Consider the following 212,733-nt stretch of genomic DNA (forward strand, 5'->3'; position numbering starts at 1 on the left):
AAAGAAGAGTTAGAGGAGATCTGGTCGTGGTGTCTAAGGCTGTAAAGGGAATTGATAATAATGATTCATTCATACGTAACAGCAATAATTACAGAACACAAATATAGATTTTATATTTCAAAGAGTGTGGTTGGTCTATGGAATGTGTTGTCTTCGGATATTGTGGAGGAAGTAGACCTGAGTGAGTTTGAAACAAAGCTTGGTAGATATATGTATGATAAGGCTGGTATTAAGTTTCTTAAATTTATTTATCAAATGGCTTTAGTTTGGCTCAGAGGATGGGGCAGCCCAAGCGGACCAATAGGTTCCTTGTTGTCCCTAAAGATTATGCTATGAGAAATTGTTATCCTTGTTATCTGGTAACGGTTTTCGTCAGTGTTAAAGGATTATATTAACAACTTTCTTGCAAGAGTTTTATTTATTAAAGATACGTTTCCGGTCTGTAAAGGTATAATAAAGAACAAAATGTAGCGTAATCTGAGACGCTCGTGTCATGGCTTGTGTTTTTATCCATATAGGTCTTCTGTTACACGTACTGAAAAAATGCGTCAAGTGACTAACGTAATAAAATATTTTTAAAATGTGGAAGAGTCATTGTACTTATAAGTTAGATAGGAATGTGATTTGTTTTGTTTTTGCATCAAGAATAATTTCATATATACAGAAATACATTTACAACAAACTTATATAAAGCAGGATTTCTTATCTAAATATATTATTTTCATTTTCTTAACAATGTTTTCTTTGGTTTGTTTTTTTTATTTCGAGGAAAGTTACACGAAGGTTATCTTCGCTAGTTCTCCCTAATTTAGCACTGTAAGACTAGAGAGTCATCACCACCCATCGCTCACTCTTGGGCTACTTTTTTTAGTGACGAACAGTGGGATTGACCGATAGTTATAACGCCCCCATTACGGAAAGGACGAGCATGTTTATTGTGGCGGGGATTCGGACTCGCCACCCTCAGATTACGAGTCGAGCATCATGACCACCTAGTAATGCTGGTTTTTTCACCCAAGAAATCGGATATCGAACAGGGGCTCTAACTGCAGGAAATTTATTTTTCGTTAAGAATGGGCGTATATAAGTCAGACAACGAAACTTCACCATTTCTTGTTGGCCCTGCTTGACCAAGTGGTTAGGGCACTCGACTTGCTGTCTGAGGGTCCGGGTTCGAATTTCCGTCACCCCAAACATTCTCGCCCTTTTAGTCGTTGGGGCGTCATAATGTTACGGTCAATTCCACAATCAGTAGTAAAAGTGTAGCCCAAGAGCTGGTGGTAGGCGGTGATGACTAGCTACCTTCCCTCTAGTCTTACACTGCTAAATTAGGGACGGCTAGCGCAAACCAAACCGTCATTTCTGGAGTCATTCCTGCTCTTTGTTAAAAGTTTCCTGTATAATAAGTTATTAAACGTCAATAATACACATTATCCACTGTCGTCATGAGCCTCTCCATCATTCTTAACGTTCTATTATAGTGATTTAAATAAACTTTGATCACGTTAAAGCCACGCGACGTAGAATTGAATGTTGAAATTTAATATGTAAAAAGATACACTATGACTGTAGTTAACCGAACTGTAAAGTTTTCACAGACATTCAGTGACTTAATAAGTTTTAATATTATTACTGGCGTAAATTGTTGATGTGCCTAATATTCTGAAAAGTTTTAGTAAATCGATAAGATATTCATAAGGCTTAGTTTTTTTGTAATTGGTATCCGACTTGATGCAAATTCAAAACGATTTGACCAAAACCTACAGACTAAAGCCTTTTTTTTTTTCCCGTTAAACCATTAACAAACTTTAAAATTGCTTTTAGCGCAAACCCACACGTAGGTTTACTTCCGCTCTGTTCACCGTGGTTTTAAAACCCTAGGTTTTAGCATTCTACGTCCGTATACTTACTGCTGAACCACAATCAAGCGAAGGATAGAATGCAATTTTTTCATGTCAACGTTTTTTTTAATTATGTAAGTTAAAGGAATTTCCACTCTTTAGTACAATCCACACATAGCCTAATATTCCATCCTCGATGTGCGGCGCCACTTTATTCACCAGAAATTGTTTGTAGACTTCAATAGTAAAGATATTTCGACTGTATTATAGCCGTTTGAGTTCACACACATTAACCGTGGCCTTCTTAGTTAATGTGTTTCTAAAGTCGATGTCATTTCGTCAGATTTAGTAACACTTGTGAACATGTGGTAATCGAAGAATACAAAAATAGTTTTATTGTCATTATTATTGTTATTTTAATTAAAAAAGATTCGTTTATCGAGCTACCGAGTTTAGTGACTGACACACCACAAAAGAAGTGTGGTAGTACCAACAGTGTGACAGAAACTTTAAAAGTGTTTTACAAAGTTATCTAGATTTAATAATTAACGTTTAACTGAATGTTCAGTTGAAACTTAAGACATGACGGTACATTGTGGAACTTTATCACAATAGTTTTATGTACTTATGAGAATATTACATGTAGGATGTGTATTATTTACAACTTTCTTTCCGTCCATGTATTCGGATTTGTTCAGCATGCTTAGGAAGTAGACGAAAGAGGTGCATTTTAAAATTTAGAATTTAAAGAGCAAAATAATGTTGATAAACAACAGTGGGTTGGACAACTATTGAATTAATAACCATTAAGCAGTTTACACCAAGCCTAGAAATTAGTTATTAATGTTTAGGCAGCCTATATCACGTATACAATTTTATTAATAACCGTTAAGCAGTTTACACCAAGTTTAGAGATTCGTTATTAATGTTTAGGCAGCCTATATCACGTATACAATTTTATTAATAACCGTTAAGCAGTTTACACCAAGTTTAGAGATTCGTTATTAATGTTTAGACAAACTATGTCCGTGTAAATTTTTATTAATAAATATGAGGTAGTTTACACCAAGTTTAGAAATTACTTATTAATGTTTAGGCAGCCTATATCACGTGTACACTTTTATTAATAACCGTTAAGCAGTTTACACCAAGTTTAGAGATTCGTTATTAATGTTTAGGCAGCCTATATCACGTCAATTTTATTAATAACCGTTAAGCAGTTTACACCAAGTTTAGAGATTCGTTATTAATGTTTAGACAAACTATGTCCGTGTAAATTTTTATTAATAAATATGAGGTAGTTTACACCAAGTTTAGAAATTACTTATTAATGTTTAGGCAGCCTATATCACGTGTACACTTTTATTAATAAACGTTATGCAGTTTACATCAAGTTTAGAGATTAGTTATTAATGTTTAAGTAGCCTATATCACGTGTACAATTTTATTAATAAACATGAGGTGGTTTGTAGGTAGTTTTGCACCAAGTTTAGTTTGTATACGTTTAAAGTTTAAGAGTTCTTGTGTAGTTTTGCGTGAATATCCAAAACGAAAAAGTAACAGATTGTACGTGAAATAAGCCTTATCTGACCAAACTTTCAAGTGATGACGTAAATAAGAAGTGTGGTTTGTAAACGAAATGTTAAGAAAAGGTTTCGGAAAATAGCCTGACACCCGTTCCGGAACGGAAACACATCTTCATATTGCTTATCATACTAGCTCTGTATGTGTTACCAAAACTTACCACACTAGCTCTGTATATGTTACCATATCTTATCACATTAGCTCTGTACATGTTACCATATTTTACCACTACTAGCTGTGTATACGTTACCATATCTTATCAAACTAGCTGTGTATACGTTATCATATCTTACCACACTAGCTCTGAATGTGCTACCGTATTTTACCATTACTAGCTCTGTATACATTAATATATATTACCACACTATCTCAGTACGTGTTACCATTTTCATAGTTTCAGCCATAATTTGTTTTACCAAACTTTCAGAGGTGAGTTTCACGGTTTAATTTATTTTGTGCTTGTCATGTAAGGTCTCAATATTACACATAACCTCGGCTATCTATAGCTTCACAATAGACCCGAGGCGTTCAGTTGATCAAATTGTAAACAGTGACTCAAAATAGTTGTGTTTTACGTATTTTTGTTTGTGTAGATGCAGGTGTACTCTGTGGATTTACGTCATGAATTCAGAGCTTTATACGTATATATATATGTGTGTGTGTGTGTGAGTGTGATCCAAGCAGCAATCTCTGTCTGATTCGACCATTATCTTGTCCAACCATGGGAATCATACTAGTCGTTGTAAGCGCTGTGCTTCTTTGTTGTGGTCAACTTGTCATGTCCAATCCTGAGTTCATCGTTGAAGTTCTCGCCGAAACGGGGCTTTGTGGTAAGATTTTAAGTGTAGGAGCATATAAGATTTAGAGCTTTTTCTAAAAAATAACGACTTGAATTTTGTATGCATTATTTTCAAAAGAAACTAGACTCAATCACTTACTCTATCTACAGACCTTCAGGAGAATAAAAAATACTTCATTATTAAAATTAAAACTTTTTTAAATGTTTGTTGTGTCTCTTGATTTTTCTTAAAATATCGGTTCATAATGGCAAGAAGCGCGCCCTAGTGTTAAGTGTGATGGACTGTTGATATTAAGCCTCACGTTTCGCGTAAAAAATATTGAGCGCTCCACTTTATGACCAAGAGCAACAGTTATAAGAGCAACAGCCGAAACTCTATCCAGTCATACAAAGTTAGGGACGTTCATGATGACGAGAACCCACTTGAAGCAAAAACGTTAACCTGTAGATTACCTATGAAGGTCAAAACGTTATTCTGTACTTTATTTGAATTAAAGTTTTAATACCCACACCAGCCATCTTGGCCCGGCGTGGTCAGGTGATTAAGGCATTCGGCTTGTAATCCAAGGGTCGCGGGCTCGAATCCCCATCGCATCAAACATGCTCGCCCCTTCAGCCGTGGGAGCGTTATAATGTGACTATCAATCCCACTATTCGTTGGTAAAAGAGTAGCCCAAGAATTGGCGGTAGGTAGTGATGACTAGCTGCCTTCCCTCTCATCTTACACTGCTAAATTAGGGACGGCTAGCACAGATAGCCCTCGTGTAGCTTTGCGCGAAATTCAAAAAATACAAACAAACCAAACCAGCCGTCTTGAGAATACATAATTACGGACGGCTAGAGCGGATTGCCTTTACGTATTTTCGCGTCGGACAAGTTCATCGGACAAACAAACAAATGTTTTGTAATAGCTGGCTTACTTCAACAATTTTTCTGCTGTACACATTTACTGTTGTTTTTATTCTTTGCGTTATGTGATTATGGTATATATAATGACGATCTAAAATAAGCCAAATATCTGCTTAACCAAAAGTAATACTACTACTAGCACGTAAAGTGAGTGGTTTTTAAAACACTTGTGGAAAGCATGCAGGGAGCAGTAGTGTGCTTTTGACATAGAATCTCACAGTGGAACCTGTTGGATTAGATGCTACACTGGAGAGCTTTTGTCAAGATACTTGGCTATTAAAAGCTTCATAATTGCTTATCAGACCAATCAGAAGTGGTTCTGTGTCGTATAGTATATTCTTATATTAGACCACACTGGATGAACAGCAGCAGAGTTTCAGTGACAGACAGACTTACAGTTTAGTTTTGAAGCTCTTGTTTAAGTGTAGGTTTTGAAATACCAACTTTAACTTAAAACAAGTAATGTAAGTACTTTCTTAGCCCTGATTTAGCAGACAGGCAAGAGTTTAATAATGAACTCTCAGTTTGTTGGATTTTAAGTGCTTGACCATGTAGACAGTAAAGGTTTTTTTTTCATCTTCTCAACTGAATAATGTTCGTTTTTTTCTTTCCACTAGCGTCTGGAATAAAAGACAGCGTAAAAGCGGCCAGATATCAGTGTTTAACGGACAGCTGCCCACCAGAGGTAGATTGGAATCATGTTTCTTTTCAATTTAATCGATTTTTTAAATAAAGCATATTATATAATTGATTTAAAGAAAATGTGGCAATAAAACCAAAATATTGACTTCTGATGCTATTTAACAGTAGTAGTGTCGTGGAATTATAGCACGTCTAAGCGCCAAAGACCTTGGGAATTCATTCGTGATTTCATGGGGTAAAGGTAGTCGTTCCGGGATCGTAATAATGAATGTAAATATCAATACTCATAAATGTTTAAAAAAATGTCAGTCTTGGAAGCTAACCACGTTATTGAGATACGTAAATTCCACCGTACATTCAGGATTCGATCTATTACCTATGGTATTCATACACGATGTATAAAACTCATCTATACTTTACGTCAGTTTTGCTTTTGTGTCTCTATGTAAGTTTTTTTCGTGTGCTAGGCGAAAGCTGTGGAAGAAAACTGTACTCAGAAGATATTTCCTGGTCTAGAGGGCGCTGCTCTTGTAAATAAGAGATGTCAGGACTACGCAAACGAGCGAGAAGTAGGTCTACCATTATCTGATGGTCTCTGTTAATCTTTCTGTCAAATGATTTTAACAAACGTTGATTTTTAAATAGAAATTTTCCATATATTTGTTACTCAAATATATACTGTTTACTATAAGAAAACGTAATAGATAGTTTAAACTGCTAACACTAATTGTTAAATTGGTAAAATAAATGTTACGTAGTTCATCTGGTAGTTACGAGATGAATTTAGAAACTGAAATGATTAGGAATCAAGATTTTTACTCGTGTACTTACGAAACATAATTGTTAACGATAAATGTGTCGAATTATATCTTTCATTCACTGTATCTGTTAAACTAGATAATCGTGGACGTTTGAAGAAGTTTATTTCATCCAGTAATATGTTTCATTTTTCAGTTCAAGTTATGCATCATGATGTACATGGTGAGTATGGATATTTTAAATTTAGCCCTAAATGTGTAAAATAAGAACGATTAAAGCAGTGTTAGGCACGTGTTGTGTATAGATATATATGTAGAGAGAGAGCCCAAGAATCGTAAGTAGGGGTTTGTAAATGTTCTCTTCTCCCAGGGGAAATGTTTTAATGACTGGAATTTTTTTTTAATAATCTTATAACATCGTTGTTTTCTTTTTAATAACTCTTTATGTTACAGACACTTCAAACTATTGACCAGAGAAAGGTAACTATTCAGCAGGCTGACACAATTACTGCTAACGAAGTAATAAGAGTAATTGTCACAATTATAAAAACTCTACAGCTGTAAATCCGGAGCATGTTCAGAGATATATTGCACCTCGAACATTCTAGTGCGTAGTCTGGCACTCTTAAGATATGAAACTTCGATTTTAAGACCTTTCTGTTTGAATATCTTGATATATTTTTATGCTATGAAAATACATTGTTTTATTTAATACTGAGTTTCTTTTGGCGCTCATTTTAATGTACACGATCATTTCTCTCTATATTTTTATACACGGGAGCTCTCTATCGAATAAACTGACTAGGAATTGTACAGAAATTGTAGTTTGCACACTCCGTTGTTTGACTTAAACAATAGGTACTTTATAAGGTTCATTCAATACAGTCAGCGAAACTTTATCCAGAATGGCGCAATACAACAAGACGTTCATAGCTTCCTTAACTTGTATAAATGGACTACTTCCAAACAGCCAATACCCGTCCATACTATGATGTCACCCCATCCCAATAATTGAGTAAAGAGGAACCACCTGACACGGATAAAAACAAGAAAGAGGTAAAAGTGATGTATTTTTTTATATTTTCGTCCTCATTCATGTTTGAAGATCCAAGGACAACATACTCTTGACTGGGGAGCAAATATTATATACTGAAAGCCTTTTGAACGCGATTACATGTTAGATATACATCCAGTTAACCATAAAAAACACTACATACCATGACTTTTCTTTCGGAAACTGTTTATTATAACCTGTAAAGTTTTTATAATTTCACAGAGTGTAATATGTTTTATCCCAATTTTGTCCAACTTAGTAGGGATCTTTGTGTAAGACGTCATTGTTATATATGAAAGGTTAGTATCATTGTTATATATAAAAGGTTAGTATCATTGTTGTATGTAGAAAGTTTCATTGTTGTATATAGAAAGTTCCATTGTTGTATATAGAAAGTTTCACTGTTATATATGAAAATATCATTGTTATATATGAAAGTTAGTATCATTGTTACACCTGACATGTTAATAGTTGATATCATTGTTACGTGAGGAAAGTCAGTATTATTGATATAAGTAGAAAGATAGCATCATTGTTGCGTGCGAAAATTTAACATTGCTATTGCATAAAATGTGTTTTAGCCGATGCCCGATAAGGACGATTTTCCAGGCCCCGAACAAGGAACAATGAAACGAAAGAAGCCACTTCATGAATATATAATAGGAAGTATGGCAGTAAGTAGTGGTTTTATAGTGTTTACTACCGATAGACATTTCATATGTATATATAGAGATAAAGGAACATGTTATTTATGTGTCACGTGGAAATTACGGCATTCTCCATGTTTTCTCTTTAAAATTATTTCCATGTGGTCTGGAAATTGAAGCATTAAGTCAAAAATCAAGTGAGCCTTGTTTTAGTATGATATATTTAACCAGGGTCTGAAAATCATAGCTAACTGATGTTTCACTTTCGTTCTTAACAAGTTAGATTCGTTTATGAAGTCTTGACCCGCTGGTTCTTAGGAAAGTAAGAAACTTTCTGTAGAATAGATTTGTTACTTACGGATTATCTGGTTACGAGGATAGTCTGCTAAGTTTTTAACAACACAGCACGTGCATGGCTTCACCACAACGTTTAATAACATTGGTATTCTTTCACGTTGAAATGTAGTGACGTCATAGGAACTAATGGCTAAGTTACGCACAATATTGATGAATAGTGTTGGATTAATTAATATGTTGACTTTTCACTTATAACACCAGATTAAACGCGCACGCGCCTACATTGCGCATTTCGTTGCTTGGACCACATTTCTGATAAACGTGTTTATCGACATCACGTCGATAATCGTTGTGAACATTCGTTCTTTTGACAATGTTTCGCGTCTGAATTATGGTCGTACGAGAACGATGGTTTCGTGTTACAACATAAATATGGGAATAATGCTATGAAAGAAATTAACATATTCCATGCCACACGTTTTTTGATAACCTATTGTTATACATGATATATTGCGAGTAAATTCGGGCAAATAATTAAAAATACATTGAGAAATGGCTTCTCAGAATTAACTCGAGCATGTATTTTGGAAACATGGATAGTGCCCTGTATAAAATCATGGAAGGGAACATAATTGCGTATAAATAGCTATTTAAATGTACTCAATATGTTTTGGTGTTATAAAAGTAACAGTGTGTAGTTTTTAGATGGACGTGCATTATGTTTAGGCTTACCGTAATTTCCAAACCTCAGACCGGGATAGTTTTCAATTTTTATTATAGGTACCGGCACTGGTATAATAAAGAAGTACTTTCATAACCTAACTCCCCTTAAGCTTTTATGCTGCCACAAAAAAAAAAAAAATGAATACTGATAGTTTATATCTCTAACATTTATTTAAATTCAGCAAGGCAAGGAACATCAAAACTTCATTAATTTTTCACTGAACACTGTTTTTCGTGCCCATTCATATTTTTCACTTGAATGAACTTTCTACAAAAAATCTTTATTGATTTTTATTTTTACAAATAACTCACAGCAATTCAAGTCAGTACTGAGTTTACAATGTAACAGTCTTTTTACTGTTAATTAATTCATTAGACCTCTTTCTTGAGACCAGATGCTATTCATCACTGAAAATACTCTTTCAACAGGGGCAGAAGTGCCTGGTAAACAAAGAATGTACTCCATAACTAGCCTGGGATTTGGTACAGAAATACTTTGATCTTCGAAGTGGTTGAAAAGTTCTACCCGTTTTTATTCACAACCTATATCTTTTGCTTTCCACTGGTCACATTTTGATGACCAGAAGGGTTTACCAAGAACAACTTTATCAAACATATCATCAACATTGATTGCAGCATTTCCAAGTGTTTCATTAGTTTTTTTAGCAGGTGCTTCTATGTCAAGCCACACGAAAACACTGTTTTTATTAAAACAAAGTATTCCCCACCACCAAAAGTGTTTTCCCACAGCTCAATATAAGACAATCATACAAACTGGTAAATTCCTACATATCAAGTCTACCTGATATTCTACCTTTTCCTCTAGTACACTAAGTATTTTTTTGCACCAAGGGGAATAAGGTTATTACCTTGTCTTTCTTTCAGGTTGGTTTTCAACATATTATCTTCTACAACAATATCACTTGCAGTTGCTTTTGTTTTCTCCATGGCTAAAATCACTTTGTTGAACAAGCCTAGTTGTCCATGAACAAACCAAAGATACATTTCTCCACATTTGCTCTCAAAAAATCGTTTTATCAACAATGGGAACTGTTCTTGTGAACAAAATGTGACTTTAGTCCTTCGTAGGTCTGGAAAATTCTCTCAACAGTTGGTAACAAAGAAACTGCGTATTCACAGAATTCTTTTAGATGAGTAAATATGCACGGTGTAACTATAGAAATACTTGTAAATTTTGACCATATTGGAGAATCTTCTTGTACTCAATTTCCACAAACTCACAGAATTCTTTTAGATGAGTAACATGCACGGTGTAACTATAGAAATACTTGTAAATTTTGACAACCAAGCTTTTCACTTCAACAGGAAGAATATCAACTGCAGTTTGGAGACAATAATGTACAATATGAGCACTACAACCAACATCCACAATATTTCTACGAAGTTCTTTCTTCAATCGACTATATACATTGTTTTTCATGCCACTTGAAACATGCCGTACGATTCATAGCAACATCACCGTAAGCCGTGTTAAGCCAAAAGTTTCAGTCGCAGATTTATCTTTCGCACACTTTCAAAATTTATATTGCAGTTGTCACCACAATAAGCAAGAATTTTGTTTTGATAAATCGTGTTGTTGTTTTTTTTAAGTGGACACCAAACAATTTTTGATGTCACTCCAGGAACCGACTGAAAGTCTAAAAGTTTTACTTTCATTCCCTCCTCTGGCAAAAAGTATCGCACCATGACAGGTATAATTTTGGCATCTTTTCTGTTTGAAGCATCTGCTTAAGTGAAACGAATTGGACCTCCATTAAGTCTCTCTTCAATTCCTCTGCTGCTAAAGAAACAGTTGCATTCAAAATAATAGCCTCATTCTTCGTTCTGACAGAACTGAATTTTGCTTCAAATTATTTTGCTATTAGTTTGGAAGAGCAATTAGCTGTTTTAAAGCTCTACGGCGAGAAATTTCGCTAATGTGTGTGTTCTAACATCATTTTGTCTTCGCAGAAATCTTGCGCAATTGGAAAGTGTAGCGACTGGTGCTAGGGCGTAATTAGCCTCACTTCTCTGTCCTAATCCTAATCTCTCTCTCTCTCATTGTTTGGGTATGTATGTTTGTATATCCAGGAGGGTCAGGTGCACTTGACCTCTTCTTCCTTGTTGGTGTGAACTGCTTAGTACATTAATAGTTGTTACAAAATGGCTTGAGTAACCCACATTTACACGGGCCCCTTTCAGGGCAATAATTCTAATCACCTTGACGGTAATTTTGTTTTTAAATTTCGCGGGCTCCAGAGGGGCCGGTGACACAAACTGGGGTGCAGAAACTTTTTTTTCTCTTCAGCCACACACATGTTTAGTGGTTGGGCGTTGCGAAAGTAATAATGATAATGATTTAGCTTCAGGTCCTCTTCTCTATACGGTCAACGATTAAAGAAACAGTTGTAAAAAATAATGCACTAATCTCGCAACAAGGATCCGCAAGATGTTCGTCACTAATATCTTAGTTGTTAACACCACGGTCTTCTGTTTAATTACCACGGTAACGATTTATGTAACCAAAGAACGCTGAATCTACCATAAAAATGACTTATTATGTCTGTATGTTTTAACATTCATAACCCACAGTTGGCTTGCTCGATTTTTTGTAATTTTTGATGTGATTACTGGAAGCTGTCCAACTGTATATATTGGCTACTTTATTATAGAAATTTTGACTGTGAAGGGGTTTAAAAAGAACCCTGATGTCGGGCGAATTTCCATCTTTAATTTTGGAAATAGGTTTGTCGCCTTGAAATTCAACAAATTAAAATGTCAGTTATTAGCTTTCACAAAGCAGAGCTGCGATTAGCATCTAATAACATCGTTAGGGATTTAATAGCATAAGAAAAGAAAGAATATTAATTAACACTGTTCTATACACAGATTTTACTTCGTTAACTTTGGTTAATAAATACATCATAAAATGTTATAAAAAGAAGTCTGGCATCTGAAGAAAATCATTTATTTTTATTAATATTTTTGTTATAGAAATGCTTCCTTGAAAATCCGATTTAACTGAGAGAGAGGGAAGAAGAAAGGTTGGTATGTTTTTTTAAATTTATATATTATTTTCTTAAGCCTAATTGTAACATTAGCACTTCCTATACTAAGATATATAAATATTGTTTTGAAACATTCTCAAAAAAATGATGATTAAATATTTATATAATATATATTTAAAAGAATAAATATTTCAGGTGGCGTTTTGACAGACTATTCTGTGCAAGTGTATTATCTTTTAAAACATATTTATTTAAACATTTTTCGTTTGTTTATTTTAGAACAAAACCATACTTATCTATCTGCTATGTTCATTGCGGAGCATTGAATCCCAAATTTTAATGCTGTAAGTTAGTCAAGTCGACCCCGTCCTCTACCACGAGAGTATTATAAAATTAAGCATTTCGTTGGATGGCTACATAGATTTGTTCAAATACTAATTATTTCTTTTTTTCTAATTGCTTACATGCTCCTCTATACCCGTGGTGGGCAGAACACTGATAATGTACTGTGTACCTTTGTGCTTAGTAGTAACAAACAATTCCTTGGACTTCAGTGCAAATTTCACGTGACATATACAAATACAAGTTATTTATTTGAATATGAACTAATTTATTTAATTCAACATACCGAGCATGAGTTTTAAAAATTAGTGTTTTTTTTTTTTTTATATTTCTACCGAAATAGAAACATTTGAAGTTTTACACGAGTTCCTGGAGATCTCTTGCCGGTTTTTTTTTTGTTGTTTTTTTTTCCAATTACCAATTCCTTGGGCCCGACATGGCCTGGTGGTTAAGGCAATCGTGCGTAATCCGAGGGTCGGGGATTCGACTCTCCGTCACACCAAACATGCTCACCCTTTAAACTGTTGTGGCGTTATAATGTGACGATCAATTCCACTATTCGTTGATAAAATAATAGCCCAAGAGTTGGCGGTGGTGGTGATGACTAGCCGTCCCTAGTTTAGCAGTGTAAGACTAGAGGGACAGCGTCAAAAGTATAGATCAGTGTTCGAGTCGTAAAGTAAGACTGCTTCCTCCCCTGAAAGTCTAGTAACAGTCACGAGGTTGTGAAACAAACTGAGATAGTATTTGTTTTAATGTTAGATACTGAATTATATATATATACACCTAATCCTTGAGTGACTAATCTTAGAAAAAATAACAGAATGACAGTCTGTCGGTTAGTTTCGTGGCTTATAATTCAGGAGTCGATCCTCGCAGCGACTGAGCACATTGTGTGTATTTGCGCTCCCGAGTGACTTTGCGATAAGTCTAGACTTACGATGCTAAAAGTCGGACTTGATACTTATAAATAATATAAAGTTATTCATTGAACAGCTGTTAACTACTTAATTAAAACTAAAAATCAACTCAAAAATGTGTGTGGTTCATTAAATGTACTGTGCTTACTTATAAAGGTTATAATGCTTTATTTGATCAACTGTGTACCCTCACTGTTAGCGAGATTTTCGGTCGTAAATCCAATAACATCTCATGAGGATCAGCCAGCTTAGAAGAGTTAGGTTGGTCCCAAATCTGTGTAATGAGTTACTAATTCAAAACCCCAAATAAGAATATTAAGGATACTAATTTTCTGTGTCTTTTGATATGGGACTTTAAACATTTCTAATGTCAGAATGACACGGTAATTATTCCTGAAAAATGGACTGCTTTTCTGTTCTCGTCTACAGCTGTCACAGATTTATTGGTTGGTTTGAATTTCGCGCAAAGCTACATGAGGTAAAGCTTCGCCAGCGATCCTTAATCTTAATGTAGTAGACTAGCTAGTCAGTACCACTTACCATCACCTATTAGACTACTTACTCTTATACTAACGAAGAGTAAAATTAACTGTAATATTATAACGTCCCCACGGCTGAAAGGATGAGCGTGTTCGGTGACGGTGATTCGAACCTGTGACTCATAGCTTTTGGACTTATTGATAACAATCAGTTTCAGTCTCCACTGGACTCATTCGAACCAGAAGGGATAAATTAAATTTTAGTTTATAACGTTTTTATTATATCTTGCAATAACAATAATACAGTATATTGTACAATTTTATCATTGCGACCTCCAACTAGAGGGCGCTACTTTCACCAACTAATCGTATATTTTAATTTACTTAACTTTATCATGAAGGACACAATGTTAAAACACGTTTAATTATATACATATTAGCCATCAAGTGCTGTGATTCTTTATCCCACATTCATGTTTCTGTTGTCCCGATCTTCCAGGCTAATCTCGAACCCAGGGTTTGCGGGATTACAACATGTAGAAGACCTCCTGAAAACAACCAACTGCAACCAGGACTGAAACCATTGTGTTTTTCCTTTCTTTACACTCTAAACTCACTTATATTTGTTTTTGTTTGAAATTTAAATTAGAGTTTCATATTATGTTGTTAAATTTGATTGTGAAGAACCTTTTATGTCGGTTGCTATAGAAACAGAAATTATCTGAAATTTTTACAGTTTCCTTATTTTCAACTTTTCAAAAGATGAAATCAATTACTCAGAATTTTACCGAGAACTTTATTTTGGGTCTGATGTGAAATAAAACTATTTTTGAAATAGTTGGTTATTTACTACCACAAACTTTGACATAACACTGATGTTTGACGTAAATAAAAAAACTTTCGAAATAGTAGTTTAATTTTTGTTCCTTGGTAAAATGTTGAAACATACATTATATACAACATATATAATATATATATATATACATACATACACAGATCGTGATTTTTTAAATAATTCAAGTCGACACAATATTATTTAAACACATTATTAGTTAGTGTTTGTATGTACTGATTCACTAAAAATAATGTACGTAATCACAGCTTCAAGTTTTTTTTTAAATATGATAATTTTACCCACAGTAGGCTTGATTTTCACTGGATAAAACATTTCTCCAGCTGGAATTCTACTTTTATAATTGAACTCTTCATAATATTTTCTATTTGAATCTCCAAATATTTCGAGAATCCATAATGAAAGAAACTAAGTCTAGTAATGAAGGTGGTTGATAAAAAACATTCTAGTTACAATGTTTATTTGTTTTTTTTATATTTTGCGCAAAACTACACGAGGGCTATCTGTCCCTAATTTAGCAGTGTAAGACTAGAGGGAAGGCAGCTTGTCATCACCATCTAGCGGCAACTCTTGGGCTACTCTTTTATCAACGAAAATTGGGATTGACCGTCACATTATAACGCCCTCACAGCTGATAGGGCGAACACATTTGTTAAGACAGAGATTCGAACCCGCGACCCTCGGATTACGAATCGAGTGCCTTAACCACCTGGCCATGCCGGGCCTACAAGGTCTGAACGTTTCTAACAGGACCAATCATCTGCTACTTAAACCCAGCCATTCATTTATTGGTTCACATTCTAAAACCACAGGTCACAATATTTCATATAATTATTTCTCTTTCATCACCACAGAATCATCGAACATTGACCTCTACATTAAAGAAAGTTCACTCATGGCTAAAGACCGACCGACTCGCAGAACCCTTTGGATCTAAATTTGTTCAAAGTTTTCACACTTAAACTTAACTGTTTTCCAATATTTCCCTAATACTTTGTTTTTAGTTTTATCCTTCCATTTTCGACTTTTATTACAAAATAAACCAGTCATTAGTGATACTATAGTTATTGTTAATAATAATCTTTTAAACACTATTTTTAAATTTCACTGAAGATAGAATGTGTGTATTTTGAAACGTTCGAACCTTGTAAATAAAATGTTTTATGAACTGTCCTCATCTACTCGATTAGACTTTTGAGGATCCTATCTGAATACTAATAAGGAAGTAATCATAGCACCTGTAATACTCCAATATATTATTTTATGTACTTCTTATTATACAAATTACAGATTGCTTTGTGACTTCAGCTGTGTAGCTTCAATGTGGAAAGCAGCTCTTCTGTTTTTACTCAGTAAATTAGCAAGACATAATTAACACTTTTAACTTTTATGCCACGAATGTTATAATTTAATTCTCTTGATATTTATTGAGTTTGGTAAAGAAAAAGAGTGAAAAACAGAATATAATAATCTTTATATGAAAAAAAATACACATTAAATGATTATTGGAATACAAAAACAACATATTTTACTGGACCTTTCAGACTAAGAAAACTGTTGGTGGTTCTGACCATTTTTGTTGTTGTTTTCTCCAGTTATTACCACTGAAAGACAAATTGCGCTGTGTACTTTTACGTAACATACTCTACAGCAATTTTTATCTGAAAGAGTGTAGTTGATACCCTCGGGTGATCACCCAGAACAATAAGTAACTAGAGCAAGAGGAACACTGTCACTTTCTAGACGAAAGTTTTTCGTTAAAGTTATATGTACTCATATGCATGAAAATCTTGAAAAGTTTTAGGTGAACTTCACTTTATTAGATAAATGAAGTTAGAGAAAACTTAGCTTGCCTGCAGAATAAATATCTCTGCCCCCTTTGATTTCAGGCCATCCTCAAACAATTCTAATTTTAAAATCTCATTAAATTTGTGCGCTGGTCAAGAAAGCAGTATAACCTGTTCTCGCCACTTACAGTATACTCTTATCCAATAAAACTTCATATGAAACAAAGAATCGAAACTATATTTCCCAACCTTTAATAACTCGAAATGCCTCCAGTGGCACAGAGGTATGTCTGCAGCCTTACAATGCCGGAAACCGTGTGTCAATACTTGTGGTGGACAGAGTCCAGATAGCCAATTGTGTAGCTTTATGCTCAATTACAGGTCCGGCATGGCCATATGGTTAAGGCACTTGATTCGTAATCCAAGGGTCGCGGTTTCGAATTCCCGTCACACCAAACCTGCTCGCCCTTTCAGCCGTGGGGCCTTTATAATGTTACAGTCAATCCGTCTATTTGTAAGTAAAAGAGTAGCCCAAGAGTTAGCGGTAGATGGTGATGACAAGCTGTCTTCCCATTACAGCCCTTTTGTAGCTTTGCGCGAAATTCAGACCAAGCTTAATTACAAACAAACAAGTCGAAATAACGTAACCCTTAAACATCTTCAAGAATCAGTGAAACACGTGAGGATCAAAGAATGAAACATATAAAACAGAACGAATTCCTTAATATCACATAAAAAATATGACAATAAAATTAATACCACGGTGACATAAAACAATAAAGATAAACAAGTGCTTCATTATTGAATACAGAAAAGGCTTAAATCAAAGGAACGTAAAATGCATCATTGATAAAGTAAAAAAAAAAAGCTCTTTCATTAATATTGCTTGTTAAGTATGAAAAAAATACCTCTTCATTGAAGGAAAAGTAATACACATCAAGAATAAAACTAAACCTCTTGCTAAAGTAAATCACATGAGAAACAATATAAATTTGGGGTGGAACAGAATGTATGAGAAGTACATTTCGGCATCACTTGGTTTTGTGTAAAATAAGCATACATTTAAATCATAAAGATGTAATCAAATCAGGGATTTAGAATTTTCTAGATAAGGATATCCACTATACTTAGTGGTACTGGAAAATAAACGAACATGGAGCAGCTTGGGGTACCAAGATAATAAGGAAAGAGACATACAACAAATTTGATCACACTTTGGTAAGCAAAGTGTGGTGTGTAGTAACAGGTGAAAACCTATACAAAGGTCAGTTGAAGAGGCCATCTATGTTCCTCAGACAACAATACGCAACACAATCAAGAAGAGTGTCTGTCTGGAAGAAAGTCACATGTAAAAAGTTATTACGCGACATATCTGTTCAACCATCACAGATCTCAATATATTATATATACAAATTTCCGAATTTGCATTTTATGGGTGTTTATACGTTTTTTACCCTCATTTCACAAAATTTGGAATGAAGGTTTGTTGAGTCCATACAAAGATAACTCCAAATTTGCTGTTTCACATTTTGTTATATTAAGTTTTTATGTGCATTTTTACAACTTCATATAAGGGAAGCAACTTTTCATGTCTTAAAATAACCGACTCAGCATTATCAGGCAGTTAAGGTACTCGACTCGTAATCTGTATTGTTACCAAAACGAAATGGCTTTTCTGTTTATCAGAAGTTTTTTTCTGAGGAACTATTTCTTTTTACGAGATTTTTCAAAAGATTGTTTCATTAAAAAGATGCGCATGAGCACACGCACGTTGGTAACTAATAAAACTCAGACCCTCAGAGTCCATTTAGTATGGAGGAAAATTTCTAGGTTATTTTCTCTTGAAGATACGGGTCACGTCTCCTTTCTGTGTATTTTTTAGTAAAAAAAGATGCACATGAGTGCAGGAAAGCATCCAGGTGCAAACCCTCACGATGCACTTAGTAAAGGTGCAAAATTTCAGGTTTCAACATTCTACATTATTGGTGCTATGGCAGTCACGTATTCTTTCGTACGTAGTTTTTTGTTAGCTTGCCTCACAAAAATGATATGTACGCGTACGTGGGTAAGTAATAAGACTCGGACAGGCACCTCCGACCATACCTTGTATGAATGCAACATTTCAGGTTTCTAGGTTCATTCCTCTACACATGCGCCGCTATGTAAAACTTGCTGTAGCGATAACGATAGCAGCGATCCATTAAAGTAGCGAAATTCTTTTGTGAAGAACAATACTGAATTCCCCATAATAACTGGTTCAGTACCGTAACAACATCCATAACACTACAGGTAAATAACTGGTTCAGTACCGTAACAACATCCATAACACTACAGGTAAATAACTGGTTCAGTACCGTAACAACATCCATAACACTACAGGTAAATAACTGGTTCAGTACCGTAACAACATCCATAACACCACAGGTAAATAACTAGTTCAGTACCGTAACAACATCCATAACACTACAGGTAAATAACTGATGCAGTACCGTTATAACATCCACAACACTACAGGTAAATAACTGGTTCAGTACTGTTACAACATCCATAACACTACAGGTAAATAACTGGTTCAGTACTGTTACAACATCCATAACACTACAGGTAAATAACTGGTTCAGTACCGTAACAACATCCATAACACTACAGGTAAATAACTGGTTCAGTACCGTTACAACATCCACAACACTACAGGTAAATAACTGTTTCAGTACCGTTACAACATCCACAACACTACAGGTGAATAACTGTTTCAGGACTGTTACAACATCCATAACACTGTATGTAGCTGTTTCAGTTGTTAAATCTCCTAACGTGATGTGCTACCCCACGTATATGTTATATACAGAAGTCCCCCAGCACCGTCCTATGTAATGTTGTGAAAACTCACAGAGATATTAGTTTTGAATTTTCGCAGGAAACAATACAAGGGATATCTCCGCTAGCCGTACTATAAGACTGAAGGGAAGGCAGCTCGTCTTCACCACCTGCCGTCAACACTTGGGTTAATCTTTCACCGTCACATTACAACGCCCCACGGCTGAAAGGGTAAGCGTGTTTGGCGTAACGGGGAATTAAAACTCGCGTCCCTCAGATTATAGGTGAAGCGCCCTAACCATCCAGCCATGCCGGAGCCCACCGTCAAAGCTCTTATTGCTTCCATCAAAAAATCATAATCACCATAGGATACCGTTACGTTTTGGAAACACTGGTTGTGTTGGCCCACACTTTTTGTAGCTCGTGTCCATAAAAAACAACAACCGAGTCCCTTTTACTTCAGTTGCCATTTCATTTTTTACCTTTTTAAAGACAATTCCCCTACTTTGTTTTGTAGTCGTGGTGTCTTTGTCGATTGATTTGGTTTGTTTTGAATTTCACGCAAAGCTACACGAGGGCTATCTGCGCTAACCGTCCCTACTTTAGTAGTGTAAGGCTAGAGGGAAGGCAGCTAGTCATTACCACCCACCGCCAACTCTTGGACTACTCTTTTACCACCAAATAGTGGTATTGAATGTAACATTATAACGTCCCCACGGCTGAAAGGGCAGGTATGTTTGGTGTGACGGGGATTCGAACCCGAGACCCTCGGATTACGAGTCGAGTGCCTTAACCACGTCTTCTTCGAGTAACCGTTTTAAAACTGCACCATATTTACTTTAAGAGATCCAGGACTTACGAAAAGCTTTCATTATTTATCTCTCCTACTTTTCCCAGTGTCTTCAGGAACCAAGGTAGAACTACCTTATATAAATGGTTCTCAATCAAGCTATTTGAATCAACGGAACTATTTAAGTATCAAATACATGTTTCGAAGCCATTCACAGTATTCATCACAAAAATTATTACTTCGACAGTATAACAATAATTCCAGATAGACTATCTATGTTTTATATAGATATACCCACGCACACATACTCGAAAAGCATGGGAAATTTCTCGAGCACAAACGTGCACACTACAATAAACATACTCTCTCAAAAAATAAATGTTTATCTGACTCGAGCACCTGTTTGTACGAAATCTCAGTCAGTAACTTATGTTGTGTCATTACGAAACTCGTTACAGCAATAAAGTATTGTTATATAGTCAGACTGCAGTTATGAGAAGAGTATTTATCTACACACAAGTATATGCAGAACCCCTGGTTGTTTGTCGAGAAATCCTGGTTGAGAAGATTGGTTGGTTGGTTGATTTGGTGTTTTATGACACAAAGCAGCTAGGCTATCTGTGCCAAACATCTGGTAAAAAGTTAAAATTAAAGTAAATTTAGTAAAATTTATAAAAGGAAATTAAGGTAAAACAAAAAGTTAAGAAAATCAAATAACATAAAACCAATGTTTACATCTAGTCTACAACGTTAAGAAAAAAACTAGAGTAAAACAAGTTGTAAAGGACTTTCTGTAGCATAATTGTAATTATCATAAGTCGCCAGGAAGACTAACAGGTAAGTACAAAAACTACTGTCGGTCACCTGAAGTTGGCCTTTTAAGTCCTGGTTGTGAGTTATATGATATTACGGCCATTTTCTAATTTCAAATCGAACTAGATGGACTGTGATTCTTAAAATGGAATCTCATTAAAAAAGGTGTAATGTATAAATTAAAAAACTTAAATGGCATTAAAAAGATTAATGTTCTTTAAAAACTAAAATTATATCCAAGATGGACAGTGTCACCATCGTCAATAACACTGTCTGACGTTATGGACAAACTTTGGGACAGAACATGTTTAAAATGGTGCCGTCGTTGAGATTTGTAGCTTATTGTGATCTGAGTGTTACACATACTACACATTGGTGCATCAGTTCCAGATAAAATAAAACGATGAACTAAAAAACTGTGACCAATGCATAGTCTAGTTAGAACAACTTCCTCTTTCCGATTCTTACGAAAGCAAGACGGCCAAAGTCAAATATAGGGTTTCATTTGGAAAAGCTTGTTGTGACGTTACTCATTCCAAGTCGACTGCCAACTGGTACGGAGCCGAGCCTTGAATACAGGACCATAGTCCATGTCTGGAACAGGCACAGCGGTAATAGTGCCAGAGCAGATAGATTTAGCTGCGGTGTCAGCGAGCTTGTTCCCGCGAATACCAACATGGCCCGGTATCCAGAAAACCTAAATAGAAATAGATGTTAAAGATAACTGTACCAGTCGGTTTTGAATATTGGCGAGAACAGGGTGAGAACTAACATGAAGCGGTTCCAAGGCCAGTAGAGAACTAAGTGAGTCAATATAAATAGTGCTGTTTCAGTACTGCTCAGCTTCTATGTGATCCAGGGCAAGAAAAATGGCGTACAGTTCAGCAATGAACACAGAAGTTGTAGAGGGAATAGGAATTTCTGCATGCAACCACTGAACCACAACAAACTACAGCAGAGCCAACATATTCGCCTGATTTTGAACCATCTTTATAAATAGGAGTGGAAGAATGGTTTGAAAGATGTTCAGCAAATAACAGACAGTATTTCCAATCAGGAGTGTCTGCTTTTCTCAGATGACTTAAAGATAGGTCACATTTGGGGACCGTAAGTAGCCATGGTGGAATGTGCTGACCAGTGGATACAGCAATGTTATCCAAGGACAGACCCAATTCATCCCAACTGTGCCTGGATATATAGGCCAAAAGGAGCAATGGCAGAATGTCTCTTATGAAAAAGTATGGCCCACCGAGGAAGTAAAACGCAATCCCAAGTGAGATGCTTTGGTAAGGAAACGAAGTTTCAAAGCATACAGTGAAGGCAGTTGCAAACGGCGGAGGTGCAAAGAAAGTTCATGAGACTGTACATATAAGCTCTGAATTGAGGAAGTGCAGAAAGCATGTTCAGTGCTCTTGTATATTTTACCTGTAGCTGCTTGATGTGTGATATAACAGTCAGCTTATGGTCAAAGATAAACCCAAGAACTTTATCTCAGGGACCACAGGCAGCACAAATTTGCTGATAGAGAGATCAGGAAGAGAGTGAATACCCCGTCGGCGGCAAAAGTGTATGCAAACAGTTTGGAGAAAAGTTAAAGCCATTTGCCGTGGTCCACTTCAGTAAACGAATGAGGGCAATCTGTAGCTGCTGCTAAATATACCTCATGAGTGTGAAAGTCGTCGACACAGAGCCCGTTTGCAACAGTGAGAGGGAAATGTTCAGTGATGGCATTAATTTTTATACTGAAATGGGTGACACTCAGAAAACAGCCCTGAGGGACTCCAAGTTCCTGTAGAAAAGAACGGGAAAGTGTTGAGCCCACACGAACTTGGAATCTCCTGTCTATTAAATTTTTTAAATAAAAATGGGCAAATGGCCACATAACCCATATATATGGAGGTCTCGCAAAATGCCATACCTCCAAGTTGTATCATAAGCCTTCTCAATATCAGATACTGATACAAGATGTTGTCGTTTTAGAAAGGCTTCTCTGATGGATGTTTCAAGTCAAACCATGTGGTCCATGGTGGAGTGCTGTCGTCGGAATTCACACTGGGTGAGCGAGAGGAAGTTGTTTCATTCAAGGAACCAAATGAGACGAGCATTAACCATCCTCTCTAAGGTCTTACAGAGACAGCTCGTCAAAACAGTAGGATGGTAGTTTGAAGAAATCTTGGGATCATTCCCAGGCTTAGAAAAAGGTAGGATAATAGCCTGGTGCCAGGCACCAGGAAAAGCATTCTTCTGCCAGATTTGGTTAAAAATAAGCAGAATAGTAAGAGAATCAGGAGATAGATGGCAAAACATTTCATAGTGTACATCATCAGGTCCAACTGATGTACTGCCAGATCGATGATGGGCCAGTTTGAGTTCCACCAGTGTAAAGGGACGATTATAGTCACGGAGACAATTAGCTCGAAAGGACAGAGGTGTTTGCTCTGCCTGAGTCTTGATGGCTAAGAAGTTGAAGGAAGAAACAGAAATGCTAGATACCTGGCAAAAGCTTTCACCTAGAGTATCAGCCACTTTCTGGCCATCAGAGAGCAAGATTGAGAGAGGGACAGAATTATACTGCCCACTGATCCTTCAAATCTTGTCCCATATGACTTTGGAACTGATGGTAGAAGATATGCTGGTTGTGAACTTAATCCAAGATTCCTTCTGGCTTTGACGTCTTACCCACCGAGCATGTACACGGGCCTGCTGGAAAGCAATGCAGTGCAATAGTGTGGGATACCTAAGAAAAGTATCCCAGGCTTATTTTTAAGCCTTCTGTGCCATATGGTGGAATCCTGCCTCGTCGAAAACGTCTCGAGGTTTTATACAAGCAGCTGCTTGTATAATACAGTCAGTTACCGCTGCCATACAGTCGTCTATTGATGGCTTACAGACAATGGCAGGATGAAGTTCTGTGAAAGCAGTGAAAAAGGGCCAGTTTGATTGATCCAGCTTCCACCTGTGCAGGCGGGTCGGATGGCATCGATCATGGCCAATCTCCCTCAAAATTAAAGGAAAATGATTACCGCCTCGTGGATTATTGTCAACCCTTCAAGAAAAATGGGAGAATAGTGAAGGGGAGCCAGTTGAAAGGTCAATAGCAGGAAAGGACTGACTAGGCGCATGAAAATAAGTACAAGAACCAGTACTGAGAAGAGAAAGGTTGTGATCAGAGAATATGATGTCCATTAAAGTCCCCAAGATTAAAAAGGGAGATGGCAGCTGTTCAATGAGAGCATTAAGATCATATGTCTCTCCAGGCGACAGGTAGAGAGAACAGATAATAAAGGTATGACCCAAGGAAATACGGATGTCTACTGCCTCCAAGGGTGTATTGAGTGGCAAAGACAGCGTGGGCACATGCTGATCAACCAACAGTGCCACCCCTCCATCACACAGCCTGTTATTTCTGTACGAAGAAACTGCCGAAAAATGTATTGGCAGGTTTCAAAAATGTTTTCTGTAAGTAGAGACATACAGGATGGAAGGAAGCAATCAGTGTCTTGATGTCATCCAGATTAGAACATAAACCTCGACAGTTCCATTGTATCAAGGTGGCCATTTTTATTTACGTGTAGAAGAATTGGGTGGAGAACCCTTCTGTTTACGACCACGTCTTTCTTTCTTTACTGTCTTTATTCCAGGAAGGTCTATCGACCTCCATGGATCCTACCCTTGGTAGATTGGGCAGGTCTTTGCTGTTGGAAGAAGATTCCAGCGATTGAGGACGTGAACGAATGATCGTTTTGCATCGTGGAGTGGGAGAAGATGTATCCAAGGAAATGCCTGTACTCAAAACCAAAGGAAGGGGATCTAGGGATTTGTTGGAATGTATGGAAGGGACAGAGATGGGTGTTGAAATTGATTCACCAACCTTTTTAGCCATGGAGATCAAAATACTTTTCATTTGTTTTGAGAACGATTCGTTTGGAGGCACAGAGAGAACCGTCTGGACTCCCACTGTAGTAGTGGAATGTCTGAGAAGAAGTGGTGGACAACAACTTGCGAGCCTCAGGATAAGTAATGTTATGAATCATTTCCAAATGCTGCACCTATATTTCTTTCAACCATTTAGGCAAGAACGAAAGTAGGATGGGTGAAAGCCATTGCAATTGATGCAATGAGGGTCCATTTCACACTCGTAGACATCACGATCCTTGCCACCACAACGAGCACACATCAAGGAACCACGACATAACGTCTTTGAGTAACCAAACTGTTGACACTGGAAACATTGGAGAGGGTTTGGAATGTATAGTCGTACTCTGCAATTAAGATAACCTGCCTTGATGGTGTCAGGCAGACGTGGTGACGTAAATGCGATAATGAAGACATTGGTCGGAATCATAATTCCATCTTTGTGAGAGGATATATGCTTCACCACAGAAACTCTTTGGGTGAAGATACCAGGGAGAATCTCTGACTCTGCGATGTTCTTCAAATCCTTCTCAACAATAATTCCTCAAATGTGGATGTTTTCACCAATATGCCACCAGATCAAAGCTTCTTTACTAATTTTGGAGAGCCAACAAGTCTGTCTAATCCCTTCTGAATGAAAAAGGGAGACATTTGCCCTAAAGTTTTGTCTGCAAGTGAATGCAATATAAGAAAATAAGGTACAACAGATGGTACAGCTGGTGAGGATTGCTGCTCAGAATCAAGACGTGGTCGTTTACCTATAGACTGTTTTTTCACTATTTTATTAAGATTATTAATTGGAGTATCCATAATGATAAAAGTAAAATTTCCCACTGACCCTACCCACCATGGATCACTACCAGTAGATGCACTACAATGTCAAACAAGGACACTGCAGCAACGCCAAGGTTTCGTGAGCACTAAACCCAAATACCAGCATCAGATAGAATTGTCCACAACACCTGCTGAGAATATCCAACACTGGTACTTGATTGACCCTAGTCCAAGTAAAACAGCCAATTGACCCAAAAGGGCTACCTCAAGGCTGCCCGTCTACAGGAATTCAAGGCCAAAATGGTGTGTTAGGGTTTGATCCCTCATCCACCAGGATCCTCTCCTCCCCTTCACAGGTTGCCACACACTGCAAACATGTGGGCCGATGTTTAGATCCCAGAGGAGGTAAACTGAAAAAACAGAACCTTCTCTGGAAGGTCCCCTAAACACGTACAGGAATCCACACCGAGTGGGGTTGAGAAAAACTGACAAACAATTCTTGTTAAACTGTGTCCAACAGATTACCTGATCTCGGTATTAAGTCCCCAATCTCTGATCGATAGCCTCAATTCTTCACGTGTCATATCACAAGCTGTTAAACCTGAGTGTCATTTTATGTTCTTTAAGTTTTTATGAAATGTTAACCTTTTATTTCCAACTGCCAAACCTACAGCACTTGTCCGTCGGTAGATAAGCAATATGTTTAAGAACTTATAACGGGGTTTAATTCCGCATGGTATTGAAAGGTAGCTTTGCTTTAAAAAACAAATGTGGTTCACAATACATATTATCCATTTTTTATAGGATAACACAACCTAATTCCTTGGAAATTAATCTTCAATAAGCTTATAACCGAAGTAAATAAACGGTGAAGAGGAGGCAATACACTGAAGTACAGTTTGTTAACATCATTAGAAGGAAAAGCGTTCACTTAAACCATGTGACTGATGAACACCTAATTTATGTTTATTGGATGAGCTCGTGCATCTTGGAGGTCATCTGAACTAGATTAGAGGGAAGGTAGCTAGCTAACGTCTGTCAACTCGTGGGCTGCTCATTTACATACTTTAAATAGGATTGATCACTCATTATAACGCTTCTGAGGTTGAAAGAGTGTGAATGTTCGATGATAGGTTTTACTCCTATGATGTGAAAAATTACGAATCAATCATCTCAACTTCTAAGTCCTCCCATGTCTCAATTTATGAATTTGTTGGATTTTCAAGATGATCTCTAGAGAGATTAATCTTTGACAACTGAAACAGAGCTAAAAGGGCAGTGTTCATCTTGTCTTATTTGGATCTTAAAATGTTAAGAGTCTGTCCCATGATGGTTTGTTTGAATCACATTCAGATGTCCACAGGTTAGAGTAAATTAGACAAGACGTAAAATAGTTTATGAGGAAGATGACTAATTCCTTGAAATGTGGTAGTACTCTAGTCACAAGAGACATCAGGTTCTTTTACAATACAGGCACCATGTGGGTTCTGAATATACTTAAGTGTTACTACATTATGTACCATAAAGATGGCAACATCAGTATCATGTCTGTTAGATATTAAGGGACAATCACTAAATATTGTGTTGATGGAAGGACAATCTGTGAGACAATCACTAAATATGTTGTTGGTAGGACTGTCTGGGAGAATCATGTAATTCCCATTAAGTTCTTGATTTTTATTTATTTCAGAACTAGAGGAATGTCATATCTGTTTTCTCGAGTGTGGTTGAAAGTTTTATTCCCAAGGTTTATTAGATATAGCATTCAATGTTATCTAAAACTTTGAATTTACCTATATACAGTTTTCTCCACTTCTGATACAATTTTAAAACTAAAGCTTAATTGGAATTAACATTTATCCACCTGTTGATTCCAGACAACCTTAAAGTAATGCAGTATTGTTAGAATGTACTCAATGTTGTTTGTAATATGTATCATGCTGCCCAGTTCTCTTCCATCAGTGAGAAGTACTGAACTCATATTGTCCAGTTCCATTTCCATCAGTGAAAAGTACTGACATCAGACTGTCCAGTTCTCTTGTTGCAGTGCTTCTCAATCTATAAATTTATGGGGTTTTTGAGACTTTAAATTCATCATACAATGTTATAAATTAACTCTTTCTTTATTCTGATGAGTCTTCAATAGATGAAACTACAGTCCATAACAGAGAATGCAATAGGCCACAAATTCTTTTTAAGTTTACTTTTGATGAGAAAGAAATAATCAAAATTATCAATTTTTTTAATACACTATTTCCCCTCTTCCCTATTGGAATATAACTACAAAAGTGTTAAGGACCTTTGAAAATTCTACCAGTTGTTCAGTAGCAAGTGTAAAAGCTTATGATGTTGCAAACCAGGTTTCAATACTTGTGTTGGGCACATCATTGTGCAGCTTTCTGCTTAATATAAAAATAAATGATTACTTAAAAAAACAGCTGCAAATTAAGACACTACAGGTTTCAGTAATTTATATAGAAAAGTCAACACATTTGAAGAACATTATTAAACACTGAAAGTCTTAAAATATGAAAAAATAACAATACTGTTGTGGATTATAGTTTCAAAGTTTTAATTTGGATGTTAGCTGAAGGATGAATGGCATTAAGATCAAGCAAGTTTGTAGGCCTAGAACTGTCTAGATGACATCAGGAAAACATAGCAAGTTTGCAAAATATCTAGAAATAACACTATATAACAGATGCAAGAATTGTCGTTTTACTTTCAACAAGTATAGAATAGTGAATGGGTCTTGAGCAATCAGTTATTTTTAAGCATGAAAAATCAGTAAAATATTTGGATCAATGTTAGTTATTGCATATGCTAAGTTACTAATTGATTAGGTAAAAAATCATACAAGCTTATCTTTACATTAGTGTAGTAACATTAGTGAGGTATTTTTTGTTTGAATGTTGTTAGTAAACTTGGCCTACAAGTTATAACAGGTACATGTGAAGGCAGCTAGTAGAAACAAAGAAATAAACTAATTTGTTATCAGAAGCTAATGTTGTTAAAATATTCAAACGTATAGCATGACCATAATACAATAAAAAGAGAACTAGAACACAAGTTAATAGCCATCACTCTAAGCTGCCTAAGAAAAAACAACTTATGCTCATAGAAAACTAGTCATGGATAAATCCAATGAAGCAATTTTATTACCCAGCAACGTCAGTTAATACATGACCATAGATTGAAAGTTCTCCAAATATTTCAGTAACTATAAAACATACAACCAATGTTATGTTTATTAACAAGTCATCAACTCCAACTGTAGATCTAAATACATTGAAATACCTTTCAATGGAAAGGTTGAAATTTACTATAATAGACGTCTCTTCATTATGATGAGACATTTAAGCACTTATCTAAGCTGCTGTATTTAATGCATTTAAAACAAATTACAAAATGCAACACTGAATAAGATATATTTTTACTTCATATTTCAACTTTATAAAAACCATTAATATTTTCATTAAACTGCAAGAATTACAATGACTTGATAGTTAATATTATTAATAAAGCACACCAGTCAATGCTTACATTCACAATTTTTTTTTTTTTCATTCCACATCTCCTGAGGACTTCTGTTAATCAGATTCATTTGTTTATAAAACGAGAAATCTAGTAGTCAAAGCATTCCTGGAAAGTTAACCATGCTCGTTTACAATAAACAAAGGACCAATCCAACCGTTACAAAGAAAGGTCTACCATTTAAAAGTTCTCACATCATTTTCTTTTGTTCTTTCTCTAGCTTTTACCCTCAATGGTTTCTTAATGTTATGAACCTGTTCTCTTTATATTAAACTACACTTTATTAAGGAATTGGTATCATTTTAAAAATATTAGAATTAAAAAGCTAGTAGTCGAAAAGCAAACAGGATGTTTTCACAAACTGATAGTTAATAAAAACAACAAAAATAAAATCAAACTCATTAGCATACTTTATATATTGATCACCAACATTCTACTGTTCATTTTAGTTCTCTTTCTTATCACCTGACTGGCTTGTTTCATTCTCCTTGTCAGCCTATAAGAATAAAGCACACAATGTACCCTCCAATTCTAATTACCAAAGTGAACTACATTCTAGCTAGTTATTAAAATATCTTTTCTTATATTTTTCTTTTTATATCTGACAACAGTTTCTTGACATGCTTGAAACAATTATACTTGCCTACTGTCTACACTAATACAACCTTGACCCATTAGGGAAGTATTTGAAGTATGTACTGGTCTAATGTTTAGCTCAGACATCTTACTTTAACCAGAAACTAATGATGATAAAAGTTTAAAACTACCATTCAAGACTATCTATTTGACTTAACTATCTAGTAAAGTGAGAAGTATGTAGATTGGTAGGTTATTTAGTGTTTATTGGTGCAAAGCAGCTAGGCTATCTGCACCAAACAACCAGTACAAAAGTAAAAATTTAAATTATTGAAACACATAAAAAGGATTTATGCTAAAACCAAACAAAGTCCAATTATTGAATTAAAACTTAGAGTTAAAAAGGCCAATGGCCCTTAAAAAAACCCAAAAAAAAACAACTGAGGTGGAAATTGTCACCATGCTAAAAATGTCTAAAATGGTGCTGTCGCTTACAGTCGTATTGACGGCACAACAGTAAAGTGTGAGCTATTGTGGCTTGAGTGTCACACAGATGACACATTGATGCATTAGTCCCAGATAAAAGAAAGCAATGAATTAAAAAACTGACCAATGCGTAATATAGCCAGGACAACGTCCTCCTTCCAATCCTTACTGAAGCAAGACAGCCAAAGAGCTATAGAAGGTTTGATCTGGAAAAGCTTGATATCACATTACTCACTCCAAGTCAACTGCCAACTGACAGGAAGCAGAGCCTTGAATACAAGATCATGGGAGACAAGCATGGGTGTGACAGCACCAGAGAAAACAGACTTAGCTGTGGTGTCAGCAAGCTTGTTCCCATGAATACTTACATGGCCTAGTATTTAGTTAAACCCGATAGAAGTAGATATTAAAGAGAAATGGGCCAGTCAGTTTTGAATAATGATGAGAACAGGATGAGAACTAATGTGAAGAGATCCCAGATCCAGCAGAGAGTTAAACAAGTCAGTATAAATAGTACAGTTCATGTACTGCATAGCTTCCATGTGACCCAAGACAAGAGAAATGGCATACAGTTCAGCAGTGAACACAGAAACTAGAGTGGATTGTGTGTACAACCACTAAACCACAATAAACCATGGCAGAGCCCACACAGTCACTTGATTTCAAACCATCCATATAAATGGGAATAGAACGATGGTTTGAAAGATGTTTGGCAAATAAAAGATGGTACTTCCAATCGGGAGTATCAGCCTTTCTCATACAGTTCAAAAAAAGGTCACACTTAGAGATGTTAATAAATCATGGTGGAATGGACTGACCAGTGGATACAGCAATTTCATCCAAGGGCAGACCCAATTCATCCAACTGCATCTTGATAAGAAGGCCAAAAGGAACAATAGCACACCATCTATTCTGAAAAAGGTTGGCCCACTCAGAAAGGAAAACTTCAGGTGGTATGCTGTGATAAGGATTGGAGTTTTGAAGCATACAGTAAAGACAACTGCAAAGAGCAGAGGTGAAGGGGAAGTCCATGTAATTCAGTGTATAAAGTTTGGACTGGAGAAGAGAAAAATGTCCCTGTGGAGAGCAGAAGCCTCTGATGGTGAACAGAATCCAACATCTTCAAAGCCAAGGTCCTGGCAGAGTCACAGACCAGGGACCCATAGTCCAGTTTTGATCAAATGAGGGCACAATAGATTTTTAGCATAGAAAATCACTATGCTCCCCAAGAGGTAGAAGAGAGGACACATAGAGGATGTTCAGTGCCCTTATACACTTGACACTTAGCTGCTTGATGTGTGGGATAAAGGTCAGCTTAAGGTCAAAGATAAGCTCCAAAAACTTTGCCTCAGGGACCACAGGAGGCACAATTTCTCTGAGACAGAGCTTATTATCTGGGTGAATACCCTATTGGTCACAGAAATGCATGTAAATTGTTTTAGAGACAGAAAAGGTAAAACCATTTGCTGTAGTTCATTTCAGTATGCAATTGAGGGCAGTCTGTAGCTGCTGTTCAATAAATTTCATGCTCAACAACTGACAAGAGATATGGAAGTCATCGACATAGAGACAGTTTGCAACTGTAGTAGGGAGTTGTCTACTGATAGCATTAATCTTTATAATAAAAAGTGTGACACTCAAGAAATAGCCCTGAGGGACTCCAAGTTCCTGTGAGAAAGAACAGGAAAGTGTCAAAACCACAATGACTTGGAATCACTGGTCAATTAAAAAATATTTAATAAAAATGGGTAAATGGCCATGCAACTTTTATGAGTAAAGGTCTCACTAGATGCTATAGATCCACATTGTATCAAACTTTGTCAAGGTACAAAATACAGAAAAAAGATGTTGCTTGACAAAGACTTCCCTGATTTGATGTTTCAAGTTGAATCATGTGGTCCATGATGGAGTGCTGTCATCAGAACCCACACTGGGTGAGGTAGAGGTTGTTTTGATTTGAGGAACCAAACAAGATGAGCATTAACCATTCTCTCTAAAATTTTAGAGACAACTCATTCAAGCAATTGGATGGTAGTTTGAAGAAATCTTGGAATTCTTCAGACTTAGGAAAAGGAAGGACAATAGAATGGCAGCAATCATCAGCAAAAAACATTCTATATTTGGTTAAAAACAACTAGAGGAAGGGCAAGAGAAGCAGAAGAGAGATGGAGCAGCATCTTGTAGTGAGTTTCATCAAATCCAACTGATGTACTCTCAGACTGATGAAGACCAAGCTTGAGTTCCATCAGCATTATTGGGTGATTACAGTCATAGAGATGATTAGCCCTAAAGGAAAGAGGCAATTGCTCTGCCCATGTCTTGATGACTAAGGCAGTGGGGGATGAAGCAAAAGTGCTAGATGCACGAGAAAAGCTTTAACCGAGAATATCGGTGATGCTCTGGGAATCGCAATTTCTGGCCATCAGAAAGAAAGATTAAAGTAAGGCAAAAGTACACTGTCCACTGACCTTTTGAATCTTGTCCCATATGACTTTGAAATTGGTGGTAGAAGAGATGCTAGAGGTGTATTTAATCCAAGATTCCTTCTGGCTTTGATGTTTCACCTGCTGAGCATGTGCATGGGCCTGCTGGAAAGCAGTGGTTTAAAAGTGTGGGATACTTGCAAAAGTTAACTGAAACCCATTTTTGAGCCTTTTGTGCCATGTGGCAGGTAGGATTCCACCACGGATGTGAATATTGTGGAAAACATGTTGAGGTTTCAGGAATATACTAAGCAGCTGCCTGGATAATATAGTCATCCACTGCTACCACACAGTCATTTATCCAATGGCAGGATCAAGTTCTGAGAGAGCAGTGAAAGGCCAGTTGGCCTGGTCTAACTTCCATCGAGGCATGTTGGTAGGGTGGCATTGACCATGGACAGTCTCTTTCAAAATGATAGGAAAATGATCATTGCCCCATGGGTTACTGACAACACACCAAGAAATGCAGAAGAAAAGCGAAAGGTCACAAACAGAGATCAATAGCAGTAACAGATTTACTAGATGCATGAAAATAAGTATAAAAACCAGTATTGAAGAAAGGTTGTGATCAAAGAGCATATGCTCACTGGAATGACCCCTCAACATCAATATCAGCATCACCCCAGAGGGATTATGAGATTATCTCCATTTCTGGGGGGATTTTAAGAGGGATGCAGTAACAGCTCAATGAGTACATCAAGGCCTGAGTGATCATAGATCTCTTCATGAGCCAAGTACTGAGAACAAATAATGATAGTACACCCAAGGAAACATGGATGGCTAGCCTCCAAGGGTGTATTGAGTCGCAAAAACAGGGTGGACATATGGTGATCGACCATCAGTGCCAATCCTCTATGTACTAATCCATCATTCAACCTGTCATTTCTGTACAAAGAAAACTGCTGAAGGGTGACTGTATCGGCAGGTTTCAGAAATGTTTCATGTAAAGAGAGAGACACACGTGATGGTAAGAATCAGTCAAATCCTTAATGTCATCTATATTCGAACAAAAACCCTGACAGTTCTATTGTATCAAAGTGGACAATTTTATTTATGTTGAGGAAAATGGGGTAAGGAGTCCTTATGTTTCTGACCACTTTTTTTTCTTTATTGGACAAAGGTCTATCAACCTCCGTGGATCCTGCCCTGGGTTGAGTAAGCAGGTCTCTGCCTGTTGACAATGATTCCAGTAAATGACAGTGTGAAAGAATAATTGTTTTGCATTTCAGGGCTGCCAAAGAGGATGGACCTAAGGAAACACCCCAACCCAAAGTCACAGGAAGTAGAACTGGGGACAGAGATTGAAGTAGATGTAGATTCATCAACTTTTTCAATTATGGAGGACAAAAGCCTCTTCAGATGTTTGGCAAACGACTCTGCTAGAGGCATGGAGAGATCTGTCTACACTCCCACTGTGGCAGTGAAACAGAATGCAGCTGCATATGTCTGAGATGGTGTGGGTAACAATAATTTCTGAGCCTTTGGGTAGGAGATATTTATAGTCTTCAAGCATTGCACCTCTTTCTTGTTCACCCACTTAGGACAAGAAATAGGCGTAAGAGGGGTATGAACCACTGAAGGTAACACAGTGTGGTTCCAGTTTGCACTTGTAAGTGTTGTGATCTTTGCCACCACAATGAGCACATGTTGAAGAACTACAACATGTTTTGGATGACTGAACTTGCTCACACAGGAAACATCTGAGAGGGATGGGAATGTATGGCTGTACCTTACAGTTTAGATAGCCTATTTTGACTGTGGCAGGAATACATGGTAATGTAAACATAAATATTAGAACATTAGTAGGCATCATAATTCTGTCTTTATAAACAGATTTGGTGCAATGCAGAAACTCCTTTGCTGGAAAAACCAGCAAGGATCTCTGACTCGAAAATGTTCTATAAATCCCTCTCAACTATAACTCCTCTTGAAGAACTCAAAGTTGTATGGGAAATAACTTCAAGAGTGTGGTATGTTGTGGTGAAGATGTTTCCACCAAAACGTCTCCAGAGCACAACTTCTTTACTGACTTTACTGAGCCAGCAAGCCCCTCTAATTCCATTTGAATAAAAAATGGACACATCTGCCCTAAGAATTTCTTGGATAAGGAATGCATAATTAGAAATTGAGGTACAGATACTGACAGTGACAGTTACTGCACAACAGTCATCCATGTGTGGTTGTTTTTGCAATACTTTTTTTTTCAATTTCTTCATTTTTATTTATTTTTTCATAAATGGGGATATCCATAATTAAGACAATACATTTCAGTCCCCACTGACCCTATCTACCACTGAGCCCTACGAGGAGACACTACAGTGCAGCAACGGGAGGTTTCATGACTACAACACCCAAACTCCAGCACCAGACAATGTTCACAGCACCTATGAGAATGTGCAACACTTGTACTTGGTTGAACCTAGCCCAAATGGACAAGCCAATTGACCCTGGGAAGGTCACCCATCTACAGGAATTCAAGGCAAAAGTAGTGTGGTGGGGTTGGATCCCTCACTACCAGGATTCTTTCCTCGTCTTCATGGATCATCACACATGGCAAACATGGGTGGATTTTAGATTCCAGAGGAGGTAAAGTGAAAGTACAAAACCTTCTCTGGGAGGTCCCCTCACCACATACAGGAACAAGTATGTGAAAAGGTTACACTAATATAACCATGACCAATGAGAAAAGCATAGTGAGAAGTACGTGAAACAGTTACATTAATAAAACCATGACCAACGAGAGAAGTATAGTTCTCTAAACTTTCCATTTCACTATTAGTAATTCCCCACCTTTTACAAACTAATTAACCCACTGAAGCTACTGTTTAATTATTCTAACTTCTCATGCTCCCAATAAATTACCAATTAAAAAATTCCACTAATTGTTACCATTAATGAATTAAAAGGAATGAAAACAGTTCTGCTCTGCAATAAATGAGGAATTCTTAATTAATTCTGTACATGATCTATATCATCATAACAAACACCAATAACAGAAAACAAAAAACAGTCCCTACCCTTTAAAAAATGTAATGTAAAGTATAATTTGCATACAATAAATGCTAATTATTAATGACTTGTTTTGAAAACTATTGACTTTTCATATACATACCTTCAGTTCAGAATACTGGTCTATTAGCTTCATGTACTCTTTGTTCACCGATTCCATTTGACTCTTTAACTGATTCAAGTCATTTTTGGTATGTTCTAGTTCTATAAAATTTAATTAACTTTCACTTCACCACATGTAAACATCACTGACAGATTTTCAAAATGTCTCAGAAAATTAAATTAACTAGAAAAAGTACAATAATAATAAAGAAAGGTATAACACATGACATAATACATTAAAATTATATTGTAAACAAAACAGTAACAATTAAAAAAACTTTTAACAAAGTTTCAGATATGTGGTAGTGTCTATGAAAATGCTTGATGACATTTTCTTCCCTGTATTAAAACATCGTACTTAAATACATGATCATTTAACAAGGCCATTTTAAGAATAAACAATTCAACTAGTTTACTAGTTTCAAGATGAAACATTGTTGATGAAGAAAGAGGAAAAGTTTACTAACCAATTAAACTTATAATCCTATAAACATGGAGGAGACCACCAACCAGCATCTGGTCACAGAGTAGACTTGTCATTACTGTACAGTGTTACTTCACGCTTGGTCAGAATAACTTTATTTTCCACAGAATATACTCTCCACTAACTTATGACAAGTCTAAATCCAACTTGTTTCCATCTCTAACCGAAACATTTAATCAGTTGGCAATGCACATAGACGAATGTATTCCAACTACTTTAATTAATCTTTACAAATTAGCCTAAAGATATTTCATAGTGTTAATAACAGGAGACTAATATTTTTCAACAAGACATGGAAAAGATGCACTTTTTGTTGCTGACATAAATGAAACTTCCATGGGTACACAGGTCACATCACACAATCCACATTTTCATTCTTCATTGCTGGCACAACATTAGCATGGTAAAATGATTGATTGATTTAGTGTTTTATGACACAAAGCAGCGAGGCTATCTGAGCCAGACATTCGGTAAAAATGTAAAAAAAAAAAATAAATAAATGTAGTAATAGACATAAATGGAAATGAAGGTAAAACAAAAAAGTATAAAACCAATGTTGACACCTAGTCTACAATGTTAAGATAGAAGGCAGAGTATAAGAAGTTGTAAAATATTTACTCTAGCAAAAGGTAATGATCATAACCCACCAGGAAGACTAACAGGTAAGTTCAAGAACCACCGTCAATCACCTGAAGTTGGCCTTTCCAGTCCTGGTTCTGGGTTATGTGTCATAGCAACCAGTATCAAAATGTAAAAGAATACAAGTTTTAAAAGATACATAGCAAAATTGTAACAATGAGTAGCCAAATGTCCAGTAAAAAGGTAAAGTCAAGTAAATGGAGTAGAATTTGTAAAAGTAAATGAAGGTAAAAACAAAACAGCAATTAAAACAGAAAATGGTGTAAAAACCAATGGTGACATCCAGTCTTCAAAGTTGTAAAGGACTACCTGTAGCAGAATGGTAATGATCTTAACCCGCCAGGAAGACTAACAGGTAAGTATAAAAACCACCGTCAGTCACCTGAAGTTGGTCTTTCCAGTCCTGGTTCCAGGTTATGAGTCAATATGGCCAGTACTAAAAAGTAAAGTAGGAAAAGTGTGAAATGATATGCAGCAAAAGTATAATAATAACTCGCCAGGACGACTAACGAGTAGTTCAGACGGATAGTTCAAACAGTAGCGTCAGTCACCTGAAGTTGGCCTTTCCAGTCCTGGTGTTGAGTTGTTTAATGTTCTGGCCATTGTCCAATGTCAAATTGAATGAGAGAGATTAAAACTGTAAAAAAGGAACCACAATTAAAAAGGTGTAATGAATAAATATGCAACACTTAAATGAGATTAAAAAGATTAATGGCCATTAAAAATTAAAAACATTATCAAGGTGGACAGAGTCACCATCACCAATAACTCTGTCCAATGTTACAGACTGACCCTGGGAAAAAATATGTTTAAAATATTGCCGTCGTTGAGAATTGTAACGATGGCAAGAAAGTAAAACGTGGCTGATAGTGATTTGAGTGTTACACAAACTACACATTGGTGCATCAGTTCCAGATAAAAGAAAATGATGAGTTAAAAACTGTGACCAATGCGTAGCCTAGTGAGAACAACTTCCTCCTTCGAACTTTACAGAAGCTAGATGGCCAAAGTCCAATTTTGGGTTTGATTTGAAAAAATTTGTTGTCACGTTGCTCACTCCAAGTGGACTGCCAGCTGGCATGGAGCCGAGCCTTGAAGACAACACCATAGTCCATGTACGGAATAGGCATAGGAGTGATGGTGCTGAAGCAGACATATTTAGCTGCCATGTCTGCAAGCTCGTTCCCCGCCAATACCAACATCGCCTGGTATCCAGAAAACTGGATTAAAGTAGCTGCTAATGAGAAATGGGCCAGTCAATTTCGAATATCAGCGAGAATAGGATGTGAGCTAACGTGTAGCGATTTCAAGGCAAGTATAGAACTAAGCAAATCAATATAAATAGTGCAGTTGGAGTACTGCTCAGCTGCAATATGATCCAGGGCAAGAGATATGGCATACAGTTCAGCAGTGAACACAGAAGCTGTAGAAGGGATTCTGCGTGCAACTACTGACCCATAGCAAACCGTAGCAGAGCCCACTGAATTACCTGATTTGGAACCATCTGTATAAATGGGAACTGAATGATTGTTTGAAAGATATTCATTGAATAAAAGATGGTACTTCCAATCTGGAGTATCTGCCTTTTTTAGGTGACTGAAAGAAAGGTCACATTTGGGGGCTGTAATAAGCCATGGTGGGATGGGCTGACCTGTGGAATCTGCAATGTTATCCAAGGACAGACCCAATTCATCCAATTGAGCCTGGATGCGAAGGCCAAACGGAGCAATGACAGATCGTCTGTTCTGAAAAAGTACTGCCCACCGAGGAAGGAAAACACATTTCCAGGTGGGATGCTTTGGTAAGGAATGAAGTTTTGAAGTATATTGTAAAGATAGTTGCAAACGGCATAGGTGTAGAGAAGGTTCATGAGATTCAATGTATATACTTTGAACTGGAGAGGTACGGAAAGTCCCAGTGCAGAGTCGAAGTCCTTGGTGATGAATGGGGTCCAGCATCTTTAAGGCCGAGGTCTGGCAGAGCCATAGACCATTGATCCATAATCGAGTTTCGATCTAATAAGAGCACGATATACCTTTAACATTGAACAGCGATCTGCCCCCAACTGGTAGAAGAGAGAACACGGAGGATGTTCAGTGCTTTCGTGCATTTGACCTGAAGCTGCTTTAAGTGTGGTATAAAGGTCAGTTTACAATCAAAGATAAGCCCCAAGAACTTGGTCTCCAGGACCACTGGCAGCAAAACTTCACCGATATGAAGTTCAGGATCAGGGTGAATATCCCGTCGACGGCAAAAGTGCATGCATAAAGTTTTGGAGAGAGAGAAATTAAAGCCGTTCGCCAGTGTCCACTTCTGTACACAATTGAGGGCAGTTTGTAGTTGCCGCTCAATATATCTCGTGTTTGACGACTGACATGAGATGTGAAAGTCGTCGACATACAGCCCATTCGCAACAGTGAGAGGGAGTTGTTCAGTGATGGCATTTATCTTTATACTGAAGAGTGTAACACTCAATACACAGCCTTGAGGGACTCCAAGTTCCTGTACAAAAGAACGGGAAAGTGTCAAACCCACACGAACTTGGAATCTCCTGTCCATTAAAAATTTTTTAATAAACATGGCCACGCAACCCATATGTATGGAGGTCTCGCAAAACGCCACAGCTCCATGTTGGGTCGTAAGCCTTCTCTATGTCAAAGAATATTGATACAAGATGTTGGCTGTTGAGAAAGGCTTCTCTGATAGATGTTTCAAGACGAATTGGGTGGTCTGTGGTGGAGTGCTGTCGACGGAACCCACACTGGGTGGGCGAGAGGAGGTTGTTTGATTCGAGGAACCAAACAAGACAAGCATTAACCATCCTTTCTAATGTCTTACAGAGACAGCTCGTCAAAGCAATTGGACGGTAGTTTGAAGGAATCTTGGGATCTTTCCCTGGCTTAGAGAAAGGTACAATAATAGCCTGGCGCCAGGCATCAGGAAAAACATTATCCTGCCAGATCCGGTTGAAAACAATCAGAAGGACATCAAGAGAAGCAGGAGATAGATGGTGCAGCATGTCATAATGAATATCATCAGGTCCAACAGACGTACTGGCAGACTGATGAAGGGCCATTTTTAGTTCCACCAGGGTAAAGGGACAATTATAGTCAAAGAAACAGTCAGTTCGAAAGGAAAGAGGTGATCGCTCTGCCCGAGTCTCGATGTCCAGGAAGGTGGAGGAACAAGCAGAAGTGCTAGATACCTGACAAAAGCTTTCACCTAGAGTGTCAGTGATGTTCCGAACATCAGTCACCTCCTGACCATCAGAGAGTAAGATCGAGAGGGGGACAGAATTGTAGTGCCCATTAACCTTTCGAATCCTGTCCCATATGATCTTGGAACTGGTGGTAGAAGATATGCTGGTTGTGAACTTAATCCAAGATTCCTTCTGGCTTTGACGTCTTACCCACCTAGCATGTGCACGGGCCCGTTGGAAAGCAACCCCGTTTGAAAGTGTGGGATATCTACAAAAAGTATCCCAGGCCCGCTTTTGAGCCTTCCGTGCTAAGTGGCAAGCAGGATTCCACCACAGATGAGGATATCGTGGAAAACGTGTCGAGGTTTTAGGAATACACTGAGTAGCTGCATGTGTAATACAGTCAGTTACCACTGCTACACAGTCATCTATTGATGGCTGATTTACGATGGCAGGATCAAGTTCTGCGAGAGCAGTGAAAGTGGACCAGTCTGCCTGATCCAGCTTCCACCAGGGCACGCGGGTAGGGTGGCATCGACCACGGCCAGTCTCTCTCAAAAGTATAGGAATATGATCACTGCCAAGTGGATTACTGTCAACCCTCCATGAAAAATGGAAGAATAATGAAGGGGAGCAAACAGAGACATCAATAGTGGTAAAGGACTGACTAGGTGCATGAAAAGAAGTGGAAGAACCAGTATTGAAAAGTAAAAGATTGTGATCAGAGAGCATCTGCTCTACAGATCGGCCCCTCCCATTAATAATAGCACTTCCCCAGAGGGGACGATGTCCATTAAAATCCCCTAGGATTAGAAATGGAGATGGCAAATGTTCAACGAGAGCATCAAGATCTGATTGATCATGTCTCTCCAGGGGACAGGTACAGAGAACAAACAGTGATGGTATGACCCAAGGAAACACGGATGGCTGCAGCCTCCAAGGGTGTGTTGAGTGACAAAGACAGGGTGGAGCGCGTGTTGATCAACTAACAGTGCCACCCCTCCATGTACTCGACTGTCACACAACCTGTCATTTCTGTACAGAGAAAACTGCCGAATGGAGACAGTATCAGCAGTTTTGAGAAATGTTTCTTGTAAAGAAAGACAAAAGGATGGTAGGAAGCAATCAGCATTTTGATATCATCCAGATTAGAACGTAAACCTGGACAGTTCCATTGTATCAAGGTGGCCATTTTTAAGAATGGGTAGGTGAAGTGGCTGGAGAACCCTTCGTTTACGACCACGTCTTTTTCTTTACTGTCTTTAGTTGGAGGAGGTCTATCAACCTCCATGGATCCTGCTCTGGGTCGGGTGGGCAGGTTTTGTTGTGGAAGGGGAATCCAGTGACTGAGGGCCGAAACGAATAATTGTTTTGTCTCTTGTGGTGGGAGAAAAAGATGTATCAGAAGAAATGCCTGTATTCGAAACTGAAGGACGTGGATCTTGAGGTTTGTTGGAAGGTATGGGAGGAACAGAGGTGGGTGTGGAAGTCGATTCATCAACCTTTTTAACCACGGAGGTCAAAAGGCTTTTCATTTGTTTTGAAAACGATTCTCTTGGAGGCACAGAGAGATCTGTCTGCACTCCCACTGTAGTTGTGGAATGAAGTGCAGCAGCATATGTCCGAGATGGAGTTGTGGACAGCAATTTCCGAGCCTCAGGATAACTAATGTTATGTGTCGCTTTCAAGCGCTGCACCTCTTTTCCTCCAACCATTTTGGACAAGAATGAAAGTAAGAGGGTGAGAACCATTGCAGTTTACGCAATGTGGGTTCATGTCACAGTCATAGGCATCGTGGTCCTTGCCTCCACAATAAGCACATGTCAGGGAACCACGACAAGATGTCTTTGAGTGGCTGAATCTCTGACATTGGAAACATCGAAGAGGGTTTGGTATGTATGGCCGAACCCTGCAAATGGGATAACCTGCCTTGATGGTGGCAGGTGCACGTGGTGAAGTAAATGTTAAAACGAGGGTATTTGTTGGCAGTGTAACTCCATCTTTGCAGTGGAGATGCTCTCACTGCAGAAACTCCTTGAGTGGAGAGACCAGCGAGAATCTCTAACTTCGAGAACGTTCTTCAAATCCCTTTCAACAATAACTCCTCGTGAAGAATTCAAGGTAGCATGGGGTGTAACCTCAATAGGTATATCCCCAATTGCCTTTGAATTCAAGAGGAGTTCACTGTGTTGGAATGTGGATGTTTCAACCAATATGTCACCAGTCGAAGTTTCTTTACTGACTTTGGAGAGCCAGCAAGTCCCTCTAGTCCCTTTTGAATAAAAAAAAGGGGACATTTGCCCTAAAGGTTTTCAGAAAGAGAATGTAATATAAGAAAATGAGGAATGCGTGTGTTACTGATGTTGAAGATTGCTGTTCTGTGTATTCAAGGCGTGGTCGCCACTCATTGACTGTTTTTTACAATTTTATTTAAATTTTTTGGAGGATCCATAGGAAAAGGAAAAAATTTCGGTACCCACTGACCCCACCCACCATGGAGCCCTACAAGGGGACGCACTACAAAGTCATGCAAGGACAATGCAGCAATGCCAGGGTTTTGTGAGCTCTATACCCAAACACCAGCATCAGGCACAATGTCCACAACACCCCGTTGAGAACTTCCAACACTGGTACTTGGTTGACTCTAGCCCAAGTGGACCAGCCGATTGACCCAAGGGGGGCCACCCATCTACAGGAATTCGAGGCCAAAGTGGTGTGTTAGGGTTGGACCCCTCAACCACCAGGATCTTCTCCTCCCCTTCACGGGTCGCCACGCACGGCAAACACGTGGGTGGATGTTTAGATCCCAGAGAAGGTAACCAGATAGAACAGAACCTTCCCTGAGAGGTCCCCTCACCACGTACAGGAATCCACACCGAGGGGTGGTAAAATGATGTACATACTTATATTCAACTGTTCACATTGAGTGAAGTAGTTCTCATTACTTTATAGACAATATTAAATGTTGTGAGTGATGTGGTTTGAAGATTATTGCCCTTCAACAATACAGTTCTCATAGTGCTAATGATTTCTCTTCACCCATGTCAATACTGAAGTCATGCAGTATGATTCTTTGAGAGATGTTTAATACAAAATTTTCATGATGAAACTAAATGAAAGGTAACTGCCTGTCATAGAAGCACGTGTAGAGGATCAAGTTTCTCAGGTTTTCCACCTTTTGTCTTCAGGAGGAAGACTTCATAATGTCATCCTCTACACGTGTTTCAATGTCAAGCATTTGTTGTCCCCTAGACTTTGTTTTATCGCACACGTGATTTATTTTAGACGTTAATTCCTTTTTTATGAGGCATCCTTTTCTGCAGACGTGATGAGATTTTACTTCATTACGTTCAAAATTTAATTAATCTCGTTTAAGTTCAATGTTTGGCACTGAAATCAGTATTTCAATTTTCATTATACTTCAAACTTGTACATTATCTAAGTTTAGCTCCTTTATTTCAAAAGAAACTTTACAGAAAAATTACTAAAGTTCAGTTTTATTCTCTCATGATCTGAAAGTTCATGAAATGCTAAATGTGTCTTTGTAGCTGGAAAATGTATTGACTCATACTAATCTTTCACATATAAACAGAAATTAGGTTTAATGCTCTGTTTACACATTTTGTTTTCAAGCTCCTTGAGACACATTCGGAGAAATAAGAGAAATTTGTCGAGACTCTTGAGAGGTGCCACTTCTACTTTCTATACACATAATTGATTTCTCAACCAATTAGAATGAGTTGAGCTAGATTTTTTATAACCCTTGGAAAGAGCAATTATTTCAAAATTAGCAAGAAAAATTCCACAGAGAATTAGTCAAACCACTCTCAGCATTGTGACTGATTTTCTTCTCACCACTTTACTAATGTTTCCCACCTAGAAATACATCAGTTAGATCGACAGATGCACTGAATTTAGGTTTTAGTTTATATTTTCCTTTATTATATATCATTTGCATTTTATGTTTCAAAGTGTGTTTTTTCCTATGTAAGCCAATGCCTCCTCAGTTCACAAGGGTCAGTGTAATGTGCAAATGCCACCACATTCTGCAGAGGGCAAGAGCATCTTTGCTCACTATAAAGCAATATTTCTCATGGATCCTCACTGGCATGTGTTGCAAAAAATAGCTACTAAGAGAGAGGAAATGATAATAAAACATTAAATTATATATGAAGATGTAAAGAGATTCAATTAAGATTATAACCAAAGGGAAGTATTTTAAGATTATTTGATGAAATACTAAAAGGTATATACATTATGTTTTAATACTGTATGGTCTACAGTATAGCACAAGTTGATGATAACAGCTACAGTTAGTAATACTGTAGAGAAAGTGAATGAATAGATGAATAAATCTTTAGATTAAATTAATCAAACGTTTGATACTCACTTAGGAGATTATAGGAGGGTTATGCAAATGATATTTGAAAGCTATAAATGCAGGTTGTTCTGTTGGTTATACAAGACACTACTTAGGTAAACATAGAGCTCATTTTCCACTTTTCAAAAAGCCAATATAATCTCTCTTGTCTCACATTCACATATTACTTGGTATTAACATATCTTACACACACACACACACACACTTCAACTTTATAGTTGTACCACAATATTGGACCTGAAGTTAAGATAAAGTAGAATATGAAATAATTACCTTAATTTCAGCAATGACTATGAGTCAGGTCACTCTCATGTATCATTTGTTAACTAAACAAACATACCTTCTGTAGCATGCTGTAACTCTTGTTTCAATCCTTCGACTTCTTCCTCTTCAACTTCCTGTTTTTCTTTATCATCCCTGTAATTTTCCTCCTTGTTTTTCTACATGTAACAAAAATAAAACAGTCTTAATTTGAAATATTAAAGGTACAATATTTTCATATCTTTTGTTTCATTCTAATAAACAATTCTGTTTTTCCAAAATGCACTTACATCATACATAACTGTCGTTCATTCTCAGATATGTAACCATTATTTACAGCCAACTTCCATTTGCAAGGTTTTCAACTTAAAACCAGTCATAAAATACAATGTTAATTTTAGGACTCACTTAAACAAGAAACCTGATGGTCCAGTGCATATATGTGCTGATTCTACACAAAATTAAAGATCAGGCATAGCAACAGCAAAATATTTTTAGAGGCATACCTTTAGCAATTTTTCTTATCAACTGATAATTTGTTTTAATTTTGCTTCTGGAAATTAATTAATTTAACATGTTGTAATAAAGTTACCAAATTTCCCAGCATCAAAGATGCTACTTTTTCCCCAAAATAAATCTTAATAATTTACCCTGCGTCTTCCAGGCTGAAGGTTATGTTGTTCATAGGCCTAAACCTACGCCAAGAGGAAGTGTTTTGATACTATACAGTAATCCAAGCCCCTCTGAGTTACTGAGAATGAAATGTACAAGATACTTAGCATTAAATAATAAATAAATAAACAAGAACATATGGTGCTGTAATACTGGCATTCTTTTTAACTCCTGAGGTTTAGCATTATTATTATGTCCTGTAAGTCACTAAACAATTCACAAAACATCTTGGTAAGATTGGTGGAAGTGCTGCAACCTTATTCTTATGTTCATCTTTTTTTTCAAAATTTATCTAATCAAATTGGAGGTGCATCTTCGACACTGGTTCATCTTCTACACCAGTAATTATAGTAACTGTAGAAATATGTATAAATCTCATCAGATCCTTCAAATACACACGATTTCTCTCTACAATGTATAATAATATTGTGAACACAAGTTAAATGAAATGCCAATAATATTTGTTATTCCCAAATCACTTCAATTCTGCAAGCAGATTACTGAATGTACAAAACCACAATAAATTAATCATTTATTTGATGGTTCATAATATGTCTGGTATCCATGCATGTGATAAAACAATATTAATTGATCCTAAAAGCTGATTAGCAACAGTTAGTAGTAAATATAAATGAAGTGTAATTGACATTTTTCAATCTGTTTCAAAGGCTGGAAAAGACATGCCTTGACATTTTTCAATCTGTTTCAAGGGCTGGAAAAGACATGCCTTTTTACATCTTTCTCACATCTGTAATCAGGATCGAAATGATGCATGATATACTTCAGTTTTCTGAAGTTAACGCAGCTGGAGTCCACAGCAATCCAGCTACAGACCAAGCCAATAAATGATTATTTCTAAGCTAATATAACAATATGAATACCAATTAAGTGTAACCATAGTAACTTTTAATTTTCATGCACTGGTTTTTCCAGATGCTCTAACAATGCAACTACATTATAGATTTAAGATAACACTGCTTATGACACCAGCATTTCCTGTAACACACTTGTTACATAGTCAATATTTCAGTATTTGGAAGGTATAACTGTTGCAGAATAAACGTTTTCACATTGGTAATGTTTACAAACAGCAAATAACTGAATTTGTTAGTCTAAATATCATAGTAAAAAATTCACTTGTTATAACATTTGAAATATTTGTAACTTTTAATTTAACATCAATCACATTACTAGATATAAAGATAAAAGCTTTGAAACTGCTGGTTTACAATCCTACTGAGCTACTCATAAGGACAGTTGTAGGCTCTTTAGTTAACTTTATTACTAAAGTTACAAACAGTGTATAGTTATAAATAAACAATAAACATATAGATTTACAACATTGTGGATCTGCCTGGTAATAGATTAACAATACAAAAAACAGCAAAAAGTCCCCCTTGTTTTAAAGTAGTATAATAAAACAAGTCATATATACATACAAATGTTTGTTAAATTATTGGTTATCACAACTGTATTCAGATTTTTCATCAAATCAACATAGACTAGTTCAATTACTTCAGAACTGACAAGATTATTTCTTCTCTACTTTGTTATCACAATATAATCTGTGATAATTTCACTTCAGTAAATTGTTACAATATGTTCTAAGGATAAATTCACATTCACAATTTAGATCTATCTACATCAAACTGATTTTAGTTATGTATTTATAGGTGACAGTCCTAAAATGTTCCATACATGGAGATATCATGATGCAATAATACTCAGTTAACACAATGAGAAAATATTAGAAGGTTCTAGTAGCATGAAGGAACAATCACCAATTCATAGAGAGAGAACTATACAAAGTATGAATCATAAACAGTTATGCATACAAACTTACAAGAAACTACTGTTTCTAAAAATAACTAAATTTAACACTCACACTACATAAACTATCTAAATCTTAACACTAATATTAAACTTAAGTTGAAAGTTGTGCAAATCCAACATGTGTATTTTCACCTACACCACAACTGCACATTTAAATCACTTTTCTCATACAACCATTACAAAATAACTAGTATGAATTTATTAAACTTTGATCATTTATTTGATCTTTAAAACTACAACTAAATAAGAATGAATTAGAACATGTAAGTTGTAAGTGATACCACAGCTGATAAATCCAAATGAATTTTCACGTTAAAATCATTGGCAGACTTTTTGAACTTTGCTTTTTATATATATATATATATAACAAATAACATTCTAATAAGAACAAATTTTTTACTAATAGATGTCACATATAAAAACAATCCTACTGTTTCCAGTTCCTTCATAAAGTTTTCAGCCTGCTGCGATGCACTAGCAGCCTGTTTCATGAAGGCCTCATTCTGAGCTAACATGAGAGCCTGACTAGAAATGAGGATAAGCAAACGCCGGATAATCCTAGAGAATGATACAAACATACAGTTAAAACTTGTTAAATGAAACAATACTTTGAATTAAGTAAATAAAATGGAACAAGTATTGTTAAATATATGTAGTTATTGCTTCTCTAAACTCCTGTATACCTGAACAAGACTTGGACCACTGATTGCAACAACAAATGTATCTTAAGACAGCTGGTATAGGTATTAAAAACTTTTATTAAAATAAAGAACAATGTTTTGACCTTCTTAAGTCATTTTCAAGTTATTTTCTACTTTAATTTAATAAAAGTTTTAATATTCATACCAACCATCTTGAGATACATTTTTACTTCAATTGAATCAGTACTGACATGCACATTTTTCAAGGCCTACCACATGGACCTTCAGAGTCCATTGAATCCACCAAGGCAGAGAAAGTAACTGTATTTTGTACAGGTTACTGTTGCTACCACTAAAACCAGTTAGAAAGTTCTTTAATTCATTCTTCTACCAGATAGCAGATGCTGTCTCTACTTTTCAGATAATTTTAAATGAAACAGAAAAGCACTGGAATTAAAAATAAATATATAATGGTAGGAACTCTTTAAGAACCTGATATAGTTCAAGTTAACAGCAGGTTTGGTTTGTCTCGTTAGAAGCACTAGTGATTGAGAAAGACTTGAATACATCAACCAAGATTAAATCACAACATATGCTAGTTGTTTAAGCTTCCTGTTAAATATTTTACCTATCAAAACTCGTGAACAACATATATAGCAGTTTTATGTAAATTATCTCAGTTAACAAAATATACTCAGAATTATGTATTTCTGTCTTTCCTTCCATAACTAAATCTAAATGTAGTAAGAACACATCTACACAAGTCTGAACCAATTTTAAAAGTATTAACACAGATGATTTACCTAATATCAACTGTCCTTTCATATAGGAAGATTATTACAATCTAATGTGTTATTTAGATGCAGTTTACAAAACAGAATGATCAACCACTTGTTCAGAATTACAAGGACTGGACATAGTTATGTTTATCTCTTCATACACATTAAAAATGTCTTCAATGACAAATACCTAGTACAGGCTACACACTTTTCTTACAAAAATTTTAAGACAAGAAATAAAGCTTTATCATTAGATACTCACAGATTTAAAATAATTGTAAGTTCAGCTCCTGTTTCCATACATCTGGTTAATAAATTATTTTAAAGTTTGTATGTTTTGGTTTAGTTTATTTTACAAACTGATATTAGAAAAATTTATAGAATTAAAATACAAAATAATGATTAATATTTTTTGTCCTACAATTATTTAATAAGATTTTATGATAAAGCCATAATTATCTATCTCAACAAGTAAAAAAAAAGGAAAGCCCAAAAACTGAAAAAAAATCTCACAAAAACAACAAAAGTGTTAAAACTGACAAAAGTTTTGTATCCTTACCACTGGAGTTCATCCATTTAAAAAAAGCAGATTCAACAGATAAAACCACTTATTAAATAAACAAGACATTCATTTCCTCAAAAACTGATTCATTAATTTAAGTATTAAGAGTAGGGCATTAAGAACTATACTGGGCCTAAACTCTTAAATATTAAACCAAGTTCATTATACTTACATTTTATTAATAACTTTCACAAACTTTATTGTTAATTTCATTTTATTATGATTTACTTCATTAATTAGTATATTTAGAGTGGTTTAATTAATACAACTGAATATATGTATTATCTAATTTGCATAGCTTGTTCTTGTGTAAATACACAATATCTGACAAAAAAGTAAAAATAACAATCCAGAAGACTTGCACAATGTTCACTCTTCATGTTATAGACACAATCCTCATTTAAACAATGAGAGTTGGTAATTCAGTCCATAATCCTGGATGAGAACTGCAAGCATTTTACATGAAAAACAAATATTAAAAACACACCTTTGCTTGAAAGTATTACAACAAATAGTCTTAACTCAGGATGATACACACTAATCTAGTAGATCTTTCCAATGTCACAGCTACATTACATTAGCACAAAGTAACATCAATGGGTGTGCATCTACTCTAAATCCAACATTTAGGAGAGATTACCAAACCAAAATTCTAAAATGAGTACCTAACTTCATACAGTGAGATAAGCAAAACTAGAATAGAACAAATTTGTATTAATACATAGCAACCAAACCATTTTATTACAATACATTAGTTTGTTTGATGACAGATTAGAACTTTAACATGCTCAACATTCATTATTTACAAGGAAGCATGCTGGAAGACAAATACAAGCAAGGGTTGCATCTCAGCAAAGTGTTGAATACTATACAAAACTGATGGCACCTTAACTGTTGACAAGCACAAGCACATTTTTATCCATCATGTTATTATTTCATGAATAATACCTTATGGGCATTAATTAATCTTCCAACAAACATGTAGCAACTGTGGTAAAAGAGTACAGACAGAAAAAAAAAAGAAAAAAAAAAGAGGCCAATGGAAAACTTGCAACCATGGTTTAGCTTGCCCAAAGCACTGATAAATATCAGGAGAGCTGCAGGGTCATATGAAAATTGGTAACATCAAATACAACCAAATCATTTCATTAAATTGTGGGGAGTAAATTTAAAAAAGTAAACTGGTCAGGTTTAAAAACATGCTAAATACAATTACATGGTACAGTTTATTTGTTACACAAAACGTGAATGAAATGTAAATTATTGTATTAATGATAAATTGGTAATATAATTGCAAACACTCATTTGTGACTTGTCTACATGTATCATCCTGTGTATTTCCTGTGTATTCATCACATAAAATAATTGGTTTTATATATCAGAAAAAGTTGTAATGAATACACAGTAAACAGAAAATAAAGTTATAGAAAACAAGTTGTATATATCAAGTGATACAGAACAGTTATTACTGGGTCCAAACATAACATATTTGTTTATACTTACAGCCACAAGAATAGAGCAAACCCAGAGATGTAAAAGTTCCTCTCAGCCCGAAACATTCGAACACTGTGTTGTAATTCTGCATCCAAGTGCCCATGTTCCATTTCCAGCTTTTTGCCTTCAGCATGTTTCCTCATCTCACGAATAGAACCTGCAAATGAAACCAACATATGAATGGCAAAGCATCTTTTATTGTAAAACTACAGCTCAAAATCACATTTCATTAATATAAGCAGAATACACCAACAACTTAACCAAATAAACTATTAACGTGTAGTTAAAAAAAAAAGTCGCAATGCATTTCATAGTGGCTTTAAATCATCATTAAACTGGTATTGTTCTAATGGTTTGACAACAAATAAGGTAGCTATTGATTTCCCTATAATAAATTTTATCATTAATAGTTAAGACTAAAATAGATTTTAAAAATAGATGTATTTTGTTATAATAAAATATGCAAAACTACATCTTGAGTGACAATGTTATTAATGACCTTCACATATCACTCTCACCTTACATCTACATTCTTTCCGATCTACAACCCCAAGGGACTTAGTCAAGTATGAAGGTTTCTCATGCTAATTGTGGGGTTTAGATAGCTGTGGTGGGCACAGCATAGATTGCCTATTCTCTTGCTTTTAATTTAACAATAAACAAATTCTGAGCACTATTACTGCAGAAGTTAACATCATATTTCTACATAAATCTTATTACAATCAAATTGTTTAAATCACCATTTCTCACCCTTTATAGTAAATACCTGCACAATACAATTTTGTCTTGAAGCTCTAGATATTTCTAGCACAACTATACCAAAATCTTACACAAATAAAACATGATGTAACCATACAATCTAGGAATAATTGGGTGAAATGCAACACAATTACTTCTGTTCTACACCACTGTTAGTTACTTAATAAGAAGAACATATGTTGTTCATATTTTCACTGAATTTCATTATAGGAACACCTTATGTTTTGATAAATTTCTATAAAGCTAAATTGTTGGTTGGTTGGTTGTTTTATAGCACAAAGTAGCTAGGCTATCTGCACCAAACATCTGGTAAAAAGTTAAAAGTAAATTTAGTAAAATTCACAAAAGGAAATTAAGGTAAAACAAAACAAAGTTTAAAAATAATACAAATACCATAAAACCAATGTTTACATCTAGTCTACAATGTTAAGGGAAAAACTACAGTAATAGAAGTCATAAAGGACTTTCTGCAGCATAACTGTAATTATAACTCGCCAGTAAGACTAACAGGTCAGTACAAAAACCACCGTCAGTCACTTGAAGTTGGCCTTCCCAGTCCTGGTTCTGAGTTATATGATGTTACGGCTAATTTCAAAAAGTAAAAAAAGTTTTGAAAGACCTGTAACAAAGTTTTATAATAACTCGCCAGGATGACTAACGGGTAGTTCAAACAGCAGTGTTAGTCACCTGAAGTTGGTCTTTCCAGTCATGGTTTTGAGTAACTTGCTGTTACGGCCATTTTCTAATTTCAAATCCAACTAGATGGACTGTGATTCTTAAAAGGAAGTCACATTAAAAAAGGTCTAATGTATAAATTAAAAAAATTAAATAGCATTAATAAGATTAATGGCCTTTAAAAAACTAAAAACATTTCCAAGATGGACAGTGTCACCATCACCAATAACACTGTCTAACGTTATGGACAAACCTAAGGATAGAACATGTTTAAAACGGTGTCATCATTGAGTCGTAACAATGGCAAGAAAGTAAAATGTGGCTTATTGTGATTTGAGTGTCACACAGACTACACATTGGTGCATCAGTTCCAGATAAAAGAAAACGAGTTAAAAAACTGTGACCAATGCGTACTATAGTTAGAACAACTTCCTCTTTCCGATCTTTACGGAAGCAAAACGGCCAAAGTCCAATGTAGAATTATATTTGGAAAAGCTTGTTTTTGCATTGCTCACTCCAAGTTTACTGTTAGCTGACATGAAGCCGAGCCTTGAATATACAACCGTGGTCCATGTATGGAACAGGCACAGTAGTGATAGTGCCAGAGCATATAGATTTTGCTGTGATGTCAGTGAGCTCGTTCCTGTAAATACCAACATTGCCCAGTATCCAGAAAGACTGGATAGAAATAGATGTTAGAGAGAAATGGGCCAGGGGATAATACATGCAACCACTGAGCCACAATAACCATGGCAGAGTCCACACAGTCACCTGATTTCGAACCATCTGTATAAATAGAAATGGAAGGATGGTTCGAAAGATGTTCAGCAAATAACAGACAGTATTTCCAATCGGGAGTATGATTTTCTGGGATGACTTAAAGATGGGTCACATTTGAGGATCAAGGGACCACTCTGAGGGATAAATTCTGTCGGTCTGGCAAAACAATATACCATAAGATTGAAATTACTGAGAACAAAATACCAGAAAACGTATCCCAAATATATGGGTTCAAGGAAAGATGCAAAATTTGGCCACAAAGGAAATGAAAAGGGGGTTACCTCAGTGGTTGATACAAGTTACCACTGTAGAATTGTCAGAATGGATCACAACAAGCAATTCATGATTGCAAGACGTAAGTGATTCAAAGCTCATCATACAACCAAAAGCTCCAAGTTGTTGATGTGGTAAGATTACTTGGTTGTAGAACATTGTCCAGAAGCCTCCTGCTGATCAACCTCCATCCACCCACCCAAAAAAAACAACATATGTAAGTATTAATGAATGATGATGAGGAAGCAGTAAATCCAACAATGCAGATGGTCAGTGAAGAAAGGAGGGAGGGTCATGGAAGAATTCAAGGGATCCTGAGGAAGAGTCCATTGGTTCTGCAGAGTTTACTGAAGTGATCACTATGTGCCTGATCCAAAAAAACAATTGCTTCCAGAGAAGCCCCTTATCCCCAGAAAGTGATAATACCTCGTAAGCAAGAGAGGGAGCAGCAAAGGTGTGGAAAACTGAAAGTTCCATTTATGGAGTTGAAGGGGAAACAGTTGGGCACAACTGAGGTGGGAGTTGAAAAAACCCACAAATGGACAAGATATTGAACAAGGAAATATAAAACACTCCTCCAACTTGATAATCTACCCAACCTGTGCAACTTACGACAGGAGACAAATGTAATGTGAAGACTATTTCTGAATGAACTAACATAAGCCAGTTGTCCATGTTGTGGTGTAAATGGATACACCTGAGCATGTGTAGGTTGGGCAAAAGCTCTGATCACTCAACAAAAGATATACAGAGCAAAAAGCAAGCAAAAGAGCAAGATGCAAAACTGGTATACAAACCCATGGGGACAAACTGAAACTACTGTTTGCACCAAGGAGAAACAAGAATGTACAGATTGGCATTCTAGAAATATTACTGGCTATGGAAGTATAGTATTTCATAATAGGATCACTGGCATACAGTGAAGTCACCCAATGTTGGTGGTCATTTACAATCCCAGAAAGGCAGCACACCTGATAGTGAGAATGAACTAACAGGTTTGATAGATCTGTGATAGAAAAGTACATTTCCTCTAACAGATATAGAATGGTAGTAAAATCCCACAGTAATAAAAAGGATACACATACAGGAGACAATATGAACATGGAAATGAATTGTCCTTCTGACAATATCTAAAGAACCCAATGATCAGTTACAAATTCTCACTAGAGAACAGAATTGGTCACACAAGCCACACTGGACCTGAACCCACAGGACAGTCACCAGTATTGCTAGTGACAATAAGACTTGCATCAATAAACACGATGGAATATGGAACCCATAGTGGAAGGAACAGGTAAAGAACAGGAAGATGTCAGGTGTGAAACAGGAACATGGGATTTCAAGGGCCCAAGATGAGACATTAGAGACACCAAGAATGAAAAGATCAAATGTTGCCTCACAAATCACAAAGTTTCAGGAATATTTTTAGAAATTGATTGTTGGAGAAAAGGTAGTCATCCATAGATCCAGAAGGTAAGTGAATGGTAAACAACAAACTTGAGAAAAGGCAGTATGCCTCTTCAGAAGATCACAACAGAAAAAAAAGTGTGTAAAGAGATAGAGCTGACGAGAATAATTATGCCAGTATATAAGTAATAAGGGGCAAGGTATCAACCTAAAATGTCTCAGGAGATCAGTGAAGTGCCTCAGATAAAAGGTGTGTGGTGGACAAGTACTGAAGAATAGTTATAAAGTTAAGACAAAATAATGAAAAAAAATGGACCTAGAATAAGTGGACAACATTATCATGCTAAGCCCCCCTATTGGTAGTAGTGATTCTAACTACTGAGAATGAAGAAATGTTTTATTTGCTTGATAACAAGCCAAGACAACTTGAGACACAGCTTGTAGAGGGCAAGGTGTGCTAGCAACAGCTTACAACTGATAAACTAAATGCTCAGTGTGAACCTCAACATCAAAAAGAAAGGAGAACAAAATACTGAGATGAAGGAATGTAATAAAGAAATAGAACTGTAAAAAATTGGGGAAATAGATAAAATGAACATCTGAAAAATCGTGGCTAAAAAAGAACTGAATTAGGCCCAGTAGATTCTGTACGAGAGGTGTGGGAAAGCACAGCATTATCAGAAAGAGACTTAAAACCCCTGTAGTTACAAACAGGTTCAGCAGGCTCAGGAGGAGTGCAGTACTGTCAGGAGAAAGTTCACTCAAATAATGTTCAATCTCCTAACAAATTGGGGTAAAAAAAATTCCTCAGTCAAGTCCCCCTCCCACCCCTTAAGCCTCTGCAATTGTGCCAATAGCAGGTGGTAGAACCTCCAATGTGGAAACACAACTTCAGTATTCATGATAAAATGATGAAAATTTGAAAATAATTTATATAAAAATAAAATCTCATTGCTGAAAAATTTTAAAATTAATAAAGTAGTGAAAGATACAAATGATCACGAACAATATTAACACATATGATGAGGGCACATTCACAACACCTATGAGACGTGATAGTTCAGTAGAATCAGTCGTGCACCAGGAGGTGCATCACATTCCTACTGTATGAAGAGTCCTCTTATGATTTGCTTGAGATGCAATTAAACCATGATAATTATGGTATGCATGGAAGTGCAAGGCTTATGATACGTGAAAAAAATGTTTGCATATAGAGAGTAGCACTAAACAAAAATATATATACACACGTGAGAAAAGGTGACGTACCATATTAAAAGACAATCAATGCATTAAACAAGAGTGACAAACAATAGAGATGTAAGATTCATCTATAACATGTACTGGGAACAAAAAAGTGTTTGAAGGAAAGTCATAAAAATATTCAACGTTTACACAGAAGGGATAAATAGATGAGCTTCCAACAATAATATGCTAACAATACAGTGCTAAGACTAACTTAGTGAGTAGGAAAAGTTTAGAGAATGGATTGAACATTAATATACTCTTCAAAAAAAAAAAAACGCAAAAGGCAAAATATGAGACAAATTGTTGACAAGTTTATTACAAGTAGTTCTGTATGACATGTGTGAAACTTTGCACATTCACTGCTGAACATCCAAAGTCTGCAAAGGCGAAGTCCACGCTCACTAGTTGAAGTTTAACGTCACTCAACGTCAATAATGAGTATGCCCCCCGTGAGCATCAATAACTGCTTGGCATCTCCTGCCCATGGAAGCGATGAGATGATGAATCACATCCTGTGGAATGGCTGTCCACTCAGCCTGCAAAGCTGCTGCAAGCTGAGGTATAGTCTGCAGTTGAGGTTGTCGCAGACGTCGGTCCAACTTGTCCCAAAGATGTTTGATGGGGTTTAAATCTGGTAATCTGGAGGGCCAGGGAAGAACGTTGATGTTGTGGTGTCTCAAGAAGACAGAGGTGAGTCGGGCTGTGTGAGGATGGGCGTTGTCATGTTGAAAAACATTGTTGACGTTCACCATGATGGGTTGCACATGGGGCCTAAGAATCTCGTCAACGATTGCGTATGGTCTGATTGGAAATCCTACGCAGCCCTGGTATGGTTGAGGCAGTAGACGCTCCAGTGGTGGTCCTATCCTGAAGGTGACGTAACCGGATGTTGCGATCTTGTGCGGGCGTGGTCACACGAGGTCTGCCAGATCGTGGACGGTCACGATCCATGTTGTTGGTGACACTTCCATAGCCTTGTGATGTGCTTGGGTGGACATTCACAGCTCTGGCAACATCTGATCGAGATTCACCTGCTTCCAAGAGACCAATGGCGTTGTTGCACTGTGCTTCAGTCAGTCTTGGCGTAACTGTATTGCGTGTCGGTGGCTTAACACTGAGCTATGGAAACCGAGAACCCATCACTTTTATAGGGATTTTGCACATGTTGCACTTGCAGAACATGCAGATCTCTGAAACAAATGTATTGGACACGCATGCATTTTGGCGAAAAATCCAATGTTTTCCTCCGTTTTTAAAGTGCACAACTTTTATTGTCATTTTGGTCTGACAATCAGTGTCTTAACATGTGTAACATCACATACTCTGAGTTTGTAACGTTATTACATATATTTCTCTTTAAAATAACAAAAATATCCCTTTTGCATTTCTTGTTTTGAAGAGTATATAAAGACAAAAGCCATGGTTGTGAGGAGACGTAAATGAAAAGGTTAATCAACAACAAAGTGGACAGTCACACACTAGAACCAGTGGATAAATATGTCTACTTAAAGGAACTAACAACTGAAGAAGTCAAGAGATTAATAGAAATTGCATTAGCAAATTTCTTCCATATTAAAAACAAGAAACATTAGGTTATAGAAAAAAATGAAACTTGTGAAATGTTGTGTACTATTTTTTTCTGTATGCTAGAGAGACTTTGAACACAAAAGAATTTTGGACCAAAATGGAATCATTGGAAATGTGGATGCTTTGAAAAAGCCAGAGTATAACACATATATAGAAGTACTGAAAATTGTTAAAACAAAGTGTACTCTAATAATTGATGTACACAAGAGAAACTGAATATTTTGTATCAGAACAAACAAGAACCAAAAAAACTGACTGACGTCAAGACAGAAGGTTGTAGAAAGATAGTGACTGGAGAAAATGGGTCACATGTCATGGAGTGATTGCAATCCAGTTAAAGTAATCACATGACAAAAGCACAGGACAGATGACATGGCTAGTACTGACAGATACTCTATGCAGAGCAGCTACAAGACGTGAATTCACACAATAACTACAGTTACACGTACTTGATTAATAATTAAAAGGCATTCTTTATTTAATCTGCTCAAACTAGAGATAAAAGAATATATAATAAGACTTGCTTTTGTATTTTTTAGTATGGCTAAAATAAAGGATTAGGTTTATGTTTCCATAAAACATTTTTAACTTCAATATGTTTACAGGAATATTTTTTACTGTTAGTTTTATCTAGACTTTTTCCCATGTGCAAAACTGTAGATTTAATCTCAGAATGAATATTAAAACACTTACCAAGAAAAATAAGAAAAAGGCCAACAATGCATATAGTAAAGTAGACATTAGCTTGGTTTGTCACAGCCTGAAAAAACTTTGACCTGAACATCCTGTGCCATCTAGTGTATAGTAAAAAAGACACTATTATTATATGATGTAAACAGTCTTATTAAAAAAAAAGTTTAGTTCTTAAACCAGTTTACTACTAGTCTTGAAAAATAGGTTAGAAACAATCAAATTGTGACTAATTTGGAGATTCTTTCTCTTTTTATTTTCTATAGGTTCTGATAGTTGATATGAAGATTTAAAATAACAGGTCTGAGTGATTTTTATCTAAACTTGAATGGTCAAATAAGCTGTATATTGATTCAGTGCAAAGCAGAGAATCTTACATGTCTAAAAAAAACAGACTTTACTGTATCTTAAGACATTACTGGCATACTGTAAAATCTAACAGATGAAATATTAAATAACATTTTGGTTTGATTATTAGATGGTTCTTAATTTCTTGGAGGTAACAAGTCATTATTACTATAAATACACATACTTAAACCTAATTTTCTTAACTAATTTTTAAATAAAGACTCCATAAAGTCATCTAATGTACTTTTAATGTTGTTAGATAAATTAATTTATATTAAAGACATGCATAAATATTATACGCTACATAAACTTGAAAAATTATTCCATTTTTTTTCTCATTATCTTAGATAAAACACTAATTTATTGAAATTACACAAACTGGTTGGATGAAAAGAGAAATAAAGACAAAAAATATTGACTGACTGATAATTTTAATGTCTTCACAGATAACAAAATATTTTAACCAATCGAGGAAACAAACAATAGCTATGAATAGTCACAGTTGTGTATGTTTTCCAAATTCTTACTTAGCAAACTTAAAAGACAAAATGTTATCAAAAAAGGTTATAGCATAAACCATTTTCATTCATCATTTCTTATGGATAATACAAGCTATTTAGCCTACTCCATTTTTCAACTAAATATCAAAATGTCTTCTTATATCCAGTATTTATCTCTAAAATACTCGTCAAATCCTACTTTTAAACTTTATCAATGTTGCAGCTTCCAACACACCTGGCAGGAAACTATTACAGACTCAACACTGCCAGAAAAGTAATTATTTTTATACCCAAGTTTTCCATGTTTTAAAACTTGTGTTTAGTCATAGTACCTGTAGTTTGTTTCATTTTATAAAAAGGTCATCTTGATTTACAGATTCCAAACTTGTAGCCACCATAAAAACATTAATTATGTCCCCCATCCCAAGCCTTTCTCAACCCCTACCCCTTCAAACCTTGAACTGTCCTTTCTCAGAGCTCTCTCCCACAACATAATTTCTCTTGAATCACTTGAAGTAAAAACTTATTTCAAATACATGAATTTTCATAGTATACAAGATTGATTCCTAAGAGTAAGACCTTAAAATAACTGAAATTCTGGAACAACTCTTTAGGCTAAGAGAGAAGCAAAATGTTATAGAAAAAAGTTAGTGAAAGAAGGATATGGTACATTGTCAGTGTGATAGTAATAAGCTCAAAATGTGAAATATCTAACTAGTTTACAGAAATCTGTCAGTGTGATAGTAATGAGCTCAAAATGTGAAATATCTAACTAGTTTACAGCAATCTGTCAGTGTGATAGTAATGAGCTCAAAATACGAAATCTCTAACTAGTTTACAGCAATCTTATATAAAACCAAAAGTACCAATACAAATTTCATTAAGATAAAATTCTTATGTACCAGTGTAGTAAGTGTATTACTCAAGAAAGTCTTTGATAAGGTTCCGTAGATATATTAGATCCATCTCAAAAGCATTAAAGCAAATACCATCAATACAGTTATATTTATGTACTACATAAATATGTAGCTGGGTACAAAATGGAATGGATATACTAAAGTTCAACACTTGTACTCTAAGTCAGAAAACTGCATAGAGAAAACATTTACACTGAAGGAAGAAATCACACATGTAAACCTTTGATGTCTACCGCAGCAACAAAATACGTATCAAAAATGTTTCATGTGGTGATTCAGTAAGTAAAAGTAAAGCCACCTTTAGAAGCAAATTGAAAAGTTCTTGTGTCAAAAGAAATTTGTTGTTGTTCAAGTAAAAAGAGCAGACAAAGATTAGAAGAGTAGTAATACGACAACAAAAACTAGTTCTAAAAGAAGTATAACCAAGATAGAAAAAAAACAAAGATATCTTAGAGAAAGACAATTTTTTAAAAACAATAGACTGCATGATTTAAAATATTTGATCATTACTACATGACAGTACATGCCAATGATGAGTAGGATTTAAGGTAAATATAGATCTTCTACAAACAAGTTTCCATGTGTAGACATTTCAAACTTCTCTGCTAGACAAGAAAGAGTTAACACTAAATGTAATCTTACCTTGTAGGTGAAATTAAAGGAAGTAGCAGTAAAATCACAAAGCCTATCTCAGCATACAAAAACCCAGCTATGAGCATCCACTGAAGACTCATGGTTGATAGGGATCTTTCACTTAGTGAAAATATAAATATGACACAAACTGTAGAGACAACAAAGTGTATTTTTAGTTTCCCATAATGTAACAACATGTACCTACAGAAAAATACTTGAAACTTACCATTAATCAACTTTTCTGACCACATAAGAATGTTTGTAAATTACACCAAAATTATGAGCTTCAAGCATGAGTGGATCTATTTACAGCTTTACCAATTATATCAGTCACTAAATACTCTACTGGCTCTTGACACTGGTCATTCTTTGAGCACAAGTTTCTTCACAAAACCACTTCAACAACTCCACATCATGATAATGTTCATTAAGAGACAAACTAATAGTAATATATTAATTCACACACACAAATGGAAATAATAAGAGAAATTTACATTACATTTACAGAAGTCACAAATGAATCTGACAACTGAACAATGAACTTATTAATGGTACCAAACATTACCACAGATGATACAAGAAAAAGCTGTTTAATTGCACAATTCACTAGCACTTTAATCTGATCCTTTTGTTTTATTCAGAGCTCTACATTTTATTTTAAACCATCCATACAGTTTATTAATGCATAACTGGAATATTGTTCCAAATTTCTCATACTTTACACTCCCTTGTGATTACACTGTAATCGAGTCAATTTGTTTTCCTTTTAAAATAGATCCACAATTTTATTATTAAAAGAAAAAAAACTTTTTAAAACGTTTATTTATCTATTTGGCTTCCACATTCATATGTTTATACTGCAAAATTTAAACTAGTATTCAAATGTTACAGGTAAAGTCGTATAATCATGTTTAAACTATGGCTATAGACATATCCTATTTCGGTGTCGCACGTATGAATATCAAAAGATTATGGCTTAAATACTAGCTCATAGTCGTTTAAAAAAAAGATATGTGATAAAATTCGTTTCTCAGATTTTCACATATTAATTTATAACACAATTAAAAATTCACTGAACTCAATTTATATTTAAAATTTAAATTTTAACATTGTCACCCTCACTTGTGTCAATTAAGTATTACATCGGACTCACCTATCTACGCCCATCAGTTACTTAGCGATAAACCGGAATTAATTATATTAATATTCAATGTTTTAATGAAATTAAGTTATAGGATAATATTAACCCTAATTCACAGTGAGAAGTCAACACACAAACAGATACTTGCTTTTAAATTTACTGGCCTACGTAACCGAAAGTAAGAAATTCTTTACAGATCACCAGAATAAACATACACCTTCGTGCGACTAAATTACCAAATTAATGCCTACAGTGACTCGACTCTAGTCGCATGTTGTGAAATTATTCGAATAGAGGGCAACGATATAAGTTAAAATGTGCTTGGAAATTTCTCGTCACGTTTCACCTTATTTGTTTATATTTTCCCATACTACGTTTTACTTTTTTGTATTCAGTAAGTTAGGAGTATTACAAGTATCATATTAGACCATGTTCGTAAATAAATACTTGAAAGAAAAATAATAAATAGAAAATGAAACTCAACTTTCCGTTATTTTTCCTAATCTCTCAACCAACTCTACTTCTTTTAGCCATCATCAACATGTGACACGGCAATTTTTTTTTTGTTATGATTGTGTTCACCATTAATTTATTATTCCTCCTATCATTTTATTCAACTAAGTTTGGTTTTGGTTTGTTTTGAATTTCGCGCAAAGTTACACGATGGCTAACAGCGCTAGTCATCCCTAATTTAGCAGCGTAAGACTAAAGGGAATGCAGATAGACATCACCACCCACCGCCAACTCTTAGGCTACTCTTTCTACCAACGAATAGTGGGATTGACTGTAATATTGTAATGCTCCCACGGCTGAAAGGGCGAGCATGTTTGGTGTGATGGGGATTCAAACCCTCGACTCTCAGATTATGAGTCGAGTGCAATAAACACCTAGTCATGATGGGCCAATTAAACTAGGAACTTTTAGTTTTATTAAAGCGCTAATTCGTCTTTTGTCAAGAGCTCGTTGATTTTAGGTATGAAATTGACATTAGTTCCCCAAGAGGGGAATGTGAAATATTGTGTAGTTTTTGAGATGTAACCTCGTACTCTAATAGTTAAAAAAAGCCTTCTTTTATCTAGAAAACAAGTTAGTTCATGTGGCATATTTAAAAATGATTAATGTTAATTATCACTCTATATTGTTCTTGGTATTGAGAAGTGGTTTAGTTTTGAAACATTGAACTATTCTCTACTGAATTAGGTTATTTATTCTACTAGTTACTTTTTTCCTAATTCCTTTGATGTTCATTGAAACACATTGAGATTTATATTGTATTGTTTATTAACGTTTGTACCTTCTTCTGGCTTGACATTGGCTTACTAATTTTTTCATAAGTGATAAAATTTGTATCTATTTGTTTCAAAGTTTTTGTTTAGATTTCTGCCGTTATACTTAATAAAGTGGTTATGTTTCATCCTGGTTGCAGTAGCATTTTTAGATCGTTACAAATGTATTATTGTAATCTATATTTTTAATGTTATAATTTAATTCACACTCTACTAACATGTGCTAATCATGATTTTGTAATAATCAAGATACTTCTCTAACAATGAGAGACACAGGTACATTATTTTTAAACACTACTAATCTTTCAATTGCAGAGTTCATGTTAAAAGTTGAATTTATGAAATTAGGCCTACAAATGAATGTAACTGCAAAAAGTATAAAATTAATAAATACATATTTCATTGTTTTCTGGACTGGACTTTGTGATACTTTTACCAGATAGTTTAAAACAAACCAACAAATGAAAGACCACAGTACAACAACAAAAAGTACAACTGAAAAGACGTAGCAGACACTATTATTTTGCAGCACAAGTCTACAATATCTAATTATCTTGTGCTTTTATTTCATGGTCAATATTTTTATAAAATGTGTATTACAAACTAGAGGCATTGTGTTGGCTTTGTGTTTGTCAGTGTAGTTTTTACATAGTATGAACTTTAGTTTTGTACCTGGATTTTGAATAAATTTGGTGTTTACTGGAATGTTGTGTTTTGTCATAAGTTTTTTTTCCGAATGTTGCTTTATTTTCGCTGATATCGGAAATATATGTGTACAGTTTTGTAGTTTCTTGGGATTTATTTTTTTTGTTGTTGTTGATCTAGATGTGTGTGTATAATTTGTTCAACAGTTTTTGGAGGAAATTTGTTGATGTTGATCAAGTGTTGTTTTATCTTGTTGATTTCATTGTTAATTTTATTGGGTGAACATAGTTTTGTGGGTGTGTTTATTTGGTTTCTTAATATATTGTGTTTGTTTTGTTTCATATGCTGGGTCTCAGGGAATGTATAGTCACTCCAGTATGGGCGATGTTTTTGTGAAATTCTGTTTTGAATTGTGTATCGCTTCTTGTGATCTTGAAGTTGAGAAATATTATTTAGTTAGCTTTTTCGTGTTCACAAGTGAACTTAATGTTGAAGTGTATGGAGTTAACGTGGTTGAAGAAACTAAGCGTGTGTTCTGTAGATATGAATCCATCAATTGTTCAACCTGTACTACACCTTCTCCAAGATATGGGCTAAGTAGTTTTCTAAGAGACCTCTAAATTTTGAGTGATAGGTTTTCCTAATTTTATGCTATTGAACCGAGGAAAGGAAGTTAGGTAACAGCACTAGCCATAGCCTCAAAGGCAGGCAAAGCTAAAGGCTAACTGCCATTCTTATAAAGCAGTTATATCGAAAAGAAGGAAATGTATTCAGTGACATTACAGCGTAAACGTCAGGTTTTCGAATCCGCAGCCTAGCGCATAAGAACTAGGAAACAACGGTTTCTTTTTTGTTTGTTTTTTTAATTTCGTGCAAAGCTACACAAAGGCTATTGCACTGTTCTTCCCTAATTTCGCAGTGTAAGACTAAAAGGAAAGCAACTAACCATTACCAACCAACGCCAAATTTTACACTGCTGCATATTATATGTTCCTGACATTAGCAAAAATAATAACCAGCATTTGGGAAAAAACTTATAACAAAACACAACATTCCAGTAAATAACACATTTATTCAAAAACCAGGTATAAAACGAAAGTCTATACTATGTAAAAACTACACTGACAAACACAACATCAACATTATTTATAAAATACAATGAAACAACTGCCACGACTTCTAAATTGAAGAAACAAGTAAAAAAATGGAAACCAACTTAATTGAACACACATAAAAAACATCTTCACACGTTTTTAAATACTGCAAATCAAATAAACATAACATAACCATAGAAAACACTTAGATAATAAGCAGGGAAACAAACATAAAGAAACGCACAATAAAAAAGCCCTACTTATACAACAACTAAAACCAAAATAAAAGAACACCTTTATACCTTTACTACTTAACAACCTAATATATACTGCATCGCCCCCTACAATCCCGTAGTCATTTACACTCTCGTACCTAAGACATGTACCGGACAACGGTCAGTTGCAAACTTTCTTTGTTAACCTGAAGATGACCTAAGAAGATCCAAATGTTGTCGTGTAGTTTATTTTAATTAAAGTTGTAAAACCCATAACAGCCATCTTGAGAATACACCTTTACTTCAAGTGGGTTTTACGTTATCCCGGACGTCCAAAATATTAAAACTCTATTTTTGAAGAAAGGCTGCAAATTAAAAGTGTTTAGTTCAGTGTTCCATATCTATACTCATTAATACAATATTAGCTAAAAGAAGTGCTGCATTTTATAATTAATAAACTGGTGTTATTTGATGTGGAAGTTATATCTGTACGGTTTAAGAGATTACAATTTGTTCTGTCCAGAACTGATAATAATTTCATAGTTTGTAGTGTTCATGATCCTAACAATTATTCCTCATTCCTTAAAACCACAGGTATTCCTTTAACCATCAATTCCTCTGGACGTGCTGGAGCATTCTTTTTTTACTATACTCCTGTCACCAGATGTAAATTTATTCATAATAAGTTCTGCTACGATTTTTCACTATTTGACATTACCGTGAATTCCTCCTTGCTGTCACTGGAAGTTCAGTTTTTGGATATGTAATTGTCAGGTAGTACAAGTACTTCATGGTCACATGTTGTAAGACTGATTGAATCAAGTGTGGTCTTACTTCCATGTTTCTAAATGAACTATGTTTTCAGTATCCATTTTTATATCCACTACACACTTTATGTAGTGTAAAAACCTTCAAGATAGTGAGGGTAGTAACTTACATCTTTCCTTTCATTAGATCTTTCTGACCACTTGCTGTTTGCATTATCACATCTTCATTCTTCATCCCCAAAGATAATTTCTCACCATTCGTTACCAGATCTGGTTGACCATATTTAAACCACAATATTAGTTTTAATCAATATCTTGCAGAGCTACTGATAATGAACCCATCATTTGATGCATGAGGAATATTTTCAGCTGAACTTTGTTCCAAAATTACCTAATTCGAGTTTTCTGATGCCTAGCTCTTTCTTATTAATTTCACCTGGTTATGTTTTATGACCCATCCTCAGGTTATTATTTCCTTGATGTATTATCAGCTATTGATTCACCACTGTCTTGGTTGTAATGGCCATGTTTCTCACACTCATAACACTTTTTATGACAACCTTTTATTCCCTACATCCTTTTATCTGCAGTTCCTGACAATATAACCCTTTAAGGTTACACTTGAAACATTTATTACTTTGTGGTTTACTTCTTTCATTTTGTGTAACTAGTTATGTAATTTATCCATTTACTTCTGTTAAATCAAAGGGTCAAACTTGCCTGTTCATGATAATCGAACCAGGTGTAAACTTTAAGTAAATATTTCGCAAAGAGTGAATTATTGGAGGAAATTAAAAAAACTGTAATATATTTAAATTCAACTGTCAATTAGAGAGATTCCTTACTTTGCTTTAGCCTAATTTCAAATTCTTATCTCTTATGGCATGAATTTTTAGTTTTCGAATTGGTTATCACCATAAACTGAATTTCAGAACGTTCTGCTCATTTTGACAATTTTATTCTCATGGTTTACATTTCTCCAGTGGTATGTCACTCATACTACTAGAAACCGAGTTTTGATAACCGTGGTAAGCAGAGCTCTTTGTGCTTAATAACACCACCCCCTCATGCTTAACTGAAGAAATATTTAGGGGTAGTATGTTTACAGTATTTACAATAATCATTCTTTTGAACACGAAGAATTAACTTATATAAACAATTTCTGAAACTTAATGAATTTAAAAGCAACAAAGTTTATCGACACATCCAAATTAATTTGGATATATAGTAACAATATTTTAATTTTGAAACTGTAGATCCAACAAATACATCTTTTTCTTAATAGTCCTGAGAATTTAATAAGTATTGATGCGTGGTTTTATTGAATATATTGTATCAATCACTGCAAATGATTTCGTGATTATTGTTTGTTTGTTTTTGAAATTCGCACAAAGCTACACGAGGGCTATCTGCGCTAGCCGTTCCTAATTTAGCATTGTAAGACTAGAGGAAAGGCAGCTAGTCATCACCACCCACCGCCAACTCTTGGGCTACTCTTTTACTAACAAATAGTAGAATTGACCGTCATATTATGACGCCCTCACGGCTGAAAGGGCGAGCATGTTTGGTGTGATGGGCATTCGAACCCGCGACCCTCAGATTATGAGTCAAACACATTAACCGACCTGGCCATGCCGAGCCTAAGCACAAAGATACGCAAGGGGTTTTCTCTGCATCGCAGATATACCACTATGTCACTGATGAACATCTTTGGTGTGCTTGTTTAGCCTTTTTATTTTTCCAAATGTCCTGCAGTGAATAATTGGAACTATAGACATGCATGTGTTAACTGTGTAATCCAGTCACTAAAATGACAGCTCTTAACTTAAGAGGCGATCAATTCATGACCTTTGGAAAGCCAGCCATCACATGCATAACAAGAGTGTAACATATTATCTTTCAAATGCGTGAAAAATTGATTACTTTCACTTCAGAATCTGTATTGCACTTACAACTTTCTAGAGTTTCACGTTTTAACCCACTAACAAGTAACAGGCCTCTCTCCAGATATACTGTAATACATGATTTTCCAGCTCAATATTGATTTTGTTTACCGTTTTTCTCGTACGAAATGAAACACTTCGTTTGTCCCTATAGACATATCATCTCACCAGTTGCATCTTTTGTATAACCTCACAGAACTTTAGTTTAAAACGTAGTTGTCAACTTGCACTTCATACTAAATGTCTAGTTGGTTCAGTAATTATTTAAACCAATTTAAGTTTATTAAGTTATGTTGAACTATTTTTGGTTAAGGTGTTGGAATCCGTTAACTTTCTAGAGGCTCCATATAACACTCTTCTCTGTCATCGAAATACTGTTAGAAACTATTCTCACTCTTCTTGAGATGCAAACTTTATCCTATCCACACCATATTATCACTAGCTCTAAGCCAGTCTTACGAGCGGCCTGGCTTGCCAAAGTGGTTAGGGCGTTTAACTTTAGATCTGAACATCACAGGTTTGAATCCCCGTCACACCAAACATGCTCGCCCTTTCAACAGTGGGGGTGTTATAACGTCACAATGAATCCAACCATACGTTCATAAAAGAGTATCCAACTATTCGTCCATCAAAGAGTATCTCAAGAATTGACAGTGGGTGGTGATGACCAGTAGCCAACCTTCCCTCTAGCCTTTTACTGCTAAATTATGAACGGCTAGCACAGATAGCCCTTGTGTAGCTTTTCGCGAAATCGTGTCAACAAAAAGGGTTAACCCCTGTAACATTTTCCAGCTGTTTATAGTTAATGTTGCCTTTTATGACAAGCACAGACTTCATTACTTTGATACAAGTAGGTCTAAAAACACTACAGATTTAACTTAGTTGATCAGAGAATGGTTAATTACCAAAAGGACTGTTTCTTTTATCACACTTCTCATACAAGGTGTATATTGTAAACCATACCTTATGGCTCAGTCTCTTGGTCGTGGTACCTTTTATAATGACTAAGCTTATGGCAAAAAAAAAAAAAAGATAGATTTTTACATCAAGTGGTTTCTCGTCATCACGAATAAGAAATGTGTTTCTTTCTTTATTCATTCATTATGTTGATTTAGACCCCCCCCCTTGGAGAAATTTCTGTGGACGCCCTTGTCCGAGAAAAGAACACTTTACTTCTTAAGATCCCGGCGAATTTTACGTAAGATAAAAAGATAATTCCGACTATTTCGCGTAGTATTACGAATGAAGTGTGATGTCTTTAGTCGTTGATTGGCTGAGGATTCAAAAATAGTCGCGCGACCCTTTCAGAAGTTGCAACTGTTTATCAGGGTGGCCCCTTGAATTTCAAAAGTGTTAATTTTGGGTAAAAGTGGGTTTATAGGAAAAGTAAAAAATATGGCTTTCCACGGAAAGAAAGAAAATCCCCCCATTTATTTCCATATATTTGTAGTTACAATTCTGGCTGATTGATATAATTAATTTAATTGAACATTCAAAATTAAATGAAATTTAAAATTGCACCTAAAATTTATTTTTGAATTACTCATGTACTGCATCAAATTTCGGGCCATAAAGTTTGGTTTGTTTCGAATTTGGCGCAAAGCTACACAAGGACTACTTCCGCTAGTCGCTCATAATTCAACAGTGAAAGGCTAGAGAGAAGGCAGCTAGTCAACACCACATACCGCTAACTTTTGAACTAGTCTTTTATCAAAGAATAGAGGGAATGACCTAGCATAATAACGCCCCACCCGTTAAAAGGGCGAATATGTTCGCGTCTATAAGATTGTCAGTCTAGTGCCTTAACTACCATGCCAGATCCAGGCATATTTTATGTATTGGTGAAAGATAGTTACATTATTGTAAAGGTAGTTGAGCTATAATTATTATATTTTCACTACGACACTACGGACCAATAACTGCGTAGTCAGTGTACTGTCTGTCATTCCTGTTAACTACATATAATCACTATTAGTTCTATAAATCTAACTAAATATAACCAGTATTAGTTTTATAAATCTAACTAAATATAACCAATATTAGTTTTACAAATGTAATTAAATATAATCAGTATTAGCTCTATAAATCTTACTAAATACAATCAATATTAGTTTTATAAACCTAACTAAATATAATCAGTATTAGCTCTATAAATCTAACAAAATATAATCAGTATTAGTTTTATAAATCTAACAAAATATAATCAGTATTAGTTTTATAAATCTAACTAAATATAATCAGTATTAGTTTTATAAATCTAACTAAATATAATCAGTATTAGTTTTATTAACCTATCTAAATATAATCAGTATTAGTTTTATAAACCTAACTAAATATAATCAGCATTAGTTTTATAAACCTAACTAAATGTAATCAGTATTAGTTTTATAAACCTAACTAAATATAATCATGTAAAGTAAAGCTGATGTCCACCTTATCCGGTCTGTGATAAACATTGTTTAGAAACATGAAAGTCCTGCATGTTATAAAAATGACCCATCGCTTGACTTATTTTCAGGAGGGCACACTTTAACCATTGAATTTTTTTACCACGTGATCTCTCTAGTGTCAAAAGTTTATATGGAATTGAAACTGGTTTGGCTGTCAGTAAATAAATGTAATATTGTATGCAACAACGAAATCAATATGAAAAATTATGTCTACGTTATACACAAAAATATTAATGTGTGGACGTAAAAATATAGAACATAACGATGAGGAAATACTGTATAATAATAAGTAACGGTGTGATTTTAAGAGAAACTTGCTGAAGCTTACTCTACTTATAAAGCAGCCTCATGTTACTATATAAGTGTTTATGGAGTGAGTAAAAAATTCACTATTTCAACGAATTGTTATCTAAGTAAGTAGGTGAGTGACTTTTCCAGGCAAGAATACAGTGAAAAGGGCGAATCTTATCGCTCTAATTGTTTCACAGAACTCTTTAGTCTGTGGTCGCAATGATTCCTTTCTTGTACCGAATATGATGCTAATATATATAAAATGAACGATAAACTACTTTAGACATATAATTAGATTTCAGGGTATGTTTATAGACTTCCTTATGAGCAATAAAATCGAATTGGGCATATGCACATTCCACGTTTGATATTGCTGGTGTATAAAAATATAGCTAATAAAAAGGAAGCAAAATTTTTTTTATAAAGACAAGTAGGGATCGATTACTAGTCGTTTTTTATAAACTTAAATTATTTTTATTACTTTCGCAAGAAATTAATGAATGGTTAGATACCAGTTCTTCAAAGAAGTATTTTCTATTTATTTAAATATGATAATTAAAACTACTAACCGATTACCCTTAGCGTCAGTGCTTTAGATCTCCGTGTGACGTATTCATGACGTTTGACGTCATATCTGCCCCCTGAGAATGGAGAAAAATAAACTTCTCTGTGGCAGGAAACGAAGGCAAACCGGGAAAATCGTGATCCGTATTGCAAGTCCACATGCACACAGGATAAAAATTTCGTGAAGTTGAGGGTTGCTCATCGCGTAATAAAAACGTTTTTCCAAAATCATATAAACATATAAGCAAGAGTTTCATTATTGTATGACGATAATGATATATAGTTCTAGCCAGTGGTCCAGTAGTAGTAAAAAATAAAAGTTTTAACTTTTTTTCATTGAGGTTTGTGCAAAATTTGGATTTTACTTCGTATTTTTCAAACTTCATCTTTTTGCTGCATCAATCAAACTCTTATCTTATGTAGCTACTAGATGGCACTAGTTCCGATACAATTTAAATAACTTATTGTTTTCTTCCTAAGTGCAAAGCTACATGAGGTAGTTTCTGTGTATTTTCTTTTTAATTTCGCGTAAAGCTACATGAGCTATCTGCGCTAGCCGTCCCTAATTTAGCAGTGTAAGACTAGAGAGAAGGCAACTAGTCATCACCACCCACCGCCAACTCTTTTACCAACGAATACTAGGATTGACCGTCAAATTATAACGACCCCACAGTGTGAGAGTGATTCGAACCCGCGACCCTCAGAATACAAGTCGAACGCCTTAACTCATCTGGCCATGTCGGGTACTTTATTAGCAAACAACAAATAAAATGTTGACAAAAAATAATGTTTAAGATTTAACCAATACAATTTACAAAAGGAAGTAAGTTTCAAATATAAAACAATCGAGAAACAACTTTAAAAAATTACTTATTTTTCTTTAGTAAAAATCTCATGCGGGTTGCAAGAGAAAAGCAATTCACTTTCACTGATAGCTGAGTATACAAAGAAATACTCCAACAAAATCTAATGTTATGCAATGTTGTAATAATTGATTTGGTTTGTTTAGAATTTCGAGCAAAGCTACACGAGGGCTATCTTCGCTAGCCGTCTCTAATTTAGAAGTGTAAGACAAGAGGAAAGGCACCTAGTCATCATTCCCCACCGCCAACTCTTGGGCTACTCTTTTACCAACGAATAGTGGGATTGACCGTCACATTATAACGCCCCCACTGCTGAAAGAGCGAGCATGTTTGGTGGAACGAGGGTTCTAATAACAACTCATTTTGAAACAAAAATTTTAATGGCATCATTTTCTCATGGATGACAAACGCTATCGAATATCAAGTATGAGTACATTACTGTAGAACTGTCACACGATTCCAGAAAAGACCGTAGACGCAATAGTCTTCTGCAGGAACTAGCAGTTATATCCACCCGGAGGGCGGTGGATATTTCTGCTGGTTCCTTAAATCCAGTAACTTTATGCAGTTGTTGATGTTGTCCTTGTTTAAGATTAAAAATTAAAATGTGATTCCAGGAATACTAAGCGTCCATCTAGAACGTTGAGACTGAAAGATAGATTTGAAAACTAAAAACAACACGATACCATTAAAACACTTGTGTCCCATACACATGGAGGGTATATGGCTACTACTATGTTATAAAGGTAAAGTTGAAGGGTCGTTTCAATTATATATATATATATTAAATATAAACTATATGGATGGTTTCATGAATGAACCATAAATGTTGTTGGTCGGATTTTGCTCGTTTGTTTGTTTTGAACTTTGCACAAAGTTACACGAGGGTTATCCGCGCTAGCCATCTCGAACTTAGCAGTGGTCTACTCTTTTACCAACGCATAGTGGCATTAACAACACATATAACATATATGGGGGCTTCAATTTTAAATCACCCTAAGAACGGGCCTATAGCATCGCATTATTGCATAAATGCCTCAACTCGCCTAAATCTGACCCTCAACACAAAGTTACACAATAAATTATTTGTTCTGCCTCCTCTACTTGAGTCTAACTTCGACATTAAAGGTAGTAAATTGTCCTTAAAAGTTTACGTTATTATCACATTATGATTATTGTTGTAAAATCTTTTAAATTATGTCGTGACACAATATCAACGTCCAGTCTAATGAACGATAATAACTGAATTTCCTCATTTAACGTGTCTAAAAACTTGAACACTTGTATATTGCCCTAACATTAGTTCTAGGCTTATGTTACAAATTGAAAATAACCGTGATGCTATCACACTGACACTGTCTTCAGAAAATCTACAACTTCAGAACAATCTTTCATTTATATACTAGTTTCGAATATACCAGAAAACAAACAAGAAAACAATACATTACACTCTTAGAACCTTTTAGACGTTCTAAGCCTACTAGCTAACAAAATTAAAAATATATCTTAGAACGTTATTATTTCACCTTGAGAAGTCTAGAGCAAATATTTAATTTTCTCATAGAGCATAATATTATAACATATATAATCATGCACGCAACGTCGTAACATTATTTAAGTGTAAAAAGCCTCAGTCGCCAAATCATTCTTATTAGGCCTTGGTAAGGATGTTTTCGTTTCGATTTTTACATTCCTACTTAATTATTCCATTACCAATCTCAACTCGATGTATTAAAATTGCAAAAATTTGTCCAGATAATTTTCAACCAGAAATGAATTTAACACATTTTTCCTTTTTGTGAAAATCTGAATTTTAATTATCTTAAGAGTTTCCAAAGAATAATACAATTTTCCGAATAGAATGATGACGTTCAAGTGTAGAATACGTTAATATATACAATATAGCTGTTAGCTAGAAGGCCATTGATATTAAATTAGTCCCAGCATACCTAAAAGTTCGGAAATATGATGATCAAATATTGGTTATCACGTATGTTAATAAAATTACTCGATTGATCAACTGTCAAATCGTACAAGCAAGTTTATTTCTGAATCAACTTCATATGTTAAATCACTTAGGCTTACAAGTTACAACACTGTATAAGTGGAAGCAACTTGTAAAGTGTTAAGTTTTTGCAAGTAAAAATTTTCAAGTCGCAGCCCCATCTCTTGACCGATTTGAGATCTAATTACAGCAACGGCTATTTAGGATTTTCTCTTGTTCTTCGTAATTATCAATTAACTTTTTATATCAGAAGTTAACTATTTATTTTATTTTTGTAAACAAAGAAATAAACAGTCTGTGCTACGTCTTGGAAATCTCAAGTTGAGACGATAAACGAAGAATCGAGTATAATTATTAGGAATTTTGTTGTGATGTAATATTGAAACGCCAATTAATTTATTTGAAGTTAATCACAAAGCTGCATAATGGGCTATTTGCTTGCCCACCACGCGAATCGATTTCTACTGTTGTAAGTCCGCAGACGTACCGCTGTGCCACTGATGGGTCACCGATTGATAAAGTTTTAAGCTTCGTCAATTTCATAAAACCTTTGGTTTAATATACTAGTGTTTTACACACTATTTCGAAAAATTTCCAAAATATTAAAATATGACAGCTATAAACGTAAACAAAACTTTATTATTTCTCGTTTGTACTTAATGTTAATCACCATTTGATTATTTTTAACGTGTGTTGTGTCGCTTGTCTGTGTGGTGTACTTCGTTACTAATGATACTTTATTTGATTGAAAAACCAGATGTATTAAACTCTAACACATTTATATTGTTAACTTTTAACTTGTATAACACTTTGATAACCACAACCATGTCAATACTGCACTATCAACATCTAATAATTTAATACACTTTATTATCAAAAATTTTTAAACTTTCATTTTCATTCCAGTCCCAGTGAAGATGCTGGTAAGCTAGTGGAAAGTTGCGCCCTCTAGTTCACCAAGATAAACATATAAATTATAAGAAACTGGAGGTGTGGATTGGCATTAGGACACAATCCAATCAACATAGGTTTGTTTGTTTTTTGTTTTTTTGAATTTCGCACAAAGCTACTCGAGGGCTATCTGTGCTAGCAGTCCCTAATTTATCAGTGTAAGACTAGAGGGAAGGCAGCTAGTCATCACCACCCACCGCCAACTCTTGGGCTACTTTTTTACCAACGAATAGTGGGATTGGACCGTAACATTATGACGCCCCACGGCTGAAAGGGCGAGCATGTTTAGCGCGACGGGGATGCGAACCCGCGACCCTCAAATTACGAGTCGCATGCCTTAACCCGCTTGGCCATACCAGGCCCACCAATCAACATAGGACAGATGAGACTGAAGAAACAAGTCGAAGTCGATAATAATGATAGCATAACAAATCGAAATTTAACGGTTATGAGTGAAAAACTGTAATAATTTAAGACATATGGATAGATATAAGGCGGCAGCAGTGACATCAGGACAGTATCAGAATTTGGATCACCACTGGAAGACACATCCGATAGATGTTTTGCAGGGTGGGGTAGAGGAGCTTTCAGGATGAATTTACAGACACACCAACAAGGTTAATATGTATTTTTGGCGAAGTTTATGAAATGACAGGAGGAAAGATAATACGATCATGTAGTTATTTGGTGAGAAAATGAATAGTAATCCAGAAAGCCAATCTGAGACCAGAATCATTAGACTATCATAATGTGCAGAAGAAGTTGATACTCGTGCAGCATGACCAAGCAAGACAAGGACAAATAAAGGATTTATCAATACAGAGCAAAAGAAAGCGTTCAAGGCTTTGAAGCAGGAAGCTGTAAGATTAGTGTTCTAGATGATATACTAATCAAAGACAATGCCCAGATATTTGCAATAATTAGAAACAGAAATGATCAAGATGGATTTAGAAAAGTTGAGGATCATGTTAGGCTCAAACTTCCTACGGCTTGGACCAAGCAGCGTAGCTTTAGGCTTAAAGTTCTTCTGTGTAAGATGCCTTATTTTACACCAATGGACAGAACGGCCAACAGTGTGTTAAAGATTGCTAATAACATTAATCATGGTAGAGCAGGTATAAAATTAGGGCCATATAATCGACATGTTGAAAGAGATGGACAGGATAGGCAGATTATGGCATATTTACAATATAGAGTACACAAAGCAGAACCTTGTGAACCACCCGCAGAGACAAGGAAGGATCGAGATACACTGCTGGCCAAAATCTTAAGGCCATTGAACATAAAGAAAAATATGCATTTTGCGTTGTTAGACTCAACTACTTATTTCAGTAGAGCTTCGAAAAATGACAATAAGAAAAGTGAAAATAAAAATAAAAAACTTTTTAGCATTTAATAGGGAAAATGTGAACACCATGAAATTAACCTAAATACTAGCTGGTCAAAAGTTTAAGACCATACCAAAAAGAAGTCCTAAACAGGGTAGGAAATGCCCAACAAGAGGTCTCAGTAGTGAGTTGCACGGCCATCATTGCGAATAACTGATAACATTCACTTTGGCATGGTCGATATAAGCGTAATTTTTCTTCAGATTGTGACAATACGACTATGTAAGCAACACTGGCTTACGGAAAATTTCGTTAAGCAATACACAATCAATAGACTAGTTCTAGCAACAGTCACTTAATTTTGAGAATGTATTAACAAAAAAAGGAAAATTCAGTAATACGTTTTTAGTTGACCTGACCAGAACATGTAGCCTACGTATTGATTTAGAAAACTGATTTAGTAACAAAATGAATTTTATCGAGTACAAAGGCATGTTTATAGGGACGAATATCATTCAATGTAAATGTTATAACACGTAGAAGGTTTCTACAGTTAGAAGTAGAGAGACATAGTCCTTGACAGGAGTCACTATGTAAGATGTGCCTCTAAGTACTGCAGTGGAAGCAGGCGAGGATTAAGGCAGTGTCTACTGGGAGTTTAACCACATGTCCAAGCTAAATAAGGTTTAGTTTCACTTCAGTCGATATCATAATTAGTCAAAAAAATTAGCCCGGGGCAAATTTGCCCCTCAGTGGAAGTGTCATTTGCCTTAGGAGCAGGTTTGTCTTTACATTTATAAGAATGGGTAGAATGAGCCAGTTGACAGACAAGAGTTGTACCAGCTTATCACACAAACGAGTTGTTGGGAGGATCCTCGATAATGCTTTATTGGAGTACCTGAATGTAATTACAGCGCAGTGGAGGTCGGGATGCTTCAACTCTATGCCTGAAGGTTAATATGGTGTTTGTTTTGTTTTTGAATTTCGCGCAAAGCTAGACGAGGTCTATCTGCGCTAGCCGTCCCTAATTTAGCAGTGTAAGACTAGAGGGAAGGCAGCTAGTCATCACCACCCACCGCCAACTCTTGGGCTACTCTTTTACTAACGAATAGTAGAATTGACCATGATATTATGACGCCCTCACGGCTGAAAGGGCGAGCATGTTTGGTGCGACAGAGATTCGAACATGAGTTCTGGATGTTCGTTACCATCTTATGATGGTTCAGTGATAAGTTTCTCTTTAATTTCGGCCCGGAATGACCTAGTGGGTTAAGGCGTGCGACTCGTAATCTGAGGGTCGTAGGTTCGCATCCCATTGTTTGACATCGGGCTTTGGGTAGATCTTTATATATCCGAGGGGAGGGGATCAGCTACGATTTGTACCTCTTCCCTCCTGTATATGTTTGATATATACTGTAAAATGCTATTTTCAAATAAACAGGGCTAGAAGATTCATTGTTTTACCGCTGCTTATTGTCTCTTATTAGGGACAATGCCCATGAATGTAACCCCACCATGTCTGCGGACTTTCAACCCTAGAAACCGGGTTTCGATATCCGTGGTGAGCAGAACATAGGTAATCTATTGTATAGCTTTGTGCTTAACTTCAAACAAACAAAGCAAATCACAAATGTAATACGTAGTATTTTCTCTTTCTGTCGCCACTTCGCTTTATTTGTTCGATATAAAGATACATATACAAGATCATATCGAGACTGGATCTTACATAACAAAACCTTTACATATATAACCGATACTTGAATCAAGTTCAGACTGTAAGTTCTGGTATTTGAAGATTTATAAATTTTATTTAAGTAAAGAATTCGTGACTGTTCTGATAATATGAGGTATTATTGTTGCCATCTGATTTTTGTTTGGTTTCAATTTCGGGCAAAGCTGCACAAGGGCTATCTACACTAGCCGTCCCTAATTTAGCAGTGTAAGACTAGAGGAAAAGCAGCTAGTCATCACCACCCACCGCCAACTCTTTCACCAACGAATAGTGGGATTGACTGTAACATTATAACGATCCACGGCTGAAAGGGCAAGCACGTTTGGTGTGACGGGATTCGAACCAGCGACCCTCCGATTACGAGGCGAGTGCCTTAACCATCTGCCATGCAGTCTGTTATCTTTGGATTGTGGTATTCTTGAATTATTTCTGTAAAACTACTTCTATACTAAGGATGTTTATTGACTATAATTGCTTGTTACTCATTTGATTTCAATTAAATTTGTTCTGTATTTATGTTATTTACTTTTAATTTGTGAGTTTAATGCATCAACATAGGTATATACTTAACATACAGTCTTTGAGTGTGATTTCCATTGTAAAGGCTCTGTCTTAAGGTTGTCCTATTTAAAGCATATTACTCCTTCCTGCACATCTTCTATGAGCTGTCTACCCTACAATGACGACGGTATTCTACTAAGTTTAAGTTTTCTTATCATATCGTGGCTGGGGTTGAACTTATTCAGGTCTCTTTCTGGAAGTGACTGGTACCACAAGTTCATCTATAATCTTTTATTTATCAGTGTTATTAAGTACAAGGTATATCCCATGTTTTAAGTTACTGATATCAGCACATCTGCATAATCTGAATTTATAATGTCTAGCATCAGAACTAGCTGTTACTAAAGGTGTAGTGATACATATTGTGAAACTGTGATAAGATTGTATTGATGCAATATGACTTATGTACCTTCACAAAATTTGTTATGCTTTCAGTAAACATTACAAGTCCATTATACAGAAAACTAGAATTTTTGATAAAGAATTTTTTTCTGAAAATTATTGATTCAATAAAGAAAGATGACTGTTGAGTATTACATGTTGTCTTAATCTCTTTTTACCAAAAATATTACAGTTAAAGTAACATAGCAATAGTATTAATAATAACAAAATAGACACATGCTAACTTTTCTATTTTATTTCTCTTGTCAGCTGCCATTTAGCTGATCAAACCTGAGAATTCAAAAATCACTGTAAAGTGTGAAGTAATTATATAAGACAATGTTATTAATACAGATAATATGTAATTGACAAGACTGTCTCACTTTGTAACAAACCATTGGTAAAACTTCTGTATTGATATACATATTGTATTGACTACTATAGTGAGATACACACCTTCAGCTATTGTGTACCCTTCCAAAAATCAATCAGTTTTTGATTGCATTACATTGACTGCATAGCACTACAAAACATGAAAATGTAGTTTTGATGCATAGCATTCCACCTGATTGTGTTGTCCCATCACTTCCTGCATCACACATTGAAAATCATATTGATAGAATGTACACAATCCTATGTAATTATGTAAATTTCATCAGAATATTCATAACAATATTGATGAAAAATTCATATTACATGTGGTGGTTTCTAGTGACTAAGTGAGAGCCCTTCCCATAACTCTCTAAAGTTTACATCAGAGTTTTAGTTTTATCTTTGTACCAAACTTTTATGTCCCTCTAGAATTAAAAAGTTTTAAAGGAAGTAGGATTAGTTTCTGGGAATAAGATGTATTTTTGTTCTTAAATTGGTGACAATAATATTGCTTTTCAGAATAAAATCATGTGTAAAGTATAAGTAGTGAAGAAACTTACAAAAGTAAGGTATTAACTGAACAGCTAACTGGTGAAATGTAATGGATTTTGATGGCAGATGGCATCCATAGTGGGAAAGGTTCCCATGTTTATTTGTTGCCAGGTGGTCATAGCAAGCTATTTAAAAGTTGTCAAAAGCTTCTAGGAATAATCATACATATTTGTTATTAATTTTTAATTAAGAACCCTTTAAATAAGAAACATTTGAATATTTTTCACTTGTAGTGTTTATTACACAACTAAAGGTAATTTTTAGGAAATTGTTCAATTCACAGACAACTTTCTTGTGTTTTGGATGAACCAACTTTTGTTACAGTTGTAGTGGTCTCTCTTTAATTCAGACTTAATATTGGGTTTGATGCACTGTTTCAGTGCTAAGAAAGCACTCTTCTTTATAAAACTTAACATTTACTACTTGGATATCTTTTATCATCAGTCTATTTAAATCAAGTCTCTTACTAAATAACTAGCCTTCACCAACTCTTGCTTCTTGAAATAATTTAATTAGTATTAATGTTATGTTACTGTTTTTCTTATTAATACACATTTATCAATCATTTGCCAGTAAAACTATAGAGCAGACCTAAGACTGTTGTCTTTCATTATTGTAAAGCTATACTCACATCAGTATATCACATTATTACTGTTGCTGATTGAACACACTGAGTTCACATTCTCATTAGGACTTACGTTCTATACTTAGAAAGTTAAAATGGTTGTGTTATAACAGTAGCTACAATGCATTTTGTGGAAAAAACTAGTTTCTTTTTACCTCATTGATGTTTCCAGCTCTTGAGAAAATGTGCTCACTAAACACACTGCTAGCTGGATAGGTAATCTTTGACACCAAGATTGTTTCAGAACTGTTAATTTCACAGTTTACACAAGAATAATAGGTTATTCACCTTAAAATATTCAAGATAAATAAAGTAATGATACAGTATTAGACTTAGAATGAGTCATGTCTCTTGCCATGAACTTTAAACAGGTGATGGTGATGTGACATTTAAGTCTGTGGTTCTTAGTTTGTGTTTCTTTGTGGAATTACTCAAAACCCAAGGGCTATCTCAGAGATTCCCATTCTCTGTGCAACACTCCCAAAGCATATGAAAGCAGTAATGAGAATTATAATTATGTGAATTAATAAATTTCAAAACATAACTGTACTTTAATTTAACTGCATAATGGAACCCCTTTAGAACACTCATGAACTACTAAGGGGTCTGCAGATTACAACCTCTGTTATTTCCACTACAGTATCTTTGGTCATTCTGTTGTTCTTTCAGGCATGTGCTTGTAGAGTTTGGATACAATGAACTAGCTAGGGCAGAAGTTGAATTGTTTTGTATTCTACTAAGTCTAGATTTAAACCTTTCTTTCAAGAATACTTTGGTCTTCCTAGTCCTCTAGGTGAATGATATGCTCTTACAGAGTAGCCTCAGTCATGATATCAAGTAGTGAAGCTACTGTTCTTAGAATGTTCTTAAGCCAAAGCAATATTTTCATTAAACTGAATACACAATTGTTTCCTTTTTTTACCATCACAGAACCTATGCTGTACTAATATACTTATTTCACTGACTAGATAGTGTAACTCTTTTTAAAATGATGAAAAATCATTCACAAGTTAAGGAACTTCTCCCCACATCTTTATCAGTTTCTAGATTAATTTTATATTTTTAAATTTACAAGGCTATCTGTGATTATACAGAACATGAAACAATGATTTTATGTTCTTGTCACTCTGATTAAACAAAACACAAGTAAATTATTTAATATTCTTTTCAATGACTGTAATAAACTAACTGTTCATTGAATGGATGGACACTGTATATATATATATACCTCCACCTTCACAAATTGAGTGGTTCATCTCCAATTTCTTCATCCCTTTCTCTAAAGGATTTCTCATAATTATTAACAACAGTCCATAAATTTGCTCTTTCATTTTCATTCATTATACTACAAAACTATCAAGTGGTCCAGATGTTTCATTTTCCAGATTCTAATCTTGATTATTATCAGCTTAATCCTAGATTAACTCAAAAATACCATATATTTGTTGACGACAGATCTACCAGTGGAAACCCCACCAAACTCTTAGTAGGTACAACTAAAACAACATTATTTAATATACTGAAAAAGACAGATAATAGATAATAAAAACTTAAATATGTTTATTTGTTTCATATTTCACCATTTCAACTTCTTTACAAAAACTTAATTCATGTGCTCTTTCCATTTTCTATGAGCACCATAGAACACAAGTCTTAGAAACTCAAAAACAAAATGTTACCATTTCCAATTTTCACCTGAACAAAAAATGTCCACATTTTGAACGTTCTCAGATTATAGCATTTGTATTAATTTCTGTCAACACATCTTGAACCTAGGTGTTTTTCTAACATCATGAATGTTAGCATTTTAGTTAGCTCAAGGATATACATCTGTTAAACAATGTTTTAAACTTCTTTATAAAGAATGTAAGTTTATCTGTATTATCAGTTTGTGAAAATAGTCATAAAACAGTCATAATACATTTGTTTGTCAAACATCCATGTGCAATATCTTTGTTTTAATGAACTACTAATTAATATAACTACATTATAAATATTTAGTTAACACTGATCATTTGTTCCATGTCTCAATAATTAGGCATATTTTCTTATCCAGAATACACAGCAGATAGCAAAACTGCTCTTATATTTGTCTTTTTCAGCAATATATGCTAGAAGGTATAATACTTGTATTTATTTAATATTTACTATTGCTCATATAAATTTAATATATTATAGTGTTGGTGTTAATCTGATATATAGTATTGCTAATGTTAATCTGATATACAGTATTGTTGATGTTAATCTAATATACAATGTTGTTTATATTAATCTGATATACAGTAGTGTTGATGTTAATATGATATACAATATTGTTGATGTTAATCTGATATACAGTATTATAGATGTTAATCTAATATACAGTATTATAAATGTTCATCTGATATACATTAGTATTGATGTTAATCTGATATATTGTAGTGTTGATGTTAATCTGATAGTGTTGTTCATGTTAATCTGATATACAGTGGTGTTGATATTAATCTGATATACAGTATTGTTGAAGTTAATCTGATATACAGTATTGTTGATATTAATATGATATACAATGTTGTTGATGTTAATCTGATATACAGTATTGTTGATGTTAATCTGATATACAGTATTGTTGATGTTAATATGATATACAATATTGTTGATGTTAATTTGATATACAGTATTGTTGATATTAATATGATATACAATGTTGTTGATGTTAATCTGATATACAGTATTGTTGATGTTAATCTGATATACAGTATTGTTGATATTAATATGATATACAATGTTGTTGATGTTAATTTGATATACAGTATTGTTGATGTTAATCTGATATATAGTGTTCATGTTAATCTAATATGTAACACTATGTAACACAAATTTCGTTCCTAGATAATATGTGTTATTTCTTAATTGCTTTTGTTGTAAAAGTACAGAAAATGGCCATTATTCCCTTCAAACTTTGCTTCTGTGACCTGGATAATGAAATTTAAAAATTAACCTATTTTCTGTGTAAAAACGGGCCAATTTGCACATTTTCATTTACATACTGTGTGAATAAAACAACATATGAACCAAAATTTACATGTGTTTATACTAAAGTTATACAAAAATGTTTAGAAGTGAGTAGTTTTGCAACTGTAATGTAAATCACTTTCACGTATCAGCCCCCAAATATAGTCTCCCATCATGTCTTCTTTATATGAGTTGTTCAAAGTTTTGGTGGAAGTGCTCACCTTGCTCCTCTGAGTATGCTCCCATGTCTTCCTTGGATTTATCAAGATGAGCATCAATGATATGAACTTTCACGGACATCCTGCAGCCCATTTTGCCGTAGTTCTTCCCCAGAGCCTTAACCAGTTCCACATAATTTTTGGCCTTGTGATTGCCCAAAAAGTTCCAAACGACTGTGACAAAGCTGACTCAAGCTTTTCTTCCCTTCTTACTGAGCTTCTTGAGGAATTCTGTACACTCTAGGATCTTCTTTATTTGTGGTCCAACAAAGACATCAGCTTTGACCTTTGCCTCAGACAGCTTAGGGAAGAAGTCTCAAAGGTACTTGAAGGTTGCATACTCTTTATCAAGAGCTTTGATAAATTGTTTCATAAGACCAATTTTTGGGTGCAATGGTGGAAACAACACCTTCTGGAGGTCCACTAGTGGCTCACACTTGACATTGTGCTTCCCCACAGAAAACTTGGTCTGTTGTGGCCAGTGCTTCCTGCTGCAGTGTCCCTGCTGTCCCAGAGGCAAAGGTAACTGCAAAACTTGTTAAAGCCTCCTTGGAGACCCATCAGGAATGCCACCATTTTGAAGTGTCTGATAACCTCCCAGCCATACTTATCATACTTCAAGGCTTCTAGCAAGGTCTTGACCTGTTGTATTACTCCTTGAGGTGCACCAAAATATATATAAAAGGTCTGAAATTTGTATAACATAAAATCTTACTATTCAAGCAAGCACAAATTGACTGTTTTACCTTCTAGAATTTTTTTTTTGCAGTGCTTGCAGGTATAATGACATGCCCAGGGTTTGCCTTGATCCCTGACAGGCATGCTGAAATATGCCTTGCAGGCTTCATATATTTTAGCAAATGCTGTCACAGAATACTTTTTTGCTCTTGTCTTGATAAATTGGCCACATACATAGCAGAATATGTCTGGAGAATGCTTGCAGCTTCTTGATGCCATCTCTGATAAAATCAGATAGATCTATGTGTTCACTTGGACAGTTAGAACTACACTGAAGTGGTGAGTGGTGAGCCCCTCTTTATATATATATCTTACTAGGGAAAGTTCTAGAAAATTCTCATAAGTTCTACAACATTCTAGAAAGCTTTTGAGAATTCTTGTAAATTTGAGAAAATTCTCTATCAACTACTCAGTACTGAATCTACCTCGAATGTTGTGCAAAATGGGTAAATTTAAAAATTTCATTACCCAGAACATAAAAGCAAAGTTTGAAGAGAAAAACAAGTCTTTTGCCATTTACTTCCAACATCAGCAATTAGGATATAACAGTTTATGACCAGGAACAAGAAAAAGTAAAAATTTTGTTACATGGTGGTATTATTGATGTTAATATGATTATGATATACAGAAGTGTTGATGTTAATATGATATACAGTGTTGTTGAAGTTAATATGATATAAAGTATTATTGATGTTGATATATTATAGTGCTGAAGTTCATCTGATATACAGTATTGTTGATGCTAATCTGATATACAGTAGTGTTGATGTTAATATGATATACAGTAGTGTTGATGTTAATATGATATACAGTAATGTTGATTTTAATCTGATGTAATGTATTGTTGAAGTTAATATGATATACAGTAGTGTTGATGTTAATGTGATACACAGTATTGTTGATGTTAAGATAATATACAGTATTGTTGGTATTAATATGATATACAGTATTGTTGATTTTAATCTGATGTAGTGTATTGTTGATGTTAATCTGATACATTATAGTGTTAATATGATATACAGTATTGTTGATGTTGGTATAATATACAGTATTGTTGATATTAATATGATATACAGTATTGGTGATGTTAATATGATATAAAGTATTGTTGATGTTGATATATTATAGTGTTAATGCTAATACGATATACAGTAGTGTTGATATTAATCTGATGTAAGATATTGTTGATTTTTGTTTGTTGTTAGTATTAAACTTTTAATGCGGGTGTCGAAATCTGATCTTGTGTTAAATTACTATATCTCTTCAGCACGTTTATTTGCTTTCATAAAAGAGTTCCTATTAGTATTATCTTAACATTAACTAATATCGATACAATCACAAGTTACCAGAAAGTTATTAACATTAGGTACTGGTCATAGATTACTGGTTACATCAGGACACATACGTTCACGAGGCACAGCTCTAGTCTGCAGGCTAGTGCTAGTCGTTAGAAATTATATTTCATCTACGATAGGGTGAGTATTATAGTAAGCAACAAAAAAAAACAAAAAAACAACAACAAATAATAACATATACCAAAGCAAATAAAACCAATAATTAATGTGTTTACCTTGTTACAATTACTTCACATAAAAATAGGTTTAACTTTCACACACCCTTCTGTAACACGCTAACACTAACAATCGCATTGTCAATAAACAAATATTGATCTGGACTTTTCACCAGAAAACCTGATACGGTTTTAAATAGAAAACGAAAGAACAATTGGTGTTTTAAAGTTACAATTACAGAAAACATTAATTTCATTTGAATGTATCAACAGAAATAACCTTTAATAAGTATTTTTTTATTTGAGATAGTCAAGAATTGTACATTACAATTTGTCACAAAACTATAGTGAACCACATTTTGGTAATACAACTACATTCAGTCAATACTGAAGAGTTCTACTACGTTAGCGTATTTTGCCAGAGTGCTAAGGCAGAGTTGGAGGAAAGCTGGCAGTTATAGAGGGTTCTATTGGGAGTTTTCATTATAGCTATGTTGGAATACTCGACTGACAAAAGAAAAAAAAATAGTTATTCAGGTAGTAAAATCGAAGCATGCATTTTGAACGAATGTTCCTTGTGAAGAAGTTTCGAAAATATTAAAAATTGTGTAGCCACTACAGGCAAGAGCCGTTTTGTCAAGTCGAGGAAAATGTACGAGGGAAATTCGTTTGAGCGTTCACCAAAACTCTCTGGACGAACAGAAATGACATCGTTAGGTCATAGGCCGTCGCCTTCTAAGTTTTATACCTCCTCAATCTCTCAGCCTCCTTCCGTTAGAGGCAGTCCCGTTCCTTCCCGAATAGCCCCTTCTCCGTCACAAACATTCAGACACCGTCATTATAGAATTAGTAGATCCAGTAACAACAGCCCTCTGTATGTGTCAGGAGAGCCCCATTCCCCTCATTCCATTAGTAGCAGTACGTTTAATACTGTTTACAACGTTGACGAATTCAACAGCCCCCTTATGGACATCCGAACAAGCGGTGCTGGACATCGAAGTCGGTCCGTAAGCCGGCCCGTGCGGAATTATCAGGTGCTAGAAAGGGGTCCTGATCGTGAATATATTACTGCTCGAGAGGGTAGACAAAGGTCTCTGGACGTAGGAGACACAGTTGGCAGGTCCCCCAGAGCGCGAGACCGTTCATTAGAACGATCTGTGTACAAGGAACACGAGCAACACGATGTGTATTATCCTGAACGTGAATCTGTTATTGAATCCGATCCGTATAAGGAAAGTGGAACGTATAATGTTCGCAGTTCACACGCTTTCACCACTCATAACCAAGAGAAACAGAATGAATATGCTCGTGAAAATTTCGTGTTGGAACTTCAGTCACGTTTAAATGAGCTACACAATCAGTATGGCAAAATGAAACGGGAACTTCATGTCACTACTCAGAAACTAGGGTCGAGTATGCACAGTATTAAGACATTCTGGAGTCCAGAGTTAAAGAAAGAACGTGCCTTACGGAAAGAAGAGGCAGCCAAGCATGGTTTGATGAATGATCAGTTGAAGATTTTTAGGTCTGAAAATCAGGTAGGGTGGTACGTTAACGTATGTTACTGAATTATTTGAGTGTTCTCGAACATTTGAAAAAAAAAACAAATTGTGAAAAAGTCCGTTTTATTGCTATAAAATCGTTAAATTTTGTTATCGTTAATTAATGTCACGATTAGATTTGAGCATGATATTATCATAAAAAGTAATTAAATATATACATATATAAAGGTTAAAGGTAAATTTACACTAACTTTATATACATCGTTTGACCAAAAATTTAAAGAAAGCTCAATTATATAGTAGGAAAACACTCTCACAGGTGATTTCAGACGCAACAGTAGGACAAACATTAAAAAAAAAATCGATAACCCACGTAGTAACGTGTATGTATGGTCAATACACCATTCACATAACAATAACAAACACCATTTAGGGATGTTTACATGAAGTACTCTTGACACTATATTATTGCGTATATCTTAGTAACGAAATTAGCCGGCAGTATATGTTTCTGTTAACACTTTATTCTCTAGGTTTTCAAGTTTGTAACTCACGATTCATTTTCTTAACAAGGTACTATACGTTTCAGGATAAGGCAGTAAAATTCGATCGTCTGGGAAGTGTTAAACCCAAACATTTATTTGAAATAGTTGTTTTAAACTAACTAATTCTAACAAGGGAAGGATTTCTTACCTGTGTATTTTAGTTTGGGATTCGCTGTATTTTTAAACACGACTTATTTTTCTATTAGTATAAAAATATTTAGTGAAAAGTGCATTGTGGCATTGTGCATTGCTTGTGGCAGGTGTGTTTATAGCTTTTAATCATTTGTGCAATACTTTGGAGTTCGAATGAAAATACATTTTCACTGGGGAAGTGGTGCTTTGCTAAGTGAGGAGTACAACGAAAATACATTCAATCATAAACTACTGAGGGTTTGAGGATATAATTATGACAGAGTTTACTTGTTTAAACTGTGGATGTAAAGGATGTTTTACTGTGTTAGAAGATAAACACTTCAACGTATATTAAAAAACAATTGTAATAATTCTCATAATACTCATGATTGTAAGAAAAAAGTTAGATTCAACCAGCTTGATAGATGACATAAAACATACAGTAAGACGTTTTACTTATTATTGAAGTCGGATCTTTTATTGGACCAATAAATATTTTTCATTCATTACAAGACACTTCACTTTGTTAAAACGTTGAAAACTGATAATATTGGTGGTTATTCAGCAGAGACGTAACAGATTACAAAAGTTCAGCGAAAATAAGTAGATGTAGAATATGTTTTTAATGTATGCGAGTTCGGTGTCAAAAAATACCGTATGAAGATAAAGTTTCTGCAACTTTAATTTGTTAAATAATCTTTCGACCTTTGACATTATTATTAGTGGACACAGCAGAGAGCCCGATGTTGCTTTGCTATGAGAAAACTTAAACACATACACACACATTATTTATAGTGTTTTCAATACAGGTTTTTGTGGAACATTCAGTGTGAGTTCTAGAATTGCATCAAATAAAGTAAGAAGATAATTTATTAACACAAAATTACCCCTTGAACCAATAGATGATATTTTATTAACACAACACTACCCCTTGAACCAATAGATGATATTTTATTAACACAACACTACCCCTTGAATCAATAGATGATAGTTTATTAACACAACGCTACCCCTTGAGCCAATTGATGATATTTTATTAACACAACACTACCCCTTGAATCAATAGATGATAGTTTATTAACACAACGCTACCCCTTGAGCCAATTGATGATATTTTGTTAACACAACACTACCCTCTTGAACCATTAGATATTTTCGGACTAGAAACTGTAATATTTAGAAATAGGTCTCTACGAATTTGCGAGAAAAAAAATAATTAAATATAAACTGGTTGACGGATTAGTTTTGTTGTTGCTCTTAGTTGTATCTTCACCCACTTAATCGATAACACACACGGAAAAGTGCAGCCATTTTCCACACTGAGTATAACTCCCTATCTCTGGAAATGAAAGCCTAAAACGGTTGAAATTCACACTATATGCTAATTAAACAGCAACACTCAGTCAGATGTTCTTGTTTTTGTTTCCGAAATCATAATTTATTGTTGTATGTTTTCTTGTCATAACCTGTACCACCATATACGCATCACCTGTTATGAAATAACCTGTGTTATTCAACAATCAGTTTTCTTTTGAAAAACTATGTGGTCCGAAGTTTGTTTCTAACGTGTGAAGTTATAGATACGTCTAAAAGTTTGAAAGAGAGTTTTCTAATCTTTATTGGTCGATGAGGTTTCGGACTGTGACAAACATCAGACTTCTTTTGTAATTTATGGATGTTTGAGAAAAATATTTTAATAGAACGCATATCTTCGGAATAAAACAGAAGCAAAACACGGTATGTAAACTTAATTAAAGACTCTGAATGTTGGTAGTACAAATTATAAATTCTGAAAATAGTTGATTTTCTAATATCAGTGCAATAATGAAATATCTAATCTCTGAGGGCGACAGTGGGTAATAAACACTATAAACAGTAACTCTTTGTTTTGTGGCATTTGATGTTTTGAAAATAGATTTTATCCAAACAGTGTAAGGAATAGAAGGGTTAAAAACATTACTTTTGTAATTAAGCACAAAGCTACACGATGGCTATCTGTGCTCTGCCCACCATGAGTGTCGAAACTCGGTTTCGAGAGGTGCAAGTCCACAGATATACCGTTGTGCCACTGGGGGTGTAGAAAAATGTTTTATTTATTGGAAACGTTTTCTTGTATTTAATATTTATATGGTGATTCTTATCTTTGTATGATGAATTTTTGTAAATATGTTTTTCAGTTGTCCGCTAGTGGAACAGTGCTACGTTGATGGACTTGCAACTCTAAAATTCAGGGTTTGATTCATTGCGGTCGACACAGCAGATAAGCCAACGTGACTTTACTCTAAAACACAAACAAACTTTTTTTTAACCATTTTGATTTGATTTATCATGGCATATAAAGCCTCTTGCACCAGTAAATATTCTTATAAGAATATTTTGAAAATAGATTTTATCCAAACAGTGTAATGAATAGAAGGGGTAAAAGGGGTATAAGAATATTTACTATAATAAATGTTTATTTAACATCAATAAGTGAAAAACAAAACAAAAAACGGACATTATCTACGTTTTCCGCAATAAATTGATTTTACTTGATCATGATTGTAAAACATACGTTTAGAATATGCATATAAATGTTTAATGACAAGTAATCGATAAGTCAATAATCTCACACAGTGAGTTTTAGAACGCAGTTTTGTCCCCTGGAACTCGAAGCTAGCTAACTGGATTCGAATCCGGTCGATACTACATAATATTCTATCCAGTTTAAGTTGTGAGCGCAGTTTAAGAGTCCCGGGCAGAATTCAGCAAACTGGGGTATATGAAAACTCAAAAGAAGATTAAAAGACATAGCATCGGGGGTCTTTCCATGTGTTGGGCCCCGGACAATTGCCCAGTAGGTAAGACCGCCTATTTATAAGAGTGTGTGTGTGTATGTTTTTTTATAGCAAAGTCACATCAATCTATCCGCCGTGTCCACCGAGGAGAATCGGACCCCATATTTTAGCGTTGTAAATCCGAAGACTTACCGCTGTACCAGCAGGGGTCTTATAAGTCAGTCCTATCTACCAACAAGCAGTACTGCCTGTAGTTAGCTCCTTACATTATCGACTGCTCTGATAGATATTTCGAACAATGAGTCTCCCCTAAAGTATCATATTTCACTTTACATCTTTGTTGTAAGACTGAAAGCTAGCGATTTACAAAAGTCCTATCCGTATAAAGTGTTCTTTGAAGGAATCACTGTTAATACGTTAATATCTATTCTGCTAGTCACGCTATCGCTCATTTCCTATCTTACCTTCTTCTTTTTATCAATTAATTATTTATATGCCCTCCACAGTGAATATGAATATATTCATGTTACACCTTGTATATCTATATCTTTTCACAATGAATAGCATCAATGAAGTATATTCACATACGGGTTTCTTAGTGTTAGATACAGTATATTTTAGACTGCTGCCCTAAATCGATTATGGGGACTTTCTTTCTCACTAACGACGAACACAATTCTGTTGTATAACTAAAACAGGAAACAGTGATGGTAACGTGACAACGTCTGTTTCATATACCATATTCTTTATTTTACTAGAATTAGTTTATTTGAATCAACCAAGATCATGATTATTATATTTTATGAATGGATAACCAGGTAATTTTCGTTCAGCGCGATGGTAGTTACCGCGTCAGTAGGGGGCGGTGTGAGTTTCCACAGTGGTTTATTTCAGTAGAGCTCGTGGTGACTTTTCCATATTAATCATCTTGATAGAGGGCGTGATGAGCTCGAACATCAGAAAACTGGTTCAGTTCAGTAGAGGACGTGGTGAGTTTTTACAATAGATAACTGGTTCGTTCCAGTAGATGGCGCTGTTATTTTTACAGCTTGTCATTCCGGTAGAGGACGGGGTGTGTTTTTACAGTGGATAACTTGGTCATTCCGGTAGAGGACGGGGTGTATTTTTACAGTGGATAAATGATTTATTCCAGTAGAGGGCGTGGTGAGTTTGCACGTGGATTACCGATTCATTTTGATAGATTATGTGTTTATGGCTTTGTTAGTTTTATACAGTTATTTCTGTTTGAATTAGAATACTTCATTCCATGAGAACGTTAAGAACCTAGTATGTTTAAACAGCGATTTAATCTTGAAACAGATTTTTTAAGGTTAGTGTTTGTTGTCTATCGTTTTGTTAGAGGAGCTGGGATGGATTTATACATCAAATCCCTTTTAACACAAGCCCCCTCTCCTTCCCAGTGGCTCAGCGGTAAGTCTCTGGACTTACGATATTAATATCTATAGTGGGCACTGCATAAAAGCCGCCATAATCAGTGATGACGAGAAACCCACTTGTTGAGAAATTTATATGCAAAAACGGCTCGTTTGGGCTGAGAAAACACTTTTACATAGAAGAGCGAACAACGTTTCGACCTTCTTCGGTCATCGTCAGGTTCACAAAGAAAGAGGTAACTGACCGGAAGCTGACCACATGTTTGAAAGGGGTTGTGTAACTGTGTGTCGAAATGTAGAGGGCGGTATTAGATGTTTGAATATATAATTTTATTTATTTTATTATATTAATATAGGTATAAAGGCGTTCCTTTATATTGGTTTATTACAGCTCACGAATCAAAAAACCACGAAACCATATACTGCTGTATACCATATATTCCTGACATCAGCAAACAAATAACCAACATTTGGCAAAAATTAGTAACAAAATATGACATTCCAATTAATACCAAATTTATTCAAAAACCCGGCACAAAACTGAGGTCTATACTATGTAAAAACTACACTGACAAACACCACACCAACATTATTTATAAAATACAATGTGATAACTGCCACGACTTCTATATTGGAGAAACAAGTAGAAAATGGAAACCAGATTCAAAGAACATAAAAAGTCACCTTCACACGTTTTCGAACACTGCAAGTCAAATAAACACAACATAACCATAGAAAACACTCAAATACTAAATAAAGAAACAAACATAAACAAACGCAAAATTAAAGAAGCCTTACTTATACAACAACTTAAACCCAAAATAAACCAATATAAAGGAACGCCTTTATACCTATATTAATATAATAAAATAAATAAAATTATATATTCAAACATCTAATACCGCCCTCTACATTTCGACACACAGTTACACAACCCCTTTCAAACATGTGGTCAGCTTCCGGTCAGTTACCTCTTTCTTTGTGAACCTGACGATGACCGAAGAAGGTCGAAACGTTGTTCGCTCTTCTATGTAAAGTGTTTTCTCAGCCCAAACGAGCCGTTTTTGCATATAAAAAGCCGCCATAAGTGACACAGCAGTATTCTCTGGACTTACAACGCCATAAACCGAGTTTCGATACCAGTGATGGGCAGTCCACAGATAGTCCATCGTGTAGGTTCGTGCTTAACTTCAAACACACACACCCACGCCTAAAGAACTCATTGTGTACATTTTTGCTTAACAGCAAACAAATACACAAGCCATTTTCAATACTCTTCACTTTATATTTAGGTTTGTTTTAACATAAATATGCTGGTAACATAGTGCGTCAAAGAAAATACATTGATTCAAGAAAACGAATATCTTATCTTTTCAAACACAACTATAATAAAAATCACGCATCACGAGTAAAGCGTACACGAAAAGTGTTTATTTGATCCTAGATGCTTCGTGAATATTTTTAATAAAAATAAAAATATGTTGGCAGTAGTATATTAATAACCTGTATACTCTTAATTAAGTCCAGATTAATGAGAGCAAATTAAGATAATGTATGAGATATTCAGTTAGCATGACGATAAATAAATCTTTCACTTAAATTTTTCGCTTTAACAGGAATTTCCATTACTAGAAATTCAACTGCACCAATAATATCAGTTTGATTTGTTTCAACTTTCGCGCAAAGCCACACGAGAGCTATCGTCAAAATTAACAGTGAAACGCTGGAGAGTTGTTATTTGTTTGTAGTTAAGCACAAAGCTAGACAAATGGCTATATGTGCTCTGCCCATCAAGGGTATCGAAACCCTGTTTCTAGCAGTGCAAGTCCGCAGACATTCCGCTGTGCCACTGGGGGTAAGACTAAAGGGAAAGCAGCTAATCATAAAGAGTTATAACCACCTCTTGGGCTATTGTTTTACCAACGAATAGTGGGACTGACCGTAACTTTATAATGCCCCACGGACGAAAAAAGTGACCATGTTTGGTGAAACGGGAATTCGAACCATCGACCCACAGATTGCACCCAAATCACCTAGCCACGCCGGGCCTCTAAAAAATTACAATAGACCCTAGAACGTACCAATGTACGTTTGTGTACTGCTTACGTTCATGTCCGTACAAATAGTGTTTTTTTGTGACTTATTGAGCGACAAAACATTACTTATTATCAATTTTTGCTTTAATTGATTTTAATGATATGAGTGATATTACTTCTCAGGTCATAAGCTTCAGCTCAGACGATGTATTATGTGGATTTGAGCTAAAACAAACAAAAAAGCGTTTCAGGTTTAGTTTGATGCCACTGAAAACTACTTATTGTTGAAATAACCCTTTCCAAGTTAAAACATTCAAATCAAAAATGTTTATCTCTTGTATTCAGTGTTAATAAAATAGAGAGAGAGAGAGAGAGAGAGAGAGAGAGAAAGAAATATGGATCAATATTTTTTAACCAGAACCACCGAAAAAAATACCTGCAAGAAGTCGTGCTCCAGTACAACATCTTGTAAGAACTGAATATTCAATAACACAAAAGTGAGTGGCAAAGGTCGGCCACTTGTCCCAGGCAAAAGAACCCGACAAAATCAAGAATTATCTTCACCTAGAATGGCAGCCCAAATCATGTGAACACAGTTGCTTCCCGGATGCTGAAGATTGTTTGTTTGTTTTATTATTAAGCACAAAGCTACACAAAAGGGATATCTGCGTTCTGCCCTCCACTGGTATCGAACCCCGATTTTGAGTAATAAGTCTGCAGGCATACCACTGTGCCTCTGGGAGAGATGAGAAATGAGACTGATATTCATGCTATAATATATTCTATATGGTGAAGTGGCCTCACGTGGTGTTCATGGAGTTTTGTGTGATTGGACTGGTGAAACAAGGACAAGAATCACAGTGTCAGTGAAAGGGTATTGGCTCACTGACAATGAAAAGCTTTTCAAGCATCGTAAGCTAAACCTTTTTTGTCAGCCACTTTGATTAATTTTAGTATCGAATAAAATTTAAATTTTGGGCCGTGCATAGCCGAGTGGTTAATTTCCAGACCATGAATCCGGATTTTGGGACCTTGGGTGCACTTTAAGAGTGACGTTGGCAGAGGATGCTGTGATGTAGTTGCCTTTCCTGTAGCCTATGGCTCAAAACTAAGAACAATTATGAGCAAATAGTTCTTTGTGTAGCTTAGCGCGAACAAAATGTGTACAAATAAAGAGCAGTCTCTTCTTATTGAAAATCTGGATTGGGTATGTAAAAAATAATTTTATGAAAGCTATTATTACTTGTACTGTCACAGTAATAGCAGCTCTGTTATAGAACAAAATAATATTATTTTAGAAATATTTCAAGTACTTAAGAATTGCATTCGGCCCGGCATGGTCAGGTGGTTAAGGCACTTGACTCGTAATCGGAGGTTTCGCGGGTTCAAATCCCCGTCACACCAAACGTGCTTGCCATTTCAGCCCTGGAGGTGTTATAATGTGACGGTCAATCCCACTATTCGTTGGTAAAAGAGTAGCCCAAGAGTTAGCGGTGGATGGTGATGACTACCTGCTTTCTCTCTAATTTTACACTGCTAAATTAGGGACGGCTAACGCAAATAGCCCTCGTGTAGCTTTGCTCGAAAATTCCAAACAAACACACAATTTTTGTATACAAAGACAACACGTAACTTCGTTACTTTGAATGTTTACTGACATTTTCTGTATATTTCTAGCTAGTTCGATACGTTTGTTAAAGTTTTATCTTTATGTAGTAATTAACCAAGTACTGTCTACCGTGAGAGAAAAACTAAAGACATCATCACGTGATCTTTACTGTAATGAGGTTTTCGACATCTCACTTGGACCAGATGATAGTGTTGAAGTCGTCAAAATAAAAGAATATAATGTTCAACGTTAAGAAACACATTATTAAGATTTATGGTACACGTTGGGGTTTGAACGACAGTACCTGATGAAGATGCCTAAACCTTACAAAGTATACGAAAATTTCCCCAAGGAATATTTTATTTTGCCTCGTCGATATATTTAACATGGAAAACATTTCCTCACGGATAAGTTAAAAATACAACAATACGAACCTCAATGGATTTCGAAACGATATGTCTTCATTAAGTGCTTCATGTGGGTTGTGAGACCAAGCGTTATTTGTATGGTTATTTGACATTCGATTGGTAATTCACCAATAGATTTGTTATCTAAAATAAAATACACAAACAGGGAGATAAACCCGGCATGGCCAGAAGGTTGAGGCGTTCGACTCATAATCTCAGGGTCACGGGTTTGAATTTCCGTTACGCCAAACATGATCGCCCTTTCAGCCGTGAGGGGGTTATAATTGACGGTGAATCCCACTATTCATTGTTAAAAGAGTAGCACAAGAGTTAGCGGTGGGCGGTGATGACTAGCTACCTTCCCTTTAGTCTTACACTGCTACTACATTAGGGACGACTAACGCCCCCTCGGTGGACTCAGCAGATATGCCCGATGTGGCTTTGCTATAAAAACACACTCACATGACACGTTTAGTTTTATGCGAAATTCAAAAACAAACACAAAGAGACAAGAAATACATTTTACCGAAATTATTCTACAAATATTTTACTTTGGACTTCAGTGAAAGTTGGGCGGGTTAGACTTGCGGGTTCAAATCCATGCAGTATTACAAGATGTTCTCCAAGACAATCGAGAAACTTTAGTTCACAAATTATTGTAGAATTCTTCAATGAAACGCGTTAAAATGTTCAAATTAAGAACAGTTCTCTCTTTTTGTTTGAAAACTACAAAATATAAGAATATAAAATCTCATGAAAAAAGCATGAAAACAAAGCAAGTAGTATGATTGTATGTACTCGATATATTGAAGGCAGCGGGAATCATTAGTTCACTTTAGGATTAAAGCTTTTGTTATAGTGTTATACTGTTCATGACGTTAAAAAGCCGTAAGTTAAACAATAAAGAAAACACAAACCGTATAACCCTAACGCTTTTCAAAGGTAAACATTTCTTTATCAAGGGTGACATATATCTCATTAAGCACGGTAATACTTAATTACAAGATCGTGTTGAAACAAAATGCGGTTTTAAAAACATCCCTTTAAGACTACCTTTAAAATGTCTGAATATTAACAATGACTATTTCATAGTATTGGGTGAGCAAAACTAAGTATTATTATAAAGCCACATAAATCGCTATATACGTCATTATAGGTTGAATAAAAATTACACTATTTCAATGAATTTTCTTCTAAATAAGTGTGTGTGTTTTTTCTTATAGCAAAGCCACGTCGGCCTATCTGCTGTGTCTACCGAGGGGAAGCGAACTCCTCATTTTAGCGTTGTAAATCCGTAGACTTACCGCTATACCGGCGGGTGACAAGTATGTAAGTGACTCTTTCAGACAAAAATACAGAAAAAAGGATGAACCTTATAATTAGATCTGAGGATAGGTTGGTAGGGTTCGTAATGAGTAATATAATCGAATCGGGTATACGTGTTGTGTTCCTCACGCTTAGTATTGCTGGCGCACAAAAGCTCTCTCTCTCTCTTACTCGTAATCTGAGGGTCGCGAGTTCGCATCCCCTTCGCGCCAAACATGCTCGCCCTTTCAGCCGTGGGGGCTTTATAATGTTACGGTCAATCCCACTATTCGTTGGTAAAAGAGTAGCCCAAGAGTTGGCGGTGGGTGGTGATGACTAGCTGTCTTACCTCTAGTCTTACACTGTTAAATTAGGGACGGCTAGCACAGATAGCCCTCGAGTAGCTTTGTGCGAAATTCAAAAAACAAAACAAACAAACTCTCTCTCTCTCGCTAGGTGTTTGGGTGTATAAATTGGTATGCCCAGGAGGGTCAGGTACACTAGATCTCTTCCTCCTTCCTTTACATTGTTTGAGTGGACTTATTAATTTATTTAAAGTAAATACAGAGAGCCAGAGTGATAGCATAACTCTAACTCTGGTCCTTTTCAGGGCAATGTTTATGTATATTGTTCTTTCTTTCTTTTTTCTTAATACGTCTAGAACGTAGGTGGCCTGTTTTATTTTAGCACCAGTTTTATTATTATTATTATATATATATATATTTTTAGTTTATTATTATTATATATATATATTTATTTTTTAAGTTTATTATTACTATTATATATGTATTTATTTTTTAGTTTTTTATTATTATTATATATATATATATATATTTTTTAGTTTATTATTATTATTTTTTAAACTTGATTTTATCTTAATGATCTTATGTATAAATTTAACGGGGAGAGGTGTTTAGGTTTCTCTTCATCATATATGCAATATCTGTCTAGTTCGCATAAAAGCTCATTTTTTCGCCAATTTTTATCAAAATATTTTATTGTACTATGTAGATGTCTATCTGGTATTGTTTGTGTGTTTGAGTATTTGTGCATGAACTTTGAGGAAGTGGTTTTAGGTACTCTGTATGCTTTTGTAATTAATGTATGCTGTAATTTTTGGAGTTTGGTTTGCAATTGTTTTTCACTTACGTTAATCCATGCAGGATCTCCACAGTCTACTACTGGTCTAATATATGTTTTGTATATTTTAATGATGTTTTCAGGTGTTGTTCCATAATTTTTACCAGTTAGACTCCTAACATAGTTTATTCTTTGCCAAATTTTAGTTTTTATGTTATTTACATGTGTTATCCAGGTAAGTTTAAAATCATATGTTAGCCCTAAAACTTTTGCAGATGTAGCAGTCTGGAGAAGCTCTCCGTTCATGTAAATCTGGAGTTGAACTTGTTGATGTTTCGTTGGTCTTGAGAATATCACTAATTGTGTCTTCGCTGTGTTTATTTTAATTCTATATTTTTGGCAGTATTCACTTATTCTGTTCAGTTGAGGTTGTAAGTTTGTGGCTGGTGTAGGGGCACTTTTCCAAATTGCTACATCATCAGCGAACTGTGACGTGTATCCATGATTAGGGTCTTTAAGTGGCATTATTATTCACATACATGATGAAGAGAATAGGACTAACCACCCCTCCTTGAGGGACACCAGCTTCTGGAGTGAAGAACTCCGAGAAAGTTCCCTCTACGTTTATTCTACATTTTCTATTTTCCAGAAAGTTAGATAACCACCAAATAATTCCACGCGGCGCACAAAAGCTTTGTTTTGGGTTAGTTTGTTTTGAATTTCGCGCAAAGCTACACGAGGGCTGTCTGCGCTAGCCGTCCCTAATTTAGCAGTGTAAGACTAGAGGGAAGGCAGTTAGTCATCACCGCCTACCGTCAACTCTTGGGCTACTCTTTTACTAACGAACAGTGTGATTGACTGTCACATTATAACGCCCCTACGCCTGAAAGGGTGAGCATGTTTGGTGCGACAGGGATTCGAACCCGCGACCCTCGGATTACGAGTCGAGCGCCTTAACCACCTGGTCTTGCCAGGCCGATGCATAAAACTATAGCTAATACAAAGGAAACAAACAAGTGTATTTTTATTTTATAAAGAAAAGCAGGGAGTGATATATACGTTATCTCACTATAGTAATATAGGAAGTTTCTATGTTACATAGACATTAAAACAAGAAAGTCAAAACTACAAAAATGAATTACTTTAAAAACAAACTTATTTGACGTACACCAGTATAATTACAGTGACTCTCCAGAGTAGGCATAATTAGTGTTTTATTATACTTGTACCTTTTTTCTGTTGTTGAGAGGGTTCTTCTTTATATGGTGGTAAAAATACAATGATGCGAATTACAGTCGACTTAACGAATATAAGCGTTTAAGTTTTTTGTTCCGTATTTTTACAAACTCAGTGAGCAATGGGCCTGACTGGTAGATAAAACTAAACAGTCCACTTCTTATCAAATTACTTTCCGCATCTACGAAAGAAACACAAAACTAACACAATCGCTGACTCAAAAATCGGCCGAGAACATTTTAACAGACTACCAAACTAATTAACTGAGTAAATAAGTAACTGAAATAAGCCTATTGTGTGTTTATCTTATTGCAATGTTTTACTTTAAGAGTGAAAAGGAAAAAAGCTATTTTGAACTGATAACGTGCCACGAGTGAGTAAAATCAATGATTCGATAGTCTGTATAATTGTTAGCTTGAAATCTTCCTTGAAAATAAACAAGGTCTACCTTCATTGCGTCTCTCAAACTGTGACTCTGTATCAATTCTCTTACCTTTTCAAATGAGTTGTTTTTATCGTTACACTTAGAATCTGTATTGACACGTGTTTATCATTTCTCTCTCTCATCTTCCAAACGCTGGGCGTGGCCTTGTCGTTGTCGTGTTTGAACTGTAGATGTGAAGGCTCATTTTCTAGCGTACTATTGCCAAAATCGTGCTATGGACTTAGGCCTAACTTGAGTTACAGGAATGACAGTCAAATTATATTATTCTGTAAGGCAAGAGTCGCCCAAGAGTTGGCGGAGGGTGATCCTTAGTTGCTCTGCTACTATATTAGTCCAGAGTTATGGAAGGCTCTGCTCAGATGGCATTTGTTTAACTTTGTACAAATATTTTGAAACAAGTGAACAAAAATCTACCTTATAAACAGTTTGCTTGCAATTTTTAGATTTCGTTTTACGAGTTAGCGATATCATTGTTGCACTCGTGTTTACGGACAAAAGTTAAATGAGAAATATTAAAAAGCAAGTAACTTAATTCATTACCAAACACTAGCCACTTATACAAATAAAAATTAAATTAAATTATAATAGGCACCGCAAGGTATAACACACAATAATTTTTGAGATTTTGTATACACTGTGGTGATGAAATAAAAAAGGTATACACTTCTATGTGTTTTAAGAGACGATCCATAATATTAACAAACAACGACAAAGTATCTATACTATATAAATTGCAGCTATGTCTCGTTTTTTCAACGTCCCCTCGCTGGGACAATGGTAAGTATACCGATTTAAACGCTAAAGTTAGGAGTTCGATTCACTTCGGCTTTGCTATGTTTATTTTGAATTTCGCGCAAAGCTACTCGAGGGCTATCTGCGCTAACCGTCCCTAATTTAGCAGTGTAAGACTAGATGGAACTAAGCTAGTCATCACCACCCACCGCCAACTCTCACGCTACTCTTTTACCAACAAATAGTGAGATTGACCTGGACATTACAACGACCCCCGGCTGAAAGGGCGAGCATGTTTGGTGCGACAGGGATTCGAACCCGCGACCCTCGGATTACAAGTCGAATGCCTAAACTCAACTGGCCATGCTGGGCGCGAGGCTTTGCTATAAGAAAAATAAACACTTTATTTGCCCCTAATGGTACAGCGGTGTTTCTGAGGAGTTACAACGCCTAAAACCGCGTCTCTATACCGGTGGTGGGCAGAGCACAGATAGCCCAGTGGGTAGCTTTGGGCTTAACCTTTAACGCGCACACACACAACGACAACAGCTCTCTTTTAATTTATCGACAAACTAGCAATAACAACTTGGATAAATATTGGTTAACAGAAATGTTGTTCCTGGTGCATTATGAACTTCTAAAGGATTACACACGAATCACGTCTTTCATTTCTAAAGTTTATTCTCTCTGATGTCGTTTGAAGAAAACGAAATTCCTTATACGGAATAATGTATCGATTCTTTAGATGGCGCCACTATTTGTTCAGACGTCTTGAGAACATTTGAGATGAATCGTGTGTAAAATAACACTTCAATCTTCACTGTAACATACAGGTAACAAAACCCATCTTTGTTTCGGTTCTTTAGTTTTATTCTCTTACTTTCAGGTAACAGTCGAAATAAAACATGGAGTTATTTCTATTCGTTCATCAAATGAACAATTTTAATTATCGATAACATATCCATTTATAACTTTTGTTTGTTTGTTTGTTTGTGCTTGAATTTCGCGCAAAGCTACACGAGGGCTACCTCGGCTAGCCGTCCCTAATTGAGCAGTGTAAGACTAGAAGGAAGGCAGCTAGTCATCACCACCCACTGCCAACTCTTGGGCTACTCTTTTACCAACGAATAGTGTGATTGACCGTTACGTTATAACGCCCCCACGGCTGAAAAGACGGTCATGTTTGGTGTAACGGAAATTCGAACCTGTGGCCCTCGGAGTATGAGTCGAGTGCCTTAACCACCTGGCCATTTATAACTTAAGAAAATATATTTCACCAAAACATATCTTTTGTGAAATACAGACCTATTTAAGTCAGAAATTCAAATTAAATATATATATATATAGGTATGTATTTACCACCGTATTTTAATAATTCCTGAGATCAATACTTAACTAATTGTATTCATTAATTTTAATCTTTCTCAGGATTTGCCTCACCGGATTATTATATAATAAACGTTACGTAAAATATCTAGAAATTCAAGCTTTCGTATGAGCCACATTTGGTCGTCTTTTAATGCTCTATTCTTATACTTATCATAAGACATTAGTGTGAGGGTTAGATCTATAATGTATTTATAAACACTAAAGTAAACGGCGTATCGAACGGTATTGTGTTTGTTGTATCACAGGCCTGAAGGGCTCTGGGTTGAGCGAAACGCGCTGGTGAATATAATGCACCTGGAATTATGTTATTATAAATTATTCTGGTTCTTAAAAGTCCTTATGAAGTAAATAAAAGAATATAATGTTTAATAATAGTCTAGGCCTAATAGTAATGTCTGAAGATAAGTACAATTGTAATCATGCTTCGTTGATTTCTAAAAGACATCTACACCTATAACTATTGTTTTGCTGTTCTCTTAGAAAGTGTGTCCACCCCTTCCATAATTCAACGGCATATGTGAGGGCTTATAATGCTAAAAATCGGGTTTTGATATTCACTATGGGCAAATCACAGACAACCCATTGTATAACCTTAGGTTTTTACAACAACAAAAATTCAGCTATCAAATTGTGGAAAAGTAATTTGAGGGTTTATTGAAGGAGTTAAATTTATACTCCTGTTTCTTAATTGGTGGGTTCTTACCCATAAGTGGAGTATATTTGGCTTATGTTAGACTGTTCTCTCTTGAAAGTGTTTAAAACAAACCAGCAGTTAGGAAGAGCAGACCAGTTAACACAAGTCGTTAATTTCTGTGAACTAATAATAACTTTACTTAACATCCAGAATGGAATGTTATGGCACCTAATTATTTAGGTGTTATTACAACTTCAACTGAAGTGCACAGAACACGGTAAAACGGCGGCATAAGTAAAAAAGTGTTATTACAATTTCCTGTCATTATATTCTGACTAAATTTGCTGGAAAATAAAACTGTAGCACTTGATCTATTAACATGAAAGTATAGACACCATTTACAAAGAGAGAAAGAAGCCCAGCTTGAGCCTGATTTAATATCTTACTATATTGAATTTGGTTTGTTTTGAATTTTGCGCATAGGTACACGAGGTTTATCTGCGTTATCCGTCACTAATTTAGCAGTGTAAGACTAGGGGAAAAGCAGCTAATCATCACCACTCACCGCCAACTCTTGAGCTACTCTTTTACCAACGAATAGAGGGATTGACCGTAACATTATAACGCCTCCCACGGGTGAAAGGGCGAGCATATTCGGTGTGACGGGGATTGGAACCCGCAACTCTCAGAAAACGAGTCGAGCGCCTTAACCACCTGGCCACGCCAGGTCTTTTAGATTTGTCACTGACATTATAAAGGAACTTTTTTAATATGTTTAAAAAAGAGAAAGACAAATTAACCAAACTACAAATATATAGGTGTAGGAGACTTTCTTATATAAACTGGTTCTCGAACTATAACCATTCTTAAAATATTCCTCCAGTGATACAACGGTGTGTCTGCGGACTTAAAACTCTAGAACCCTGGTTTTGATACTTGTGGTGGGGAGAGCACAGCTATTCCATTGTGTAGGTTTGTACGTAATAACAAACAAACAAATAAAATATTGATTGGATTCCATTATTAGCGAACACGACTGAACTTCAGTGTGACCTTGACTTCTGCTGTTCATTCTACAGATGTTTTATCAGTTGGTTCTTGGGGACACTCAGTTTTCTTAGGCCCGACATGGCCATGTGGTTAAGGCACTCGACTCGTAATCTGAGGTTCTGGGGTTCGATTCCCCTTCACACCAAACATGCTCGTCCTTTCAGCCGTGGGGGCGTTATTATATGACAGTCAATCCCACTATTCTTTGGTAAAAGAGTAGCCCAAGAATTGGCGGTGGGTGGTGATGACTAGCTGCCTTCCCTCTAGTCTTACACTGCTAAATTAGGGACGGCTAGCACAGATAGCTCTCGAGTAGCTTTGTGCGAAATTCAAAAACAAACAAACAAACTTTTTTATTATTTTCATAATTGGAGATGTACCAGTACATCTTTAAACTAATGATAAGGTGTACATTTAGCTAGTTGTAAGTGACCTAATTTATACTTATGTCTAAAGTATAAGTCAATTTTCATGGTCTAATTCACATGACATTTCCTCTTTGTGTACACCAAGCATTTAATGGGCCCGGCATGGCCAAGCGTGTTAAGGCGTGCGACTCGTAATCTGAGGGTCGCTGGTTCGCATCCCGGTCGCGCCAAACATGCTCGTCCTTTCAGCCGTGGTGGCGTTATAATGTGACGGTCAATCCCACTATTCGTTGGTAAAAGAGTAGCCCAACAGTTGGCGATGGGTGGTGATGTCTAGCTGCCTTCCCTCTCGTCTTACACTGCTAAATTAGGGACGGCTAGCACAGATAGCCCTCGAGTTGCTTTGTGCGAAATTTCAAAACAAACAAACAATCCTCTTTGTGCCAATTTCTCAAAGAGAATTACGATACGAGGTCAAAGGAATTTTTAACCAATTAGGGTATCTCTGAAGAACATACTGAAGATGCGAGATTCATTTACAATCAATATACAGACTTATATTATGTTTCTACAGAGAAACATACGGTTTTTTTACTGTTTTTTTCTTCTTTCAAACACTTTTCAATCGACCACTATTCTTTAATTTCTTGGTGGACTAGTTTGATACTTAGTATGGTTATACACTGGTACAATATATCAAAGAAACCTTTTCACTTTTTGCTATTTAGGCATTTTAAAGGACTTTTTGGGGTTGAAAGTCAAACACCCAAAACAATGTATATTTTAGGCTCTTGTGTTGTCATATTTACAACAATCAATATGAAAATTAGATATTAGTATGTTTCTTCATATGCTGAATATACTGACTTACAAAAAGTTGGACTTGCTCTGTTGGGGTCTTTTAAGGGGAAGGGTCAGAGTAAAAAAAAAACATAATTTTGTTCTGGGATCAATTATTCGATAGTAGTTTCACCATTTTACACGGTGTTTGGTATAAAGGTATTTTTTCTACAAGTTTCACACATAGAAAACAGAAAAACAATACTTTGTAACTGTTATATTTTTACAATACTTCCGCTGTATTTTGGCCAACTTACATGGGATTTGAAGAAAGTTACTTTTTACTTGTCCTAAACAGTTTAAGTAATTTTGTCTTTTGCTCAATTTTTCAGCGAGAAAACAACAATTTAAAATATTTGTGAACTGTTCATTTGTACGTCAATCAACTTAAATGAGATTTGGTACACAGATACTTTCTTATACCAGGTTGGGTTACACATATTTATTAACTTATTTTGTTATAACATGCAGGATTACAAAGGTTTATCGAGTTAACTGGTTACATCATGCTGGGGTACACAGGTTTATTATACATGTTCATCAAGCTAACTAGTTATAATATGCTGAATTACACATATTTATTAAGTTAAATGGTTACAACATGTTGGATTACACATTTATTAAATTAATTTGTTATAGTATGCTGGATTACACATATTTATTAAGTTAACTAGATAAAATATGTTAGATTACACATATTTATTAAGTTAATTAGATACAATATGTTGGGTTACACATATTTATTAAGTTAACTAGTTATAATATGCTGGATCACACATATTTATTATCTAGTTATAACATGCTGGATTATACGTCTTCATCAAGCTAACTAGTTTCATCATGATGGATTACGCATATCTATTAAACTAACTAGTTATAACGTGCTGGATTACACATATTTTTTAAGTTAACTTGTTACAACGTGATGGATTACACGTATTTCTTAAGTTAACTAGTTACATCACGCTGGATTGCACATATCTATAAAATGAACTAATTACTACATGCCGATGCCGGATTACACATATTTATTAAGTTAACTTATCATAACATGCTGAATTACACATATTTAACAAGTGAACTTATCATAACATGCTGGATTACACATACTAATCAAGTTAACTAGTTATAACATGCTGTATTACACATACTTATTAAGTTCAACAGTTACAACATGTTGGATTACACATTTATTAAATTAGCTTGTTATAACATGCTGGATTACACATATTAATCAAATTAACGTGTTATAGCATGCTGGATTGCATATATCTATTACGTTAACTAGCTACAATATGCTGGATTACACGTATTTATTAAGTTAACTTGTTTTAACATTCTGGACTACACATATTTATTAAGTTAACTAATTATATCAGAATGGATGACACACATTTATCGAGATAACTAGTTATATCAGGTTGGATTACACAAGTTTATCAAGTTAACTACTTATAACATGCTGGATTACACATATTTATTAAGTTAACTAATTATAACGTGTTGAATTAAACATATTTATTAAGTTAACTAGGTACAATATGTTGGATTACACATATTTATTAAGTTACCTCGTTATAATATGTTGGATTACATTTGTTTATTAAGTTAACTAATTATATCATGCTGGATTACACATGTTTACAAAATTAACTAGTTACAATATGCTGGATTACACATATTTATTAAGTTAACTAATTACATCATGCTGGATTACACATGTTTACAAAATTAACTAGTTATAACATGCTGGATTACAATTTTTTTCAAGTGAACTAGTTATAACATGCTGGATTACACGTATTTATTAAGTTAACAAGTTATAATATGCTAGATTACACGTGTCCATTAATCTAACTAGTTACAATATGCTGGATTACACATATTTATTAAGTTAAGTAGTTATAACATACTGGGTTACACTTACTCATCAAGCTAACCAGTTACATCATGCTGGATTAAACATATTTAGGAAGTTAACTTGTTATAACATGCTGGAATACCCATATTTTTAAGTTAACTAATCATACCAAGTTGGACTACATAGGTTTAACGCGTTCAGTAGTTATATCGGGTTGGATTATACAGGTTTATGAAGTTAACTAGTTACATCATGCTGGATTACACAGGTTTATGAAGTTAACTAGTTATATCAGGTTGGATTACATTGATTTATCGAGTTAACTAGTTATATCTGGTTGGATTACACATATTTATCAAGTTAACTATTTACAGTAGGTTGGATTACACGTTTATCAAATTTAGGCTAAATTGTTTAGATTTATTAAGTTATTAAAGAACAATAGTTCAGACTCCACTTATGTTTAGACTGTTAGGTTTATTACGTCAACAACTTGTTTTATATATTAAACCAAAAGAGGTATGTAGTAGTTTAGAAAGTTATGTGGGAAAAGTACCTTTGGAATCAACTGAAACTGTTTGCACAAATGTAATGTTATTTGTACAAACACGATTTATTTTATTGATTTATAATGGTTCATCTATATTCTTTCTTTGATCTGGTACATGTAGTTAATTTCAAGCGTTCTTTGTTCGATAATCCTTGTGGTATCAGAGGTTTTTGTTCCACCAAAATTTAGAATCACAAGAGAAAGGAGTCCTAACCTGGAACGTTGTGATATTAAAACATCTATTTAACGTTAGCCAATTTGTATGGTACGAAATTTTTGTTTTCATTCTTTAGAAGATTTCTCAGACAATTCGCAAAATAATTATATAAGCTAATACATCAACACCAGTATTTCAATACTTAGACCTAACTCAATTATACAGTCAAACGGTTGTTCACTTGTACATCCAAGTTCTTAGCCTATCGCATTAATAAGCGAGTTTTACGCAAACTTGAAAGCATGAGTTTAGCGACTGGATACAAATATTTTATAAAATAATTTCAGAAGCCTAATAAATAAAACAATACAATTATTTAAGGAAAATGTTGTTACTTGTAGACCACCTGAAACACTATTTCCCTGAAAGCTGCAGACGGGAAATAAAAAAACACAAGTTTGTTAATGATAGTCACAAGTTCTGTTTTTCCTGTGATGTGTATCGCATTAATCCTAGTCTGTATGTTTTGATTATTTCAGATACCTGAGGAATTTGATTTTTATTATCGTACTTTTATTGCATTACTTTTTGAAACAGGTCGAATGTTGTCTGAATGGGTAGTAAACACATCAGTAACATCTAAACAAACCTCTCGTTAAAAATCTCAACGATCAAAACCACATCTGCCACTTGAGAATATTAGGCCTAGTGAATCATCGGCAGTCAAGTTGAACGGACAATAAAATCAAATTGACCACGTCTGTTAGCTCGACACCATGTCCTCAAGTGGAATAATTTAAATATTTTATTTTATATAACTTTGTTTGTGTTGTGAGAATATGCGACCATGTGTATTAACTTGCACATATCTTTTGCTCGTGTAATCGCGTGAGGAAACGCACATACGCATATATCGTGATATAATTCCCGACTTTATATTATTATTGTTGAGTTCTATTTTTAGACATTACAGCACCAGAATTTTGCGTATAAACTTGAGTAAGCTGCAAAGGCGAAACTTTGGTTAATATAAGATTTAAAAAAAATGATATATATACCTGGGCTGTTGCGGGACGACAGTTTCATGTCCCTATTATTATTACTGACATTTTATTTTTAAAACATTTAAATATAATTGACACTTCAGTTTATTATTATTGTTTATAATGATATATATATATTAATATTATCCTAAACTTAAAACAGCCCTGATTTGCCAGTGATTCACGTGTTTCCCTCTGTTGTATAGTCTTAATTTCGAACGTTCCGTGTTTAATAATCGTTGTGGTATTAAAAATTCTGTTAAATTAAATTTAAAATTACCAGCGTCTCAGACCGACACGTTGTGAACATTAAAACATCTATTTAACGTTAGCTAGTCTTTTGGCATACTTTTTTCCTTTGTTTTGTTGGTTTACCGCAAGTCTATTCCAAGAAATTAAACTTGGGTTTTATTTCGTATTGCAAGACGGGAAGCTCACTGCTTCCCCACCAGGAAACTTGTATAATTGTATAATTACATTTTATTGTTAGAAGAATCTTTAACACTTCGATATATTTATTTATTTTTCAAATAAAATTGACGATTTTAGGAAGTTTTTGATAGGTTTATTTTAAATAATATCGAGTTTTCTTAGAAGTTTGAGAGTTTAGTGTTCGGATTATAACGTTTGTTGCAGATTTTGTAGAAGTTAGGCTTAAAGCAACTTATCTTCAAACATTATCGTGAAGTTTAGAACTGGAGTATTATAATATCAAACAGGTTCATGGAAAAATGAATCGCAAAGTCGTAAAGATATATTCGTCATAATGGAAGAAAAATAATTAATAACATAAGAAAATAATTAATTTCCAGTATTAGCTATTAATTAAGTGCATTTTTAAATACATAAAGTTGAAAAAATCACTAACTGTTCTAAAGAGTATAATAATTACTTTAGCGCACTTGTCATTTGTGAGTTTTTGATGCCCATATATATTATAATATTACCTGGAACGCGGGATAGTCTTCTTGTAGAGTTTTTCGAATTAATGCCACATTAAAAATATTACCAGCATTTTAATGTGTAGTGTGTGCATTATAAAAGTGACAGTATATTATTTGGATGGATGGTTGGTGTAGTATGTTGTTGCATTTTGCTTTATTTTCAATATTTCAGAATTAGGGACAGCAGTAAGTAGCCTTAGTACTTTTGCCACAAATACAAATAAAGCAAGTTTTATTTGTAATTGGCTCCAATTAAAAAAAAATCAGTTAACCTTTACGCTTATTGACATTTCCTGTGTTATTTGATTAAGTGACATCTACTAATTTACCTAACAGCTACGATTAAAAATTGTTCACTTTGTGTGTAAATATTTGATATCCAGCTAATTTTCCAACAAATTTCGTAAGCACCTACATTCAAATATTTTCTGCGCCTCGCAAGAAAGGAAATACGAATCTTATTTTTCACAATGAACACACGACCTTATCATTAAAACGTTATTTTAGGGGACTGTACAACTTCAGACGAATCGATTAATTGTCTAGTCTGTACCATAATACTCAGTCAAACTCTATAAATACCCTGACTAATGAAAGTGTGTTAAGCGGCATATATGGTTTGAGCCTCGGAACGTCAAACCAGCTGGCCACCCAGTGGCACAATGCGGACTCAAACCTCTAGAAACAGGATTTCGATATCCGTGCTGGGAGAGCACAGACAGCTTTTTGTGCTCAATTTCCAGTCAGTCAGTTCGTCAAATCAGCTGAACATTTTGTAATCTATAAATTAAAAGAAATAATAATGAAAAATCGGGGTGCAATCCCTACGGTGGACACAATGCGTCTCGCCTGTCGAGAACTACGCTCCAAAACAAACAATAAAAACCAAAAACGATAGAGGAACTTCTGTACAGTCATTAGTTCTCATTGTAACAATGTAATTATTTTCAGTTATTTTAAGGACAACCGAAACGCGAATTAATAATATAGGTGTCGCATTGCATCCCAGAATTCAGCATAAAACACGTTAGAGCATTACTAAAGTTTACGGCCCTAGCGGTTGATTTAATGGTAAAAACTGAGCTCCCAATTAAATACACAGAATTATAAATGACAAAACGTGTTTTTAAAAAACGGAATACGATAAACATTGGTTCTGGATCATGTCCAAGTTCATCAAAGTTAACTTTGCAATAATTTTGAATGTAATTGAAGAAATAAGAAACTATAACAAGCTTAGGGTAATTTATCTGTGCTCTATGAAGTTAACATGTAACTACTTATCAATCTCTGACGTCTTTCAGGTTAAGGTTATTGAAACTTGAAATGAATAACTCATTTCTTTTGAACATTTTCATGGATAAATTAATGTTGAAAGTGAAATAACTTGTTCACTTACTAAATGTTCAGTTCATACGTTAGTTCTGTTCCCTCTGGTTAAAACAAAACAAAACAAAACTATAATACATTTTTTTTATTCTAAAACGAACCTTGCATTCCCTCTTTCCTGTGTATTTAGCCTAACGAAGTGTAATATTTAAGTCAGTACATTAATACAAATATGATACTTTCTGTATTCATTATGAAAACGAACCAATGACCTGGCAATAGAAGTCCAAGCGTTGATTATACACGCATATTGTTGAAGGCAGTTCAAATGATGCATCGGTAAACTTAAGATTTTGAGCTAGGATATAAAAGAAATGAACAGAAAACATATGGCACATAAAGTTTTCGATTTAATGTGTAGAACATAAAACTTGTGCTTTATTAGGTAGAACATAAAGCTTGTGATTTAGCATGTAGAACATAAAGCTTGTGATTTAGCGTGTAGAGCATAAAGCTTTTGATTTAGTACGTAGAACATTAACCATGTGACTTAATATGTAGAACATAAAACTTGTATTTTAGTGTGTAGCACATAAAGCATTTGATTTCGTGTGTAGAACATAAACCTTGTGGTTTTGAACGTAGAACATTAACCATGTGATTTAATATGTAGAACATAAAAGTTGTGCTTTAGTGTGTAGCAGATAAAGCATTTGATTTCGTGTGTAGAACATAAACCTTGTGGTTTTGAACGTATAACATAAAGCTTGAAATTTAGTACTAAGTCACATTTCAGTGGTACTAGGTTTCTTTATGATACTAAATCATGTTGTGATACTGTCCTTATTTACAATACTGACCCATTTTGCTCTTTTATTACCTAGTCACTATAAATATATAAGAAAGACAAACTGCCGTACCTGTCCTTTGCCCAGAGTTTGAACATAAAACATGTTATGACAGATGCTATGACAAGTAACAAAACTTTAATACAGTTTATGCAATAACGTAACATACTATTACAGCATTCATTATTGTTTCACCAAGAGTAATTTATAAGCTTTAAAAATTCATAAAACATGGTATACGCTGTGATGGTCAAGATGACTTTGTAGGAAGACACAGTGGCCAAAGTTGTAGCAGTAGGGGTGTTTTCTGTTACACACTTTCAACATTCAACTTTAATGTCCTTCCACAGTGTTTTATGTGATTAATTAAATAATGGCCATTAACCCCAGAAGTATCTTATGGATCAAATTTGAAAGGTCTGAGGTCAAAGTAGTAAATGGGTACAACTCAAGAAACTGCTCTTCATATCAGCTTTATAGTGGCTATTAGAGTAGAAATTTCAGCTGAGTTTATGTATCATTGCAACAGTAGCGGCTATTTGTTTTTATTGCACCCCACCGTAGACAGTAGTAACATACTCTTTCAGAGACATCAGACGCGCCCTTCCCCTCACTTTATGTACAATTTTAGTTTGTTTTCTTTTGTGTGTATTTAAGAACATGATGCCATCTATGAATGTACGTATAGCTACTTACGTCAAAGATAATAAATGCTCATTAGCAGCAAACATTAGGGTGGGGTTGTCAATACCCAATAATATGCCACATTAATTAGGGTGAAGGGAGTTTTCAATCCACAATAACATGTCTCTTGTTCCAAACCATCATTCGACAAGATTTGGTTGAAGTTGGCCCAGCAACCTAGGAGTAGTTAAATAACGGACAAACAGATAGACACACAGATTATATTAATGTATTTTATAAATACAGATATTAAAATGGTTAATACTAAAACATATAACTCAAATATAATCATATGTTTCACATTTTGACACGTTCAAATCAGACGATTTTTATCCTTGTGTTCAGTAAATAGGCATAATAAAACCTGCTTAAGATGCCTTGAAGGCCAGCACTGTAACGTTTGACAAGCTGTCTCTTCTGTCGAAATTATCTATCCAAGACATCCTAGAAGCTGAAAAATTTTGCAGGTTTTGATTGGATAGTTTGAAATCCTAAAATTTTGAAATTAAGTGTTAGATATAAGGACGCAAAAATCGAGTTTAAATATCATGTTCTGAGAGTTTATTTTTGGTAAACCAGTCATTTGTGGATATTATCCAGCAGTTCACAAAGATAGCTTGTATATTTAGGACACATCACTTGTCAGTTTGTTATTAATTTATATTACTGTTATTAATTTATATTATAATTTATATTATATTTGCACACCTTGAAGCAATATATGAAGAAATAATATTATTATATATTTTTTTTACATTGAGTTGGAAAGTTTTACTTGAGATGATTGTGGGTTAGTATGTTTCCATCCTGTCTTTGTCAGTAATTTGTGTGACGTATTATTATCTATCTCTGACGAATCTCTGATTTTTATGTTACGTACGTTACGTATTACGATTTTAAATCGCCGGGAATTGTAATTTTTATTTAGAGGTTAATTGAATGTCAGTATGTATAAAATTTATGACGTTTATAAACAAGATTGATACACACAGTTTTCTTTCTAAACACATTTCAATATACAAACAATACAATTTATAATAACGGTTATTACAAATATAATTTTATATACCAAGGTTTTACAAACGCTATTAAGCCCTCTATCTGGTCTGGAACTAACTATTTTATCAACGGTTCACGAGGCACAAATTTCTTTTGTGTTGATACACAGATGCACTTCACTTGAGACCCGGCTTGTCTAGGTGGTTAAGGCATTCGACTCGTAATCTGAGGGTTGCTCGCCCTTTCAACCGTGGGGGCGTTATAATGTGATTGTCAATCGCACTATTTGTTGGTAAAAAAGTAGCCCAGGAGTTGGCGGTGGTGGTGATGACTAGCTGCCTTCCCTCTAGTCTTACACTGCTAAATTAGGGTCGGCTAGCGTAGATAGCTCTCGTGTAGCCTTGCACGAAATGCAAAAACAAAGAAACACTTCACTTGACGGGAATGTTAGTTTTTCCCGACGAAAATATATAATGTCCTTGTAGAAATACTAACATCCAAGGTTAATTTGCTGTAGTTTGTAATGTTCGAAATAAATAAATGTTCCTGGTCAAATATTTGTAGTTTTCCAATTACCAAGCATTTATCACAATTATAGCTTCTGAGGCTTATAGTATACTGACTGTAGTAAACCAACAATATTCTAAAAAAAAACGTTGTCTCTTGGCGCGTTGATTTACAATCTTTAGAAGTTCTCGAAAATTCAGTTGTCCAAACAATAGTCGAAGACACACTAGTGCTTTTGTAAAACGTATATTGTTCATTCTTACTCTCGAGAAACTTCTACAAATTTAAAGAATAGGCGAGACTTGTGCGATATACATTTCTAAATATATATTAAACTGAAACAAACAGAGATATTAAAATAATATTAAATCCGTTACACTTGACATCTATATATAGTTTGTATGTGAGAAAAAACTTTTACACCTTTCTACACAGAAATTACTTTGTGCGTTGGTATGCAAGGCTTAGCATATTTTTATTTATAGAAACCCATAACATCAGTATGCTATAACATTTATGCTAAATGTTTCTTCTTTCTCAATAAATGTCAAGTAAATTATTTGAGAAAGTACAGAAAATACATTTTTAGTTTTACATTTATTCATTCAATATATCTTCGTTTCTTTTTATAAAAGTTTAAAACGTTTTTTTTTTAAGTTCAATTAGTTTGAATGTTCCTTTTTTTCCAAAGCAATGGCCCGGCATGGCCAGGTGGTTACGGCGTTCGACTCGTAATCTGAGGGTCGCAGGTTCGAATCCCTGTCACACCAAATATGTTCGCCCTTTCAGCCGTGGGGGCATTATAATGTGATCGTTGGTAAAAGAGTAGCCCACGAGTTGGCGGTGGGTGGTGATGACTAGCTGCCTTCCCTCTAGTCTTACACTGCTAAATTAGCGACGGCTAGTGCAGATAGTGCTCGAGTAGCTTTGCGTGAAATTCAAAACCAAACCAATGAATTTCTCAGCTATGAAGGAGACATTACTTTCGTTTATTATAAATATTTTTCGAAGCGAGCTTAACTTATTTTAAGTGGAGTTTTTCGTAGGCAAAGGAACTGTCACGAATAACTGCGTTACGAAAGCTTTGGTATATTTTACCAAACTATTTAAATAATGTTACGTGCCATTAACGGCTGCTGCAGCATGCTAAAAATAACTAACATTGTTCTGAGAATAAACAAGAAATGGAAAATATTAATTTGAAATTCGTACAGAAAGCGCCCCCGTTGGTGGAATCATTTGTAAACCCCTGTTTTGGGCCTCCTGGTAGTTCAGCATTAAGTTCTAGGACTTATAGCGCTAAAATTCGAGATTCGATCCCTGCTTTGGGAACCGGACACGTACACAGCATTGAAAATCTTTGCAGTAATTCAACTGACGAAAAAGAATCGAACAGCACGGCTGTAACAAGACTGTCTTATTAACGTTTGTGTGCGTACAAAAAAAATTACTGATTCAGAGAACGTGTTTAATAATAATTTCCATAAATTTACAAAGTTATATCAATATAATTATCTATAATTATAAGCTCAATCATTTTTCTTAAAATTTTTGCTTTAAAGCTTCTAGAAATTTCTCTCATTAATTTTAAATTCAAATAGGAAATGTAGTAACCGTGTTATTATAAAGTGCTGATTTCGTCAGATGTATAATTTCCTAAGTTAAAGGTGAAAAAGAACCGATTTTGAGCGAAGGAAGAATATTTTGGATTTTTCTTTCGAAAACGGATGTAAAGACTTGAGAAGTAACGTTCCACAATGGAAGAACAAATGATCAACATAAACCGAAGCACGCGAGTAGCTCATAAATCACAACCTCATGGTGTTTAAAATTTAATAATATAAAGAACCTGCTCGGTTTATTTTTCGTAGTTCAGTTACTACTACACTGACTTACACAGAGAAGTGAATATTTGTTTATTTGGTACCAGGAGTCTTCTGAACATCGAACTCTCCAAGAGTTCTAAATAACGTACATGTTCCATGAAGTACAGAATCCATGTAGTTTATTTGGTACCAGCAGTCTTCGGAACATCGAACTCTCCAAGAGTTCTAAATAACATACATGTTCCATGAATTACAGAATCCATGTGGTTTATTCGGTACCAGCAGTCTTCTGAACACCAAACTCTCCAAGAGTTCTAAATAACGTACATGTTCCATGAAGTACAGAATCCATGTGGTTTATTTGGTACCAGCAGTCTTCGGAACATCGAACTCTCCAAGAGTTCTAAATAACATACATGTTCCATGAAGCACAGAATCCATGTGGTTTATTTGGTACCAGCAGTCTTCGGAACATCGAACTCTCCAAGAGTTCTAAATAACATACATGTTCCATGAATTACAGAATCCATGTGGTTTATTCGGTACCAGCAGTCTTCTGAACACCAAACTCTCCAAGAGTTCTAAATAACATACATGTTCCATGAAGTACAGAATCCATGTGGTTTATTTGGTACCAGCAGTCTTCGGAACATCGAACTCTCCAAGAGTTCTAAATAACATACATGTTCCATGAATTACAGAATCCATGTGGTTTATTCGGTACCAGCAGTCTTCTGAACACCAAACTCTCCAAGAGTTCTAAATAACATACATGTTCCATGAAGTACAGAATCCATGTGGTTTATTTGGTACCAGCAGTCTTCGGAACATCGAACTCTCCAAGAGTTCTAAATAACATACGTGTTCCATGAATCACAGAATCCATGTGGTTTATTTGGTACCAGCAGTCTTCGGAACATCAAATTCTCCAAGAGTTCTAAATAGCATATGTGTTCCATGAATTACAGAATCCATATGATTTATTTGCCTACTTTAAGTCTCATTTATAGTCTTATAATTAGTGGGTATGGATATCTTGTAAAAGTCGTTTTTTTTTTTTTTTGCTTTGGAACCTTTCCTACATGATTTGTCTTGAAGTATATTATTAGGTAAGGAAAAGCACCGGCATGGCCAGTTGGTTAAGGCACTCGACTCGTAATCCGAGGGTCGCGGGTTCGAATCTCCGACACACCAAACATGCTCACCCTTTTAGCTGTGGGAGCTAACCCTCAATAAATTGTACAATAAATTGTAGGGCTAACCCTCACGTTATAATGCGCCCAAGGCTAGAAGGGCGAACGAGTGACGAGGATTCGAACTCCTGAATCGAGCACCCTAAACACCAAGCCATACTATGCCTTCACAAAAGAAACTTTTTCTATTTCAAACTACAAATTTTATAAAATGTAAAGAAAATGCCGTGTAGTTGAAATAGTTAGAACGGTTAACTTACTGTCTACACTACACATGTATGACATTAGGTAAGTTTTGTTTGTGTTTGTTTTGGAATTTCGCACAAAGCTACTCGAGGGCTATCTGTGCTAGCCGTCCCTAATTTAGCAGTGTAAGACTAGAGGGAAGGCAGCTAGTCATCACCACCCACCGCCAACTCTTGGGCTACTCTTTCACCAACGAATAGTGGGATTGACCGTCACATTATACACCCCCACGGCTGGGAGGGCTAGCATGTTTAGCGCGACGCGGGCGCGAACCCGCGACCCTCAGATTACGAGTCGCACGCCTTACGCGCTTGGCCATGCCAGGCCATTAGGTAAGTATAACTCAGAAAAAAGTTGATGGTCGTGCGAGACGTCTTAACGACTGCGAGATTAAACCTAAACAAATTAAACCTATTCTACAACATCTGATATTTAACAGAATCATCTACACTCTGAGCTGAATGTCCTGATAAAAAAACAACAATAAACGATCGATGTATCTAGAAAGGGTCAAAGGTCACTAGATCCAGGGATGCTTTTAAACCTTAAGTGTCTGTCAGGGGCAAGTATTGGAACTCAACATGGTGAAGGTACCGGTATTCTATTCAAAGCGCCTGTAAAGAAATTCACACATAAAATCGTAATACATAAACACTACTGTGATGGGGATCTGAGAGATGAAAGATCCATTACCCAAACACCTTCCCCTTTATAATGTATGGTACAATCTACATCCATATATTTCTTACGCATTTGGAGATGTGATCCGTACTTCTCTGTTCTAATTTTATTTTTGCATTTTTAAATAAACTTTAAAAGGTTTCCCACGCACAATTATGCGTTATTTTTAACTAAACAGATTAATCAGTTGGATATACTTAGGGTTAGCTATATAGCTGTTAATTTATTGTTGACGTTTTCAGAAAATATTTGGGATAAATTAGTACGTCTGTGAGGTTTCATAGAAGAATTAACATTCTATGCTGAAAAGAGATAACTGAGTAATGGTAAAGAAAACGAACCAAAGGAGCTAGTGTTCACTGCTGAAACGAATGAACCACTTGACCAATCTGATGTATAAAGCCAAGTTTGTGTTTCTTCGTTCGCACCTTTCAGCCATATTCATTCATGAGGAGAAACCCACTTGAAGACAGCTGATGTGGATATTAAAACTTTTATTAATATAAAGTACAGACCAACGTTTCGACCTTCTTTGGCCATCTTCAGGTTAACAAAGAATTTGCAACTGTCGTATACTGGACAGATGGCTTCGGGACGAGAGTGTAAAGGAGTACAAGATTGTAGGGGCGTTGCAGTTAGATGTTAGGTTATTAATTAATATAGGTAAAACAAATTGTTCATTTATATTGATTTAATTTTCGTTTGAGTTCTTGTATAAGTAAGTTTTCTTTGATTTTTCGTTTGCTTGTATTTGTTTCCCTACTTAGTATGTTAGTGTTCTCTGTGGTTATGTTGTGTTTCTTTGATTTCCGGTATTCAAAAACGTGCAAAGGTGTGTGTTTTTTAAATCTGGTTCCCTCTTTCTGCTTGTTCCTCCGACATAGAGCGTGCTTTCTTGTAGCAAAGCCACATGGGCTGTCTGCTGAGTCCACCGAGGGGAATGGAACCCCTACTTTTAGCGTTATAAATCCGTAAAATTACCGCTGTACAAGCGGATGACCTCTGATATAGAGGTCGTGGGAGCTGTTACACTGTATTTTATAAATAATGTTGGTGTTATGTTTATCAGTGTAGTTTTTACATGGTATGGACTTTAGTTTTGTACCTGGTTTTTGAATAAATTTAGTGTTTATTGGAATGTTATGTTTTCTTTTAACTTTTTTTTCTCCAAATATTGGTTGTTTTCCCGATAATATCGGGAATATATAGCACGTACCAGTGTAAACCGTATAACCACAACGTTTTTCAAAGGTAAACATTTCTTTATCAAGGGGCCCGGCATGGTAAAGTGGTTACGGCGCGGTTCGAATCCCCGTCACACCAAACTTGCTCGCCCTTTAGCCGTGGGGGCGGTATAATGTGACGGTCAGTATTCGTTGGTAAAAGAGTAGACCAAGAGTTGGCGGTGGATTGTGATGAGCAGCTGCCTTCTCTCTAGTCTTACACTGCTAAATTAGGGGCGGCTAGCGCAGATCGCTGTCGAGTAGCTTTGCGCGAAATTCAAAACAAACCAAACCTTTTCGCTTCAGACATATCTCGGGTGTGGGTTTTGACTCTATTGCTGTCCTCAACATTGTAGGTTTCCATGCTCAAAGGTCGTGTCCTTTGATACTCCGAGATAACTGTTTAACAATCTTATTACACAAATATCCTTCCCTGAAAAGGGCAATGACACAACTTGTGGTCATCGTCATATTACACACTATCCTGTATTGCTTAATAATTTGGTTTAAACTCAGGTGTGACAGAGTCTAACACGATATCCGCTCTTCATCATTCTCACACTCGTTCAACAGGTGTGAAGGTGTGAAAGTTTCTTACAATAATTCTTTAAGTGGTGGAAATACTGTAGGTAGCTGAGACCTAGTAGAGTAAGAAATTTCGCCCCCCGCTTGTACAGCGGTAAGTCTACGGATTTACAACTCTAAAATCAGGGGTTCGATTACCCTTGGTGGGCTCAGCAGACAGCCCGATGTGGCTTTTCTATAAGAAAACACACAAGAAAAACTTTAACTGACTAGTTTTAGTAAGATTATTTGGAGAAGTATCTATTCTTCTTTCGTTTATGCCAAATATTTAGATAAGTTTATTTCCTGACCAAAAGTCACATTGCGTTTTAAATTCAGCGTGTTCAGCATTAACGTTTCTTGTTTGACGTCAAAAAGGCTTAACAGAAATTGACGTAGCGAATCGCTTTTTTTTCCATAGTAATTATAAATATTCACTCACTTTTGACATTAAAACTGAAGTAATTACTGACTTTTTCTCATTAGTAAACCATAAATATTCCTTTAGTAGGGAAAAGGACACCTGTTTATTTTACAGTTATTTTATTAGCTCCTGTAATGAGTATTATTACCAGCAGGAGCGCTGTCAGTTAGGGTCTGAGTGATGTTAGCGTGGTAGTGTAATTTAAAACTATTTCAATACATTTAATATTTTAGTTGCTACGCTCGCAATATTCTCGAGTATTCGGTTTGTCACAGTCACTGAATGTGGCATGCATTAAACCAAACACGGAACAAAAACCAAAAAACAAAAAATGTTATGGTACGAGAATACTTATTAACGACGTGGTAAATATAGACGCAACGTGAACTAAACGTCGTTTTATGTTTCAGAATGTGATGAAGTATCTAAATATAAACCTAAATCAATTGTTTATTCCTTACTGTAAATGTGCTGTTGTCGTTAAAAAGCCAATAACTTACTTTTATAATACTGCAAAAGAGTAAAATGTGACGTGCGAAATTTCAAATGCTTAAAAAACAACCAATGAAACTTAACAGTACTATTTTATCTATCGGACAGAACGTTATTATACGATATTCGAGAATACCATTAGGTATCGCAGCAAGATTATTTATACCTTAAGAACACCGAAATGTAATCGTACTATGCTTTTTGTCAGATTTGTGGTTGTTTGTTTGTTTTTGAATTTCGTGCACAAGGGCTATCTTTTCTAGCCGTACCTAATTTAGCGATGTAAGACTAGACGAAAGGCAGCTAGTCATCACCACCCACCGCCAACTCTTGAGTTACTGTTTTACCAACGAATAGTAAGATTAACCGTCACATTATAACGCCTCCACGGCTGAAAGGGTGAGCATGTTGGGATTCGAACTCGCGGCCCTCATATTGCGAGTCAAGCGCTCTAACCATGCTATTTATCAGAAAGAACGTGCTGTAATACAGTACCCGAAAATACTAATAGATGCCATTGTGAAATGACTTGTAAGAGCTAAGGAGGGTATCGTAAATGAGAGAAGGCAGACGTTGAATGAAAAAAAAAGGTGATACAGGAAGTGACGTTACCCCCTTCCCAGAGGCTCAGCTGCAAGTATCTTGGAGTATGACATTAAAAACCGTGGTGAGGGAGTACAGATAGCCTCATAACAATGATTCATAATGACCGTAATGGCGAAGAAATGAAACATTTTAAACAGAACAGAATTCTGTTTTATAGAACAAACAACGTTTACACAACAGATAAAACTTCAAGGGAAGAAAATGTAATTTTTTTGCTTGAAAAATTTCTTCCCGAGGGATGTCGTATTTCGTTCACTTAGTAAAATATAAAATATTATAACATTATATAATATTTATTGACAACAAGGGATCTACTGTCCTTCCACTAAACTACACTATAAAAATATACATCTCTTATCATTCATGAGTCTCTGCATGGCCAGGTGATTAAGGCACTCGACTCGTAATTCGAGGGTCACGGGTTCGAATCCTCGTTACTCCAAACATGCTTGCCCTTTCAGCAGTGGGGGCGTTATAATGTGAAGGTCAATCCCACTATTCGTTAGCAAAAGAGTAGCCCAAGATTTGGCGGTGGGTGATAATGACTAGCTGCCTTCCATCTAGTATTACACAGCTAAACCAGCTAGCGCAGAAAGCCCTAGTGTAGCTTTGCGCGCAATTAAAAAAGAACAACAATCATTCATGTCGTTATTAAACCCACTTACCTTTACTGCCTCCCCAACATAGGAGGGCGACACATTCCAGAGCATTCCAAATGTGGCCTAACTAGCGACTTGTATAATGAAATAATGACCTCTTCAGACTTTTATTCAATACTTATGTTGATATAACCTAAAAACTTATTTATCTTACCACTAACAACAGCACACTGTTGACTTATCGACAATAACACCAAGATCCTTTTCATTCATAACACTGTAAAGTTTATTCCTATTTAAATTATTATAAGCCACATTAATTACCTTGATTATTATAATTAAAACATTTTTCTCACAGCTACCAACACCCGAGACCTAAATATCATCTGTAAATTTAAGTAATCGATTAACTATTGATGTAAATAAAATATAACAATGGTCTTAAGAGTGAACTCAGAGGTTCCCAGTTTGTGACATTAACCCAGTGTAACTGAACTCCATCTGTAACAACTCTCTGCTTTTTTCCATCTAGCCACTTTTCTACCCAATTTACTAACTTATATCCCACACATACTGAGATAATTTTTATAAGCCCTTTATGTGACAGTATATTAAATGTTTTCTGAAAATGCAATTACAACAAATTGTCACCATTTCTCTCGTTTATATTTTCAGTCAACGTTTTCTCAAACATCCTTTTCACGATGTTTTGATGTTCTGTTTCACCAACTTTCGTGACCTTCTATAATCTTCCAAATCTCTTGTTACACCAGTCAGTTTATATACTTTTCAAAAAAAAAAACAAACGCAAAAGGCAGAATATGAGACACATTGTTAACAAGTTTATTCCGGGTAGTTGACATGTGTGAAACTTTGCAGATTCACTGCTGAACATCCAAAGTCTGCAAAGGCGAAGTCCACGCTCACTAGGTGAAGTTTAACGTCACTCAACGTCAATAACGAGTATGCCCCCCGTGAGCATCAATAACTGCTTGGCATCTCCTGCCCATGGAAGCGATGAGATGACGAATCATATCCTGTGGAATGGCTGTCCACTCAGCCTGCAAAGCTGCTGGAAGCTGAGGTAGAGTCTGCGGTTGAGGTTGTCGCAGACGTCGGTCCAACTCGTCCCAAAGATGTTCGATGGGGTTTAAATCTGGTGATCTGGAGGACCAGGGAAGAACGTTGATGTTGTGGTGTCTTAAGAAGACAGAGGTGAGTCGGGCTGTGTGAGGACGGGCGTTGTCATATTGAAAAACGTCGTTGACATTCACCATGATGGGTTGCACATGGGGCCTAAGAATCTCGTCGACGTATCGTTGAGCCGTAAGAGTCCCTCGAATGTGCAAAAGGTCTGCTTTGGCATTGTAGGCGATGGCAGCCCACATCATGACGCTGCCACCACCATATCTGTCAACATCCTGCACACAGTTTGCTGCAAAACGTTTACCTCGACGACGGTAAACACGGGTCCTTTCATCCCGCCTACAAAGCATAAAACGTGATTCATCGCTGAACCGAACATGCCTCCATCGTCGATGAGGCCATACCCGATGTGCCCAAGTCCACTGCAGCCGTGCTTGACGATGTTGCTGGGTGAGGATGACGCCTCTGACTGGACGTCGAGGTCGGGTTCCTGCATCTCGTAGACGGTTGCGTTCGGTCTGATCGGAAATCCTACGCAGTTCTGGTATGGTTGAGGCAGTAGACGTCGCAGTGGTGGTTCTATCCCGAAGGTGACGTAACCGGATGTTGCGATCTTGTGCGGGCGTGGTAAACGAAGTCTGCCAGATCGTGAACGGTCACGAGTTGATCCATGTTGTTGGTGACGATTCCATAGCCTTGGGATGGTGCTTGGGTGCACATTCACAGCTCTGGCAACATCTGGTCGAGATTCGCCTGCTTCCAAGCGACCAATGGCGTTGTTGCGTTGTGCTTCAGTCAGTCTTGGCGTAACTGTATTGCGTGTCGGTGGCTTAACACTGAGCTATGGAAACCGAGAACCCGTCACTTTTATAGGGATTTTGCACATGTTGCACTTGCAGAATATACAGATCTCTCAAACAAATATATTGGACACGAACGTGTTTTGGCGAAAAATCCGATGTTTTCCTCCGTTTTCAAAGTGCACAACTTTTATTGTCATTTTGGTCTGACAATCAGTGCCTTAACACGTGTAACATCACATACTCTGAGCTTGTAACGTTATTACATATATTTCTCTTTAAAATAAAATAAATATCCCTTTTGCGTTTCTTGTTTTGAAGAGTATATTTATGATGCTTTTCTTTAAATATATCTCTTTTGCACAAACATTATTTTACTTGCAGCCACCCTTTTATTTCTATAAGGAATATTGTTACCTTGAATATTTGAAAAATTATCTTTAAAATTTTCACATTTGACTGATGTCTTGAAATAACTCAGCTTCCTGATGCACATCAGATAATTTTTGTCCTTCAAAATGAGCTTTTCTGAAATTAAACCAAAGTACGAGGGCTGTTCAAAAAATACGCGGACTGACGTCATAAAACAAAATGTACTTCATTTAGAAGTTACAGGTCTGGGACCCCTTCAAAGTACTCTCCTTCCCAACGCACACACTTATCCCAACGGTGTTTCCACTTGTTGAAACAGTCCTGGTACGCTTCTTTTGTAATGTCCTCCAGCTCCTTCGTCACATTTGCCTTAATCTCGGAATCGTCTCAAATCTTCTTCCTTTCAAGTGCCTTTTGAGTTTGGGGAACAAGAAAAAATTGCAAGGAGCAAGGTCAGTTGAGTAGGGGGGTGGGGAAGAACAGTGATCGAGTGTTTGGCCAAAAAATCACGAGTTCTGAGGCACAAATTTCGCAGCAACGCGGTGCATCTTCAATTTTTCGGTCAAAATCTCGTAACAAGGTCCAACTGATATCCCACAGTCTTCAGCAAGCTCCCTGACAGTCAGACGTCGATTTGCCCTCACCAGAGTGTTGATTTTATCGACGTGTGGGTCGTCAGTTGACGTGGAAGGACGTCCAAGACGCTCATCATCTTCAATGAACTGTCGACCATCCTTAAAACGTTCATGCCACTTGAAACATGCCGTACGATTCATAGCAACATCACCGTAAGCCGTGTTAAGCATAGCAAAAGTTTCAGTCGCAGATTTTCTAAGTTTAACACAAAATTTCACAGCAAATCGTTGCTCCTTCAGGTCATTCATTCTGAAATCCGCCAAACGAAAAAATCGCACTTCACTTAAAACCGCGTAGCTAATACACAAATGAAGATATCTGCAATCGGGAAATGGCGTCGTAATCAGCTGATCTGTGCAAACCTAGCGACACCAAGCGGATTCCCCTGGAACCAACTGGAGCCGTGCAATTCAAACAGTCCGCGTATTTTTTGAACCGACCTCGTATTATTATTCTTGATTTCCATGCGCAGCAAAACGTTAAACCTAATTTAGCAATGATCACTTGCACCCAAATGTTCACCAGGTTTCATTATCTGAACCAATTTTATATTAGAAATTAACAATAAACCTAACATAGCATTGTTTCTAGTGTTTTTTTGTCTAATTGGTGAAGAAAGCCATCCTGAAGAGTTTTCAAAGTATTTCTCCCTCATGGTTTGACTATAAAATTTCCCAATCTATATGTCTGAATTTAAAAATCACCCATAATTATTACTTCATTAACAGCTGGAATATTAATCTCATTGTAAAGTTTCTCACTAATTTAATCAGTTACATTGTAACAAGTTGTCACTTAAACTTATTATCTTTATAGCTGCTGATGTAAACCTAAATGGATTCAATCTCCTTGCTATTATCTGCAGTACCTTCAACTTCAACAGGATGTAACACGTTTTAAACATCAAGCCTCTCCTTCCCCGTCTTTAAAACTCTATCCCTATTAAATAACGCTGTATTTAAAAGAAATTTCTGTTATCAAAATTATCCACAAAATACAAAGTTTAAATTACTCCTATTATACCAAACCCCCCCTTTCTACTAGTTAATGTTACTGACAGTGGTTTTCTTTTGATATGTAATACAATAGTGTTACTAACGGTGGTAGTGTTTGAATATGTAACGCAATAATGTTACTCACGGTTGTATTGTTTTGATATGTAATACAAGAATGTTACTGACGGCGGTATTGTTTCGATATGTAACACAATTGTGTAACTGACGGTGGTATTGTTTTGAAATGTAACACAATAATGTTACTGACGGTGGTGGTGTTTTGATATATATCACAATAATGTTATTAGTATTGTTTTGACATGTAATGCAATAATGTTACTGACGGTGGTGTTGTTTTGATATATATCACGCTAATGTCACTGACGGTGGTATTGTTTTGATATATATCACGCTAATGTTACTGACGTTGGTATTGTTTGGCTATGATATACAATAACTTTACTCACAGTATTATTGTTTTGATATGTAATACAGTAATTTTACTGACGATGGTATTTTTTTCATATATAACACAATAATGTTACTGACGTTGGTGGTGTTTAGATATATAACACAATAATGTTATTGACGGTGGTATTGTTTTGATATGTAACAATATATTGTTTCTGATAGTATTGTTTTGATATATAAATCAATAATATTACTGACTGTAGTTTTGTTTTGATATGTAACACAATAATGTTACTGACAGTGTTAGTATTTTGTATGTAACACAATAATGTTACTGACGGTGGTATTGTTTGAAAATGTAACACAATAATGTTATTTACAGTGGTATTGGTTTGATATATAACACAATAATGTCATTGACAGTGGTATTGTTTTGATATATAACACAATAATGTTACAGACGGTGGTATTGTTTTGATATATAACACAATAATGTCACTGTCGGTGGTGCTATTTTAACTACAAAGTAAGGTCTTTTAGCTATTCAAAGTTAGTTATAGAATGTTTGGTGTCTTTTTTGTTTTGAAATTTCTCGTTAGGTTTTTATGACTTTATATGATTGTTGTAACTGACGAGAGAGGAAGAGAATGTAGAATGTCGTGTTTTAAATGTGCAAAACATGACTTGGATTATAGAATGCGCCATTATTCTTTAACAATGTTGATATCACATGTGTTGATAAACGTGTGTGCATGTAATGGAAATATTTATAAAATAGTGTGCGTATATAACCTTTCGGACCTAAAATACTTTATTGTTACAGGCAGTCACCCAGTTGTTCATGTATTGTGATCTAGTGGCTCCGTGATTGATCTTACAGTTCCACACTATATGACTCATGAATGGTGTCCTAAATATGGAAATATCTTGACCAGTGGGTACCTAATGAAACGAGAGGTAAATTGTAACTTAGAAAAAATAAACAGAAGAGCATTCGCTCAGCGGTATTTGTCCTAAATAGTATATTGTTAACCTTCCAATTTCACCAGTTGGATAAACCACGATAACCCTTTTAATATGGCCGTCTCTAATACTGAGCTGATAGACTTAAAGGGAATGTAGCGTGACATCGTCAACCAATGCCAACTATCGAAGGCCCGGCATGGCTAGATAGTTAAGGCCCTCGACTCATAATTTGAGGGTCGCGGGTTTGAATACCCATTACTCCAAACATGCTCGCCCTTTCAGCAATGAGAGAGTTATAATCTGAGGGTGAATCCCACTATTCGTTGATAAAAGAGTAGCCTATGAGTTGGCAGTGAGTGGTGATGACTAGCTGCCTTCCCTCTAGTCTTACACTGCTAAATTAGGGACGGCTAGCGCAGATAGCCCTAGACTTGTTTTGCGTGAAATTTAAAACAAACAAAATATTCAAGCCAACTATCGGATGTTCTTTTCTCATCTATATTTGGATCTAACTCTCACTGTCATGAAGATCCCCTGGCCCCAAACTGGGAAGCACAGTTTTGTGACAATGGAACGCGAACCGTGAACCCATTAGATTTACAATCCAGACATACAGACACTAACCATTCGGCCATGTTCAACACTATAATTTCGTATAGTTGTTTCCTTTATTTTATTTTTTGTTATTTTTATTAGTTTAACTCATACTTTAAAGAATCAAGAAACTTTACTTGTAACAAGGATATTTCTTGCTATTCCTTTTCATGAATACAGCCGTTGTCTTTTGAAACGTTTCTATACTTTATTGTTTATTCTTGTTGTTGAGATAACCCTACTTACTTTTATTATTATAGCGCTTCTGTCGCGTCATCCTCGTATGAGATGTAATCGATTATTTTCGTTATTTATTTTTCTTATCGATATTCTAATCGGTAACTGCTTGGTGTACTTCTATGCAAATAAATGTTTTATTCTAAAGGCAAAGACAATCTACATTCGATTCTACTTTATATACTTTGTTTTGTTTAAATGTATATGCCATCTCAGTTAACGTTAGGCTAGTATATAATTTCTTTAGTTTATTTGTCGATCATTTGAGAGAAAACATTAACTACATGTGTTCCAGTTTTATGTGTTTTCTTGTTCCTGAAAAGTGCCCTTAGCAAACTGTTCTTCCTGTTAGAGAATAGTTTCAGGTGGCTAATAGTCAGTAGCGTGTTGTCTGTCAGTCATTCAGCAGACACTGAAATTTCGTCACATAAGTGACGCTTCATGTTGCAATTTATTTTTTCGTAACGTCAATTAAACGTGCGCATGCCACAGATCACAAGAATAATTATGCACTCTGTCAGCTACGATACATCACGAGATACGAACTTCAAAAGCAATAAATGAAAATATTTAATTTCCGTAGTGTATATTAGTGTATAAAAGTAGTAATAATTACTATAAATAAACGATCTTATAACACCAAAATGTTGTTTTTATTTTATTTTATTGATAATATCAACCAATCACATATCAGAATCCTCGATTAATAAGAACCAAACTTTACTGGTAACTTTTCTCTTTACTTATAACCTAAAGAAGGAACACGTTTTTCAAGTTAAATTACTTGACAATTGTCTCTATAGCTTCTTTTTACACTTTTTTTTTTACTGTTTTCCAGTCGTTTTGCACAGAGAGAGCAGTATGGAATTACAAAATTATTTGCTATATGAAGAGGTTGTATGAATAGACCCGGCATAGCGAAGTGTGTTAAGGCGTTCGACTCCTACTCAGAAGGTCGCGCGTTTAAATCCCGGTCGCACAACCCATGTTTTGCCCCCGCTAGTACAGCGGTAAGTCTTCGGATTTATAACGCTAAAATTAGGGGTTCGATTCTCCTCGGTGGGCTCAGCAGATAGCCCGATGTGGCTTTTCTATAAGAAAACACACACTGGTATGAACATTTTATAATATTTATCTAAAGAATTCAACTGAAAATGTCTCTGGAGTTGATTATTTACCTAGATTACAGGGAACTTGTCATATACTTCAGTTTCGAGTCAAATTTAACTCAAGTATCAAAACAAATACTGTCAGCACACGAGGGCTATCTGCGCTAGCCGTCCCTAATTTTGCAATGTAAAACTAGAGGGAAGGCAGCTAGTCATCACCACCCACCGCGAACTCGTTGGCTACTTTTTTACCAACGAATAGGGGGATTGACCGTCACCTTATAACGCCCTCACGGTTAAATGGGCGAGCATGTTTGGTGCGACGGGGATTCGAATCCCTTTACCCACCTTGCCATGCCGGGCAATGTCAGTATGAACAGTTTAAGTACTAAGTTTCATTTATATATAATTTCTTTTAATTATTCCTAAAATAATTTTGAACAATAGGCGTTTCAAAATAACGTACTTCTTAACTGCAGTTTTAATTTCGTTTAGACAGAGAGCGAGAAACGTTAGGAAAGTTGATAGAATATGATGCCAAGTTGATTTTTTTCTAACACATTCGAACGTTGATTATAAATAATGTTAGTTAGAGAGTTTAGATAAAAAGGAAAGAGTCAGTGTATTAGCTATCGTGATTGCTAAAATAAGTTGAGTTGTTTTACGCTCGTTAACGTCATTTTTCATGTAGGCCTACAGCATTTACGGCAGTGTACAAGTGTTCGAGTTGGTAAAAACGTTAAATAAGGAAATATGATAATTTGTTATCATTACATGGAGTGCATACTGAATTATTTTTACCAGATCATTATAAAATAATCCGTCAACGAAGAAACTACGTTATAACAGTGTTAATTTCTGATCAGAACAAACTACCTACAAATAAACCTGGTAAAAACTAATATTAATACTATACTATACAACATATTAGACCCCATAGTACACTATTCTATAGTGTATAGTAACTACTGAGAGAAGGATGTTTTGGGTCAGGCATAGCCAGGTGTTTAAGGCGTTCGACTCGTAATCTGAAGGTCATGGGTTCGAATCCCCGTTACACCAAACATGCTCACAATTTCAGCCATGGGGACGTTATATTGTGACGGTCGATCCAACTATTCGTTGGCAAAAGAGTAGCCCAAGAGTTGGCGGTGGGTGTTGATGACAAACTGCCTTCCCTCTAGTCTTACACTGCTAAATTAGGGACGACTAGTGCAGATAGCCCTCGTGTAGCTTTGCGCGAAATTCGAAACAAACAAAAACAAGAATGTTTAATACTATACCACACGACAGTTTAGACATTGTAGCTTTGCGCGAAATACAAACCAAACCAAGTTAGACATCATAATGAGTCATTCTATGGTGCAGTAACGGTTAAGACTAAAGTGTTTAATACTACACCACACGACAGTTTAGACATCATAATGAGTCATTCTGTAGTGTAGTAACGGTTGAGACTACAAAGTTTAATACTATATCACATGACAGTTTAGACATTATAATGAATCATTGTATGGTGTCGTAACGGTTGAGACTAAAGTGTTTAATACTACACCACACGACAGTTTAGACCCCAGAGTGAATCCTTCTCAAGTTTACAATAACGCTTAAGAACAAATGTTTAAATGTGATTTTTTAAAATGTAGAATCCTAAAATACTGGTCACCTTTAACCATTATCCTTGTGTTGGTTAATTGTTAAGTTTAGACGTTGTTATTGGATTTAAACAAGAGGAAAGACGGCCGGAAAAACGTTCACTACTTTTGTAAGCAATGAATCGCGCATATGAAAATATTATTTCAAGGACTTTCTGGCTCTCATTACGTTACTTGGGTTAACCACAATTTTCTCAAACTCGGTAATAAACGTTTCATTCCTCATATAAACTTAAACATTAATTTATGTTGGTGGGTATTGGAGGCGCCACTTTGATCTGTGTTCGTTTTTTTTGTTTTTGTTTTTGAATTTCGCGCAAAGCTATTCAAGGGCTATCTGTACTTAATTTAGTAGTGTAAGACTAGAGGGAAGACAGCTAGTCATCACCACCCACTGGCAACTCTTGGGCTACTCTTTTACCAACGAATAGTAGGATTGACCGTAACATTATAACGCCCCCACGACTAAAAGGGCGAGCATGTTTGGTACGACGGGGATTCGAACCCGCGACCCTCAGATTACGAGTCGAACGCCTTAACGCTCCTGGCCATGTCGGGCCTGGCTTGTGATCAGGGGCGTAGATTTTTACACCCGATGGGTGGGATTATTTTTGCAACCTCTTATGTGGACTGTTCAATTTGCAAATTGGTAATCTCTGATTACGTGAATCTGAAAGCTGTAAACATGCAGTAACAGAGTAATCTTGTTGCCATGATACTTGCATGTATACTTAGGCCTACTGACTGATACTTACGAACTGTCGCTTAGATCGAAAAGCTTAGAAGCACGCCTATATTAAAGATGTACATTTCGGTTACTGAAAAAGCCTACATCTCGGCCTAATTATGTAATTCGATTGATAAGAACACGAGAATTACAAGAACAAACACACAATTTGTAGGCCTATGATGCAATAAAACAATTCAACAGACCAAACTGTAGGGGGGATGATTGTATGCACCATACCCCCCACCTAAAATGAAGCGGGGATGTATCCCACCCATTCCTCCAGGAGTCTACGCCCCCGTCTGTGATAGAACTGTCAGTTTGAGGTTGGCGAGCGGCGTTCGGATCCGCGTTAATCCAGAAAGAAATATTCTCAATATTATGAGTATGTTATAGATGGCGTGACAGTCAATACCATAGTGCGAGTAGTAAGATAATTTGTACTTGTTGACTTCTTTATGGCTACTAATTTAAAATTAGAGACGATGTCAGAGAGCCATATTAGCCTTTCCATAAATACTGGTTATTTCTGGAAATTCATTTTAGAGAAGCTGGGACTGAAATATCTGTAACACTTGTGCGACCAGGGTTCCTTCTTCCACACATCTAGAAAATCCTAATTGAATAAGCCTTTTAGTTACACCGAAAATCATTATTAAATATACCCTTTTGTTGCACTGAAAATCATAATTAAATAAACCCTTTTGTTACACTAATTCTGTCAGAACTTAGGAAAATTTAGCATATCAGGTGCTCCTACTGGGTTATTGGATAACTTTGTTAGTTATTAACGAACCGTTATTTGAAAGCTTGCTGTTTGCATAAGAAACGTTTCTCAGTTAAGCCTAAAAATGATAACTGAGTACGAAAGCACATGAAAACGTGTCTTTCAAGACATTTTTAATTTGTATATGTAATAATACTGAGTATTTCAAAGTTTCTGGTACGTGTGTGAAGTAGGTGCTATTATTATAGAAAATGGTTGGTTTTAGAGCTAACATTTTTACAATTTTATGAGGTTTGTCGCGTGGCGGTTAATTAAACTAAGCCTAACGTTTGAAGACTAAATGGCGAGAAACAAAGTAAACATATTTAATATATTCCATTTGAATGTGAAATTTAATACATTAGAGTAACAAAAAATAAATAAAACAGAGAGAGAGAGAAAAAAACGGAAAAATTTAAATAAACCAGATCTACAGGGTGGCCCGTAAGTCTCTACCCATCCATATATCTTATGTATCCAGTGTATCTGTGTGCTGTCCCTCATTCATGTACTCACGTATTTGTCACAATACATACTCTTCAAGTGTAAATGGGCTTACATCAGCGATATTTCTCTGATAAAAAAAGAAACAAATTTATAATACATGCGTGATTGAATATAACATAATAACATATGGATGGGTAGGGACTTACGGGCTGCCCTGTATGCTTACTAAACCATCACTACCTACAATAAATAGAATATAATCCACATGAGAAACGATAAGATGAAAGAAAACCTCTTCATCTGCCTAACGTGTCAACATACGTTAGTTTAACTGTAGAGAACGAGACTTGGACCTGACACATTAGTTTAATATGGTGTAAGAATTGACTTTAACTTAAATAACCAGTCCTGTAAAAATGCCATTGGTTTAACATATGAAAAGAATGAATCTAAGATGTTGCTAGCAGCCAGTGCTTTGACTTGGGGTGATAACAGAACGTGGATGTGGTTAAAACTCACTGTTTTAACTTGGGAAGACATTGATCTAGTTAACATATATTGTATGTTTGTTTGTTTTGAAGTTAAACACAAAGCAACACATTGGGCGATCTGAGCTCTGCACACCACTGGTATCGAATATTCGATTCTACCGTTATAAGTCCGCAGACTTATAGACTACAGACTACACAGACAATAGCTGTGCCATTGGAGGCCACTCATTGTTTTACAGCGGGGTTAGGTCCTTTCTGACCACCAGTAAAATAACTTTAAAATAGTTTAAGTGCTTTAAAAATATTAGGACTTTATAATTCCATATTGTATATTGGACTGACTATTTAACTATTATATATATATAGATATGTTAGAGATATCTTTCTCACCAAAGTTAAAATAGAAAATAGAATCTGCGATGTAGACCCAGTGTTTTCTCTGATTGGCTGCGCCCTCTGTTGTGAAATAACAATTTAGGCACAAGTCGTAACCTTATTCAGACACATAAATTATTTTATTGGCGATTGAAAAAACTGTAAAGCACCATAAATGTTTACCGATGATCCTTGAATAGGTGAAACTACAATCCACAGCTGAGGGTACAGCCAATCAAGGAACGAATTGGACCTCTACGTCACTAATTCTCCTTTCAGTTTTAGAAAAACAGAGCCAGACGGCAATTGATGTAACTTTTTTATTATGTTTTGCGAGAGGTTTACCAGCTGTAACAATTTCAATTAATATTTAATTCTGTGAATAATTATTTCTATTTTTATTTTAACGTTCACTCATCGAAAACAGACAATTTTACAGAGGTTGCTAGTTGTCAGTCATGTGGTCAAGAGCAAAAAATGTGTTCAAAGTCAAGCTCCGAATGAGCAAGGTAGGTAACTGAAATCACGCGAGCTCACGAAACGTCAGTTGCGTGACTATCATAGTTGAGGACCGTGAGACGCTTATCAACTAAATATAGTAAGTAATGACCAGGCTTAAGTTGATTAAAAGGACTTAATGCAGAACGACGCACGCACTTTGTTTGTTATTGTTCTATTCCAGTACCTAAAGTAATTTAAACACTAGAAGTCCTCCTTCATTCTTCTAGTTTAGTAAATATTTTATCAATTTTCTACTCGACCTGTATTACTTGTAGGACCATTTATTGTCGATATTAGTCTATTTCTGTCTAAATTTTTATGTTTCCTTATCTTCCTTACCATCTATTGAATGTACTACTCTACTATTTTAAAACCTCAAAGGATTATGTTACTAATGCGTTTTACATAAAGATAGGTATAGAGAATAAATACGTATACAAGGCATTCCATAAAACTATGATATATAGCTAACTGGAATAATGAGAGATGATACAGACGAAACTGTAGTCATTAGTTAGTCGGAAAGTATGTGCGCGATTTGTTAGGATTTTGATTAACTGTTTTCAGCAAAAGAGCCCGGAGGTCATGGTTTTGTCCATCAAGATGCCTTGATCTAAATCTCACTTTTAGAATCTTGTCCACTAATATGTCTGGATCAAAATTTCACTTTTAAAACATTCTTAGAATTTGATGGACCAAACCATGACCTTCGTATCCGACAGAATTCTTATAGTGAAATTTAGATCAAGACATCTCGATGGACAAAACCACGACATGTCTTGATCTAAATTTCACTTTAAGAATTTTATCGGAGACGAAGGTCATGGTTTGATCCATTAAATTCTAAGTTTCGTTTACTAAGCCTAATTTAACATTTTTAATATATATTAAATAAACTTTGTCGATACTGAGACCATGAAAAATGTCAATCACTCTTATAATAATCACTGTCAGTGAACTCTACAGTAAAATCGGGCTTCGATACTCGTTGTGGGAAGAACATACATAAAACATTTTATATCATTGTAGTTCATAGCAAAGAAACCAGTAAAAGGCCTTGCTTATTTTAGTTGTTTGTTTGTTTCTTGACGGCCCAGCATGGCCAGGTGGTTAAGGAGCTCGATTCGTAATCCGAGGGTCATGGGTTCAAATCTCCGTCACACCAAACATGCTTGTCCTTTCAGCAGTGGGGGCGTTATAATGTGACTGCCAATCTCACTGTTCGTTGGTGAAAAAGTAGCCCAAGAGTTGGCGGTAGGTGGTGATGACTAGCTGCCTTCCTCTTGTCTTACACTGCTAAACTAGGGTCGGCTAGCTAAGATAGCTCTCGTGTAGCTTTGCACGAAATTCAAAAACAAACGAATAATCACGGCTGCCTCTCACAAGACAAAGAAAATCAATGATTAACGTGACTAAAGAAGAATGAAAATCTACACGTGTCTTATAATTAGTTAGGGTTACCTTGACGTCCAGGGTTACAGGATAAAGTCACTGGAGTGATATCTTCTTACTTAAAATGTGAACTGTTGCGAGTCTAATGAGAAGATAATACTGTACTTCACATATAAATAGTGTTTCAGCTATTACTGTACCTCACCTATAAATAGTGTTCAATTGTTAATGTGTTTATTGGTGTCCCAGCTGACCTGACGAGCTCTTTATTGAGCGAAACTCATCGTCACCATTGGATATGGATGGTATGGTGGATAAAACTGTATGATACATTGTTGGGTATGGATGGTATGGTGGATAAAACTCTATCATACATTGTTGGGTATGGATGGTATGGTTGATGAAACTGTATGATACATTGTTAGATATGGATGGTATGGTGGATAAAACTCTATCATACATTGTTGGGTATGGATGGTATGGTTGATGAAACTGTATGATACATTGTTAGATATGGATGGTATGGTGGATAAAACTCTATCATACATTGTTGGGTATGGATGGTATGGTTGATGAAACTGTATGATACATTGTTAGATATGGATGATATGGTGGATTAAACTCTACCATACATTGTTGGATATGGATGGTATGGTTTATGAAACTCTATCATACATTGTTGGGTATGGATGGTATGGTTGATGAAACTCTACCATACATTGTTGGATATGGATGGTATGGTTTATGAAACTCTATCATACATTGTTGGGTATGGATGGTATGGTTGATGAAACTCTACCATACATTGTTGGATATGGATGGTATGGTTTATGAAACTCTATCATACATTGTTGGGTATGGATGGTATGGTTGATGAAACTGTATGATACATTGTTAGATATGGATGGTATGGTGGATAAAACTCTATCATACATTGTTGGGTATGGATGGTATGGTTGATGAAACTGTATGATACATTGTTAGATATGGATGATATGGTGGATTAAACTCTACCATACATTGTTGGATATGGATGGTATGGTTTATGAAACTCTATCATACATTGTTGGGTATGGATGGTATGGTTGATGAAACTCTACCATACATTGTTGGATATGGATGGTATGGTTGATAAAACTCTACCATACATTGTTAGATATAAATAATAAATAAAACATTCATTTAGATTATTTAGAACCAGGCCAGGTAGTGAGGAACGGCTTGTTCGCAATTTCAGGATACCGGGTTCGAATACCCGACCTAAAAAACATGCTCGATGTTCCAGTCGCGGCGGCATTATAATAATATTGTCAATCCCACTATTCGTTGGTGAAAATAATAGCCTAAGGATTGGCGGTGGGTGTTGATGACTACCTGCCTTCACTACTAAATTAACAACGGCTAGCGTATAGCCCGCGTATAGTTTTGCGCAAAATTTACAAGCAGACAAACAAAAAAGTGCGTTAGAGTTTGAAAAGTGGGCATGTAAATATTCCTGACGTTGTGTTAGTGACACTGACGAATTACAAATGAATTATTCAACGGTTTACCCGATTTAAACACGAAAAACTATTTTTTTGGGTGGGTTGGGGGTCTATTCCATTTGGTTGACTCAGCAGATAGCCAGATGTGGCTTAGTTATAAGAAAACCCACCCCCACACATAATTTTCTAGTTAATTAGAATATGAAACAATATTTTCAACAATTATGCATTCCAAGAAGTAAGAAAAGAAACTAGTCTTACACTGCTAAATTAGGGATGGCTAGCAGAGATAGCTCTCGTGTAGCTTTGCACGAAATTCAAAACAAACCAAACAATTCATCATTCTTGTAGTATTATTGTCTTTCCTAAAATTGGATTAAACATTATTAATCTTTCTTGGAGCTTTATTATCATTGATAAAGCTGGACTAATCCTAGTTCATCTATCTTTTAGTATTATTGTCTTCTCTAAAACTAGACCAATTCTAGTTCATTTATCTTTTTAGTGTTATCTTGTTTCCTAAAACTGGATTAATCATTGTTCATCTTTCTTGTAGTATTATTGTATTTCCTAAAACTGGACTAATCATTGTTGAACTCTCTTGTAGTGTTCTTGTCTTTCCTAAAATTGGATTAATCACTGCTCATCTTTCTTGTAGTATTTTGTCTTTCCTACAACTAGACTAAATATTCATTTTTCTTGGAACTTTATTATCATTGATCAAACTGGACTAATCATTGTTCAACTCTCTTGTAGTGTTATTATCTTTCCTAAAACTGGACTAATCATTGTTCATTTTTTTTGGAGTTTTATTATCATTGACAAAGCTGGACTAATCATTTTCATCTTTCTTGTAGTATTATTGTCTTTCCTAAAACTGGACTAATCATTGTTCAGTTCTCTTTTAGTGTTATTGTTTTTCCTAAAACTGGACTAATCATTGTTCATCTTTCTTGTAGTATTATTGTCTTTCCTAAAACTGAACTGATCATTGTTCTTTTTTTTTTAGCCTTATTGTCATTGATAAAGCTGGACTAATCATTTTTATCTTTCTTGTAGTGTTATTATCATTCCATAAGCTGGGTTAATCATATTTCACCATTCTTGTAATGTTATTGTCTTGTGGTGTTGTAGTATTGTTTTTCTTTCTATGATGGAGACATTTGAGCTCAGCTTTCATCTAGTATTATAAACTTTCCTCAAGATGGACCGATGAGGACTCTGTTTTCATTAAACCGCATATTCAACAAGAATCTCAGTAAATCAGTTTAAAAAAAAACAAACAACTTTTTTGTGCCAGTATAAATTTTACAACCGCCTGCTGTGGACGAAAGTTAAAGGTTAAAAAGTATTTAAGAACTATGCAAGTATTAAGACTGCCGGAATATTTTATACTTTAAAAAGTTCAGTTACTGAAATATTTATTTCAAAATGAATTGAGAATAAATAGATAAAATCCAATACAACCGTAAATCCTAAACACAGTACAATATTACTTGTTATTTTTGGAAAAAAAATCATATAATTTCATATACAAAAGGTTAACTGTGTTTTATCAAAACGATTTGTAATACGCAAATTAGCAAGTCATGTGACAACTAGAGCTAAAATAAATTCTTCATGGAACGGTGTATATCACTAATGTATATTTACATTATTTGAATCCCTTTTAGGAAGGGCGTATAACAGTCCTTTCCAATGCAAGCTATACATCCATTCAGGTTATAAAGTTGTGTTCAAATTGGCGATTCCTTGTAGTTAATGGCACTGGAAAACAAAGGATTATGAATCAACCTGGGACACCAGAACCAAACCGAGAGAGATTTGCAATAGATCTTATAGCATTTAAGAGTCAACAAACACAAAGGTCAGTGACAAAGGATGATTGCAAGAATTATATATACTTGGAATAGCGGAATAATTTAGGTATACGGTGTGTGTTTTAACGACATATTCGTTTAACCGTGGCAAACCTCCGTCAGCTGGAGAACGAAACAGTCATTAATGATTATCCAATCTAAGAAATTCTGGTTAAGTCGTCGGATTTCAGTATGACTGGACTGTTGAAACGAGCTCTAAAAGCCATCTTCTATACACACTAGATGGATTATGTAAAACAAGCAGGGAAGAGTAGCTTGCATTGGACATACATCGCAGTCTTACGACGGAATCTTTTGAAATAGTAACTATGCTACAGGACTATTGACAAGATGCATTGTCGTCCAGATGAAGGTACAAAGACTGTAACTATGTGGTTAGAATTCACATATAACAACCGTAGTGTCTTTATTATAAAATATGTACTTTAATTTTTATTTTTTTCTCTTTGGCTTCTATCCTTATCGATTCTGCAGTCATGATAAACACAGTCTGTAACGTATTTTTTTTATTGTAATCCATATTAGGATACAACAGTTTATAGGTTCTGTTTCCTAGGAACCTATTATTTTACTGAGGTTCTGTCGAATTTAATAGAGTACCGACATTATGTTGTGTCAGACAAAATTATGCTTATTTGTTAGTTTATTGTCTCAATCTTATTTTTGAGGAACTTTTTAAACGTTTCATTTCTACTTTCAAACCCATAAAGCCAGAAATATTAAACGTGTATCGATTATTAAGTACATTGTTATTGTTGGTAATTAAGCACAAAGATATGCCTTGCGTGTTCTATCCACCACATGTATCGAAACACCGATTCTAGCGTCTTAAGTCCGAAAACGTACCGCTGCGCCATTGTGGGCGATATTAGGTACAAACACACAAAATAAAATAATCATATTAATACTAAATAATTTATTTTTGGTGTTTATATATGGAATATTATTCGAAATTTTGTTGGAAACAGTTGATTATGTATCTAAAATTATTTTAATAATTGTTCCTAACTTAATATCTAAGCTTCATCTATTTAAGCGTATTGAAAAGATTGATTTAACTCTGTATTTATTTCTGTTGTCATGGTTCTGATCTTTGTCGGATGACCAATCAGATTAGATGACGTGCAACAAAGCTGTCGAGTAAGTTTCGAACCAAGACCGATATCCTAACGAAAAGATAACTGTAGTCAGCTTATAACGTTGGATCAAACCACTGCTTGAAAGAAAGTAATACATCGATAACACCTGCTCGGTTTTCACACACCTTTATAATGTTGAATCAAAACCTTTTGTATTTGGAAATCTCAGTTCATCAATAATACCTGCTGATTTTGTCATGCCATTACGATTTCAAGACAGACTTCTGTTTTAACAAGAGTTATAAAAATTCACTGTAATTCGGAAATCATTATTTGGGCAAGAAGTAATTATTTCTGCACTGCTTCAAAAAAAACAAACAAATCTGTGTGTATGATAAGGTATGTACATTTTACACATAGTAGAACTATATTTTATCTTGAAGATTCGTTGATAATTGGTTAAAACTTGGACTTCTCGTCAGTTAATATATAGAATTGTTCACAGACACACACATATTATGCGTTTACAATTAGATAAATATTAAGCTTTAATGTTGAATAATTGTGGATACTGACCTAAGCTTCACCTTCGGAATCGGACTTTAGGTCTTTGTAGACCTGAGAGGGTCAGGTCCAGTGATATGTATCTCAGGACGGCTGGTATGGGTATTGACACTTATTAATAAAGCAGAGGACGACGTTTCGATCTTCTTAGGTTAACGTGAGATACATTTTTACTTCAAGTGGGTTTCTCGTCATCACGAATTAGATTCAATGATATGTTTGATATAGGTTACTTTAAAAATTTCGCAAACTACAAGTGGTATATACGCACCTAGTTATTTCCAATTTACCTATTATAGACTAGAGAGAAGGCAGCTAGTTAACCACACCTACCGCCAACATGTGGGCTACACCTTTACTAACGAATAGTGAAAATGATCGCCACATTATAACGTTCCCACGGCTTAAAGGTCGAGCATGTTCATTGGGGGATTGAAAATCGTGAGTCGAGCGCCATAGCTATCAAGCCTTGACAAGTGAGAACTGGTAATGTTCATATATCGTTGAAATGGAGTTAACAAAACAATTATAATTATAAACCTACTTAGACATTTACGGTATTGAAAGTTATCATAGAGAAGAAGTCAGAATCAATGAGTAATTCCAACCAAATGGTGTTAATATTAGTAATTCATTATTTTATTACAGGACAGATTATAACAAAAAAATTGTAAAATGCACCTAAATATTCCACTTGTTTTAAACAGAGCAGTCTATCTTATTCTTACCGTCATGAGTTTCAAATTTATAATTGCAAAATATTGTCACGTAACACTTCACACTATTTAGCCGAGTTGTCTGGATGTCCTTTGACATTCCCAACATTAACACAGCTTAAAGTGTATACAGATTTTCTGTAGTTCATCCAATAATTCAGTGAATTCGATCAGACTCCTCCAGGTATCGTTTCACCACATTTGCCGAAAGATAAATTCCTGGTAGTACAAGTCATGTATGTGAGTGTGAACTGTCAAGCTTATGTACATGCAATAGAAGGACAAACGTATAAATGCACATATGGTTTTCAATCACAGTCTGCATTACTATTCCTAATATATATATAGACGATAATAAATACTGGCGTGATCGTTTTAGCATTAAACTTTTATATGTATTCAGTGTTGGATATATTGTAAAATGGTATTTAGTATTTGCCTCTCTATATAATAATATAAAGCACAAAAGTTTTGTCTGTCTGTCCGTAATCAAACTACCTCTAGGTTGCTGGGCCAATCCTAGCCAAACATTGTGAGATGATACTTTGAAACAGATAGCATGTTAATGGGGGCTTTACAACCCTCAACCCCTATTATTGAGTATTTATTATTTATGACGTAAGTTAATATTAACTATGTTCATAGATGGAGCCACGTATTTACACACACAAAAATACATTTTCAGTTAACATACACACACAGTGTGGGGGAGGGCATACAAAAGTTTTAGGTATCTCAACGTGTACAATAACACTATCCATAGAAAAATGTGTTGTAAAAAAATGGCCGCCACTATTGCAGTGATACATAAACTCAGCTGAAATTTCTACTTTAATAAACACCATAAAAGCTGATGTGAAGAGAAGTTTCTTAAGTTGTACCCATTTACTACTTTGACCTGTGATCCTTCATCTTCGGTCCATAATGCACTTCTGCGACCAATGATCATTAATTAATTAAACACGTGAAACGCTATGGAGAAATATTTTGGGTAACAGAAAGCACCACTACCTGCACTGTTTTTGTCGCTATCTCTTTCTACAAGGTCATTCTAATTATTGCATAGTGAAAACGAGGTTTAGATATATACCTTTTGATTTCTTAGAGCTTACACAATACTCTTGGTAAGGTAGTAATGAAAGCTGTAATAATATGTTACGTTATAAATAAATTATGTTAATTTAGGATTTTTGTGTTAGTTATAATAGTATCTACCATCATATTTTTTTAAGTTCATAACCTAAGCATAGGATGGATACTTCATTTTTATAAAACTGGTATTTAGTATTTCTAATATTGTCAAACTAGTGCTAGGTGTTTTTATATTATAAACTGGTGTTCGTTATTTGTTATGTTATAAAATTGGTATTTAGTATTTGTTATATTGTGAAACTAGTGCTTAGTGCTTGTAGTTTCAATATATATATACTTCCTGAAGAATATCCCTCCTTAAATGAATGGGTTTCAACGAAACTGAACTCTTAAGTAGAATAAAATTTAGAATATTCGCTTTTTAATAGTCTCAGTAAAACGGCAAACTTTGGTGCCGGACGGACAGACTGTTTCTCTAGTTAATGTCTGGAGTTTGATTGTCTGATGTAAACTGTTTCTTGTTGAACGTTAACGACTTTTGGATGTTTGTTTTTTGAATTTCGCGCAAAGCTACTCGAGGGCTATCTGCGCTAGTCGTTCCTAATTTTGTAATATGAGACTAGAGGGAAGGCAGCTAGTTATCACCACTCACCGCCCACTCTTGTTTCTTGTTGAACGTTAACGACTTTTGGATGTTTGTTTTTTTGAATTTCGCGCAAAGCTACTCTAGGGCTATCTGCGCTAGTCGTTCCTAATTTTGTAATATGAGACTAGAAGGAAGGCAGCTAGTTATCACCACCCACCGCCCACTCTTGTTTCTTGTTGAACGTTAACGACTTTTGGATGTTTGTTTTTTGAATTTCGCGCAAAGCTACTCGAGGGCTATCTGCGCTGGTCGTTCCTAATTTTGTAATATGAGACTAGAGGGAAGGCAGCTAGTTATCACCACCAACCGCCCACTCTTGGGCTACTCTTTTACCAACGAATAGTGGGATTGACCCTCACATTATAATGTCCCCACGGCTGAAAAGGCGACCATGTTTGGTGTGACGGGGATTCGAACCCACGATCCTCAGATTACGAGTCGCACGCCTTAACCCACCTGGTCATGTCGAGCCACAACTTTTGGAACATGAGGATATTCCTATTCAATCAACATATACTGTAATTATAGGAGTTGATTTATTAAATAAGTTTAGTTTTCCATGTCTGCCTTCATATTTTACTGTTCTTATCAAAGAATGTGGTTTCGTAGCTAACCCTAACTTTGCATGTCTGCTATTATTATTATTATTTCCATTAAATATTTTTTTTTTCGTAACTAACACCAGTTTTCTATAAGCCTTTTTTAAGTTTTGACGAAAGAATAAGGTTTCGTAGCTAACCATGATTTTACAAGTCTGCTATTTTTTAATTATTTATGAATAATTTAGTTCGCTAGCTAACTCTTCCTAAAGATAACCAAAGTAGAGGTGGCAATAAAAAATGAACTTCCAGTGTAGTATCGGAAAGTTTCTTTCTGGATTTAGTAAGTATGTAACCATAGTCTACTGTTGTTCCTTTTTACCTTTCCACAGTTTCGTTTAATAGAAAGAAAACTTTCTTCAAAGCATTTCGTTTTCAGATGCTGTAATTCCGTAGAACTGAACATATATTTCAATTGTTCTTGAATTGATCAAAGTGTAAATGATATGCTAAGTTGTAATTTTACTTTCTAGGTGGTAATTGAGTATGTTTGAAACATTTTTCAACCTATAACTTTGTGAAACTGTACTCTAAGTTATTTGTTATAAGATCAAAGAAATAGAAAAAAAACATACACACATATTATGAGACTTATCTCAATCAGGCATTTTCCCATTTTGGTCATAAATCAACAAACTTCAATTTATTGTTAGCAGTTGTCTCTAGCCATAAGTAAATCTGGGGAAATACAACACCACTCGTTTTAAGAACTAACTTCAACAATTTGATGTATGTTTATTTTAGACCCCCCAACTAAAACAGCGGTATATCTACGCACTTACAATACTATAAACCCGGTTTCGATACCTTTGATAGGAGTAGCACATTGTATAGTTTTGTTATTACTTACAAATAATAGAATAAACAATACGATATAATTTTTTTTCTATTTTTAAAACAAATTCCAAAATGACCAAAAGCAGTCCTGTTGGTTTCAGGTCAGAAATGTTGACAGGTGAAGATAGTCCTGTTTGTTTCAGGTCAGACATGTTGACACGTGAAGATAGTCCTGTTTATTTCACGTCAAAAATGTTGACTGGTGAAGACAGTTCTGTTTGGTTCAAGACAGAGATTTTGACTTGGGGAGACAGTCCTGTTTGTTACAGGTCAGAGATATCGACTTGTGAAGGCAGTCCTGTTTGTTACATGTCAGAGATGTTGACTGGTGAAAACAGTTCTGTTTCTTTCAGGTCAGAGATGTTGACTTCGGAAGACAGTCCTGTTTGTTACAGGTCAGAGATGTTGACTAGTGAAGATAGTTCTGCTTGTATCAGGTTAGAAATATTGACCGGTGAATACAGTTCTGTTTGTTACAGATCAGAGATATTGACTGATGAAGACAGTTCTGTTTGTCTCAGGTCAGAGGTGTTGACTGGTGAAGACAGTCCTGTTTGTTACAGGTCAGCTATGTTGATTGGTGAAGACAATCACGTTTGTTGTAAGTCAGAGATGTTGGCTTGGGAAGACAATCCCGTTTGTTGCAGGTCAGAAATAGTGACTGGTGAAGACATTCCTGTTTGTTTCAGGTCAGAGATGTTGACTGGTGAAGGCAATCTTGTTTGTTACAGGTCAGAGATGTTGACTAGTAAAGACAATCCCGTTTGTTGCCTGTCAGAGATGTTGATTGGTAAAGACAATCCCGTTTGTTGCTTGTCAGAGAAATTGACTGGTGAAGACAGTCCTGTTTGTTTCAGGTCAGAGTTGTTGACTGGTGAAAACAGAGTCTAGCCTTTAATTTCACCCTGCTGTTGACACAGCATGTCGTACGACATGGAACATTATCATGTTGAGAGAAGTATGCCTATTTTCCACATAATTCCTCGTTCATTGCAGGCAGTGCAGTACAGTCCAGAGTGGCACAGTAAATCAGTCCCTTCCACAGTTACGAACAGTGACAACGCTCCACTTCCCTTCCTGTTTCGTGAAGTTGCAGTTTTAACCCTAACATTCTCCAGGTTGTCACCAAACCAATACACTTCCATCGAAAGCAAACAAAAGGAAAGGAAATTATTTCTTTACGTGATCATTTTCCTTTGCTTTTCATGCAAATTTCGACGATCCTTAATGACATCATATATTAATGACTCTGCTGTACTCTATCTGAAGTGTTTAGAAACCTGATGTGCACAGCGGGCGCGATGGTCAGCAATTCCCATCTAAGTACTGGATGAAGGAATTCAAGCTAATTTTCCAGCTTGGTTTGACAAAACGTCTCAAAGTTCTAATGCAGTGTTCACTTTTGGTTGAATGGCTGATATTATACATGAAAAAAGTCCAGTGATTCACACACAGTTCATTAGTGAGCTTCGACAGAAATACGAAAATTGTGTTCTTTCTTCATCCTCAATAATGTTCAAAATGCATCCTATAATAGGTCTAATGTAAAGACAGTTGTAGATGCTCCACGTTGTGGAATCTATTGTGGTTTAGCAGAAGCAAAGAGCTACTGTTGCCAGTAATATCAAGAACAATAACTATTCGTTAACCCTTTTAATCCACAGTATACGTATGTATGCGATGGAAACAAAAGCCCACGGAACTGTGTAGAAAACCAAAGTTAGCTCGTTTTTAAGTAGATGAAATAATTTTGCAAATGCACCGTTAGAGCACCTGGGAAGAATGAATTCCTAAATAATTGTACACTTAAGAATTTTGAATTTCGCGCAAAGCTACTCTAGGGCTATCTGGGCTAGTCGTCCCTAATTTAGCAATACAAGATTAGAGGGAAGGCAGCTAGTCATGACTACCCACCGCCAACTCTTGGGCTACTCTTTTACCAACGAATAGTAGGATTGGCCGTCAATTATAACCCCCTCACGGCTGAAAGGGCCAGCATATTTGGTGTGAGGGGGATTCGAACCAGCGATTTTCGGATTACGAGTTCAGTGGTAGGGTTAAGACAAAGGGACTTGTGAAACGTAGAATGTTTTATATGAGACGTGTAAGTTTCTGTATCTGGAGTCATATACGTTCATTTTGTTAAGCCATACAATGGGCTCTATATGGTATATAGAACCTTTAATTGCATATTTTAATTTTAACTTTATATAATAAATTACTCTGCACTTTTAAACTTTTATGTTCTTTTTATGGTACTTATATGTTACATTGTTTTCAGAAATTCGTTACATTGTATTTTTTACTTGGAATATTCTTGTATAAAAGGATTTAAAAAACAGTTGTATTATTATTTTGTGGTTAACATGGAGACACGCATTTTGGTATAAGACATGAAACAATTAACATTAGTGAAACTTCTGTTTTAAAGCCTTGGTTAAAATCTAACATCTGAGAATGGCATGAATTTGTGCTCAGTTTCATGTCAACATAGAACTCTAAAATGTTCTAGGTCTAAGTTTTGTGTATAGAAATTTTGTGTATAAATCTCTTATACGATCAGACTAATAGTGAAACTAAGCAAATTATTACCTGAGTTCAGGACTTAATATGCTCTGTACTGGCAGAGTAGAAATTAACACTGACCAGGAAGGGAGTGGTACCGTGTAAAGTAACACTGACCAACAAAGGAGTGGTACTGTTTGAAGTAACACTGTCCTGTAGGGAGTGATACAGTTTAAAGTAACACTGTCCTGATAGGGAGTGATACAGTGTAAAGTAATACTGTCCAACGAGCAGTGGGATCGGCTAGGTACATTACAACGCCTCCACTGCTGAAATGGTCAGTATGTTTGGTGGGAAAGGATTAGAGCCCGTGACCCGCAGACAACAAGGTGAGAGCCACTAACCAAGTGGCCATGATAGGTTCCGGTCTCCAGACTGACGCCGGTTCAACACAACCACATTATTGGTTCATGGAATTTCACGAAGACAAACAAATAAACAAAAACTGATATAATTGCTTAATAATAACTAAAATGCGTTATCAAACCGAATTTCTAAATGCTAATAAGCCTCCTGTTTCTGTGTGAATTACATTCACATCCTTAGCACAGATTCAGATGGCCCACTCCTCTATAAAAAAGTGAAACGTAACAGAATATTTCCATCTGCAGCTTGTTTAATGATACTTTATGATCACTTCATTGATCGATACTTTTAATAATATTAAGCTTGTTTGTGTTTGAATATCCAGTACTATTCTTTATGTGGTGTGGTTAAGTTTTTCTACCTTGAATTAGTTTAGTTGTTGTTGTTGTTTTTGAATTTCGCACAAAGCTACACGAGGACTATCTGCGCTAGCCGTCCCTAATTTAGCAGTGTAAGACTTGAGAGAAAGCAACTAGTCATCACCACTTACAGCCAACTCTTGGGCTACTCTTTTACCAACGAATAGTGGGATTGACCGTCACGTTATAACGCCCCCACGGCTAAAAGGACGAGCACATTTGGCACGACGGGGATGCGCGCCCGTGACCCTCAGATTACGAGTCGCACGCCTTAACCCACCTCGCCATACCAGGCCATATTTAGTTAGAAACATGGGTAGAAAATTTACATATATTTACATGTAATTACACATTCACCTACAGATGTTTGTTTTTTCCCGTTACGACTAATTATTAACTGTTGTCGTGATTATTAATAATGTGTTAGAAAACATACTTGTGTCAGTTAGTAAGTTCATTCCTGTTTGAGGGTTGTACGTTTTGTAAATTACAAATGTAGAATATAACACTCTCATCGAAAACCCTGATCAGCAGAGTTTTGTTAATTTCACGTGCAGCTATAGAACACACTAACTGGTTTGCGTATTCTTTGGTCATTCATTGCTGTTTCTTCATTGAATTAAAGTTTGCTCTTGGCGTATATTAGCTCTTCTTAGATTAGAATACGTGGGAATCGAGAGATGTGTGCTATCTAAGTAAGTGATTAAATATGAGGGGAGATTGGAAGAGATTGTATAATGATGGGTAAAATAGACGTAATTAAAATAACGAAAGGCAGCTAGAGACTCATTTAACTTGATAACGTTAGAAACTGATCCGGAGGTAAGAGGTTAGAATTATTGGAGCTGATGCAGAAAGTGAAACATAGAAAACAATTGAGTAAGTAGGATGACAACATATTGATTAATTGGTTACATTAACATATCGAACCATCTCATTTTTTGTTCTTAGTTACTTTTTATCCGTTAGGGGTTTTGACCTGTTGATTTTCTATTTCCCCCTCTTGACCTTTAGTTCCACATATATTTTATTTAAAATTGGTGGTTACTAAATTATAGTGCCCTTCTAACGTTAGATTTGTTCTGTTTTTATAACAATAGCATTCAGAGATTTATTGCCATAATTTACTGTTTGATACATTGTAAACAATATGGAAAAGAAGGCTGACTGGCTAACGTCTGGTTATCTTGTGCTTTTATTGTTTAAAGTCGGTTTTAACAATTCACTTTTTTTTTCCCAAACACAACTAATTTTAACAAGCGTTTCAGCATGTTTATGGAATGTTTGTGATTAGTTCTGCTTTGAACTTTAAAGAAATTTAATATTAAAAATATATCAATTTAAATCATCAAAAACAGATCATGCAGGACTTTGTAAGGAAATGCAAAAGTAAACGGAAAACGACGTAAACTTTTGTGTAGTATAGGAGGAGTTGTGAAAACTAAGGTCACCCTAATTGCACTCACCAGTCCTTGTAATACTTGATATGTAAGAGGGTTAAAATATGTTTTCGTTGGTAGTTAAAATCTTCTGAAGATGTTTGAATTATTCTTGGAACACATAGTTGCTACATTTAGTGTTTCAATAATTCCAGTTTTGACAGAAATTTAAAGACGTGAATGAAAACTTGGACATTTACTTTTTTGAGCCTCTGTCCGATGAACTCCAGTGACCAGTTCATTTAATCTTGTGTTCTTGTGAACCAGCCCATCGAGGAATGGAAAACTTAATGTCTTTCGGTTTTATATAAAATGTTATTCGTTAAATTGGCTGTTTAGGTAAATTGTCTTTTTAAGTTAGATATTTCAGAGAGTGTACTTAATATTATACTGTAAGTTGTGTATTGTGAATATTTCGATATATGAATATTTTTACCTATCCAAGAATTTATGCAATTTTATGACACTATTAATGTGTTATTGTAAGTTTTACATCAGTTTTTATTATTTCATGTTTCACAACAGTTTGTGTATTATTTCATGTTTCACAACAGTTTGTGTATTATTTCATGTTTCACAACAGTTTGTGTATTATTTCATGTTTCACAACAGTTTATGTATTATTTCACGTTTCACATCAGTTTGTGTATTATTTTGTGTTTCACATTAGTTTGTGTATTATTTCGTGTTTCACATCAGTTTGTATATTATTTTGTGTTTCAAAACAGTATGTGTATTATTTCATGTTTCACAACTTTTTGTGTATTATTTCCTGTTTTACAACAGTTTATGTATTATTTCCTGTTTTACAACAGTTTGTGTATTATTTCCTGTTTTACAACAGTTTGTGTATTATTTCCTGTTTTACAACAGTTTGTGTATTATTTCCTGTTTTACAACAGTTTATGTATTATTTCATGTTTCACATCAGTTTGTGTATTATTTCATGTTTCACAACAGTTTGTTTGTTATTTCATGTTTCACAACAGTTTGTTTGTTATTTCATGTTTCACAACAGTTTGTGTATTATTTCATGTTTCACAACAGTTTGTGTATTATTTCATGTTTCACAACAGTTTGTGTATTATTTCCTGTTTTACAACAGTTTGTTTATTATTTCATGTTTCACAACTTTTAGTGTATTATTTCATATTTCACAACTTTTGTATATTATTTCCTGTTTCACAACAGTTTGTGCATTATTTCATGTTTCACAACAGTTTGTATATTATTTCGTGTTTCACAACAGTTTGTATATTATTTCGTGTTTCACAACAGTTTGTGTATTATTTCGTGTTTCACAACAGTTTGTGTATTATTTCGTGTTTCACAACAGTTTGTGTATTATTTCCTGTTTCACATCAGTTTGTGTATTATTTCACGTTTCACAACTTTTTGTGTATTATTTCACGTTTCACAACAGTTTGTGTATTATTTCCTGTTTCACAACAGTTTGTGCATTATTTAATGGTTTGTTCACCTACTTCTACAGAAACAGTACCAACTGATTCACCACCTGGAGGAAGAACTAAGAAACCTTCACATGAAAGGTCAAGAAACTGAAGTCCAACAACATCTTAAAGACCTGTATAATGAAAAGGAACACATGCGAAAGGAAATATTTCTGTTGAGAGAAACAGTCAAGGTAGTAAATAACCTCTTAACTTATCATACAGTGTCTGGGATCTCATTCATTGCATGTTTATGCTTTTAAACAGCTTTAGTAAAGTAATTCAAAAGTTTATCGTGAAGAATCACAGGTGAAGTTAGGGTTAGTTACAAGAAGACTGGAAACATGGGCTAATACATATTCTCCAACCTTTTGTAACTTTATCAGACAGTGATAGAATTAGATATGTCTTTATATATTTTGTAAAATAATTATATGATAATAGAAATTTATAATAATATCACTGTGATAAAGCAAGAAAATACCTCTCACCTCTCAAGTCATTGGTATGCAACGTATAGTATGATCACCACGAGCAGTAAGAACCGCCCCACTCTGATGTTATATGCTTAAAACACTAGGGGTGATATTATCCTAAGATGTCTTTCAACCCTTCTCTGAAACAACTGCTTCCATAACATTTTAAATATTTAGAGCTGCTTCCAGAAATATGTTCTTTCCTTCACAAAAGTCAGTGATAGTACAGGACACTCCTTCCAATTTCCTTGTAAACTGTGGTGTAATACTTTGTACACTAACACGGTGCAGATGCGACTGGGAACATTTGATTCAGTCTCGGAACGTGTACCCTGTGATTAGTACGTGACAGAATTGACATGTAACGGTGGGATGCTTATGTTATGGTTGATGGCCTGTTTTGTCTGCTGGGACTCACAACCCTACTTATTTAAAACATACAGACATTTTCCTTGAAAGTTAGCTATGGTTCATGGGACTTTTTGGATACTTCAACTCTGTGATTCGCTTCAAAGTGACAACTTTAAGATCAATACAGCGGATAATTTAAATATTGTAGAAGCGATCTGCATGTGTTAAATGGCTGACTTATATACGTTAGCTGTGGTTCAATGAGTGGCATGCTCAACACACATATATTTGGCTTGATTAGCCCAACATTAGACAGTGAATGACCGTTATTGTTCTTCTGGTAGTTGGAGGAACTTGTCACACGGGAAAGGTACGAACTAGTGACCTTATTAGAAGATTCAGTTCTTAACAACACTCACGTTTCTAAGAGAAGACTACGTTACAAAAAGGAAATTTTCAACCCCCCCCCCCAAAAAAAAAAGCCATTGCGATGAACTTAGGAGTATTCCAAACTCAACAACTGTTGTGCTGGGTCTGAGCATATTCCAACCATAAATCCTGTTGTGTTAAATCCATTAATAATGTTAACAAGGAAGTGAGAAAGGATTCCAGATTGTTACATATTTACCACTTTATTCCATTGTTTGATGCTAGTGTCACTTGGGCAAGAGCTAAGCGCTAATACACAATTACTTATAATTGCATCCATCCTGAAAACTGTTATTGAAGCTAGTGATATCTCACCAGGAATCACCCTGTCTTCCGCTACAAAGATATACTTCAGTTGAGGAATGACTACTGTGCCATGATAATAGACTCGCATCTTCAGAAAGATACATAATTAGTACTAAACAGAGTGTGAGACCAGAAAAATATGGTGGCCAGGATGATAGAAGTGACTGTTAGATATGGTGGACAGGACAATAGAAGTGACTGTTAGATATGGTTGCCAGGATGATAGAAGTGACTCTTAGATATGGTGGCCAGGATGATAGAAGTGACTGTTTGATATGGTGGCCAGGATGATAGAAGTGACTGTTTGATATGGTGGCCAGGATGGTAGAAGTGACTGTTAGATATGGTTGCCGGGATGATAGAAGTGACTGTTAGATATGGTTGCCAGGATGATAGAAGTGACTCTTAGATATGGTGGCCAGGATGATAGAAGTGACTGTTTGATATGGTGGCCAGGATGATAGAAGTGACTGTTTGATATGGTGGCCAGGATGGTAGAAGTGACTGTCAGATATGGCTGCCAGGATGATAGAAGTGACCGTTAGATATGGTTGCCAGGATGATAGAAGTGACCGTTAGATATGGTGGCCAAAATGATAGAAGTGACCGTTAGATATGGTGGACAGGACAATAGAAGTGACTGTTAGATATGGTTGCCAGGATGATAGAAGTGACTGTCAGATATGGTGGACAGGACAATAGAAGTGACTGTTAGATATGGTTGCCAGAATGATAGAAGTGACTGTTAGATATGGTGGCCAGGATGATAGAAGTGACTGTTAGATATGGTTGCCAGGATGATAGAAGTGACTGTTAGATATGGTTGCCAGGATGATAGAAGTGACTGTTAGATATGGTTGCCAGGATGATAGAAGTGACTGTTAGATATGGTGGCCAGAATGATAGAAGTGACTGTTAGATATGGTGGACAGGACAATAGAAGTGACTGTTAGATATGGTTGCCAGGATGATAGAAGTGACTGTCAGATATGGTGGACAGGACAATAGAAGTGACTGTTAGATATGGTTGCCAGAATGATAGAAGTGACTGTTAGATATGGTGGACAGGGCAACAGAAGGACTGTTGAGAACTTTCTAAGTAGTGGCAACAACTGTTGTCTAAGTAAAGTAGTAGCAACAACTGTTGTTTTAGAGAATTTCTGCTCCTATGTCACAGTCATTGTGATATTGTAACACTATCTACACGATCTATTGTACAGACTTAACATTTTGTTCGCCATCTGTTGTTTTCTGTTTCATTTCAGTCTAATTTGCATGCACAGTGCTCTCTAGTAACACTTTCAGATATTAGTGCAATGTATCCTTCGTGATTTTGTATGCACTATTTAAGCCTGTATGCTCACGATTAAACCAGTGTAATTATACAGATGCCTACAATATTTCTATAACCACCTTGTACATACATGTGTGATAAATATAGTCAGTGTAATTAATATTACGAATGTGTCGTTTTTAGACTTAGAATTTCATTATTTCTTACCAGTAATTACAAACACAATTAGATGAAATTCATTTAAACGTTTAGTTTTTTTTTGTTTTTTTTTTACAAATAATTCCACAAGAATTTCTAAGTTTACATTCTTAATACTTTAAGTAAACAGTATTATCTAGACAGTCTAATAACTCATAATGAACTTACTACAGGTTTGCTACAAGTGAAACATTTATTGTAGTAACCGATATAAACAAAGTGGTTTTGTTGAGAATATTCAAAGTCGGACAACATAGATACCATTCATTGGCTTATTAGTTCTTTTTGGTCGGGCGTGACCCTGATGTTAACACGCAAGGCTGTTACATGAAAGGTCCAAAGTTCGAATGTCGATATTCCACTAAAGAAGTGAGGTTTACATAACTTTGGTTTTCATTAGTCTTGCAATTAGGTGATTGATGCTGCTGAATAAATCAGCAGTCAAAAATTATTTATGGTTGAGCCTGATTTCTGGAGTCTCTGAATTGTCAGTTTATCACGTATGTGGTAAAGAATAGAGTTAAAATTAAAAAAAAAAATAGTTATGGTTAAGCCTGAGTTCTGGGGTAATTGTCAGTTTATCACATAGGTGGCCAAAGATGGAATTAAAAAAAAGTTATGGTTAAGCTTGAGTTTTGGAGTAATTGTCAGTTTATCACGTGTGTGACAAAGGATAGAGTTAAAATGAAAAACACTAATTCTATATAAGCTATATTATTTGTAAAGGTGAATTCCAAGACTTTGACTTTCTACAGGACTTGGAGATGAGAAACGAAAATCAAAAACAGATGTTAATATCCAAGGAAGACAACGTCAAGAGGCTAATGGAGACACACCATAACACAGGTACATCTATTTAAAACGTATCCATCTTATTTTGTGGCGTAAATTGTAAGATACAATAACAGTCTCCTCACTCTCATAAGGTCCAGTTTGAATCTCAAATAAAATATTACGAATAAAGAAATGAATATAGATTTCTACCACCAGATGACACCTTAAGACTTGTTACATACGTTATCAACACGAAGAAAATAAGAATTATAAAAAAGCTTACAATAAATTGTTAAAAAGCATTACTAAAACAGGAAAATAATTTTATTTGTGAGAGAAAAATGTATTAGTTTTGATTATTGCTTATTTTATTCAATGTGAATGAAAACGAGAAGGAAACAAAAAGCAAAAAATCATTATTTGTACTTGTGTTAAACTCCGGGTTATCATCAGTCGTTTAATAAAAGAAAATACGAGAAAAAACAAAGCAATAAAACGCATTCTTAACACTAAAAATACCGACTTGTTTTTATACCAATAACTTCAGATGAAGTTCATAACTTTGTCGCATTATATTAAGAACTTTAATTTTTTTTCCTGTCTCAATTCTCAATTGAAATACCTGACCCAGAAGGTGGGAAATAATTAACCCCAGACGGGCCTCGTAATCTGAGGATTGCGGATTCAAATTCCCGTCGCATCAAACATGCTCGCCCATTCAGTCGTGGGGGCTTTGTAAAGTAATGATCAATCCCACTATTCGTTGGTGAAAGAGTAGCTCAAGAGTTGACGGTGGGTGGTGATGATCATCAATTTTCCCTCTAGTCTTACACTGCTAAATTAGGGACGGCTAGCGCAGATAGCCCTTTTGTAGCTTTGCGCGAAATTCAAAAACAGAACAAACAAAAGTAACCCCAGATGGCACTTGTGTAAACTTGCACGAGCGTTATACATAATAGAAATAAATAATATGTCACCGATGCGAATGGTGGCTATTTAACGTTATTTCTTATTTCTAATCCTAGAGGTAGTATTTAAAATGTAGTCTCGTTCCTAGGTAAGCTGAAGGAAGAAGAACGACTTGAAATGGAGCGACTTAAAACCAAGTTTATAGAAGTCGAGGCTAAAGCGCGCCATCTAGAGGGACTGTTAGAAAGCAAAGACCGAGAGTTCGGAAAGGTCAGTTTGCCGTACAAAGTGAACTCTGATAAATCACAAGTTTCGTGTCCTATTTTCACGTTAGGACATAAATATGACAACCATAATTCCAACTGATGTACTCTACGTGGCCTAAGAGTTACTATACCTAGAGAGTAAAACCGAGGATTTTAGGCTCCAAGAGTTTGAACCAAAATTGCATAATAATCTTGGAGGCCCGGCAATGTTATAAGAGTAACAGTTAAATCCCACTCTTCCATCAGGCAAGGTTAGCCTAAGAATTAGCAGTGTGTTCTGTTGACTAGCTGTCCTATATTTATCCTATCTGTTCAAAGTTAGGGACAAATGCGCTCTTTTGCGTAATTTTATGCGAAACCCTAAGTCACTAATACCATTTCCGTTTCGTTTGTGTTGTGGTTTCTTTCAGGCAAAACTCCACAATAAGTTATCTGTTGTGTCCACCACGTGGAATTAATCCCTGGATTTTAATGTTTAAAGCCGGTAAACTTACGGCCGTCCCACCGTGGGATATTACATTTGTGTTTATCTGAATAGAGTTAGCTATTAAGAACTACATCGCTTCTGTTGGCATTTGGGGCCCTATATAATATGCAGGTCCTCTCAGAGGCTCAGAGAGATTCTGATTATTACTATCGTATCCCGCTGGTACAGCGGTAATTCTAGGAATTTACAACGCTAACATATGGGGTTCGATTCCCTCGGTGGACTCAGTAGATAGCCCGATGTGGCTATAAAACATACACACACGCTATTACTATCTTTTTGAGGCTCCTGGCTGTAATAAGAATAGAAAAGTAATGACACATGAAAACAAAATAAAACAGTCATTAGCCGAAAAGAGAAGTGAAACCTAATTTAAATAATGAATCTGTATATGTAATTTGTAGCCCTAAGATGTGAGTTTGGGTTATATTTTGGTCACATTGGAAGACATAAAAACAAGTCCTGAAGCTCAGCAAATCCAAAAAAAAGTGTCATATGTGAGGCCCCATTTGATCTTTTAGTCCAGACCAACTGGTTCTAATTAACTGAGTGTTGTGTAAAGTTTGCTCCATTAAATCAATCAAGCACATGAATCCTAAATTTACTTGACTACGTGTGTGGATATCTGTTGACGAATTTATGTACTAACAAAATAATATTATCTAATATGATAATTTTTGATATGTGCCTTACTGTTTGAATGTGTTTTTAAATATTAAAATTTTGGTAGAATTTTCGAACTAGTAAATTGTTTTAGCCTATAATTTGCTCTTTATTATCCTTATTTCTATAAATAAATAAATTTGTGCTTTAAGAGGCAAAAATTTCCGTCTTTTATAATTAACCACCAATTAAAATAATTTAATATTTTTAAATATTTCTTAAAATGTAAAAATCAAGCCAGAAAACCTGCATTTCAGACGTGTTTTTCAGTTGGCTTATAACCTAATAATTTCAAGTGTATATTTAATAGGAACTTATTTAATAGTGCTAACAGTACTGTTTACACTGTTATGATAAAATTAGTTGACCTGTCGTAATTTCAGCAGCTAATCGTTTCAGGACCATAATGTTTGGTTGACGATGTCATCAGATGATATGAGTGGTGATTTGACTGTCGCAAGGTAACGTTATAATGGTTGTTTGATTTTTTTTTTAGAACAAAGCCACACCAGTTTTTCATCAAGGATAACAGATCCCTAGAATTTGGTGCTGTAAATACGTAGACTTGTCGCTTTCCCACTGGGGGACACACTGAAGTGGATCTTTCACAGCGAAGACTGTGTGAAAAGATGAAAGATTCGTGACAGCTTGTTTCTTGACGTTAACAATTATTCTGGTGCAAAAGAAATTCACGAACTTTTCCGGCTCGTGTATCACTTTTTGTTAAATTTTTTAAAAGTAAAAATCCCGTTTAAATTTAAAAACACACAAACGAAAAAACCAAGCAACAAAAAAAAACACACCTACCCATTAATGGGAAAATGTGATTCTTTTTCTTCTTCAACAAGTGAATAATATGTGGTGTGACCTTTGTCAACTTGAAAGGAACAGAACACTAGTGAACCCAGAAATGAGGAGAATAGTGTGTAGATATACACATATTAGGCTTAATTGAATAGTATGTACACGTACACACTTATTACAAACTATATAACTTTTACATTAAATGTTTCCGTACCACAAACACTAGGGCCACGTACTACAGTTTGAGAATCAATGTAAAAACAATGAGATAACAGTGTAACCACAAGGCTTAGTACAAGCTTACAATCACTTACGATGAAAGAGGACTGGATAGTGGGGTAACTTAGAATACATTATCGCTCTTACACTTCAGAGAGGAAGACTTGAATGAAACAGTCCTAAGGTTCGATTGAGCCTCTCCCCAGGTTGTATGAACCGTAGGGACATTGCAAAGTGATTCTCCAACACACGTAACCATCAAGGTATCTCCTGCCGATTTTTGCTAGGAATCACCTCAGGTCTTAAACGGACTTGAAATGTGTCGCAAGAAGCTAAATAAAGTTGCAGCTTCTAGAAGTCGAATGATACCATTAAACTGTATGAAAATAATACTGCACGCGAATAATGATCACGCAAACATTGTGAATATGCCGCTTGTTCGAATTTCACAACCACTGCACTCTAGTGATGATTATTATTATCTCGTGATTAGTTAATTAACTGTTGTTCGTTATTTTTGACCAATGGGCTGTGGAATTATGGACACTATTTATTATATATATATTATTTCCAAATCAGTATATAAAAATGTGGATGACATCTTCTGTATTTTGTGTTTATATATATATATATATACACACCCTTGTGCAAATTAATTGAAACAAAACGGAAAATTACGATTTTTTCAATTTTTTGGGTTTTATTTATGAGAATCCAAAAATTACTCACAAATTAATACATGATATGACCGCCTTTATTTTTCAGAAGATCATTATTCCGCTTTGGCATTGAGTCCACGAGTTGACTGTAATCTTTTATATGCAAAAACGGCTCGTTTGGGCTGAGAAAACACTTTTACATAGAAGAGCGAACAACGTTTCGACCTTCTTCGGTCATCGTCTTTGTGAACCTGACGATGATCGAAGAAGGTCGAAACGTTGTTCGCTCTTCTATGTAAAAGTGTTTTCTCAGCCCAAACGAGCCGTTTTTGCATATAAATTTCTCAACAAGTGGGTTTCTCGTCATCACTGACTGTAATCTTTACTAATTTTTGGATCGCGGTACCACACCTCAATTATGGCCTCAATTAGCTCATCTTTCGTAGTACAGTCTTTTCCCCGAAGTCATCCTTTACAAATCGCCCAAAGATTTTCAATAGGATTTAAGTCCGGAGAGTTTCCAGGCCAGTTCAGCACCTTTATTCGCGTTGTAGTCATAAAATTTTCCACAAGTTTCGATGTGTAGCACGGAGCCAGATCTTGCTGAAAAATGCCAGATCCATCTGGATATCTCTTTTTCAATTCTGGAACGACTCTTTTCTGCAAAACTTTGATGTACTGTGGTCCTCGCATCATACCTTCTATGATATGTAAGCCTCTGACGCCATAGTAGCTGAAAGAGCCCCAAAACAACTTCTTCAAGGGATGTTTTACGAACTGATTGATGTGAGATTCTCGAAGTTTCTCACCTGGAGATCTGCGAACATGCAGACTTCTTTGACCCTGTACGAAGAAATGAGTCTCGTCACTGAATAACACCTTCCTTCATTGTTCTTGCGTCCAGATCTTGTATTTCATACCCCATTGATACCGTTTTTTCTTCATTTAGTTGGTAAGAAGCTATTTTTTGACTGGTCTCCTTGCCGTTCCAACGCAATTTCGAATGACGTAGTGTTCCTCAAAATTTCGTCATATGTCCCAAAAATAGATCGACGGTACTGCAAAACACAACTAATGACACCATCTGTGTGAAAAAATAACTATTAAAGGAAATCAGCGGGTCCAGCGAACCTACACCGGTGCCATGCTGAAAATATTGTAAAATGACCATTTGTTTCAATTAATATGCACAAGGGTGTATATATATATATATTAGTTCGCACTCACGCTGTAGAAATGTAGGTAGCGCTTTTATACTTTGATTTACAATATTTTTATCGCCTTCGATAGGTGGACGAGCTACGATATGAAATGAAAAGGCGGGATCAAGAAATCATGGCGATGAACGCGAAGATGAGAACCCTTGACGAACAGCATCAAGACTACCAGCGCCACATAGCGGTTCTCAAGGAATCACTTTTCGCTAAGGAAGAGCATTACAGCATGCTCCAGTCAGACGTAAGTAACTTTAAACTGAAGAAAGATATAACTTAGGAATTCAAGAGTTCTATAAAACTGCTTTGTTGCGTAGCTCTAAACGACCTGGTTAAGCACCGTCTTCGAGTGAAATATCAGTAGATTTAATCATATAATTTCTTACTCGAAAGGATATATAAGAAACAGAGTGTTTGTTTTGGGTAGATTCTTTCTGAAAAGGTTCTTTCGAGATAATCAGTTTCTATGGTCCATGGATAAGAGTTTTTTACTACTGTATTGTTAAAAACTGACGTGGAATAAACCTCTTCAAATATAATCCAAAAATGTTTCTTCACGAAAGCAGTCAACTTCAAAGAATCCCAGGTGGGTAATGACTTTGGTATTAATATAACCATTAATAACTGTTCTTCAATGGATGAGTTCTGGTTGTCCCGGACTCGTTTATTATTCACAAACACTTCAGTATAACACGGATCTGAATTTAGTTGTCTTATCAAAATAAGATTTTTATATGCAAAAACGGCTCGTTTGGGCTGAGAAAACACTTTTACATAGAAGAGCGAACATATAAATTTCTCAACAAGTGGGTTTCTCGTCATCACTGAAAATAAGATTTTCTAGGAATAATCCTGTAGCACAAGTTGCTAAAGAAAGATATGAGGAACTTAATGTATTATCGAAAGGAAGTTCTAACGTTGAAAGAGCGATAAGTTTACTGACTTACAACGCTAAAATCCGAGGTTCGATTTCTCATGTTGGACACAGCAGATAGCCCAACGTGTCTTTGCTCTAAAACGCACCAAGTGTTTTGTCTAGTTATACAGAAACAGATGTCATGTAAAGTATCTGAAATAAAGTAAACAAAATAATGTCACTTCATAGAGTCCCAGAACGATCCATGATTAACATCGTTAAAAAATCGTAACTTTAGTGATGCAGAGAATTCTAGCCGAGGTTTTTAGTCTTTATGACAAGAAAAGGTTAAACTTCTATTTTTTGTATTTTTTAGACCATGAGAATTGTTCTTAGAAAATTTTAGCAAGTTCCGTTTTGGCCAAATGTTATAAGCTTTCAAGAGATTTGAACTTTGATTTCTCTTTTAAAATGATATAAAAATTTAAATTTAAAAGAGCCAACATGCCAGTATATTTATCACTAAATTATTTCTGAAAAAGTTAAGCCTTTTTTGTATAATTAAAAATTGTGTTTAGGTAGAAGAAATGAGACAAAAGTTAGAAGAGAAGAACGGTGACATCGAAAAGAAGACTCAACAGGCTATCAGAGCAGCTCAAGAAAAAAACAGGTTGAGTCAAGAAGTTCAGGAACTCAGGGACCACATGGAGATCAAGGACCGGAAAATTAATGTCCTTCAAAGAAAGGTAGGGGCAGAATTTCTGTTATAAACGTGAAACATTTGTTACGTAGGACATTCATAACGACTCGACCTCTGGAGATGGCTGTAAAGTTCAATGATGTTATATTTCTTGTTTTATTAATATTTATGAGATAGTGATGATACACAAAGAATCCTAGAAACGTGTCCAAATGTTACCCTGTGTCTTTCAAAGAGACAGCCTCACGAATAAAACGTGTATGGGATTCTTTTACGATACCATCTGCTGAACGAGTCATCCACAAACAAAACCTAGTCTACGAAATGTGTCAGAATCTTCATTGGTACGCTAACCACGGTTTCCTAATCTAGGGGCTGTAGCAACTACACATATTATACAGTAATGTTGAGGTAGTCAGTGTCTATACATGTGACGTGTGGAGATAGGAAGTTTGGGAAGGCTCAGTCAGAATGGTGCTTGTTTGTGGGTGAAAGACTTTTTGCTGACAACCTTTATAGTGGCTTGTAACGGTAAAAAACGGTTAGTAATAGTAATAAACAAATATTTCCTTTAAGTATTAGAAAGAATCTATAGTTTTTAATTTTTAAAAAGTGGTCATTTCATTGTTTGGTTTTTGAATTTTGCGCAAAGCTACACGAGGGCTACCTGCGCTAGCCGTCCCTAATTTTGCAGCGTAAGACCAGAGGGAAGGCAGCTAGTCATCACCACCCACCGCCAACTCTTGGGCTACTTTTTTTACCAACGAATAGTGGGATTGACCGCAACATTATAACGCCCTCACGGCTGAAAGGGCGGGCATGTTTGGTGCGACATGTATTCGAATCTGCGACCTTCGGATTACGAGTCGAACGCCTTAACCCACCTGACCATACTGGATCGGTCATTTCTTAAAATTCATAATTATTTCGAAATGTATCTCAATAAATTAAACATTCCACTCTATTGCCCCCCGCTAGTTCAGCGGTATGTCTCCAGATTTACAACGCTAAAATCAGGGGTTCGATTCCCCTCGGTGGGCTAAGCAGACAGCCCTTTGTGGCTTTGCTATACGAATAACAAACAAACCCACTCTATTTTGCTATTTTCATGTAAAGGGTCACGTAATGTAATTTGCTTGTTTGTTTGATAGGTGTATTAGGGCTATATTAATTTAGCTGTTCCTAATTTAGCAGCAATAAATCAGAGGAAAGGCTGTTAATCAACGACAACCAACACTGTTAGTCATCCTTAATTTAGGAGTGATGGACTAGAGAACATAGAACCAACAAATTGACCGTCCAGGCACTCAACCCATTAAGTTTCGAATGGCTCTGGATTCTAACTGACTAATCGTATGACAATCAGTAGAGTATAACTTATTAATACATGTAACGTGTATAATTATATTCTGTAAACAACATGTGTAATCCTCAGAATTATGTCGGGACTTGCTACAGACTAGTTTCCAAAACGTTGCAGAACGTTAAACTTTGATACTTTATTATAAGATATGAATATTCTGATTTTTACACAATATTAATGTTATTACAACGACAATGCGATTGCGATTTTAGGAAGTTAAGTTGGATGTACAGTTTCAGTGGCTGCAAATGGTTGACTATACCATAAAGTAATGTTAGTAATGAAATAAACGAGACGTAATGTTGACTGTTCTATTACATAAAGTAATGTTGATAATTAGTTGTAGTTAAAAATGGAGGGTGTCTACGCTAGTGACACAATAACTTAATCAGGTAACATTACTATATCCTATCCTTAGAATAACGTTCCCATATTCTGTCCTTTATGTACCATTACCATATTCTATCCTTCTGGTAATGTTACCTTGTTCTATTCATTCTTCCCACCCAGGGTCTGTGAGTGTTCCCTGTGTGAAAAGGTGGTGAAGTCTTGAATAACGTTCTGAGAATGGGCCTAGATGCTCGTGGAAAAGAACTGATTCAGAGAGATAGTGAGTGATCTGATGGCATGATCAGTGGAAAGAAAAATAGAAGGGAAGAAAGTAAATAATCGAGGTGATCTTTGTATGGTATTTGTTGTTTCTCTGAAAGTAGTTGCAGTACATTAAATACTGCAAATATGACTACTTGATCAGTCTGTAAAAGTACAATGAATATTTGTGATTTCTGTGCAGGCCCCATAGTATGTTGAACTAGACTGTGATCTATTTAGTCCAAATATATTTTATTGTAACAGAATCTCTTTTTTTTAATTATTTAAAACCAGATTGAGAATCTCGAAGACTTATTACGAGAGAAGGATAACCAGGTGGACATGGCGAGAGCCCGACTGACCGCCATGCAGGCTCACCATTCCTCTTCAGAAGGAGCTTTGTCCAGTTTAGAGGAGGCTATCAGCGATAAGGAGAAGCAAAACGTACAGTTACGAGAACAACGAGACCGCGCCGAACAGGAACGAAACGAAGAGCGCGAGCTGCACGAGCACGAGATTGCAGAGTACAAGATAAAGATGCACGCTCTCGAGAGTGAGATGGACAAGCTTCAGATGAAGCTCGAAAAGTCAGCTGCGGAGAAGGACCGCGTTGAGGTGAGGTTAGAAAACTCCCAGTCCGAGCTTGGTCAAGCCAGGGCAGAGTTGGAGAAGTTACAGTCAGAGATCAACAAGTCCCAGATGGAATGGGAAAAGGGAAAAGGAGAAAGCTCCTGGCTCACCCTAGAGACTGAACGCTTGAGAGAACAGAACGAATGGCTAAAGGCGGAGTTGAGTAAGATTAGAGATTCCTACGGCAAGTCAAACCTGTACCAGTCAGATGAAGTGGAAGTCCTAAAAGAGAGATTAGAGAAAGCCCAGTCGGAGCTACGTCGCGCGCAGGCCGAACTTCGAATGAACCAGGCAGAACAAGACAGAGCACGAGGAGAGGTGGAACAGATTCAAGAGAAGGTTGAAAGGTCTCAGGGGGAAGTGTATCGTTTGAAAGCAAAGTTAGAGAACGCACAGGCCGAATGTCAAAACCTCCAAGAAGAATACGACAGAGTTCAATCACTGATTGCTCGTAGCCAATCAGAGCGAGACCTATCCATAGCCGAAACGGAGAAGTTTCGCAATGAGCTTGAAAGAGTCCAGGGATCTCTCGTCAAATCTCAGCTACAACACGAGAAAACCCAGGCGGCTCTAGATAAAGCTCAGCTAGATTGTGATAGAATTCAGGAGAAACTGGATAAGGCCAACAGTGAAATTCGGAGACATCAAACTGAGAGGGAACAAGCACAATGTGAGATGGAGAACCTCCAGTCACAGGTTTATCAGTTACAGAGTCAAACTCAAAAGTACCAGCGAGAGAAAGAGATAGCATTGATGGAAGCTGAGAAGCTAAAAGAGAAGCAGGAAAGGGCGCAGTCACAGTTACAGCGCCTGCAACGGGACAAGGACCTTTCTCACCACGAAATCGAGAAACTCCAGGAAAGAGTAGACCTGCTTCAAACACAACTAACTAAGTCTAACAAAGACAAAGAAAACACTCAAGCGGAGTTGGAGGTCATCAAGGAAAGGTTCGAGAAGTCTCAGAACCAAATGGAGCAGTATCACTCAGATTACGACACAGCCCATACAGAGAATAGATTGTTAAAGGAAAAACACGATAAACTACAGCAGCAATTACAGAAACTACAAGAAGATAAAGAAATGGCAAGAGCTGAATGCGAGAAACTTCAAGGGAAGCTGGAAAGAAGCCAATCAGAAACGTTCAAAATCCAGTCTAGGTGTCACCAAGTACAAGTAGAAGTGGACAGATTAAATATAGAACTAGAAAAAGCTACAGCTGTTATAAACAAAACAAAGGAGGACTACAGAAGAGCTCAAGATGAATTCGAAGGGCTAGAAGAGATGTATTCGAGAACCAGTTCACAGCTTTCGAAGACAAAAGAGTCTGAGGAAAAGTTGAGAAACGAGCTTGACAGATGCCAGATGGACCTTGAAGTTGTGCGAGACAGATATGAGAAATCTCAAGTGGAATTAAGACGAATTCAGTCAGAGAGAGATAAGTTACAAGCGGAAGTGGATCGGATGTCCATAGAACTCGACAGAATACAAACGCAAGTTGGAAAGACACAAACCAGTCACGAAAAGTCACAAGAAGAGGTTGCCAGAATGCATGTAGAATTGGAAAAAGTGTATGAAAAATTGGACAGATGTCAGGTAGAGTTGAGAAAAACCCAAAATGAAAAGGATCGGATCCAGACGGACAAGGAAAATATACAGGTAGAACTAGAGAGGTACCAAGCTCAATTTTTTAAATATCAAACAGTACAGGATAAATCTCAGTCAGAAGTGGAAAGGCTGTATATTGATTTTGAGAAGGTAAAAGATAAATATGACAAGATACTTGCAGACCTAGACAAGGCAAATGAGGAAAAGGAAAGATTAAGTTTAGAATTAAAGACAATTCAGGAAAATGATGTTAAACGTAATGAAAGTGTTGTAGCACAAACTGAAAACTATAAAAGTTACGAAGAAACAGAGAAGTTGTGCATCGAACTCGAAAAACTAAAGGATAAATATGAAAGAGCCTTACACGATATCAGCCAACTTCAAGAAACGAAACTACGACAGCAGAGAGAGATAGATATTCTACGGTACGAACTAACAACAGGTCAACCTAAGGTTCGTAGGGTGTCATCATATGATGGAAGGCATGAAATGGATTTTGAAAAAATAATTGTTGAGTCAGGGAAAATGAAAGACAATTTTGAGAAGAAGGAGTTAGAGCTAGAGAAGATAAGAAAAGAGAAGGAATCACTTCAAGGACAAGTGGATGATCTGGAGGCACGTTTAGAACATTCTCTTCAAAGACTGGAGACGTTTCGAACAAGTCAAGGAGAGATCAGGAACAGCGACGCAGAGGAAACTGAGAAAATAAGGAAACAATTAAACAAAGCGGAAAATGAACTTCGACAGTCGCTTACAGAGAACAACAGACTTCAAATGGAAGTGGAGAGGCTGGAACAAGATCTAGATGATGCCGATAAATATATTGCTGGCTATCATGAGAATCAAGAGCATTCTAAAGAGGAGATTGGTAGGTTAGAAGAGGAAATTGTGCGGTTGATGGATAACCTTGAAAAGTCTCAGGATGAGCTCTATCGGGCTGAAGAGGAAAGGGAGAGATTGCAGCAGGAGTCATTGCAACACCAACAGGATATTCAAAACACAAAGTCGACAATGGGCAAAATACAAGACTCTCAATATGTTCCTAAAGCAGAGCTTGATAAGTGGAAAGAAGAGTTTCAGAGGATGCAGAAGCAAGCAGAAGACGTTGAGCACCAACTACAGACGACCGAAGCTCAGAACCAAGAATTACAACAAAAACTAAGGTTGGCCATGGAAGATGTTTCCAACTACCAGAAGCAAGTGGAAGATGTCAAAGCCGAGTTAGAAAAGACAAAAGAAGAAAGAAAAGAAATGGAACACAGACTGGTTGATAGACCTCATTCGGGGAAAAATGATCGAAGGGACATCGAGAATCTCCAACAAGAATTTCAGAAACAAAAGGCCGAAAGTCAGAGATTGAACCAAGAGGTTCAGAGATACAAAGACCAACTGAGTCAAGTTGACGAAAGTCACTGGACTAGCGAAGAATACGAAAGAGAAATAGAACAGTTACATAAATATCTAGAAAAACGGAAAGAAGAAAGTGTTAAAATGTCCAGTCAAATCCAGAAACTTGAGAAACAGTTAGCACAGTCACAAGATGAAGCAAAGAACCACTCATTAGAGCGGGAACGTTTCCAAGAACGACTTGAGAAATTGGTGGAAGAATTAGAAGCGAAACAGGTGAGCAAATATATCTATACATCTTTTTACGTCTTGTGTAAATTAAAAGTATAAATAAGTTTATTTGTAAAAATAAGTTAGGACTAATAATTAACGCACCTAGTATTAATTAATGCTAGATATAACTTAAAACCTTGATCGATTATTTTTAATTACACTAAAGACTAATTGACACAACACTGAAACAATATTACCTTTGGTTTTGTCTAACATCATCAGACGTGAGAGTTCTCCCTGATTTCAAGTGATAGATTTAAGAGAAGGCAGTTAGTCAACAACACTCACCGCCAACACGTAAGCTACTCTAATCGAATTGTGAGATTTAACCGCCACTCCTCCATGGCTTCCACAATGGACAGCGGGATACCTTTTGCTGGTTACGGGATGCGAACCAAGGAATCTATGATCAAAAGTTGGAAAGTTAGCCATTAGACAGTACATAACCCACTTTGTAATGGAGGCACCAACCGAACTGAATTATTAGAACTATAATCACAAGTAATGGAGTCTAATCAACTAGCGTCTGTCAGTTATAGTGAAATCATACTACTATTCCAGGTTAAATTCCTAAAAACCTATAATTTTTAAGACATCTTCTTTGTTCAGTATTCTTTGAGTCTGATTTTTAATTCATCAGTAAATCAGGTCGAAAACACTTTTTGAGCTAGGTGAGCATATCCTATTTCTGGTATATAATGGACATAACGCAATACCTTAGTTTTTTTATGTATGAATGGATGTCAGTACTGTAACTGTTGTAAGGCATATTTTGCTTAGTCTGTATTCACCGTAATATTCTTGTTAATGTTGTAATTACTCACGTAAACACCAGACTTTAGTTATGTGTTCACTGCCTGTCTACTTTATTAGGATTCCCTCTTGATATGTGATTAAACCTGCCTGGCTACCTTATCAGGATCCCTCGATATGGGGCTCAATCCCTTCTGATATCATATACCACCGGAAGCTTTTTATCCGACTGTATTGACAAGTATTGTCTATAATGAAGCTTCTGAGTGTTGTAAAACTGTTCCATAGAAGTAGAACAAGACTAGGATTTGGTTTAACAAACTTTGGTAAATGTTTTGACATTATACCAACATGGCGCATTGTCTCACTATTGTAGTAAACGAGGATTAGTTCAGATAAGTTGTTGAGGGGATAGGCTTCAGACGGTAATACGAACCTGTATGTACCAAAACGAGACATAGTTCATTGTACAGTACACTGTGGTTTACTTTAACAGCTCACAGATCTGAAAGAGTGCAAGTTATTCCGATCAGGAGCATGCTTAATTTACTTTCATTTACATACACTATGAATTAGCTGCAATAGTTTATATTATAGGCAAGTTTTATGTTTTGGTTTAAATAAAGACGGAGCTCTCAGTTTAAGTCCAGATGTGCAGTAAGTGATCTGCACTGTAGCACATTATCACCACTTGTAGGAATACATCATTAGACTGAACTTAAACCTCGATAGGTTATCCCCACATATAGGGACACATCATTGAGCTGAACTTAAACCTCGGTAGGGTATCCTTAATTATAGGGACACATCATTGAGCTGAACTTAAACCTCGGTAGGGTATCCTCACTTATAGGAACACATCATTGAGCGAAACTTAAACCTCGGTAGAGTATCCTCACTTATAGGGACACATCATTTAGCTGAACTTAAATCTTGATAGGTTATCCCCACTTTTATAGGGACACATCACTGAGCTGAACTAACCACGATAGTGTATCCCCACTTATAGGGACACATCACTGAGGTGAACTTAAACCTCAATATAGTATCCCCGCGCATAGGGACACATCATTGAGCTGAACGTATAGTTAATCCTCGATAGGGAGGGTAACAAGAGGGATACAAGCAGAATTGCGTGTACTGGTATTATTGTTGGTCCTAAAATATTTTTCTTTTTTTTTATCTTTTCTCCGCCCATTACGAGTATCGAAAGTAGAATATCAGTGCTAGAAGCCCTCTGACCTACCTCTGAGTTGTGTAATACTACAGTCATGGATCATAGGTCTCCTAGTTAAAGTCAAATGCGAATGTTCATTTAGTTGCTCATAATCTGTATATATGTCTACACATTTCACTGTATTGGACACTTAATGCGCAGAAAAAAGGTGGGTGGTTCATTATACTTTCCTGAAGAGAAAAATAAAATAAATAATGTTGTGTTATTAATTATTGTTTTGTTTGTTGTTTTTAATTTCGCGCGAAGCTACAAGAGGACTATCTGCACTAATCGTCCCTAATTTAGCAGTGTAAGACTAGAGGGAAGGTAGCTAGTAATCATCAGCCACCTCCAATTCTTGGGCTACTCTTTTACCAACGAATAGTGGGAATGAATGTCAAATTATAACGCCTCCCCGTCACACCAAACATGCTCGCCCTTTCAGCCGTGCGGGCGTTATAATTTGGCAGTCATTATCTGAGGATAACCTGAGGATCGCGAGTTGAGTGCCTTAACCACGTTGCCATGCCGGGCCTATTTATTATTATCTAACACTGATTTATATATGACTTCAGTACATTTATTAACAATTACAATTAACTTGCTTAAGCTAAGTCACACCTTAACAGTTGTTGTACATGCAAAATGGTTATACATATATATAGCGCCTGTACCGTTATTATGTCTATCGTTTTCCAATCATCCTAATGATCCTTGGAATTTACGAAAGGTCTCATCGTCACTAATATGGCTTGGCTAATTTGGTTAAACATACTGGCTGGTTTCAACTTTCTAAATAAACTTCTTTGCTGGAAAATGGCAATAAAAAGAAGTATTTTTCAACAAGAACCTTACTGAGGTATCAGTGGCGTAGTTTGGGGGGCAAGGGGGTACATCTGTCCCCGGGCGCAGCATCGGAGTGGGGGGCGCCAAATTGATCTTACATAATTAGGAATTGTTTGTTTGTTTGTTTTGGAATTTCGCACAAAGCTACTCGAGGGCTATCTGTGCTAGCCGTCCCTAATTTCGCAGTGTAAGACTAGAGGGAAGGCAGCTAGTCATCACCACCCACCGCCAATTCTTGGGCTACTCTTTTACCAACGAATAGTGGGATTGACTGTCACATTATACACCCCCACGGCTGGGAGGGCGAGCATGTTTAGCGCGACGCGGGCGCGAACCCGCGACCCTCAGATTACGAGTCGCACGCCTTACGCGCTTGGCCATGCCAGGCCATAATTAGGAATGAATTTCAAAATGAAATGTTTTCCCCTCTTAACCAATTAATGCCCAGTGTCCTATATATGGGAGTTGCAACGTCATGTGTTGACACAACTTGATTGTGATTTGATCACGTTATCCCATAACGCTGTCTAAACGTTGCGAAAACGTCAAATTGCAACGTCACCTCCTGACGAATAATGGACGTTGCTAAGTAACGTTGCCACAACGTCGTAATTGGTCACATTTTTCTATTAAGTTATCTAAACGTTTTGAAAACGTCAAAATGCAGTCATTTCATAGCGAATAATCAACGTTGTTATGTAACATTGTGTAAACGTTGTGAAATGTAACATTATATGCTGTAAATCAGTAATCAGAACGCACATTACACGAATACTTCACCGAACAAAGTCGGTAAATTGTCTATTACGTGATCCAGTTTTCGGAATGCTACCATGGCCTCAGCGCCCTGTTCTTCGGGAGTAACCGAACGGCTATAACAGATAATTGAAATGGGTGTTTAAATGACTTTACCAGACCCCGTATGTCTGGTAAAACAGCAGAGGATGTAGGACTCGCAGCAGAAAATGAAATGCTACGACTGATGAAATGTATGATTGACAAAATGCACAGAAATGGGAGACAGATTCATCAGCTTGAAGAAACTGGACTCTGGTTTAGCTTTCTTTTAGACATAAAGGAACTGATGTCCACAACTAATGAGAATAGCTTGAAACAGAGATGCATTTTTATGGCAAGCTCTCACGATACAGACTTGAATGGCTTGGAGATGTTCAGTGAAATAATGGACTGCCGAATGTTATTCAAGACAAGAGCTGATGCTAAGCTTTCGACACCAGAGAACCTGCTCCGCTTCATTGTGCAGTATGGGGATGATGTATTTCCAAATCTGAGAGTTGGTCTGCAGATCTTACTTACTATTGCAACATCTATTGCCAGTTGTTAAAGGTCTTTTAGTAAGTTAAAACTTATCCTGTCTTACCTGAGATCATCTATGGGACAGGAAAGATTGTCAGCCTTGGCTTTGCTGAGTGTGGAGCGAGAGGTTACCGACAACATAAATTTTGAGGAACTAATCGATAAATTTGCAGCAGCCAAGGCAAGAAGAATTTCTCTTTGAAGTTACATAATAACATCCAAAGCATTATATCAAACTATTTATTTTACTTTATGTTAACTTTTCAGGTTACCATATCCAAAGTAATGTTTTAAGTTTTCGCAATGTTATATTTGACTATTATTTTAGTATAAAATAATTCTGCATTAATTTCTTTATATGCATTCTTGTTTCTGATTCTGTCCTTCTCTGTTATTCAATTATATCTTCAAAGTACCGTTGTTCCCCCAATTATTTCACTTTTTCATCTCCTTCATACCCTAAAAATACGCCACGAAATGCAGGTTTTCATGTTCTAAAACTCATAAATTTCCGGGAAAGCATGACGGACCCTCTTATGGCTTACATTTTGTCACGAGAGGGCGCGAAAACTGACTTTGTCTCCGGGCGCTGAAAACCCTAGCTACGCCTCTGTGGGGTATTCAGCTGAAATTAAAACAGCTAAAACAGACAGCAGACCTTAGGAAGTGTTTCTTCCTTTCAACATCAGAAATATTCGGATCAGATCGGTTAAAATATGACACCCGTTCACTTATAAGATTAAAAAAAAAGAAATCCGAAGTTATTTCACAAATAAAAGATAAATTTAAATAAAATCTGTTACGTCTCGGGTCTCGATAAATGTTTGTAACAGGTAATCCGTTTCAGATGTCATTGTTGTATCGTATCTGGTGTACTAACTATGGATATTTGTAGTGTTTCAGATGTCATTGTTGTATCGTATCTGGTGTACTAACTATGGATATTTGTAGTGTTTCAGATGTCATTGTTGTATCGTATCTGGTGTACTAACTATGGATATTTGTAGTGTTTCAGATGTCATTGTTGTATCGTATCTGGTGTACTAACTATGGATATTTGTAGTGGTATAAGCTGTATTTGTTTTTAAGTTAAGCAGAGAGCTAAACAATGGGCTGTCTGTGTTCTGTTCACCATGAGTATCGAAACCCGGTGTCTAGCAGATATACCGCTGTGCCACTAGGGGAAGGTATGGGCTGTGTTCTGTAAAGAAGGATAGATTGAGACTTATCCGTGAAACATACGCATGTAAATGCTACCTTTCTCAATAACTTTTAATTAATACACGTATAATTCCAAAGAAGTGTGTCGTGATGGCTTTCTTAGAACACTGACTCCGGCTCTGTAGAACCTTTTTGAAAGGTTTACATGAAGAGTTTAGCGCGCACGCACACACACACACACACACACACACATATTCTTCATCTTCTCTTTTATTGAACAAAAGTTGTAAAAACGATGGATCATTCTACAACAGTTATAGGTCGGTATTTATATTACTAACTCATGCCTTTAACTTGTACACAAGTGCCTTTAACAGAATGTGGTGTGTTATTATATCATATATAGCCGAGAGTTATTTCGGTTTTTATCTTTTTTTATTTATTTAATAATTACATAAAATACATTTCATTAAATTAAGTTTACTGAATAACACGGAGCCATTTACATTATAGTGGGAACTACAAGCCTTTCCTAACCATCAGGGGGCGTCTCAACAGCTGCAGACTACCCAGTATAACAAGCAGTTGGAAGAGAAACAACGTATTATTGAAGACTTGGAGAATAAGTTACAGAAGAAAGAAGAGAACGTGGATAAGTTACAAATGGCCCTCTCCCAGGTTCATGAGAACAAATCATCTTATACATGTTTATTTAGTCATGCTCAGTTTTAACACTTGACAAAATGGAACCTTCGAGTGAATTTTCTATGTTGATTCTTATTGGTTCAGCTGTATAATGTCCTTTTTTATTGGTTAAAAATCGTAGGACCTTCAACTTATATTTATTCGTATGCAATATTTCAACGTCTTTTATTTTAACTTGGTTTATAATTTCGTAGTTACCTTTATTTGATAAATTTAGGGAAACTGATAGTTTATGAACCATTTGGTTGGTTTATTTAAGTTTATTTAATAATATATGCCGACAGGGCATATTTTATATATATATCCAATAAAATGTATTAATTTGCCACCAGGGGAGCTAGAAGCACAAGATGTAAACGATTTTATTATCTTTCTGTTGGATCCTTAAATTCTATGTAATGTTACTTAAACAGATGAACTGGTGTCGTCTATTGAACGAGACATAATGACTTGCCTGTAAGAAAATGAAAATATTTAAGTTAACTTTAAATCGTTTTCGCAAAATAATCCATTCTTTCAGTTATGTTAATGTTGATCATTAGCTTTTAGTAATTACTCTTAGCAGCAATTAATCTTTTTTCTAAACTGTCGAAAGTTTTTGAAACTTTGAACTTCGAAATCAAAGTCTGAAGACCTAAATGGAACCTGGTTTAATAAAACCTAATACTTTATCTGCTGGGTGTCCAGAATGTTCAGAACCACAGGCATCGCTGCAGCACTTCTACGAATTTTATGAGGATTTGGATTAACAGCAGGATTAACTCGACCTTTTGTACTTTGACAGCTGTAATCCGTCACGTATCTGAATTGGTGAGAAGATGCAAGCCACATATGGTTCTAGACTTTACGGAAAACTAACAAAACTGTAGCCCTAATATTTGAAAGTTGTTGCTCAACATTAAATACATTGTAAATCGTAGTTCGGATTACTGTTGTTAGGGTTGATAATAAGATGAAAGAAATAAGTTTTAATTACCCATTATCTTACCCGTAGTTCAAATAGCGTCTTAAAGGTGAACTAACACTAATATATATATCGTATTAAATAGCTGGAGATTGTTGGTTAAGAAATGTATCACGTTAATAATAAAGAAATATAAATTGGTGTATTTTTTGAGCTTCAAAAACTATTTTAAAATGTGTAATAAATAACAAATTAGTTTTCCCTAAACAAATGATCGAAATGATAACTAATTATCAGAAAAGTGTATCAAAAGATGGCGTTTTTTCTCCTTCCTTGTTGTGCATAAACTTCTCTTTATACAGTTAGAGACAGGTCAGGCTGAAGAGTTTGTCCAGCAGGTGGCAGAACTACAGCAGAAAAACTCTGAACTGGAGAAAATAAAAACTGATTCTGAGAAGGAATTAGCCAAGGCGAAGGAGGAGTCCAAGCGATCAGCGTCTGAACTCGAAAGGTTACTTCAAATTATGACCTCCACAGAAGAAGAAAAGTTTGTTCTCAATCAGCGTATCAAAGAACTGCAAGAGTACGCCTTATTTCTGCCGTACGCTGTACGGATTTTACGAATAGCTTAATCGCTTGCTAAATGTTCACAATATTTCGTAACAATACGTTTCTGGTGAGGTATAATTATTAGTTAAACTTTGTTCAGTATATCATCCTTAAAATCTAACGAACTTGTTTGTTGGATTTCGCGCTTCATAAAGGCTATATGCACTATAGCCGTTCCAAATTTAGTAGTGATGGAAATATATGAAGAATAGCTAGTCGACATTACTACCCTGGGTTAGCTCTTGCCAAACTGAATAGTAAGATGCGACAGTCACTTTTATAACACACCCACGGTCCCAAAAGCGTGTGATGCGAAAGTATTTTTGGTGATAAAGAGATGTAAACAATATAAAGGAATTCGACCTACATATATTCTTATGAACGCTTGGGCTTGATTTTATTTTTTGATAGTAATGGGACGCGAAGCTTGTAATCTCATATCGTCAGCCTGGCACGATAAACACTGGGCCAAGCAGCGTGCAGACGTGTTTTACTTATATTTTATGAATCCTAAACAGCAGGTACATATGTTTACTAACAAACTACATGATGTATGACGTGAGGCTGGGCGTGGCTATTGGTTACCATTCCTGAATTATGAATTCGAAGCTTTGCGAGTCGCTGATCCAAATTCGTCACTAAACATCTCGACCTTTCAGCGTTGTAAAGTCACGGTCAATCCCACTATTTGTTGGTGAGAAGTAGTCCAAGAGTTGGCGGTGAATGGTGATGACTAACTGTCCTCCCTCTAGTCTGTCACTTCTAAATTAAGGACGGCTAGTACAAGTAACCCTTAGGCTACAATTTTACCAACGGACAGCGGGATTGCCCGTCCATATAACGCCCCCACGGCTGAAAGGGCGAACATATTTAGTGTGATGGGAACGCGAACCCATGACCATCAGATTACGAGTCGAGTGCCTTAACCACCCGGCCATGCCGGGCCCTATACAAAAGTCCCCCGGTTGGTCAGAGATAAGTTAATGGACTTAACGTTAAAATCCGAGGTTCGTTTTCCCCCGATAGACGCATCAGATATTCTAATGTCGTTTTGAACTAAAGTAAACAATCAAATCTACTCAGAAGCTTTCGTAACGAAATAGTGGGGTTAAACCTAAAAGAAAAAAAAAACAGTTTTGTTCATAATCGCCGACCAATAAATGGTTAATATGCATTTTCACACTTTAGGTACTTTAACACGTTAAGAAAACAGCTCTCTCTTTGAAAATCAATCATTTTATTATTAAGTTAACGTTTATATATATATATACTAAACATTGTTTTACTCTACACTCTGAAACTAGTTTCTTACCGATGTGATTCATTCGATGATTCGTCCCCTCACTTCCATAAAGTTCACACAAAATTAGAGAACCACCATTTGAACACTGCCTGCAACTCTACACGTTATAAAACTTAGACCATCTTCATTGAAAACTTTCATTTTCTTTCTTAATTCAAAAGATGAGTTATTTCCTTACGGATATGGATACATAACTAATGAAATGAGCATTTTTAAGTGAACACAGGTATGTAGAATTTGTTTATGTTACAAGAAGCGTTAAAACATATTTCTATCTTTGTATCCGTTAATTTGTAGGAACGTCATCTATAACTACTCGACATTTTAGTGTGTAGGTTTTGTAACAGGAAACATTTTAGTGTGTAGGTTTTGTAACAGGAAACATTTTGAGTGTGTATGTTTTGTAACAGGAAACATTTGGAGCGTGTATGTTTTGTAACAGGAAACATTTGGAGCGTGTAGGTTTTGTAACAGTAAACATTTTGAGTGTGTAGGTTTTGTAACAGGAAACATTTTGAGTGTGTAGGTTTTGTAACAGGAAACATGGGCTGTCTTATGATGAAACCGGGACTCTAACACTTACGCCTTCTATCTTATATTTTCAGCTCCCTGAAAGCTAAAGAAGCCAAACTGAGCAGCATGAGAAGGAATCAACAGGCTGCTCCACGGTTGGAAGATTCTGGAAGAAGAAACGTTGATCTAAGAAGAGATTCTCATAAGGGCCAGGTAAATACAACCCAGTTATTGTATTATACACTTCTTGTTTAGATCTTTTGTATAGAGTAACTATAGGACATAACTATCAAATGTATAAATTTGTCTCCATGTAACGAATTTATGACGTAAACAATCGTTGTATCAGAAAACCAAATGAAAGTAAAGGACGTAATAAGATTTATCATATTGTTTTATCTTTATATATATATATATATATATATATATTCTATGTTTTTTCGATATGCATAACTAACCAAGTACTTGAAGCTAGTTATGAAACGTAGTTACACACGAGTAAGGCCAATAATAATTATGTATTACACCACCTATAGGACAAGCTGTAGTTAAATAGGACTAGTGGTAGTACGTAATAAATACGTTAGTAGAGAGAGTGATAGTGTGGGATAAAACACTTTAGTAGATCTAGTAATATTATGTAGTAAAACAAGTTAGTAAGGACAGTTGTTATAATGTGTAGTAAAACAAGTTAGTAAGGACACTTGTTATAGTGAGTAGTAAAACAAGTTAGTAAGGACAGTTGTTATAATGTGTAGAAAAACAAGTTAGTAAGGACAGTTGTTATAATGTGTAGTAAAACAAGTTAGTAAGGACAGTTGTTATAGTGTGTAGTAAAACAAGTTAGTAAGGACACTTGTTATAGTGTGTAGTAAAACAAGTTAGTAAGGACAGTTGTTATAATGTGTAGTAAAACAAGTTAGTAAGGACACTTGTTATAGTGAGTAGTAAAACAAGTTAGTAAGGACAGTTGTTATAATGTGTAGTAAAACAAGTTAGTAAGGACACTTGTTATAGTGTGTAGTAAAACAAGTTAGTAAGGACAGTTGTTATAATGTGTAGTAAAACAAGTTAGTAAGGACACTTGTTATAGTGTGTAGTAAAACAAGTTAGTAAGGACAGTTGTTATAATGTGTAGTAAAACAAGTTAGTAAGGACACTTGTTATAGTGTGTAGTAAAACAAGTTAGTAAGGACACTTGTTATAGTGTGTAGTAAAACAAGTTAGTAAGGACAGTTGTTATAATGTGTAGTAAAACAAGTTAGTAGAACAGTTGTTATAGTGTGTAGTAAAACAAGTTAGTAAGGACACTTGTTATAGTGTGTAGTAAAACAAGTTAGTAAGGACACTTGTTATAGTGTGTAGTAAAACAAGTTAGTAAGGACACTTGTTATAGTGTGTAGTAAAACAAGTTAGTAAGGACAGTTGTAAAAGTGTGTAGTAAAACAAGTTAGTGAGGACTGTTGTTATAGTGTGTAGCAAAATAGCAAAACAAGTTAGTAGAACAGTTGTTATAGTATGTAGTAAAACAATGAGGTTAGTTAAGTGGAAATTAAAAATTAAATAAAAACATTATTTTATTGTGTGTTTGCGCATATTGTCTATATACATATATTGTATAGAGGTTTAAAGAAGTAACTATTTTATTGGACAACTACATTAAATGTTATTAAAAACTGTTCATTCTTTATATTAATTGTTTCTCTATTTGATCATATATTTCTTCTTTCTATATCCTACCTTCATTCTACCTTCTGTTATTATTTACTTTCTCTAGCAGTCTGCACCTTCTGGCTTCTTTTCAAGTTTCTTTTGAGATGTATACTGTTGTCCGTGCCTGTGTAGGTTTGTAATTCTTTTATGTTGTTTCCACGTGACAGTTGTTTTCATAAATTGAGGAATGGATGCTTATATAAAATAGAAACCAGTAATGTGCCTTCTGGTTTTGGTTTCTGATATTTGTTTGGTAAACTGACCCATGTTTTCATTGACCTTGTTTCCAAACATGCATTTTTGTGGCACAAAACAAACCTAGTTTCTTCTGTCAAGTTTACCTTCCTTTCACCACGACCTTCCTTTCATTGATCTAATAACACAAACTGACGGAACTTTGTCCGAAATTACCCTGACGTTAACAACGACGAAGCCAGCAGAAAAATAACGGAAGAAAATTCTTCAAGAAGGAAGTGAACGTGTTGTCTATAACGCCCTCTTTAGGTAAGTGTTAGGAGTTCACATTTTGAGTTTCAATTCCATAAATATAATCACAGAAGTTATGTATTTTAATTCATAGATCGACTAAGTAACTACAATCGCTACTTAAATTAGATTGCATCCCGATTCATGTTAGAAATGTTACTTATGAAGTTTACTAGTGTTCACACCTCAGCAATGTTCGGCTATATTTATGAAGAAGGCTATTTGCATTTTATAAGAACGATTTATATGTGTGTGAATGAGTAACAGTGGGCGCAGTACCTATATAAGAAGACTGAAGTTTCAGTGTTTTAATGAAAACAGTAAAACTGACATCGAAAAGTGTCAAGAACACTAAGTGTTTATCATACCAAGCTTACAGCCGAGCAAGAACAACACGGTCATTCTCAAATTGAAGGCTATGGTTACGAAAAAGAACCTTTCGAACCAAAATATACTCAGAATATAGTAAGTATATATATATATTGCCTGGCACGACCATGGTGATTAAGGTGCTTGACTCGTTATCTGAGGCTCGCGGGTTCGAATCCCCATCACACCAAACATGCTCACCCTTTCAGCAGAGGAAGCGTTATAATGTTACGGTCAGTCCAACTGTTCGTTGGTGAAAGAGTAGCCCAACAGTTGGCGGTGAGTGGTGATGACTAGCTGCCTTCTCTATAATCTTACACTGCTATATTAGGGACAGTTAGCGCAGATAGCCATCGTGTAGCTTTGAGCGAAATTCTAAAGCAAAATAATACATATTAATAAAGAACTATTAAAATTTACAAAAACAAAATAAAAAAAGTGCAAGTTTCCAGCCACATCTCGAAATCAACATCAGGTCTTTATTCTAATACCAGAACTTACGGTTGTTGTTACATTTTATCAGTAGCACTTCCTTCACCTACACTTAACATTGTTGTTACATCTCATCAGTACTTAACCAGTACTCAACACTGCCGTTATATCTCATCAGTAGCGCTTCCTTCACCACAACTCAACATTGTTGTTATATTTTATCAGTAGCACTTCCTTCACCTACATTTAACATTGTTTTTACACCATATCAGTTACACTTCCTTCACCACAAGTTAACATTGTTGTTACATCTTATCACATCCTTCACTTGCACTTAACATTGTTGTTACATCTTATCACATCCTTCACTTGCACTTAACATTGTTGTTACATCTCGTCAGTAGCACATCCTTCACCAGTACTCAACATTGTTATTACAACTTATCAGTAGCACTTCCTTCACCACAACTTAACATTGTTGTCATATTTCATTAGTAGCACTTCCTTCACCACAACTTAACATTGTTGTCATAGTTCATTAGTAGCACTTCCTTCACCACAACTTAACATTGTTGCCACATCTTATTAGTAGCACTGCCTTCACCACAACTCAACATTGTTGTTACAACTTACCAGTAGCACTTCCTTCACCACAACTTAACATTGTTGTCATATTTCATTAGTAGCACTTCCTTCACCACAACTTAACATTGTTGTTATATTTCATTAGTAGCACTTCCTTCACCACAACTTAACATTGTTGTCATATTTCATTAGTAGCACTTCCTTCACCACAACTTAACATTGTTGTTATATTTCATTAGTAGCACTTTCTTCACCACAACTTAACATTGTTGTCATATTTCATTAGTAGCACTGCCTTCACCACAACTTAACATTGTTGCTATATTTCATTAGTAGCACTGCCTTCACCACAACTTAACATTGTTGCCATATCTCATTAGTAGCACTGCCTTCACCACAACTTAACATTGTTGAAATATTTTATTAGTAGCACTTCCTTCACCACAACTTAACATTGTTGCCATATCTCATTAGTAGCATTTCCTTCACCACAACTTAACATTGTTGACATATCTCATTAGTAGCACTTCCTTCACCACAACTTATCATTGTTGCCATATTTCATTAGTAGCACTGCCTTCACCACAACTTAACATTGTTGCCATATCTCATTAGTAGCACTGCCTTCACCACAACTTAACATTGTTGCTATATCTCATTAGTAGCACTGCCTTCACCACAACTTAACATTGTTGCCATATTTCATTAGTAGTTCATTAGCACTGCCTTCACCACAACTTAACATTGTTGTTCATATTTCATTAGTAGCACTTCCTTCACCACAACTTAACATTGTTGTCATATTTCATTATTAGTAGCATATTTTCACTTCACCACAACTTAACATTGTTGTCATATTTTATTAGTAGCACTTCCTTCACCACAACTTAACATTGTTGTCATATTTTATTAGTAGCACTTCCTTCACCACAACTTAACATTGTTGCTCATTAGTAGCACTCCTTCATTAGTTGTCATATTTCATTAGTAGCACTTCCTTCACCACAACTTAACATTGTTGCCATATCTCATTAGTAGCACTGCCTTCACCACAACTTAACATTGTTGCCATATTTCATTAGTAGCACTTCCTTCACCACAACTTAACATTGTTGCCATATCTCATTAGTAGCACTGCCTTCACCACAACTTAACATTGTTGTTATATCTCATTAGTAGCACTTCCTTCACCACAACTTAACATTGTTGTCATATTTCATTAGTAGCACTGCCTTCACCACAACTTAACATTGTTGTCATATTTCATTAGTAGCACTTCCTTCACCACAACTTAACATTGTTGTCATATTTCATTAGTAGCACTTCCTTCACCACAACTTAACATTGTTGCCATATCTTATTAGTAGCACTGCCTTCACCACAACTTAACATTGTTGTTAGCATATGTTGTCATATTTCTTAGTAGCACTTCCTTCACCACAACTTAACATTGTTGTCATATTTCATTAGTAGCACTTCCTTCACCACAACTTAACATTGTTGTCATATTTCATTAGTAGCACTTCCTTCACCACAACTTAACATTGTTGCCATATTTCATTAGTAGCACTTCCTTCACCACAACTTAACATTGTTGCCATATCTCATTAGTAGCACTGCCTTCACCACAACTTAACATTGTTGCCATATTTCATTAGTAGCACTGCCTTCACCACAACTTAACATTGTTGCCATATCTCATTAGTAGCACTGCCTTCACCACAACTTAACATTGTTGCTATATCTCATTAGTAGCACTGCCTTCACCACAACTTAACATTGTTGCCATATTTCATTAGTAGCACTGCCTTCACCACAACTTAACATTGTTGCCATATCTCATTAGTAGCACTGCCTTCACCACAACTTAACATTGTTGTCATATTTTATTAGTAGCACTTCCTTCACCACAACTTAACATTGTTGTCATATTTTATTAGTAGCACTTCCTTCACCACAACTTAACATTGTTGCCATATCTCATTAGTAGCACTTCCTTCACCACAACTTAACATTGTTGCCATATTTCATTAGTAGCACTGCCTTCACCACAACTTAACATTGTTGCCATATCTCATTAGTAGCACTGCCTTCACCACAACTTAACATTGTTGCTATATCTCATTAGTAGCACTGCCTTCACCACAACTTAACATTGTTGCCATATTTCATTAGTAGCACTGCCTTCACCACAACTTAACATTGTTGCCATATTTCATTAGTAGCACTGCCTTCACCACAACTTAACATTGTTGCCATATCTCATTAGTAGCACTGCCTTCACCACAACTTAACATTGTTGCTATATCTCATTAGTAGCACTGCCTTCACCACAACTTAACATTGTTGCCATATTTCATTAGTAGCACTGCCTTCACCACAACTTAACATTGTTGTCATATCTCATTAGTAGCACTGCCTTCACCACAACTTAACATTGTTGTCATATTTCATTAGTAGCACTTCCTTCACCACAACTCAACATTGTTGTTACAACTTATCAGTAGCACTTCCTTCACCACAACTTAACATTGTTGTCATATTTCATTAGTAGCACTTCCTTCACCACAACTTAACATTGTTGTCATATTTCATTAGTAGCACTTCCTTCACCACAACTTAACATTGTTGCCATATTTCATTTTCATTAGTAGCACTTCCTTCACCACAACTTAACATTGTTGCCATATCTCATTAGTAGCACTGCCTTCACCACAACTTAACATTGTTGCTTCATTATATCTCATTAGTAGCACTGCCTTCACCACAACTTAACATTGTTGCCATATCTCATTAGTAGCACTGCCTTCACCACAACTTAACATTGTTGCCATATCTCATTAGTAGCACTGCCTTCACCACAACTTAACATTGTTGCCATATCTCATTAGTAGCACTGCCTTCACCACAACTTAACATTGTTGTTATATCTTTATTAGTAGCACTTTCCTTCACCACAACTTAACATTGTTGTCATATTTCATTAGTAGCACTTCCTTCACCACAACTTAACATTGTTGTCATATTTCATTAGTAGCACTTCCTTCACCACAACTTAACATTGTTGCCATATCTTATTAGTAGCACTTCCTTCACCACAACTTAACATTGTTGCCATATTTCATTAGTAGCACTGCCTTCACCACAACTTAACATTGTTGCCATATTTCATTAGTAGCACTGCCTTCACCACAACTTAACATTGTTGCCATATCTCATTAGTAGCACTGCCTTCACCACAACTTAACATTGTTGCTATATCTCATTAGTAGCACTGCCTTCACCACAACTTAACATTGTTGCCATATTTCATTAGTAGCACTGCCTTCACCACAACTTAACATTGTTGCCATATCTCATTAGTAGCACTGCCTTCACCACAACTTAACATTGTTGTCATATTTTATTAGTAGCACTTCCTTCACCACAACTTAACATTGTTGTCATATTTCATTAGTAGCACTTCCTTCACCACAACTTAACATTGTTGCCATATCTCATTAGTAGCACTTCCTTCACCACAACTTAACATTGTTGCCATATTTCATTAGTAGCACTGCCTTCACCACAACTTAACATTGTTGTCATATCTCATTAGTAGCACTGCCTTCACCACAACTTAACATTGTTGCTATATCTCATTAGTAGCACTGCCTTCACCACAACTTAACATTGTTGCCATATTTCATTAGTAGCACTGCCTTCACCACAACTTAACATTGTTGCCATATTTCATTAGTAGCACTGCCTTCACCACAACTTAACATTGTTGCCATATTTCATTAGTAGCACTGCCTTCACCACAACTTAACATTGTTGCCATATCTCATTAGTAGCACTGCCTTCACCACAACTTAACATTGTTGCCATATTTCATTAGTAGCACTGCCTTCACCACAACTTAACATTGTTGCCATATTTCATTAGTAGCACTGCCTTCACCACAACTTAACATTGTTGTCATATTTCATTAGTAGCACTTCCTTCACCACAACTTAACATTGTTGTCATATTTCATTAGTAGCACTGCCTTCACCACAACTTAACATTGTTGCCATATCTCATTAGTAGCACTGCCTTCACCACAACTTAACATTGTTGCCATATCTCATTAGTAGCACTGCCTTCACCACAACTTAACATTGTTGCCATATTTCATTAGTAGCACTTCCTTCACCACAACTTAACATTGTTGCCATATCTCATTAGTAGCACTGCCTTCACCACAACTTAACATTAGTAGCACTGCCTTCACCACAACTTAACATTGTTGTTATATCTCATTAGTAGCACTGCCTTCACCACAACTTAACATTGTTGCCATATCTCATTAGTAGCACTGCCTTCACCACAACTTAACATTGTTGCCATATTTCATTAGTAGCACTGCCTTCACCACAACTTAACATTGTTGCCATATCTCATTAGTAGCACTGCCTTCACCACAACTTAACATTGTTGTCATATTTTATTAGTAGCACTTCCTTCACCACAACTTAACATTGTTGTCATATTTTATTAGTAGCACTTCCTTCACCACAACTTAACATTGTTGCCATATTTCATTAGTAGCACTGCCTTCACCACAACTTAACATTGTTGCCATATCTCATTAGTAGCACTGCCTTCACCACAACTTAACATTGTTGCCATATTTCATTAGTAGCACTTCCTTCACCACAACTTAACATTGTTGCCATATCTCATTAGTAGCACTGCCTTCACCACAACTTAACATTGTTGCCATATCTCATTAGTAGCACTGCCTTCACCACAACTTAACATTGTTGCCATATATCTCATTAGTAGCACTGCCTTCACCACAACTTAACATTGTTGCCATATTCATTAGTAGCACTGCCTTCACCACAACTTAACATTGTTGTCATATTTCATTAGTAGCACTTCCTTCACCACAACTTAACATTGTTGTCATATTTCATTAGTAGCACTTCCTTCACCACAACTTAACATTGTTGTCATATCTCATTAGTAGCACTGCCTTCACCACAACTTAACATTGTTGTTATATCTTATTAGTAGCACTTCCTTCACCACAACTTAACATTGTTGTCATATTTCATTAGTAGCACTTCCTTCACCACAACTTAACATTGTTGTCATATTTCATTAGTAGCACTTCCTTCACCACAACTTAACATTGTTGTCATATTTCATTAGTAGCACTTCCTTCACCACAACTTAACATTGTTGCCAACATTGTTGCCTTCACCACAACTTAACATTGTTGTCATATCTCATTAGTAGCACTGCCTTCACCACAACTTAACATTGTTGTATATTAGTAGCACTTCCTTCACCACAACTTAACAGTAGCACTTCCTTCACCACAACTTAACATTGTTGTCATATTTCATTAGTAGCACTTCCTTCACCACAACTTAACATTGTTGTCATATTTCATTAGTAGCACTTCCTTCACCACAACTTAACATTGTTGCCATATTTCATTAGTAGCACTTCCTTCACCACAACTTAACATTGTTGCCATATTTCATTAGTAGCACTGCCTTCACCACAACTTAACATTGTTGCCATATTTCATTAGTAGCACTGCCTTCACCACAACTTAACATTGTTGCTATATCTCATTAGTAGCACTGCCTTCACCACAACTTAACATTGTTGCCATATTTCATTAGTAGCACTGCCTTCACCACAACTTAACATTGTTGCCATATCTCATTAGTAGCACTGCCTTCACCACAACTTAACATTGTTGTCATATTTTATTAGTAGCACTTCCTTCACCACAACTTAACATTGTTGTCATATTTCATTAGTAGCACTTCCTTCACCACAACTTAACATTGTTGCCATATCTCATTAGTAGCACTTCCTTCACCACAACTTAACATTGTTGCCATATTTCATTAGTAGCACTGCCTTCACCACAACTTAACATTGTTGCCATATCTCATTAGTAGCACTGCCTTCACCACAACTTAACATTGTTGCTATATCTCATTAGTAGCACTGCCTTCACCACAACTTAACATTGTTGCCATATTTCATTAGTAGCACTGCCTTCACCACAACTTAACATTGTTGCCATATCTCATTAGTAGCACTGCCTTCACCACAACTTAACATTGTTGTCATATTTTATTAGTAGCACTTCCTTCACCACAACTTAACATTGTTGTCATATTTTATTAGTAGCACTTCCTTCACCACAACTTAACATTGTTGCCATATCTCATTAGTAGCACTTCCTTCACCACAACTTAACATTGTTGCCATATTTCATTAGTAGCACTGCCTTCACCACAACTTAACATTGTTTCCATATCTCATTAGTAGCACTGCCTTCACCACAACTTAACATTGTTGCTATATCTCATTAGTAGCACTGCCTTCACCACAACTTAACATTGTTGCCATATTTCATTAGTAGCACTGCCTTCACCACAACTTAACATTGTTGCCATATTTCATTAGTAGCACTGCCTTCACCACAACTTAACATTGTTGCCATATCTCATTAGTAGCACTGCCTTCACCACAACTTAACATTGTTGTCATATTTTATTAGTAGCACTTCCTTCACCACAACTTAACATTGTTGTCATATTTCATTAGTAGCACTTCCTTCACCACAACTTAACATTGTTGCCATATCTCATTAGTAGCACTGCCTTCACCACAACTTAACATTGTTGCCATATCTCATTAGTAGCACTGCCTTCACCACAACTTAACATTGTTGCCATATTTCATTAGTAGCACTTCCTTCACCACAACTTAACATTGTTGCCATATCTCATTAATAGCACTGCCTTCACCATAACTCAACCGTGTCGTTATATCTCATTAGTAGCACTGCCTTCACCACAACTTAACATTGTTGCTATATCTCATTAGTAGCACTGCCTTCACCACAACTTAACATTGTTGCCATATCTCATTAGTAGCACTGCCTTCACCACAACTTAACATTGTTGTCATATTTCATTAGTAGCACTTCCTTCACCACAACTTAACATTGTTGTCATATTTCATTAGTAGCACTTCCTTCACCACAACTTAACATTGTTGCCATATCTCATTAGTAGCACTGCCTTCACCACAACTTAACATTGTTGTTATAACTTATCAGTAGCACTTCCTTCACCACAACTTAACATTGTTGTCATATTTCATTAGTAGCACTTCCTTCACCACAACTTAACATTGTTGTCATATTTCATTAGTAGCACTTCCTTCACCACAACTTAACATTGTTGTCATATTTCATTAGTAGCACTGCCTTCACCACAACTTAACATTGTTGCCATATCTCATTAGTAGCACTGCCTTCACCACAACTTAACATTGTTGCCATATCTCATTAGTAGCACTGCCTTCACCACAACTTAACATTGTTGCTATATCTCATTAGTAGCACTGCCTTCACCACAACTTAACATTGTTGCCATATTTCATTAGTAGCACTGCCTTCACCACAACTTAACATTGTTGCCATATCTCATTAGTAGCACTGCCTTCACCACAACTTAACATTGTTGTCATATTTTATTAGTAGCACTTCCTTCACCACAACTTAACATTGTTGTCATATTTTATTAGTAGCACTTCCTTCACCACAACTTAACATTGTTGCCATATCTCATTAGTAGCACTTCCTTCACCACAACTTAACATTGTTGCCATATTTCATTAGTAGCACTGCCTTCACCACAACTTAACATTGTTGCCATATTTCATTAGTAGCACTGCCTTCACCACAACTTAACATTGTTGCCATATTTCATTAGTAGCACTGCCTTCACCACAACTTAACATTGTTGCCATATTTCATTAGTAGCACTGCCTTCACCACAACTTAACATTGTTGTCATATTTCATTAGTAGCACTTCCTTCACCACAACTTAACATTGTTGTCATATTTCATTAGTAGCACTTCCTTCACCACAACTTAACATTGTTGCCATATCTCATTAGTAGCACTTCCTTCACCACAACTTAACATTGTTGCCATATTTCATTAGTAGCACTGCCTTCACCACAACTTAACATTGTTGCCATATCTCATTAGTAGCACTGCCTTCACCACAACTTAACATTGTTGCCATATTTCATTAGTAGCACTGCCTTCACCACAACTTAACATTGTTGCCATATCTCATTAGTAGCACTGCCTTCACCACAACTTAACATTGTTGTCATATTTTATTAGTAGCACTTCCTTCACCACAACTTAACATTGTTGCCATATCTCATTAGTAGCACTGCCTTCACCACAACTTAACATTGTTGCCATATCTCATTAGTAGCACTGCCTTCACCACAACTTAACATTGTTGCCATATCTCATTAGTAGCACTGCCTTCACCACAACTTAACATTGTTGTCATATTTCATTAGTAGCACTGCCTTCACCACAACTTAACATTGTTGTCATATTTCATTAGTAGCACTTCCTTCACCACAACTTAACATTGTTGTCATATTTCATTAGTAGCACTTCCTTCACCACAACTTAACATTGTTGCCATATCTCATTAGTAGCACTGCCTTCACCACAACTCAACATTGTTGTTACAACTTATCAGTAGCACTTCCTTCACCACAACTTAACATTGTTGTCATATTTCATTAGTAGCACTTCCTTCACCACAACTTAACATTGTTGTCATATTTCATTAGTAGCACTTCCTTCACCACAACTTAACATTGTTGTCATATTTCATTAGTAGCACTTCCTTCACCACAACTTAACATTGTTGCCATATCTCATTAGTAGCACTGCCTTCACCACAACTTAACATTGTTGTTACAACTCATTAGTAGCACTTCCTTCACCACAACTTAACATTGTTGCCATATTTCATTAGTAGCACTTCCTTCACCACAACTTAACATTGTTGTCATATTTCATTAGTAGCACTTCCTTCACCACAACTTAACATTGTTGTCATATTTCATTAGTAGCACTTCCTTCACCACAACTTAACATTGTTGTCATATTTCATTAGTAGCACTTTCTTCACCACAACTTAACATTGTTGCCATATCTCATTAGTAGCACTGCCTTCACCACAACTTAACATTGTTGCTATATTTCATTAGTAGCACTGCCTTCACCACAACTTAACATTGTTGCCATATCTCATTAGTAGCACTGCCTTCACCACAACTTAACATTGTTGTCATATTTTATTAGTAGCACTTCCTTCACCACAACTTAACATTGTTGTCATATTTCATTAGTAGCACTTCCTTCACCACAACTTAACATTGTTGCCATATCTCATTAGTAGCACTTCCTTCACCACAACTTAACATTGTTGTCATATCTCATTAGTAGCACTGCCTTCACCACAACTTAACATTGTTGCCATATTTCATTAGTAGCACTGCCTTCACCACAACTTAACATTGTTGCCATATTTCATTAGTAGCACTGCCTTCACCACAACTTAACATTGTTGCCATATCTCATTAGTAGCACTGCCTTCACCACAACTTAACATTGTTGCCATATTTCATTAGTAGCACTGCCTTCACCACAACTTAACATTGTTGTCATATTTCATTAGTAGCACTTCCTTCACCACAACTTAACATTGTTGCCATATCTCATTAGTAGCACTGCCTTCACCACAACTTAACATTGTTGTCATATTTTATTAGTAGCACTTCCTTCACCACAACTTAACATTGTTGCCATATCTCATTAGTAGCACTGCCTTCACCACAACTTAACATTGTTGTCATATTTCATTAGTAGCACTTCCTTCACCACAACTTAACATTGTTGCTATATCTCATTAGTAGCACTGCCTTCACCACAACTTAACATTGTTGCCATATTTCATTAGTAGCACTGCCTTCACCACAACTTAACATTGTTGCCATATCTCATTAGTAGCACTGCCTTCACCACAACTTAACATTGTTGCTATATCTCATTAGTAGCACTGCCTTCACCACAACTTAACATTGTTGCCATATTTCATTAGTAGCACTGCCTTCACCACAACTTAACATTGTTGCCATATCTCATTAGTAGCACTGCCTTCACCACAACTTAACATTGTTGTCATATTTTATTAGTAGCACTTCCTTCACCACAACTTAACATTGTTGCCATATCTCATTAGTAGCACTTCCTTCACCACAACTTAACATTGTTGCCATATTTCATTAGTAGCACTGCCTTCACCACAACTTAACATTGTTGCCATATCTCATTAGTAGCACTGCCTTCACCACAACTTAACATTGTTGCTATATCTCATTAGTAGCACTGCCTTCACCACAACTTAACATTGTTGCCATATCTCATTAGTAGCACTGCCTTCACCACAACTTAACATTGTTGCCATATTTCATTAGTAGCACTGCCTTCACCACAACTTAACATTGTTGCCATATCTCATTAGTAGCACTGCCTTCACCACAACTTAACATTGTTGTCATATTTTATTAGTAGCACTTCCTTCACCACAACTTAACATTGTTGCCATATCTCATTAGTAGCACTGCCTTCACCACAACTTAACATTGTTGCTATATCTCATTAGTAGCACTGCCTTCACCACAACTTAACATTGTTGCCATATCTCATTAGTAGCACTGCCTTCACCACAACTTAACATTGTTGCCATATTTCATTAGTAGCACTGCCTTCACCACAACTTAACATTGTTGTCATATTTCATTAGTAGCACTGCCTTCACCACAACTTAACATTGTTGTCATATTTCATTAGTAGCACTTCCTTTCACCACAACTTAACATTGTTGCCATATTTCATTAGTAGCACTGCTTTCACCACAACTTAACATTGTTGCCATATCTCATTAGTAGCACTGCCTTCACCACAACTCAACATTGTTGTTATATCTCATTAGTAGCACTGCCTTCACCACAACTTAACATTGTTGCCATATTTCATTAGTAGCACTGCCTTCACCACAACTTAACATTGTTGTCATATTTCATTAGTAGCACTTCCTTCACCACAACTTAACATTGTTGTCATATTTCATTAGTAGCACTGCCTTCACCACAACTTAACATTGTTGCCATATCTTATTAGTAGCACTTCCTTCACCACAACTTAACATTGTTGTTATTTTATTAGTAGCTCCTTCACCAGTAGCACTGCCTTCACCACAACTTAACATTGTTGTCATATTTCATTAGTAGCACTGCCTTCACCACAACTTAACATTGTTGCCATATTTCATTAGTAGCACTGCCTTCACCACAACTTAACATTGTTGCCATATTTCATTAGTAGCACTGCCTTCACCACAACTTAACATTGTTGTCATATTTCATTAGTAGCACTGCCTTCACCACAACTTAACATTGTTGTCATATTTCATTAGTAGCACTGCCTTCACCACAACTTAACATTGTTGCCATATCTCATTAGTAGCACTGCCTTCACCACAACTTAACATTGTTGTCATATTTTATTAGTAGCACTGCCTTCACCACAACTTAACATTGTTGTCATATCTCATTAGTAGCACTGCCTTCACCATAACTTAACATTGTTGTCATATCTCATTAGTAGCACTGCCTTCACCACAACTTAACATTGTTGCCATATCTCATTAGTAGCACTGCCTTCACCACAACTTAACATTGTTGCCATATTTCATTAGTAGCACTGCCTTCACCACAACTTAACATTGTTGCCATATCTCATTAGTAGCACTGCCTTCACCACAACTTAACATTGTTGCTATATCTCATTAGTAGCACTGCCTTCACCACAACTTAACATTGTTGCCATATCTCATTAGTAGCACTGCCTTCACCACAACTTAACATTGTTGCCATATCTCATTAGTAGCACTGCCTTCACCACAACTTAACATTGTTGTCATATCTCATTAGTAGCACTTCCTTCACCACAACTTAACATTGTTGCTATATCTCATTAGTAGCACTGCCTTCACCACAACTTAACATTGTTGCCATATCTCATTATTAGTGCCTTCACCACAACTTAACATTGCCATATTTTTTCATTGCACTGCCTTCACCACAACTTAACATTGTTGCCATATCTCATTAGTAGCACTGCCTTCACCACAACTTAACATTGTTGCTATATCTCATTCGTAGCACTGCCTTCACCACAACTTAACATTGTTGCTATATCTCATTAGTAGCACTGCCTTCACCATAACTCAAGAGTGTCGTTATATCTCATCAGTAGTACTTCTTTCACCACAACTTAACATTGTTGTTACACCTTATCACATCCTTCGCTTGTACTTAACATTGTTGTTACATCTCATGAGTAGGACTACTTTCACCTACACTTAACACTTTCCTTTATCTGGTTTCTTGTTGTGGTGGACATTCTTTTCCTTTTTCTCTTACTATTGAATTGACTGATGTGTTGTGTGAGTCCATAAATATCTGCTTCAATGGCCTTTGTCAACTGTATATGCTCGTGTGATCCTAACGAAACTAACAAACGTAAACCAAATATTATCAATAGAAGATTACGATGAAACACAACGTACTATTGTTTTTGTATTCGTAGTTTTTGGTTTGTTATTGAATATATAGCAAGTGAAATGGAATGACAGTTTAAAACGTTGTCCACAAAGCTATTGCAGAAATATTGTAGCCCAGTCCAGGGAAGATAGCAACTTAACACTACCTTTCGTTGACCCTTGGGCTACTTTTTGTCAACAAACAGTGGTGTTGACCGTATTTTATAACACCTCTACGACTGAAAGGGCGAGCATGTATTGTGGGATTCGAACTCGAGACCCACAGATTATGAATCTTGTGCTATAATCACCTGGACATGTTTTAAATATTTTTTTTCATTTTTAGTCTCGTATTTTTTTATCAAAAATAAATTTAGTTTATCAAATCGTGTGGTATTTTCTTAAAATCAAGAGGGAGGGGTGAGTAGTACTAGTTTATACTTCGCTCAGGGCCCACCAGGGCGGCACTGTTCATTCTCATGCTTATAACTTTGAAGTGAGTTCTGACACAGCGACTGAAGATGAACATTCTGGGACAATTTCTTCAATGCCATGTAGGTTGATGAAGAAACGTCACAGTTGGTTTGACTTTTTTGAAATAAAAAACTATATCTTCGTTGTTTTAGTTTACTTCTTCTACTATCGTCCTTTTCTAAATCCATCTGTATTACTGTAATCGTAACGTCGGACGGAAGGACTTTTTTAACAATATGGGTTGTTGGAAGCTTGTGAATAACACTATGATTTATTGGCAGACACTTAAATAACCTACAAACATAAACACTTTGAACTTCCTCCGTTCTTCCTTTTGTACCGCCTTTTTCTATCTTCTCATCTACTTATTATTATTAAATAAATATTTTTTTTAATATTTAAGTAATGTTTCCTTTTCCAAACGTCAGCAGTTTCATTCCCCACTGTTGATTATGGAACCTTAATTACACTGCTATCAATGAATTTGTACACTTCACCGTTGTGTCCTTTTCCATGATTTTAACAAAGTTACAAAATGAAGGTTGTGTGACTTCGAACTACACGAGCAAATATTTGTAGATGTTTTTGCTTGTTCCCATCAAAATTTTAACTTTCCAATTTTCAAATTGAAAACGAATTATCAGATCACATTTCTTTTTTTTTTTTCATGAAAAGTTCAAAAATATATAATGATGGCTCACATCTCTAACCAATAGGTGGCGCGAGTACCATGCGCATGTCGAAACTAGTGGAACTTTAATCAGTGTTTTTAAATGTTTGTATGAAGCTGAAGAAACACTGAAGTATGCAGATATTAAAATATCGACATTCCCAGAAATCAAAGAAATTTTTAAACGAAGTGCCTTCTTTTTACAATCATATTTATTTTTTGAGTACCAGGAAATCATAATAATAATAATAACAATCATAGCTAGGTTGCTAAACCTACGGTGATCACGTCTTCATTTCCTTTAAGGCTTTGTTTGTTTGTTTGTTTTGGAATTTCGCACAAAGCTACTCGAGGGCTATCTGTGCTAGCCGTCCCTAATTTAGCAGTGTAAGACTAGAGGGAAGGCAGCTAGTCATCACCACCCACCGCCAACTCTTGGGCTACTCTTTTACCAACGAATAGTGGGATTGACCGTCATATTATACACCCCCACGGCTGGGAGGGCGAGCATGTTTAGCGCGACGCGGGCGCGAACCCGCGACCCTCGGATTACGAGTCGCACGCCTTACGCGCTTGGCCATGCCAGGCCTTCCTTTAAGGCAATGGTTCCCAACTAGGGGTGCTTGCACCCCTTGCGGGTGCGAGATAACATTTCAGTTTTTTTGTTTATATTAAGGGTATTGTCCTACATATTCAAAAATTACGTTCGATTTTTATTTCTTATTTTTCTTGTTACAGACGTAGCTTTTTACCTTGTTACGATAAACTATCGTTTCTACCGTCACCGGCGCAGACCGAAATCTTAATGTACAACTGTAAACAAACAACACACGAAACGTGACCTAAATACCCGGCACAACTAATTAGGTTACGTTCGTGAACGCCGTCTTAAAGTGTCTGTTATTTATTTATGTTATGTATTCACGTGATCGTAACTCGAGAAACTTCAAGAAGTATCCAGAATTAATCGATGACATCATGTGACGTATATTCGAGAATGGTCTAGAACGTTTCGCAGAGTATATAAACCCATACGTGATGCTATGGTAGTCAGTGCATTGTTGATTCTGTGTTCGTGCATAAAACTTCATTATGTCAAAGAAAATGAAATGAAATGATGATTATGTGAAGTTTGGTTTCACTTGCATCGGAACAACTGAGGATCTGCAAAAACCCCAGTGCATGCTTTGTGACGCTGCCCTTTCAAACGCAAATTTAAAGCCACCTAAGCTGCAGGAACACTTCAACAACCGGCATGGTGGAGCAGCTGTTGCAGGCAATGATGTTGAATCGTTAAAAGGTAGAAGGGTTCGCTTTGATTCTCGAGCAACCTTTCCAAAATTAGGTTTTATATCTGCTGACAAACCACTGCTGATGGCTTCATACCACGTGGCGTATAAAGTAGCCAAATCAAAGAAGCCCCATACAATTGCAGAAGAGGTGATAAAACCGTGTGCATTAGAAATGGCAACAATTGTTCTGGGAAAAGAAGCCTCAAACAAGCTTAAATTAGTGCCGTTATCAAATAATGTTATTCAAAAGCGAATTGGTGATTTGAGTTCGGACATTTTTTGACCAAGTTATCGCAGATATCAGGGCTAGTCCCTTGAAAATCTCTCTCCAATTGGACAAATCAACTGATGTTACAAATTGCAGTCAACTCATCGCACTAGTGAGGTATGTCCATGACGGTGCCATAATGGAAGATTTCCTGTTCTGTGAAGATCTGAAAATAACCACAAAATGAAAAGATGTCTTCCAGTGTGTGAAGGACTTCTTTGCGAAATATGATTTAGATATCAAAATTATTGGTTATGTATGTACCGACGGTGCCCCTGCTATGCTAGGAAATAAATCAGGATTTTTTGCACTGATGAAACAAGAGATTCTGCACTTGCAAGGTACTCACTGTTTTCTTCATCGATATGCTTTGGCATCAAAAACATTGCCTCCAAAGTTGAAAAAGGTCCTTGACACTTCTGTGAAGACAATCATCTGGATTAGGGGTCGCGCTCTGAACCACCGCCTCTCTAAGTCACTTTGTGAAGATTTTGGAAGTGAGCATTCAGTTTTGCTTTTCCACACAGAAGTCCGCTTGTTGTCACGTGGGGGAGCTTTGACGCGCTTCTTTTAACTGCAAGAAGAAGTCAAAACTTTTCTGAAGGATCATGATTATGATCTTCCCAGAGAAATAGAATCACAAGAATTCAACCAAATGCTACTCTATTTGAGTGATACTTTCACTCGTATGAATGACCTACGTGTGTCTCTTCAAGGGAAAAAACATAAACATATTGAAATGCTGCGAAAAGTTAAATGTTTTCAAAGAAAAGTTACATCTTTGGTGTTGACGAGTTAAAAGAGGAAATTTTTCAAATTTTCCATCACTCGAAGACATGGTAGGTGAGGATGAGTCCCTAATTCCATGTGTGTGTGAAGAAATTGTGGATCATTTGGAAATACTATCAAAGTGATTTTTGGATATTTTGGAGGAGAACTGGAAACTTCTGAAGAATGGATTATGAATCCATACTCCTTCAATTTGTATAATATGTCGGATGATGAAGAACTGATGGAAGATCTTATTGAACTGCGCACAAATCGAGTTCTTGAAATGCAGTTTGAAAGCAAAACTTTGGAACAATATTGGTGTTCGGCAATGGACATGTTTCCAAGACTTTGTGAAAAAGCACTAAATGTGCTCATCCCATTCGTGACGACATACTTATGTGAGTTTGGATTTAGTGCCCTTTTGTCAATCAAGACAAAACCTAGAAATCACTTGGGTGCACAGGCAGACTTGCGGATTGCTATCAGCAACAAAGTGCCACACTTTGAAAAACTCGTAAGAAGTAAACAGGAACAAAAGAGTCATTAAATATAAATTGGCTTATGAACATTTGAACATTTCAAATTCAAAGAAAATTCATATTATGCATGGATGAAAATTTATTTTTTTTGTAGTCCATGTAGGGTTTATGAAACTTTTAGTTTCTTGTAATATTTTTTCTTTTCCAAATGTTTCGTTTTTGTTTATACATCATTAAAAACTAATTATAAAAATTTGTTTTGGCGACCTTCACCTTTATTCTTAAATAAATAATTACTGTGAGGGGTGTGAGAACATATTAAAATTTGTTTAGGGGTGCGAGGAATGAAAAAGGTTGGGAACCACTACTTTAAGGGAAAGAAAAATTTAGCTTGTTCAGTCCCCTTTCTAAGTTAACCACTATAACTTGTTAAATATTGTTGGTGTTTATCTGGGCCCGACATTAAGGCACTCGACTCGTAATCCGACGGTCGCGGGTTCAAATCCCCGTCACACCAAACATGTTCGCCCTTTCAGCCGTGGAGGCGTTATAATGTTATGGTTAGCGCAGATAGCCCTCGTGTAGCTTTGCGCCAAATTAAAAAAACAAACTTCATCTGTTTGTTGTGCCACTTTACAACCACTGTATTTTTTTCACCCTAATTATATATCAATATTACACACATGGAAACTCACGAGCTCGATGAAGAGATCCCCTTGTCGAAAGCACGTTAATCTTTTCACATATTTTTATTTATTAATAATCCGATTCAAAACTTAGTGCTTTTCCGATATTCCCACAGGGTGAAAACTCCGTCATTTTCTTTTTCTTCTGGGAGTGAAAAACGTATTTCAATACTTTTTTGTTCTTTTTTTGACAGGAAAACTGACAGTTTCAGTAAATAAGAGTAAAATGTATTTTTTCCACTTCAGTTGTATAGATATATCTGTTCAGAAATTCATATAATAATCACACCACAAATATTAACTTCGTCTCTAGTAGTGAGGCTAAGGATATCATCTTCGTTGTTCTCTCAACAAACAGTTCAGTTTGTCCACAACTAGAGGGATATATTATGTGTACTTTCAATTTTAATGTACTTGTTAACAAGTCAAATAAAGCCACATCAAATCTCGGTGTGGCTAAAATTATATTTCATTTTAAAATTATTCTTAATAATCGTTTCTTTTAACCAATACTTTTGTTGGGTTTTACAAAACGTTCCTCCTATAAATACGTAGCTTACCATTTTCATATGTATCTTACAGATTTATTTCCTTAAAAGGAATCTCTCTTTTTGTGACGTATCAACCACGATAGTCTTGTTTGTAGACTCCTATTTTCGGAGAATAACTTATTGCTCTACATCAAGACATTTTGAAAGTGTTGATTGCTAAGAAAAAAGGGAGTGAAGAATTTCCAGCTCGTGCACATACTTGGAGGACACAGTGATGTATTTCAGTTTTAATATTGTTTCTTCACAGTGATATACTTCAGTTTTAATATTGTTTCTCTACCTAATATCACTTTACTGGCGCCCACCTCTTCTCTAAACAAAGGTTATGGTTCTAAGCTTATATAATGATTGTGTCTTCATTAACCCATATACATCTAGTTTGAACCACGTGCTTATAATGTTTGTATCTTCATTAACCCACATACATCTTGTTTGAACCACGTGCTTATAATGTTTGTATATTCATTTACCCACAACCACGTGCTTATAATGTTTGTATCTTCCCACATACATCTAGTTTGAACCACGTGCTTATAATGTTTGTATATTCATTTACGCCTAGCATAATGTTTGTATCTTCATTAACCCATATACATCTAGTTTGAACCACATGTTTATAACGTTTGTCTCATCATTAACCCACAACCACGTGTTTATAATGTTTGTCTCTTCATTAACCCACATACGTCAAGTTTGAACCACGTGCTTATAATGTTTGTATCTTCATTAATTCACAACCACGTGCTTATAATGTTTGTCTCTTCATTAACCCACATACATCTAGTTTGAACCAGGTGCTTATAATGTTTGTATATTCATTTACCCACAACCACGTGTTTATAATGTTTGTCTCTTCATTAACCCACATACGTCAAGTTTGAACCACGTGCTTATAATGTTTGTATCTTCATTAACTCACATACGCCTAGTTTGAACCACGTGCTTATAATGTTTGTCTCTTCATTAACCCACATACGTCAAGTTTGAACCACGTGTTTATGATGTTTGTATCTTCATTAACTCTGATTCACTGTTACCCAACTGAACTAACCTGAAGTAACTTACACCCTGATTCACTGTTACCCAACTACAGTCATGTTAAATAGTTAGAACACCCTATGAAAGCCTGTGTATTTTTGTAAAATTTTTGAATATATAGATATTTAATGTCAATTTTAACAATACTGAGAGATTATAGTAATATAACTAAACAATTAAAACTGAAGAAAAGACTTTTCAAGATCTTCTGTAAATGTAATTCTAGAAAAATGCATATTCTAACTGAGGAAAAAGTTAGGACACCCCACATTTATTCCCACTTAAAATGGCTCAACTCACACACAGGTGTATCACACCAGGTGCACATGATTAGAAGATTGTTACTCAGCATTTTGAATGAGGCTTGCCCTATTTAAACCTCAGACATTTAGTTTAGTGTGCTCCTGACTGTTGAAGTGAGAGTGAGCACCATGGTGAGAGCAAAAGAGCTGTCTGAGGCCTTCAGAAAGAAAATTGTAGCAGCTTATGACTCTGGTAAGGGATTTAAAAAGATCTCAAAAGATTTTGAAATCAGCCATTCCACTGTCAGGAAAATAGTCAACAAGTGGAGGGCTTTCAAAACTACTGCCAACATGCCCAGATCTGGTCGTCCAAGCAAGTTCATCCCGAGAGCAGACCGCAAGATGCTAAAAGAGGTTTCAAAACACCCTAACATGTCATCACGGGACCTACAGCAGGCTCTGGCTACTGTTGATGTGAAAGTGCATGTCTCTACAATCAGAAAGAGACTGCACAAGTTCAGCTTGCATGGGAGGTGTACAAGGAGGAAACCTTTGCTCTCTAAGAGAAACATCAAGGTCAAACTGAAGTTTGTCAGAGAGAATGTAGACAAAGACCAGGACTTAATAATGTTCTTTGGACAGATGAGTCCAAAACTGAATTATTTGGACACCAGAACAGAGGACATGTTTGGCGTAAACCAAATACAGCATTCCAGGAAAAGAACCTCATACCAACTGTGAAACATGGAGGTGGAAGTGTCATGGTTTGGGGATGCTTTGCTGCAGCAGGACATGGACAGCTCACAATCATAGAATCAATCATGAATTCTACTATGTATCAGAGGGCGTTTGAGGATTATGTGAGACCATCTGTAAGAAAAGTAAAGCTGAAGCGGAACTGGACCCTGCAACAGGACAATGACCCAAAACATACCAGTAAATCCACCAAGGACTGGCTGAAAACTAAGAAATGGGGAGTCCTGGAATGGCCGAGTCAAAGCCCAGATCTTACTCTTATTGAGATGCTGTGGGTTGACTTGAAACGGGCTGTACATGCAAGAAACCCCTCAAACATCTCACAGCTGAAAGAATTCTGCATTGAGGAGTGGGGCAAACATTCTTCAGACCGATGACAGAGACTGGTAGATGGCTACAAGAAGTGTCTCACTGCCAAAGGGGGGTAACACTAGCTATTAGGGGTAGGGTGTCCTAACTTTTTCCTCAGTTAGAATATGCATTTTTGTAGAATTACATTTACAGATGATCTTGAAAAGTCTTTTCTTCAGTTTTAATTGTTTAGTTATATTCTTATAATCTCTCAGTATTGTTAAAATTGAGATTAAATATCTATATATCCAAAAATGTTACAAAAATACAGAGGCTTTCATAGGGTGTCCTAACTTTTTCACATGACTGTAAACTGATCTCTTCATTTGTATTTCTTAAAACCGTATCTAATTAGCAGCTAAGTAAACACAAATGTTACATGATATAGAAACAACGAAATTACTTCATTAATAAAAATAAATATTTCGTATGCACTAACAAGCAAATTTACTCTAACAGTTCTATCGGTGGAACAGTGGTAAGTTGACGTACTTACAATACTAAAATCCGGGATTCGATTTTCCGCGATGGAAACAGCAGTTGGCCCAATATTGCTTTGCACTAAAACAAGCCAACAGTACTCTAACAGTGCAAAACAAGAGCTTTATATACTAACTATAAAACACACAGCCCAGTGGTTCATGGCCTTTGTCCTGTTAAAACCAGACTATAATTTTCTTTTCCTTCCCCTACTTTTAAACTATAGATAGTGTAACATTTAATAGAATTTCTTACATTGGTGAATGTAACAGTTTGTTTATTTTAGCATTCTAAACTGTGAGACTTACAGCTGAGCCAGGTGGGCTTCTAATAACCAATACTATACCAAATGGATTTTAGCTTTTTTGTAATAATTTGTCAAATATCTAATACCGTGCCAATATTTGGAGTAAACTATAATTTAACTTTTCTAAAGAATATGTAAAGTTAAGCCTGTGTGTGTTACTTCTCAACTAAAAACAGCTAAACTTCAAATGTCTTAGGTTATTAAAAACGTCTGTATTTGGTTCAGACCTTGTAAGGAATGTTCATTTAAAACCTATTATTCCACTTCAACATTTGTTCTTCTCACAAATCTCGCGATTCCTTATTAAACATGTACTAGACTGTGACGTACTGGTCGATTATTAAAACTAAGGATTATCAGTGCTGACACGTTTTTTATTATTAATATTATTTCATATGTTAATTAAATGTTTGCAAATTTATCTATATATTTTTGGTTTATTTTTTTATAATTTACAGGTGAAAAATGAAAATTGAGCCACTTAAAGAGTCGAGATTTCTTAAGAAGGAACCAGAAGGTAGTTTAAAGTTTATAGACAGTTTGTGAAGAAGGAACCAGAAGGTAGTTTAAAGTTTATAGACAGTTTGTAAGGAAGGAACCAGGAGGTAGTTTAAAGTTTATAGACATTCTGTGACTAAGGAACCAGGAGGTAGTTTAAAGTTTATAGACGGTCTGGGAGCAAGGAATCAGACGGTAGTTTAAAGTTAATGAAAGTATATCAGTTAATGATACATTACCCACCACTGCTTCTAGCCAAGACCTTTACAGAGATGTCGTTTGATCGTAGACTCCCAGACAAGAAAAGTCGTGAAAATCTCGTATCGACTGACTACACCGAATGCACGAGCTACAGTTTTCCTTAAGCAGTAATACGAGCTTTCAGCACTTGGGTACAGTTTCTCATGTATAATTAAAGGTTAAGATCATAATTTGTTTGTCTTTCACAAACCACAGAGTTGTGCTTTACTTTGATCGTCACCTAATGTCCAGTGTATCTGTTTTATTTTGGTTTTCTTCTCGTGTTATGTTAGAAATTAGAAAAATTGGTATGTAAGTACATAAGAGGTGAACAATTTTACTGGTATGAATATTATATCCATGAAAAATGATTTATCTAAATCCAATTATATGATCAGATGTACGAGTCTGTCTTTAAAACAAATGTTTACTGTGATTTACATATCATTTACAATACCAGTAGTGAGAAACTTAAATCGAAAGGTATACATTCAGTTCATTTATCTACCTTAACTTATTTTCTCTGAACTCTTTGGTAACATAATGATTTTAATTGTTGTAAATATATGAACACGACGTTCTCGGTTTACATAAATTCATAAATGTAATTATTTTCAAATCGTCAGCAAAATATATGTTCACAAAATATTCAGTTAGTAGTAACACTTAAAAGTTAACGTCTATAAATTCATTCAGTTGTCAGGATTAAAGTAGCATGAATTACAATAGGAAGATGGTAATATTTTGACAAGATTTGTAGCAGTAATTATAAAAAACATACTAATTATTTTGAGGATATAAGGAGTGATTTTCGTTCTGTTTTAATTTCAAAGTATGAAAATTAATGTTTGTATGATGGAAATTTTTTCATATTGGAGGTTTATTTCGAACACCAATTTGGGATACATTACTGTAACAAAGTTGTTGTATCTATCATTGTCGTCCTGGCCTAGAGGTTAGGACACTCGAATCGATAGGTCGCGGGTTTGAATCCCCGTCCTACCAAGCATGCTAACCCTTTAAATCATGGGAGCGTTAAAATGTTATGGTCAATTCTACTATTCGTTGGTAAAAGAGTAGCTCAACAGTTGGCGGTGAGTGGTGATGATTAGTTCCCTTCCTCTAATCTTTCACTGCTAAATTAGAGAAAACTACTGCAGTTAGCCCTCATGAGACTTTGCGCGAAATTCAAACCAACGTTTTCCTTTCTGCAACTGCGAAGCGCCACCTATGAAAGATTCAGATAAGACATACGAGTTTGTCCCGTAAAGAGACAAACAAAACAAATAATTTGGTATGAAATACTAGCATGAATGATAATCAACGTGCAGGTTTACGCGTAGCTTGAGCAAGCTTTTGATTTGCACATTTACTCCGCGTGGACTGGGCTCATCTCACTGAAATTGGAAAAATAATTATTTTAGGCTTATCTCTATGTGCAGATCATAGAAGAATATTTTCAATAAAGAAAACATATGAAACTTAAAGAATTTCACTGAGCGTATTGTCCTTTTAGTCAGCTTTAAGTGAGAGAAAACTATGTTTTTAAAATAGTTTATTACACACTTATGTTTGTGATGAGGACAAACAGCATTCTTTTTTTCTCTTTCTGAAACGTTTCAATCATTTATCTCTTAATAATAAGGAGAGCGTCCCTTTCGTAGTCAGATGACTTACAAGAAAGTTTATCTTTGCCAAATTTCGAAGGCCATCTGTGCTACTCCCCCGCTAGTACAGCGGTAAGTCTACGTATTTACAACGCTAAAATCAGGGGCTCGATTCCCCTCGGTGGGCTCAGCAGATAGTCTGATGTGGCTTTGCTATAAGAAAACACACATACGCTATCTGTGCTAACCGTTCCTAATTTTGAAGCGATAAACTAAAGGCAGATTGTCAACACCAACCATTTCTTGCGTTACTCTTTAATGACGAAAAATAGAATTAGCCAGAATATTATAACGGCCTCACCCACAGCTGATAGGGCTAGCATGTAAAATGAAGGTATTCTAACCCTCGACCCGAGATTATTAACGACCAGGCCATGCCAGACCATAAAATAAATAACAACATGCTGGTAAGAAACTTTTATAATCTTCTATAATTTATGTAATGTGGTTTAAAAATATTTAAAACTTAAACTTTGGCTTATTCGAAAGCTTTTGAATAAAAGCTGTTCATAAACCAGACATACTGTGTGCATTGACTTCAGGTTAACATGTCCTTTACATAAACATTGTTTGTAGATCAAACAGTCAGCGTACAGCCCTCTAACACCTCATAACACAACCTAAGATTAAAGCTCTCCGATAGTTCAGCAGTAAGTCTGAATACTAACAATCCCAGGTTCGATACCTTGTTAGGTAGGCCTGGAATAAAATTATTTGTCAGATTACCAGGTTTACTGTTTCATTGTAATACTTATATTACCTAGTTTATTATACAGCTAGGGCTACTGTTTCATTGTAATATTTATATCATTAGGTTTATTATACAGCAAGGGTTACTGTTTTATTGTAATATTTATATTATTAGATTTATTATTCAGAAATAATGGGATTGACTGTCACGTTGTAACGCCTTTAAGGCTAAAAGGACGGGTAGGATTCGAGCCCTCGACCCTCAAATTACGGATCGAACGCCCTAATCATCTATTCATGCCAGGCCTAATTTGGTAGGAGCTGAAGAGATGTGTATATATTTTTGAGTCAGTCATATGGAGTTTCTCTGCCACTTTTGACAGTGTTTCTAACCCATTGGATGAAAAACCAAGGTCTGTATACTCCAAGGACGAAATTAAAATAATTATTCTGTATTTTATCACAGAGAAAGTTGTCTGCACGATGTTTACCACGAGGAATCGATCCCCTGGTTTATGGTGTAAAGTCGTAAGCTGACTGTTGATCCACTGGACGAAAATAAAAATATTTTATCCGCTGTTTAATTTCCGTTCCTGTTCAGCAGAATGTGAACCTTACGATTGTTCATGAATTCGTAATTAGTTTTGAAAATCGAATTAGAAAATGAATATAAGCAGGTATGGAATCTCCATATTGGCTGTGAAAATGTGAATCCTAACTAATTGTAAAGGACTTAACCTCAATTATCCTCACTTTAGGTGATTCAAACGTAAGGTCGACAACTGCTCAAACTAATGAGGTTCGTTTAGATCAGGGGTTCCCAACCTTTTGGCACTCGCGACCCCTTACCTAAAAGTTTGAAACCCATGTGACCCCCTACTTAGGGCTTACTATCAGCAGCTTAATTTTTCTTTTATTTTCTGTGAAGGAGAGGGAAAGAAACATCTAAAAAAATATTTAAAAATTCTGTAATTATTTATTAGCAAATTAAATCACATTGGTCCAACCTGAATTCACAAAAAGAACATTAATTTCTTAAAATAATATTAACATAGGTTTGAACAGCTATCCAAGCCAGCTAGTGAGGTGCCTGATGTTGCATTTCAGCAGCAAGCTTTGAAATTCGTGGCCGAGCGTTTGTTAGAGCCAGTCTCATGTCATCTCCAACATCCAATTTGTTCCTATTCTTTGTTTTTATATTGACAAGAGTGGAAAATCCTGCCTCACACAAGTAGGTAGAAGCAAATGGAACAAGGACACGTAAAGCTATCATGCTGACTTTGGAGTATGACTGATACATAGCGCACCAGAACTGAGTCACGGATTTCACCTTGAAGAGATCACGAGCTGAAGAGTCGTTCCTTAGATCCAGAAATTCATCTTGGATATCATCTGGAATGCTGGATACATCAAGTTCAGTACAAAATGGGTTCCTTACCAGGGCCTCCTGTTCCTGTGATAGCTCAGGGAAGTAACGCTCGACTTCCTTTTCTAGAGACTGAAGATGTTCGGTAATCTCATCCTTGAGGAACTGATCCAGTTGGATCTGAGACTCATCCGTCACTCCACAAAGTTTTCAAACATAGCGATGTTTCCAAGATTGGTTTTCCGACGCCAGTTCTGCAGTTTGGAAACAAAGGCCCGAAGACTATCTTGAAAAAGGAGAACACGTGTTTCCCTTCCTTGAAGCTTCAAATTGAGCTTGTTCAGCTGGTCAAAAATGTCGGCTAGGTACGCAACCCTTTTATTCCATGCTTCATCTTCGAAGTTAGCTACAAGATCTTTCCTTTCTTGAGTCTCCAGGAATAGCTTTATTTCATCTTTCATTTCAAAGACACGATTAATAACGTTTCCTTTCGACAACCAACGTACTGCTGTGTAGAAGAGAAGGACTTCGTGGTCAGCATTCATGTCTTTGCATAGTTCTTTGAATAGGCGAGTGTTGAGTGCTTGAGTCTTCACATAATTTACAATTTTGATTACAGATTCAAGCACTTCCTGCAGAGAGGCAGGGAGAGTCTTACTGGCGAGAGCATATCGGTGAATCATGCAGTGGATGCCCTTTGCTTGAGGTGCTAGCTTCTTCACTCTCGACTGGAAACCTGATTTCGATCCAAGCATAGCCGGTGCCCCATCCGTACAAACTCCACACACGTTTTCCCATTGAAGATCTTCGTCTTGAAAAAAGTTGAAACTTTTTCCATGACATCATCAGCTTTTGTTGTGGTTTCAAGTGCACTGCAGAATAAGAATTCGTCTTTGATGTCACCTAAATTAATGTATCTCACGAAGACAAGCAACTGAGAACATGAACTTACATCTGTTGACTCCTCCTTTCAGCTCGACAACAAAGGGGAACCCTTAATTTCAGTCAAAACCTGTTCCTTCACATCCATAGACATTTTAGAAATGCGCCTCTGTATAGTATTATTTGACAGGGATACTTGCTGCATCTTCTTTGCACTGGCTTCTTCAAGAATAAGATTTACTGCTTTCATCATGCAGGGTTTAAGAAGTGTTTCTCCAATCGTGTGAGGCTTTTTTTGTTTAGCAATTTCGAATGCAATCTCATATGAAGCTTCCACTACGGCTGCACTCTGCTGCTGAAACGACCCACTTCTATCGATTCTTTGGCTTTTAAGACACCGTTCATGCCGTTTGAAGAAATCCAAACCCTTCTTTGCGTGTTCTGGATGTTTCAAAACACACTGTGGTTTCTCAATGCCGTCGTTGGCGAGCACAGTGGTGAAGCCAATGTTGAGGTAGCATTCTGAGTATCTGCGCCGTTTAGACATGGACACAACTCACCTCTACTGCTTACTTATCTCCTTGTTAAAATAAAATAAAAATGTTGAATAATGAACACTTTGGCAACTGTAGATCTTACACTGACCACTTGTGAGGGGTGCAGGTAGAGTAATGATGGGGTTAGTATTGGGAGGGAAGGGAGCGTGGCCAGTCGCGCGATTCGCCATCCACCAATCAGCAACGGACATGTGACTCACGTGTCGACAGCGAGCACACACACACTTAATCACAGCTAAACAGACACACAAGCATACGTACATGCGCGTGCACTCACATACTCGCTACTCACTAGTACACACATACATACAGTTGCAGACACATACACATTCACACAGGCGCATTCACTCACAGGCACGCACGCATACATATACCCATAATATCACCTAATAACATTGAACTAACGTAGCACACGTTTTGCTCTGCACCGAAACAAAAAACATGTAAGAGCATGAAAATGTAATTGATGAAATAAAATTAATGTTATCCCAAGCTACTTCTAACAAGGCTACGCGACTCCCCTGCCAAGGCTTCGCGACCCCTTGGGGGGTCGCGACCCACCGGTTGGGAACCCCTGGTTTAGATCCAACTAATTTTGAACCAAAACGATGATAAACCATTTTATGTTTCTAGTATCATTATGTGGAAGAAAGTATTTAATATGAATACTGGAATTAGAACCCGCATCGTTCTTGAGAAAAACTAACGTTACTTAATTTCCTCAGTCAGAACCAATATTACTCAACGACGAATTTCACACAGTTACTAGTTCTCATTATGGAAAAGTAGAAATTAAAATTAATTTATTATTTTCGCCAAAATATTTTATAAATTGTTGTGGTCATGTAATCATTGCTGACTTTGCTTTAACAGAGATTACGAGGAGCAGCTACTGACGAAACTTGACCTGTTAATGAGGAGTATGTACGTGGAGATTACGGGGAGCAACTACTGACGAAACTTGACCTGTTAATGAGGAGTATGTACGTGGAGATTACGGGGAGCAACTACTGACGAAACTTGACCTGTTAATGAGGAGTATATACGTGGAGATTACGGGGAGCAGCTACTGACGAAACTTGACCTGTTAATGAGGAGTATGTACGTGGAGATTACGGGGAGCAGCTACTGACGAAACTTGACCTGTTAATGAGGAGTATGTACGTGGAGATAACGAGGAGCAGCTACTGACGAAACTTGACCTGTTAATGAGGAGTATGTACGTGGAGATTACGGGGAGCAGCTACTGACGAAACTTGACCTGTTAATGAGGAGTATATACGTGGAGATTACGGGGAGCAGCTACTGACGAAACTTGACCTGTTAATGGTTGAACTTCTGTAATTATTTACTTTTGAAGTATTCTGATAAGATTAAATCAAAGCATGTTGTAAACCTTATAGAAATAGTACACACCTAACCAAATTATATTAACAGAATCAGTACTGGCTGGACACGACACGGATTGAATCAGTGCTGTCTGAACACATTATATAGTTAGAATCAGACACACATCATATTGATAGAATCGCAGATGGGTAGACACATTATAATGGTAAAATCAGAGCTGGCTAAACACATTGTACTAACAGTCTGTACTTACACACGATATATACTGATAGAACCAATTCTGCTATACACAATATTCTGACAGAAACAGTACTAGCTAAACTTCGTTTACTGACAGAACCACCATGGGCTGGACACATGAGAATTGATGTAGGCTCTGCCCTACATATAACAACGGTATACGATTGTTTCTTTAAACAACTGAACACCCAATTTTCATTTCACCTAAAAAATGCGTTTTATATTTGTGGTCGATCGGTTTTCATCAACTTATAAACTGTTCTTGCACGGTCTGATATTTCTCTCTGTTCAGACTGCTTATAATTATATTTGTTTGTAAGGTTTTCATTCAAACAGCTGACTACGTTGTGACGAGAGATGCCAGAAAACGGCTTACAAACTGGCGATTTCCCTGCATCGCAAACTGTGTTATTGTAAATAGTTCTCGTATAAGATATTTAACTTAAAGATGTACTTTAGTGACATTATAGTTCGACAATAAATAAATATTTTTAAGCGTCTTTGGTAATCCCGTTTTATTGAGAGAAATGTGTGTGTTATACGTTATATTCAGAATAGTATCACAGAGATGAAATCTAACATCAACATTTTCCTTCACAAGGCGGAGAACTAATGAGTGTAATATAGAATATTCCATATATTAAAGTGTAGTGTAGGTAAAGGTAAGTAAAGTAATACTTAATATAAGGATATAATTTGGGTGACTATTGGGACATGAATATCACTTCTAAAACTGTTGGTGATAAAATTTAAAACTTTAAAAGAAAAACAAATATATACAGTTATATATTGTAAAAAATGGACTTTTCTTACTTGACGTGGAAAATATGGAGAATACCAGTATACCAAGTTTTGACTTGATGTGCGATAGATGAACAAATACTAGTATATCAAGTTTTGACTTCACTTGGGAGAGACGTACAAATACCAGTATACCAAGTTTTGACTTGTGCGATAGATGAACAAATACTAGTATATCGAGTTTTGACTTCACTTGGGAGAGATGGATAAATACCATTATACCAAGTTCTCACTTGATGTGTGAGAGGTGGACAAATACTAGTATGCCAAGTTTTTACTTGCCTTGGGAGAGGTGGACAAATACTAGTATACCAAGTTTTCACTTGATGTAGGAGAGATGTACAAGCACTACTGTATCAAAATATCCAAGTTTGAAGTTTTAATTTTTTATCAAATGTTGTTCATTTATAAAACTACGTAATTTTAGAAACAATCTCCTAAAATACGTAAATTACAGATTAATCCACTTACCTTCTTTAGGTGTTAAAACACAAGCATGTATCCCCGAAAAGCATTAGACAGAATACAGTCAGAGCTATATATTATTATATAGGTAATACAGTCTAAGCTGTATGTTATATAGGTTATACAGTGTGAGGTGTATGTTGTTATATAGGTTACAAGGTGGACCATAGGATGTATGGCAGAATGTATATATATAGTAAGGTTGGTCATGAACTGTATGATAATATATTAGATTGCTAAGTGAGCCAGGAATTGCATAGTCAGGTAGGTGGCAGCACTGTCTATGTTGGAATGACTCGGATATTTCATCGAAATAGTGTTATAAACATATCCTCAAGAGGCCATCACATACCTGACTATAACAATATCTATGTAATGACCGAGTCACAAGTTCTTGTGACGTCTGTAAATATTACAGTAAAAAGTTTTAATTTCTTTTGTTTCTTTTTTATTACATGATAACAATTGTGTCAACCAGTTTCACTGAGGTGACGTAGCTACAAACGGTGTATCCACTTTTATAAGTTTTATTAATAAGTAGTAGTAATTAAAAAAAAATCATAATTACAATATAAGCGATGCCCTCATTTCTCCTTTAAACAACTTAGTTATAGGTTGAAACAGAAATATCCAGCCAATAACAGATAAACATTAAATATTACTGTTAGAATCTCACTGTACTTTTAACTTGGTTATAAAAAGAACTTTCATATGTCTATTGAAACATTGAAATTAAACAAGTGAAGAACAACTATTGAAAAATGAAGTAGATGTAGGAATGGCTAATGTCAATCCTTCACAAACAATGATAACACTAATCAGTGATGTCGAGAAACCCACTTGTTGAGAAATTTATATGCAAAAACGGCTCGTTTGGGTTAAGAAAATATTTTACATAGAAGAGCGAACAACGTTTCGACCTTCTTCGGTCATCGTCAGGTTCACAAAGAAAGAGGTAACTGACCGGAAGCTGACCAAATATATAAATAAAATTATATATTCAAACATCTAATACCGCCCTCTACATTTCGACACACAGTTACACAACCCCTTTCAAACATGTGGTCAGCTTCCGGTCAGTTACCTCTTTCTTTGTGAACCTGACGATGACCGAAGAAGGTCGAAACGTTGTTCGCTCTTCTATGTAAAATATTTTCTTAACCCAAACGAGCCGTTTTTGCATATAAAAATGATAACACTACTCAACTGTTACTCCATTCACCACTTAACTATTTACGACTCAACTACAGCTCCGTAACAAAATATAACAATTATTGTTGATTCGCTTACTGATAAAACGTAGCATTTAAACAAGAAGTACTGTTTCCTGTCAGATAATGCAGCGACCCCTTACAGTTTATCAGACATTAATATAAGACCTTTAACATCTGCTAGAAACGACCTTTGACACTCATCTTTATCCTTACCGTAGTTTTGCAAGTAGCTTAAGATTTGGTTTGGTTTCTTTTGAATTTCGCGCAAAGCTACACGAGAGCTATCTGCGCTAGCCGTCCCTAATTTAGTAGTGTAATACTAGAGGGGAGGCAGCTTGTCGTCACCACCCACCGCCAACTCTTGGGCTACTCTTTAACCAACTAATAGTGGGATTGACCGGAACATTATAGCGCCTCCCACGGCTGAATTGGCGAGCATGTTTGGTGTGACGGGGATTCAAACCCGCAACCCTCAGATTACGAGTCGAACGCCTTAACCACCTAGCCATGCCGGGCCCGTAGCTTAAAAACAAACTTTTATAACGTCGAGAGTAATGATAGTCTGGTGACGAAAGTAAGGGCACGCACGTTAAAGAAATAGTTCTGTCATTCCCTTCTATTCCAGTTGAAACGAATTAGAATTTGTAGTTTACAAGTTTTCAGTTAATGATAAACTTTTCTTGTAAACAACTGTAAATTATTGTGCATCAACACACTGATCTTATATTTATTAATATAGTTAATTATGATCAAATATTAAACAAACTAAACTAGACCTTTTCTGAATTTTAATTTAATTGTTCTACTTTCCCACAGTTTCACACAATGGTGTGGTTCGAGTTCGACATTAAATATGTTTTACAGAATACATTGGATTAACTTGAGCACATGGACTGCACAAAATGGCGCCACAGCAGCGAAACGCTAAAAACCAACAACAATTAAAAAACGACAACAAAGTAATTCTCTCATTCATTATTGGATCAACAATGGGATTTTCAAAGAATAATTCATATTTGTTTTTCATAAACATTTTCTTTCATATCCTAACTTACATAATTACACATATCGGTATGTTGCTGATATCCCTAAACAATTCTATATATCTCATTAATCCTAGAATCTTGTTTTCCTGATAATTAGGTAGGTTTGGACGGCCCAGCATCAACAGGGGATTAAGACACTCGACTCTTAATCCGAGGGTCGCGGGTTCGAATCCCCGTCACACCAAACATGCTCGTTCTTTCAGCCGCGAGAGCGCTATAATGTTACGATCAATCCCACTATTCGTTGGTAAAAGGGTAGCCCAAGAGTTGGCGGTGGGTGGTGATGACTAGTTGTCTTCCCTCTAGTTTTACACTGCTAAATTAGGAACGGCTAGCTTAGATAGCCCTCGTGTAGCTTTGCGCGAAATTCAAAACAAACAAACAAATAATTTGAATATTTGTCTTTTCTGGTCGTTTTGTTAATATAGACATCAATGATAAAAAAACAAAAAACCAAAATAGATTTGAATATTTGTCTTTTCTGGTCGTTTTGTTAATATAGACATCAATGATAAAAAACACGATTTTAACTTTCAGATATTTTACTTATTTTGTCCAATAGTGTTACGATCTTATTAAAGGTGTCGTTATTTCACAATGAAAAAAGATTTTCTTTGGTTTATTACGATTCTACTCAACCACCCTTTTTTTAA

At 35.8% G+C, this 212,733-nt stretch overlaps 3 protein-coding genes across 6 annotated transcripts; 2 read left to right on the forward strand and 1 right to left on the reverse strand.

Moving 5' to 3' along the window:
- The first annotated feature begins 4,085 nt into the window (after positions 1-4,085).
- On the forward strand, positions 4,086-14,838 carry LOC143239941 (uncharacterized). 2 transcript variants are annotated; one of them, XM_076481616.1, is made up of 7 exons: positions 4,086-4,255; positions 5,751-5,818; positions 6,243-6,344; positions 6,730-6,756; positions 8,169-8,261; positions 12,249-12,302; positions 14,503-14,838. In XM_076481616.1, exons 1-6 carry the CDS (start codon positions 4,147-4,149, stop codon positions 12,273-12,275), a joined length of 426 nt encoding a protein of 141 aa, XP_076337731.1. In that variant the 5' UTR covers positions 4,086-4,146; the 3' UTR covers positions 12,276-12,302; positions 14,503-14,838. The 2 variants fall into 2 exon arrangements, with proteins under 2 accessions (XP_076337731.1, XP_076337730.1); XM_076481615.1 differs by having other exon boundaries at positions 12,249-12,298.
- Positions 14,839-28,888: 14,050 nt separating this feature from the next.
- LOC143239940 (B-cell receptor-associated protein 31-like) lies at positions 28,889-62,144 on the reverse strand. 2 transcript variants are annotated; one of them, XM_076481613.1, is made up of 8 exons: positions 61,991-62,144; positions 60,711-60,849; positions 58,307-58,407; positions 50,897-51,044; positions 47,843-47,969; positions 44,986-45,085; positions 35,944-36,044; positions 28,889-29,782 (listed from the first exon to the last, which is right to left on the reverse strand). In XM_076481613.1, exons 2-8 carry the CDS (start codon positions 60,800-60,802, stop codon positions 29,732-29,734), a joined length of 720 nt encoding a protein of 239 aa, XP_076337728.1. In that variant the 5' UTR covers positions 60,803-60,849; positions 61,991-62,144; the 3' UTR covers positions 28,889-29,731. The 2 variants fall into 2 exon arrangements, with proteins under 2 accessions (XP_076337728.1, XP_076337727.1); XM_076481612.1 differs by having other exon boundaries at positions 61,855-62,136.
- Positions 62,145-86,357: 24,213 nt separating this feature from the next.
- On the forward strand, positions 86,358-204,192 carry LOC143238170 (uncharacterized). Of its 2 annotated transcripts, XR_013020439.1 has the most exons (12): positions 86,358-87,465; positions 150,923-151,075; positions 154,691-154,781; positions 155,767-155,888; positions 160,007-160,174; positions 161,365-161,532; positions 163,735-167,298; positions 173,102-173,266; positions 174,560-174,780; positions 176,715-176,835; positions 178,400-178,839; positions 201,523-204,192. XR_013020439.1 is itself a non-coding variant. In XM_076478163.1 (11 exons), exons 1-11 carry the CDS (start codon positions 86,578-86,580, stop codon positions 201,538-201,540), a joined length of 5,679 nt encoding a protein of 1,892 aa, XP_076334278.1. In that variant the 5' UTR covers positions 86,358-86,577; the 3' UTR covers positions 201,541-204,192. The 2 variants fall into 2 exon arrangements, 1 of the variants encoding a protein (XP_076334278.1); XM_076478163.1 differs by lacking the exon at positions 178,400-178,839.
- Positions 204,193-212,733: the final 8,541 nt, after the last annotated feature.

Source organism: Tachypleus tridentatus, chromosome 13 (assembly GCF_004210375.1).
Source record: "Tachypleus tridentatus isolate NWPU-2018 chromosome 13, ASM421037v1, whole genome shotgun sequence".
Lineage (NCBI taxonomy): Eukaryota > Metazoa > Arthropoda > Merostomata > Xiphosura > Limulidae > Tachypleus > Tachypleus tridentatus.

Bases quoted from the DNA above. Each gene is read 5' to 3' on its own strand.
- LOC143238170 (XM_076478163.1), top strand. From the start codon at position 86,578: ATGTACGAGGGAAATTCGTTTGAGCGTTCACCAAAACTCTCTGGACGA. The intron at 87,466-150,922 runs GTAGGGTGGTAC...CTACTTCTACAG, and splicing joins TTTTTAGGTCTGAAAATCAG to AAACAGTACCAACTGATTCA. The intron at 154,782-155,766 runs GTACATCTATTT...TCTCGTTCCTAG, and splicing joins GGAGACACACCATAACACAG to GTAAGCTGAAGGAAGAAGAA.
- LOC143239940 (XM_076481613.1), bottom strand. From the start codon at position 60,802: ATGAGTCTTCAGTGGATGCTCATAGCTGGGTTTTTGTATGCTGAGATA. The intron at 36,045-44,985 runs GTATGTTTGTTT...TAAATTTTATAG, and splicing joins GTTACAGCATGCTACAGAAG to AACTAGAACATACCAAAAAT. The intron at 29,783-35,943 runs GTATGTATATGA...TTATTCTTATAG, and splicing joins ACCAGTATTCTGAACTGAAG to GCTGACAAGGAGAATGAAAC.
- LOC143239941 (XM_076481616.1), top strand. From the start codon at position 4,147: ATGGGAATCATACTAGTCGTTGTAAGCGCTGTGCTTCTTTGTTGTGGT. The intron at 4,256-5,750 runs GTAAGATTTTAA...TCTTTCCACTAG, and splicing joins CGCCGAAACGGGGCTTTGTG to CGTCTGGAATAAAAGACAGC. The intron at 8,262-12,248 runs GTAAGTAGTGGT...TTTTTGTTATAG, and splicing joins ATATAATAGGAAGTATGGCA to AAATGCTTCCTTGAAAATCC.